A 235,805-nucleotide genomic window follows, 5' to 3' on the forward strand; every position below is an offset into this window, starting at 1 on the left:
GACGGCTATAGCTCGAAACCAGCAGGCACCTGCAGTTCCACCTGCACCTGTGGTTCCCCTGTACCAGCAGCTCCACCTGCACCAGCAGCCCCTCCTGCACAAGGATTGGCTGCACAACAGCCGCAGATATTACCGAACCAACTTTCTGCTGAGGCGAAACATTTGAGGGACTTTAGGAAATATGACCCTCAGACGTTTGATGGGTCACTGGAGGATCCTACTAAAGCTGAGTTGTGGTTGTCCTCTGTGGAAACCATATTCAATTACATGAGATGTCCGAGGAGCACAGAGTTCAGTGTGCTGCTTTTCTACTGAGGGACAGAGGCATTATCTGGTGGAGGACTACAATGCGCATGCTAGGTGGAGATGTGAGGCAGATTACCTGGGATCAGTTTAAAAACTGCTTCTATACCAAGTTTTTCTCGGCTAACCTTAGAGACGCCAAAAGCCAGGAATTCTTGGAGTTGAAGCAAGGACATATGACAGTCGAGGAGTACGACCAGGAGTTTGATATGCTGTCACGTTTTGCCCCTGAACTTGTTGGTAACGAGCAGGCTAGAGCTGATAGGTTCGTCAAGGGATTGAGAGATGAGATTAGGGACTTTGTGCGAGCACTAAAGCCCACTACCCAGGCTGAAGCGCTGCGTCTGGCAGTGGATATGAGCATTGGGAAGGATGAAATACGGCCAAGGAGCTTTGATAAGGGATCGTCGTCTGGTCAAAAGAGAAAAGCAGAGCAGAGAACTGTGGGAGTTCCTCAGAGGAACTTGAGACCAGGCGATCCTTTTCGCAGTTTCCAGCAGAGTTCTGGCGGGGCAGGAGACACTACTCGAGAGAAGCCATTATGCAATACGTGTGGGAAACGTCACCTGGGTCGTTGTTTGATGGGAACGAGAGTCTGTTATAAGTGCAAGCAAGAGGGACACATGGCTGATAGGTGTCCCTTGAGATCTACTGGGGCTGGACAGAGCAGTCAGGGAGAGAGACCTCCACAGCGGGGTACAATCTTTGCCACTAATAGATCAGAGGCAGAGAAGGCCGGCACAGTGGTGACAGGTACATTACCAGTGTTAGGGCATTTTGCCTTGACCTTGTTTGACTCGGGATCTTCTCATTTATTTCATCGCTTTTTGTGACGCATGCATGCTTAGAGGTGGAACCCTTAGATTATGTTTTGTCAGTGTCTACACCGTCTGGAGAAATTATGTTGTCTAAGGAAAAGATTAAAGCGTGTGAAATTGAGATAGCTGGTCGTGTGCTGGACGTAACCTTGTTGGTATTAGATATGCGTGACTTTGATGTAATTTTAGGTATGGATTGGCTAGCTACTAATCATGCTAGTATTGATTGTTCTCGTAAGGAAGTTGTGTTCAGTCCCCCTACTGCATCTAGCTTTAAATTCAAGGGGTAGGAACAGTAGTACTGCCTAAAGTAATCTCAGCTATGAAAGCTAGTAAACTACTCAACCAGGGTACTTGGAGTATTTTGGCAAGTGTGGTGGATACTAAGGAAGATGAGACTTCTTTAACTTCAGAACCTGTGGTAAGAGAATACCCAGATGTATTTCCAAAAGATCTTCCAGGACTACCGCCACATAGAGAGGTTGATTTTGCCATTGCGTTGGAGCCAGACACTACTCCTATTTCTAGAGCCCCTTATAGGATGACTCCTGCTGAGTTGAAAGAACTGAAGGTACAGTTACAGGAATTGCTTGACAAAGGCTTTATTCGACCTAGTGTGTCACCTTGGGGTGCACCAGTATTGTTTGTGAAGAAGAAGGATGGGTCGATGCGTCTTTGCATTGACTATAGAGAGTTGAATAAAGTAACAGTCAAGAACAGATATCCTTTACCCAGAATCGATGATTTGTTCGATCAGTTACAGGGAGCCACGGTGTTCTCTAAGATTGACTTACGGTCAAGTTATCACAGTTGAGGATTAGAGACCGTGATGTTCCTAAGACTGCTTTTCGTTCGAGGTATGGACATTATGAATTCATAGTAATGTCTTTTGGTTTGACTAATGCACCTGCTGTATTTATGGATTTGATGAACAGGGTGTTTAAGGATTTCTTAGACACTTTTGTGATAGTCTTCATTGATGATATTTTGGTTTATTCCAAGACTGAGGCCGAACATGAGGAACACTTACATAAGGTGTTAGAGACTCTTTGAGTCAATAAACTGTATGCTAAATTCTCTAAGTGCGAATTTTGGTTGAAGCAGGTGGCTTTTCTTGGTCATGTGGTTTCCAGTGAGGGAGTTTCAGTAGACCCTGCAAAGATAGAAGCGGTTACCAGTTGGTCTCGACCCTCTACAGTTAGTGAGGTTCGTAGTTTTCTGGGTTTAGCAGGGTACTACCGGAGGTTTGTGGAGGATTTTTCACGTTTGGCTACTCCCTTGACTTAGTTGACAAGGAAGGGAACTCCGTTTGTTTGGAGTCCAGCTTGCGAGGATAGTTTTCAGAACCTTAAGCAAAGGTTAGTTACTGCACCGGTCCTTACAGTACCAGATGGATCCGGAAGTTTTGTGATTTACAGTGATGCTTCCAAGAAAGGACTGGGTTGTGTTTTGATGCAGAAAGGTAAGGTGGTTGCTTATGCCTCTCGTCAGTTGAAGAGTCACGAGCAGAACTACCCCACACATGATTTGGAGTTGGCAGCAGTGGTTTTTGCATTGAAGATATGGAGACATTATTTGTACGGTGAAAAGATACAAATCTTTACTGACCATAAGAGCCTGAAGTACTTCTTTACTCAGAAAGAGTTGAATATGAGACAGCGAAGGTGGCTCGAGTTGATAAAGGATTATGACTGCGAGATATTGTACCATCCTGGTAAGGCAAACGTGGTGGCTGATGCTCTTAGTAGAAAAGTATCACATTCGGCAGCACTCATTACTAGACAGGTACCATTGCATCGAGACTTGGAGAGAGCTGAGATTGCAGTATCTGTGGGGAGAGTCACCTCACAGTTAGCTCAATTAACGGTGCAACCGACTCTGAGGCAGAAGATTGTTGATGCTCAGAGTAGTGACCCTTATTTGATAGAGAGACGTCGCCTTGTTGGAATGGGACAGACTGATGAGTTCTCCATATCCTCTGATGGTGGGTTGATGTTTGAGAGACGTTTGTGTGTGCCAGCGAACAGTACAGTTAAGATTGACTTACTAGATGAAGCCCATAATTCTCCATTTTCCATGCATCCTGGTAGCACGAAAATGTACCAGGATCTAAAACGTTTTTATTGGTGGCGAATATGAAAAGGGAAGTGGCGGAATTTGTTAGTAAGTGTCTAGTATGTCAGCAGTTAAGGCACCTAGACAGAAACCAGCAGGTTTGTTACAACCTTTAAGTGTGCCAGAGTGGAAGTGGGAGAATGTGTCGATGGATTTTATTTCAGGGCTGCCTAAGACCCTGAAGGGTTTCACAGTGATTTTGGTTGTCGTAGACAGGCTTACGAAATCGGCACATTTTGTACTAGGGAAATCCACTTATACTACTGGTAAGTGGGCACAGTTGTATTTAACTGAGATTGTGAGACTGCATGGAGTGCCTGTATCGATTGTTTCTGATAGGGATGCACGGTTTACTTCCAAGTTTTGGAAGGGACTTCAGACTGCTATGGGTACGAGATTGGATTTCAGTACAGCCTTTGATCCACAGACTGATGGTCAAACTGAACGTTTGAACCAAGTTTTAGAGGATATGCTACGAGCTTGTGTTCTAGAGTTTCCAGGTAGTTGGGACTCTCATCTACATTTGATGGAGTTTGCTTATAACAACAGTTTCCAGGCTACCATCGGTATGGCACCATTTGAGGCTTTGTATGGCAAATGTTGTAGACCCCTGTTTGTTGGAGTGAGGTTGGTGAACATAGGTTGATGGGACCTGAATTAGTTCGGTCTACTAATGAGGCTATTCAAAAGATTAGAGCACGTATGCAAACAGCGCAGAGTAGACAGAAGAGCTATGCAGATGTACGATGAAAAGACCTTAAGTTCGATGTGGGAGAAAAAGTATTCTTGAAGGTAGCACCTATGAAGGGTGTTATGCGTTTTGAAAAGAAAGGGAAGTTAAGTCCTCGTTTTGTTGGACCATTTGAGATCTTAGAGAGGGTTGGTGTTGTGGCGTATCGCTTGGCATTACCACCATCACTCTCTGCAGTTCATAATGTTTTCCATGTTTCGATGTTGAGAAAGTATGTGGCCGATACGTCTCATGTAGTGGACTACGAACCTTTGGAGATTGATGAGCATTTGAGCTATGTAGAACAACCTGTGGAGATTCTGGCTAGAGAGGTAAAGATGCTTCGTAATAGAAGCATTCCATTAGTAAAGGTTTTGTGGCGGAATCATCGAATTGAAGAGGCGACATGGGAGCGAGAGGAAGAGATGAGGACTCGTTATCCAGAGTTATTTCAGGATTAAAACTTTCGAGGACGAAAGTTTCTTAAGGAGGGAAGAATGTAATGCCCCAAAGGTATATATATATATATTTTGTTTTTATTTTATATATATATTTTTTAATATTTAATTTAAATAAAAAGAAAAGAAAAAGAAAATTTCTTTATTTTTTTTCCTTTTTCTTTTCTTTTCTTTTCTCTCTTTTTCTTCCTCCCGTGCGCCGCGACCCCCATCCGTTCTCTTCTCCTTCCTGTTCGCAGCAACCGCCGCCTTATCCGTTCTCTTCTCCTTCCCGTTCGCAGCAACCGCCGCCCCATCCGTTCTCTCTCCTTCCCGTTCGCAGCAACAACCGCCGACCATCCCTCTCTTTTCTTTCCGCCGCAGCCCAGCAACCGCGCCCCTATTCTTCTTTCCGGTCGTTTTCTTCTCTTCTTCGGATCCAAAACTGCTGCTGTAACCTTGGCGCCGCGTGACCTCTGCCCAGCGCCGTGTGACCCTCTGCCCAGTCCCGCCGCACAACATCTGTCTCCGTCGAAGCCAAGCCAGTCGCCGTCCATTCCTCTCCTTTCTCCTCTGTTTTCAGCCAGCCGCCGCCGATTCCTTCTCCTCCGTTGTCTGCAATGCCGCGCGACTCTCCGTCCGTCTGTATACGGTCTCTCCGTCGCACGTCGTCTCTTCGCAAAGCTACTGCTCGACTTCTTCCGCGAATAACATCTGCCATGAACCGAACTAAAGACCCCAGATCCAACTTTCTACGCGTCGAGTTCCTTCTTCGTCCTGCCGCAGGATTGGGTCGTTAGCTGTCGTTCCTGCTTTGCCACGAGTCATTAAATTCTGATTGGTAAGATTGAAGTTATGAAATTCGTAACTGTTTCTAAAATAAACTGAAGTAATATTACAGGACTAATTGGTTGGAGAAATCGTTTACTGTTCGATTATAGGTTGAAGGTAACGTTCGAATTCCTTGGGTTCGCAGCAAACAATTGATTCTAGTTAGAACTAGTTTCGCGAAGATTTGGGTAAGTTGTAAAAAAAAAATTCACATTGGGTTGAATTTAAATGATTGATGCGTTGAAGAGAATTATTGAGAAATTGTCTTAATGTTTAGGTTCGTTCTTCGTAGACTTCAACGTGGTTAAGGAGCTTAACTAACTTGAAAGTAAGGGATTTTCTACTGGACTCACTTATGATTGTGAATTGTATGTGTTGAATGTATACTGTGGATTGACTGAAAATATATATATGCATATGAATTGAAGTAGACTTAATGTTGAATGCATATTGTGATTGTCATGGAATATATATATGTGTGTGTGGACGTGGACAGGACGAAAAATTGTAGATTGTGTTTGTATGAGATGCAGATGTGAACTTGTGATTGTCGTTTAGATTGGGTGTACGTTACGCTAAAGTATGACTGTGTGCTGGTGAACTGAGGGGTGTATTGACTGTATAGTTTGATTGACTGACGTATTAGTATATTATTGACAGACATATGACTAAAGTGAGATAAGTTGACTGTTAGGACGTTGAGAGAGAGAACTTTATGTTTTGAAGTAACTGAAAGATGGATTGAATGGAATGAGGGGAAAATTGTTAGCTTTTATTGGGATGTGTGCCTTGTAGGTGTCCCACGGGATCACCAATTTATTTTGCACCTTCGGGAGCATTAGACTAATATGTGTTTCTGCAGAACACTAGACTGATATGTACGTCCCTCGGGGCGTTAGACTGAGATGTGCATCCTACGGGATCACAAGACTGCGACTGTACAGGGTGTCCCAATAGAACGTTAACAATCTATTTTCCCCTGACGGGACCAGTAGAGGGTCTCTTACTGAGTATTGTTATACTCACCCTTCTTATGTTTAATTTTCAGGTAAAGGTAATAAAGGTGGCAAACCGGCGAGGGGCAGGAAGGAAGCGTGATTGCCATAGGAAACGTGTCATTTTGCTTCCGCTTATGGTTTCTTTTGAGGTTTAAGATGTATTAAAACTTAGTTTACAAACTTTTATTTGTAAATAGTATTATTTTTAAGTTTTCTTGAATATTTGAAAAATCAGGCCTGACATAAATTTGTTTTTCAATTGACTTATGTTTCATTTTGTATCAACCAAAGTCTTTTGTTAAAAATTAATGACCTCGACTTACCTAGAAAAGTTGGGTCGTTACATCTTTCCCTTTGCAAAACAGACCAATATATAATCAATCATTGGCTCCTTATGGGAAAATACAGAAGCCCTATACATGTCTGTTTCAAGCCTGTGTTGAACAACTTTTAATTCCCTAAGATAAGGAGATTTATCTGAAGGTTCAAGAATAATGACATGTCCTAAACTAACCCACCAGTTCGCAACAGTGAACCAGTTTGATCGTTAGGGGCAACTTTTGATAATAAGCGCACAACCATGCCCCAATTCCAATGTTGCCCAAAAGTAAAGGCCTTTCTTCACAATGCTCCATAAAGAAAAGTTCGACTTTCACATAAAGATCTTATTTCTTTTTTATTGCTCCAAGAGATCTAATAGATCTATTTTCACCACGCAAATCCCTTTTGTTATCATGGAAAATGTGTTGGTTGTGCTCAAACCAAATCTCTGCTAGCAACACTTTTATCAAATTAACCCATATTTTTTTTAAAAAAAAAAGAGGATATGAGTTTCACTATTATTAATATTGAAAAATGAAGAGACAAAGCTCAATGTCATGAGGATTATACAAAGAGCAATAGGATAGAGGATCAACAGACGCACCTGGACATCTCAACTAGGTTGACACCCCCTTAGCGCCCTCATCACATCCAAAAAGCGACAACACAAGATCAAAACCAAAAGCCACAAATAGAAGGCTTTTTTTGTGTTTGTTTTGCCTTTGGACATTACTCCTTTGTTATGGGTTTTAGCTTGGTTGGATATGATGAGGGTGCTATGGGGGTGTCAACCTAGTTGAGATGCCAAGGTGCCCCCCTGATCCATGGTTACATATTCATTGTATAACTCTCTTGTACTATGAGCTTTTGTCTAATTATTATTATTATTTTAATATTAATAAAGAGGTTGTCTCCTTTTCAAAAAAAAAAAAACAAAACAAAACAAAAAAAAGCCACAAATATAAAACCAAACAAAATCATAAAATAATATGTCAAAAAAAAATCATAAATCATAGGTAGCAGGTCGAGAACAAAGAAGAATAAGCCTTGATTGAGCAAAAAATCCCAACAAATATTGAATGTTTGGAGAAGATGGAACCAACATTTCGATATAAAGACATAGTCAATTAAAAGGTGCTAAATATTTTTCATGTTATCAACACAAATGGGGCAGACATGAGGTGAGAGGACATGGGAGGGAAGTTTTCTTTGAAGTACTAAAGCACAGTTTAATTTTCCAAACAACGTAATCCATATGGGGATATTTATCCAAAGAGTGAGCTAAATAGCCCAATGAGTGATTGTTTTATAAAACATTTTGAAATATTAAGTATTTAACAATTAACTCTTAACATAAATGAAATCAAACTCAAACAACTTATCTCAAACTTTCCCTTTTAGTTGCTATACCTAGAATCGTCGAGACGAAAAACAATAAACTAGGCATAGAAGCCCTATCCCGTGATACGATACTTACGAGATGAAACTCTAGGCATCAATTGTGCCCTATCTCGTTATAACTACAACGAGATGGAAAACTAGGCATTCGTACAGGCTCTCGTCCCTTGAGATGGGAAACTAAGCATCTTTAGAAGTCTTCATCTCTTATCTAATACCAATGATGGAAAGCTAGGTATTTACTGAATATCCAAATCAAATGACCTCTATGCACAAGAAAATCTCTCCCGAAGGGTTGCTATATATCTTAGAATATTTTAGGTATAGACTAAAACATGCTAATATTATTTTCAAGCTTAAACATTTTGAAAACTTAGCACAATCATAATTGCTTATAATTTTCATTAGTAAATTCATCAATAAAAACATGTTTACCAAAATGTTTCTAAATTCATGCTTTGGAAATACTTTATATGTCAGTATCCTCAAATATTCAAACATCAAAGCATGCTTGAAACATTTGATAGTAAATTCATGTTTAGAAATCAACTTTAAACTCATTTTTGTCACTTATAAGAGTAGCTTGGACCTTGTCTTATAAACTTGTTCGATCTCCTTCAGATCTAAAATAATGAAAAATAATGGGAAATAATTCCATTTAATTCCCGTTGATCATAAAAATATCAAAACTTTGCTTAAAATTTCCAAAAACCACAAAAACAGCCCAAAGACATTAGCTTGCGTACAAAATATTGTGGCAGAAGTTGGCAGGCGCGCGTAGGGCTTGCCTTGCCATGTCTTGTTCTAACCTCATGTGCAGCGTGTCACAATCACAACTTTTCAAACACGGAACAAACTATTGTGCGGAGCTTGTTGTAACTCGATGAACACGTCAGTTGTATGAAATTGGATACGATGTAGCCTCTCTACAGGTTTTAAGAGAAATTGGTTTTATTAAACACGAGAGAGAAAGGAAAGCATTGGAAACATCGTTAAAAAAACTTTGAAGACTGTCCAGCAAAGAGAACTTAAATTGCAAAGAGTACCTCTGTGATGAGATTGGTTCGTGGAACCAATTGGGATGGGAAAAAGTTTAGAGATATTTGAGAGAAACTCTTTTCTTTTTGCAAAGAGCAATAGCGTTAGCCTTATTTTTTCATTTTTTATTAATTCATTTTTTTAAGAAAATTGTTTTCTTCTAGATATTATAACTCTCTTTCCTTCTAGGAATTGAAAATGAAGTAGAAGAGAACCATGAGATTCTATTAATTTACAAATAATTAAATTAATATATATTTCAAATCTACTGATTAATTAAACATTAATCAATTAGTTAATAATTAATGAAATCGAATTTAATTAAATAATATTAAACCAAACTATTAATTAATTCTCCAATTAACTAATAACACTAAATTATTTATCTTATATTTAACTTAAATTAAATTTGAATCATATTCAAATATAAGTTTCTCTCAATAATTTTAATATGAATCCAATTCACATTAAATTAATATTTGAACTCATTCAAATATTTTAACTCTCATAAATTAATTTTGAATCATCCCCAAAGTTAAATTTATATAGTAAAGTTTGATAAACTTTATATTACAATGTATCACTATACATTATACTAATTCCCAAGTTAAATTTAAACATTTTAAATTACAACCAATATAAATAAATCTCATTACCTTTACGAGCTAGGAAAGGGACCTAATGGACCTACATATCAGAAGCTACAACGATCTAAGATTAATTGGCTAAACTCATTAACCACATTAATCAATATTCGTTAGCTGTGTGTACACTCCACTAAAGACTCACAACTGAACTCTTCTCACTAAAAATATATTTATGTGTCCACGGATATAGACCAATACTAGTAAGTTAGTCCTTCACGAGTGTTTGTAACACCAGTTGGATCAATTTACCGCTTTACCCTATGTTACCTCTAATCCTTAAAAACCAGTGCTCCTCTAATGAACAACTTGTTTATGGTCCTACTAATAAACAAAAACCCCTCTCATGTCATAGAGAGGGTACGGGCCCTTTGTTCAAGTTTTGGAGACACCATTTAAGCTAACATTCATCTACTTACCCTAAAGTAGGAAATAAGTGAATTCCATTTTGTGCAATTATAATCCCAACTCCCCACTCAGTCTTGTCCCCAAAAACACTACTACAAAAACAGGCTTTTTTGACGTTTAAAAAACACCAAGAATATTTACGAATTCAACATTCTTGACGTTTTTTAGATGTCAATAATATATAGTTTTCCTCGACGTTTTAAAAACATCAAGTAATTTATAAAAAATTCTTAACGTTTTTAAAATGTCGAGATAATTCTAAAAAGTTCTTGATATTTTTAAAAACGTCAAGAAAGTTATAAAAAAATTCTTGACGTTTTTAAAACGTCAAGATATTCTAAAAATCATTGAGAAAAGAAATTTTAATTTGTTTTTGACGTTTTAAAAACGTCAAGAAATTTCTAAAAAAGTATTGTGTTAATATTCTTTTACAAAACACAACGTTTCAAGATCACTTCCCCTTTTCTTAATTAAACCTAATTCGCCGTGACTTTGTCCCTTCTCCACCCGAAATCAAAAGCGTCGTTCACCTAACCTTCCCTTGCGTTCATCTGTGCATTCATCTGCGTTCATCGCCGAAAAAGACTTCCCTTCGCGTTCATAAGCATTCACCTTCATTCATTTGCGTTCATCGTCCGTCACCGTCCGTCTGCTTTGCGTTCCCTTCACCTTCGTGATTTGCGTCCGTCTGTTCACCGTTCGGAATGCGTAAACATTCTCTGTTCGAAAACGAGTAAACACGTTCACCATCCTTCTGTCGCATTCCACTTTCGCTAAACCTCTATTCGTTTCCAAATCCTTCATGGTTACTCATTCATTTTCTTCCCTTTCTAAAGGTAATAATTTTCCTTTTTTCCTTTGTGATTAAAATTTGTAATTTGTAATTTAAAATTGGAATGCAAAATTAAAGAAGAGGAAATATGCCTTAGAGAATGGAAGAAAGTTTTGCATTTTAGGCTTGAAAAGGGGGGATACAAGTTATTATAATTGTAATATATATATTTTGAACAAGGCTACCAAGCGTGCGAATATGATTCATTGGTTAGTTTAGGGATTGGAAAGAGAAGGATTGTGGAGTTTGTGATAATATTTTGGTACACTAGAGCTGGAAACAGAGTATTAAAAAACACATACTGTTATACACAGTATTATAATAATACGAATCACTAGCTTTTTCTTCGTTTCTTTTTCTTCTCCTTGAATTTTTGTTATGGTATTTAATTGAGTTTTGTGTTTTAGATTGTGAAGTATGGGGTAGCTAAACTCTTAATCCTAGGGATAGATGTAGACAAAGTTTATGAATTATTCTTTGTAATGCATCTGATTATTTGCTCTTAATCTTTTCATGTTTTTATGTGATATACGTTCATAATATCTTAATCACAGATTAATTGTTGATTGGCCATGAACCTTAATCTTTGCATGACTAGAGTGGTTATGAACTTGGATAGAGATAATTAAGGATCCTTGAGGAGGTTGTTGAAAGAAGTGGACCTAAAAACTTTTGTTTGTTAATAAAAAGAAAAATGAACAGAGATTCATCTTCGTCAGGGTCTTGATGTTTAATTTAATTTAAATTGTGTATGAATTTTCAATTACGAGAATTTTAATATGTTGCAAGAGCACTATAGCAAGGTATAGAGTGAGGGAGATAAGGTTTATATGTCTTAGAGAATGGAAAGATGGAATTTGTGCTAAAATCATTAGTGTTCCAAATACAATTATGAATTGGGTATAGTTGCATTCCCCCTTCTGGATTGCATAGCACATAAATATATTCTCATGGATTGCATAGCACATAATATTGTAAAAACAATAACATAAAACACAAACTTGATTTAGTTTCATTCACACTTGTACACCAACATGTTTCAAGAATGATCATATATTAAAAATCATTTTCAAATTTGGTAATATAAAATGGAAGAAGTGAGACCTTGAGGTTTTGACCACCAATACTATCTAACTGATGAGTTTATGATTTTTGTTTCTACTGTGTTCTTTCCTTAAGCTTTAACTTGTTTAGGGCAAGATGGTGAAGGTCTAGTCCACAACCTTTCCCAAGAATTTAATGATGTTTGGGTTGACCAATTATTGTTATTGGACACGTTTTATGGTAATTGGTTGTTATGGTTTTTAAGTGTGTTTTGATATCTTGTGTTAAAAAATAATTGCAAAAGTCGGAAAAGTTTGTTAAAGATTAGGTGTTTTTAAGTTTGTCATTCCACTTTAATTCTCACCAGTACTTGCTGAATGGAAGCCTCTTGTCTAAGACAATTCAAGTGGAATAACTCTCGTGACTACCACAACATTTGGGAACTCACCAAATGTAAGACTATTCCTTTATCCTAGCATTTGATCTCTCTCTATAATTTGGTTTGCTATCGTAAGTTTGATTAAAATAAATGTTGATAATTCAACTCCAATGTTCTTATTTTCTTAACTCTCATTCAGTTAGTTAGAATCAGAACTCATTATTTATCTTGTCTCCATTTTGGATTCAAAGATTCATCACAATAATCTTCTCAACAACATTCTTGAAAAGGTATTGAATTTTCAACTGTGTGACCTTTATACACAAATTTCTTCAAAGAAATTTACATTCTTTAGAGTTTAGAGCTTTGAATTCTAGTACAACTTATAAAGCTTTTGATACTTGTTAGACTTTTTGCTTGGTGCGGATAAAACCTTATTTACATTCTTTCTTTCCTGCATGTTCTCTTTTGATATTTGTTAGACTTTTTTGCTTGTTGTCCTTAGTGTTTTCCTCTTTAGCTGAAATTTCTCAATCTTGAAAAAAATAGAGCTTTAAAATTCAACTTTAACTTTATTTGATACTATCTTAGTCCATACTTATTTTGGTATTTCTTTCCTTTCTCACAAACACATCTAAGAGGTTGCCTTCACAATATGGCCAAATTAACAATATGGCAACCCTTTTCATTGCAAAACATATTAGACGTTGGTTACTTAGTTAGCCTTATTGGGTAAATAATTGACATTTAGGTACTTTTTAGTTTGTATATTTATAGATGCCAAATCGATATGTGAATTTTAATTGTTGCTTATTTGAAACATTGCAACCATTTGATAAAATGTTGCTATGTGAATCCATCTTAACTTGATATATTATTTTATTTTGGTTTAGGTTGTGGAATCCAAGTTTGTATTTGAAGTCAAATTCATCCAAGATCATTGAGTTCATAATACACTCAAGATTAAGACTAAGTTATCTAGGTCATCCTAGTGAAATAGAAACCTAACTAGTTAATGTAGTAACACCAAGTGGTTACTATTTCACAGTCTAGTCTATTGCAATCTCATTGCATAGGATACCTTCACTCGCATGTCAACTACATGAACACATTGGATCATTGTATTTGTATCAAATACAAAGTGAGTCGTATTCATAATGTTACCAGGATAAAGGTACCCAGTCTTATCCGTATACTATAGACCCTTTAAGCTGATCTCGAACATTGATCCTTGTATGTCTCTACATACTATTCAATACTTATTAAACAGTTTAGGATGTTAGTTTATTGGATTTGAGTTATTAAGACAAAACTAATAATATAATCAATAACAATTATTACAATAATAACACTTTATTAACAATGGTCAATGGATTAAAACTTGATTCCAAGGCTACTCATGTTTATTCTCTTGGTGAAAATGAATTGTCAGGTGATACTGGCTGAACCTATCAAAAATAAATGAGTCATAGTTTGTTTGATCATTCATTTTCTAATCTTTCTTCTTTATATTTAATTAGTTGTTTAATTTCTTAAAAAAGAATTCTGGTTTATTTATAGTATATTTGGTAGTATGCATGCCTCAGCTCCTTTAATGCATGTCTCTTACAGTATATTTGGTAGTCTTTTATAATGTTACACCCTTTTTTTTAATTCCTAAAACCTTTTAACTTTCCAAATTTTCATTCATTCTTTTAGAAAATTATTTTCATTATTTTTTTATGGTTACAAAACCATCCATTAACTACATTAATTAGACAATTCACTCCAATAATAAATAAATAACTTTTTTGGATCTAAGGTCTTTTCTCATTCTACAAATTTAATTTACTATATAAAGGTTATTATGCTAATTGAAAAATATATTTCTCTCAAGTATGTAATGACAGAAAATTAGGTTATAAATATAAAAAAATATATTTTTAGGTATTATAATTTTTTTAAAAAAATTATATTTTAAATTTTTAATAAAACCTTGCATTTGGGGATTCACATGTTGTTACTTGTCGAACCAAAAAAGATAAATTCGCGGTGAAAACTCTTTAAAACCCAATTTGTGGAAGGAAAAATTGAACTGTGGCGTTGAGTTATTTTGTTGTTGAAGAAGATCAGTAAAAAACCCACAACATTAAAACTTCTTTTTGTTTCTTTAAGTATATTTTAGATTGCAGCGTATTTTCTATTTGGGTTTAGTTAGGGTTTCTCTTGTTTATTCCAAGATATGCATGGATAGTTCATGTTCGACTATTTGGAAAGAGGGATTTATGTAGCACGGGTATTATATTCTGGTTTTGGAAGTGTCGAGATAAATTAAGGACTTTTTTAATCTTCTTCAAACAAACCTATACGAAGGCGAAGAATAATTTATGCTTGTATTTTAGTCGGAATAAGAAGAAACATGAAGAGAATGCCCACGAGGAAAATGACCACGAGAAAAAGTTGTGTATTCCTCCATCCTTAACTGAGCTCTCTAATGTGTATTCCTCCCTCCATAACTGGCTTACTTTGGATTGTTTGGATAGAAAGAAACAATAGAATTTTTAAGGATAAATCAAGGTTTATTGTTAACTTGTGGGAAGACATATGTAACTTGATCGGAGTTTGGTCTAGGCGTCATTCATCTTGTAACCAATATGATGTTACTACCAACTCTTAACTTTAAGCTTTGTTAGATTAGGTTGCTTCGGGCTTCCCTCTAGCCTTCAACCTTGTAACTTTAACTCTATGTTAATAGGTAATGACTCTTATCCTAGGTTTATCCTAGTTTGAAGGATTCGGTTCTTCTTCTTAAAACAAGTTGTATTTCGACTACTATTTTGGAGGAAAATGTGCTTAACTAACTAAAAATCTAATGACACTTCCAAAACCAGTCATTTCGAAAGATGTTTCCTCAATAATATATTTATAATGCTCTTCCTTTATAGAGTAAAACAGTAAAGCAACAAAACCATTTTAATTCATTATATATATATATATATATATATATATATATATATATATATTTATTTATGTATGTATATATATATATATTTACGTATGTCATTACTACAAAAAAGGCCTTTCTTGACGTTTGTTGTTTTTCTTTCTTGACATTTTTTTCAAAAAACGTCAAGAAAGGGGTAGTTCCAAAGATAAAACGTCAAGAATTTTTACGAAAAGGCGTGGGTAGGTCAATTTTCAGATTTCTTGACGTTTATTAAACATCAACTAATATGTATTTTTTCTTGACGTTTTAAAAATGTCAAGAAATATCTATAAAAATTTTGACGTTTTTAAAACGTCAAGAATGTTTATATATTCAACATTCTTCAAAATTTTCAAACGTCAAGTAATATGTACTTTTACTTGACATTTTAAAACCGTCAAGAAATATCTTAAAAATTCTTTATGTTTTAAAACGTCAAGAATTTTTATAAAAAGCCGGAGAAGAGTTATTTTTAAAATTTCTTGATGTTTTTTAGACGTCAAGTAAGATCGTTTTTCTTGACGTTTTAAAAACGTCAAGTGTTATTAAATATATATTTATATATATATATAAAAGAAAATATTTGGGTTGAATCCTTCGAAGCCCTAGACTTGTCTCTGCCGCATTCGAAAATGCCAAGTTCTCTGTGAGGATCTCTCACTTCTGCCGTGTTCACCGTCCGTCGTCCGCATTCACCACGCCCTCTCCGAAAATGCGTACTAGATCCTTCGCTTTCAGTCGTTCACCATCCACTGAGTACGAGATCCCTAAGACTTCCGCCATCTGCCATCCCTAATACTCTGAAATCGTCATTCGTTGTCCCTCAAAATTGTCGTCCTTCTGTACGAAAAAGTCGTCCTTCTTTTGAGTCTTCATTCCCCTTTATGTCGTCCTTCTGTATTTAGAGGTTATACTTCATTCCCCTAAAACTTCCACTGGTTTCCATATTTCAAGAATTTGAAATTTTTATAGGATATTGCTAGTGGAAATTAAGTCAATTCTGTTTGCTCCCAAACTACCTCCTAATTATGCTGTCTGGTTGGGAGAAATAAAGTCTTTGTCATATTTCAAGGTAGTGTATGTTAACCAACACTTAGTGCATTTTCGTGTTTATGAGCTTATTTTAGTTAATATGTTTTTGTAGGAAAAATATGATGTCAATATGGCATATTATACGATGAAATTGTAGTCGTTTAACACAAAATTTTGAGGTTCTTTTTCAACTAATTATGCTTTATCTAATATATTTTTCCAAATCTTAAAGAAGAACTTTTGATTTCATTGGAGTTTATCATTAGAGGCATTACTATATTGGCTGCCTCTCAGTGGGCTATAGGTTTTCCAATGGTCATTTGAGACTGGTTGATAATAGCAAAAGTTAGAGCTTGAGAAGAAGGAGCGAAGAAAGTAGTGAAGACAAAAGAAGAAAGAAAGCTGAGTGAAAAACGAAAATTGACAAGGTAGAGATGTGACATGAAAATGATGATGAGAAGTGAAGGAGGCACGACACAATACTGGTACACAATAACAAAGCCTTGATAATTAAAAAAAGGATGGTGCCAAGAAAATTTAAATACAAAAAAAATGAAGGTTCTTGCAAGTGTATTGAGTGAATGGGAGAAAGAAAGGATAAAAAAGGTAGAAAGAGAGAAAGAGAAGTCAAGGGTAGAGATACATAGCTTTGTATATAGAAACTTTATGTTTATACTCCATTATACGTTGTGGAGAATATAACATCCTGATATGTTGATTCAATTTGAATGATGCAATTATTTATTTTTCTGCAATAATTCTACTTCTAGAACCTAAATTTTGAAAGCCTACTAATTTTTCAGAATTAATTCGAGACCCCACTTTTGCTCCCCTTCCTACCTACGGTTACTTTTTGCTTAAACTTTAAAAGTTGTTTGAAAATTTTTGCTGAAACTTGTAAAATTTGTTTGAAGTTCGTATATCTCTCACATATTGCAAGGTTTCTTAATTATTTTATTGAATTTCCTACATAAATGCATTCAAACATGAGTTGACATTATTGGAAAAGATCCGTCATCCTAAAGTAGTTCAGTTTTTTGGTGTCGTTACTCAGAATTTGCCTATGATGATTGTTTCTGAATACCATCCGAAGGTATGGATACATTTTCTTACCCTTTATTTTATTCTAATGAAAATTATTTCATCATGTTTCATTCCAAGCATTTCATTACATATTTTGTTCATATATGATGAATGGTGATTGGTTTTTGTATCAACTTATTCCCTCTTTCATGTATATTTCATCTTCCAGGGTGATATATATCAATTTATTCCCTCTTCAATTGATTCTTGTTTTTACTCTTGGCTTATAGGTTGCTACATGATCGTATATTAGGAGCAAAATTGTGCAATTAGTTTATAGTTAGGGAGATTTCAATAGTAAAAAGCAAAGAGAGTAAATGGTAACAAAATCATATTGTTCACATGAAATGATAAAATAATCATTACACATTTACAAGAACAGTAAATAAATTATGTGATTTTCGTGAGAAAAATGAAGAAGAAATAGCTTCTAACAAAAGTGAATATAAATTAAAGGAGAATATAAAATTGTTTAAAATATTTATTTTCAATAATTCGGAAGTTCTTTGGCTATATATAATGGAAGAGAGCCTTTCCAAGGTGTGATGTCTGGCGTCAACAACGACGCGCTTAGCACAGATACGGAACCAGACACCATCTTCTTGGTGTTTGTCTATGCAAAAGCCTCGAGTGGCTATGGTCTTCTTCTTCTCTGTGAGGGAAATGGTTGAAGTTGCTAGACTATTTCAATTACTATGTGAGAGGTGGCTGAATTTTATTGGACCTCTCTTCTTGGGCTTACTTTTTACAATTGTTTAACAATCTCTCTCCGAATATACCTTCGTCCCCTTAGCTGCTTCCCACTTTGGTAAAATCGCCAAAGCTTTATGTGTAAATTGCAAGAGACAGAGGAGCAAGGCAAAATAAGGTTATATTGGAACAAGGCGAAAGTTATCATTGCTAGCTGCAACTTTCCTCATTCTTCTCACCCTCCTTCAAACCATATTTTCTGCTATGTATGCATTTCCTAGCTAGCCTTCCCCCGCATATTCTATTTTAGCTTTTTTCCTCTCCAGTTTCTGTTATGTATTTTTACTGAATATTGATCTCCTTTTTGCTATCAAGATAGTATACCATACATGCATGTGTAGGACTTTTATCCCTTATATTTTATAATTTGTCTTACTACTGTTATTGACTGATATACCAATATACATGTGTAAAGTATTGATCATATAATTAATATTAAATTTATTACATTCACTCATCAATTTAAGTTTTTTAGTCAATGTATGTTCATGATTTAAAACAAATAATTCGAAGCTTTCATCCCACTTGTGAACAACGACCGAAAAAAACCTTACTTCATCCCACATCGTCGTGTCTTTCTCTCTCGCAAATGCTCTCTGGCGACGTTCCCCCCTCTCTAGCAAATACTCTTCATGACTTTTCCTCTCTCTTAAAATTAAGCTCTTCGCCCACCGTTTGAAGGAACTCACCAAATTTGCAAGTAATTGAAGAATTTGTGGTCCATGAGATCGATTAAGTCCATTTATGAGTTAGTTTATTAGATTATGTCACATATACATGTATTACAATTAAGGACACTTGCGAAAATGGCAAAATAAGTTATAATAATTAAGTCCATAGAACACATACTTTATTATTTGAGAAAGTGACAAAAACAAAGACCAGCTCACACATCAAGAGGTAAAATGTCACAAATGCCCTCGTTATTGATGTACATTTGATACACCTTATACACGTCTGATACACCTAATACCCTTGATACACTTGATACTTTTTACTGATACACTTGATACATTTGATAGATACAATTCATGCACTCGGTACTCATTGATACACTCGATACTTTTTGATACACACCTGAAACATCTTCATACACATAATACTTCTCGTTCCACATAATACTTCTCGTTACACTTGATTCTTCTTGATACACTTGATACCCCTGAGGCCTTGATACACTTGATTAGTTTGATACACTTAAAGACTTCACTTATAAGTTTGATACACTTGATACACCACTAATAAACTTGTTATACTTCATTGGTACACTTAACAAATTTGATATGTTTGATGTACATGCACTACAAGAAATTTACCCTTTGTCGATGACAAATATCGTCAGTAAAAAAAACTAATCGACTTTTCTTTTGCCAACGAAATTAAGCTGTCAACACACACCGTCACATAGGTCTGTCGGAAGATCCTCTATCGATGGCAAAAAATAAACTGTCAGCAAAAATAGGAACTATTGATGAAATTGAACCATCAGTGTGCGTGTGTGTGTGCGTGTGCGCTCGCGTGTGTCCACGTGTGCTTGGGTGTGTGTATGCGCACATACATGTGTACGTGAGTAGGTGTGTGCGTGTTTGCGTGTGCATTTGTGTGCGTGTTGTTTGGTGTGTGTGTGTGCATGTGTGCGTTTGTGTGTGTGTGCGTACGTTCGTGTGTGTGTGCTTGTGTGCACGCGTGTGTGTGTGTATGGGTGCACGCGCGTGCAAGTGTATGTGTGTGTGCGCGTGTGATTGTGTGTGAATAAGTTGATATTTTTTAATGTTGAGTTTCTCCCAATTTTAAAACAATAATTTAATTATCTTGATATTCAAGCCATTAATATTATTGTGAGATAAAGATAGTGAATAAGTTGATATTTTTTAATTTTGAAATTCAATTAAAGTTATTTTGATACAAAATCTATTGCTGAGATTATCAAATTCTGAAAAATAATAATTTTGTTATTTTGAAATTCAATTTGGTTATTTTGAAATTCAAATTCAATTAGGTTATTTTGAAATTAGTAAGATTAAATAAAGTTAAAGTCTTGAATCCATTAGTTGAGTCCCGAGATATTAAGAAAAAAGTACGATATGAGTTTATGTATCTTTTTCAGGTAAAAAATAATTAAAAGCTGATAAATGCATAATATAAATTAATTACAACATAGAAACAAAATAATTTTAGTTGGAGAATGTGGATATTTTGGTATTTTATAAAATATTATGCACGTGCAAAAAATGTTATTTGCTAAAATTAAAAAAAAATAGTTTTGCCATTTTTCAAAATGACCCATAAAAAGGTTGCTATATCTCTTATGACAGAGTGTATATCTACTGGTTCATATTCGACCTGTTTGTTGCTAATAGAATTGGATAAAATCGCATTATATTGAAATAATTACACGAATGACACTTTTAAGCCAATATTGATAGAAATTATAGTTTAATTAATGTTATTAAGTCAAATGAACATAGTTTAAAAGTCCTTCTAAACACAATTAATGTAGTTGTTTTTAAATTTTAACTCATTTATACATCTTTATGCATATGTGCGTGTGTACGTGTGCGCGTGTAGGTAGGTGTGCGTATGTGTATGTGCATGCGTTCGTGCGAGTGTCCGTGTGCATGTGTGTGTGGGTGTGTGCATGTTTGTATGTGTTTGTGCGTGCGTGTGTTTGTGTGCTTGGGTGTGTGGGTGTGCTCGGGTGCATGTTTGTGCGCGTGTGCGTATGTGTTTACGTGTGTGCGTTTGTGCATGTGTGTGTGCTTGTGCGCGTGTGGATAGGTGTGTTTGTGTGCATTTGTGCGCGTTTGTGCGTGTGTGCGTTTGAAATTAGTATGATTGAATAAAGTTATTAATATGTTGAATTAATTAGTTGAGTCTCGAGATATTAAGAAAAATATTATGATATGAGTTGATGTATCTATTTCAAGTAAAAGATAATTAAAAGCTGATAAATGCATAACATAAATTAATTACAATGTAGAAACGAAATAATTACAGTTGAAGAATGTTGATATTTTGGTATTTTATAAAATACCATGCACGTGCAAAAAATGCTAGTTGCTAAAATTCAAAGGAAAAAGTAGTTTTGTCATTTTTCAAAATGACCCCTAAAAACGTTGTTATGTCTCTTATGACAAAGAGTGTAGATCTACTGATCCATATTCGATTTGTTTTTTGTTGGTAAAATTGGATAAGACCGCATTATATTGAAATAATTACACGAATGACACTTTTAAGCCAATATTGATAGAAATTATAATTTAATCAATGTTATTAAGTCAAATGAACATGGTTTAAAACTCTTTCTAAACACAATTATTGTAGTTATTTTTTAATTTTAATTCATTTATACATCTTTGTGCATATGTGCGTGTGTGCGTGCGTGTGCGCGAGTGCGTACGTGTGTGCGTATGCGTGTCCACGTGTGCATGGGTGTGTGTGTCTACGTGTGCGTGGGTGAGTGTTCACGTGTGCGCGTTTGTGCGTGTGTGTGTGGTGTGTGTGCGTATACACGCGTGTGCGTGTGTACCTGAGTGGTGTGCGCTTTTTATGCTTTTCTTCCAATTTTAAAATAATAATTTAATTATCTTGATATTCAAGTCATTAAAATTATTTTGAGAGAAGGTTATTTTGATATAAAATCTATCGTTGAGATTCTCAAATTCTAAAAAATAATAATTTTGTAATTTTGAAATTCAATTTGGTTATTTTGAAATTCAAATTCAATTAGGTTATTTTGAAATTAGTAAGATTGAATAATGTTATTAAAATGTTGAATCAATTAGTTGAGTCCCGAGATTTTAAGAGAAAAGTTATGATATGAGTTGATGTATCTATTTCAAGTAAAAATTAATTAAAAGTTGATAAATACATAACATAAATTAATTATAACGTAAAAACAAAATAATTATAGTTGGAGAAGGTGAATATTTTGGTATTTTATAAAATACCATGCACGTGCAAAAAATGTTGTTTGCTAAAATTGAAAAGAAAAAGTAGTTTTGCCATTTTTCAAATTGACCCCTAAAAACGTTGGATTTTTGTGTATTCCCTTGGGCTTTCTTGTTCAATATTTAGTCAAATTGCAGTATACATAAAATTTATGTTTGTTACGTCACAAGATTTCATTCACTATTTGTGTCTGTATTATTTTATATTTTATACAGGAGACTCCGTTTGAGTGTTGAGCTAGTAATGGGAGGACTACCGTTGACCCCAAAATTACAAGGTTTCATGTTGCTTACTGGATCATTAATGATTCGTCTCTATCTTTGGCTCAGCGAGTGGTGGAGTTGGAAGCCCCTGAAAGTGTAGATTTAGACTCTCTACCGTTGTCAAGAGCTGTTAAGTATGCAAAAATGGCCTTGAGAAATCCTATAAACTCTCTGAACAAGAGACATTCTAGTGTAAGAAGAAATGCTCAAGTCCTTGAAGAAATTGAGGACACAACTCCAATTCCTAGCATGCTTTCTCCCTAAGACTATGCTGGTCCTAGTCGGGGAGTGGCATTTACATCCCAGAAAGACACACATGTATCACCTCGTGTTGGCACTTCCATTGCAATGCACAACTCTGACATATATAGTGCCGACATTTCCTTCCTTAAGCTTGAAAAAAGGTGATTTGATGTCCATAAAAAATTAACTGAGCAGTTAGATATTTTCTAATACGCATCTCACGTAATTTGATGCTCATTGATACTGCATTACTGTGTCAGGAACGTGTTGATGTAAAATCTTTCAGTTTTGATGGATCTTATTACAAGTTTTCAACTCTTCTTAGCACGACTTCTGACAGAACAAAGGTTTTATATATCTTTACACGATCGCATATCACATATGAACGATCGCATATCCCATCTGAAATATCGATCACCCCTGGTAAAACAACCGTTTAGATATTCTACACGATTGTTTGCTTAAGGATACACGATCATTTTGTAACTATTTTTTTTATTATCCTTTTTTCTTTCTATACTAGAATCAGAATCAATTGTTTGATGATATTAACATGTATGATGATCTTCGTGATGATTCTAGTCATCACAATCTGGACAAGAATGATGACCATCAAAATAACAAACATGTGATCATCCATGAGAATTCATGTTCAAGAGCCACATCTTCAAGAATCTACTGTAGAAACTCAACTGTTAGTGTTTAATTCATTAGTTACTGCTTTATATTGTTTAAAATTGCTTAGATTATAAATAAACAACAATAATTTTTTTTCTTTTCTGTGTAGGGAACAAAAATGAACAACGCCTCAACATCAAGAGCAGTCAGGCAGTGATATTAGCATATATGGCAGAGATGCACATTTGATATTAGCTATAAGTAATATAGCAGAAAATATGGAAGGTCATACTCAAACAGAAAAGGGACTGCTAGAAATGATTGAAAATCTTCCGTTGGTAAGCCAACCACTTCCACTTTGTGAGATGCTACCATTAACTACTGTCAAAGGTCTTGCATTAGTTTAATTGGTATGTGTGCCCTAAAGGGATAAAAGCTCTTGGCAGTGAAAGACTTTACAAAACCATTCATCAATTTTAATTTGAAAATTCCAAAATACAAGTACATTGACAATATTTAGAATCAAAGTTCTAAATAAAGAACTAAATATGCTTTTAAATTAAAAGATACATAGAACTTACTCTTGTTGACGTCTCTGAATCTATAATCCACCGAATTGGGGACACCACCCGTTAGAGACCTTCCTATCTTCGAAGATGAGATTGGTTTGTGGAAAACAATTGGAATGAAAAAAAAATTAGAGAGAAACTATGTAACACCCCAATATCAAGGTATTTCTCTCAAGCTAAATTTTTTAAATTTTATTAAGATTTTAAGGAATTTGGTTGTGGTGTGGATTTAGCAGGAAGTGAAGGGGCTTTTATGAAAAAATATACTAATACTAAAGGTTAAATAATAATAATATATAATAATAATAGAATTAATGTTATTATTAATTTAAAATATCAATTCTTTATTGATTCACGTGCAACCCCATCTCTTTCTCCTTCACTCTTCCTCTTCCCCGTGCCCACTGCCGCTTGCCTCCCTTAGCCATTTTATATTACTCTTGGACGTCAACCGGCCACGCCGTCATTGATCGCTTCGTCTCCGTTGAAGCTGAAGCACCGTTCGTCGTGAGTTCGAACTCTCGGCATCGCGTCTCACCTATGTTTTCCAGCCAAGCTGTGATTCATTCGCGCGTAGCTCCTTCGACGTTCGCGCCACCACATTCTGCTCCAGGTGATGAGTAACGTCACCGATTGACCTATCATCTCACCGGCGTTGTTACTTAGTTGAAGCAGCCGTCGACCAGACCTGAGCCCGTCGCGTCTGTTGAAGTGCCATCGCGCGGCTCTTCACCTTCCAGCCATGGGTTGTAAGCTGAAGTTTGTTTTTCGTTTGTTGATTAGATCTGATCTATTACACGCGTCGATTCTAGTTATTCAAGTTGTTGCCCCCATTTTACTCTAATTTTTGGGATTTTGTGGTAAGTTGTATTGGTGAGTGTGGTGGTTTTACATTGTGGTTTTAAATCAACTAGAGAATTAAAGCTCACTCGGACATCTACACCAAAATTTCAGCAACTAAGTAATTCTCATAAATATTACATCCATTCCATTGACCTCCATAAAAAACAACAATAGGAAAAGACATTATAATCTGTAAAAAAAATAATAATAATAAATTAAGTATTTAATTGTGATAGAAAGAAATAGATAGACATAGATATACATTTATTACTGAATAAAATAATAAAATGTACAAAATGATAATACTAAACACAATGCAAGAATAAGTAAACGATCGTGCGATGAAAATAATATACATTAAACGATCCTATTAACCGTGATAAACGACCATTTAACAACGGTAAATGATAATATTGATTAAAATAAATTATCGTGTTGACATGGGTACACGATCATATGATATTGGTGATCGTATTGAATAGTGTAAACAATCGTCTTGTTATCGGTACACGATCGTGTTAATATTTGTAAGTGATTCTATTGATAGTGGTAACTGATCGTGTAATTCCATGTAAATTATCGTCAAAAACTTTAATATTTGAAAATATGTTATTTTAGAAAAACTACAAGTGTTTGACAACTCTTTGAAAGCTATTGAAATACTCTCAAATTGTATTTTAAGGAATTTTAATAAAAAGAAAGTCTACATAAAAAAATTACCCTTTTTAAAGGAACATTTTTTCTCTAATCACTCCAATGGAACTCAAACACGTACTTCAAGTTAATTCTGGTATCCAAGAATCAGTCTCATCTAACATAAACAAGAACATTCAACTTGATAGAACTTCATTACCTCATTTTTACAATTCCCAAAGTTACTAAATGAAGGACCATTCCTAAAACATACTTACATCCAACTTTCTCCATGAATAAACTTATCGTCTTTTATGTACTGATGAATATAGAGATGGAGCGATCAGAGTTTGTTTATGTACCAACCCAAAAGTTGAGAAAAGAGTGGATTTACACAAGGACGAAATGGCTGGCTGTGCTGCTTGTTCAAAAACTGAAAGTTAGGGTGACCTTGTTTCTCATAGGGACTCAGCAAATTGAAGGGCCTCCAATCTACTTCTTGTCTCATTATACATGCCATTAGCCATTCAACGTTGAAAGTCCATATCCCTTTTTCTACGGCCACCAAGGCTTCCTCCACGTCTTCCTCACAAGCCACAAAGATCGTCTTTCATACATTGTTTACTTTATCTAGCTCATGAATCACCTAAATTTTCAAGCATAATGAATTTGCCAAATGAGAGAAAAAATTATGTATATACTACAAGGAAATTGCAAGAATTCACCCTATAAAAAAATATTAAACAAATTCTTGTTCTAGTCCCTAAAATTTTCCATCTTTTTTCAACTTTCAAAATGCTTCCTATGAGATATATTCCAATCACATATAGCAGAAATGACCGATGAGTATTGAATAAATGAATATTAATTGATAAAATAATTTACAAAATACTAAAATCGTTAGTTGGCTACGTTTTGGAAGCTCGATGACTAAAATGGATGTTTTGAAAGTTCTAAGGCTAAAATGGAATTTAAATCAACATAATAGTAAGTTCAAGATCAAAGACAAGCTAAACAATAAAATGTTGCGACCAGAAAACAATCTAATCATAATTAGAAACATGGATGTATGTATTTGTACACCAAATCACAAAAAAATAACTCCAGATTTCGATCTAGAGACAATTAAAAACTTGAACAAATTTGATAATTAAAGAAACACGGAGATGGCCATATGACCCCTTGTGCATAGACTTTTCACATTACATGCTCAATTCCTAGGATCAAAACAAACATAAATATTAAAGACTTAAGAAGCACATACACTCAAGTTTGGCTAGTGTATCAATAAAACAATATGTATGAACACTCGGAGAAACGTGTTGAACACTAGTTAGTACAATAGATGTGTTAGACAACAAGTATTCCAATGCAATAAAGGTCAAGATTGGTATACACACACATATTAAACTCTTGGCTTTGAATAAGTTTTGAGTGAAGGATGAGCTTATTTTTAAGCATATAAATACATAAACTTAATGACTTTGAATTTCCATATAAATATGATACATACTTTTTAAATTATATATATTAAAACTGTGTTCTAGCACTATCCTATATTTTTTAGAAAAAAATGACACGTCACCATGTCTATAATTTATTGACCCATGTCTAGAATTCGTATACGTGCTTGTTTGTTGAGAACTTCATGTCTTCATTAGATGAGAGGATAGCCATATTATAGTGGTTGTATGTGTAATATAGAGAACCAAACTAGTACTCGAGATTTGTACAATAACAGAGAACTTACATTTCCACCGGTTGACTTGACTATCAGGGGATAGAGTTTTAGGTGGTGGTTGAGCGTGAGCTGATATGCAAACATCATACCCTTCAAATAAAGCTCAAAAACATGCTTTTGCCTTGAGAACTGCAGCTTTTAGGCTGGCTCGATACTTCGATATGTAGTCATCATCATTTAGTATGTAAGGCAACTCGTCTGCAGATCAATAAGGAATTAATCAATCACAAAAATTAGGTAGGATGAAAAACATAAGTGGAAGAAAATACATTACGCTTTGATACTAGCAAGCCATTCGAACTTACCAACAAATCTGCCTTCCCGGTAGCTTTCCTTTAACCAACTGGAGGAGAGAAGCCAAGCTCTGAGTAATTTGCAATTAACTTGCAATTTTAGTAACAAGATATAGTAAAATTATGAGCAAGAGCACACTGACACGCTTGAAGCCACATGGTAATGCATATGCTCGATAATCATTGAGAACAATAACAGGAGAAAGCAAAGTTAAGAACAGTAACTGGAAGAACAAAAAACAATTTACAACATAAAATCTTCAAAAACACATTGCTTAAATCAAGTTTACTAATATAAAAGGTAAGATATTACGTTCCACTCTCCACACTACTGAAGTTTAACATTTCACATGAAAGAAATGAAATACTACTCCCAAATATAACTGAAAAAAGCATAATTGGGTAAAGAAAAAGCATAGAGAAATGCAAAAGAATCCTTGGCTTTGATATATTGAAAGGTAAAAAAATATCAACCATAGATGTCCGGGAGAAGAACTCCTACAAATACACACTTAACGCAGATTATCATTCGCTAACATGAGACCTTCTAGAGGAATTCTGTTAGGATACTTCCTAACAAGAACAAGATTTTAATTTTTATATAATGAACTATAAGAAAATACAAGATAAAACCAAGTATAAGGCACTTGGAACCTCCCTCTTGAGTACTCTCACCCAAGCCCTAGATCACTTCCCAGAATTCTCCCCTCACTTACCCTCCCTCCATTTATAATAAGATGTAACCACACTTACATAATAACTACTAGTAACTTTCTAATATCTAATTACCCTTATACCCCTAACCTTATACTAATCTAGGTATCTAACATTACCTGATGCTTCAAAACACCTTGTCCTCAAGGTGTGCTTGCAAACATGATCAAGGCCCCTTCTCTTTTTTCTCTTTTTAATTGCAAACAATCCCCAGCATTCTGCTCTTCAATGTTGAAAAAGAAATCCTCCCCTTCGGCTTTGAAAAACTCTCGATTCCAATAAGGTCCATTGACTTCAGCCACAAAGCAGCCCAATGTACTTGAATTTTCCTTTTCCAAAACACATTGTCTTAGTTAACCCTTTGCATATCACCAACAAGTGTTTAATTTTCAAACTCTTCATCTCTAGTGGGCTAGGCCATAATCAAAGTGTTGCGTCAAGACCAAAATCATACTCCGCCGTTTCATTCCTAGGACCTACCTACATACAAGTTTTTCTTCCTCCTATTTTTGGAACTCTCCACCCACTTCATCTACAAAATGATGTGCCCCAATGTTTTATTTAGAATAAGTTGAAGCTCATTTAGTGTAAGTTGAAGCCCACTTGAAATAGTAAAAACCCAAGATTGTTCCTTTGTCCTAACTCTGTCCTACCAATTTCTACCACGCCATTGGCACCATATGTGTGCAGCAACTTCTTCCTCGTCACGTGATTCACCCTATTCCAGACCACCTTCTCGAGCCTCTGTAGACCGATAACTATCGGCTTCTTCTTTCTCCATTGCAACCAGCCATTTTGTGTTTCTTTTAGCAACAAATTTTTCTTCACTCGAGTCTTAATTTCGAGCCTCACAGGTAATCCTCGTCGACCTTCCTCTATAGTTTCTTCTTGGTCACTCTTTGCCATCCTCTTCACCTTCGTTGTATAACCGTTGCAATCACGTTTCCCTCGATTCTTCTATGGATTCAGATCCTTCTTGAAATCCATCAATTTATGGACCTGAAGATTCCAATCCGTTCTAAATAAACAACAATCCAGATCAGTGCCACTGAACACAGGCATTTCAACCTTCTTGAATTTGCTATGATCGTTCGAGTTTTTCATCCCTTTCAAACTTGTTTGTTTTACCTTCTACGTTGATTTCCTTCAATGTCTTACCTCCACCTTCGATTATACTCTCAATCATTGGTCCTTTGCTCGACGATCCTTCCATTCTTTCGGAGATCGTCAATTATCCTTCTGCTATTCCTTCGATGCATTTAGCAACCGTTCTTGTTTTTCCAACTAGATGACCAATCTTTCGATGCTTTTTGGCAAGCATAACAAGTTTTCTTCAATTGCCAGCAACTTGTGTAACTCCATTTGTATCCCCGAGATTTCCTTATCAGAGGTCTCCAACTTCTCTTTGATCCGTTTTTGTGCTGCTCTATCATTCTCCCAAGTAAAAACGCTCTGATACCAATTTGTTAAGATACTGTAAATATACGGCAAGTGTATCTTACTTTATTGAATTACCTCAATGAATTAACAGTATAAGAGAATAAAAAATCACTCACATCTACTTCCTAAAGGCACACTCCAGTGAGGATCACAACAAAGAACAAGAAAAACTAAGAACAAACCGCAACCATGAAAATGACCAAAACAAACAATAAAAAAACTTGACTTGGACCCTCTACTTCTCCGAGCACGAAAGACGGCAGCCTCTACTTCTTTGGAATATTTTGTCCCCTTTCTCCCTCCTCTTTCCTCCATTTTATTTTGCTTTACTAACAAACTAATGGGAAAGATCTCCTCCGATATTCTCTCCTCCTATAATCTCTCATATATTCTTGTGTGGGTCAATATTACCCTTTTTAATTCTCCTACTGTACTTAAATAATATTGGAGACATATACTTCCTAACAAGAACAAGATATGAATTTATTATAATGTAACTATAAGAAAATACAAGATAAAACAAGTATAAAGCACTTGGAACCCTCCCTCTTGAGTACTCTCACCCAAACCTTATATCACTCCCCAGAATTCTCCCCACTTACCCTCCCTCCATTTATAATAACATGTAACCACCCTAGTTACCACACTTACATAATAATACTAGTAACCACACTTACACAATAACTACTAGTAACTTCCTAAATATCTAATTACCCTTATACCCCAACCCTATACTAATCTAGGTATCTAACAAATTCCATAACATAATGTATTAGGGGAAGAAGGAAATCGAGGATAAAAACACTAGCTAGCAACAAATATCTTCCATTAGTGAGCTTCAGCCATTTTACACGTAAAATGGAAAAGTAAGCCTGAAACCCAAATTAGCCTAATGGTTTTCTTAACAACCAATACCACCATCATGATAGAAACAACTGAAAAGGAAGAGCATGATACAATCCAACTCAAACATAAGAATTGATTTTGATGTTTAACTAAAAGTAAATAGGCAGTAGAATAAGAAACTATACCCTTTTAGATCTAGAATAACGGCAATTTCCAGCCTAAGCACAACTACAAAGGCCTTGTGGCGGTTGGGTTCGGCGAGTGGCGGCGGTTTTGCTTCGCGAACGGAGATGGAGACGGCAGATCGGCGCGCGGACGACTGCAACGCAGATCTGGACTGGCAGCGGCGCGGTCTTGCTTCGCGAACGGAGGTGGAGACAGCAGATCGGAATGGAGGTCGCGGCGCTCGGCTTCAGTAGGGGAGACGCGGCGGCCGACGGCTGCTGCGAACGGAAGAGAAGAAGACGGTGGGGTCGTCGCGGCGCACGGGAGGAAGGAGAAGAGGGGCGGCGGTTGGGCACGAACGGAAGGAGAAGAGGACGGTTGGGGCGGTTGCTGCGCGAACGGAGAGAAGGGGAAGGAGACGGTAGAAACGGTTGGCAGCGGCGGTGAGGCGGTACACGGCGACGCAAATCTGGACCGGGCAGCGGCGGAAGGGCAACGGCGCGGTCTTGCGGTGCAGATCTGGACGGCGGCAGATCTGGACGCGTACGGCTGCTTTGCGAACTGAAGAGAAGAGGAGAAGGGTCGCGGCGCTCGGCTTTAGTAGGGGAGACGCGGCGGTTTGCGGCAGGGCTGCGGATGGAAGAAGAAAATGGAAGGGAAGGGAGGCGACGGTTTGCGGCGGGGCTGCGAACGGGAAGGAGAAGAGGAATGGAGGTAGGTCGGTGGCGGTTTTGCTTCGCGAACGGAGAGAAGGGGAAGGATGGGGCGGCTGGGCTGCGGCGGAAAGAAAGATGGAAGAGAAGGGCGGAAGGAAAAGAGAAAAGAGAAGGAAAGGAGAAGAGAAACGAGAAGGGAAAAGAGAAGGAAGCGGGGGGGGGGGGGGGTCGCGGCGCGCGAGGGAGAGAGAGAGATTTCTTTTCCTTTTTCTTTTCTTTTTATTTAAATTAAATATAAATAATAAATATATATATATATATATATATAATAAAATAAACAAAAAAAAAATATATATATATATATATATACCTTTGGGCATTACAAGCAGAGGTTCTTGATGTTTTAAAAACGTCAAGAATTTTTATAAATTTCTTGACGTTTAAAAACGTCAAGCAATTTTTACAATAGTCTTGACGTTTTAAAACGTCAAGAATATTTTATAAATTTCTTGACGTTTTTAAAAACGTCAAGGATTTTTTTATAAACTTCTTGACGTTTTTAAAACGTCAAGTAAAATTTTAAATTCTTGACGTTTAAGAAACGTCAAGCATGTCGAATTCATACGCTTCTTAACGTTTTAAGAACGTCAAAAAATTAATAGATATTTCTTGATGTTTTAAAAACGTCAAGAAAAAATTTATTTTTTCTTGACGTTTAATAAACGTCAAGAATGATGTTTCAGAAAAATTCTTGACGTTTTTTATTAAAAATGAAAGCTTTCTTGACGTTTTTCGAAAAAAACGTCAAGAAAGGAAAACAGCAACCGTCAAGAAAGCCCATTTTTCTAGTAGTGAAAACACAAAATATCCTAACCAAATGGCTAAACAGAGGCAGCACTCTGTAATTCTTTATTTATGTAAAAGCCAAAACACATTCAACAATAGTAGATATGAAAAATAAAGGAAGAACAACATAGAAAACTTACCCAGCTCCTTTATACAGGGCTGGATACCCTAGGCTACAGCAGCCTTTACTCTCCTTGAAATAACCAAAAAAGACCTAGCCTCCCCTACCCCAACATTACATGTTTATACCTCTCTCTCTCATCCCTCCTAGTGGGCCCCACCTGCACGATCCTCTCCCATTATTCTCTCATCATTGGTTGCTAAGGAATTTCCCTTTCTACCCTTCCTTTTATAGGTATAGATAATAGGAGGTCTTACAAAGTAATACCTGGCCTGGCTTTCTTTAATCTTTCTGCGAGAACCTTTCCAAACAACTTATAAATTAATGTTGAAACAACTTATAAGCCACACTGTAATGACCTTCCTTCTCTTGACCGAACTTCAATAATCGACAACTTATATTTATCCACATAATCAGCAAAACTCTTAATCTGCCACTAGCTTCAAACAAAGACCCAACCAATTCCTTTTGAACTCCATAGTGCCTTTATAATACAACTGGCAATCTCTTCTCTTTTGGTCCCCGGAATCAATGCTCTATCTGGATTAGCTTTCTTCAAAAGATTTTTAATAGCCAATTGTTTCGAATGACCCATGAATCCTCTAGTGTTCCATGATATAATCTTCATCTTTGCAACCTCTGCCTTATATCAATTCAATTTCACATGCTGCCAAGAAAGGAACCAACTCTTGAGGGGGAAGGATACTTGCTGACCTGCACAAAATTTCTTTTTATGGGGAGGAAAACAATTTAATAAAATCTGGACCGAGAGAGTCACTGTCCTCTTGTTTCTCTATCTCTGATTGAATTATTTCTTCCTCAACTGGTTCAAATTCTGCACTACTTACACTGGTGACTGATTAAACTTCCATGAATTCATCTTCTAGGCTCTCAACTTTTTGAGACAAGAAGTATCTTGCACAAAATTAAAGAATGAACCAGAAAGTATGGAGGAGGATTGAGAAAATTTATTACTTAAGGAGGAAGGCAGTACTACCTTTTGCCAACTGAATTTGGAATTTGTATCTTCACACAACTTTCCTCTAATAAATCAGAATTAGCCAAGCTCATCCAAATGTTGCGAAAAGAAGTTCTCCCTTTGGTATAGGTCTTGAGGTGCTTAGAAAAATTTCTGGCATGAAATGGAATAACTTTCATTGAAGATGATATTTTAGTCTTGGATAGGCTGGTAATTTTTGTTGAGAGCTGAAAACAAGAGATGGCCCGCAAGTGAAGTTCCTTGATGGAGGAGAGGACTCTGATTCTTCCTCCAATTCGTCAGAATACCAAAAGCCATTGGAATTCTAATTAATAAAATTCTTCGGGCCTACAATCTGTGTGTCAGCTTTTAAAATGTCTGCAGATACATTAAGTTTGAAAAAATCTGGTTGGGGAGGGCTAGGTGAGTTGTTTTTTGAGATAATAAAATGTCGGTTGGCTCCTTTTCTTCTTTTGAGGTCTATTTTTCTCTCTTTTCTATTGAAGTCTTTTCCCCTTCTAAGTACGTGGAGATCCCAGCTATACCCAAATTTGAATTTTTCCTTCTGAAAATTATTTTTTTCGGCGAGGATTCAAGGGCTGAAACTCTTTCCGGTCGAACAAGGTTTTCTTCTTCATCACCCAACTTCCTAAGTGCTTCGAAAGGATTTCTTGAGATGGATGGGGCATTCTGTTTGAGAAATTCAGGTATCTGGGAGACCATCACTTTGGAGCCCTTCATCTAAAATCACTGAATTTATTCTACATAAATCAATAGGATTGGAAAAATCACTTTGAAATAGATCAGATTGGATTATTACAGGAGCTTATAAGGGTTCAAAATCCCCAAAATTAAGGGAAAAATTTCCTCAGTTCTCACTCTTTAATTCTATAGTTGCTGGTAAGAATCCGCAAAGATTTTTCCGAACTTTAATTCTTGCTTCAGAGAACTTGATCAGATTGAGTGTTTCTAAGATTATACTTTCTAGTCCACCAAATAGCTTAAGCTTAAGGCTATAATTGAATTTTCTTTCAACCACCAGCTTAAACTTTTTGGTGAATCGGTGGTTTAATATTTATATTAATATTTTATAAAAAATGTACACAGCTAATGCCATATAAAATAAATAAAGAAATACTATAAAATCTACATCCATAAAATATGCATGTGAACACATATCAGAAGATGGATATTTGTAAGTTAGAAAGACCGATAACAAAATGTCATAATTAAACAACAACATTAATATTATGGGTAGTTTCAAGCTTCATTTGTCTATTCTAGGTAGGGATATTGAATAACTCTTAAAAATAATATAAAGATTGAATCCCTAAACTTCATGTGCTTGCTAGTATACAACCTAAAAGTTCAACAGTTAAAGAAACTGATTAATCATTTTTGGCAGGATGTCATATTCGCCTTTCGAAATCCTACATTGTAGAGCCAGCCAAATAAGCCAAGCAAGGTATGCCTCTTAAGGAATATGGAGAAGTTCAATGACTGGGTATGTATATGATAAGCCTTAACCTCAATTTTATTTATCAATAATGGAGGGAAGGAATCAAAAGCTTCTCTAGCTCTCCCAATTATTCTAAGAAACCTGATACAAGCTATGCCAAAACATACCCTCCCCAAACAATCATAATAGCATTTATATGAAAGCATAAAAGACTCATGGCCCCTTAACTAGCAACATTCAGACCAACAAATACAGCTTCCCATCCTCCTCTCCTGAATCCTTTCTTGTGCCTACGGGTGTACACCTTCACTACCATGGGCCTATCAGTATTTAGAGATCGTAGAGGCTGTATGAGCCAAGGAGTTGGAAGAGTAGGATTAGGGAAGTGTGGAGTTTTCCGCTCTTTGTTTGGCCAAAAGTGTTTGTGGACTCCCGACAAGAAAATTTCAATTTTATGCCTTATTGACTTCGTATGTCCTAGGCCCTAAGAGTTCAAAACTTTCTAGATTCACAACTTCTTGGACCACTCCTTCTGTCAAACACCCCTTTAAAGAATACTAAGCCAAGGATATAAAACATCAATACCATCAATAGAAAATCTCATAAAAGAAACATGATTGATGAATATTTTAGAAGACTATAAATTGGTACCGTACCTTCATGAGCTGAGTTTTCTTAGTTTCGTTTGCAATGTTCATCAACATAATTTTAAATGATTTTCCTAATGTGTTCTCTTCAGAATTGAGGTCCTCTGATGCCACATTTACACTTCCAAATTCTTGATAGAAATTTTGTGTACACTGATTGGTTGGATTTTTAGGATAAATACTTGATAAAATCTCATGCTTTGAATTGGCTAAAGAGCATCCTTGAGAGCAGGTATCGTATACATCACTTTTAGCTGTCATACTAGCTGTCATGTTGTTCTCTATTTCTGCAAAAGAAACCGGACCGTTGCTGTCATGCACTACATCCTGGTTTAAATAAACCGTTCTGAGATAATTAAGCAACATATGGAGAATAATTTAAATTGTACTATCTTGTGGAACAAAACCTGAATTACACATACCCTGAATTTCATTTTCTTCTCCAAGGGGCACTAAAGTTACAAACTCGTCATGTTGAAAATTCAAATTTTGAATGGTATGCTGATCAGTTGCATTTGAAACGTTGCAACCTCGATTGGCAACACTAATTCTTGAAGCATACAGGGCTTCAGGCTTTAGTAGAGAAAGTAACTTTGGAAAGTCAGTCGAACACATTGAAATTCCCTGAATGTGCAAATCCATGGATTTTATTACACATCCCAAAGGTGAACGACTTTGAGGCATCTTGGTTATAATCAATGTTGGATCGGTATGGCAACCCTAGAGGGGGGTGAATAGGGTTTAAATAAACTTTTTGACAAATAAAAAGTAAAATCAACTAATTAGATATTTTTTAATATTTAAATAAAGAACTTTGTAAACTTTGTTAAATAACAAGATTGATAAAAAGATAAGAATATGCAATCAAACTCAACCAATAAGAATATGTAACTAAAATTAAATTAAAAAATAATTAGAAAAGAGTTAGAGAAGAAGACACCGTAATTTTATAGTGGTTCGGTTAAACTCAACCTACATCCACTTTCCCAAGCACCTCTTGGGATTTTGATTGAAAATCTTCTTTAGACTCTTTCCACGGATTTGAGCCGAACCGATTCTTGCTCCTTTTTCGGGTTCAAGAGCAAACCCGATCCTTTCCACACGGGTTAGGATCCAACCGTTACAATATGTTGAAGTTTTTAAATCACACAAAAGAAAACTCTCTAAAAGAGTGAGTATACAATTTGAAGCTCACAAATTTAATCCTCACAATACAATAAGAAGCTCTCAAGAATAAGATGAAAAGAATAAAATTGGAAGCTTTAGAGAGAATAACAATGTTGGCTTTTTGCTTGAGGATTGTAAAGATTTTAATGATCTTGTGTAAATGTGAAGTATTTAAAAAGAGAGGAAAGATAAATTCAAAATCATTTGGGTCATTAGATATAAGTAAAAGAAAAATGAATGGTTGAGATTTAAACTTAATTAGCCGTTAGACACAATACAAATAATAATATAATAATATGTCTTTTCAAAATACTTTGTTTAAAAAGAAATCAATAAAGCAACTTCACCCTCTTTTAAAAAAACTAGTCGTTAGACACAAGAAAAATAATAATATTAAAATCATTTTCCTTTTAAATTCATTTTCTTTATAAAAGCCAATAAAACATAACAAAAAGCCACATTTGTTACTCCTTCATTGCTCCAAGTGGCTTTCTCTAATTGGTTCAAATTGAATGCTTGGTCGCCACGTCACCATCTCGGGTATTTTTTCGTTAAGCTTCTTTTAGCAATATTTTCTTCATTTGAACTTCGATTTGGGTGATTCAAGAGGCGTTAGAATCATTTTTCCAAGCTCTACGATATGGTCTATTCAAATTAATAAAATTGTCAATAAAAAAAATCAGATTTGTTATCATCAAAACATAAATTAATTGAATAATTAAAATAAATTAATTGAGATTAAGGGCCAAAAAGCCAACAATCAATTGGTTCTCGAAGTACGCCACCTTCATCCCCACTACAAAACTATGTTATGTCGAGCTGATAGCACACTTGTTCTTTAAGAACGTCTTGAAGTTATGGGGAGTTCCATCAAGCATTGTGAGTGACAGGGATGGTAGATTCATTGGTACTCTCTGGACCGAACTATTCGCCTTCTTGGGGACACGCCTAAATATATCCTTAAGCTGCCATCCTCAGACGAATGGCCAAACTGAAGGATTCAATTGTATGCTTAAGGAATATCTACGACATTTTGTTGATTCTGGACAAAAGAATTGGGCCTAGTTGATGGATGTGGCTCAATTTTGTTTTAATGCACAAACTAGTCTATCCACAAGAACGAGGCCTTTCGAAATCTTGAGTGGAAGACAACCTATACTGCCTCATATTGTTGATCATCCTTATGCAGGAAAAAATCCTCAAGCTCATAACTTTACGAAAAAGTGGGAGAAGACTACGAACATCGCTCGAGCATACTAAGAGAAAGTCTCGAAGCGTATGATAAGAAGCATCATCCTCTCAAGTTTTGAGCGGAAGACCAACTCTTCATAGAGTTTAAAGCAAAGCAAATTTGATTTAGAGAACATCAACATCAGCATCTCACCAGAAAATACGAAGGGCCTGTTGAAGTTCTGAAGAAAATTGGAAATGCATCCTATAGGGTATCGTTGCCTGCATGGATAAAAAATCATCTAGTAGCTCATGTGAGCAACTTGAAACGTTACCATCAAGATCCAGATGACCAGTAGTGCAACAATGGTGTATGGTCATCTAGTGACCTAAAGCAGAAAGACGATAAAGAAATGGAAGAAATCCTTCCTAAGAGAATGAGGAAGGGTATACCCATGAAGAGGATACATGAATTCCTACTGAAGTGAAAGAACCTCCATGTGGAAGAAACACGTTAGGAATGTGCTGAAGACCTTGGAGCGTGAAAGAAGAAGATCCTTCGCCAGTCGACAGGGATGTCAATTGTTTAAGTGGGGAGAATGTAACAAGCATGCTTGTCCAGGGCGTGTTTGCTTATGGTCGCATGCCCAAACACCCCCAATTTACATTGTTTTTATGTTTTGTATTTAGTTTTACTTTTTGCTTTCCTTTTTATGTCATAAACCTTGGGTGTGACTTGGCTTTTTCTTATGCAAGCCTACCAGAACTAAAAAAGTCTAAAATGTATTATAGATGGGACATAGTAGTTGAATCCCTGTCCAAGCCTTGTTGCACTCTTCGCAATCAAAGTTTTTCTTTGCAATTGACAGTCTTCAATGCTTGCTTTAACGATATTTTCATTGAATTTCTTTCTCCTCACGTTTTATAAAACATTTTCTCAAGAACGTGAAGAGAGGCTACATCGTATCATGTGTTTGTCCGTGGTTTTTGGATTTTGATCAGCTAACTTGTTGTCTACGTAAAACAAGTGCAACATAATCGCTCCTCTCGTGTTTGAAAGCTCGCGATTGTGACACAAGAAATGCACTAGCCAAGAATGCACACGAGGAGGGCTACACGAAATGCCAAGCACACAACCAAGTGAGGTTCACAATGTGCTTGTGTGTGAAGGTTAGCACGCGGGCATGCCCAACGCGCGTGAAAAGCCTCTTGTGAGATTCACACACAGTAGCCAGCGCAACCAAGGCCCTGCGCCCACCCATTCGTGCCAGGCAGTGTCATATTGCGTGTTGAGCTATTTTTGGTAATTTTTTTAGTTTTTAAGTATACTTTTGATATTTTCTTGGCAAAAGATAATTAATTGTACTATTTTACCATTATTTCAGGACATGAGAAGATCATACAAATTTATAAACCAAGGATTTGAGCTTGTATCTGTGAGTGGAAAATGTTTTATTTAAAGTGATTTCAAGCATGTTCTTAAGTCATGATTTATGACGGATTTATGATAAAATGTTTAAGTTATGTTATGAACAGTCTTTCAAGCGTGTTATTGTTTAAAGGTATTTATTCAACATATTGTTTACTCTTCAAAATGCATAATATTCAAAATGTTTTCCACTTTCTAGGTAGAGATCGTGTCCTCTAAGCCTAACTTGCTGCTACCTGTCTACTGAAGGATTTCATTTTGTTATCGTATGTGTCCTGTTATTTTGTACTAATGATAAATTAGTCTTTTGTGCTATCAGACTTAGGCTTTTGGGAAGGTTTTATAAGTTTTGTTCTAGATAAATAAGATTACTTTTTGTCTATGTAAAACTTGTCTAAGGTTGTTAAATGAAAAAGGTTTAGCCCAATTGGTTTTAGTAAAATTTATGTGTTATGTTTCCGCTGTTGTTTAGAGTTTAAAGGTTCAGGCTAAGGGTCAGATGGTGTCATCCTTGACATGGGTGCTATCGATTGGCTTCACGCCATATCTCGAGCCACGCAAGTAGGTGCTCGTGGTGGGGTGTGATAGCCTAAGTTGGCTTATTAACAATTAAAATGTAAACATGTCCATAACAAAATAGTCGGCCAAGGCCCATGTGGACCGACTGGTAAAGGTTGAAGAGCAAATGCTCTACCTAATGAAAGTTCCTAACTCAATTCGCTTCTTGGAAACCTGCCTTGAAGAAATTAAACCCCAAATTAAATCCACCAGCTCTAATACCATATTAAACCCCAAATTCAACTAAAAGCTTAAGCTAGTGGTTGAAGGTAAATTTAATTATATATTACCAAAGTATGAGGTTTCATCACAATACCAATTGGCAATGAGAGGAGTAGCTCATCTATTTTATAAGGAGTCTAAGTTTCCTTGGTTTTTCAATTGTGGGACTCCACATATCTCAACATGCCCTTCAAGAATCGAAAGAAAAGCATTGTGTTTGTAGTTTTATTATTTTTATGATAATTACAGAGGTACAATTGGTGGTTTAATATATATCACTAACACTATTGCTGCAATGATCGATCATCTCGATGGATTACCCATTTAAGAGTTGTTGACAAGAGTTGACACTCTAGAATCAAAAGTTGTAAGAACTAGATGTTGTAATTTATGTCCTAAAATTCGTTGTAATCATAATCTATTCAATACAGTCGTTATTGATACTATAATCTTAAAGCCAATAAACTAAGGACCCGAAGTTACTATTAAGTAAACTTGAACTTTATGTAGAGACATAAAAGTTGATCAAGTTTAAGTATAGAGCCTAAATAGTATAGATTGTACGAATAAAGTTAGGCACCTATTCCAGGACACAATGAATGCAGTTTGCTTTGTATTTAGTATAAACGATGTGATCCTAAATCCTAGAGACATGAAAGTGTGGACATCTATGTAAAGAGTTTACAAAAGACTAGAACATGAAATAGTCAGTTTTAAGTTATAACACCGTTAACTTTGAAAAACTTACTATTTCATTGATAGATATCAAATATAACTTAATCTTAATATATGCTAACTATAAGCTTCTGTTCTCACCAGCATGCTTGTTTAAGGCGTTGTTTATCTATGGCCACATGCCCAAATACCCCCAAATCACATTTTCTTTATGTCTTGTATTTAGTTTAGTCTATTGCTTTCCTTTTTACGTCATAGACCTAGGGTGTGAGGTGTCACACATTTTCATTTGCAAACCTGTCAAAGCTCAAAAAGTCTAAACTGTACTATAGGAGAGACCCAATAGTTGAATCCCCAACCATATCTTATCGTATTCTTTATAATCAAATTTTTATTTGCAATTGAAAGTCTTCAACGCTTTCTTTAATGATGTTTTTAATGATATTCTCTCTCACATGTTTTAAAACAATTTTTTCATGAACGGGAAGGGAGGTTATATCATATTCGTGAGTTTGTTCGTGATTTTCGGATTTTACATGACTGACTTATTGACTGAGCAAAACAAGTGTTCTACAATTGTCCGTTCCATGTTTGAAAGATTGCGATTGTGGCACGTAGAGTGTCACAAGTATGCTTGTCCAAGGCATTATTTGCCTATGGTCGCGTGCTCGAATATCCTCAAACCACTTTATCTTTATGCTTTGTACTTAGTTTAGTCAACTGCTTTCCTTTTGTTGTCACCGACCTAAGGTGCGTCGTTTCGCAATTTTCATATGCAAGGTTGTCAATGCTAAAAAAGTTTAAGATGTATTATAGGGGAGGCATGGTAGTTGAATCCCCAACTAAGCCTATTGTGATTTTTGCAAATCTAAGCTTTCTTTGCAATTGACAATATTCAATTTTTTCTTCAAGGATGTTATCGATGTTTTTCTTTATCTCTCACGTTTTATAAAACCAATTTCTCTCAAAAGATGAAGCGAGGCTACATCGTACCACAAATTTGTCCGCAACTTTCAAATTTCACAAGGTTGCCTTGTTCTCAATTTAGAACAAGTGTTGCACAACCGCCTGTCCCATATTTGAAAAGTTGCATTTTGTGACAAGTGGTATTAAAGCTTTGTTATCTCCTTGGCTAAGCGAGATGCAATTATGTCGACAATGAAACAACTATCAAAGTTGCAATCTGAGCGACTGACTGAGATTGAAGAGGAATTCTTGGATATGAAAGAATTGCCAAACGAAGTAAGATTTCTCCAGACCCAACTTGAGATGTTTAAAGAAAAAGTAAGAGAAATAGACGCATTGAATGCCTAAATAGACAAACTACCCATAAATGAATTGGCGCTGAGGGTTGATTCGTTAGAACATAAAACACCAAAGTAGGTAGTTTTGAACGTGGAAGTAGCTCTTCAAGTTCTATCGCACAAATGGAAGAGCGTGTCGAAGAGTTTGACTTTGACAAGCTCCAACATAATCAGTTATATTTCAAGAAAGAGAAAAGTGTTTTTGCTAAATAGCGTATCAATTTTCTGGTCACATCATCGAATGTAGAAAGATTTGAATGGACGAACATAAGTTGTGAGCTTTTAAGGAGTGGAGAGCCCCCACTTCCGTGAAAGAGTTACGTTTCATCCTTCAATATATTCTAAAATAGGGTTCACCTACTATCCTCTAGACTCAGTACCGAGAGAAAGAAATAGATGGAAAAAGAAATGGGCTTGGTAATTTTTTTTTCTATGTAAATAAGAAAAAGAAATCCAATTTGGTACAAGAGCCCAAATTCAATAGCCAACCCATCAAATGAGGTCAATGGCCCTATTTATAAGGATTTTCCATGCAAAATTGCATGTCCATGGAATACTAAAGCCCAACAACTCAAAGCTCTATTTCTAATATGAAATTTGATGGCTATAACACATATACTTGTTAGTTTCTCTCTCTTATCCCAATTCGAACAATTCGACTTATTCCATCACACTGTTTTAAGTTTATTCCATATGAGCTAGCAAGGGAACCTAATGGACCTATATATCATGAACTCCAATGATTCAAGATTAATTGACTAAATTCTTATAGACTGAGTTAATCAACATTCGTTAACTAACGGGTCATTCATGTATGTACTGGAACGATTCAGAATCACCTCGTTTGTACTAACTACAAAGCGGGCGGCATCCACAGTTTCTCTGAAAAAATATGGGTTACTACAACGTCACCACGATGTACAATTTTCCTGATAAGATGGTACTTACGTTCGATATGTTTTCCCCGTTTACGGCTTTTAGGTTCTCTGAATTTGCAACTGCACCACTGTTGTGACAGTATAAATTGATTGACAGATGCATATTTGGAACGACTTCCAGATCTGTCAAGAAATTTTCTTAGCCATAATGCTTCTCTTGTTGCTTTCAAAAGTTGCTACGTATTCTACCTCCATTGTGGAATCAATTATACAAGTTTGTTTTATGCTTCTCCAAATCAAGAAAGCGATGATTTCAAAGAAAAAACGTCAAGAATTTCTATGAAAAGGCGGAGATGCTCTTCAACTTTCTTGACCTTTTTAAACGTCAAGTAATATTATTTATCCTTGACGTTTTAAAAACGTCAAGTAATATCTATTAAATTCTTGAAGTTTTAAAACGTCAAGTATTTTTATAAATTTGACATTTTTTACATTTTCTAAACATCAAGAGAGCGGTTGTTCTTGACGTTTTAAAAACGTCAAGTTCGATTAAATAAAAAAAAAAAAGGAAACACGCGTTAATAATTAGGTGAGAATTAATCCTTTTGCCCTAGAAATTAAAACGCATCTTCTTCTTCTTCACGCCTAAGCATTTTCGAAATCTCCAACCTTCACATTGTCGTCGCGCTTGAGTTTTTGAAATCTCCAACTGAAATCACCGTTCTTGAAGTTGGGGAAGCCCTATCCCACACCCATTCTTGACGTGATTCGAAATTGGTCTTCACACTCGTTCGAAATCACCATTCGAAATCGCCACCGAAGATTAATTCCATCTCTTCACACTCAAATCTCCGTCTGCCATCCACCGTGCTTCAAGTCGGGCTCCTTCGAAAATGTCATCCATCGTCGCTTCTCTATAACGAAAACTCCATCCTTCTTTATTTAGAGATTAGAAATTAATTCTCATTCACGTATGAAGATATCTTGATTTGTGATTTGAACCTTTTGTATTTGTATAGAAGCGACGTATTGCTCATGGTGCTTTGGGTTTTTTGGGTTAGAAATTTGAACCTCACGCATGAAGAGGTTAGAAATTAATTCCTCTTCCCTCTTCACGTATAAAGTTGGGGAAAGTCCATATATCACATGGTGCTTTGGGTTCTCCTTACAAATCCAATGGAGTTGATGATTGATATGAGATGATACAGATTGATAGAAGGAGATATGGCTTATACGGGACCGTATTTTCCCTACTGTCACACAGTAGGTGAGTAATGTAACTATTTTCCATTAACTTTCTCTACCTTCCTATTTCTCTTGGCTTATACGGTTGTATTATGGTTGAGAAATGGTCGTCCATCTTACTGCTTGATGTTGTTTGAAAACAAAAGACTAACCATTTTAAACCAAAATTTGTCCCGGATAGCACAGATGACCGTGAGGGATACTCTAAACTCTGCACTTGATGAAGAAATGTCTGTTGATAAAAAAAAACAACAATTATGAGAGAAGAGGTGAGGGAGAATGAACACAAACCCATTTATGTTTGTATATTATATGATTTGTCTACACTTATGATTATTTCAAACATTTTGATGCAGGTCGGAGAATATCAGGAGACTTATAAGGTTAGGTAGGTGGAAGAAGATGATCTCTACTTCACATGATATTTGAATTTCTTATTCATTTAATTGTACATTTTAACAATTTTTTGGCTTTTTTATTCCCTTCAATTAGATAACCAAAAGGCTTTTGGAGAAATATGGTTCTGAGAGGGTTCTTGATTACCCTTCAATTAGATTACCCATAAACTGCCTGAAAAGGTGGAGGTAAATCGGAGGAATTTACCCCAGTTGACAGGAAAAATAGGGGAATGATCTCTATTTGGGACAGAGGGAAAAGGGCGGAAGTGAGTATCACTAACTCCTTTAACAACCTCATGGAGGTGGATAAAGGAGATAAATGGCCTTTATCTATAGTGGATGGCTCCCCTCCTCCCTTACGAGTAGATGACTCTTCTATGGTCGTTTTGAGTACTACAGGTGATGTAATTCCTATGGAGAGGCGGCTCCCATACGACCTCATGGTTAGTTGGTGTACGTGGAACGTGCGGGGCCTTAATAGCCCTGTAAAGTGTAGAGCGGTGAAGGACTTCTTAGCCGTGTCTACGGTGGGTTTCTATTGCATCCTGGATACTAGAGTTCGAGAGGAGAACTTTGTCTCGATATCTAGAAGATTTAGTGATTCGTAGGGGTTCATTAGTAACTACAGCAATAGTGGAGTAGGTCGGATGTGGATTATGTGGAAACGTAACAGATTCGTGTTCACGACTAACGAGGTTGTCGACCAGTTTATTTCTGGTGTAATAACAGATTTGATCTCTGGGGAGAAGGTAGAGGTTCTGTGTGTGTATGCCTCTAATAGTAATATCGAGAGACGTGTTTTATGGAGGCGAATAACTAGATCTCTGCTGGTTGGAGAGGACCGGGTATGGTCTTTGGTGATTTTAACACCATCAGACTCCACTCTGAAGCCTTCGGGGGTGCTCCGAACGTGGAGGATATGGAGGAGTTTGACATGGCTATTCGAGAGGCGGACCTTGTTGAACCCGCGGTCCAGGGGAACTGGTTTACTTGGACTAGTAAGATACATGGGTTGGGTTTGATGAGGAGACTTGATCGTATCCTAGTGAATGATGAGGGGCTTAGTACATGGCCTAACATGTGGGTTAACGTCCTCCGTGGGGTATTTCTGATCATTCTTCCATACTTGTCTATCCCAGTAATCAGCGAAGCCAACAAGTGGTCTCTTTTCGTTTCTTTAACCATTGGGTTGAAGAAGCGTCCTTTATGGATGTTGTGTCCTCTGCTTGGACCAAAGATACTAGAGTTTCTCCAATTGTGAATAGTGTAAGGAACTTAAGAAATCTCAAGTCGATTCTTCGCAGACATTTTGGTAGGCATATCCGAACCATCAGTGAGGATGTTCGTCTTGCCAATGATACCATGGACCGAGCTTAAAGAGAGATGGAGACGAACTCTCTGTCGAGGAGGAGGCGACTAATCACGCGAGCTTAGCCACGATAAACTTTTGGAAAGCGGTTAGAGTGGAGGAAGCCGCTATGCGCCAGAAGTCGCAAATCAGATGGTTGAAGCTAGATGACCAAATACTGCCTTTTTTCATCGATATGTTCGATCAAGGCAGAGCAGCAATGCTTTGAGATCAGTTATTGACCCAGATGGAAATTGGTTGACTAACCATGATCAGGTGACTCAGGTGGTAGTGAATTATTTCAAAGATAGTCTGGTTCTCAGAATATTAGCTATAGAGAGCTCTCTACTTGTATTGAGGAGATTGTTCAGTTTAGATGGACTGAGGAGTGTTGCCAGGCCCTCCAGTCGCCTATTGGCAGGAAGGAAGTGAGACGTGTTCTGTTCTCCATGGATGGTGGAAAGGCTCCAGGCCGTGATGGGTATTCAGTTGGCTTCTTCAAAGGAGCTTGGACAGTGGTTGGAGAGGGCTTCTGTGATGTCGTCTTACACTTCTTTGAGACCAATTACTTCCCTCAAGGGGTGAATACGACTGCTATTACACTTATTCCTAAAAGGAATGGTGTTAATCGATTGGAGGATTTCAGCCCTATATCTTGTTGTAGCGTTATTTATAAGTGCATTTCAAGAATATTGGCAGATAGGCTTCGTGTGTGGCTTCCTTCTTTTGTTAGTGGAAATCAGCCAGCTTTCATCCCTGGGAGGAGTATTATTGACAATATTCTTCTTTGTCAGGAGCTTGTAGGGGCATACCATTTGCACAGAGGTAAACCTCGGTGCACTATGAAGGTTGACCTCCAAAAAGCTTATGATTATGTTAATTGGGATTTCCTCTTTGGCCTGCTGATTGCCATAGGTACGCCTTTAAGATTTGTGAGTTGGGTTCGAGCGTGTGTGACCTCTCTGATGTTCTCCATTATGATTAATGGATCGTTGGAAGGTTTTTTCCATGGGAGGAAAGGACTTAGACAAGGTGACCTTTTATCCCCGTTCTTATTTGTGATGGTCATGGAGGTGCTTTCTCGCATGTTGAACAGCCTACCTCAGAATTTTCAATTCCACTAGTTTTGTGAGAAGGTCAGATTAACTCATCTTACTTTTAGATGACCTGATGATCTTTTGTACTGCTGATAATCATTCTATGAGTTTCATAAAAGAGACTATTAAGAGGTTTGGTGAGCTTTCGGACTGTTTGCTAATCTTGCTAAAAGCTTAATTTTTCTTGTGGGGGTTAATAGTTCGAAAGCCTCTCGGCTTGCTGCTAACATGGGTTTTTCCATTGGTCATCTCCCTGTTCGTTATCTTGGGCTTCCTCTCCTCTCTAGAAGATTGCGGAGCTCTGATTGTGATCCCCTTATTCAGCGTATTACCAGTCGTATTCGGTCTTGGTCTGCTAGAGTGTTATCTTTTGCAGGTAGACTTCAGCTTGTTCGCTCAGTCCTTAGGAGCCTTCAGGTTTATTGGGCTAGTGTGTTCATGCTTCCTATGAAAGTCCACAGAGACGTTGATAAGATCTTGAGGGCTTATTTGTGGAGAGGTAACGAGGAGGGAAGAGGTGGTGCTAAAGTTGCCTGGGATGAGGTTTGTCTTCCTTTTGATGAAGGAGGTCTTGATATTCGCGATGGATCTTCTTGGAATATAGCAAGCACGTTGAAGATATTATGGTTGCTACTTGTTAAATCTGGTAGTTTATGGTTGCTTGGGTGGAATCTTATATCCTTAAAGGGAGATCGCTCTGGAGATCGATGCTGGGGTGAGTCGATCTTGGTGCTTTAGGGAAATCTTGCGTAAGCGGGATATCCTTAAAGATCATGTTAAGATGGAGGTGGGCAATGGAAGGAAGTGTAGAGTGTGGTTGGTTCCATGGATTCAGGGTGGGCCGATTATCCAGCAGTTTGGGAGAGGGTGATCTATGATGCAGGTAGTCGGTGGGATGCGAGGCTGGTGGATTTCATGGGTCGGGATGGTGATTGAAGGTGGCCGCTTGTTTCTTTGGATTTGATGGACATTTGGGATAGGGTTCAGGGAGTGAGGCCGAGTCCGAGTGTTGAGGATAGGTGGGTCTGGGTGCCGGGGAGTCATGATAGTTTTTTATCACCAGTGCGTGGGAGACTATTCGTCCTCATAGTAGTAGGGTTGGTTGGTCGGGTTTACTATGGGGTGGGGGAAATATTCCTAAGCACTCCTTTTGTGCTTGGTTGGCCATCAGGGATAGGTTGGGTACTAGAGATAGGTTAAGTCGGTGGGATAGGTCGATTCCTTTATCGCGTTTGCTTTGTGGAGGGAACTATGAGTCTCGTGATCATTTGTTTTTTTCTTGTCATTTTGGGTGGGAGGTTTGGTCGAGGATCCTTTTGCTTATGTCATCTTCTCATAGAATCGAATCGGATTATTCAGGATTGGAAGAGTGTGAGGAGAAAACTGTGGCGCCTTCTCTGGTGTGCTACAATTTATTTCATTTGGCAGGAGCGAAATCATCGTCTTCATGGAGTTGCTATTCGGGAGCCTATGGTTGTATTCCAGCTCATTCGGTCGTGTATTAAAGCGCGTGCTGCTTCTTGGTCGGATGGTGTTCATGGTCTTGTTTAATGTTCTTTTCGTTTGCTTGTCCCGGGTGTGGGGTTTCTCTTCTCTTTATTAACTTTGTTGTCTTTCTCTCTTCTTCTTTCCTTTTAATGTTTGGAACACTAGTTGGTTTCTTTTGGTTTTAGTTCTTGTTCCCGAGATGTGGGGTTGTTTTGGGTACTTATGGGTTGTTTTGTCTAACTACTTGTTCTATGAGTGTTGTTCGCTCTTTTGTCTTGACCTTAGGCTGTGAGGTCCACCTTGTTGTTGTATAATATTATCATTACCTTTTCAAAAAAAAAAAATCAAACTCAATGCTAAGTTTGACTGCTCCCTTCGAAGTGACAACAAGCCTTGTTTTCCCTACTGTGGATCGAGGAGGATTCCTCCTCTTTTCAAAGCCCTCAATCAAACTTGACGTTATGTTTAAAACACTAAAAATAGATGGTCTAGTTTTGGTTAGGCCAAAAGCGATGTTTTCCCCCAAAAGCTCTAATAGCTAGGGAACTCAACATGTTCTACTTGACCTAACCGACTTGACTCTGTATTTTTTATGAGCTTTTTTTAATGCATATTGCATATGTTTTTTTTATAATTGTTGATTGTCTCACTTTTTTATGGTCTGCATTTACGAGCCTCTTTTCTTTCTTTGTTATGAACTGCGGTAACTAGGCATTGCTAGAACCGATGGGGTAACATTTCTATGGTTCTACACTTAGTTTCTAAGTGTGATTGCTCACCTCTAATTTTCAAAACACTTAATTTCTAAGCACATACAATGTTCACCTAGAAAAAAATGAAAATTGTTGTAGTTAAGATCAAAACTAAATAGTTATGAAATAAGACATAAGAGATTTGATTTTAACAACCTTCCCGTTGTACTTGGGATCCACTCTGGCTTTGTGCTGGAAAATTGGTTTGGAGCTGATCGTAAGCTTTCGGTTGCTCTTCTAACCTTTAGATACTCTTCAAAGCTATAAGCTTTGCTTCCTGACGAAGAATCTTCTACTATTACAATACATAAGAAAATTCTATTTCATAAACCCTGTATCATAATTGAGGCTGATAGAATGATTATTCTATAACCCTACCGATAGTTTCATTCTTAACATTCATAACACGATGCATGGCAGCTATCCAATTCTATTTCATGTTCTCGAGAATGGCTCGGTTTAACAATAATGTTAATTTTTGTTTTCTATTTTAAAATAATAACGCTGCTTACTAATCTTTTTTTTTCCATTTGGCATTCTACTTTTTCTACTCAGCTTTCTTTCCTAGTGATAACAAATAATACGGGTGATAAAAAACTTAATCACTCACTTGTTTCAGCCACCGAAAGCCCTTCTGCTTTAGAAATAGAAGATGGGTTTGAGTAGGTAGATTTACTTGCATTGTATGTGCTGTTCATTGAACTCTCAATTTCATCGAGACCAATTTCTCACTCAAACATGGTCTTGCATTCTCTAGAAACGTCCTACAAACAAAAATGAAGAACAAAAAACTACAATAAGGTCTATGAAAAAGTTACAAAGGAAAATCTCAAAAACTGATATGTAAGTCATAACAACCTTAAGTCCTTCTTATCGTGGGTTAAAATGCACGTAAGGTTTTTCCAAGAGTCCGAGCAACAGCATGTAAATAAGTTAAGTCAACTAAATTTGCTATAAATTTACTCGTATTAACATTATCATTGTTATAGACTTGACAACTTCAAATTTATCAATATAAAATATGCTTTAACAAAACGTACCTTGAGGTTCCTCCAACCTTATTAAAAAAGCAAATAATCCAACAATTTAACAAATTTATAGTGCATATTATGTATATCAATTGATCACAACAAAATAAGATCGAACAAATACCCATGAGTAATATTTAGCCACCAAATGAATAATGATGAAAACCTGAAAACAAAACCGAAAAAAAAAGAAACAATTCATCAACAAAACAAATTTAGGGGACTAAAAATTGCTTACCTTATTACACACTTCAAAATATTAAGAAAAGTGGAGGGAAAAAACCAACCAATAATCAACAAATAAACTTCAACACAAATAGCCATAAATTTTCTTCTTTAAAGGTATCACAAATAAGTCCATCAGTAATAACAAAATAAAAAAGGGCAATGTGCAATTGAATTCTGCAGTCGTAAAGCTATGCTAAAGGCAGTATGAAATCAAACTTGAGCACTAACAAGAAAATTTGCAAAACAAAAATTATTAGACATCATTAACTAAAGTACCAGCACAACAATGAATGTGTAACCTCCGCAAGAGCAAACCCGAATGGAGAAGAACATGAAGAAATATATAAATAGAAGAAACATAAAAGACAAACATGAAACACATGGAAATATACAAAGGGGATAAATAAAAGTACAATTATAAAGTGATGAAGCACAAATATAGGTATCAACAGAACCAGAATACAAGTCTTACCCTATCTCGACTGTCGAGGAGTGTTAACCAACCGTCGGAAGGTTGGTTTTATTTTTTAGAAAAAATTAATGTTGTCTGAATTCTTTTCCAAGCCACTAACCAGCCCCTCCTTATCTATGATCGGCGATCAACTCCTCAACCTCTAATTACATTTAAAAGAGTGATGCGAACATTGTGTGAAATCCCAAACCTTTGATGGATCCCACCATCACTCTCTTTCTATCCCTTCAAAACCTCATTATTTTCAAGAGAGGCCTCAAAGCTTCTTCCAATTAACATAAAAGAAGAATGAAAGAGAAGGAGAGAAAGGGAAAGTGGTTCAAAAGCTATGGAAAAAAAAGTAAAAGAAAATGGTCTACTCATTGGCACATCTTACACAGATGATAATGTTAGGGCAAGGCAATGAGAGACAGAATGCTTTTGGAGCCTTCTCCTCTACTTTCGAAGATTTTAACAAACTAAAATATGCAAATGTTACAAGAAAGATCTTTGGAGATTTGAAATAATCCAAAATAAAGAAAAAGGAAAACCCCAATATGTACAAATTTCATAATCTAAAACTTGAAAAGTGATTGAATGATGAGATATGTTTGTACAATCAATTATAGAGACAGTGAAATATTAAAACAAAAATGAAACGTACCAAGATAAAAAGAATAGCAACTAGTATTATGACCTTTGTATGTCTTCAAAATACAAACATCAAAATGAATCAAGAGATCTACCACACAAATAATGGTATCAAACAAATAAAGCAATTGTTTTAGTAACAATATTTGAGTACAATTAAACTAAGCATGCTATTGTCCTTGACAAATTTACATTCTTCTAATCGAACAAAATCTGACCTTTAAATATGATAGAAACTGAAGATGAAAGCAAGTTTAGCTACAACTTCAGACCGTGATATATATGACGGAACCTATAAAAAAAAGAAGAGTACCTAACTATATATACACAGAGGAGATCTGATGCTTACTAGCACATCAGAGGCTCAATCAATTTATATTTAATTGAAAAACAATCCCTATATTTTAATGCATACACATTGAATAGCCCCTGTTTCAATCCAATTTACAAAACTACCTCCATAAAATTACATAATGGGGGAAGTTCGACCGGATGCACTGTGCTTTACAGAACCACATGAAATTATTGGAACATAGTTCATTCAATTAACTTTCTATTCAATAATTGAAACAAATGGAAAGAGGACAATTGAATATTAAATAAAGATGGAATTAATTGGGAACTCACGGAGTAATGCGATTTGTTCGGGGGCTCACCACTGGAGTTGGAAGAGACACAAGGATTAGAAAGGAAAGGAAGAGGAGCGTCTGATAATCCAGCGGATTCTTTGATGAGGAGTACTATAGTAGTAGTGGAGGTTCCAAGGACATTGAAGTCAATCCGGTGAGAGTGAGGGAATAGAAGGTTGAGGTTGAAGAGAGTAGAAATTGCAACCAAAATCGGTGACGATGGTGGAATCGAAATTGCGAGGGAAGAAGAAAAGAGCATCACAATCGAAGTAGAGGAGGAATCAACACTGGAGAAAGGAGAAGATAAGGAGAACCTGCCATTAATGGAAGAGGGAGGAAGTGAGAGAGAAAGGAGAGGGAATTAATTAATTAAAGAGAATTAGGGTTTGAGAAGAGAAAGGGAAAATGGAGTGTACGAACAAAGAAGAAGAAGAAGAAATGGAAAGGACGCGCTAAGAGAAGAAGATGGATCGGTGAAATGGGTATGATAGGGTTTCTTCCTTAAAGAAATGGAAATTCAGAGATAGGCCTTAGGATTTTGAGAAGAGAAAGGAAAAATGGAGTGTACGAAGAAATGGAAAGGACGCACTAAGAGAAGAAGATGGAGATTGGATCCGCACTAGAGAAGAAGATGGAGATGGATCCGCGAAATGGGTATGATAGGGTTTCTTCCTTACAGAAACGGAAATTGAGAGATAGGCCAAAGAAGACAAGAGAGCAAGAGAGAATGGGGGAGGAGGGAGGAGAGGGAGACTTGGCCGTTAGAGAAGAGGAGAAAGAAATTTTAAATGAGAGAGACTGTACATGTAGGGTTTTTATTAGATTTTTTTTTTTTTGAAATCTTGCTTAATTGGATTTAGAGAATTTTGTGTATTCGGTTCACTGACGTATTAGCTGTCCATTGGTCCATTGTTTTGTCATTTTTTTTTCAACAAACTAAATGTTTTAAGCCATTTACAAATTAGATTTCGATAAATCGATAATCATATTTTTTTACAATATAGGACTAAAAAAGATAACTAATTTATATATATATATATATATACATACAACAGTATTTAGTTAAATTACAAAAAAATTTTTGAATTTTGTAGTTTGTGTAAAAAATAACCTTAAACTTTGAAATGTTAAAAAAAATTGTTTTGAACTTTTAAAAATTATTCATAAATACATCTACATACGTAGGATGAAGGTATTGGCATGCTTCTCTAAAAAAACTTTCCAAAAAGATGTTGTGTGACTTTTGAAAAGAAAAATTACAAATGGGGTCGTTTTTAAACAAATTAGATATATCGAGTTATGTTTCTTTAATTTTTTTCCTTTTTTCACATCAATCTTTACTTTTTTTTTGGAACCCTGCAAAAATAACAAAAACATTTATAATCACATGACTCATGTCACTACATTTTCTAAATTTTAAAAGTAGTAAATTTAAAAGTTGATAACCCTATGATTATCGTTTGATAGTCATCTAATATCACTAATTTTGTCATATTCGTAATATCCAAATAAGGTTTCTTGGTGAGTCTAGAGTCGAACGTGAGGACTTATACTAAAAATATATTTATATTTTGAAATGATCTTAAGGTGATTAATAACATACGCCTAAGAACCATAGCGGTATCATCCACTTGTAGGGTGGGAGGGGAGTCATCCACTATAGATAAGGTCCACTTGTCTTCCTAACTTCATAAGGCTGCCAAAAGAGTTAGGCATAATCACATCCACACATTTACCCTTCTCTCGAACATAAACCAACTCTCTTTTCTTCCTAATAACGAGTAATTGCATCCGATTACCTACCTCCTTTTCCTTAATATGCCTAATGGGGAGCTATTAGTCTTACTTTCCTCCAACTATTTAAAGTCTAACACCACATCCACAAGACACAATTGTCCATTCCTCCTCTTTGTTTGAAACCACCTTGCTCACATCATCCTCTCGATGAACTTTGTTTTCCACAATCTTAGGACACTTACCACTAGAATGCCCAAAAGACCGGCATAAATTACACCTTCGAGGCTTCCACTAATAATTCACAGTCATAACGAAATCCTCTCCCCTAAGGTGAATTGTAAATTCAGCAAGCATAGGAGAGTCCACATTTGATTCAACACATACTCAAGCATGTGACAACCTTCGTCTTTCCTTAGTAGCTAGATCTAAAGATAGAGGTTTTCCTATAGCACTAGCCACAACAGTCAATCTGACATCTGTCCATAACTCCATTGGAATCCTACCTAGTTTAATCCATATAGGAACATAATAAAAAACAAAGGATTTAGGGACAATACCTGGAGTCCATTTACGGAGGAGCATACTTTTGCAGCAAGATGTCGCGATCAACGAGATAGGATCCATTCAACAAGTTTTGGGCATCTGAATTGGAAACAGATGAGTCCGTTCTCAAGAATTGTAATCGTTGGCATTTTAATTTTATCAACAATAACAACGAGCTAAACAAAATCCTCTATCCAGAACGCACTAATGAAAACTAAAATGTAAAATAAGTACGAAGTAATTAATTAAAACAGAAGACAAAAGAAACCCAAAGTAAGTTGACAAAATGCCCACAATAAGCTTCAAGAGAGTGAGAGGGAACACCAAGAGAAACATGAATAGCCTTGCTAACTTTTCACTACTAGCCAACTACATATTTTTTACAATACGTGTTAGGGAAATCTTTCCCTTTGCAAAACATACCAATATATAATCAATCATTGGCTCCTTATGGGAAAATACAGAAGCCCTATACATGTCTGTTTCAAGCCTGTGTTGAACAACTTTTAATTCCCTAAGATAAGGAGATTTATCTGAAGGTTCGAGAATAATGACATGTCCTAAACTAACCCACCATTTCGCAACAGTGAACCAGTTTGATCGTTAGGGGACAACTTTTGATAATAAGCGCACAACCATGCCCCAATTCCAATGTTGCCCAAAAGTAAAGGCCTTTCTTCACACTGCTCCATAAAAAAAAGTTCGGCTTTCACATAAAGATCTTATTTCTTTTTTATTGCTCCAAGAGATCTAATAGATCTATTTTCACCACACAAATCCCTTTTGTTATCATGGAAAATGTGTTGGTTGTGCTCAAACCAAATCTCTGCTAGCAACACTTTTATCAAATTAACCCATATTTTTTTTAAAAAAAAAAGAGGATATGAGTCTCACTATTATTAATATTGAAAAATGAAGAGACAAAGCTCAATGTAATGAGGATTATACAAAGAGCAATAGGACAGAGGATCAACAGACGCACCTGGACATCTCAATTAGGTTGACACCCCCTTAGCGCCCTCATCACATCCAAAAAGCGACAACACAAGATCAAAACCAAAAGCCACAAATAGAAGGCTTTTTTTGTGTTTGTTTTGCCTTTGGACATTACTCCTTTGTTATGGGTTTTAGCTTGGTTGGATATGATGAGGGTGCTATGGGGGTGTCAACCTAGTTGAGATGCCAAGGTGCACCCCCTGATCCATGGTTACATGTTCATTGTATAACTCTCTTGTACTCTGAGTTTTTGTCTAATTATTATTATTATTTTAATATTAATAAAGAGGTTGTCTCCTTTTCAAAAAAAAAAAAGAAAAAAAAAAACAAAACAAAACAAAAGCCACAAATATAAAACCAAACAAAATGATAAAATAATATGTCCAAAACAAAATCATAAATCATAGGTAGCAGGTCGAGAACAAAGAAGAATAAGCCTTGATTGAGCAAAAAATCCCAACAAATATTGAATGTTTGGAGAAGACGGAACCAACATTTCGATACAAAGACATAGTCAATTAAAAGGTGCTAAATATTTTTCATGTTATCAACACAAATGGGGCAGACATGAGGTGAGAGGACATGGGAGAGAAGTTTTCTTTGAAGTACTAAAGCACGGTTTAATTTTCCAAACAACGTAATTCATATGGGGAAATTTATCCAAAGAGTGAGCTAAATAGCCCAATGAGTGATTGTTTTATAAAACATCGTTTTGAAATATTAAGTATTTAACAATTAACTCTTAACATAAATGAAATCAAATTCAAACAACTTATCTCAAACTTTCCCTTTCAGTTGCTATACCTAGAATCGTCGAGACGAAAAACAATAAACTAGGCATAGAAGCCCTATCCCGTGATACGATACTTACGAGATGAAACTCTAGGCATCAATTGTGCCCTATCTCGTTATAACTACAATGAGATGGAAAACTAGGCATTCGTACAGGGTCTCGTCCCTTGAGATGGGAAACTAAGCATCTTTAAAAGTCTTCATCTCTTATCTAATACCAATGATGGAAAGCTAGGTATTTACTGAATATCCAAATCAAATGACCTCTATGCACAAGAAAATCTCTCCCGAAGGGTTGCTATATATCTTAGAATATTTTAGGTATAGACTAAAACATGCTAATATTATTTTCAAGCTTAAACATTTTGAAAACTTAGCACAATCATGATTGCTTATAATTTTCATTAGTAAATTCATCAATAAAAACATGTTTACCAAAATGTTTCTAAATGCATGCTTTGGAAATACTTTATAAGTCAGTATCCTCAAATATTCAAACATCAAAGCATGCTTGAAACATTTGATAGTAAATTCATGTTTAGAAATCAACTTAAACTCATTTTTGTCACTTATAGAGAGTAGCTTGGACCCTTGGCTTATAAACTTGTTCGATCTCCTTCAGATCTAAAATAATGAAAAATAATGGGAAATAATTCCATTTAATTCCCATTGATCATAAAAATATCAAAACTTTGCTTAAAATTTCCAAAACCCACAAAAACAGCGAAAGACATTAGCTTGCGTACAAAATATTGTGGCAGAAGTTGGCAGGCGCGCGTAGGGCTTGCCTTGCCATGTCTCGTTCTAACCTCATGTGCAGCGTGTCACAATCACAACTTTTCAAACACGGAACAGACTATTGTGCGGCACTTGTTGTAACTCGATGAACACGTCAGTTGTATGAAATTCGATACGATGTAGCCTCCCTACAAGTTTTAAGAGAAATTGGTTTTATTAAACATGAGAGAGAAAGGAAAGCATTGGAAACATCGTTAAAAAAAACTTTGAAGACTGTCCATTGCAAAGAGAGCTTAAATTGCAAAGAGTACCTCTGTGATGAGATTGGTTTGTGGAACCAATTGGGATGGGAAAAAGTTTAGAGATATTTGAGAGAAACTCTTTTCTTTTTGCAAAGAGCAATAGCGTTAGCCTTATTTTTTCTTTTTTATTAATTCATTTTTTTAAGAAAATTGTTTTCTTCTAGATATTATAACTCTCTTTCCTTCTAGGAATAGAAAATGAAGTAGAAGAGAACCATGAGATTCTATTAATTTACAAATAATTAAATTAATATATATTTCAAATCTATTGATTAATTAAACATTAATCAATTAGTTAATAATTAATGAAATCGAATTTAATTAAATAATATTAAACTAAACTATTAATTAATTCTCCAATTAACTAATAACACTAAATTATTTATCTTATATTTAACTTAAATTAAATTTGAATCATATTCAAATATAAGTTTCTCTCAATAATTTTAATATGAATCCAATTCACATTAAATTAATATTTGAACTCATTTAAATATTTTATCTCTCATAAATTAATTTTGAATCATCCCCAAAGTTAAATTTATATAGTAAAGTTTGATAAACTTTATATTATAATGTATCACTATACATTATACTAATTCCCAAGTTAAATTTAAACATTTTAAATTACAACCAATACAAATAAATCTCATTACCCTTTACGAGCTAGGAAAAGGACCTAATGGACCTACAGATCAGAAGCTACAACGATCTAAGATTAATTGGCTAAACTCATTAACCACATTAATCAATATTCGTTAGTGTGTGTACACTCCACTAAAGACTCACAACTGAACTCTTCTCACTAAAAATATATTTCTATGTCCACGGATATAGACCAATAATAGTAAGTTAGTCCTTCACGAGTGTTTGTATCACCAGTTGGATCAATTTACCGCTTTACCCCTATGTTACCTCTAACCTTAAAAACCAGTGCTCCTCTAATGAACAACTTGTTTATGGTCCTACTAATAAACAAAAACCCCTCTCATGTCATCGAGAGGGTACGGGCCCTTTGTTCAAGTTTTGGAGACACCATTTAAGCTAACATTCATCTACTTACCCTAAAGTAGGAAATGAGTGAATTCCATTTTGTGCAATTATAATCCCAACTCCACACTCAGTCTTGTCCCCAAAATCACTACTACAAAACAGGCTCTCTTGATGGTTGTAGTTTTCCTTTCTTGACGTTTTTGAGAAAAAACGTCAAGAAAGATGTGATTTCAAATAAAAAAAACGTCAAGAATTTTTATGAAAGGCCAATTTTCAACTTTCTTGACGTTTTTTGTGCAATTAAACATCAAGTAAGATGTATTTTTTCTTGACGTTTTTTAAACGTCAATAATATATAGTTTCCTCGATGTTTTAAAAACGTCAAGAAATTTATAAAAAAATCTTAACGTTTTTAAAATGTCGAGATAATTCTAAAAAGTTCTTGACATTTTTACAAACATCAAAAAATTTATAAAAAATTCTTGACGTTTTTAAAACGTCAAGATAATTCTAAAAGATCATTGATGTTTTTACAAACTTTAAGAAATTTTAATTTGTTTTTGACGTTTTAAAAACGTCAAGAAATTTCTAAAAAATTATTGTTTTAATATTCTTTTACAAAACACAGCGTTTCAATTAGATCACTTCCCCTTTTCTTAATTAAACCTAATTCGCCGCGACTTTGTCCCTTCTCCACCCGAAATCAAAAGCGTCGTTCACCTAACCTTCCCTTCGCGTTCATCTGTGCATTCATTTGCGTTCATTGCCGAAAAAGACTTCCCTTCGCGTTCATCAGCATTCACCTTCATTCATTTGCGTTCATCGTCCGTCACCGTTCGTCTGCTTTGCGTTCCCTTCACCTTCGTTGATTTGCGTAAGTTTGTTCACCGTTCGAAATGCGTAAACACATTCTCTGTTCGAAAATGAGTAAACACGTTCACCGTCCTTCTGTCACATTCCACTTTCGCTAAACCTCTATTCGTTTCCAAATCCTTCATGGTTACTCATTCGTTGTCCCTCAAAATTGTCGTCCTTCTCTACGAAAACGTCGTCCTTCTTTTGAGTCTTCATTCCCCTTTATGTCATCCTTCTGTATTTAGAGGTTATACTTCATTCCCCTAAAACTTCCACTGGTTTCCATATTTCAAGAATTTGAAATTTTTATAGGATATTGCTAGTGGAAATTAAGTCAATTATGTTTGCTCCCAAACTACCTCCTGACTATGCTGTCTGGTTAGGAGAAATAAAGTCTTTGTCATATTTCAAGGTAGTGTATGTTAACCAACACTTAGTGATTTTGTGTTTATGAGCTTATTTTAGTTAATATGTTTTTGTAGGAAAAATATGATGTCAATATGGCATATTATACGATGAAATTGTAGTCGTTTAACACAAAATTTTGAGGTTCTTTTTCAACTAATTATGCTTTATCTAATATATTTTTCCAAATCTTAAAGAAGAACTTTTGATTTCATTGGAGTTTATCATTAGAGGCATTACTATATTGGCTGCCTCTCAGTGGGCTATAGGTTTTCCAATGGTCATTTGAGACTGGTTGATAATAGCAAAAGTTAGAGCTTGAGAAGAAGGAGCGAAGAAAGTAGTGAAGACAAAAGAAGAAAGAAAGCTGAGTGAAAAACGAAAATTGACAAGGTAGAGATGTGACATGAAAATGATGATGAGAAGTGAAGGAGGCACGACACAATACTGGTACACAATAACAAAGCCTTGATAATTAAAAAAAGGATGGTGCCAAGAAAATTTAAATACAAAAAAAAATGAAGGTTCTTGCAAGTGTATTGAGTGAATGGGAGAAAGAAAGGATAAAAAAGGTAGAAAGAGAGAAAGAGAAGTCAAGGGTAGAGATACATAGCTTTGTATATAGAAACTTTATGTTTATACTCCATTATACGTTGTGGAGAATATAACATCCTGATATGTTTGATTCAATTTGAATGATGCAATTATTTATTTTTCTGCAATAATTCTACTTTCTAGAACCTAAATTTTGAAAGCCTACTAATTTTTCAGAATTAATTCGAGACCCCACTTTTTCTCCCCTTCCTACCTACGGTTACTTTTTGCTTAAACTTTAAAAGTTGTTTGAAAATTTTTGCTGAAACTTGTAAAATTTGTTTGAAGTTCGTATATCTCTCACATATTGCAAGGTTTCTTAATTATTTTATTGAATTTCCTACATAAATGCATTCAAATATGAGTTGACATTATTGGAAAAGATCCGTCATCCTAAAGTAGTTCAGTTTTTTGGTGTCGTTACTCAGAATTTGCCTATGGTGATTGTTTCTGAATACCATCCGAAGGTATGGATACATTTTCTTACCCTTTATTTTATTCTAATGAAAATTATTTCATCATGTTTCATTCCAAGCATTTCATTACATATTTTGTTCATATATGATGAATGGTGATTAGTTTTTGTATCAACTTATTCCCTCTTCCATGTGTATTTCATCTTCCAGGGTGATATATATCAATATATTCCCTCTTCAATTGATTCTTGTTTTTACTCTTGGCTTATAGGTTGCTACATGATCGTATATTAGGAGCAAAATTGTGCAATTAGTTTATAGTTAGGGAGATTTCAATAGTAAAAAGCAAAGAGAGTAAATGGTAACAAAATCATATTGTTCACATGAAATGATAAAATAATCATTACACATTTACAAGAACAGTAAATAAATTATGTGATTTTCGTGAGAAAAATGAAGAAGAAATAGCTTCTAACAAAAGTGAATATAAATTAAAGGAGAATATAAAACTGTTGAAAATATTTATTTTCAATAATTCGGAAGTTCTTTGGCTATATATAATGGAAGAGAGCCTTTCCAAGGTGTGATGCCTGGCGTCAACAACGACGCGCTTAGCACATATACGGAACCGAACACACATCTTCTTGGTGTTTGTCTATGCAAAAGCCTCGAGTGGCTATGGTCTTCTTCTTCTTGTGAGGGAAATGGTTGAAGTTGCTAGACTATTTCAATTACTATGTGAGAAGTGGCTGAATTTTATTGGACCTCTCTTCTTGGGCTTACTTTTTACAATTGTTTAACAATCTCTCTCCGAATATACCTTCGTCCCCTTAGCTGCTTCCCACTTTGGTAAAATTGCCAAAGCTTTATGTGTACATTGCAAGAGATAGAGGAGCAAGGCAAAATAAGGTTATTGGAACAAGGCGAAAGTTATCATTTCGTGACACAAATTGAGTTTTCTTGACAAAATTTTCGCATTGTTAATTAATGACATAAATGTGTCATTAAAAATTACCCTAATAAAAAATCAATGTTTTCCTTCAATCATACGCTTTTTGATTTAAAACAAATAATTCGAAGCTTTCATCCCACTTGTGAACAACAACCGAAAAAAACCTTACTTCATCCCACATCGTCGTTGTCTTTAGCTCTCTCGCAAATGCTCTCTGGCGACGTTCCCCCCTCTCTCGCAAATACTCTTCACGACTTTTCCTCTCTCTCAAAATTAAGCTCTCCACCCACCATTTGAAGGAACTCACCAAATTTGCAAGTAATTGAAGAATTCGTGGTCCATGAGATCGATTAAGTCCATTTATGAGTTAGTTTGATTAGATTATGTCACATATACATGTATTACAATTAAGGGACACTTGCGAAAATGGCAAAATAAGTTATAATAATTAAGTCCATAGAACACATACTTTATTATTTGAGAAAGTGACAAAACAAAGACAGCAGCTCACACATCAAGAGGTAAAATGTCACAAATGCCCTCGTTATTGATGTACATTTGATACACCTTATACACGTCTGATACACCTAATACCTCTTGATACATTAAGTCCATTTATGAGTTAGTTTGATTAGATTATGTCACATATACATGTATTACAATTAAGGGACACTTGCGAAAATGGCAAAATAAGTTATAATAATTAAGTCCATAGAACACATACTTTATTATTTGAGAAAATGACAAAAACAAAGACCAACTCACACATCAAGAGGTAAAATGTCACAAAAGCCCTTGTTATTGATGTACATTTGATACACCTTATACACGTCTGATACACCTAATACCCCTTGATACACTTGATACTTCTTACTGATACACTTGATACATTTGATAGATACAATTCATGCACTCGGTACTCATTGATACACTCGATACTTTTTGATACACACCTGAAACATCTTCATACACATAATACTTCTCGTTACACTTGATTCTTCTTGATACACTTGATACCCCTGAGGCCTTGATACACTTGATTAGTTTGATACACTTAAAGACTTCACTTATAAGTTTGATACACTTGATACACCACTAATAAACTTGTTATACTTCATTGGTACACTTAACAAATTTGATATGTTTGATGTACATGCACTACAAGAAATTTACCCTTGTCGATGACAAATATCGTCAGTAAATCTTCAAAAACTAATCGACTTTTCATTTGCCAACAAAATTAAGTTGTCAACACACACTGTCACGTAGGTCTGTCGGAAGATCCTCTATCGATGGCAAAAAATAAACTATCAGCAAAAATAGGAACTATCGATGAAATTGAACCATCAGTGTGCGTGTGTGCGCTCGTGTGTGTGTGCGCATGTCCATGTGTGCTTGGGTGTGTGTATGCGCACATACATGTGTACGTGAGTAGGTGAGTGTGTGTGCATTTGTGTGCGTGCGGTTTGGTGTGCGTGTACATGTGTGCGTTTGTGTGTGTGTGCCTACGTTTTGTGTGTGTGTGCGTGTGTGCACGTGTGTGTGTGTGTGTGCGTGTATGAGTGCACGCGCGTGCAAGTGTATGTATGTGTATGCGCGTGTGATTGTGTGTGAATAAGTTGATATTTTTAATGTTGAGTTTCTCCCAATTTTAAAACAATAATTTAATTATCTTGATATTCAAGCCATTAATATTATTGTGAGATAAAGATTGAATAAAATTAAAATCTTGAATCAATTAGTTGAGTCCTGAGATATTAAGAAAAAAGTTATGATATGGGTTGATGTATCTTTTTCAGGTAAAAAATAATTAAAAGCTAATAAATGCATAACATAAATTAATTACAACGTAGAAACGAAATAATTACTGTTTGAGAAGGTGAATATTTTGGTATTTTATAAAATATCATGCACACGTGCAAAAAATTCTATTTGCTAAAATTTAAAAGAAAAAGTAGTTTTGCCATTTTTCAAAATGACCCATAAACACGTTGCTATATCTCTTATGACAAAGAGTGTGCCTCTACTGGTACATATTCGACTTGTTTTTTGTTCGTAAAATTGGATATAAGACTGCATTATATTGAAATAATTACACTAACGACACTTTTAAACCAATATTGATAGAAATTATAATTTAATTAACGTTATTAAGTCAAATGAACATGGTTTAAAAGTCTTTCTAAACACAATTATTGTAGTTATTTTTTAATTTTAATTCATTTATACATCTTTGTGCATATGTGCGTGTGTGCGTGCGTGTGCGCGAGTGCGTACGTGTGTGCGTATGCACGTGTCCACGTGTGCGTGGGTGTGTGTGTCTACGTGTGCGTGGGTGTGAGTGTCCACGTGTGCGCGTTTGTGCGTGTGTGTGGGTGTGTGTGCGTATACGCGCGCGTGCGTGTGTACGTGAGTGGGCGTGTGCGCTTTTGTGCTTTTCTTTCAATTTTAAAATAATAATTTAATTATCTTGATATTCAAGTCATTAAAATTATTTTGAGATAAGGTTATTTTAATATAAAATCTATCGTTGAGATTCTCAAATTCTAAAAATTAATAATTTTGAAATTTTGAAATTCAATTTGGTTATTTTGAAATTCAAATTCAATTAGGTTATTTTGAAATTCAGTAAGATTGAATAATGTTATTAAAATGTTGAATCAATTAGTTGAGTCCCGAGATTTTAAGAGAAAAGTTATGATATGAGTTGATGTATCTATTTCAAGTAAAAATTAATTAAAAGTTGATAAATACATAACATAAATTAATTACAATGTAAGAACAAAATAGTTATAGTTGGAGAATGTGAATATTTTGGTATTTTATAAAATACCATGCAGGTGCAAAAACTGTTGTTTGCTAAAATTGAAAAGAAAAAGTAGTTTTGCCATTTTTCAAATTGACCCCTAAAAACGTTGGATTTTTGTGTATTCCCTTGGGCTTTCTTGTTCAATATTTAGTCAAATTGCACTATACATAAAATTTATGTTTGTTACGTCACAAGATTTCATTTACTATTTGTGTCTGTATTATTTTATATTTTATACAAGAGACTCCGTTTGAGTGTTGAGCTAGTAATGGGAGGGACTACCGTTGACCCCAAAATTACAAGGTTTCATGTTGCTTACTGGATCATTAATGATTCGTCTCTATCTTTGGCTCAGCGAGTGGTGGAGTTGGAAGCCCCTGAAAGTGTAGATTTAGACTCTCTACCGTTGTCAAGAGCTGTTAAGTATGCAAAAATGGCCTTGAGAAATCTATAAACTCTCTGAACAAGAGACATTCTAGTGTAAGAAGAAATGCTCAAGTCCTTGAAGAAATTGAGGACACAACTCCAATTCCTAGCATGCTTTCTCCCTAAGACTATGCTGGTCCTAGTCGGGGAGTGGCATTTACATCCCAGAAAGACACACATGTATCACCTCGTGTTGGCACTTCCATTGCAATGCACAACTCTGACATATATTGTAACGACCCAACTTTTCTAAGTAAGTCGAGGTCGTTAATTTTTTACAAATAAAAGACTTTGATTAATATAAAATGAAACGTAAACTAATTTAAAAACATCTTTAAGTCAGGCCTGAATTTCAAAAATTCAAGAAAACATAAAAACAATACTATTTACAATAAACGTTTGTAAGCAAAATTTCAATTCATCTTAAACCTCACAAGAACCCATAAGCGTAAGCAAACAACATATTTCCTATGGCATCACGCTTCCTTCCGGCCCTCGCCGGTTTGCCGCCTTTATTACCTTTGCCTGAAAATTAAACATAAGAAGGGTGAGTATTTAAATACTCAGTAAGAGACCCTCTACTGGTCCCGTCATCAGGGGAAAATAAATTGTTAACGTTCTATTGGGACACCTTGTACAGTCGCAGTCTTGTGATCCTGTAGGATACACATCTCAGTCTAACACCCGAGGGACGTACATATCAGTCAATCAAACTATACAGTCAACACACCCCTCAGTTCACCAGCACACAGTCATACTTTAGCGTAACGTACACCCAATCTAAACGAAAATCACAAGTTCACATCTGTATCTCATACAAACACAATCTACAATCTTCGTCCTGTCCACATACACACACTTATATATATATATTCCATGAAATCACGATATACATTCGACGTTAAGTCTACTTCAATTCATATGCATTCATATATATTTTCAGTCAAACCACAGTATACATTCATCACACTCACAATCACAATTGAGTCCAGTAGAAAATCCCTTCCTCAAAGTTAGGGAAGCTCCTTAATCACTAACGTCCTCGAAACAATCCTAAGCATAACAACACAAAATTCAATTACTTTCACGATACATATCCCACTTATTTTCCTCAACGTAAGTTTCAACTCACCGATATAATGGCGAACTGAACCTTCAACAATTCACAATCTGGTTGTGAATGTAAGGGAGCCTAACGTTACTCCCAACACCTCAACGCACGAATGTCGAACTCGCAGCAAAAATCCTAAGTATGGGTCGGTCAGCGGTCGGCCAAATGAGACGTGGCGGCTGGGCTTCACGGATGGAAACCATCGCGAACAGACAGCAAATCTGAACGGTTACAGCAACTAGTCGGCCGACGTCGATAGCAGGTGGAGCGGCGATTGTGAGCGGGAGCGTGGCGGTTACTGGTTCACGCGGCGGCCTTGGCTTCGACGGAGACAGAATCGGCGATGGAGACGGCAGATCGGCGCGCGGGACGACTGCTGCAAGGTTGCTTCGCGAACCGGAGATGGAACGGCAGATCGCGCGCGGGCTGCGGCTGGACTGCGGCGGGAAGAAAACGGAAGAGAAAGGATCGGCGGCTGGCTGCGGCTGGGCTGCGGCGGGAAGAAAAAGAAGGGAAAGGATCGGCGGCTGGCTGCGGCGGGAAGAAAATGGAAGGGAAAGGATCGGTGGGAGTCGCGGCGCACGGCGGAAGAAGGAAATAGGGGCGGCGGTTGCTGGGCTGCGACGCAGATCTGGACTGGGCAGCGTCATGTGGCGGCCGACGGCTGCTGCGAACGGAAGAAGAAGAGGAATGGAGGTCGGCGTTACTGGGCTGCGGACGGGGAGAAGGGAAGGGCGCACGGGGAGGAAGGAGAAGAGAGAAAAGAAAAGAAAAAGAAAAGAAAAGAAAAAAATATATAATAAAGAATTTTCTTTTTCTTTTCTTTTTATTTAAATTAATATTAAAATAAAAATATATAAAATATATAAAATAAAAAAATGTATATATATATATATTTTACCTTTGGATCTTTACATATATAGTGCCGACATTTCCTTCCTTAAGCTTGAAAAAAGGTGATTTGATGTCCATAAAAAATTAACTGAGCAGTTAGATATTTTCTAATACGTATCTCACGTAATTTGATGCTCATTGATACTGCATTACTGTGTCAGGAACGTGTTGATGTAAAATCTTTCAGTTTTGATGGATCTTATTACAAGCTTTCAACTCTTCTTAGCACGACTTCTGACAGAACAAAGGTTTGATATATCTTTACACGATCGCATATCACATATGAACGATCGCATATCCCACCTGAAATATCGATCACCCTTGGTAAAACAACCGTTTAGATATTCTACACGATTGTTTGCTTAAGGATACACGATCATTTTGTAACTATTTTTTTTATTATCCTTTTTTCTTTTTATACTAGAATCAAAATCAATTGTTTGATGATATTAACAACATGTATGATGATCTTCGTGATGATTCTAGTCATCACAATCTGGACAAGAATGATGACCATCAAAATAACAAACATGTGATCATCCATGAGAATCCATCTGTTCAAGAGTCACATCTTCAAGAATCTACTGTAGAAACTCAACAGTTAGTGTTTAATTCATTAGTTACTGCTTTATATTGTTTAAAATTGCTTAGATTATAAATAAAAACAATTTTTTTCTTTTCTGTGTAGGGAACAAAAATGAACAACGCAAATCAACATCAAGAGCAATCAGGCAGTGATATTAGCATAGATGGCAGAGATGCACATTTGATATTAACTATAAGTAATATAGCAGAAAATATGGAAGGTCATACTCAAACAGAAAAGGGACTGCTAGAAATGATTGAAAATCTTCCGTTGGTAAGCCAACCACTTCCACTTTGTGAGATGCTACCATTAACTACTGCAAAGGTCTTGCATTAGTTTAATTGGTATGTGTGCCTAAAGGGATAAAAGCTCTTGGCAGTGAAAGACTTTACAAAACCATTCATCAATTTTAATTTGAAAATTCCAAAATACCAGTACATTGACAATATTTAGAATCAAAGTTCTAAATAAAGAACTAAGTATGCTTTTAAATTAAAAGATACATAGAACTTACTCTTGTTGACGTCTCTGAATCTATAATCCACCGAATTGGGGACACCACCCGTTGGAGACCTTCCTATCTTCGAAGATGAGATTGGTTTGAAGAAAACAATTGGAATGAAAAAAAATTTAGAGAGAAACTATGTAACACCCCCAATATCAAGGTATTTCTCTCAAGCTAAATTTTTTAAATTTTAAGGAATTTGGTTGTCGTGTGGATTTAGCAGGAAGTGAAGGGGGCTTTTATAAAAAAATATACTAATACTAAAGGTTAAATATATAATAATAGAATTAATGTTATTATTAATTTAAAATATCAATTCTTTATTGATTCACGTGCAACCCCATCTCTTTCTCCTTCACTCTTCCTCTTCCCCGTGCCCACGCCACCTGCCTCCCTTAGCCATTTTATATTACTCTTGGACGTCAGCCAGCCACGTCGTCACCGATCTCTTGTCTCCGTTGAAGTCGAAGCACCGTTCGTCGTGAGTTCGAACTCTCGGCATCGCGTCTCACCTCTGTTTTCCAGCCAAGTTGTGATTCATTCGCGCGTAGCTCCTTTGACGTTCGCGCCACCACATTTGCTCCAGGTGACGAGGAACGTCACCGATTGACCTATCATCTCACCGGCGTTGTTACTTAGTTGAAGCAGTCGTCGACCAGACTTGAGCCCGTCGCGTCTGTCGAAGTGCCGTCGCGGGCTCTTCACCTTCCAGCCATGGGTTGTAAGCTGAAGTTTGTTTTTCGTTTGTTGATTAGATCTGATCTATTACACGCGTCGATTCTAGTTATTCGAAGTTGTTGCCCCATTTTACTCTAATTTTTGGGATTTTTGTGGTAAGTTGTATTGGTGAGTGTGGTGGTTTTACATTGTAATTATCCTTGGGTTGTAGTTTTGGATAATTAGTTAAATTGTTAATTGATTCTTGAAGGTAGTTTGAGTTCTTTGGATTCACAACTAAATTGTAGATTTGTTGGAGTTCGATTCGCCAATACTTTGGTAAGCTAGAATTTACATTGAGGAAATTAAATGAAAGAAAGTATTGTGAAAGTAATTGAGTTCCATATTTTATTAGGTTTCCTTCGTTCGAGAAATTTGAGTAACATTAAAGTAAGGGGTTTCTATTACTGGACTCTTTGAAAGTTTTGAAATGTGTTGACTGTTTGGATCTCTGGACTTAGTATGGTTTACCAATATATGTAGAAGTAGATATGATGACAAATGTATATTATGCCAGACTGGTATAGAAGTAGATACGATGGATAATGTATTTGTAAACTGAGAAAGGTGTTATGTATATATATATATCTTGACTGTCTGGTGTGTTGTTATAGTATCAACTGATTTTGTGATAGATTGAATAGATTGAACGTAAGTGTGTTAAGTTGGATTGATGATATGATGGAGTAGTTTGACTATACTAGGAATGGATTGATTAAATGTTTATAACGGACTAAGGGAAAATTGTTAGCTTTGTCGATTGGGTAGTGTGCCTTGCAGGTGTCCTACGGGATCACCACCTGTTGTGCATTCTTCGAGAGCACTAGAATGACATGTGCATTCTTCGAGAGCAATAGACTGACATGTGCATTCTTCGAGAGCACTAGACTGACATGTGCTTTCTGCAGAGCACTAGACTAATATTTGTGTCCTTTAGGGCATTGGACTGATTATGTGTATTCCTACATGATCACAAGACTTTTAAAGTGCAGGGCACCTCCAATAGGAAGTTAACAATTTTATTTTTCTTCTAACAGGATCAGTAGGGTCTCTTACTGGGTATGTTTATACTCCTTTTATGTTTAATCTTTTTCCGCGAAACTGCCATAAGGAAATGTCCTTCAAATTGCTTCTACTTTATATTTTTTTTATTTTGGTTTTCTTTAGTAATTAGACTGTTTTGGGTTTCATGATTGAACGACTTTTATGTTCTTGAACTTTCTATTATCGATACTTTTACACTTTCAAAATTTTATTTGAAATAGAGCCCGAATAAAAACTCTTTAATGTTGTTAAAAAATATATTTTTTTAAATTATAAAGTCTTATGGTTAAAGGACGAATATAGTCTTAAAGTAATAACTTCAGCTTAATTCGAAAAATTAGGTCGTTACAATCTATTTTGCAGAAAAAACAATTTTATTTTGGTTAAGAAAAGCTGTTTTTCTTCTACATATTTATAACTCTCTTTCTTTCATTGAGTAGGAGACGGGGTAGGAGAAAATCATAGGATTCTATTAACTTAAAAATATTAAATTAATAGAAGTTTCAAATCAACTGACTAATTAACCATTAATCAATTAGTTAATAATTAATTAAATCATATTTAATTAATATTTCATTTAAATCTTATTGAATGAATATCTCTCCAATACCTTATAGTTTTATATTAATTGAATTAAATCAAATTTAATTAAATAATATTATACGAAACTATTAATTAATAACTAAATTAAATATTTTATATTTAACTTAAGTTAAATTCAGTTAAATTTGAATCATATTCAAATATAACTTTATCTCATAATTAATAATTTTAATATGAAACAAATCCACATTAAATTAATATTTGAACTCATTCAAATATTTTATCTCTCATAAATTAACTTTGAACTTTATCTAAAATTAAATTTATATAATAAAGTTTCATTAACATATAAACTTTATATTATAATGTATCACTATATATTATACTAATTATACTAATTTCCAAAGTAAATTTGAATATTTCAAATTAGAACCAATATAAATAAATCACATTATCATTTTGTATCATCCATTACTTTGTATTCAGTCAATACTAATTGGATCAACCTAATACATAAAACAAATATAGAAAAATTTAAAAAAAAAAGCATGCACAAATAGAGACAAATAGACATTGATAGTGGATTTGTTATATTAAATCATAACAAATATAACAACTTATGGCATTATTGAAATGGTATTTTCAGTGTTTTTGCAAGAATTCGTATCTCACCATTTTCAAATGAGAATTATATAAATAAAAGACAACAAAATGCAAAAGCTTAACAAACTGATGTGACCTCTACTTGCCAATTTCCTTAAATCATACAAAGGTGCATTGATTATTATTATCGAGCACGTTAGTTTGAATCACAAATTTGGTCCCTATAATTTTCTAACGGTTTAAAAGTTAGAACTTATTACATATATTTTGATAAAACCAAAAAATAGTCTTCATGGTTGGATAAAATCATCATAAAAAGTTGAACTTTTCTCCTACTATATATGGACTAAATTTAAAGGCCAATTGACCCTACAAATTACACGATGTTTAAATATACGTCGAGATTTTATTGGGTATGGTAGCTTATCAAGTCAATTTAATCAAGCTATTCCTCCGACAAAAGTAGCACTGTTCACTAATAATGGACTAGACATAATATTGATTAACGTACACAAATTAAAGTAAAATTTCAATAAAAAGAACAAGAATGAAGCAAGTGACAAATTTGGATATAAATAAATTAACATACACGGTTGGCCAAAAGGGAAAAACAAATTGAGAATCAAGAGGTGGAGAAGAAGACTCGTGTTTCAACCAAATGTGTGGTGATAAGTAACTGATAACCTTACTTCTACGTTTTAAGAACCCATTTAATTCTTCTTTTCCTAAAATTTAGTCTGTCGTGTCAGATTCAAATCTTTAGATGTAGTATTATGCTTTGGGCATATTCTTTATGGCATAAACCACCAAGTCCTAAGTATAGAAATTACCAACTAAAATCAAATATAGCACAACACAAGCCAATTTCAAGACTAAGATCGATCATTTCCCAAATTTCTTTTTATGAAAACCTAAAACAGTAAAATATCTAAAAATCAAACAAAAACCAAAAATCATTACCTTCCACCACAACTCCAATAGCCTCCATCACATTCCCTATATAATAAATGCAACATTAATTTAAAAACAAAAAACAAAACAAGGATATGAAGCTAATTGATTTGGTCCAATTGAATCGGCCGAAACATGTGGCCACAATTTGGCATTAGAAGAAACCAGCTAACAGAGTAACACCTCAGTAATTAAGAACATGACAAAATTCTTCTTTCGGCTTTTGTCCTCAACTAATGCAAGAAAAAAAAAATCACAATGCAATGCATTGTTTGTATATTTTTTCGAAGTTCTGAAAAAGAATTGGTGCTCCTTAGTTACGGCCCTATTGTTTCAAGAAGCTCTCGAATACCGTATATGAAATCAAGTTGTTTATCCCTCAAGAACATTTCTAAGTCTATAACATTTCCACCGTCCTTAATCATTACATCTAGACTTGCAAACGGACCCCTTCTTATCCTATAAAATAGGTTTAATTTTATATACATGACTTTACCTGGATGGTTTTTTATGATAATGTGTAGCCGTTTCCAGGCAACTGGGGATATCCGATAGAGCTTCCAAAGAACAGTTGGGTTTACAGTGTCATTTCACATTGTGCTTTTAAACAGACAAGGCGTAGAATTTAACATAAAAAAAATTAGACTCGGGAGATCCCTCAACACTCCGTGAAGTTGTAAATGAAACAACAATTAGGTTGTGCAATAAGAATCAATATACTCGGTTGCTGACAGTTTGAAAGAGGGATTTCAACTGAGTGTTCCATTTATCTATGGCAGTATACTTCTTCATTCCCTTTGACCTGCAGGGTTACCAATTACGCTTTATATTCTTCAACTTTCTGTAACATTTGATGGAATGTGATTGAAATAACCAAAAAGAACATACCTGTCACCACGCTCCAAAAGTCTGTTGACTTGATCAATGTGACCATCAATGCGATTATCCAGGATTAGTGAAACTAATAATTGTTCAACATCTTTCTCCGGTACATTGAGTTCCTGATAGTTACAAACATCTTTCAATCATAATCTGGACTAATTACTATTTTTTTTTCTAATATTTCTTCCATTAGAATAAAAAATGGATGCATCTGAACTATTCCTAATAACATATTATCTACAATTGCAAAGGTGTTCACAATAGATTCTCAGTTCATCTGAATGGATCTAAGCAATGGTAACAACCCTATTCTCTAAGTTTTTGAAAAGGACAAGTTGGGAGGAAAAACACAAACTCGTAATTTGCTTCTTTTTTCTTCTTTGTTCTATCTGAGGGGTGGGGGATTCGCATCACATTCACAACCCCACAAACATGACACTTGGCAAGTTGTGCAAAGTTTGATAAGTTTCAACCCCACACCAGATATCAAAAGATTATGCAAGTTGGTTCCAGAAAGGAATAGGAAAGACAACCACACAAGCAACTAAAGCTGTCACCTTTGATATAAATGGAATCCGGATTCTTGTGTAAGGCTTGATAAGTTTAAGTAACACTTGGGTTCTGACATTCTTCAACAGATCTTCAATGTAATTTCGAATGAATGGATCATCCATTATTGTCTTTCTATTGCTCTGTAAAAAGAATAAATAAATAAATAAATAAACCACGACTCCCAAACTGGACCAGGGGGAGGAAGGGGAAGAGCTGAAAAATGCATACATATAATTCTCTTACTCAAATTTACCTTGAGAATCTTCTCGAACTCAAGTATCTCATTCCTTTGGTATGCTGCAATAAGATTAGTCATTGCCAAAATCTCGGGTCATTTTTATACCTGCAATCTAGAGATAAGGGAGAGAACATGGTAAACTCGAAGTAGCGCTCAATGGTTGAAACTTACGGCTTTGCCTCTTGACCATCGAATGGATTGACTTCGGATTCCATCAGCATATTAGCCAAAACTAGATATCTGTTTTTTTTATGGGGGTGGGGGGGACACAGAAATGATTAGATGGTATGAAATGGATGCCAGAGACACAGCATGACACTGAGAATTAGAAAGCATTTCACAATTCTATGTGCTAGTTTGCTTAAATGCAACATAAATTTAACAACCTAAGCATGACTAGTAGGATCCCTTTAACTTCTAATGATACCCATAGGTGGTGAACTCCGGAACTAAAAGTACTGCCTTGCTGAATATTATAAATGGGGAGTTAAATTTTTTGGTAGCTGTAAGTTGCTACTACATCCATGAAGTTTTCGTCACATCAACGAAAGATTTGGTTTCCTTCCAGAAAAAGTAAATTGCAAGCTGTAAACTGTATTGAATGTGAGCTCGTATTGATCATGAGTTTTCTAGAGTGCTTAGTTGTAAGTGTTGCAATGAGTTGGTTAAAAACCATTGGTTATTTATGAACCTAGTATTTGTGTATTTGGTGCCAGAGTCCAATCTACAAATTCCACTAAATTCAGTTTTGGTATAACTCTGAATCCTGGCCTTAATAATGAGTAAGAACAATGAGAAAATGGAAAGAGAGCATACTTCAGGCACTGGATACGCCTCTGGTTCCCAGCTTCATCATAATCTTTAAAAAGCCTCAAAGAAATCAGTCGCTGCTTCTGGCCATTGACGTTCTGCCATGTGCATCTTTCCTCCACACTCCCTAATTATTCCATAATTCGTGGATGGGGTATTGCTGACTTGATGGCAAGAGCTTTCTGGTATAATTGCTGCACCATAATAACCAGCAAATGCAAGGGGAAAGTATTTGAGATCAAAATAAAGCAATTACATACTGCAAAAGAAGAGCATTTTAGGGAGTTCAACTAACCAGCAAAGATAGGGACAGAGAAAGATGACAAACAAAGATAAACAGAGGAAAAAATATATAGGAAGTAAAAACTACAATAGGTAACCTATAACTCTCAAAGAATTTTGTAATTTTCCTTCATGCATTTTTCTTTTGGGCTGGGGTCTTTTCTTGTATAGCTAGTTTAAATTCTGGGAGGCACCTCTTGTTGGGCTGCTGCTTTATAGACTCATGTCTAACAAAACTGGCAAAGGGATGGATTTGATAGCAGAACACACCAGCTTCAAGGGACAGAACACATACTCCAAAAGATACTATAAAGAACCAAGAAACCACACAGCCAAACAAAGGGATAGAAAATAGAACCCAGATCCATCTATTAGCATAATCATGGTCTTTTGGGAAATTATTATAGAGTTTGTTTGAGAGGTCAGTCCATTATTGAATCTTTCCATCCAGGTAATGTCTCCTCCAAAGGATGTTCCATCATTACATTGGGAGATTTTAATACAGACGACAAAATTCAGGCCATTTATGTTCTTACTAGAATTGTGGCACAAAAAAGGAGAAGAAACTGCTGACACCTTGTGTCAGCGTTTCCCCCACTTCGCTTGGGCTTGCAACAAGCTGCTTAATATGCCTTTTATTATGTTTGTGGTTGTGGCTCTACCACTCTAAGATCTTTCAGAAGAAAATTTACGCTCATCAGCTAAAGCCTACTATTATTCCAATTTTGAATAAAACTTTAGAACAGTGGAGAGAGAGGTTAGCCATGTGCAGATGCTCTGTCTTTTCATCTTCTTGGAAATCTATCAATAGTTTTGATGTAATTAAGATGATTAAACCAAGTTGGATTCATTCTTTGCTCATTTATTTCATTGTTTTAATCCTCCCAAATATGACCATCTTATTCTTAATTGAAGAATCTAACTTCACAACCCATAGTGAGATCTCTATACCAAGGATGAACCAACTGTCTCAACAAAATTCCCACCCCCCCCCCCCCCCCCCCCACCCCACAAAAAAAGGTAGAAGAAGAAGTGAACTGCAATTCTTTACTAAGAAATGAAACACAGAGCTGAGAGCTAGCTCTAGAAAAAAAAAAGGATTGCTACAGATCATTACCTTGAGCTTTTTGTTATTTTTAGTCTCAGTATACATTTGAATCTCAATGGCATACACTTCCAGAAGTTGACTTCCTTTCTTTTGATCATCTGTACCATCTTCTCTTTGACAGGACTTGTGGAGTTCCTTCAAAATCTGAGGTCAAAATGAATTTGATTAACCATGTACATGCAAAAAAAATCAGGAAAAGGAAAGGAAAGGAAAAGAAAGTCACCTTAATCATGCGACCATATTCACCAATATCAAACCAAATCTTGCAAAGCTTTAAATTAGTTTTGAACCAAAGCCTCTGCACCACAAGAGAGAACAGAATGTAAGGCATCATGGTTAGAGAATACATGAGATCGTAAAACCAGAATCATTTTCAAACCTCATTCTTTGCCTCTTCAAGGGCTTTCAAAGTGGTTTGATAAAATTCTTGCAAGAGACCAAAACTCTGACTTGCTGATCCAGATACAAAATCCATGATATTGTTTATACATTTTTCACTATAATTACGGGTCACTGCTGATTTTATGTATGTAAGCATCACTCGATATGAATCCATCATTTCTTTATACCTCCCCAGTCTATAATAAAGCTTGACAGTTTGCTTGAGAGCCTTGAAGCCCCTAGCAAATCCAAAAAAAAGGGAATGAGAACAAATTCATAACAACAAAGATAGAACTGAGATACAATTCTATCTAACAGTAATTCCACAGAAGAAGCATTGAATATAAAATATTGAGGTTGTCAAACAAAGATTTCAAAGAGCAACTAATGAGCTGTGATCGAGTCAGGATAAAATCTAAGGGGGCATATTATCTACTATGAAGAATCCCAGGCCACATAGGATCATGATCAACAATAGAAATTATGTTTCCTTCAATCCAAGTTTTTCTATTTTCAAAAAGCATGTAAACCCAGTCATCGAGAAGATAAACTACAAGTTTTTAAAAAAATAAAGTGTTTTTTTCTATATTCGTGAGTGTCCGCGCACTTCGACTAATCTCACGGGAAAACCTGCTTAACCCTATTGTTTCAAAAATAAAGTTAAACTACCATAATCACTCCACTAATTTAAGAACTTATAAAACACAGCCTATCACCAAAATATCCAAAATGAATGAGTGAACAAAAAGTATATTGGATAGTGAGCCTGCATAGATTTTGTGTCCAAGTATCTAGCAAGCAGAAACAAGGAATTCACTACCACACTTACCACTCTGCCTTCTCGGGTTCCATGCGTACCACCTCAGCAAACCCTGCAAGAGCTCCTTCGGGGTCCGTTTCCACCAACCCTATTAATGAACAAATTGGATCAAATGATGCTGTTAAAAACAGGAAAACAAAATACAACAACAAAGAATGTGATTGCAAGGCTTGGAGGCAACACTCCAGGTACCTTTAGAGTTGTAGTATTGATTTTCAATATCAACGTCCTGCTCTTCAGGCTCATCGTCCGAATACTCGAAACCATAATCTTCCATATCCGCATCTGCCCTCGCAGTTCAATACATTAATTAATACGTAAACTGATAAACAAACTCATTACTTTCCCGGGTAATGTTCAACAGATAAGCTATGAATGGGTAACAACAGCAAGCAAGTCGAATGATGATACATCAATTATATGCGTTATCTCCCCCGTCTAAAATGAAAGAAACCGCTAGGTTTCCATGCGTAAGACAATAATTCAAACCAAAAATGACGCAGAAATTTTCAATCATCTAAATTACAAATTCAGAAACTAATCAGCTTAAAACAGGAAAATCTTGGCAAAGCAATGCAAACGCGTCGATCAGCAGGAAGTCGAAAAAGTTGCTAAAACCCTAACAGTGGTAGAATCAAAGAAGTGACACAAAAGAAAGTAATGAAATAAGGAGAATGGGAAAAGGAGAGACCGGAACCCATGGTTGCGGGAGTGGATTGCAAAGTTGAAGGTGGAGGCGATCGGTGGGAAGCAGTGGCGATCTACTGAATACAAGCTTCTAGTGGGATTTTCTGATCAACTAGTTAGCGTCGTCTCCGTTCCGTTTCCCACTCACTTTCCCTCCGTTTGAATTTGGAAAACAGACACCACTTAGTTCCCTTCTTGCAAAACTACCGCTTCCACTCTCCGGCTAATGGCACTATTTTCCACAACAAGACGATAATACCCTCTCAACCTAGAGATCCTTTGCTATGTTTACGAGCACGAGTGAAATTAATTTTTAGATAGCTGACCATCGTAGGTTGAATTTATAATGTTTTAATTGAGTTTCTCTCTTTGATATATCTCTTTTTCATCTACTATGATTGAATCTGATTCTAAGAAAGTTGTGTATTTGATTAACATAATGTGTTTGAACTTCACCTGAGTGAACAATTCAATCGATGAGATGAGATTGATGTTTAGAAAGGGTTTGAGATTTATTATTATTGTTTGGATTTTTGAATTAGGAACCGACATGCTCAACGTGTTGTCCTTTGTTCTTTCTTTCTTCCAACAATGAAGATTTGTATGATAATTCCACTAATTTTAGTGGGCTAGGTGTTGCAAGACACAAAATCCACCAAAGAAAAATGGACTTTGAGTTGTTTGACTATGATATTGTAGGTAAATTCTTTATAAAATAGCACATTTCATTTTACGAAAAGAAAGTTGGGGTCATTTTGAGAATTTTGGCCGCATTTTCTACTTTGTTCCTAAAAATTTTCTCTCCATAATTCTAAACTTCCAAACTTAATTCCTCTTTATTTCATCTCTTTCTCTCCCATGACTCCTTCGTTCAACAAGTTTCCCAATTTGATTCTAAATCCACAAGGTATTAGGTTTTCTAGTGGTGGTTTGAGCTGGAGACGTGTGAAGATTTTCAAGAAATAGAAGCTACGAATATTAATTTTTTAAAATCCAAATTTGTATTAATTTAAAAAACAATTGAATTTTGATCTTATTTTATTTTTTAGTTGCATTTGTGATTTAATAATAGCCATTTATTGTTTATGCCCACACAACGAGGGCTTTTTATAAGTTTACAAGCTTTTTAAAGCGGGGCTTAAACCTGGATTTAGAGGGGGTTGGAAGATAGTTTTATCACCTGTAAAAATTGATATTGATTTTGTTTATATATGTGTAATCTATACTATATATAAAAGGACCTATGGGGATAAAATTTCTCTCCCTGAATTGTCCATTTCATTTAAGTACTTCTACGTATAGCATTAACGATAATTTTGTTAAATGAAAATTCATAAGAAATTTGTAAAGTGATCTCTAAGTGCTTAAGATAATTAACAATTAAAATCTAAATACATTAATTGGATATTAATTACACTTTATTTTTTTTAATTCAAAAAAACCTTTTAGCTTCTTAGATTTTAAAATGGTAATTTTAAGTATAATATCAATAGTAAAATTGTCAATTTTAAAAATGTATTAAATAAAAACTCAAAATAAATTTATAAAGTCACAAAAATTGTTAAGTTAATTAATAATTAAAAGCTAAATATATTAATTACACTTTATTATTTTAAATTCCAAAATTCTCTTAGCTTCCTAGATTTTCATTCATTGTTTTTTAAAATAATTTTCATTAATTTTTTTTTATTGTTACAAAATCATCTACTGGCTGAGACATTTCACACCAATCATATTTTTCTTTTTACATCTAAGCCACTTTTCATTCTATAAAATCTATTCACTGTATAAAAGTCGATTATGCTAATTAAAAAACATCATTATCTCAAGCTTGCAATAATAGACAATGATATAAAAATATGATAATGTTTGAAGTCTCCACGTTGAAGCATTAAGTAAATATGAAAAAGTGAATATAAGATTTCTTTTTATTGTTTCGTAATAACGAGTTGTCTTTTAAAAAAAGATAATTAACAACGTATGGTTATTACTTCCAACAAACTTTTCTTCCATTAACACAATTTCTCTTAAACTCTAAACCACTCTATAAAAAAAAAGTAGATTATAAACATATATATATAAAAAATTATTTTAAATTTTTAATAAAACGTGCATAATAGGGGTGAAATCGGGTTGGGTTGGGTTGGTGACATTCTCAACCCAATCCATATTTTCGGGTTATTTGGGTTGGCAACCCGAATAACCCAAATTTAGTTTCTAACCCAACCCAACCCAACCGTAAAATATGGGTTGGGTTGAGTTGGGTTGTCGGGTTGTATATATAATTATTTTTTTAATTTTTCTTTTCCCGTTTTCTAATTTCTAATTTATAATGATTATAAAAGTTTAAAATTGTTACATTTAAATTTTAAACTTTCATACAATAATTCATTTATATACATTTAATTTTTTTTTTAATTAAAACAATATATTTATTTATTTATATATTACATTAATTCGAGTTGGGTTGGGTTGAACCGAATTTTTCAACCCTCCAACCCGAAAAAATCAATTTTTTAATCCAACCCAACCCATATTTTAACCTAACCCAACTCACCCTTATAATATGAGTTGGGTAATCCGGGTTATTTGTACACCCCCAGTGCATACTAATAAATATAAAAAAACATAAAGTTAATAAGGACTCGATGTCTAAACCTATATTAAATATGTTTATGATAACCGCAACTAAATTAACTAATCAAATATAGTCAAAATTTTAAAAAAATTGGAATAAACTTTAAATCGATAAAAATGCCATTTTTTCTCCCTTTTTCACTTTCAACAATATGAGGCGTGTCATCATTCTATTACATGATTTTTTTATGCTCTTACTAACGTACATAAACATCACACACAGAAAAACATTTTTTAAAATAACAAAATAAATTAAAATATTTACAAGTTATAGCAAAATTTTGGATTAAATCAATGATAGTCTTCCATCACTATTCTATCACTATAGCATATTAATGACTATGAGTAGTAATAAAATTTGTTGTAGATAGTAAATATTTTGTAAAATTTGTTATTTTTGAAAATTTTCCAAAAAGAAATTATATATATAACTAAACAAAAATAATACCTTCTCGATTAAAATATTAAATTCCATTTGTTGAATGATAAGAGTAAAATATAATTAATATATTTTTCTAAAAAAATAGAAAAATGGAATATGCAAGTTTGCATAGGACAATCAAACAAAAATGTACTATTTATTATATACTCCCTTAAAAGTTAAAAAGAAGGCATATTTGTAAAGCGACATTTGAATCTAAAGTTGGAAAGCTAAAAATACAGCATGGAGAGGATAAAGATATATTAAATAGAAAGGTGTCCAAAATTAATCCCAAAAAGAGAAGAAAAAAAATAATAAATGAAGCATATATTAAAAAAAAAAAAACAAATTAAATTTTGGATTCTTTTCTATTAATATTATATCATATGAGTGTCTATCAATATTTATTATTGATATAATTTGAAAATTTTGCTATAATATTTTGTCAAATTTGTATAATAAAAATGACATTTTAAAATAAAGTAAAATAAATCAAAATATTTATAAATTATAGCAAAATTTTGAATACAATCGATAATTTTAATAATATGAATGTGCATTATTTATAGAATGGAAAATAAATTTTGCTTAATTTTGTAAGTAATTTGGTTAAATTTGTGAGAATGGACGATAATAAAAATATGGAAAATAGGATAAAAAGAGAGGGAAATGGAAAAAAATAAAAAATAAAAAAATAATAATAATTAGAGGAGAGAATAAAAGCAAATGGCCCGCGAGATTGGACCACCTCCTCTCCTCCTTCTCCTCCTTCTCCTCCTCGTCCTTGTTTATGATTCTCCTATTTATATCCCCTTCTCTGCTTTTACTATTCTGACTTCCTCCGCGTCTGGATCTCTCCCTTCTAGTTTTCATCCTCTTCCTCCTTCCCCTTCCTCTCTCATTTCCCTTCCTCATCAATTTCCATTTCCATGGCTGATCAGCTCACCGACGATCAGATCTCGAGTTCAAGGAGGCCTTCAGTTTGTTCGACAAGGATGGCGATGGTCTGCTTCTCTTCTTTCAGATCCCCTTCTTCTTTCTCTTTTTAATGTTTTTTCGTTCCCCCATCCCCATTTTAGATCTATTTTCTTTCTCATGGAATTCCTATTTATCATTGCCCAGCCTACGATTATTATTTGTTTTTGTTTCGTGTTCCTGTCCTGGGTCTTCTTGATCCGTTTTTTTTTTTTTTTGTTCTATTGGATTGTCGATTACGATCAGCATTATGTGATTAGGAAGCTTGGTAATCGTGGATGGATGGATGGATATTGGATGCCATGTCCATGTCGATTTGAAATTTTTCTTAGGTTGTGTATTACAGTTTGGAATCTGGATAATGATGCATATTTACATAATTACATTTACATTTTAGTTCGTATATTAATACTCCCGCCTCGTCAGGCAGTAAATAACTCGTGGATCGTTGCTTTTCTGTATCTTTTGACTTTTGAGATGGTTTACGTAAGGAACGGGTCGTTTATGGTTTGCTTGTTTACCCTCCATATACATGTTACCATTTGATTGAATATCTTTAATAAGCATGCACGTCAGCATTAACATGGTAGACATGTCAATTAGTTAGGTAGAAGTTTGGAATTCATTTAGTTATCATATATCGTATGATCAGCAAATCTGGCAATTATCCTGGAATTTATTATAGAACATCGTTATTTACACGACTTTCCTCTAATTTTATCGTCCGTCCTTCATTCTATGATAATTCAGCTGTTTGTTTTCAAAATAATTAAGGCGTAATAAACAGGTTATTTCTAGAGAAAGCTGATATACAAACAACGCTAACCCATCATAACAATTTCTTCCTTTGAACTTGTTTAATGTTAAAGTTCGTCTAACGAATTCATAGCTGTACGAGTTGTTTAAGCAAGCAGTTGCAGCCTTCTAGTTTCTCTTGCTTCCTTATCTTGTGGGTTTGACTTGCTCTTTTGGTGTCTTTGTTGTTTTTTGTCTAGAAGTGTTTACTGTACGTAGAATCAGCGACTAAGACATCTGAAGTCCCCATTGGGTTTAAAAATTATGAATTTGATCATGTTCCCTGCATACTATTTAGCAGATACTAATTGATTGTGCACATTCCATTGAGTGGAAATCTATCTCTAATGATGGCCTACTTATTTTGTTTATCTCCTTTTTCCAGTCTGAATTGTTAAGCATGGGTTAAATTAGATACATTCGTTGGTCTTTAAGAGAACTGAAGCTGTTTGGAACAGTTCACAATGAGCACAAGGATGTGTTCCCAACATTTTCAACTGTAGGAACATTGAGTGGAAAAACAATATTGGTCTTCTCCCACTAAGAAACCAAGGACGTTACCTGTAGGAGACAACCATGGAAGGATTTTTTTGGTACTCTACCCACCATCCAAGTGGGTCATTCCATATAAAATGTTGACTTTGCGGGGATTGTTTGACTTCCTGATAGCATTTAATCCAACCATGCTACTATTTTGAGATATGCTATTCCTAACAAGCACTCCTACTACATGCTGCTCAACCTAAAAAAGACTAACATGTATTGGTTTGTTTCTGTATGTCAAGCCTTACACTTATTTCGTGATTTGTATTTTGTTTGTTATATTTCTGTTGGGTAGGTTTGTTATATTCTTTTCTTGCAGTAGTTGATTTACTGGCTAATTATATGATCAACGTGTGTTTGAACCTTGCTTTTGTTTTGAATTGATTGCCTAGACCTGTTGGCATTTTATATTACTGGAAGTTTATACTTACTGCATGTTTCAGCCACACATGCAGTCGAACTTTATTCCATTCTCAGTTACTCCACTATCTTTGAAATTTCCATTTTTCTGAAACATATTCCTCTCAATTTTTGTTCTGAGTGTATGAAGCCTTGACGGGCTGGCAACTACTGGTCACTGCTTCTGCTTAGATAAATAATCAAATGGTGAGCCCATCCTATTGTTCTTTATTTAATAATGACTACCTTTCTTTTTCATTTTTTTATAGGCTGCATCACCACCAAGGAACTGGGGACTGTAATGCGTTCATTGGGCCAGAATCCAACTGAAGCTGAGCTACAAGACATGATCAATGAAGTTGATGCTGATGGAAATGGAACCATCGATTTCCCTGAGTTTCTTAATCTGATGGCAAGAAAAATGAAGGACACTGATTCAGAGGAGGAACTCAAGGAAGCTTTCCGCGTGTTTGATAAAGATCAGAATGGGTTCATTTCTGCCGCCGAGCTCCGGCACGTAATGACAAATCTAGGTGAGAAGTTGACAGACGAGGAAGTTGATGAAATGATCCGTGAGGCTGACGTTGACGGTGATGGGCAAATCAACTATGAGGAATTTGTGAAAGTCATGATGGCCAAGTGAGAATCAAACTGAAACCTTATAAACCTTAATCTGCTTGAAAATGAAGAGGGATATGGGCAGATAAGTTGATGATATCATTTGTTTTCCCATTTAGGTTGTCTCCATTTTGTTTTACTATCTATGTTTGTCTCTCTCGTTTCCATTATTATTTGTGGTACTGTCTTTTCAGTATCCTGTTTCTTTGCTGCAACGATATCTGTAGTCTGGCATGGCTGTTCGTGTCGGTAGTCTCTCTAATTTTTCATATTTCTTTCTACCTGTGATGCTATGAACTCAGAAACCATTTGTTGATCGAATCAGAGGATTTTGCTTGTGGGAAGTTTTTTTTCTTTTTTTTTTTTTATAACATCTTCTACCTTGTCCAAAGTTTTTTCAAAAGTAAAGGAAAGGAAGAAGAAATAATTTGTGTTTGAAAATTGAAGGGCTTTGTGGGTAATTTATGTTTATATTTGTGATATGGATAGACGGATGGAAGCAATGCGGGAAGAGAGGAAGAAGAGGAAATCCCTGAAACAGTCCATTGATAAGAAAAAACGTGGCTTCCTCAACCGACGCATCCACCAATGTTGTGTGCTTTAGCCACTTTTTCCCACTTTTTCACTCCCTCTACTTTTCTCTAATTATTAATCAATACTATTAACTAACTATTTTTCATCTACCACTCTTATTACTATGCCACCTAAACAATACAATTTTGTTACCTACTTGGGTGCGAGAATTTCAAACCACAAACCTATTAGTTACTAATACCAGCAATAGATCCATAAACATAGAGCATCAAATACCCTATATTAATATCTTTTTGATGTAATATTGTTGAAAGAGTGAAAGTTTGCATCATCGATTTTATTACATTTTTTAAAAAATATAATTTGTTAGACAATAAATGAGAGCTTGAAAATAACATGTATTGTAGTGGATGAGATTTGAAAATTTAAGAAAAGTGAAGTTAAATTTATTATATATTATAATTTAACACTTCAAAACTAATATTAAACGCCTGGAAGTCTTATCAATATTCTTTGAACCGCTCTGTGGGCTGCGCTCATGGGATGCGCTCTCATTAACGAGAATGAAAGAATAATTATGATTTCAGACATCTTTCGTGATCGTTCACGACCGCTCCGTGGGCAGCACCTCTTTCTTACCTAACTCATTCCACTCTTTCTTCCCTAGATCTCTCCCCCCAACAAGGGATGAAAGCCTATTAATATAAAAATTGATAATGTGAGAGTGCCCCTCTCCCTAATAAATCCGTCCTTGCTAATACCTTTCAAAAAAAAATCAAAATAACTTTTTTGACAAAAAAAATCAAATTAATTGTATAAATGTAATGAGGATTTAAATATCGTCTTTTAAGAATGATTATATAATTCAAGATCGAGGAGACACGTTATATGATTGAATATTAAATTTATAAATGTTAAAACATATAATATAAGGAATTAACTTTTGGTTTATAACAATTTTTATTATTTTTGGTACCCATTTTGGGATTATAATTTTTTTTTTTGATATATTCATATTTTAAGCAAGAGAGAAATTTGAGCCACCATCTCATCAATCTTCTCATCTCCTTTACTCCTCAAAATCTCACCCATTTCTATTACCTTCGTCCTCAAGTCTTCTCGGCTTTTGTCTACTACTACTTCTCTAATCAGCTTTGCTACTTCCTCTCTCTGTATCATGCCGTCGGGATCTCGCTTCGCCTCCACTCCGAGCCCTGCTTCTTCCACAAGTCCGGCGTTATACGGCTGATCCACATGCATCGGAACCGCTATTACAGGTACTCCAAGCATTATACTCTCCATCACCGAATTCCATCCACAATGACTCACAAATCCTCCAATGCTCCGATGCTTCAATATCTTCCCCTGAGGCGCCCACTCTTTCACTATCATTGCCCTTTCTCCCGCTTTCTCCACAAATCCTTCCGGCAACGCCTCCTCAACCCTCTTATTCTCTTCTCCTTTCGGAGACCTGATCACCCATATGAAATTAGCTCCACTCTCTTCTAATCCGCACCCGATTTCTTCCATTTCTTCTTTCGACGGGAAGAATTCGCTTCCGAATGATACCAGAACCGTCGACAATGCTTCTTTTTTGTCCAACCAATTCTTGATCCTTGAATAATCTTCATCTTCATCGTCCTCTCTTGGCTCGTATACCAAAGGACCAACTGCGATTACTTTCTTTTTCAACAGAACAGAGAGGTAATCCATGTATTCTCCCTCAATCTCTCTGCAACTACTTATCAGAGTTATATCGCGAGAAGCACTCAAGCAATACAGAAACGATTCTCTAACTCGGCGGATTCTTTCTAAAGTGGCTTCATTGGCGGTGGTGTATTTGCCTTTCCAGTAATTATGAAGAACCCAATCTGAGAGTGGGAATTTAGTATCCGGATAGTTGATATTGTGAAGAGCATGAGAGATGATGGAAGCTGCGGTTGTATTGAAGTTGATAGCAGGAATATTGAGGGAGGAAGCTATCTGTGGTGCCCATTGCTGCAGAGAGTCATAAATGAGGAGATGCGGACATAGTGTTTGTAAAATTGCCTCGAAGGGTGAGGCAGCCGCAGCGAAGGCTTTGTGGAGGGTGGGCGTAAGGCGAGGGGGAAGGGCGTTTGTTGTGTGAAGATGGGGAGGAAATTCAGGAGAAGAAGGAAGATGAAGCTCCACAAATTGAATGGAAGAAGAAGGAATTAGCCTAGGTTTAATGGAGTCAAGATTAACAGGAGTTGAACAGAAGTAGATGAGAAAGTTGTTCCTTCTAGATAGAACTTTGGCTAGCTCCAAGTAGGCAGAGAGATGGCCATAGCCAATCCATGGAAGCATCAAAATGGTTGTGGGTGTGTCTCTAGATTTCTGAACATCCATGGCAATATGACAGTAAGATTAATTAGTTAAGCTCCGCAATAACAAGAACAAGAAGTTCTTATAGGAAGAAGGCAAATGTCATTTTGCGAATGGCAGCAAATGGAGTGGATGTACAAAATAAATACAAGAACAAGAACAAGAACAAGAAAATAGCTAAAGAAGACAGAAAACAATGGAGTTGGAAAGCAGGCAGCCAATATAAAATTAGATTATCATATAATTATTATTGTTAACTTCAAGGCTTCAAATTTAGCAATTACAGGACTCAGACTATTAAGCCTCTCGATGGACGAACCAAGGTTAGACATCTGTTATATATTCTTGGAAAAATATGAACTTTTGTCATGGCCTACTCTCTTCAATTTTATATACAGATGCGTTTCAATTCAAGCTATAGTTATTATGGTGCATCCCAAGCATATTAAATTGTGTTATAGAATAGAGCACATCGTGATGCACGTGTTGCTATCAACTTCAACAAATTGTAGTCTTATACCTTCATGCACTTGAATCTCATCATTTCATTCAAAATATACATAACACACATATTTGACAATTCTCCTTTTCTTTATCAATTTATTTTCGGCTAATTTCACCTATAGAAATTTTCTTTAGCTTAATTATAAATTATTCTTAACAATTATACACAAGTGGGCTCATAAAATATCGCATGATAATTCAAGGCAAAATTTGACCAAGTTTTGTGTTTCAAAAAATATATATTAAATTAATATAATATGTTGTTTACTTAAAAAGATAATTTTTTTTATAAAATTTTTAAAAGATAATTTGAATGAAATAGATCGTCAAAATCAAATACATAGAACTTTAATACTTCCCACCACAACTTTGCTTCCTTCTAATACATTTGGAGCATTGCCATGATTGGTAAAAAAATAAATAATGATAATTATTGGATGCAAACATATCTCATATCAACCTCTTTTGTTGGTAAGAAAATAACAATTTTGTTTTAAGAAATATTTGCCACATGATGAAGTTTAATCGAATAACTTACAGAAATAAGGCAGCACAAAAATATTTTTCTAATATCATGAAGTGGTTTAATAATTGATAGTGATTTTAATTTAGAAATTACAAAAAGGTCCCAAATCCATCTACTTCACATTTACTATATATTCATTTCTACTTTAATGTCAATGACTATCAAATCATCGCTCTCCATTACCATTCTCTACTACCCTTCCCTCCAAATGACCCACTTTTCAGATCACATTATCTTCTTCCAATCTGTTGGAGAAGAAGGAAATTAGAGGTTTTGTTGAAAAAGTGATTGAAGCAAGAAACCACAGCCCACATCCAATCATAACTCCAACTTCAAAGTCAATATCTAAGTTCCGAACGTGATCTACCAATACAACGTGCTGCACGTTGTAACAGATACACTCCTCTCCATTCTCTACTACCTCCACAGAAACAAAGCTTTGTTATCCCAATCTTTCATCCCATTGTTTGCATGACCATGGATGCCCACCAAGCTTCAACTCCAACCACCACTACCATTTTGATGTTTCCATGGCTTGGCTATGGCCATCTCTCCCTTACTTGGAGCTCTCCAAAGCTCTCTCTACAAGGAAAAACTTCCTCATCTATTTCTGTTCAACTCCTGTTAATCTCGACTCCATTAAACCAAAGCTAATTCCTTCTCCTTCCATTCAATTTGTGGAGCTTCATCTCCCTTCTTCTCCTGACTTTCCTCCCCATCTTCACACAACCAACGCCCTCCCTCCTCACCTTACGCCCGCCCTCCACCAAGCCTTCGCTGCCGCCGCCCCACTCTTTGAGACAATTTTAAAAACACTTTCTCCACATCTCCTCATTTATGACTGTTTCCAGTCTTGGGCTCCTCGCTTAGCTTCCTCCCTTAACATACCCGCCATCAATTTCAGCACCTCTGGCACTTCCATGATTTCCTACGGCTTTCACTCAATTCACCACCCCAGTTCTAAATTCCCATTCTCAGATTTTGTACTTCACAATCCTTGGAGATCCAAGTACAACTCTACCCCTTCAGAACACGCCCGCAGCGTCAGAGAGGCTTTTTTCGAATGCCTTAATACATCTCGCGATGTAATTCTTATTAATAGCTTCAAAGAGGTGGAGGGAGAATACATGGATTATCTCTCCCTTCTATTAAAAAAGAAAGTAATCCCAGTTGGGCCATTGGTGTACGAACCAAATGAGAAGGATGAAGAAGATGAAGATTATTCAAGAATCAAGAATTGGCTGGACAAAAAGGAAGCTCTGTCAACGGTTCTGGTGTCATTGGGAAGCGAAAGCTACGCATCAGAGGAAGAAAAGGAAGAAATAGTACAAGGGTTAGTAGAAAGTGAGGCGAATTTCATATGGGTTGAAAGGATTAATAAAAAAGGAGATGAAGAACAACAAATCAAGAGAAGAGAATTGCTGGAGAAGAGTGGAGAAAGAGCAATGGTAGTGAAAGGATGGGCTCCACAGGGGAAGATACTGAAGCATGGAAGCATTGGGGGATTTGTAAGCCATTGTGGATGGAACTCTGTTTTGGAAAGTATTGTGTCTGGGGTTCCCATCATTGGAGTTCCAGTGTTCGGAGATCAACCATTTAACGCCGGAGTAGTGGAATTTGCAGGGATCGGAGTGGAGGCCAAACGAGATCCTGACGGCAAAATTCAAAGAAAAGAAGTTGCAAAACTGATCAAAGAAGTAGTGATTGAGAAACGCAGAGAAGAATTAAGGATGAAAGTAAGAGAAATGAGTGAGATTGTGAAGAGGAGAGGCGATGTTCTGATCGAGGAGATGCTTGCTCAAATCTCTCACTTCTCCAACATTTCATAAACATCCCTTTTTTTCGTTAAAAATAATAATAATAATTAGCCAACATTTACCACAAATAATTTTTTTATATAATTATAAAAACTAATGTAATCATAATGATATTTAAATGTAATACACTTGAAGAATTGCTTTTGAACACATTCATTTCGAATTTGAATATATCACAATTAGGGAATGCTTGAAAGAAATAGCAATTTACTATCTTTAGATTACTATCTAATTACCATTTATTACAATTAAAAATTTTAAATTTGCATTATGAAAAAGAAAAATATGTTATGAGTAGTTTTTTTAATTTTTTTTTTTTTTTTGTTATCTAAAGCATTTTCCCATAACTATACCACAATAAAACCGACAAATAAAGTAATTAGTTTAATTAGTTTAATGGATGAGAAAAAAAAGCTTAAAAATTTAATTCAACCTTCATAATTTAGAAGAGGACTTTTTCCAAAAGTCTATAATGGCCATTAATTAAAATTTATTGTCATAAAGCTAATAATTAAAAGACATAATTAGGGGGAAAAAAATCTAATGTATAGTATAGTGTATAGAAGTAGATATAGATTTATAGATTTAGGTTATAGATACTATAATTAAATGTAGTAATTCAGTGTATATTTTATATAAATAAAATAATTATTTTTCTCATATTCTAACATTGTAGGTTATTTAAATTACACACATATATAATTGAAGAGTAACTAAATTCTAAAATAAACAATAATTTAAAATTAATAAAAAAAATTCAAAATCCACTAGCTGACTCATCACTAATTTTCTACTACTTTGTCCATATTTTCATAGTTGTTTTTTAAATATTAAAGAATTTGAATTTTCATGTGAATGAGATTTAACATAATCAGCCAATTAGTATTAGAAATAAAAGAGAGTTGTGATCTAAGGGTCGGTCCCAAAATATCATATGATCTAAGGGTCGGTTTCAAAAAAATCAAATCATAAACATTTTGATGGTCGCTAACATATTATAAACGAGCTAGTTCCATTACTTTATCACTAGAACCCTTATTACACATGCAATTTTTAATAAAGTCAACAATGAAGTTATTAAGGTATAATTAATTAGGATTAATTACTTCTTCAAGTCTCAATCCCTTCCAGACTTAACCACATTCTATGAAATCGTGAAGAATCTCTCTACAGAGTGGTTTGAGAGTCTCTTTCTAATTTGTATAACTTGTAAATTACAAAAACGAGTCACAATCCATTTACTTCACTTTTACTATATTCATCTCTACTACAATGTCAATTACTATCATATCGCTCTATATTTTCTAACTTTATTGGCTATCTATAATCACCACTTTGGATATTACCTACAGATCAACTCTAACCATCACTACCAACTTCGATTGTGCCTACTTCAAATGACCAACTTCGACTACCGTTATTTTCGTTTTCATTTTAAAACAATTTTAAGTAAAAATAATATGTAACTTATGGTGAGGATAAGAAAAAAAATGTGTTATCGGAACGTATTAAAAAAGTGTATTTTTTGTATTTTTAAATTAATGAAATTTCTTTCAACAGTTTTTAAAAAATTTCAATTGATGTTTACATTAATTTTTCAATTTACTTTTACGTTGGTTACGTCGCAGGATAGATTTGTAACGATCAACCATTAATCAAAATTTCATTATTTGAGTGTGCGATTTTATGTTAGTAATTTTTTGGTTTTTATATTAATGTCATTCCCTATGGATATTTACCGTTGTAATCCATTTGTTTTGTATTAGTTGAAAGCCGTAAATTTTAGTAATCACTTATAATTGGAAAATAATTAAATATAAAGTAGAATGTCTAATACAATAATTTAACAAATTTCATTCAATGAAACAAAAATCAATGTTTTTCACAACTTGAACGTCGCCGATTTCTAGTTGGTTGTCATTGAGGACTTTGCAGTCTTTGTTGCTCTAGTCCTTCCTGATTCTCTTGTTGTTGTTGCTCATCTGATTGCTCGAGTACTGCTGCAGGCACTTCATAGTATAAATATTCATTATGCTATCCACAACCGTGCTCGTGTCCATACATGTATGTAGATGATGGATTGGTCTCTAAATCATAGTATATAATTAGTTTAATTGTTGTTTTTTAAACTTATCATATACACCCATATTTAAATATTCATATAATATAAGAGAATGATAATGATTTAAAATGATTCTTTAGAAACTTATCTTCATTGACTAAATTAAATAAAAAAATTTCAATAATTCACTAATTAATAATTCTTTGAAAACCAAATCTTCAATAGTTTTATTTTTTATTTTTATCATTGAATATTATTATAATTATCTTATAATAACAATTTCAAAAAACATTTATAGAAAATATTGTAGTTTGAAAAATATTTAGGAAAATAATGTTGTTTTTCTCTCTCTCCTCGGCTAAAATAATATAAAAATATTCCAACAACACACGATTAATCAGTCACACGTGAGCGTGTAATTCTTCTTCTAAACGATCATAATATTCGGTCATGTAGGAAATGATACACGATCGTATAGATAGTATCAACACCGACTACACACGCTCGCAAGGGTGAATTTATTAAGGGGCTAGAGGATACGTGCTCCCCTCACATTATCGATTTTTGGATTTTAATATTAATTTGAAGTGTTAGATTATAAAATATATATTAAATTTAGCTCCAATTTGCCTAAATTGTTGTAGTGGTTGTGTCCCATGTACAACTCTTTGGTTGTGAGTTCAAATCTCATTTACTATTTTTACGAAATAGTTTTTCTTTCAAATATCAATAATTTTTTTTCTCAAATATCAAATTTCTTCGTAAACTATTACAAAATAGATTTTATTTAAAACATCGATACATTTCTTTTTTCAAATATCAATAATTTTCACTCTAAATATCAAATTTCTTCTTCAAATTTAATGATTTCCTAAAAAGAATATCAAATTTCTTCCTAAATTTCAACGATTTTCTAAAAGAAAGATAATTTGATTTCCCGAAAGAAAGATAATTTGATTTTCTAAAAGGAAGATAATTTGTTAAAAAGAGAAAAAAAACTCATCAAATATATAACTTTAACTTATTTCCTAGCCCTCATTTGTTATCTAACAAAATAATTTTAAAAAATGCAACAAAATCGATAATCCAAACTTCCACTCCTCAACAATATTCCATAAAAAATGTATTATTCTTTCTCTTTTTCTTTTCTTTTTTTTTTTTTGCAAATTTTAAATTCACATATTTACATTACAAAAAAAAACTCATGTGAAAATTGCGGTCTTTCTTTATTGCTACAAATGTAGCTAATGTTATTGGAGCATCAGTAAAACGTCGAAACATTTTTTAAACATTTTTTAGTGTGTTTATTATATAGTGTTTGGTACCCCTATGTAAAATTTCTGAATTTGCCATTGCACACTCTTGTAATGCTTCTAAATAACCATGATACACGATCGTGTAGTTCATGATGCATGATGGTTTTGAAAAAGCCTGAGTAAACGATCGTGTAAATGATAGTACATGATCGTGTGTAGTTTATAATAAACGATCATGGTAGTTCATGATACACGATCAAGTAGTTCATGAAAAACGATAGTTTTTGGAAAAGTCGTAGTAAACAATCGTGTAGATCATTATACATGAACCTGCAGTTCATAATACACGATCGTGTAGTTTATGATAAACGATGGTTTTGAAAAGTCACGTGGTAAACAGATAATGTAGTTCATCTCAATCCACCACACATTAAAAAAAAATACAAGATTGATGATTGATTGAAAATGGAGATAATAATAGCAGAAGGATAATGAAAAAGAATAATAATTGTAGAACAATTATCATGATTTAAAAATATATATAAAAGAGAAGTTAGAAGAACTTTGCCGGTGACCGCTGCTGTGACGAAGATAAAAAGGAAGAATGGAGAAATCGGAACCACGCAAAAGTCAAAAGCTACAAAGACAAACCTAGAATATTTAAAAAAATGGTCGGTTTCATGGGTTTTTTATTTTGTTATACAAGGTCGTAAATATCTTGAAATTTCATTACATTTGTGTAAATTACCCTCTTTTTTCTCATTTCATTTAAGTTTTATTTTTCTTTTCTATTTTTGTTATAGGTAAATTTTAATTCAAATATCAGAATGAACTAACTCAAATGGAGCAATTGCTCGTTTATCGACTTGAGAACTCGAACTAAGACGATGAAATTTAGCAAATTGACACGAATCACAAATTAAAGAGGACAAAAACCTAAATTCTGGATAAAGTTTCTTCAACACAAACAAATATGGATGACCTAAACGACAATGAACTTCAAAAGGAGAGGGAACGACAGGACACGCCATAGCTTGTGATACTTTATGATCAAAGAGATAGAGGTCTTCTGACTCATATCCTCTACTAATAATCTTCTTCGTCACATGATCCTGAAACAAACAATACCAAAAAAGAACATGACAACACAATTTAGGTCAAAAGTAAGTTGACTAGTAGAAATTCAATTAAAGGATAAGTTAGACAAACGTAACATAGAAGAGAGAGAAAATGATAAGGTACGGTGAATAGTGCCAAAGCCAAAAACAAAAGATGTGGAGCCATCGACCAATGTAACATATGGAAAAGGGGCAGGGGACATCGATCTAGAAAATATGTGAGAATTACCTGTCAGATGAGTTATGGTACCAGAGTCTAGGACCCATTTGGTAGATGAAAAAATTTACTATCATTCATGTTTTTTTTTTTTAAATGAAAAATTGGTTCAATTTTATTGTTGTTTAAACTTATTTAAAAAGTATTTTTTATTTTCAATTTAGGAGATCGGTTCCTAAATCATATCTTGCCCAAAGTTTGACGACAATGGACCTGCCTCTAACCTAATATCTTGCTCAAAAGGCTTGCGATTGATCGACTCTTGAATATCCGATTTCAAATGCCGACATCATCATGATTGGACTAACGTAACTCGAGATATCAATTTAACTTAATCAACCCCAACGACAATCCCATAAAATATCGAAATGTTTGAAAATTCTTAAATGTTTCTTTTTTTTTTCTCTCTAAATAACAATAATAAAGTATGTTAAATATTTCAACATTTATAACTCAAAATTGTCTGTAATTTTATATACATATAAAAAGAGCAATAGAATAAAATTTAAATCAATAAAAAGTTTTATAAAATCACATAAAATAAACTTTAAATTACATGGAACCAATAAAAAATATAAGATGGCATAAATCACAAAAATAACATATAAACAAAATCCATAAATCACACCAAATAAAACTAAATTATAGGAAACCAATACAAAAATATAAATACACCTAAATATAATAAATCAACAACAACAATAATAATAAAATTAATTTTGCATTTATCCATATTTGTTCCTTTATTCTCTAAAATATTTTAAAATATATAATGATTACTTATTTATTTTATATGATTTTGCAATTTTGCAATTTGCAATTTGCATGGGTTTGTAATCTACCCATACCACGTGCTACACGTGGTAACAGATACGATACTCCTCCCCAGTCCCCAGTCCCCGTTCCCCATTCCCTACTCCCTCTATAAATAATACAAAGCTTTGTTAACCCAGTCTCTCAGCCCATTGTTTGCATGGCCATGGATACCCACCAAGCTTCAACTCCAACCACCACTACCATTTTGATGTTTCCATGGCTTGGCTATGGCCATCTCTCTCCTTACTTGGAGCTCGCCAAAGCTCTCTCTACAAGGAAAAACTTCCTCATCTATTTCTGCTCAACTCCTGTTAATCTCGACTCCATTAAACCAAAGCTAATTCCTTCTCCTTCCATTCAACTTGTGGAGCTTCATCTCCCTTCTTCTCCTGACCTTCCTCCCCATCTTCACACAACCAACGCCCTCCCTCCTCACCTTACGCCCGTCCTTTACCAAGCCTTCGCTGCCGCCGCCCCTCTTTTGAGACAATTTTAAAAACACTTTCTCCACATCTCCTCATTTATGACTGTTTCCAGCCTTGGGCTCCTCGCTTAGCTTCCTCCCTTAACATACCCGCCATCCATTTCAACACCTCCAGCGCTGCCATCATTTCCTTTAGCTTTCACGCAACTCATCGCCCCGGTTCTAAATTCCCATTCTCAGATTTTGTACTTCACAATCATTGGAAATCCAAGGTCGACTCTAACCCTTCAGAACAGATCCGTATAGTCACAGAATCTTTTTTCGAATGCCTTAATAAATCTCGCGATGTAATTCTTATTAATAGCTTCAAAGAGGTGGAGGGAGAACACATGGATTATATCTTCCTTTTATCAAAAAAGAAAGTAATCCCAGTTGGGCCATTGGTGTACGAACCAAGTGAGAATGATGAAGAAGATGAAGATTATTCAAGAATTAAGAATTGGCTGGACAAAAAGGAAGCTCTGTCAACGGTTCTAGCGTCAATGGGAAGCGAAAGCTACGCATCGGAGGAAGAAAAGGAAGAAATAGTACAAGGGTTAGTAGAAAGTGAGGCGAATTTCATATGGGTTGAACGGATTAATAAAAAAGGAGATGAAGAACAACAAATCAGGAGAAGGGAATTGCTGGAGAAGAGTGGAGAAAGAGCAATGGTAGTGGAAGGATGGGCTCCGCAGGGGAAGATACAGAAGCATGGAAGCATTGGGGATTTGTAAGCCATTGTGGATGGAACTCTGTTTTGGAAAGTATTGTGTCTGGGGTTCCCATAATTGGAGTTCCGGTGTTCGGAGATCAACCGATTAACGCCGGAGTAGTGGAAGAAGCAGGGATCGGAGTAGAGGCTAAACGAGATCCTGACGGAAAAATTCAAAGAAAAGAAATTGCAAGACTGATCAAAGAAGTAGTGATTGAGAAAAGCAGAGAAGAATTAAGGATGAAAGTAAGAGAGATGAGTGAGGTTGTGAAGAGAAAAGGCGATGAGAAGATTGAGGAGTTGCTAACTCAAATCTCTCGCTTCTTTAACATTTCATAAACATCCCGTTTATATATTATAATCATCCAAATTTTAGCGCAAATAGTTTTCTTCAGGAATTTTTAATATGAGTAGATTTTACACAATATTTCCGACTTATACCAAATTGTTTTGTTAAGAATTTAAGTGATAGAATCTAAAATTAAAATGTCCATAATTTTTTATAAAAAAATACTTTTACTTCATCATTATGAAAATTAAGGTATATTTATCCATGAATTAATCGTAAGGATATTTTTAAAAATAGCAAAAATTATAATATTTATAAGATATAGCAAAATTTTAGATTTTATCCACGATAGAAGCAAATCAATATCTATCAATGTTTATTATTGATAGATTCTGAAAATTTTGCTATATGATAAAAATATTTTGTGTTATTTTTGACGAATCTCCTAATCATAATATATTTAAGAATTGCTTCTGAACAAATTTTATTCCAAATTTGAATGTCACACAAATCTAATTGTATCAATAAAAGTAAATATAAATACATGCAACGAATTTAAGACGGTTATCTACATGAAACATTTAGAACATAACAACATACTAAAAGATTTTATGTATAATATAGTTGTATAGAAGATTATAGATAGATATAGATTTAGGTTATAGGTATTACAATTAAAGGTAGTAATTCATAGTATATTTTATATAAATAAAAGAAATATTTTTTAAAATAGTAAAATAAATTAAAATATTTACAAGTCATAGAAAATTTCACGGTTCATAATCTTCTATCACTACAGCATATCGTAATTTGCAAAATCTACTATTTTTAAAAATTCTCCTTAATAAAATAATTTTTTTTTCATGTTCTATTATGTTATTTAAAACGGCTTTAAAAAGTAATTTTAAATAAATAAAAATTTCAAAATCCACTAGCATTACTTTTCTACACTTTGTCCATGTTTTCATAGTTCTTAAATATTAAGGAATTTCATATGAATGGCATTGGAATAATTAGCTAATTAGTATTAGGAATAAAGAGTATTATGATCTCCATGATAGTTCAAGCTATATGTTTTGTTTATCACTATGTATTCATCTTAGGGTTTAATAATTTTAAAAAAAAATTCACACACCTTCAATTCTTTGTCGTGAATTTAGGTTGTTATTCGCTTCGAAAAATCGTTGGTAGATTGTATGTCACCGTTTTTCTTGAAGATCCAACTAGATCTTTTAAGTAAGAATTCTTGACTCCATGTGAAATTGGTTTTTGTCAAAAAAAAAAAAAAAAAAGTTAGGAGACATGGACAACGTTAGTGTTATTGAAATACTAGAAAAAAAATAAAAATTTGTATATTATTCAAGAATGATAGGATTGATAGGTTATAAAATCACGTGATAGAGATCGAAGGATTTGATGTGGTAGGACCTTGAGTTAAAATGCTTACCATAAAAGAAAGAAATAAGAAAGACGAAAATAGGCTTCCTCTATATTTTTTCCAGCCTTTTCCCTCTTTTCTTCTCCCAGTCTCGAGCTCCACTCCCATGGCTGCCTTCTCCTTCTTCACCATTAATTTGACAGAGAATGCCACATCTTTGAATTACTAAGTGTTTATCAAAACAAAATACCTTAAATATAAAGAAAATAGCAAATAAACATCCTTGATCCTTGTACTCAAGAAAAAGCTTCAAGATGTATAGTTTTTGAACGAGCATATCCTACCCCTTTATCAGTTCATTTCAACAAAATTGGTACACACCACGCATGTTCATAAATAATATTTCTGGATTTCGCAAATTCAGTTAAGATATCATATGCATAAAATCTTCTCATACTACATAGGCTCCGAGCAATATATCCAGCAACTATTTCAGCTAAAGAACTTTCAGATAAGATATAAATAAATATTTCATCAATTAAATTTATACGCACCTTAAAGAGTTAAACTTTACAAAGTGGTAAGATGTAAAAGTCTATCCAACCACCACTTAACAGCAGAACATCCACGATAACAGAAGATAGTAGTACATTATACACAATTGAATTAGGAGATGAATGATAGACGTGAAATTTAAAGTAAAATCTCCGTACCGTTCAAGCATGCAATCTTCTGGTTATGGTGCTTCCTCTTGCATCACTTTTTTGAATTCTTAAATATATTTTCCTTGTAATATTTGAGTTCCATTATGCTTTCTCTGATATCATCCATAGCCCTGTGTTTATTCTCTTTTGGCGGGGCTTTCTTCCGATCTGGAAAGGAAATGGGTTGTTAATGTATGGACAAGTAAACGAATAACCAAATGTTCTAAGCTGAGTCTATGTTTGGTTTATAAAGTAAATCGTACATACTGATAGTCAACAAAAAGACTAAACATATCATAGGCACCTGCGAGATTTCCATTAGAGGCCAAGAACCATTATTATTGTTATGAATCAAGTAAATGTTTGATGCAGGAGAATAGTGCTAATAAAACTTAAAAGTCTCCTCAATATCTTTCAGAGATGATATTGAGCTGGCTATGAACTCACAATCCCCCCATGAGGCAACAAGTATTATTATTATTAGGTAAAAGAAACAATTTCATGGACGGTATAAAATTAAAAGAGGGAGAACCCCTGTAGATGAGTTACAAAAGAAGTTGTAGTGGTGAATAAAGAACATATTAACTATCGCATAACAAAATGAACAGAGGGGGATTTCTTTATCTTGAAAATGTCTTCTATTATATTTATTTCGGGTTATAACTTCCAGCAAAGGGCCAAAGGCTCTTATAAAATTTTCCCAAATCATCTTCTCTCCTTTTTGAAGAGGTGCCACCAGGGTATAGGGTATATGACAGGAGAAGATTAGGATCTTCCAAGAGGATTGCTTGCCAATTAAACCTAGTGAGAACGTAGTTTCAAAAAGATCTAGCAAAAGAACAATAGACCAAATGTTGACCTTGAGATTCAGATTGTTTTGCACATACAACACCATTGAGGAGACAAAACCAAATGGGGAAATCTTCTTTGAAGCTTTTCATGAGAATTAATGGTTATGTGTGATAACTCCCATAAGAACAATTCAAAGTTTCCATATTCCTCTGTCAGGATTAAGGGATAAGAGAGGAGACTGTGGACAAGCAATGTATAAGAACTCCACATTATTCAATATCAGAATCTCTTTGGTTTCTTCTCAATCTCTTTGAACAAGAATAGTTGTACAGGTTTCCAATAACATACCAATAGTTGCAAGAAAATAATACACGTCTACCTTTGTTATTTTTAATAAGAAACAGAAAAATCAAAATAACATGGCCGTCATTTTTCTCAAAAGTGAAAACACTCCAGTTGTCAAGATCTTTACCTCTTGGATACCAGCGATCGCAAAGAGTCTTTATACTACTGACATCGACGAGCACATGCGAAAAAAGTCCAGCCAAATCTGGCATGTATTTCTGAAGGGAATAAACAGGCCGTTAGAACAAAAAACACTGCAAAGCAGTATTTATGAAAGCATGATAGAAGATGAATAAGAGATCTTTGAACAAAGAAGAGTACGTGCAACTACCTAAGAAATTGGTGAATTATAGAAGCAATAAGATTACCACGTCAAAAGAATATATTACATGCTAAATCAGCAAAATTTCCAAGTTTTGTTAGAAGAGTGAACGTGGGAAGGGTCGTATGAAAGAAGAAGAAAGAAATAATAGAAAGGAAAAGTGGTTCAGCCTCAGATAGTGAAATGAAAACTCAAGAGTCCAAGACTTTGATTTGGGTGGTAGTCAAGAAGGAGAGTATCATCTCACAACCAATATGCAATGATAAACTAGCATTATAACCGTAAGGAGAAGGAATGAGGTATTTTAATAAACTGGTTTTGGCAGTTCCTGAAACAATCTAGCAAACCAAGCGTGATACTAAATTACAACTGGTAGTTTTGAAATGGAAAGGTGGTAAGTTTACCAGAGAAAGGAAATCAAGTAGGCAGGCAGAATCCTGGATGGACTATTGTTTAAATTTAAGGGGAAATTGAGAATTCACTACAGTTTAACTGGAAGTTGGTTGAACATCCTCTAGGCATGAAACTTAGGTGGAGTTTAACACTTCAACAAAGACTCAGAAGGCTGACACTATGGAAGATCGCTGATTCATAGAATATTTTGGCTGGAAGAAATCTAGACTTGGGATAAGTGGGTGGGACAAATCACTTCTGTTTGCAGGGCAATATACAGTTAAATTAGGGAACAGAGTAAAAGGGGATGGAAGCTTTGAAATCTGGAATCTTTTCAATTGCACCATCATTTTAAGAATTCTTGGGACCAACCTTTTCTTGAAGGATGTCTATCAGGGATGCTATTTAGAATATAAGTTGCACCAAGAGAAGAAATTCCTGTCAATCATCGTGTCATCTTTGCTTGGTGGGAGTGAACATAAACAGATTTCTAGATGTCAAACTTGGTTCTAAATCCCATTCCCAGCTGCTATTTGCTCGGCTAGAAAGCAACAGAATTTCAAGGTTCTTTTTTATTGCCTCTCTGTGCAACCATGGGCCTTTCTCTTATCCTCATCGAAGTCTATTACGTGATGAGAGTTCTGATACAAAAAATACTAAGCAAGTGTTTGTGGGTATAAACTAAAAAAGGACCAAAACTTCATGACGCAATGCACAAAAAGCTTTAGTTTAAGAATATACTTAGAAAGAAACAAGAGCTTATGTAAAAAGAAATTCAGCAGAGGTTCTAGGTCTAGCTATATTTTATTCCCCTAGTTGATATGCATTTCCCGCATCCTTTTGTAACTGCCCGAGAGGAGGATATTGAATAGAAAAAGAAAAAGGGAGAAGAAGGTATGATGGCATATCCCAACGAAAATTTTTGGTTACATTATATGAACATGAATAATGAAACACCAACAGATCCCAAAGGTATTGAAACATAAAAGATAACTAAACTACAAAATAAACCAAGTGTTTAAGGTACTTGGACCCTTCCTCTTTTGAGATTTGTCTCAAGCCCTAAATCACTTACCAAAATAATGCATGCTCTACCTTTCTCACTCATTATTATTTATAACCTAATACCATAACTACCACCTTAACTAATAACTAAAATATACCCTTACAATACTCTAATAATATTCCTATCACAATCCTACAAAGAAAAATCTCAAAATTCTAACTAATAGAATTCAAGAGAAACCTTTTTTTTTCTTGGTAGGGGCATTCGAACCACAGACCTCACCTCATGGTTACTAATACAATACTCGGATGCTAGTTGAGCTAAACTCTTCTTGGCGAATTCAGGGGAAACTTTCAATAATGCAAATAGATCAGGCATGCGTAAACTGAATGAGGTATCATTGAATGTTAAGTAATATACAAAATATCATTTTTAAGGTGACATGATCTTCATTAAGAAAATGAAAGCAGCAAAAAGTTGCTGAAGAACAGATAACGCAGGAGAAAGAATTTCTAAACTGAAACATTTACCTACTAACACACTGTATGTGCATGATATTATGAGAAAATAAAGAAGACTGCTTTGAGACTACCTTCAAAAAAATAAAATCCATATAAACTGAATTTCCAGCCAAGTGTAGTTTATCGGTACAAACATGTTTCTTCACAAATTGTATAACCTGCAGAATTACAAATGTCAGGGCATTAAATTTGACCAAAATGACAGACAACCAGATTACACACACATTTATGGCACCATAAGTGCATATCCTATTTTAGTCACTAAACTTCTAACACACTTGTTTTGTTCTCGATGCTATTAAATAATGCCTATTTTGATTCTTCCTACTAAGATTCTACTAGTGAGCCAGCCAACAGATTTATGCCTTGTAGTATATTTTTAAATGATCAGGCTCCTACATGGCTTAACTGACCCGTCACACATACAGATCAATTAGGTTTTTATTCAGGTACGGTTTTGGCGTCAAAATTAGTGTTACGTGCTCATTCCATTGGTTATAGACACACCACAAATCCGTTAGTCCATTAATAGAATCTTCGTTGCAAGTGGGAAATGGGTCCTACTTGAAAGTAAGGGATCAAAACACTTCAAGATCAAAATAGAACATAATTGAAAATTTAAGAACCAAATAGGATTTAAACCCAAAATTTATCATAATAATATAAAGGTCAAATGACAATTTAAAATCAAAAGAACAAAATAAATCTTTTCTTAAGATAAAATGAAAGAATGCACAATTTTTTTAAAAAAGGATCAAACGACATATATTAGTATAAATAAAAAACCTGGTAACAAAAATTAAAAAATTCAGAGGGGAGAAGGAAAAACATCATATAAATTTTTACATACCTGTTTTTCAGCTTCTCGTTCACTAATTGTACTTCGCAGTACTTTTTTTGTCAATCCTAAATCATAAATCACAATTTGTTTCATCCCCAAGAAAAAAAGTGAGGCAGAAAGCCAGGAGCCATTAAAATACGATGAAGTGCTCTATTGATTAAGCCTGTTGGTCCTTACCACTGGCTGCATGATGACTTTGACACCATTCTCCCATTTTATCTAGACATTCTTTTGATTGGTGAATCACTAAATCAGGACCCTAGAAAGATAAGTAGAATGCATAAAAATCATAACAAACCACAAAGAAGCGATGAGATCAAGGTTGTAAGTTGCAACTTTTGAACTTCTCTCACTTGTGTCAGGGACATACAGAGGTCAGGATTCTTTTCAAACCTATATTTTATTTAGTTTGCTCTCTTAAAAAAAAAATATTGTATTTTTCTTCTTTACTTTATTTACAAAAGGAAATTATTGACAGATCAAATATAAACAGGGACGAGTATTTGGCAATAGTGTAGTGAAGTCAAAGAGAGTACAAAATTAAATCTCATAAACAAACAGTGGGGAATGCATGCATGGAAAACACTGTTGAATAGCCAATGGCAAAGATACCTCAACCAATTTGGTCAGGTTGCCATTGGTAATAATACAAGCTATCTCCAGTATTCTATCTGTTTCAACATTTAAACCTGCATATAAGCCAAAAAAGGGTTCAACAATTCAAGATACTGTGGAGAAGACAAAAACTGATCTCAAAAGTCGCATTAAGACACTCAAATTGACAGTTCTAAAATTATTTGGAAAGGAAAGCCTAATTAGAGGCATTAACTCTCAACTCCCCATCCCAAATGTTTTATAGTCTGCTCCTGGTGTCTTTTGAAAATAAGATCTTATAATTGATCAACAATCAATAGGCCTTCTTTTCTGGACAAAGATGTTGCATAAAATAGTAAACAGAATCTAACAGAAGTCTAACTAGAATTTTGATTGCACCTGACTAAGAAAGTAGAAACCTTATTTATTTGGGATGTCAGAAAATGCATTAAAAAAAAAAACAAATAAATAAATAAAAGAAAAGAAAAGAAAAGCATGCATGTAGTTTAACTCGAACATAACTTCACCTACTAGATAGTAGAGATAAGCTTGAACAAAAATATAGATGCTGCTAAATGATCACTTTTGTTGGTTGCAATTTCTTTTGCCCCAAAGCCTTGAGTGTGGCAGACACAGAAAAACCAACCTTGCAAGTTATAGTGGTTATATTTTGATTTTGATTTTTTTTTTTCTCTTTTGGGGAGGGGGTGGGATAGACAGCTTCATTGAAGTATGAAATTACCAAAAAGAAAAAAAAAATGAAGTCAATGTCATTGGCACAAAGGAAAACTAAAAGAAATGTATGGAGAAAAATTTTGCACAAAAAAAGAGTAATAAAAACTTATAAACGATAAGTTGAATATCAACTCTGTTCAACCCTGGGTGAAGATAAATGTAATCATAAAACTCCAAAAGCCTCCCCTGATAAACAGTGCCATCGAGTATAGGCTTAGGCATTATCACAGTGTAGAATTTAGAAACATGATGAATAACTGACCTTATATTGAAAAAAAAAATGAAGAACACAAGGCATAAAAAATAAAAATTAATAAAAGGAGGCTGCAACCTAGCAAAGAAAACAGGAAAAGTGAGTTTCTTATAATCCCCTCTCACTCCTGAATCCATGTTATACAAGTATAAAGCTTAGCGATTAGCAATAGTTGTTAAGTACCAGTCATTTCCAAGTCAATCCAAACAAGAGGAAACTTGTAGTCTTCTGCAACTGCATTTGGTTGACCTTGTTTCTGTCTTTCTCCCGTCAGAATATCACCAGATATATTAACTTCCTTCTTTCTTTTTCCTGATCCATTAGTCAAACAACAGTGTCAAGGATTAAAAGGCAGTGGATCTTCTATAGAAAAAGAAATTCTCAGGACCATCAACCATTCTAACAACTAAGTAATGTATCCTACTCACTGTACATGAAACGTCAATGGTGTTATCCATAAAAGAAGATGGATTATTACAATATACATCTCTGTGAAGGATTAATTTATCACAAAACCAACAATGAGAAAAACCAAGTAAGAAAATAACTAAATATTAAGTGAAGAAACTAAGAGTATAGTACATAAAGAAACTATCTTATATGCCAATACACTGTTTCAATTAGTTTGGCAGCCTAGATTCATGGGGTTTCTGCCTTGTGAATATCCAGGAAGCCGTAGAAATCAAAACCAGGCAAGCAGGCACAAACAAACAAACAAGAATAGTTTCAAATTCTAATACAGCTGGAGAGACTATCTGGGTCTAATCCCTATCAACGGATTCCTGAAGTTCTCATAATCTTCAACCTTGTAGTTGTAAAACATGAGAGTTAAGAAGAAGAAGAAGAAGAAGAGGTTAAATCAGGTTAGAAGTGAACCTGTTGGTGAAGGGTAAGAAACAGTAGCGTCATCTTTGGAGGAAGTAGAAAGAGCGGGAATTTGATCGTCTTCAGCGTCGAGCTCCAACAATGAAAACGCGTTCACAAGTGGTTTCATCGCCATCGCTCGCTCTCTCTCTCTCTCCCCCAAAGTCTTGCCGCCACCAACTTCACCTTCCCCGTCAAATCCAATTTTCAGTCTACACTTAATTGGAAAATATGAAAAAAATAAAACAACAATCAATTTATAATACACCAATTATATTTATATAAATATATAATTTTTTTAGTTCTCAGGTTCTTCGTCAAGTTTATAACATAATTGATCCCAAGTTCTTAAATTTTACTTTTTTTTTTTGTTAGTCCTTAAATTTTTAAAAATAAGTTTAAAAAGTCCTAAAATTATTTTATGTTTTTTAAAAACAATTATATGATATTTAAAATTAGAAGAATAACTTATAAAATTATGTTCTTTTTATAACTATTTTTAAAATTTTAAATATCATAGAATTATTTTTAAAAAATCAAACATAAAATAGAACATATTTCTTAAAATGGAGAGATTAAAATGTCATAACAAGTAGTAGTGCACTGTCTCATTTCACAAGACGTGGAAAACCCTATATGGTTATGTGACAAAGGAGGACTTACCCCTATGATTGGAAACACTTCTCTCCAAATGAAATTCTTCAAGAAGCAAAAGCCTTCCAAGGGCACAAAAACCTCCCACCGTAATACAAAACAAGAAAAGATAAAATAAATCTATGCTCATTTGCTGGAATGGGAAGAATTCTTTGACTTACGGGAAGACTCGAAAATAACCAACCTACTCCTAAATAAATATAATATCATCTGAATTATGTGGAATGATGAACAACGCACAACAAAACAAATGTTCTCTCCATAGAAATTATAATCCATGGTGTTATCTACTATAAATTTATTTTTTATGAGTTTTCATACCCGAACGTTGTAGGGTTAAGAATGGTTTCAGACACTCGCGAATATAAAAAATGAGAGACTAAAAATGTAAATTTTAAAAACTTAAGAATCAAATTGGTTTATTGTTATAAACCGTGGACTAAAATAAAATTTTAAAACTCATGGATCAAAATCACATATTTATCCAAATTTAAAAACTATAAAAGATCTTTTTAAATAGAAAATAATTAACTAAAATATTTTTTTCTGTTATGATAAACCTATAAATATGGATAATAGTTCGAAAGGAATTTTTCAAAATTATTTAAAAGGGTATATTCGTCAATTTTGAAAAACTGGACCGTTTGAATAATATATTACAATCCGATCGATTTGGTTCGAGAAAGGGTTTATTTCGTCCGAACCGGTTCGGTCATATATATATAATATAAACCCTCTTCCCATTTCTTGATTCGATTTCACAGGGAAAGGAGGTTCCGGCGAACAGCTATGGCCACCTTGAAAGAGATTCTGACCAGACGACCCGTCGCTGCCACCATCAGGCTCACCGTCCCTGCTGGTGGAGCTCGCCCTGCGCCACCGGTGGGTCCAGCGCTTGGTCAATACCGGCTGAATCTGATGGCTTTCTGCAAGGATTTCAATGCCCGGACTCAAAAGTACAAACCCGAGACACCCATGGCCGTAACCATTACAGCTTTCAAGGACAACACCTTCGAGTTCACCGTCAAATCACCGTCAGTTACTTGGTACTTGAAGAAAGCTGCTGGGATCGAATCTGGGAGCAGCCGCCCAGGCCACGTAGTCGCCTCCACGCTCTCAGTCAAGCACATTTATGAGATCGCTAAAGTCAAGCAGTCTGATCCTTATTGCCAGTACATGCCACTAGAATCCATTTGTAAGTCCATTATCGGCACTGCCAATAGCATGGGAATTAAAGTCCTTAACGAATTGGAGTAATGCAACAGCTAAATTTCTAGGGTTTTATTTTTCTCCTATTGTTCTTCAGTATCTCGATTTAAATTGAGCGTTTTTTGCAGTCACCTACATCTTCTTACTGTGAATTAATGTTATTATTCCGTATGCTAAGTCGGCTATCTAATCCTGACAGTTTGAGTTTCTCTAGAAATTGAACCAATTCCAGCAATTTGCTCCTGAATGTCAAAGAAAATGGGGCTAGGATAATAGCTAAATAAAAGTGCTTTTTTTTTCCATTAGATTTTGCTATTGAACAATGGCCATTCTGTGAGTTGTGAACTGATTTCATTTTGATGAACCAGTTAGTGATGAACTACCCCCAATTCAATATCTCTGGTCCAATTTACTGAATTTGATGAACTCTGTGAAACTGTTATTGTGGGTTTTCATGTTTAGCAGTAGTCTTGGTTCCTCATTCACCTCTCATCTCTTGTTGATTAGCTTAGTGGGATTGTATATGTGTTCTAGATGGACAACACTTATCTAACTCTTCCTAGTTCAATCATTAGTGGTCATCTACTGAGAATTAATTTTCTATACAGTAGAGTAAGGTTGATTTGTCCAGGTGCACGTAACTGGTTGGATGGACACTCACGGATATGAAAGAGAAAGATAGATAATTGTTGTAGATAGCAGACTTGTAACATGAATTTTTGTAGAAAAAGATGTAAAGTTAACAACTCATTACATTTATAGCTTAGTTAGGAGCTGTTAGTTTGTTACTTGTATCAAGTAAGAGTTTATGACAAATGACAAATATACAAGTCTTCTTTGTTAATCTTTGTTTCGCTCTTGATTTGGCATAAGATTTTCTTTTTTCATGTCCTCTTTACATCGTCCATCTTTTCCAATTGAGAGCAATCATTGCCATGAATAATCTGATTGAGGAGATAAGAGTGTGAATCCTTTTGATTCATCTCTCCCTGATGCTTCAACTATCAGCATTAGATTAAATTACAACACAACCAAACACTACAATGCAAATTTCTTCTTCCCTCAGTCCTAAATCATCAGGATCCGTCGTTTTGAGTGTTGTGATGATGCTTCGTGATTTGTTCTTATACTGTTATTGGATTCTTTGCTTGTTTGATGGTAACAACTGTAGGTGATGAATATACAAATCCGTGAGTTAAAAGATTTTAGTTATAACAACAAGAAGCATGATGATATTCTAAAGTGTTTTGACTTTGAGTTTAAATTAGTGATAGAGAAGAGAATGGTTGCTCTAATTGCTCTTGCTGTAGATATGCATCCATGTGGGTATTTTGGGCTTGCTTGAATTTTTGAAAAATAGAACACATCTATGCTCCCTAGACTAGGGCATTCGATGAAATTTGCATCTTTGATCAGATCGTTAATGTTTATTAATTAATTGAAAATTTTAATTTGATTTTTATAGTTTGGAAAAACAATGAAACTTAATTAATTAATTTGAATTAGTAAACAGATATTAACAATATAAGCAAAAGTTGAGTACTTGGTAAAAAAAAAAGGGTTGAGATTATGAACAACAAGTTCAAAACAAAAGGGAAAAAAACAAGAAACAAAAGAGTTGGCACAGAATCTCCTGCTCGTTTGTAAAAGACTGGCCAAAAAGCCAAGAAAAAGTGATTGTAATGGATAGTATTCAAGTATACTGTATACACCAATATTCCAACAAAATCTATTTCTATCCAACTATAGGAAGAGCTATTATATACACTAAGAATAATTAAGAGTAGTACAGAATGTGCTTATATATTTGATGGTTTGAATATAATAAAAGAGAGGAAGTCAGTGTTGAATATTAAATAAAAGCAGAAAAGAGAAAGGAGAGAAGATATTGTGTATCACTTACCAATCAAACATACATTCTAAAAGAATTGATGATGAGCTATTATTAAAAAGAATATGACTTCAGTCTTTACATTCAAAATCTTATATTGTCTTCTTATGTTTCAATGTGTCTCAAGAGGAAGAGGAAGAGGAAATTTGGTTTTAAAAAAGAAAACAATGAAATCTTTGAATATGAGGAAGTTCATATCATAGAACCCTAAAATAATTGGTTGACGTATTGATGAAGGTAAAAAAAAGTAAAATTTTGTAGGATTAAGTTTCTCTTTGCGATGGAGTCCTCCAGAAGCCAGTTCCGTAAAATCGTTCCCACATCTCCTTCTCCAATTCAATATCCTCCGATGACAAATACGAGGACGGAAGCGATTCTCCCCAATCCTCTTTTTCACCACCACCATCATCATTCCCGGCCCACTCCTTACCTCCCGCCCCCGCGTTTTTCTTTGCGATCTCCCGTCGTTTTCCCCTCTTATTCCACACTTTCTTGCAGAGTCCTACTGGAACTTTATACACCGTCAATATCAGAAGATTCATCATACTGCATGGAAAGCAACAACATATTGCCGCGCACTCCGCTGCTGTTCCACCGGCAACCTCCGCGAACCGGCGCTTTTCTTTAACTCTGTTGCCTGATTTGTCTCTGAGTAGGGGTTGTTGGCGAGTACCTGGGGGCGATCGGAGGAGGACGCCCTGATTCATGATTGGATCGGGGATAGGTCAAGTTAAGCGCGTTGGATTACTGTGCATTAAGCAAACAGGGGAATGGGAATCCAGAAAGAAGAGATCGAAGAGGGATTGATTATTGTGGTGTTGTTCTTGAAGGAGGGTTATGGTGAGAAGATGAAGTGAAGGGGGAAAGTGAGGAAGAGGATGCGATTAATGGGAAGGAAAGATACAAAAATGGAAAAGGATTTGCAAAACTTTTGTGTGAAGATTTTTTGCTTATTTTCTTGGAGAGTATATGAATTTATATGGAAGTATGAAATAGTGAATTCAAAAGGTCAGACGTGTCCTCCACCACTCATTCAACACTTTCTCGCTAACACTAACACGAACCCCTTCAACACACACTCTCTCTCTCTTCTTAATTTTTTTACTTTCATTTTCTTTTATTTCTTCTGTAACTAAAAATAATAATTAATATTCTCAATATGATATATATCAATTTTAAAAAATATTAAAATAAATTAAAGTATTTATAGGCTTCTATCAATTAATATCACTAATAGAACATATCAATATCTATAAAATATTAAAATATTTATAGACTTCTATCAATTAATATCACTAATAAAAACATAACATATCAATATCTATCAACCATGTTTACGTTACTAATAGAAACATATCATAATTTATTAAATATTTTATCAAATTTGTTATTTTTTATCATTTTTCTAATCTAAATTATTTTGTTTATTATTATAGGAGGATGGTTAGTTCTTAAAAGTAAGAAAATTATAGTTTCATAATTAGTTTATTATTGGACATAGTGAGGTTTTTTTTTTGTACTAGACTTACGTGAATATTGATTTCAAATCATAAGAGGTTTAAATTTCAATATTCTATAACCACATAACTCATAAGAGGTTTAAATTTGAATATTTTATAAGCACAAAATCGCACAAAATATTATCTCTTAAAAGTTTCCATGTCTGGCCTATTTGCATATTAAATAGCAAACCCTAAACCCTAATATATAGTATTATGTTTCAATTAAATCACATCATTTTTATTTTATTACAAACAATTGAGAAGATTTTAAAAAAATTGATAGGAAGGATAATAAAAACCCAGAAAAGAAGAAGAAGAAGAAAAATCTTAAATGTGGGGATACATATGCGATTCATGTAAGGAGAGGCGTCGTTATCGTTCCAATATAAGAATGAAAAGGACAAAAATGGAGGTCATTGGCAGTAATGGGAAAAATGACAAAGTGGATTTTGGTTTCCAGATAATTGAATTCAATTCAATGCTGCCCTACCACTTTTTTTTTTATTATTATTATTTATTAACTTCTAAGTCGTAACCAAGACCAAGACCATTTCCTTTTATTCATATCGATAATGTTGAGCAATTTCGTGTCCACAGTCCACCCGCCCATTATTTGTTTATGTTTGTCCACAATCTTATACGTGGGAAAAACAAAAACTATATAGAGTCCATTTTGGTGTTCATGAATCCCCCAAGTCCCACCGCCTACTATTGCCTTTTATAATATTTCTTTATATATATGTATGTATATATATAGAAGTAACAAAAGATAGAAAAGAAAAAGGAATGAGTTATTCTTCTAGACATGTATGTATAAAATTGATGATGAGTAAGAAATGAATTCATAAATCCTATAACTAATCACACAGTAGAGTGGAGGTTTGTTTACCAATATGAGAGAAGAAGGGAGGAGGAGGAACAAAATGGTTAATTTTTCATAATCCTGAGGTTGAGGGAGTCAGTAGTGTGTTTGTTATACAAAAATTTAAATAAGGAGTAGTAAAAAGGCGAATCTCTTACTCAACCACCTATTATTCCAAACCAATGAAGAATTACTGCTAATATCAGCATGCATATTGCTAAGATCATACCGGGACGTCCAAGTAACCAATTCTTTGCTTTCTTTCCGCCTTCTACACCTCTTTGAATTTTATCTGCCCAACGCATCTGTAATTAAGAGAGATTTTTTCTTTCTTTTATCAGAACCATAGAGAAGAAGAATTCTGTTTGGGGGATAACGGGAAGGGAAGCGAACGACGTACCATTTTATCTAAATCCTCCGGTGAGAAAGATGATATGGCTTCCTGAGCTTTTGCTGCATCCTCAGGAGAAAGCTTCAGACCAAATTGTTCGCTCATATTTGCCATCATCTCTGGACTCATGTTCTTTATCATTGATGTGAACATCTAACAGATTAAATTAAACAAAACCAATTATTAAGAGTGAGTTAAGTATGGTAAAAGCAAATGAACTCACTCATTTTATATCGTTTATAGCTTAAGATTTACAAACCTGCTGCATGGCTGGATTTTTCATTTGACTTCTCATTTGTTCTTGCATATCAGTAGAAGAGGTTGGAATAGTTGAGTTAGATGAACTACTTCGTAAGTTTGACAACGCATCAGAAGAACTAGTGTTGCGTGTGGTTCTACTTCCACTGATACTGGATTGTTGACTCTCAAAAGATTTTGATCCCGTATCAGAATCTGGTGGTACATTGCCATTCCCAGAAGCAGACTCGTTCCTTTTCAAAGATGATGCAGTTTCGAACATCCTTTGTAGGTCTTCAGGTGGCATACTACTCATTATACGACTGGCCGAACTGAGCATCTCCGGAGTCATGTTTGCACTGTCCAAATTTGGGCCTAAACTGTCTCCCTTGAGGGGATTTGCCTCTTGAAAAGAAGAAGCCAATTTAAGCATGTCTTGAAGCTCACTTGGAGACATTTTGCTAATCATATTTGAGGCAGTGGCAACCATGTCTGGAGATATACCTCCAGATTTTCCAAAGTTCATAGCAGCTAGCGTATCGGGATCAGCATTTGAAACAAATCTCTGAAATGATCTATAAAAAATGTAAAAGAATAAAAACACTGGTCAATAGTTGATAAGACTCCAACTGAAAATCTTGTTTCATTTCCAGAATAAATAAATATAATAAATCCTCACGCACAAAATCATTTGTAAGGATAGAAGAAAGTGATATAGAACTTAACTAGACAAAATACTCATAAATGTTCGTGGACCTAGTAAGGAAGAAAGTACTACAATTTTTTTAATATAAAAAAGAACATTCCTATTGAAGAAGACAAAAGAGGAAGAACGATGAATAGCCCAAAAGAATACAATAACTTCAATGATTAGCTCAACGCCTACTATAAAATAATTAAGTCAAAAAATTCTGATTAAAGCATGCAGACCTGATAGCTTCTGGATCATCTCTCAGTCCCTGCAAACTCTCAGAGTTTATACTCTTCTTGTAGGCATCAGCAATCTTAGAATTGTCAATAACTTCTGGTGGTTTTGAAACAGAACTGTTTGTGGATATAGGGTTGTCTTCTTCAACTATTTCTTCAATGACAACTCCTATGGAATAGTTTAGAAATGCAATGTCAGGTTCAATTTCTACGTAATTTTTCCTCCCACCGCTCTCAAGGTACATAAAATGCAGTGGAGAAAAGCAAAAAGGAAATACCTTTAGGTACATTCCCCCCACCTTGTTCGTTCAATTTTTTCTTGGCATCCCTGTGGCAACAATTATTTTCGCAGAATATATCAGATGAATGAAGAAAGCCACTTGAAAACATGTGATACAGTAGATTACAAATACAAGAGCAGGTGTTAAATTCTCAGTTGAACTTCCTACGAAACAGAACTCTCTGAGTAAGCGCCTACTTAGCCCAAAAATAAAATAAATTGGGGAAGGTGAGTCATTTCTCCATCTGAACCACACAAAGACTGGCAAGAGTTTCAAAGACTGGTAGTATAAAATATTTGGGGAAAAATAACTCACGATAAAACATCTGCAATAGTTTCATCATCAGGAGAAACTTCATGTGCCTTGCTCAAATCAGAAACAGCATCCTAACAAAATGAAATCCAGAAAAAATATCAGCAGATAGTAGAATTTGAATGAGTATAGTATCGTAAAATCAGTTAGGTAGCCATCAATCATCACAAACTCACTTGAAATTGACATAACTCTTTATATGCTTGACCTCTCCGGTAAAGTGCTTTTGCATTTCTCGAATCATATGCCAAAACCTACAGTAAGTGAAATCTTTGGTATCATAAATATAAAAAATTCAATCATTTGAATAAATGCCACCTTTGAAATAATAATCATATGTAAAAAAAAAAAAAAATTAAATGAAAATCTTGGTCAGAGTTAAGGGTGTGAAAATTCCCCACGGAATAACAAGGATTCTGGCACCTCATACATAGGAGGTTGTTGTCAATTAATAATCCATGAAACAATTGAATTCCTAAAAGCACATGGCTAGCAGCAGAGTGCATCACTCAGCAACCGGTATACTTTCCTTTTAGTAAAGATGTCATGTAAAAGATGTTTAAAGCAAGGACTCCATCTCTCCCCAATCAAAGGGCTTGCTGCCTTTCAAATCTAAACATGAATATGAGTGTTTTAATTAAAAACAAGGGATTTCCTTCAACCAAGTAATGAACAATTTCACTTTTCTCCTCCCATGCTTGGAAATTTTCCACTACATCGAACTTCACAATCCAAGCTTATACAAAAGTTCAAACAGTTCAGTTGGAATCAAGATTGTGCATTTTATGTGGTGACACACTGGAATACAAGTTATTGATCACATAGCTTGTCTAGGAACTTTTTACATCAAAGCTGATTATGTTTGTAATAACTAATAAGGATACAAGATATTACACCATGTTGATAGCATACAAAAAGAAAAGCTAAGAGCACATAATATCACATCGATATGGTAAACTGAAATTTAAGAATTAGAAAGAAAAAAATCTGCTTACCTCGGAACCCTCCCTTATGCAGTCATGATACTGTTTTGTTTTCAAGTAACATGACATCAAATTGAGTGAACAAGCTAACAGAAGTGTTCGTCCTTTGGAAGATGAAATCCCCTTGAGGTTATTCTTAGCCTAAGAATCTCGAAGTAAAGACAGAGAAGTCATGAATATGCTCAAAGAAAGATAGTGATGAGAGAGCAAGAGAGAGAAAATAAAATATATGATATACTCACGAGCAAATATTTTTCCGAGGCATCATTGAACTTCCCCTGACTGTGAAGCTTGTTCCCCTACTTGATGAATTACCAATCAGAATATTCTCAATAGAATCAAATACATTGTTGAAAAAAAAACATCCCCTGCCTCCATAGAGCAGTGTTTGAATCAAACCCTATAAGTATTACCTGTGCCTTCAGCATTTCAGCTGCATTTAATTCATAGTTGGCCTGTGCATCAACACGGGTACGCATAGTTGCAATCTCTTCAGGTGATGCATTGGCCATCTTCTCGCCAATTTTAGCCATATCCTCTGGACGTGTGTGCTTCAACTGCTCCGCAGCGTATTTGAAGTCATCAGGACGCATGTTCTTCATGCTTTCTGAGGCCATCTTCATCAATTCTGGATTAGCCATCATCTGAAAATTTATATAACTCAGCAATTTCAGTTATACAGTGACAGGTCGAATACACGAGATATTAAATAAATTATAAGCAATTAACAGCATACTGGCCGAGCACGCAAATGGTATGTTCAATCCTTAAATTACAACCAATTCCACGATGTTTACATAGCAACTTGAAGTTTTCTGGATACTTTTCTTTTGAGACGATCCAAAGGGAAATAAACATCGGTGCTCTTTCGTAATAGAATAAACGCAGGCAGACAATAGAACGGGGTAAAGCTAAGTGATCTTAATATCCACAAATTATAAAATTCGAAAACTTCTCAATATCACGGAGATCGTTAAAACAAAATCACGAGTTAAGATCTGCCACCGACTGAAAACAAAACTATGGGGCAATGATTTCCATTCTTTTAAATTAAAAGAAAAAAAAGTGCAATTAATGTCCCCAAGATCTACATCGAAATCTAAAATTGTAAACAAAAAACAAAACTCCATACCTGTTGTTGGATTTTGGCGAAGTCCGCTGGGGACATGCGACTCATCTGTTCCTGAGCCAGCCTCATGAGCTCCGGATCCATCATTCCCGTTGGATTCAAAATCTTCCTCTGTCAATAATCACTCGTTCTTCAGGGAGAAACGGAGAGTGGGAGGTAATGATAAAGAAAGGTAGAAAAAGGAGGATCTAGGGATTTGAAGAGGAGAGAATTTTCCAAAAACCATATAAAGACAAGACAATACAAGAAAGAGAAGCCCTAAGGTCCGAATTGGAGGGCACCACCACCGGAAACTGAGAAATGGAATCGGAATCGGAATGAAGAGGGAATTAAACTAGGGACGTAAGATTAAGAGCAAAAAGGAATGGTAGAATTGTCGTATATCGCCGTTGATCTGTTGGAATATATGAAAGGAGTTTGCATAGATACGGATGATGAAGAAACCAAAATCAACGAGGAACACCAATTTGTGTCAATTCCCGGCCCCAATTGACCCGCCCTTTTAACTTCTTTCTATATATATATATATATATATATATTTACGCATCCATCCCATCTCTTTCTAAATATTATGAGTTTTCATTTATTATTTTCATCAATACAAATCTTTTTCTTTTTTGAAGTTCTTAATGACTCAATAACATTATTATTAGTATACTATTCTTTTCATACTCATACTTCTCTAAATCATATGGGGTTCTATTTATTGTGTGTACCATTTCCTTCATTTTCATTTTTTTCACATTTTGAAATATCCTTTCTCTCTCGTCGATCGAAGACTCTAAATACTCTTTGTGTTTTGATAACGGAATGAGAGTCCAAAAGTTTATTACTATTTAATTATGTAGTAACTGATTTACATAGATTATACAATTAACTAACCATTTTATAGACACGTATCTTTATAAAATTGGAGGAGTTGTATTGTTGGTAAGAAATTCCAACATAGTTCGATGGTTTATGAATATATGAATTACGATTGAAACACTTTTATTAAGCAGATTGATTGGGGGATGGGAATGGGATGGAGGAGGAGGAATCAGAGAGAGTGTTGGGCAACAAAATGGTTGATGAGAAGCATTAATTGATTAGAAGCTTCAGAATTTGGATCAATGGTAAAGAATCCATGTTGTTTTTCTTCAAACTCCACCAAGTCTATCTTCTTCCCCTGTTTTTTCAGCTCCTCTACGTATTCCACCGCTCGATCTTTCAGCAAATCGGCGCCGGCCACCACCACCACTATCGGATCCATTTCCACCGCTTCCAAGTTCAGGCTTCTCGGTCCGAACACATTCACAAGAGGATGATCAGTGTTGCTTCCGATTGGGATCGACAATCTCCAAAACCTGCTCAATCGTCAAAACCAAAAACTAACTTCACTGTAATCGAAACTCAAAAACTTCAACTTCAAATTCAAATTTCATTATCTGATTTCAACCTGTCGATGAGCTCCAGATTGAGAAATGCTTCTTTAGAGCCTTCAGCCTCGGACCGAGTCCTCACCGTTCCGCCGAAGAATGGCCCCAGGAGAACGTAACCTCTCACTTGAACTGGCGCCAACTCAGGCGAACCTACGCCAAGTCCCACCGCAAGATGATGAGCGATGTTTCCACCGGCGGAGTCACCGCTGATGAAAACTGTGCTGAAATCGGCCACTTCGGCCAGCCAGGGATCAGGGTGGTCTGATTCAGCTTGGGCTTGAAGCCACCGAAGAGCCGCGAAACCGTCATCAATGGCAGCCGGGAGGCGATTTTCCGGAGCGAGACGGTAGTCAGGGGAGATGACGAGAGCAGAAAGCTCGGAGGCAAGGCGGAAGCAGTAATTTTGGCAATTGGGCCAGGTGCGGGAGCCGATGCAGAAGCCGCCACCGTGGATGTAGAAAAAGACGGGAAGCTTGGGAGAAGAAATGTGGGCAGGTTTGTAGAGACGGAGGTGCAGGTTGTGGATGGGGTCAAAGAGAAGGTCTTTCCATAGAACGGAACCGTCGTCGAGGACAGGGACACTGAAGCTTGGATTGGAAGAACGGACTATCGAGCCATCGCTGTAAACGCGGAGAACACCACGACACTCATCGACTTCAATGGGAGCAGCCATGGCTTCAGCTCAACAAAGAAGAGATGAGAAAGGAAGGTGGAAAAAGGGAAGAATTAAAGGAGAGAAAAGGGCGAGTGGCCGGCAGCCGCCTGAGACTGCCGTTTTCTGGTGAATACTTCTGTCCTATCGAATATCATCAATTGGTTTTTGTTTTGTTTTACTTTTAATTGTTAAATGTTATATGATGTTTGAATAAAACTAATGGTTATTTATTGTGAGGATAATACAGATGTGAAGGAATACGAAAAGATGCACATAACGCTGACAAGGCAGACATTATATAAATAAATGGTGTCTGCTTCAAAAAAATACCAATTTGCTGATGCACAAAAGCACCACCACCACAGCCAAAAACAGGCCGCGTCATATTTGTACAAGCTTCTCCTTTGGTTGAATTTTAGGTGCTGAAGTCCCCGTCTATTTGAATCAAAAGGACCCAGTTAGACCATTAATTGACTAACTGATTGTTGAATGCAAGGTGCTTACTTGGTAAAATCTATTTAGTATCCACAGATTGTAAGCAAGTTATTTCCCCTTGAATCAGTCCAGCAGTCCGATTCCACTTCATAAAATATCATCCTTGATGAAAGTAGAAGTTATAGGGAATGACCTTTGTGACAGTCGGAGAAGCATACCTCAATTTTTTAAATGTAGAACTGGAGAGGTACATAGGGAGGCTGCGTCCAATTCAATTTATCAACTATGCATGATCCATACCCAACTATGCAGCGAAGACACGAATGGGTGAAAGAGAAACAACAGTGAGACGAGAAGGGAAGTGAAGTGAATGAAAGAAGAATAAAGATCAAGACGTAATATTATTATTAAATTATACTCTTTCTCATTTTTTTGTTCTCTAAACGTACATTCATAATTTAATTTTTTAGAAAAAATTCACGTTAGTTAAACATCCAATACAAAAATGGAATATGAAAACTAAAAACAATAATGGGAAGATAAAAAAAGGACAAAATAAGAAAGGAGTTATGTAATAATATGTATAGAAGAAGTAGCCAAGTAAAAATGTTTACTTCTCAAAAGAAAAGAAAAGAAAAGAAACGGAAGACAAAATGAAGAAGTGCCTGTTGTCCTGGATGACAAGAAATGCAATACACAGCCGTGGACAAAAGATGAAGTTTACAACCATGACTGCCCCCCAATTCCTGACTAAACCAAAAAAAAAAAAAAAACGGGAAAATAAAAGGGAAAAAATTTTAATAATAACAACAATAATAATATTTGAGGTCCCCAACTATACTTTGTGTACATTCAACTACTTAGTCAAAAAAAATCTTGTTTTATGAACTATAGATTACAAACTCAACTGATGCTGAGGGAGGGCCTCTTTTCTCTCTGCATGGTCAACGGGTAGGAGGGAGGGAGGATTAGGAAGAAGTAGTAGGGAAGAGGGGAGGGAAGAGTAACCCTCTCCACCTGTTGTAATTAACAAAGATCAGGGGGGGGATTTTGATTTTTTTTGACACTAAAAAACAAACACATCCATCGAAGAAGAAGCAGAAGAAGAAGAAGAAGAAGAAAATCCTTCCCCCATCATCATCCGTTATCCATAATCCATAGAATATCCCATATCCATCGCATTGCTAGAGAATAAATGGCCAACAGAATCTAAATGGAATCCTGCTCCAGTGCTCACCAATCTAACAACCCCATATGTGTGGTAGCTTTTCCAACTCATCTACTAAATTGCCTCTATCAAAGACACAACCAACCCCAGCCATGTCTTCTCTTTGTCTTTATCTTCTTTCTTTTCACTAATTGTAGATTTTTACTGGCTTCTCAAACGTATGACGATTCTGCATCAATTTTTCAAAAAAATACAAAACAGCAAAGCAATGATCACCAAAATGTTCGTATTAATGTTTCATTCAGTTTAATCCATAATAAATGTTAGAAAATGTTTTGCAAAAGATATGGACATTTCACCTGATTTGCTGTATAAGCTCGTTTGGGTGCATTGTCAGTGTGCTCCAGTCCAAGATATTGCTCCCACGCACCATAAACATCTCTTCTCTAAACCAGATACACACAATTATATTGAGAATGCTATCTACTCAAACCTAAGAACACGTTGGATAAAAATAAAACTTCAAAACGAACCTGAAAACGATTTGACACAATGTCTGTGTCTTGGAGGTACTCTGGACGACCTAGTGAAAGAAATGCAAATTTCCACTGAAAAAACATAGACAGCAGAAAATGCAGTTAATTTAATCAGGAGTGCTCCAGCTTAATAATAGTAATACCAATGTTTTCTAACTTGTAATTGTGAACACTACCCATCTTAGCAAAATAAGGCTTGTCCAAGATGGTGCAAAGAAAAAATTAAGAAGGTACCTTGGCAAATTCCTCATCTGGAACCTGTAACTTCTTCTGTATTCTCAATTTAATATCGGCCAGAGTCTCTCCCTCGTTTATGACTAGGAAAAAGGGCTCGCCGAAGTTCTGAATTTGCTATAGATAACAAAGGAAACTCCATAGTCATTAAAGAGGTTATCATGTCCAGCAATAATCCTATTTATTCTAAATACCGAATATCCAAATATCAACAAATGACACTATTATTTGGACAAGGTTGCATCATACTTACCATCTGATTCTGAGCGGTGTCTTTAGTGAAATGGTACACATGAATTAGGCGATCGTTTGGACCAAGGTTTTTCTCTTCTTCTGGAATCTGTAAAAAGAACAAGAGGACAAAATGAGGCTATAAACAAAGCTAAGAGAGTTCACATTCTAAAAAATCTAAGAAATTTCCTTGCATAAGAGATGCACCTCTTCTGCCCGCAAAGTCCAATATTGATCATTAATGTTCTCAATCTTTTCATTAGGAGGAAACACCTGTGTCAGATGACAGAATTAAACTATGAAGAAAGGTTGTTCGTCTTCAGTGTCCAATAAAGGAAAAAGAGTAGTTATATACAACTATTATTTTTTCAAAGAAAATGCCATTTGCATAGAATCAAAACTAAAAATAATGTCAACGATATAAAGTAATAGCCATGCAAAGACCTCACACGGTCACACCTTGTAGATCTTATGGTAGAAAACTTCAAGCAATCTGAGCTCTGCATCTGGATGAGACAATTCAACCTATTTATGAAGGTAAAAATGTAAGTACAAAGAATAAATACTGACAAAAAAGCACGAAAGAAAGGGATATTGTAAAAGCCTCTACCCTAATAAAAGATGGGCTGCACTGATGACACGTGTCTACCAACCCACAATAGATTTGGATCAAAAGTTGAGAAATACCTTTGTTTTAAGATCATTGATCACATCCGCTACGGTGCTCTGTTTTGGCAATCTAATTGTATGAATAACCACCTGATAGCATGGGATATAATTGTTAGGAAAAAAGTTGTTACACAATGCACTCAAATGTATGCAAATAAGCACGTAAGAAATACATTTACAAATACTTATATTGTAACATATCCTAAACTTGGAATTCAATCACTATATAGTATATACTCACTTCATCCTTAGTTGCATGATGAAATGCTACTTTAAGAGTTTTCAGACCTTGTAACTCTGGAAGAGGGATGTCCAATACTTCATAGTATAATATATCTGACGTCTGTACATGCAATTAGGTAAAAACCATTAGATTTTATGAAATATTAATTGTGCTTATTTCTCAGGGAGTGGGAATAATAACCTGATTATAATGAACCAGCATATCGGACAAGTGTTCCACACCACGATATTTGATTGGCTGCGGTTTAGGTTGCTGAGAGTAACAATTATGTGACGTTAATCTAATTTTTGATGGATCATCTACACCAAGCTGTTGGGCTAGTCTTTCCACCACTTCATCATATGTATAAAGTTTTGACCTAAGAAAACAAGACAACGCAACATACAGCCAAAAAATTTACGATTACAGCAAGTCGAAGTCATAGACATTTTGTATAAAGTAATTCAAGTGGTGGGCACTTTATAATTGCTATCACAATAATAAATAATCTGTACCACTTACATTTCCAGACAAAAATCATCTTCCTTTGGCTTCTCTAGGGATCGGAAATGAACAACCTAATAGCACAAATCAATTATCATAACCAATCAGTGCCTAGACAATCAATCATGCACAAACCACTGTCTAAACTATAAACCTTTGGCATTCATTACAGGACAAAAGCATAGAGGTAAGGAGCCTTGAAGTGTTTTTTTTTTTTTTTAAGAAACAAAAAAAAATTACTTTTCAAGGAATTGAAAGAAAGTAAAATAAAAAATTACAAAATCCCAGTTTAAACATATATCTGGTGAAGAACCCAATAAGAGATCGGAAAAATTATATCATGAAGAAGATTTTAATCTAGCAGTCTCACAACAGCTTTCCCATGCAAAAACAGAGCAAGTAACTAAATAGTAACTCAAATCAAATCCTCTTGCGCTGGGACATAAAATTCTAGACATGCACACCTAAATCTCAAAAGCCAGAACACTAGAAAGTTATGGCATGAATAACTCAAAATCCTTTTCAATTGAATTTTCTCAAAGATGTAAGGAGCAACTTACTTCAGTTTTATGGATTATTCTAATTTATCATAAGAATGCTTGAAGGATCTCAATGGATTTTTCCAACTCACATTCTTTTTTCAAAAAGTTAGGTCTGATAGTTCCTTTTCCAAAAAGTTAATGAGATTCTTTTTTACAAAAATAAACTATCAATATATTAATAATTCCAAAAAGTTTAAGAGTGAGCATTCGATCATATGACCCTACAGCAGTTCCACCAAACACGTTGATGTCTTACTTGACGGTTATGCACATACTCCAAAAATGAGGGGACATCAGGGTAACGATACTGTTCTGTATTTTCAACTGGAGGGGACTTTTGAAAGCAAACAATATCTCCATCTTCCAGCTGCATCAGAAACAATAACTTTTAGATTAACTACTGTAAATACTTCAAAAAATCAGCACAAAGATGCACTTGTAAAAACAGCATTACCTGACTTGCTCGAAATGTGAATTTCTTGTCAATAGGTTCACACATAATGTTCGGCTCAAACTTAATTTCCTGCAATAAAGCAAGTCTTAAGAATATCTACAAGTATCATTAACAAGGCCACAGAAAACCAATGGTCATAGACTCATATAATTGCAAGCGTGAATCTTTGTTACAAAAATATCAAGACCAAGGAATTCAAATGTCAAAGGAAATCTTTCTTGCAACCAACATAGATGTTTAAGAAGAGGAGAGATATGGTTACTAATTCAACCAACTAACAGTGCTACAAAGGCATTTAATCATACTGACCATAAGAACATCAAAAGCTGATTCTTAAAGTTAAAGTACTTATCAGGACTAAAGATCATATATGTCAATAAAGAAGATAGCAAAACCTTCCTTGCTATTCTTCCTTTTTCTTTACATCAACATCAATATGAGAAATTTACCACAACTTGCAGATTAATAAAAACTCATAGTTTCCCATAATTTTCTTCATTAAACAATTTGCAGATGAAAATTTGTATGAGAAAAATAGATGACAACTTGCAGTTCTAGCTTGTTGCATTGTTTGTTACTGGATTTGTGCATACAGATAAACCTTTCAAACTCACCCCTTTCCTTAGCTACATCATCTTTTCAAGATAATAATTTCCAATTAATAGGAGACAGAAATTTATAGTATATCAACAATTAATTGGAAGGATGAAGCCCAGACCTCATAAAGTTCAATCTCTTCTTCAGGAGCATAACCAGCCATTTCATTCAATTTCGTCAATATTTCAAAAGGCTTCCCATTACCCTTCACAAAGAGCCTTCCAACGTATCTAAAATTGTAGAAAGATTAAGAGTGAAACACCATGTCAACACATCACCAATTCCACAAGAGTAGAGTTGAAAGGGGAATATCAAACATTCTATCAAATACCTCAGCTCTTCTTTCTCAGGCTCATAAAGCTTAAAAAACAATAGGATATCATCTTTTGTCTTGTCTGGTGGAGCAATAGGCCGGGAATCCTGAATGAAATTGTAAAAAAAATTATACAAATAAGAGGGATAAGAAAGTAGTCACAAAATTAAGAAATGAGTGAAAAATACAGTTACCGGTCCATATTCCACCTCCAGTAATAACTTCAACTCAGCGTTGTGAACCTTATTTGATACCTCTCTTAATTGTCCAACCTATAGGAATGGCCATCTTCAGAAAATTAGAAAAAACATGAGAGAACATGAAAGCGGCTCCATTAGCACCATAGTACCAATAATGGGAGAAGCAATAATTTTTCTTTTTTGAATTAAATTGAGAGAAGCAATAATGAAACACAAGGTGTACAATTGAAGAAAAGGAAGTGTCCTCGCAAAGCATAATACAATTTACAAGTTAATCGATGACATTTTCAAGCATTCTATATAATGATATAGTAACATTTTTATCGACCCCTTCCTAGAAATTTCTAGCTGTCCCCGTCTCTGAACAAAAATTGTACTCGCGCCTTTAAATGATAAGTTTAAATTGCAATTTTCAAGTTCAAGCTCTGTCCCTGCCTTCAGAACAGATGTATTTCCACCTTTACAAGATGAGAGATAGATACATACGGATTGTGCTTCTTCCATAGGTGTCAATGGTCGGTTGGGTCGGTAAGTGTGGTTCTGACGCTTTGCCCACAACCAATATCGCTGAAACTGGATGGGTATACCAAATTCCTTAGCCACCTCCTCCTGCACATACCATATAATAATATTTTCATCAAGTAAAATAGATGATTTATACCCGATATTGCTGAAGATAGCACACCAAAAAATAATAATAAATAAAACTAAAAATAAATAAATGGAGTACCTTGAAAAGGTTAAATGGCATTTGCTTCTGGATGCGAAAGCTCCGTACTTTGTCATGATCAACAAGATCAAAAAATATATCTTTTCCAATTTGTTCAACTAGATCTTCATCTCTAGCAACCTAATGATGAATAGACCAATCAAATAGACACACTCAGGCATTTCAGTTTTCAATAACTTATGATTGAAAGCCACTTGCAAACTAGTGGAAGGATGATTACACTCCAAACCTTTATGATAGTATAGAGGTGTGCCTCTGCCTTTTCTTTCTTCTTGTGTTCTTTTTCCTCTTGCTCTTTCTTTAACCTTTCCTGAGGTAGTTCATGTAAACGTAGTTGAATCACTAACACAAAAACAAGCAGGAAAAGAGTAGGAGATAACTTTTGGATACCAATTACTTCAACCCATATTTTTTCCAATATTTTTCTATGAACCTCTTGGGTTGAGTGACCTAAATACTCGAGATTGGACCTGTTATACTTCAGATCCTTACTAGATAACGTAACCAAGAAGATCTGTCATGCATCAGATCCTTACTAGATAAAGAAGTGAAGCTCAAAATCCTTTAATTAGTTTCCAAACCAAGTATCCTACTACTTGGCTAGCATTTGTCTGATATCACGCCTAAGAAGCATGCAACAACAGCACCATACCCTGAGATGTTCGGCAATGTCCTTCTCATCCACGTTGCAAATTACTTTGTCTTTGTCACTTTCACGTATGTACACGAGCATGTATGCATTTGAGTATTTGGTAAACTTAAAAGGAGTGTTGTTGAAACCAGGATTCGTCTGAGGTAACTGTTAACCACCAGATAGAATATCATAAGCAGAAACATGTGTATCTCAAATTAAAGTCTAACGAAAATATTCACATGGAAATAATACCTCTTCCTCACCGCCATATTGCTCCTCTAGTGCCCTTTTTACATCTTCTTTTGTTACCCGCTCATCATCAAATTTGTACCTGAGCCCAAAAGTTTGTGTAACATTAGAGAAACACAAATTAACCTGATGAAGGTTTGTTTTTTGTTAAAGGAAACAGATGGTGATAGGGTTTGTTACGAAAAGAAATCCAAAAATTTGTTCAAAGTTCCACTAATTTTTCTGTCTTTCCTCACTGGAAAAAATTGATGGTGATGAGAGTTTGTTACAAAAAGAAATCTAAAAATTTGTTCAAAGTTCCACAAACTTTTCTGTCTTTCATCTCTAGTGATAAATTCTTCTTTTCAAACTCTTCAATAGTAATCTTGGACATCATGATAGGAACCTGCCCCAATCACTTCTCAATTTGAAGATTATTACAAGGGTCGAAACTAAAACTTCGATATTTTATTTATGTATAGGCATGGCTGCAACAGATCGAGCAGCCCCTTAAGGACTGTGGCAGGTATAAAATCTTGATGAGTAAGTTATACCAAAAAGGTGACCAGATGCAGTTTATATTTACCACATAATCAAAACACCATTACAAACTTCCATAGTTTTGGTTCTCTTTCACAATGTAGAAATTTCTTATAGTTGAGTCAGTCCAGCAATGCAAATTAGTGTAGATATTAAAATGGACAAGTGCCAAATGCAAATCAAGAATGGACTGGATCAAAAGTCCACAAAATACCATTGCTCGGAGAGGGTCGGCCTGATAAAGGCATAATAATGTCCACCATGCACCCCACCACTGTGAACCAAGACACTGGACCCAAAAGAGAAAGATTATTAACTGTATAACATACTCTACAAATGAACTGAATAAAGATTTACAGAGAGATTTCCAAGGATAAGATGATGAACTGTGATATAATTATGAAAGCATACAAATACCATCCACAAAATTCAAATTAGCTCACATAATTACCCAACAGAACATTTTATTTGTTTTTGACCAATTGAAATAAAAACAAAACGGACGAGGTGATTTGCTTTTATCATTTTTGTTCCTTTTAAATTTGATCATCATGCATCTACCAAGTTCACTCATACAGCATCTTCTAACATGAAGACCTCTACTGATTTCATTCACTTGTATCGTTCTTCAGTGCACATAAAACACATACATCTCATCGGAGATATAACATTTTCAAACTTGAGGAATAAAACAACTAGAAAGAGGAAAAAGGATGGCCTAAAGTTGATGTTCTTACAAAGGAACTTCCTTGGAAGAAAAGAATGCACAAATGTGGACCTTAGAACCAATCTATCAGTGGTGTATGCGTTATTCTTAAAAAAAAACGTTTCCAATCTATCAGTGGTTGTCCTTGATTTCTAAGGAAACAAAAGAAGAGTGGGAAGAGACCTTTATTCCTCCAACTTGAAAAATAAAAATAAATAACTGCCAAAATTTAAGCTAAAAGTTTAAGCAACTAACTGTTTAGTTGTTTATTTGGGAAAAAAAAGAGAGAGAGAAAAAGAACAGAAAGAACCAAGCAGACTTCAAATTTTCAAAAGCTAATCATAAGTAGTTGGTAGGCAATAGGCCCATTCACACAGATATAGTCTTTGACTCCATATGAGCGAATAATTAGGCATCCATTGTACCTATGGAGAGTGTAAAGATTCCGCACGGTTTTATCAGCTTCCGGTGATAAATACTTCCCATTTTCTCGATCAAGGTCAAGTTGAAGGGGAAATTCATATCGATCATTGATCTACAGTATCAGACACAAAGTTACAATTTAACTGCTTATACCAGTCAGCAACAAGAAAGGTCAATATCCTATAATTATTAGATCTATCCATGCAGTCAATTGTGACTTTTCATAATTGTTCAGTCCCTGGAAGAACGGTTAAAAGAATGACAGTAAGATAACCATATTTTGATACTGACCTTTACCATAGTGTCTCGCATGAAGTCATACTCAAATCGTTTTAACTGGAGTTGAAGAACAGGGGGGAAGTCAATGAACAATACGCCCTTCTTGGCATCCTGTATAGGAAATTTCAGATGGGAAAACCTCAGTAAATGAAACGAAGGAAAGAACTTTACATAGGATGACAATCTGAAATCACGAAAAGCAATTCAACAAAGCATAATCATCGATACTAATACTATTCCAATGCACTCTCCAAAACTTGCATGCTATCAAAGAGCTCCACAACAAGATTTTGACACAAAAACCACACAACATCTAGCATCACCAAAAAGAACACGTTTTCTCATTTCCAACCCACAACAAGGGGAAATCCAAACATCATAATTTCTTAGAATCAGAAATTAAACATGAAAGACCCACTCTCTTCGGATGAAGATCAAATAACCTCAATGCTCGTCTTCCTATAATATCATACTACATGTCCCTGTTCAAAATTCAAAATAATAACAAAACGGAAGTGCCAGTACAATATCTCATTTAAAAGATAGTGGAGAAGGGGAAGATTTGGCTGCTTGATCCAGGCTAGGCAAGCCGCAGGGCAGCCGCCCTTATTTTTGCACTTTACTTTCTCCTAATGAAATTTGTTTTCGTTTATAGAAGATCGTACCTACTAGGGAAGCTTCGCAACATAATCCTTTTTTTCCTTTGTTGATAAAAATAAAAAAGTGAAGTTTTGTATCATAATCTAGATATAGATTTTCCAAGTTAATTTCTTTACTTGTTTAACAAGAAACAACTTATCGTGTTAAAATAAAAGAGAAAAAATCTTCAAGTGATACAAACTTCTAAAAGGGTGAAATTAAAGAAAAAATCTAAAACAAAAGAATTAGAGACAAATGCAATCAAAAAAAGAGATTAACAGTGAAAATATTTAAAGACCAATTCACTGTTCCAAAACTCTTGCCCCTTCTGAGAACCAAAATAACACAACGAGAGCTTCCAAACCAAAGTGAACTCCAAAATAACACAACGGGAACTCCACAAATCACTAAGTCTCATCAAAGACATCGGCGAAGGGCAGACTTCTTATAAAATCAACATCTTTTCATTTGTACGAAAACTGTTTGTGTTGACTAATCTGGAACACCAGCAGAAGATAACCAATTCATCACATAATCACATGTTCTTTCTGCCATAGTGTCTGATACAACCCAAAATTTCCCAGTTAATTTCTTTATTTGGAACCAAAGGTTGGAAAAAAAATCAACTAGAACGTCTAAAACTCGTACAAGTATCCAATTTTTGTTCGAAGATGCATCTTTGCCGGAATGGTAATGAAATACTGAAATATCCATTTGTTCTTAGGTTGCCCTCTGGCTCTGTTCTTTTTTCTATTACCACATTGTAATGTAACTACTATGTTCTGTGTTCCTTCCCACAGATCCTGCTCCCCAAACTCAATTTCAAAATTAACCTCAAGTAAAGCTTCAATGCCTAGTGTAGCTTCTCCGAGTAGACGTCAAATCCAACCACCTACACACCCACTAATACTTATGCAATCCAGTATCCAAATCAGCATTGTGATATCCTATATTCTCATACAAACAACAGAGCTGCTGCTAGTTACAGTACAATCGGATCGGATGGTGACAAGAAAAAATTATTGAACTGGTTGTCATACATTGCAATATGACTATTATACTATATTTAAACCCTAATCTGGTGGTCTCCACAGTCAACTTGAAATTATTGGCTTCCGAATATGAAACACTTGGAGCTGAAAAGGGTGACACCAAATCAAAGCCTAACTACAAAAATCTAAACATGTATGCCCCTTGTTTGTCCTCCACATTCAAATCAAGCTCAAGATATCCAAGCAATTTTCAGTATGAAAACCCTTATTATATGACCTCCACATTCAGATGCTCCTTTACAGTGTCTGCCACTAAGTCTACTATCATGATCTTGCTCTTGTTTCTGTGGATTAGGTCCGTTTCTGCAGTCAGAATTGGACTCTCTTTTTAGTGGGAGCTGTTGTTCTTTACTTAGTGCCCTTGCATATTCTTTCATTTCTCTTAACGAAAGCACATTTTCTAACAAAATACAATATGTTATAATATATAAGAAAACCCAAGACTAAAGACCAAAACTATTCATTGGCAGTCTGAATCTGGGAATGTGTAAATGAAGAATAGCATAAAATATTAAATAGAACAGGGAAACAAAAACCACATAAAAGTCGCCCATGAAGCATAGATACTGCATGTGAGGTATTGAATCAGTATCAGATTCAATAAAGCTTAACACTGTTCCAAAACTCTTGCCCTTGCATATTCTACACATAAAATATTTGTACTCTCATATACTTCTTAGATACTATCTGATACACAATTTGGCATATATGTTCTTTTTTAAAAATATTGGATACAAGTGTTCCCTTCAAGAAATAAGCAGCCGATCAAAAAAGCATTACTACCCCAACCCCAAAATTAAAAAAAGAAAAAAGAAGATAAATACCAAACCCTAGAATCATGTAAACTTCATCTCTACAAGCAAGTCCCCCAAAGTCATGCAAAATTTTGCATTGTATTACATTATCTTCAACAATTCAATGAAGTTCTTCTATCTTCATACTTCTCCATCTGATCTTCTTCTTCTCTAATTGATACGACTCTAATGCACCAGTACCATCAACCTTTTCTAATATATTTCATTGACTATTCTAATCTCTGATGTTGTCTTTTGTATTGAATTTCAATATTTTCATTGTATTTTGTAATTGTCATTGACTTGAAATTAATGCTTTCAAGTGGATTGCATTTAGCATCACATATCCATATCCATATTCTTCAAAAAAAGTTATCCTCAAAGTATCTATATCCTAGTTTTTCAGTAATTGACGTGTCGTTTCATCTTATTGAATCCATATCTCATATCCATATTAGATTCTATGCTTCATAGTTAGTCGCTAAAACTACCCGATAACTAGCCAAATGTAAGAATTTGCTTATCTAATTAAAATAAGTTAATTGAACTGGACAGATAAAAATTGTCCATGTCCCATAAAATTAATTTCCAACCAACCTGCAATCCATACTGTTCAGCATGATACTTATTATCACCCTCAAGGCGTTCTACTTCTACATACTTGTCAAAAGAAGCATACACATCACGACAGCCCTTGACATCGAGCTGAAGATCTGAAATCAAAACATTAGAAAGGAATTGCCACTTTCAGCCAATAATAAAGGAGGTAGCATACTCATATTGATTCATAACCCAAAAGTAATTACCATAAAACGATTCCTTTCTTGTTGACTTATAGTCCACGTTTATACATTCAATGTAATTCATATGATGCCCTTCAAACAATTTTTGTATGGTTCCCTCCACGACAGTTCCCTGTATACATGAATAAAGTATTCATATTAATATAAATCATTATCATTCAATCATAAAAATTCTTCATGGCAGCTCAAATCTTCTTTGCTATAAGGCTTGAGAAGCATGGCCATATTGTTTACCTTCATTTTATCTTCAAGTTTTTCAGATAAAACCCTATTCAGTTCCTGGACATCATGCTGCATAAAAGAATCATATGTGTCCCATCCAAAAGATTTGGTAAGTTCTTTTGTTGCTACACTACTGTCACTGTATTGAAGCTTGTAAAATAAGCTCTGCAGAGCTAAAGGGATGCTCGCAGATGGCATATCATTTTCTGTAGTAGGCATATGGTACACGGCCTGAAATAATAGTTCAAACACTAACTTATTTAGGATGTCAAGTTAGATTTTTATGTCACGTGAAGGAAGGAGGAATGCAGATGGTACATCAATTTCATTAGCAAAAACATTGTGCATAAAAATGGTTATTCAATTTCATTGATTTCATTCTATAGCTGGAAAATAATGTGAGGATGAGAAGAAACAGCACAATAACCCACCTTCCGGAAATATGGAATGTGGTAAAGAGTTTGAAGAAGTGAATTCATATAACATGTTGCTCCTTGATTTTTAAGACCAACAAAACCTGTCTCTTTCTTTGAATCATATGTCCAATAATCGACCACTCTTCGAACAAGGACCTCAGCTTCAACTATTAAGGTATCATTAACAAGATATCCTCTTGTAGGGTCATACAGTTCGCTGAGGGGCATGAACGACGTGAAGCCCCAATCGCTTTCCCTGGCATTGAACTGATGTTGAGTATCTGCAATTATTCCGTAGAATCGTGTCACAGAAATATCTATTCACTGATAAAGATGTTCCCACCGGATAATAAAATCAAAATTAAATTTTTAAAAATACATCCAGAGTCCTTGACCATAACAGGGTGATTCAAAACAGGGGTGAAAGGCCAAAACTTATAGCAGTAATAAAAGAAACCTAAGTTCCTGACAACAATAGGAAGTCATTCCAGCCATAAAGGCTGTATAAATTTTATATTTGCTTTCACAGCTACAGAAAGATCGCATTATCTTCTTGTCTTGCTTACAGTTAGACATAAAAATGCATCCAATGTCTAAAAAATATAATAAAGATCGACATAATCATAGTATATAACCCTCAAGATAGCCAAAAAATTAGTCCAAAATAATTAAGTACTGAGAACGTACCTTTTCTCACTGAATATTTATTATGGATTTGATTGATGACACCCAAGCTGAATTGAGCATATCTGCTCCACCCATATGGCAAACTTGCAGAATCCGCAACATCCAAATACATAGACAGATGATCTACATTGTTTCCTTTTGGGAAAATAAGAATTCGCCTAGCCAAAAGAGGATTTACTTGGTGAGAAAATATGCACACGTATATATATAGAAACATGTGCACGTAGTCCGTAGATATATAACATATGTATTGACTTAAAAGACTAGCATCAAAAGGGATATATACCATTTGTATCCGCCAACAATAAAGATTTCAGAATATAGCTTCTTTATGTTGAGCCTCGTGAAGTTATCAATTCTCCATGTAAATCTTGACGATGGGGGATCCTCGACGGGCTGATTCTCTACTGTGTTTCCTGTTTCCGATTGTGGAACAACTGATGGTTTGCAGAGGGGGAGAGGAACAAGAAACGAAAAACTTCTTTAAAATCTCCTTATACAACACTTGAACTGTGAACGCATTTTCAGACTTATTTAAAACAGGAAAAAATCAAAAAGAGCACAACCACCTCCAATTTAATTCCGACAGGGAAACAACAAACTAATTTGTCCGAGCAAGTAAATTCCCAAAAGTAGCAGTTGATATGCCAATGAATACCTTCGTCTATCATATGTAGTAGTAACTCTTAAGGGGAAAAAAGAAAGAAAGAAAGAAAGCAACAAGATATCCTGGCGAAAAGAAAAACAAACAAGTTCGACAGTAGCGAAATTGCTTGTGCTAAACATTTCCAGATTCTTTGAGTAAACCGTACAGCCAAGAAATGATCTCAAACACCGAAATAATTCAATTAGATCAATAGGCAAGACAAAAGCATTCGATTAGTTAGGAGAGATAATTGCACAGATCAAATGTGAAGAAAGTAAACCTTCCATAGGTTGATGATTATTCTCCGCCAAATCCGAGTGCGGAACAAGCATCTCCTCGTCCTCTTGTTGCTGTGAATGAAAAAAGGTAGAAGCAGAAATTAAAAATAGGAATCGGATCCACGATACAAAATCTTGATTAGTTCAGATATCTTGTAAAATCCAGACGCGGCAGTCGGCAACAACAAGAACAAAATTGCACCGGAATGAGATGAAACACAGAAATTGAGCGCAAAGCCCTAGATTAGCGAGCAATAAGAGTCAAAAAATGATGAAAAGCAGGCAAGTTGCAGACAATGAAATTAAGATTGATACTTGAAATTACAATAGAAGAAGAAGAAGAAGAAGGAAACAAGAGATTGAGTGAGTGAGCTCGCAAGAAACTATGGTGTTTACATATGAATTGCAGAGGGAGAGAGAAGAAAGAAGAAAGAAAGAAAGAAAGAAAGGAATAGGAGAGAGGTTTGGAGATAGAAAGTTTACATCGACGGGAGCGGGAGTCATCACAGTCATGGTCTCTGCAGCCTTGGAAGAGAGAGTTAGGGGTGGGGGAAAAAGAAAAGAAAAAACCAAAATGAGAGCGAAGTGCTAAACGAGGAATGTCACTTCCTCATTATATATAATGGGCACTTTTGGAATTTCGTTCATCTTACTTCCAAGGGGGCATTGCTCGCCATACCATCAAACCTCTCTTCCTCTCACTTTTGGGCCTATTGTACCTCTTCCCCTGTCCTTCGGCCCATTCTCACTTTAACACTATCATGGGCTCCACCTTTTAATTACTACCTTTTTCTAAGTCTATCATCATTAAATACGTTACCAACATTTTTTTAATTATCGTAAATATAGTCAAATCTATTCGTCGTAATAAGCTGTATCGAGACTTGTATGAGTGATGAAAGTCCTTTCCAGTAACCGAACTTGTAGCTTTGTTAGGGTTGGTCTTCCTCTTGAAAGCTCTTTATGTACCATTTATGTTCATCACTTAAAGATGTAGTTTGAATGCTCAAAATTTTCACATTCATTAATATTTTAGAATATCCGTTAGTTGAGAAGGATGGAATCCATGTAGACAATGTATATTAGTTAGGTAAATATCTGTTTGAAGTGTTTGTTTAGTGCGTTTGCAATCCATTTGAGTTTACGTGGTCTAATGCAAAATATTTTGTGTAAAGGAGCATATAGAAAAAAGAGACAAGCCTCGCTTGATATATTAACTTTAACTTGTTTACTCTAGCTAGCTAAAGTTCACTAGACATACAATAAAACAAATAATACATAACATGATATCCAAAAGTGTACATGCTATCTTACATATCATTTGACCATGGTACATCACAATGTTGCCTAATCAATATCAAAGTTCGTTAATGCACTTTCCAGCTCATACCGATGAAAAACACACATGTAGCTAGATTCTTCAATAATTCTCCAATAGTTTATCTTTTGCCAACATCGACATCGTCTGCAACTTTTACAAACGTTGCAAAAACTGCTAATACAGTCACATAGACTACTTTGAAACTTTCATACAATTTTTAAGTCAGTTAAATAAATAAATAAAGTCTTTGTCAACTATAGTGTGTTCATCTCAACATTTTAAGTTTTACCTTCATACGTGTAATTGTGGCATCGTTGGTTACAATCGATGCTTCATCTTGCATTGGTATGTACAGCAAGTCAACAATTGATACCTTGTCAATCTGGTAGAAAAAACGAAATACACTCTTCTATCAATAGGGTTTCAAATGTTGAATGTAAATTATATTATATCTTTAAAACCTTTACATTGTGTTGTGTTTGTTAAATATTTTTCATTTGGTTACATTTGCATCTACTCCATGACCTTAACCTTGCTTTTTCAATAAATTACCGCATCATAAAGCTTAAAATTCAAACTAATCCTTGTGTTTTTTTGCTTGTGCTTTTGATTAATTTTTCATTCCAACAATTTTAATATTCTACTTTGGTTTGTGTACTTTTTAATTTTGTTAGCATTATTTAAATTTTAAAAATAATGTTTACGTAATCTTGTTTTAATGTATATATATCTTTATGTTGTAAAAGTGAAGCTCAAGATCAGGATAAACTTTTGATTTATCTCTTTTGGTAGTTTTGTTATTGGATGAATATGTCATATAAGCTTAACATTTGTATGCAATTTTCTAATTATAGGTTTCAAGCAACAAGCAACTTGTTAACGAAGATAAACTAAAACCACATTCAAAGTTCATACTAAATAATATTTGTAGAGTGACGTTACAAGTACGTAAGAGCGTTTTAGTGTAATTTTGGATTTAGTAGATTTTTATCTTGCATATAGCTTACAATGCACCCGTTTGAAGCTAGACAAACAAATAACATTAAGACACATCAAACTTCAACGGAAATAACATTACGATGCACCAGTTAGAGTAATAAAATTTCAACATAGAACTCAATTCTCAACTGCATATAACTCGTGCTAGTTGGGCTATAGATAAATGATTACTCATGACTTGAATAACAACGATTTGAACATACATTTGATTGAGACGTTGCCCACACGATCTAAATGTCAAATGCTCGAATATTATATAATGAATCGTAAAAAGACAATGGTATTTCAAAGGAAAATGTTTCTTACGAAAGACGATAATGTTAAGTTCAATTTGAAATTCTACATTTATATTCTCATCGCTGGCAATAAATAAAAAACTATATTTAAACAATTTGACGTGACACACAAACACGTATGTTTGCTCCATATGTATATAGTTACTTTTAATTTCATACACATATATTGCTCCATGTGTACATAGTTATTTTTAATTTCATGCTAATTTGAACCAACCGATCTCTATATTAATATATTAATACATAATGGTAAACCAAAAATTATATCCATGCTTAAAATACAATGGAAACATGCAACAAAGAAACCATCAAACGGGATTGAGGGTTCGAGTTTCATCGTGAATTCCACGAAGATGCATAACAAATTTGCAATAAAATATATGTTATAGAATCGAAAATTTATTCGTAAGGAATAAACTATGCACATAAGACTCCTAAATTCATGGCTAATCAAGCTGCATTCGATCTGCTGCATCAAGATAGAGACATGGAGGGTGATCTGAACAACATGCAACGATAACGGAATGATTTCCTACAAATGGATTCAAACACACGCCGCATTCCAACGAAATCGCCATGAAAGGTGAATTTGTAAGCTCGGAACCTTCAAATCGAAAGCCTCTCCGGACAAGTTAAAGCTATTGATCGAGTTCTAATGCTCTAAAATACCTTCCATCTATGAGGTAAGTCCCGACCTTAAGCCGCACGGCCCACACGTCCTTAGGTTTTCTCGACACGATTCTGTTCAATCACACACGATAAAGCAACGGAACAGACAGTACTTAGTTACCAAAAAAAGAAAAACGATGCACGTAATGTGTTCGATGAAATGTTAAAGACAGAGGACGAGTGGCAATTGGGTAATCACCTGCCGACGTCGCCGGGGTTGATTATGCCGGAATTGACCCTGAGACATGGAACTGAGGCTGCGGTCTTTATCATCTTGGGAGCCTCGATTACGATAACGGGGGACCCGATCTCGAGTTTCTGACTTTTTGGCGGCGACGTCTGGCCGTCTGCTGGCGATGCACTGGATTCGCATTTCACGATGCTTCGCGGTTGTGAACGAGTGGTCAGAGTGTTGGAAACGTTGAAGGAAGAGATGGAAGTGAGGATTCTAATGTTGGGGCGCGAGAATGGTGTTGTAGGAGGAAGATAAGCAGCCATTGGAATCGTATCTTATCACCAATGTTTCGAGTCAATGTTATATTTGGGAACGGGTGTTGTGGTTAGAACGATAGTTAAGGTGGACCCATTTTCTTTAGACTTTAGATCTAATTATCTATCTAATCATATGTTTTTTTTTTTCTTTCATTTAATTTGTTTTTCAAATTTGTATTTTTATCAATTGTACGATATATGAACAAAAAAAAATGAACCCATCGAAAATATGATATGCAACTACCTATTCGAAAGGTTTAAATTATTAGAATTTAATCTTTGACGTTGCAAGTTTAATTGTATTTAATTTGATATCTTCTTATATTTTTTTTATTAATGCCATATATAGTGAACATTTTTCCTTTATTGTTTTGTGTCTCACCTTGTCATGCTATGGCTTTGACTTTACGATGACAATGCAATATTTGATAAATGATACTTTGATACATCTTGGAATAATAAATAGTTCATTCAATTTTCTTGGATTGATGTCAACCATAAACCAATCGGTCTTATAGAACAAGGATCATTCCCAATGTTTAATAAATGACAAAATCGATAGTCATAGCCTGTGATCCAATAATTATTTTGAAAATCACAAGATTTAGGGAAAAACAAAAGAAATGCATTTTTTTTATTGTATTTGAAAAAACGTTTGATTTCAATTCAAAATTCAAAATATAATTTGGAAATGGAAGAGTGCATGTTACGTTCACAATTTCTAAAAACAAAAAACGGCAATTTATTGTTTTGTTTTAAAAAGTAAGCATACCAAACAATATATAGTTTATAAAATTATTAAAAATAAAATTATGTACACTACTTTCACAACTCCTAGTTAAAAAACAATTAAAATAATTAAAAATTACGATATTTCTTTCCCTTGTCTTTTGTTTTATAGAACCCGATCATATTGATGTGATAAAATTATCTAATTTGACATGAAGTATTATTATTCTTTTCGACTAGATCATGTAGATCATATTGATCTTGTGATATTGATGTGATAGAATTGTTTAATTTGACATGAAGTATTATTATTATTTTTGACTAGATCATATACGTAATTTTGGTGTTGTGCCATAGTGGTTTCCTTGGACTATTTCATTTTTCTTTACTAGATCATGTACGTAATTTTGAACCCGAGACCTCTTATCCACAATAACATACAAGTGCCAGTTGAGCTAAACTCATGTGGGCTATTTCAATTTTTTTCTTCTCTTTTTTGTTTGCTACAACTTGATTTTTTTTTTTGTATGAACGACCTCCAAATTGAGGTACAGATGAAACATAGCCCACAATTCAAATTATGATGAGTAATGACCTTATGATGATGCTAGTCGACGACAAATTTACCAAAATAACCCCATCTTTTGTGAGGCTTACAAACTTTTTCTCATTCTCATTCTCATTCTCATTTTTCACTTGTCATTCTCGTCCAACGTAATACCCAAAATTTTCATTACTTTCAACTTTTCATTCACCTTTCTCGTTCCAAGTACCTATTTCTTGTTTATCTATGATTTTTCCCATGTTTTTCTTCTCTCCTTTTAGCTCATGCAGAACGAACGAAAAAAAAAAAAGCAAAAGGAAGAAAGAAAACATAAAAATGGAAGAAAAGGAAAATGATGACAAGTAGGGGTGTAAGAATATGGGTTGAACCCAAATAATCCGAACTACCCAATCCATATTATAATGATTGAGTTAGGTTATGTTAGAATATAGGTTGAGATGAGTTAAAAAATAGGGATAGTTGTAAATTTAGCAATTAAATTCAAAATAATTAAGTGTATAGCAACATTTTTAAAACATTGCAAATATAACAAAATTTGTCAAATTTTATCAATGATATAGTTTATCACTGATAGATCATGTTATAAAAATTGGTCTATCACCGATAAATCATAGGAGTCTATCAGTGATAGTTTTGCTATATTTGCAATTTGTTTAAAATGTTGCTATATCTTTAATTATTATTCCTCAAATGATCATCCATTACAATTTCCCTAACAAAAATTGATTTTTTCAAGTTGGGTTGAGACTCGAGTTGAAGGATTGAAAAATTCGGTTCAACCCAACCCTAACCCATAATATTATATATATATTATTTAATAAAAAATAATTAGGTATATAAACTTTGAATTTATGGTATGAAATTTTAAATCACGTAGGTTGAAATTTAAACATAACAAATTTGAACTTTTATTAGAAAAACGAGAAAAAATAAAAAATATACAACCCTAAATCCAACTTATATTTTACTAATTGGGTTGGGTTAGAAACTAAATTCGGATTGCCAATCCAAATAATTTGAAAATATGGATTGGGTTGAGAATGTCTCACAACCCAACCCGATATCACCCCTAATGACAAGGAAGTTGATAAAAAAAAAGAGAGAAAAAAAAAGAGAAGAATAAAATAGAAAGAGAAATAGTTAAAGTGTAATTTCATAAAATGATTATCCGTGGAAAAGACCAAACATCACTAATTTTAATTTCTAACCCTTGAAAACGGACTTTCCCGGTAACCTTGTGGTTGGTTACTAAAATCCATAACCGGATTTAACTAGCTCGTCCTACCAACGATGCTAATTAGCTCGACAAAAAATCAATCACAACAGAGCTTTTTTTCTCTTTCTCACCCAATACAAATGAAAATCCAATAAAATTAACTCCGAAAGTTGTGTAATCACGGCTCATTAAAACCGGTCAATAGCTTCGGTTCGCTCAACACACGCACACACACGAAATTACAACGAATTCCGGCAGCTCTCGATTTGCCGCCTTTTGCTCTTCGCGCCTTCCCTTCCCCCAATTGAATCTATACGCTCTCTACTTCGCCACGGCCCTCAGTACATTTCTCCCACGCCCTAATCTGAGAAATCATAAGGTAACTTCATAATTTGATTCGCTCCACTCTCTCACTTCTCTACCACCCAATTCTTCTACTCTAATTTATTATGTATATCACCACCAGAAACTTCTCCATTTCACTCTCTTGTCGTATCTCAACTCTTATTGTTGCCTCAAACTAGTAATTCGCAGCACGGTTCTTCTGTTTTCAACCTGTTCAAGAGCTCGACGTTTCCTGATGCAAGTGAATTCGTCTGGAAATTCAAGTTGATTTACGACTGAACCCTACATTACCGATTTGACTGGTTTGTCTTCTAATTCCATGGTTGCTTTGGCGTTGGTTTTTTCTGCGTGTCAGTACTCCTGCTGCATTGATGTAGCTTGTTGTTGCTTGGTTTATTCCATTTCGGTGGACACAGTATTAGTTTCAAGCTCGTTCTACAAATGTTTTCTGAGTAATCGATGTAATAGTTACTAATATTTTCCCCGTTTGTCTAATAGAAATCGAGTAGTCGGCCGCTGCAAGATGCACATAAAGCAGGTGATTAATACTCGATCTATCGTGTGTCTTTTTGCCTAACATTATTATCGTATCGTTATATTTTTGGCCCTTTATACATGGAAATGACCATCAAGTTCTCTTTTAGGTTATTATTGAAGGGTTTAAGAGTTATAGAGAACAAGTTGCCACCGAGCCTTTCAGTCCAAAAATAAACTGTGTTGGTAAGGACACAATAACCTTCGGTGTTTGCTTACATTTATTTAAAGTTTTATCACTTTGGCGTTTTTTATGAATGAACTGGTTCCGGATTCTATTCAGCATGGTCTCAAATGCTTGTTGCTCCTTTTCTAATGGCATTACCGTCCACACGAGTGATACCTGACAACCTGCATTTTATTTTTAATTTTCTTGACTTCACAAATGCCTACCGAGAAGATTTTCCAGTACTTCTATTCATCATTTAGTCACGTCATCTGTCATTGACACTTTATTAGATTCATATTATATCTTTTTCATTTTTTTTCTTAGAACTAAGTGCTTGCATTGAGGGAAAAAAAAGAAAGATTACAAAACCTTTAAGAAAAAAAAGAAAAAAGAAAACCAAGCCCACAAAACCCCTCACTAGAGTAAGGATTACCAACTAAGTAAGATGTTTCCTAAAGAGTAATTACAAAAAAATTCTTCAAGGTCAAAGCCCAGAGTGATGCATGAAACTTCACCAAGGACCAAGCATCACAATCATGAAAATGTTATTTATGGAAACGAACATTTCCTTCAAATTTGTTTGGAAAATCTTCTCATTTGCTTGGAAATTAAGAACTCCTTCACCAAATTTTGAGGCTCCAATAATTTAACGGTACTTCTTGAATTGTCATTTATGAACATTTTATCTTCCTGTTGAACATATTTTGCAGTTGGTGCGAATGGATCTGGCAAGACTAACTTTTTCCATGGTAAGAGCATCATCATTCTTGTTCCTATTTATCTTTCAGTTTCTGGTAGTTTTTATGCTATAAGATGACGGTGGTTGTTAACTTATTTATGTGGTCTGAATAGCTATACGGTTTGTACTGAGCGACCTTTTCCAAAATTTGAGGAGTGAAGATAGGCATGCTTTGCTCCACGTATGTGTTTACATATTCTAAATCTAATAAATATTTTAATTTTGACTATAGATTTCTTTCATTATCTAATTTACATATTTTGTGATAAATTTCTTACAGGAAGGTGCAGGGCACCAAGTTTTAACTGCTTTTGTGGAAATCGTGTTTGATAATACGGATAACCGTATACCAGTAAGTTTTTTCTTCCTGTTATCCTCTCTTGTACAAACGTTATTTATCTATTATATGTGTGGAATTGTATTATTGATACATATTGTTTGTGACAAAAAAAAACTGCCTTTTCTGTTGGCCTTCTATTTATACTTGTCTGCAGCTGTTTCCTACATATATGAAAAAAATCTTGTCTGCAGCTAGTTTAACGAATTAGATACTTTCTGGGTTTGTAAATGTTTTCTATTTACAAGTTTCCATAGGCTTATCTTTTTTTTGAACTTTTATGAATCTGTATTTTCCCCATCCAGAATTATATTTTTTTTCCCTCGTGGTTTTGTCTGCATGTATGTATTATTGTTGAATGATATAATATTAAATTTTCCTTCACCTATTAGCTTAAGCTTTTGAGTCAATCGGTGATTTAAGATGGTAACAAAGTAAGTGTTTCAAGGAGGTCCTGTATTCAAGCCCTTGCAATGCTATTCTCTCCGGTTAAAATTAATTCCACTTGTTGGGGATTCTTCATATATCAAGCCCACAAGTGAGGGGAGTGTTGAATGATATAATATTAAATTTGTTTTCACCCATTAACTTAAGCTTTTAAGTCTAATTTAAGGTGTATATATATATATATATATATAATTATATTTTGCAGGACATCTCATTCTCCACCGTTTTATGGTATTGCAAACTAAACATTTGCACTTCCAGCCAAATTATTAACTGATGTGTTATACATGTATTTTTGTTTTCTTAAGGTAGACAAGGAAGAGGTGCGCTTGCGTCGAACGATTGGGCTGAAAAAGGATGAGTATTTCTTAGACGGGAAACATATCACGTTAGTAACTTTCCATTTTTCTCATTTCCCTCCCTATCGATTTCTGAAGATTTCTCACAGTATCTGTTTATGACTTGATCAATAATGGTTTTTAGGAAAACAGAAGTTATGAATTTATTGGAAAGTGCTGGATTTTCTCGCTCAAATCCTTACTATGTTGTGCAACAAGGAAAGGTAGGTGTATATTTGAACTTCATTATATGTTAAATGTAAGGTGTAATGTTGATCTTATTTCCTATAATTCAATGTCCATTTGTTCTTTTTCTAATTGTGCACAGATAGCATCATTGACATTGATGAAGGACTCTGAGCGATTAGATTTACTCAAGGAAATTGGTGGTACTCGAGTTTATGAGGAGAGAAGGCGGGAAAGTTTGAAAATAATGCATGAAACCAGTACGTCTTCACCATGTTATTATAAACCAAGTGATGTTTTTGACACTTAATTGTGTTCGCTTCCTCTTTGCTTATCAGGCAATAAAAGAAAGCAGATCATTCAAGTTGTTCAGTATCTTGATGAGAGATTGAGAGAACTTGATGAAGAAAAAGAAGAACTTAGAAAATATCAGCAGTTGGATAAGCAGCGAAAAGCCCTAGAGTTCACTATTTATGACAAAGAAGTTCATGATACTCGTCAGAAACTGTTGGAGGTTTAGCTGTCCTTTAACTTTGAATTGGAATGGACCTTGTTGGTCTGTATTTTATTTTTCATTCATGGTGTGACTTGTGGGAAGCAATTTACTTGACTGATACATGTTCACATGGATTCAGAATGTACACCAGTCAAGTGGATGATGTGTCTAGCTGCCCTGAAGGCATTATTTATTTATTTTTTTGTGATTTTTCTAAAGAAATACTGTATAGTATATAGGGTCATCTATGTTGTCAATAAGTTTCTTTAGATTCAAAGAAATATGAACTAATGCTTATCGACTTATTACCATGATCCTTTTCCCCTTCCACTGTTTCATTCTTTCTTTCTTTGGGGATTGTTGAGTGGTTTAGAATCCCTTGGTTTTCTATTCCTTGAAAATGTGGTCTCTATGTTAATCTGCTTGACATTTGTCATTTGCATGTACATGTAATGACGCTAAAACTTCAAAATTTAACTATACTCAGGTAGATGAAGCACGAGCCAAGGTTTCTGAAACGTCAACTAAAATGTACAATAGTGTTCTAGATGCTCATGAAAGATCCAAGGACTTCGACAAAAAATTGAAAGAGTTGACCAAGGAAATTCAAGGTTTAGTTAAAGAAAAAGAGGCAGTGGAGAAGAGGCGAACAGAAGTTATAAAAAGGCGCACCGAGCTTGAACTTGATGTCAAAGATCTTGAAGAGAAGATCTCTGGAAATACGAGGGCTAAGGTATTATTATTACGAGAAGATCTTTCTTCTATAACTTTTCAGTGTCATCCTTCCACTTATAATATCCATACAATCATTCTTTTTTTTTTTTTTTTTGATATATTTCAACATGCTTCCAGGAGGATGCAGGGAGGCAGCTTCAGATGCTACAAAAAGAAATTCAAGATTCTTCTGTTGAGCTCGACAAAATAAGTCCAATTTATGACAATCAAATCGTAGAGGAGAAGGAAATATCGAAAGGGTTTGTCTATGAGATTCTTCTAGTGCTTCAATTAAGTTCCCTTTCCTGTTTTTGAACCCTACCCTATGAAAAAGAATAAGAAAGAAAAGGAGAGAGAGGAGAGATAATAAATTAGGGTTTAGTAACTTTGATGCCATTGAGTTTATATGTAGTTCTTGCATTTTCTATTTCCAATTCTAGTTAATGGCTCAATTCGACTCAAATATCAAGTCAACACTTGCATAATTGTTTCTGTAGCTAAGTTGTTGCACCTTGGCACATCTCATGAATTTTGTAGAATAATGGAGCGGGAAAAACAGCTCAGTATTCTTTATCAAAAACAAGGTCGTGCCACCCAATTTGCAAGTAAAGCTGCTCGTGACAGGTGGCTTCAGAAGGAGATTGATGAATACGAACGAGTGTTATCTTCAAATATAGGGCAGGTAATATTACCATTTTGTCAATTTCTGAAGGAGCTTCACTGTTATTTTGTGTCAAATAGTTTGTTCTGCATTCAATAGCTTCATATTAGACATCTCGTTACCATTGAAAATTGAACTACTTTGTGGTATTGAGGAAGCATAGTCTCATTTTAGTTCCATTTTTTGTAACACTAATGTAATCTGATTGTTCTTAAAGAGGGAGGTTGAGAAGGAGTTGTCATTTGAGGTGAAAGCATTGGAAACTAGAAATAGAGTAGGATAGTGTAGTGTGAGAAAGAAAATAATCTCTTAGCACTTTGCTTGGACGTTTTAGGATGCAAGACTATTTGGACCCTTTAGATAATGTCGTTGATTGGTACTTGAATGTTTATTACACACAAATTCTTTTGTTATATTCTGTTTCTTCTGATTAACATAGATTGGGGGCCTCTTTTGAATACTCTTCCCCCTAGGCTTAGAGACTTCTCATCCCTGGGCTTTTAGGTTGTCTCTTTTGATGTTTTGTCAATGTATGTATCTTTGTTTCTTATAAAATAAATGTAAGTTTAGATTATTATTTTTTTCCATCTTTTAGTGCTCCTTTCTCCGACAATTTTTCCTTCAGATGCTTTCATGTTAACATGGGTACCCATCTTCTCTTGCTCTGTCAAGGATCAATGAATGTGGCTACTTAGTCCTTAGTAACTCTTTCTTGTAAATCCTTATTTCTCACTATGAGGCCCTATCTTGGATAGATGTTTATTGTGGTTTAGAGTTGTATGGCTCATTCGAGGTATTTTTGTGTTATGATGTATGATACCTCGTTCCATTCTTCTTTCCGTGGGAAGGGTAGGTATTGTTGCCAGTAAATTTCTTCACCATCTTGAAAATATTTGGTCCTAAAGGAATATAAAGGTGTTTCAGGATACGATAGCATCTTGGGAGGTTGCTCACTTCAATGCCTTTGGATTTCTGCTAATTTGCTTAAAGATTTTCATCTTTTTCGACAACAGGAACAGAAGCTTCAGGATGAAATTGGTAAGCTTGATGCTGAGTTAGTTGAGAGAGATGCCTTTATTGAGAGGCGCAAAATGGACATTACAACTTTACAGTCCCACATAACTGAGTCGTCCCATGGGTTTAATGCCTTCAGGGCACAGAGAGACAAGCTACAGGATGAGCGGAAGTATGCCCTCATATGTCTGTTTTTTTAAAGTTACTAATATTTGTATCTGGATAGCACAATTAATTGTTCAGTTTTTCATCCTTTTCTGAGTGCCTTGATTAATGTATAGGTCGCTGTGGAGCAAGGAAAATGAACTTGTTGCTGAAATTGATAGGTTGAAAGCTGAAGTTGAGAAGGCAGAAAAAAGTCTTGATCATGCTACACCTGGTGTAAGTCAGTTTTTTGTTCCCTATTTTGTACCTTAAGCTATATTCATTAATAAATTTTCTTAATTAGGAGGCTTGTTATTTTTCTTTTTAGATCAGTTTATAATTTTTTAGCTACTTAATTGTTATTTGAAAGAATCACCTTACTAGTTATACTTATGAAAACCATATCTACAAGACATGGATAAAATAGTGTGGTGGGATACCGCCATATTATGCTCTAAAGCCTCTGAAATGAATGACAGTTTACAGCACTAAACCATCATAGTATCAGCTGGTTGTCAAATATAATTGGTTTTCTATTCTTGGTTGTAACTTATGACCCGTCACTTAAGGTGAAGTAGAACTGATTTTCGTGTAATTTTAGTTCATAAATTGTCTCGACGTTAAAGATAATATTACTTTTTTCCCACCTCCTCTTTTCCTTTTGATTGAGAATGAAATCAAAATATGCTGGTATCTGTATGATGTCAAGTACAGAAAATGTTACTGGTTAAATTCTTGATGCCATCTTTTCCTACTGGTCTTAGCTTTAGGGTGGGAGAATTTTTATTGTCATCGTTTCTTTCTATTTCAAATTGTTTTCAACCTCAGGACAATTAGATAGTTCTAGTGTCTAAACTAATTATATTTTTGGAAAAAAATTGATAGAACTCAGTGATAGTTTGTTGAATAGAGAGTTAAGGAGAAGAAAGGGAGACTGGAGATCCCAACCTTGACTGGAACACTATTCATTAGTACCATGGATGAAACTGCCCCAGTAGTTTCTGTTGAGCTTAATCCTCTTTCAAAAGTTATGCACTTTTCCAATCATTTGGTCCTCAGTTACTTTCTTGAAACAACCATGCATTAGGTTCTTGATCACTGAAAAATAGACATCTCCGACTTTTATTTTCTGCAATCATAGTTGGTGCCACAAAAAGATGTTCCTATTAGGCCTTTTTGACTTTGTCCTCTCCACCAGGCCATGTAAAACTGATGATACATGTTGGAACATGTTCTCCTCTTTATCATACATTCCTATGCTGCATTCCATTGATTGGTTCTTTTCCTAATGTATCTGCTTCATTTGTTCCTTCAAAGCAAAATTCTCCCTGAGATTTGAAATGATTCATCTTTTGTATGCCACCATTCCCTAAGGATCCAGTTGCTTTAATATTACTGTAATAGAATTCAAACTGGTAGTTCATTAGTTAAAAAAAACTGGTAGTTCATAGAGTACTAAGAAGCACGGACACTTTAGTTTGGCTAGTGTATTCGTGTCCGACACATATTAGACGCTCAGACACTTTGGCACTTATTGGATACGTATTGAACACTTATTAGTACAACAAATGTGTTAGACATGCATATAACACTTGTTGAGCATACTAAAATGACACGTACGACAATAATAATAAATTTGAGTGTGAAATATATAACATTTAGTTTATGAAGCATATGAATGCATCAACACATTTACTTTGGTATAAAAATGATATATAATTTTTTTTAAAAATGTATTCTTGCTGTGTCATGTCCTAGTTTTTTAGAAAAAGAGGTGTCGTGTCAATATCATGTTGTATCAGTATGTATAATTCTTAGATTGAAAAAAGAGAATGAGGGAGAATTTGAGAGTGTGCAGCCCACCACCAGAACGCTCTTTCCAATTAGTCAGTTCGTTCTCAAATTAAGTAACTTTGTAGCTCTTTGATACCCTTACTCATGGGAACCATCATGGGTTGACCTAATGGTAAAAAGGGAGACATAGTCTTAATAACTAACTAAGAAGCCATATGTTCAATCCATGGTGGCCACTTATCTAAGAATAATTTTCTACGAATTTTCTTGACCCCAAAATGTTGTAGGATTAGGTGGGTTGTTCTGTGAGATTAGTCGAGACGCGTCACGCGTGTAAGCTGACTTGGACACTCACAGATATAAAAAGATAAAAACTTACTCATGGGTCAAAGTAGCCCCTAAACTCAAGTAATACAACATTCTTTTTTTTACGCATCCATTTTTTCTCACATGCATACCTTGATTTAGGATTTATCTGAATAATTCGGATACACAATGGCAATAGGCTAGGAACAAACTCAAGTTCATGATTTCTAGGATTGGCACAGGAAATTATTCGCCGTTGGGGAGATAGGCCGTTTTCTCTAGGTTGCTAGTGTTTGTGCTATTGTATGGATGTTGTGGGGTGAGAGGAATAGTAGGGTGTTTAGAGGGTCGAGACTTGACAGGGAAGCTAGAGAAATATGGTCCCTTGTCTGTTTTTCATGTTTCTCATTCAGCTTTGATTTCGAAGTTTTTTTTTATAAAATTATTCTATAGGCATGATTTTGGATAGTTGGAGTCCCTTCTTCCGAGTCTCCATTTTTTGTGGATTTGGTTTTTGTATGTCCATGTATTCGTTTATGTTCTTTTCAACGAAAGTTTTTCTTATATAAAAGAAAAAAGGATTGGCACGGGCAATCAGTTCTTGTTTTGTTTTCTGCAGTATTGGTTATTATTTTGTCGTTTTTTGGTTTACTTTTCTTCTTCTGTCTATTAGTTATGCAATACTGTGTATGGTGAATATATGGTGTATTTCTTATCCAAGTTCCTCAATATTCTATTTGATATATTGTTAGGATGTAAGAAGGGGACTCAATTCTGTGCGGAGGATTTGTAAAGAGTACAGAATTTCTGGGGTGCATGGTCCAATAATTGAGTTGCTGGATTGTGACGATAAGTTCTTTACCGCTGTTGAAGTTACGGCTGGAAACAGGTGAATGAATTTTTTTCTGTTATATTTTGACTTTAAGGTTTCATTAGGTCACAGTTTTTTAGTTGAATTGACCAGCTGACATGTAGAAATTGTGTCCTTGTTGTGTGTTGTGCACCTCAATAAAGATCAAGGTTTGATTGGTATTCTTCATTTTCTTATCAGCTTATTTCATGTGGTGGTTGAAAATGATGAAATATCAACCCAGATCATACGACATCTTAATTCATCAAAAGGCGGAAGGGTTACTTTTATACCACTCAACAGGGTGAAAGCTCCGCAAATTAGTTATCCACAGAGTTCTGATGTGATACCGTTGTTGAAGAAATTAAAATTCTCTCCCAATTTTTCACCAGCTTTTTCTCAGGTAGTTTCAAGTACCATCATATATTTGGAGGAGTGGTTTGTGATTCATACGTTTTTATGAAGCAGTTTCATTACTGTTAGAAAAAAAATGATGATCCTGTGGAAACAATTCCAATGCTTTTGAATTGAAAATAGATGTTCCGCTGATTATTGTTATTGGGATCCTTAACAAAAGAAAACAAGGAAAAACAAAAACAATATAGTACTTACCTTCACCACGACAGCTGAAGATTCCATTCTCTTCCAAAATATCCCAGTATTTGCCTTTATTTAGTCAACCATCCATATTCTGAATTACTTGTAGTAGAGAGGAATTTTTCGAAGAGAAATGAAGAAGAAAGACAAGGCCCCTTGATATTAAGGCATAAGTCTCCTACAGAAGCTAGAACCGGTGAGAAAGCGAGGAAATAATTGAAGTGATAATTAATATTTTTTAAAACAGTGTTTTATTTGAAGGAAAAATGACTAGTTGCCAGTGTTCAGTTTGGCACATGGTTCTTTTGTGGTTGCTATTTAGTCTGAAAATTCCCCTCTAGCGTTGATTGACAACTTAACCATGATTTATACATTTTATTACAGGCTAGATGTCACGGGACACTAGGCTAGAATGTTGCTCAACTTTTGTGTCACTGAAGATGAATTGAATTTGGGATATACACCTAGTAATTAAAACTTGCACAAATAGGTAGAACTTGAGAGATAAATACTCAACTATTAAGCTTTTCATTTTAGCTTGATGCAAATAAGTAAGCGACATGCAATATTTTTTATGAATGTGCTTATTGTCCCGTACTTTCATTTTTATACATTTTACCAGGTGTTTGCTAGAACAGTGATTTGTCGTGATTTAGACGTGGCTACAAGAGTTGCTCGTACGGATGGTTTGGACTGTATAACTTTGGAGGGTGGGTGTTGAAGTTTACTTTGCCAATTTATGATTGCTTTACTATGTATGTTTTTTTTTTCTTTTGACAAGTTTCCTTTGACTCTGTAATAGGTGACCAAGTTAGCAAAAAAGGTGGTATGACAGGGGGATTTTATGATCACCGACGTTCAAAATTGAAGTTTATGAATATGATTATGCAAAATACCAAAGCCATTAACATAAAGGAAGATGACCTGGCAAAAGTTAGATCGGCACTTCAAGATATCCTTTTTGTTGTTTCCTCCAATATGACACCTGTGAAAAGCAAGGACTTTAAATTCCATGGATCAAGTTCATTTTGATTGAGTCCAAATAACATAGTAAAAGAATGCATTGAATTCCATGGATTTTATTGGGTGTTTTGATGAAACCTTACTTTGTATCCTGTCACCAAGGGGGGGCGGGGTGAGATCCAATACTGCAGCTGCCTCATTATTTTGTCAAAATAATCTACTAGCCTAATAACACCTTGCTCACTATTAGATGAAAATTTATAGTTTTTGCTAATACAAATGTTCAATTCAGCTTTGGTACTTTATGCATCTCACTTTTACGGTTAGAATGAAAGACCATGATGTTTCTCCATTTGTACTTGTACTATGATTTCTCAAGTAAAAGTTTGTTCACTACTGAAAAAGGAAGCTCTGTTGAAAGTAATGATTCAATGTCAATCTAAAGATTTTTGTATTTTCTTCATAATATAATTGGAGAAAGAAAAGTAGTTTTTTCATTTGTATCCTGATTGAATTCTCTAGTTTATCAATTTCTTCATAAGGATAAGAAACTCAATACTCATCGACATGAGCAGTAGTTTTTGATATTTATGCATTGAACATTTTTTATAAGATATTGTGCAAAACCTATTAATTATTATCCTGAAAACATGTTCTTAATTATTAAAACTTGACACTCTGACTCCAGTTTGTGTGTTATTTGTTATACTACTTTTTTGGTTGCATATACGTCTTCCTTTACTTAATTTATCTTACAGATAGACAGAAAAATTACTGAACTTGTTTCAGAGCAGCAGAAACTTGATGCCAAGCTGGGTCATGATAAATCAGAATTGGAACAGCTTAAGCAGGACATTGCTAATGCTCAGAAGCAGAAACAATCAATTTCCAAGGCTCGTTTGAATAAGGTATCTTTAGGACTAGATCTAGGTAACTTATTAATCTACTATGGTTAGATAAAAAATATAGTTCTTCTGTTGATATTTCTTATTTTTGTATGCAGGAAAAATCACTTGCTGATGTTCGGAATCAGATTGACCAGCTTAGGGGTAATATGGCCATGAAACAAGCTGAAATGGGCACAGATCTTATTGACCATTTGACACCAGAGGAAAAACATCTTCTATCACGACTGAACCCTGAAATATCAGAGCTGAAAGAGAAGCTTATTGCATGCAAGACAGAACGTATTGAGGTCTGTATATTGGTGCGTGCTTATATTGGTGTCATATTTCATTAACTCATATTTTTGTGCTTGTGTTTCTTTATTGGGTAGACTGAAACGAGGAAAGCTGAGCTTGAAACAAATTTAACAACTAACCTCAAGCGGCGGAAACAAGAGTTAGAAGCTATAATATCATCTGCAGAAGCAGACTCTTTACTGGGAGAAGCAGAATTAAAGAGACAGGAACTTAAAGATGCCAAATTATTAGTCGAGGAAGCAACTCAACAGCTCAAAAGTGAGACTTTTGATTTGGAAACTTCCAAATATCTTGCAAATTCATTATGGTTTTTTCATTATTTATTTGTTTCTTAACTCTTTTATTTATTTATTTTTTAATTTTATTTTATAGCGATTTGAGGTTTCAATGTGATTTCTCAGGAGTTTCTGAAACTATGGACGACAAATCTAAGGAAATTAAAAAGATCAAAGATGAAAAGAATAAACTAAAGGTATCTCAATTTTACACATTAACCACTGGTTGGTCTTGTTATCCTGGCTCCTTGGTTGATCCCCTTTCAATGCAGACTTTAGAGGACAACTACGAGAGGACACTTCAAGACGAAGCTAAAGAATTGGAGCAATTATTAAGCAAAAGAAGTGTGCTTCTTGCCAAAGAAGAAGAGCATACAAAGAAAATTACGGATCTGGGGCTACTGCCATCCGATGCATTTGAAACGTAACCTTTTCTTTGAATTTGGATTTTGGTCATATTTTTAGTTGTCGACAAATTATTAATGGTCATAGTTGGTATTGTTTGAAGATGCTTTTCAGTTCTTTGATCTATTGTTTGTAGTTTATTTTCTTGGTGGATACCTGATCCTTGTTATGTTTTCTTTCCCACAATTGTTAGGTATAAGAGGAGAAACATCAAAGAACTATATAAAATGTTGCATAGATGCAACGAACAACTGCAGCAATTCAGCCATGTTAATAAGAAAGCATTGGATCAGTATGTGAATTTCACAGAACAGAGGGAAGAGCTTCAGAAAAGGCAAGCTGAATTGGATGCGGGTGATGAGGTATCACTGAATAAGATTCAATTCAGATTGCTTTGTTTGTAATTTTGGTGTCAAACTCATTCCAAGAAAATATGCTTCTGGACTTTGTAGAAAATTCAAGAGCTCATAGGAGTATTAGATCAGAGGAAAGACGAATCAATTGAACGCACATTCAAAGGAGTTGCAAAGCACTTTCGAGAAGTTTTCTCAGAGCTTGTTCAAGGTGGCCATGGATATCTAGTAATGATGAAGAAAAAGGTACAATTGTGATTGTATTGCCCGCATTCCTGTTTGTGTTGGATGCATTTATATTATATATTTGTGGTTATGGACCTTGTGGGGTATTTTGCTGAGGAATGGCTTAGTTTGAGATATGACAGCACAAGTCATTTTGGTTAGGTGGTTAGATGGTTGCCATTTTATGGCATGTGGACCTTGTTTCTTTCATTAAGAAAAGGTTTTCTTTTTACTGATACATAGAAAATTCCAAGGCAATTATCTTTGCCGGACCAATTTGCAAATATGTTCAGTGGATGTCCAGAAAGAAGAAACTTAAGTATTGCCCTCTGATTTCTGTTAAGGGGCCTTTCCTCTCCTGGGACAGTTTTCTATTTCTGTCCAACTTGACTTTTAACATAAGAGCTTTTAGAGCATTAAACCACAGGACCTGAGTTATGTTCTTGAACTAATCTCCACCAACAAGACTCTTGAGAAGTTTTGACATAATTTTAATGGAGGTTAGGAACTGATTGAATGTGTCAAGGAACTTCTTATACAGCTTCAAGTAAACAGGGTAAAAAGGAAGGACTGATCCGACCTTCAAGATCTCTGTTTGAAGACATGACTGGATAGGTAGGTGTTTTCCATCGTCAAGGGGAAGTTTTACTCTCTAGTTATAGTAGGATCGCTGTGTTATATTCTTTTGGCCGGGGATATTGTTCCTGCTGCCTGTTCGCTTTTGTGTTGTGTGTTCACTAGTTTTGTTCTAGAGATTGTGGCTTTATGGAGGAGTTTCTTCTCTGCTCACCCTTTCGTGGAGCCCAAAAAATAATCTTCTTTAATACTTGCATGGAGTTTTTCGGAGCTGTACAGCCAGAAGTGGTTCTAAGCTAATGAGGATAAATATAAGGAAGGGGGAAATTGGATCATCTGATTCGTCTTTCAAAATATCCAGCCCAAGGAATAGTCGAAGGGATACACATCAGACATGAGTGGTCGAGAACTCTGAGCCTGTGGTTTTGTTACTCATTAACAGATCTAAAGATGAACTAAGCATGCGTTTTCTTACCACAGACTAAAAAAGCTGAATTATTGAACAATTTTCTCAGATAACATCACCCTAATATCTTGAAGGACCTGTAGCTAGAACCAGACTTGTATGACATTGTGCCAACAACACTTCCAAGACTTGTATGAATACTGTGCCATCTGTGGTTTAATTTAAATTTATGGGTTTGAATGGTGTTCTAGGGTTACGGCTAGATTATTTATGAATTCGTGCAACATCATCATATTTTCTTTTAATTATTACTTTTTTTTAAAAAAAAAAAATTCCTTCATTCACTACACAGGACGGGGATCAGCATGATGATGATCCTGATGAAGCTGGACCTCCAGAAGCAGATACTGGAGGCAGGGTTGAGAAATACATTGGAGTGAAAGTGAAGGCATGTCCAACCATCTGTACCTTGTTCAGTAGGACGACCTATCCCGAATTCTCAAATAAAATGGTCTTTTTTGCAGGTCTCTTTTACTGGGCAAGGAGAGACACAGTCTATGAAGCAGTTGTCTGGGGGACAAAAAACTGTTGTTGCTCTAACTCTTATCTTTGCCATACAACGATGTGATCCTGCTCCATTTTACCTATTTGATGAGATAGATGCAGCATTGGATCCTCAATATAGAACTGCAGTCGGAAGTATCCTTCACATCATTCTTTATGATTTTTTCTCTTTTTTTCCCTCTAAAGAGTGGCTGCTATTATATTTTATCGTTGGCTATGCATTCTGTCATATGCTCCCTTTCTGTAATCATGATTCCTTTTTTGATATTCTTAATTACTTTCTAGATATGATTCGTCGGCTAGCAGACATGGCAAATACTCAATTTATAACAACTACATTTAGGCCAGAGCTTGTGAAGGTTGCCGACAAGATATATGGTGTAACCCATAAAAATAGGGTGAGCCGTGTCAATGTTGTCACCAAGGAAGATGCTCTAGACTTTATTGAGCATGACCAAAGTCACAATAACTAAGGTTTGTTTTCTGTATTCAAACTTCCACTTTTTCGTTGACTGACTACTTTACAAATTATGATATTTAGAGAGATGAAATTGATATATTTGTTTTCACAGGTGGTTAAAGATCCCCGGAGACATTTGGTCTATATTGGATCTTGAAAGTATTGTTGTTAATGTATGAATGGAAATACACGGCACCGCTCCACCCAATGAAATATTAATGGAAAAAAGGTGTGAAATTTTAGGAATGTAAATAGGTAATGTTGGGGTTTAGATGACATGAGCAAAAGATTTATGCTTATGAACTTCACTCTAATTGTACTTTTATGTGTAGTTATGTCTCTTAATTTATACATGTAATTAGAGAAACATGGACTTGGAATGGTTTTGTGGTCTGGTAGTTGATTGATATCTGCTTTTCCAACTTTTTCATGATGCCATTCTACATTTTCTGCAGAGGTCATTCCAATACAATGTGGATTCTTTCTTCTTTTTCATTTTCTCTTGAATAGGGTTGGAATTCACAGTCAAATGTATTAATATTCTAAAAGACTTGTGCTACTTTTGTTGAATTGGACTCCACACTCATCAAATACATAATGGATTTTCATTGGTGATTTAAGTTTGAAATTTCCAAACCAAAAAAAATCGTTGAAAGTTAATATGTTGTCTGTCTTGTATGATAGCGTCGTTGAATGCCTTTTTCTTCTTATATACATTTAAATCAAGTTAGTTCTATATTATTTATATTTCTTGAACTTTTAATAAAGTCATCAACTTCGGTTTTTGACAAGTTCAATCTTTTTTTAAAAAAAGAAGAATATAATTGTTGTTGGATATAAATTTAAATTTTATGTTTTAATGAAATCTATTAGATTTTTAAACTTGAAATTGGTTAATTTTTTTATTCTCATACTTTAAAGTCGGCTCAATTACAACTTTTATATTTTCAATTGATCAATTTTAGTAAAGCTGTAATCACATAGTATTCTTTGGCATGAAATTATCAACATTTTCAATTGATTTCAGCAAAAAGAAAGAATAACTTGAAATACTACATTTTAAGATTCATAGAAAGTACGAAGGCAAAAAATGAAGAATAATGGAGAGTGAGAATAAGATTGAATAAAACGATAAAGTAAGTGGATCAAAATGATATTTAAAAAATAGGGGATGAAACTGATACTTTGGTAAAAGAAAAATTGTAATTAAACGTTTTTGTTCCAATTTGTATTTCCAAATAAACATGGTGGTCGGTGACCTTATTCCTCTAATACAACATCGTCAAAAGCCGCCTTAAAAAGTTGTAGCATTTATTTAAATTTATCCGTTGTCTTTCTACATCATTCTTGTCAATCAATTCCCACTTTCCACATTATAGCAATATTCATTGTTTTCGACTACACCTTTCACTCTTCAACTTTCCAAACTCTCAAATCTCAAAAAATATGCATGTATTACTTTTCATTAAACTGAGGCCTTTCTTGAGTTCTTGCAAGCCAGTACAGCAATTTTAAAGTTGCACCAACAAATTATTAGACAGCTCATTCAAACAAGCGCAAACAGGTTGCACATTCAATGATTCATATCTCATATCTGTTTGAAATGACTTCAAATTTAATTGCGATTATTGAAGTGGGGTTCACTGTCAGGCTGTTGTGGACGAGGAAATGCTGACCATATAGAATACGAAAAGAGTAAAATAGCAAACCAAATGCCACAGACTTGTAAAAACTCCAAAATTTCTGCTTCTATTTCATTATAAGAAGACATGGGATGGGAAAACTTTGTGTGCAGTTTCCCTTTGTTATACAAAAATGTAAGAAGAAAAAAATGGGTTAGTAGGAAAAAATCACTGAAGAATTCCTACATCATCTTTTTGTATATACAAAAGAAAGAATGAACATATAATGAATCTATCTGCCCCATTCACTTATGTTCCTCTGAAAGGGAAAAAAAAAGGTAAGAGGATCATGTCTAGGAATGGTCAGTTCATCTTCTTATGGTTTCTTGTCATCTGGTTTAAGAAGTTGGTGGTATTAAGAAGTTGGTGGTATTACTGTCCTCGGGCTCATCTCAATGGCGACATAAGGATAGCAGTGGTGTCTAGAATGTGCAGTGCATTTTGGTGATAAACTCACTTGCTCAAGCGCACGTAGTTGAAGTTCTGATGGATAATCTCGTACGCAGCCTATGCGAGGACCAGCTCCAGTTGTCCATCTGCAAGACAACTGCTTCCCTAGTTGGTATGATTTGGCTTCACTGTGTGAATTTAACCTTCTAAGGACTGACTCCTCGGGAATGATCTTCACTTCAGTATTCCCTTGATCTTCATCAGAGAGGTTTGGCTTTGGAGAGAAATAATTATCTGTATATTTGTAACTATCAACAACAGGGGATTCCAATAGGAAACCTTTATTACCATTAGCTCCCACATCTTCTTGTTCTTTCTCAAACATCGTAATCACTTCAGCCCTGTTCGGTATCTCAAGACTGGTCAATTTTTTCCCAATGTTGCGACGCTTTAAATCAGATAGTTCAATGGAAGACTGTACAAATGAATCAGATTTTCCTTCATTCGACTCTTCGATGTTGTTCTCTTCACTCTCAAAGCCGTTCAGCTTTTCTATGAAGTCCTCCTCTGATGAGTTGTTCCTAACGTGGCGGCTACTCTTTTGATTGTCCAGATAATCATCTCCCTCATCAGTAGGACTTGTCTGAATGGGATAAAAAATATATTTCAGGCGACATCTAAAATAATTGAAGTTCTAAAAATGAAATCAGAGAAGAAAACGTAAAAGCCTAGTACATTTTTCAGGCAATATTACCTTCACATCAGTAAGATCCACATTGTTCTCTTTAAGGAATGACATGAGGTCTTTAAAATTTTCTTCAGTGGGTCGATAATGTCCGCTATGAGGCCAAACAGCCTGTCAAAGAAGCGTGATGATAAGTAATAGGTAATAGATAATTGGATCAGTAGTTGGAGGGTGAAAACAATTCAGGATTTTATGTTTGTAGAGTTGTTACCTTCAGAACACCATTTTCCACAACCAATCTCCCAGCAGCAGTTGTAGCTCCTCCAGCCAAGAAGCTTGAATGCTGGAATGTACCTTTCTTCTTCTTTCCAACATACATGGTCTTTGAAGTGCTTAGGACAAAAATCCATTTTGTATTTTTAGCTTCGTCAGTTGTGTGGACGAGTTTCCCTGATTGTTTGTATACGAGTTTCCCATCTTCCATAATTACTTCATATGCAAGCCTTTCCATCTAAAATAAAACAGAAACAAATTAAGTTCAGTGCTAGAGTTTTAAAAAATGGAAGTGAAGGACGATTGGACCAAGTGTAGTATTTACTTACAGGACCCAAATACTTGATGCATTGTTGTTGGAGTTTCCAACGCGGGCATTTTTCAACCAGATTTACTTCCTTCCCTTCTCCTATATCTAACCTGAACTCAGAAACAGAGATTTATTTGAGTCCAAGGTCTAAACATAATGTTTCAAAATTCTTTGAAGGAACACAGTAGTAAAAAACATATTGTGTAGCAAGAAGGAAATTTTACCAGTAGAAGAAGGGTTCTTTACTCTGGCTGTGAAGCCATTTCATGTAATAAAAATGTAAGTTGTGGCCATAGCGATGTCGTGGATCAATCTGTATGCATAAACAATAAATCATTACATCAGTACAAATTGAAGTCAATATATTAGAATTACTTGACTGAAAGCACCTTTACTTACCGCCTCAAGCCAATGCTGCAAAGAAAGCTTTCGAGCTTTAGCATTCTTGGATAAGCCTTTTCCAACCTATAATAACAAAAGTCTGGTTAGATATTTGAAACAAATATATGGTCAAATATTGATCACAGGTTTTATTTAGGAATTTCTCTGAATTCACCTTAGCTGCTCTAGTTCTTGCTCTTGACCAGCGTGAAATGGCAGACTCGCGCTTTTCCATGTCAAAGAATGATATAGAACTTCGCTTGAGTTCCGCAAAGTCTAAGAGTTTCCACCTACAGATATTGCCAGATTAACAAACAATGGTATAAGACAAAGATAGCGTACACAAAAAATGCAGCATGACTACTATTTCCTAGAAAAAGAGAAGGGTCGAAAAATTACCAGCTCTGTTCAACAAGAACAGCACAATCTGCCAGCTTTCTTCTGGTGCGGAAGCTTTTATACACCTTCTGCAATTTTAGCGCAGCAGCATGTTTGGGATTGTTTGGATCCAAAGCTGGTAACATTTGGAATCTTTCCATATCATTGTCTGAACTTTGAGATTGATTATCAAACTCTACACTCTTTGGGCTGATCAATGCAACATCTGTATCATTTCCTGTTTCTAATGAAGAAGTCTCCGTTGAGGACAGATTCTCCAAACCTCTCCCTTTGAAGCTAACAGATCCTTCCAAAGATACATTTCGAGAACTTACTGATTTCAACACTTTTGATTCTGAATCTCTGCTGACAGACCGCAGTAGAGTTTTCTCTTCATCTCCAAAACTTGTGGGTTTTATCAGAATAGATTCTAAATTATTCCCCAAATCAATATACTCTGCAAATGGACAGGAACTAGATATACCCATATGGCATAATAAGATCCTTTAATAACCTGTAAGAACAAGATGCTATATCAGAAAGGATGTCTATCTATAGTCTATAGGCTATAACAAGGTACAGCACTATCAAATTGAAAAATGTTCTCTGCGGGTAACTATTAACTATTAACACCTAATGAAAGCGACAAATTATCCAGTTCAAAGAAAGTGGCTCCAAATCCAATTGATCACAAAAAGCAAAGCAAAAGAGATCCGGATATAATAAAATTCAATGCCTATTCCACTATCACCATAGATCTGCCTAACCAAACAATACCATTATTCTATCTCTCTCTGTCTCTATTTTCCTCTTTTTTTAAACTCCCTTGCAGCCGCAGCCGCCGCCGGTCCATTGAAACCATAAAAACAGCAGCCCCAAATCCCATTTCATTGAAACTCAATCATAAATTCAAAAACACAGAGCATACTACCATTTTAACTATCAACACATAGAAACAAACAGAGTAGTTCCATTCCACGAACGCATACCAACACACAACAACATAAACAAACCCACAACAAAAAACAACTTCAAACAGTAATCAGTAATGTTGAGTACTGACCTTGAAAACGAAAGCGAAGAGCTTGACGATGAACGGAAATGGGTACCGGCGGCTAACGGCGTCGGAATTGTTGGGTTTGCTGTTTTTGCTTGTGGGGTCCGATTAAAAAAGTAAAAAGAGAGAAAAAAGTGAAAGTGCAATGGAACTTTGAATCGAAAATGAGAGAGAAGAAGACGATGATTCTAAAATGGCAATAATTCTAAGCTTTTGGGGGTTTATATAGGACTGCCCACACCACTCCCAATATATATATATATATACACACACACATTGCATTCATTTTCTTTTCAATTCCATTCCAACAATGTGTACTTTGACTTCCTATTTTTATTATCATTCTTGTTTTCAACTTTACATTTACACATTTATTAATTTCAGTTACCTTTTTCATTTGGTCTCTTTCAAACTTAGTTTAGTTGTGGGTTCTAACAAACACAATCTCTATAGTATCATACTCTAATCAAGATTCAATGTTGTTCATTACGTTTATTTGGTTTCCATTTTTGTTTTATTTGTAGGTTAAACAATCAATTTCCGTATAAATAGTATTTAATTTTTTCTCATTTTGGTTTTTGAAGTTCATATACTATAACTCGTAAGTTTTTAAATTTTCTATTTTGTGTTTAGAAAGTTTATTCGACTTAAAAAGCGTATATTTTTAACATTTTTCATTTTATACCGATAAATTAGTTGAATTTTTCTTTTTTTAAAAAAAAAAGAAACGTGTATGTTATATTAGTACAACTTTATTAAGTATTTCAATAATTATTCCATCTGACATCTTTCAAAATTCAAATACCATTTTAACGTACCTAAACTTCAAAGTTTAGAGACTAAATTTTATATCAATTTTAGTTTTTCTTTACATGTTTGGTCTCTAAACTTTCCGATTTAATTTTAAAATAAAATAAATAGATTTTGAAAATTTTGAACTCGTACGTAAGATATTCTTAATCTAATAAAATTTTGAAAAACCGTAAAAAATAGTAAAATTGACAAAATATTTACAACATATAACAAAATTGTACGTTAAATTTTTATACAAATGAAGATATCATATGAATAAACATGACGTAATCTATATCATGTGAATTAGATATATAATAATATTAAAAATTGAAACAGTTATTAAGTTTGTAAAGACCTAATGAAGTAATAGTGATGAACCCAAAAAAAAAAGTGTTTGTGTGGAGACATCAAAAAGAGGGAAGAAGCTTAGAGGTGAAGTTTAGACAGATGAATTTCATATTAAAATCAAAATTGAAAGAAAGTTCTGACAATTTCAAACTTCTTTGGAAAGTGCTTTTCATTTCTACAATATTAATTTTCTCCATTGGGTCCCTCCAAACCAAACCAAAAAAGAAAAGAAAAGAAAAGAAAAGAAAATGGGATTATTGGGTAAATCACAATCGCCATTGCTTATGTCACTAAGTGTGATTATTTAAAATTCCTTTGTAATTGGTAAGCAATAAAAGTCCAACTAAATAAAATACCAAACATAGATTGGCTTTAATTAGCTTCATTCCCAAGTTTTACTTTTTCTTTTTTTTCCAAACCCAAAACATTTCCTTCAAATTTCCATTCATATACATATATATATATATATAATTCAAAATCTTTGGTGTATATATTAAAAGTCAAAATGGAGTCTGGATTATATATTTGCAGAGCTGGAGGGTTTGGATGGATATGAATGCTTTTCTTTTCTTTTTCTCTTTAATTGATTTTTGGGTTTCTTTTGTTTGAATGTGAAAAAGTGTTTAGAAGTTTCCTTTCTATTTCTCTCCTACCAACAACAAAGATTCAAATCTTTTTTTAAAAAAGTTAAAATTTGAAATTATTGTATGTGTGTGTGTGTGTATAGTCCAATTGTTTTGGTGTCATTAAAGGAATTAGGACATGTGGCTTTGATACTGAGTTTCCTTAAAATTAAGTATATGATTTTCAAACTTTTTAAATTATAGAAATGTCGTCTCAAATTATAATTAAAATTAATCCACACCCATTTGAACAGTTGGTTTTCCTTTTTCCATTTTGAGTTTAATGATAATTAAGCAAGTAAATAATGCTTTTAAGACTTTCAAACTTTATACCACGTTAGGAGTACGTTTATGGAGATAGGTTGAGAGATCACCGAAACCCTAAACTCTAACCCTAATGTCATCGGAACGTGAGGAAGCTAGTGTAAAGTCGGGTAGATATATCATGCATCGACTACATTTCTAGTTGTGGTATTGTAACAACTCGTCGATTTCATGAATTATCCAACAAAACATTGTTGGAATGTCTTGAATTGTTCGTTATATGATTCTACCAAGAACTTAATATGGAGGTTGGGTTGATAGGGTTTTAGGAAACGATGTGTCCTATTGAAGGTTTTGGGACAACATGCCCCGAAAAGTTCTCTAGCTTTCATAATTGAGCATATGTAGTTATTAACGATTTTGACTCTAGGGTAATTTAGAGATAAAGTGTGCAATATATAAACTTTTTAATCTAGTGGTGTTGTATTGTATTATAAAACATTCGTCCTCTATAATGATATTTGTTTTTTCTTCGTTCGTAGACGCGTAGACAACTACTTCTAATCCCGAATGAATTTGTTAATCAACCACGTATATATGTGCATCGATCTTTATATATTTGTTTTTTGTTAGATAAACATTCTTCACACGCACATTCTCCGCTTTCATCCCTTAAAGTTTAGATAGGTGAATTTTGGGTATTACTTCATTATTCATAATGAAAAGATATCTAAATCTCTACGTGGCTTGTCAAAGATTTTTGTATCCATTCAATTGAGATTTGCTTAGATTTGGTTGCTCAAATAAATTGAATTTAATAGGTCTGTTTCATCTTACAAATTTTCTTAAATTTCTCTCTACTTTATATACATAAAAGAGACGAAAAAATATATATATATAACACAACACAAAAGTCTCATAAAAGTCCAAAAAAGTGTAACAAAAACTTAGGAAATTAAAAAAAGTTTGATTTATATAATATAAAATCACAACAAAATAATAAAGAAAAGAAAAATTGGTGCTGTCATGCATGCATTTTAATATATATTTACTTCTCTATTATCTGTCATCATATCTTCCTCTATGTATTATGTCTTTCGCATTCTGCTTATATATAATTTCTACATTACACGTCGCATCAACCTACACGTGGCTTCATCTTATCCATTTGATAATACTCATACAAACAAATTTAATAAATACTTTGGGTTACATTTCAAGAATTAAATGTCCCACATCCATCACCATTTAATACTCTTCTATTATTCTTCTATCTCTTTTACTAAATTATATATAACCCCAATTAAATCAATTTCCAAATCATTTAATCTTAAACTTCATGCAATTACACCCCACCTAACATAATTTTAAAAGAAAACCACTTTTCCTATAACATAAGCCAATCTCTACAAATCAACATGCGACCGAGGTAAATCAACCGTGTTTTGATATTATTTTAATTGGCTAGTTTTTGTATACCATCTAATCGGTTGTGTATATATATATTGATATATAGTTGGTATCATTCAAAATGTCAACTTTTGTTCGAATTTTAAATGTGATTATGTTTTACTTAACTTACTTAATGCTCTACTTAAATAATAATTAAGCCTAGCTACTTAATTAGGTGTGACATATTGGAACAACCCTTGTGATATGGATATATATATATTAATTGTTTAAATAAAGTGTGTTGAAAAAGAGTCTTTTTTTTTTTTTAATATATTTTTCTTTTTCTCAGTAGTGTGTAATTATTTGAATCTCCCACAATATAATTAAAATTTATGCATGCCACTTGAAGATCTCTAAATTAAAATTAATGAACTGTAAAAGTAATATTATATATTAATAATAATGTAATTAATTAAACTATGGTTAGATCTCACTTATTTTATTTTATTTTATTTTTTTCTTTTGACAACTGTATGTCATTTCTCTACCATTATTCCATAAGAAATTAAATTAAAAAAAACAAAGTCAAACTCTTTTAATTTGCAAATATTTAAAATTATTGGGCAGTCCCAAACCAGTTTTGTTTATTATTATCATATCATTGTACACATTATTGCCACTCATTATTCTCTGATCTTCATTTTATTTTACTTCATCGAACTTTGTACTCATTTTTATATACTCTCTAATATCTCACTTCACACACTTCCATAAATCTTTTCCTTGTTGTATACATTTTTAACGTTGCTATTTTAAAATAAAATATATTATGAGAAAACCATCTTTTTAATCCCTAAAATTAGAATATGTGTTTGGGTTCTTAGTTTTAAAAATAAAAATTTTAGTTCTTTATTTAACTTTTCAAATAGGGTTTGCAAATATATTAGAAGAATATTAAAGAATTTTTCATATTAACTTAAGATTTGAACACATAAATAAAAATTAAATGAATAGATGAGGGTAAGTTCAATATATTTATTTCATTCAACACTTACTATATAAAAAAAATTAAACTAACCTATGAAAGTAAATTCAATGTCATATTATTCTACAAAAGATGTATCTAGGGTTTGAAAAAAAAAAAGATGAGATGAGATCTTCAACTATTCTTTAAAACTAAAACTATGGTACTTTTTAAATAAGTTGTGAGGTATTTTTTTACTTATAATATTAAAAAAAAATCTACAAATTCATATTCTACTGCAAAAAATCTAGAAATTTGGATATGTACTAATTGATTTTATTTTATAAAATAAGGAGGATTAGAAGTAATTATTAACATTATTTAAGTTATAAGAAGAGAGATGTGTAATTAAGAGGATAATTAATTTTATAATAAGTAGTATAAATGGATATTAGGAATTGTGTAAGTGTAATTAAGTTGTAGAGAGAGAGAGAGAGAGAGAGAATGCATGAGATCTTGGATTATAAAATAGGAATAAAGTATTGTATATAGTGATAGTTAAGTGGGAAATGTGAATGTGAAATGATTGGAAGTAAAAGAAAGGGGAGAGGGGACTCGAAGCCGACAGATCGTTAGCAGTACAAGTAGTGTCGTTTCACAAATTCAGATCTGCCATCCATAAATAATATTCTTCTTTTTCTTTTAAATTCGTATATAGCGAGTGGGTACTCTGCATTGTACGAATTGCTTGACACCCACCTGGCGGAAACTTACTCGTCCACGTGATCCTGTCTATTGCTAATAATACACCTCCTTTTTACACAACCAAATCCCATGCCTGCCGCCGGGTTTCTCTCTCTTTCTCTCTTTTCTTTCTTTCTCCCAAATATATTACTCTAAATTTCACACTTTCTATACAAACAAATATATTCTTTTAAATCTTCCTAAACTTTTCAAATATCATTGTTAATATTTTGTGTGTTCAAATTAAATTACCTATACATTTTTTAAAAATGTAAAAAAAAAAAACTGCTATTAAATTTATAAAAATTTACAATAACGGACGATAATAAAAAATATAAAATTATGTATTAATAGTCTTTTTTTTTATTCGACTATTTTAAATTTTACCACAAACCTTTTTTATTTTGAACTTTTGTAAGATTTTATGAAATTTCATTGGTGGAAGAATTGAATTCAAATATGCAATAAAAGAAAAGAGTGAATATCTATATATATATATATTATACATGTGTTTTTTAAAAGAACTAATTTAAATCCTTTAGCCTTTTTCCTTTTTCGTAGGTGTGGGAAATGGGAAGTGATAGCCTCACCAAGCAGTTTCCGTGACGGACCAATGACTGTGGCGTAGCACATGGCTCAGAAGAGAGACTGAAAAACGCTATCCATGGGTTTGGGTAAACGCGTTTATGATGCGTGTCAGCACCGACGCTCCCCAATCCCATACTATGCTATACATTCGTAATTTCGTACATGATTGTACGCGCCTTGGCTCGTAACACTCGTATGGGTCATTCCCTACCAAAATATCTTTGAAAGAAAACGTCAACTTCGTTCTTTTTTAGTTAATATTACATTCTCACCACTCTATCTTCACTCCATGCTTCCTTCCCCTTCATTTTTATTCCTCTTCATACTCCTTCAAATTTTCTAACTTTTACCACCTTATTTTCAAATATACATCTATCAATATAATTCATGTCCAAATATAAATATATTATAATCGATAGTTTTAGGACGACGTCTAGAAATTACATTTTATCGCTATTATTGTTGATATGACTATTGTTACACAGCTAAACTTTTGTTGAATTTTCTTGACATTTTTAATGTTATTGTTACCAATTCTTTTACATCCTTAGATGTAGTGGTAACAATAATAATATGAATAAAGAAAAATAGTTGCAAATATAGTAATTATATTCAAAATAATTACGTGTGTCAATATTTTTAAAAGATTACAAATACAGTAAAATTTATAGTCTATAAATGGTAGAAAAGTTTATCACTCAGTTTGATAACCTGCAACTAATTATTCTTCTGCTTTTGGTAAATCGAAAGGTAATCTCTCGCATTATGTTAAGGAAGAAATTAGAAAAACAGCAAATCCTATAGGTTGACGCCACAAATTCCGACCCCATAAACCATATTTTTTATTCAGCCTCAACTATATCAACGGTATTCGAACTGTTAGATAATCATAGTCGATAATAACATCACTATTCTCATCGCTATTACAAAACAATACATGAGATTTTCACCTCATACGACTCCTTAAAGGCCTTGAATAAATCTAAGAAGTGTATCGAGATTATTTATCTTGCTATGTCTTTTTTGAACATAAAAATCTATATAGACTATGTTGCAAGTATTAGTTTATCATTGGTAAACTATAAGAGTCTATTAACAATATAAATCTATCACAGATAGACTTTGCTATATATATATATAATAGTTATTTTTTAGTAGTTATATATAGAATATATTATTACTACTTTGCTATATATATATATATCTTCCTAGACTAACTAATAAAGCCTTAAAACACACACAATTACTCTAAAGTTGCATTAGAATGGTTCAAACTTCCACTAGTGCATTTTATATAAACAATTATGGTGTCAACATTTTAATAAAAACAATACAATATAATTATGATAACGTTAAATACAATATATGATGTCTATAATTAAAAATTATATTCTAACAACATGAATCAATATATATATATATTTTTTTTTTTTACAATTTGCATAATCATACCCTGCAATTTATAGCATGTGAAATTATATGTACAAACTAAAACAATTACTTAATTATTTATAGAGATAAGCAAACAAATAAAAAAGGTATTTGTATGTTTTTGTATTTAAAATTCAATAATTTATTATACATGTTTCAATGATTTTGGAAACATCATTCAATAATAATGATTAAAAATGACTTCATATCAATCAATATACCATAACACATAGAAAAACAGTATAATACATTACTAACTTCACACTTATTTATGACTTAAATTAAATTATTTAATACATATTTTATTAAAATAATAATAATAATAATAAAGTGAACGACGATTACAGTCTATCGTGATTTAAAATATATAGAATTATATACATTTTTAACAATCATAATTCAAATTTGAATTTACTGTCCAACTCATATCTAAAAATATAAAAATAGTTATAAATAATTAAATATATAGCAATATTTAAAAAAAATTATAAATATAACAAATCAGTGCTAAGGAACTATGTACTAGTAAGTTTGTTTAATTGTTTTAGGATGGATTTGTAGGCGTTGGCTAAAATGAGATGGAGGGTGGTGATTGAAGGAGAGTGAGTGGTGCAGTGAAATAAGGGTAGACCCGAGAAGACGTAAGAAATAATGGGGGTTTGGTTGGGTGCAGTAGAGGTGCGTGGACCAGAATGGAACCGCGTGAATATCGAATTTGGAAGTACTTCTAACTTCTAAGTCGTATGTCCACATCCAACCACACATTATACACAACCACTGGACGGCGGATACTGCATTCATACTCACACCTATTTTCAATATATATTATTTTATTTTACGAGTTTAATTCACTTCACTTTTTAAAATTATTAGACTCTAATGACGTTTAATAAAAGAATTTCTTATTATAAAATATTATTCATTTTTGTTGTCCACCTTCTCTTTTAAAAAATTAGAGGCAATCATGGACGGATCTATTAAAAGGTCGGACACATATCCTTTCTCACATTCCTGATTTTTGTATTTTAATATTAGTTTTGAAATGTTAAATTACAATATATTTTAAATAATGCATTAACTTTACTATACTCTGCATTTGATATAGTGGTTGTACCTTCTTTAAAACATTAAAGTATTGGGTTCAAATCTTTAAAACGTTAATAGTGTTTCCTACAAATGATTTTTGCATATCACTATAGGCAAGAAAAAACAATCTTATTTTGTAACTAAAATAAAAAGAAAAATTCATATTTGGCCAGTAACTATGTTGAGATTTTGATATTACGATTTTAAAAGTGACAAAAAAAAAAAAAAAACAGATGAAGAAGAATTGAAATATTGGCAAAATTGTAAACAAATAAATAAGTTTATTTTATTTTTACTAATATTTTTTAAAACTATGTTAAGTTTTGAAAATGAAGAGTAATTAGTTTTTTTTTTTTAAATGTTTTTCTAGAATTTAACCAAGAATTTTAGTAATTTATTTAAGAAAAGGGAAAAAACTATTACAACAAATTCAGAAGAACTAAACTTAATTCTAAAAAGAAAAAAGAAAAAAACAAGATTTTTAAGTTTATAATCTCTTCAACTACTTCTTAACCTTTTTTTTCTTTTTTTATTGTTTATATTATAAAAGTATTACCAAATATTAATCAACAATTCAAATATTTATCATATATATCATGCTAAATTTAAAACTATATTTCCCACCTTTAAAAATATCACAAAACAATAATAATGCGACATATTCTTATCATCATTTTCAACTTATACATAGACTAATTATACAATACATAGTAGTTAAAGAGAGATAATTTTGAATGGATGATCTTGTGTTACGCAACAAAATGGAGAAATGAACAAAGTTTGGTAAATGCAGTTGTGAACAATTAAATTGAGATACCTATTTTTAAAGTGTAAAAAGAAGTTAAAAAGTAAAGACGACGGTCATTAAAAACGAGAACCCAAAAATAGTAATCTTGACACATTTGTGTTGCATATTATTATTATTATAAAGTAAAACAGTTCCAGAAGGCCACATTATAAATCTGCCATCTGCACATAACACATTATATTTTTTTGTCTCATAGTCAAAGGGCAGAAGTTTGGATGATGCTTAATCTACAAGCTAACCTAACACACCATAAATACAAATAGAAAATGTCAATGATAATGATGATAATGAAAATACCAAAATACCCTCTTTCTTTTTTTCTTTTTTTTTTTCAAACAAGTAGTCTGTCTTAGTCCTTGTTGAATTTGAACTTGTCAGGCAAGTTTTAATGTAAAAGAGTACTTGGAATTAAAAACTCTCTCTGCTTGTGTACCACGAATATGAGTCAAGGTCAAATATGCATATTCTTTTATACACTTAAACGTGACCCTTCTGGGAGACAAAAAGTGCAAATCTTGGTAACAATATAAACTAATTCTTCCTTACTTATAAAGTGGAGATTTACCAAAGTCACCCACTTTTTCCTACTCATTTCTTCGACTTGTTCTATAATTCGAAAAGTTGGATCCTAAATTTGAGAGTCTAATTTTAATATTTGTATAGATTTCGAGACTTAATTTTAAAAATTGAAAATTTGAGTGTGTAATAACAAAGACTATCATGGATATGTTTTATTTTAATTTTGATTAAAGAAAAAGAAAAGAAAGAGAAACCTAAATAATTTAGAAAAATATAAAAAAATAAAGGAAATGGTCAAAAACAAGAAATTCCACAAAATATTTATTTCATCTACTAACGTGCTTCTATTATTAGTGGTATCGATAGAATTCAAAATTTTGTTATAATTTATAAATATTTTAATTTATTTTACTGTTTTAAAAAATGTCTCAACAACGAACATTTTGTTTTTAGATCTATTGTATACATTTGGGGTATTTTTACTTGGCATCTAATTTTGTTTAATTACTCATATTATTCTTGTAATGTTGAATAGATAGGTGCTCCCAAACATGAGTTTATAATTTTTTTTATGAAGGTTAAATAGTTTGTTTTAGGAAATTAGAATATTTAAAAGTACAGTAATTTTGGGTATAAATATATAAATGAATAATTTTGGAGTGATTTGAAACCATTGATTTGGGTGAGGTTTCACATCAAAGTGCTATAATTTGGAAACAAAATAATAATAATATGAAATTTGGTTGGGTAGAAGTGTGAAAACGGGCCGACAAGTCGGCCGATACCAAAAATAGAATAATGCAGCCCAATCCGACATACACATAGTCCCCCTGCAGTCACACCCACCCCAATACTCTCTCATTTGACTTCTTATGAGTTCCCGTGACTTTTAGTCGGAGATAATTTTGGAAATAGTAATTAAGTACGTAGAAATATTTTTAAAATATAATCAAATCTATCGTGATAGACTTCTATCACTTACAAATCAGTATTTGCAACAACGGATAAATCTCTATTATTGATAGAATTTGACACATTTGGTTATATTTGCAAATTTTTTAAAATTTTGTTATATACTTTATTATTTTGAATCTAACTACAATGTTTGCATTAGGAGTGTTTATAAAATATTTGAAAACTGAATCGATTCGACAAACCGAAATCGATTGCATGTTGTTTGGTGCCGTTTGTGTTATGTGGAAACCACTTCTTATGCAGTTTGATTTGGTTTAATGTTTAAATCGATTCTAAAACTGAACCGAACCGTTTTATTTTAAAAATTAAAGAAATGTTCTTAAAAGTTTTGTTTTTAAAACTTGGTTAAATATGTTTATCCGATATCTTATAAGATATAAAATAGAGAGGTAGGTTTTGTAGAACTTAGTGCTTTGGTTGTCCGAGGTTGTATGAATTTTAAAATATAAAGACAAATTTATTGAACTCGCTGCTTTGCCGGCCTAAGATTCTTCCGGATTTAAATCGAACCAAAATCAGTTTGTATATGCAGTTCAATTTTGATTCGGTTTGACACAAATGTTTGGTTATGTTCGATCTTGTATGAGATTTTTTTACATTTTATGATTTGGTGTGGTTTTAGCTTGAAATCTAATCGAACCATGAATATCCCTAACTTGGAAGTATCACTTTTCTCTCTTTTTTTTCAACAAAAGGCCGAACATCGTTGAAGTATCACTTTTCTCTCTTTTTTTTCAACAAAAGGCCGAACATCGTTTTGTAAATGGGCTGCTTTCTTTGTAGGAAAATTATAATTGAGAACCGTTTTAAGAATAATAATTAAATATATATTAATATTTTTAAAAAATTGCAAATATAACAAAATTTATTAGTGATATAGGCTTATATCGATGACAGACTCTTATGGTCTAGACCAATATTTTCAATATGATCTATTTGTGATTTTATCACGGATAGAAATTTTCAAATTTTATTATATTTATAAATTTTTTAAAATTTTGCTATTTAATTTAAGGGATAGTTGCAAATTTAGCAATTAAATTCAAATTAATTAAGTATATAGCATAATTTAAAAAAATTGCAAATATAGCAAAATTTGTCAAATTCTATCAATTATATAAGTCTATCACTGATAGACCATGTTACAAATATTGATCTATCACTGATATACCATATTGAAGTCTATTAGTGATAATTTTTCTATATTTGTAATTTTTTAAAATGTTGCTATATCCTTGATAATTACGGTTAAAATAGTCATCCATATTTCAATTTCCCTTAATTTAATGGCTATATTTGCAAGGATAAAAATCAAAACATTTATGGCCCTTACTGGGCTTAGAAGGCCATGGGCCATATGAATGAGTAGCCCAACTCTTTTCTTCGGCTTTGGCGCGCGTTTCAGCTGGGAGTTGAACTGATTTTGGAGGGAAATCAACGGGACGATCTCTCCCTTTTTCTCTCGGTGGGTTGAATATGATAATGTTTATTTTCCTTTTCGTGTAATTTTTTGTAATTTAAAAATACATTTCGATTTCGTAAGCGGAAGAACATTACACTTACACATGGCGTTGATTTCGATGCGTAATGTTCCTTGGGTTGGTCAGCCATTTCGTTCTTCCCATTCTGTGTTTGAGGGAAGGTACTATCTGGTTCTTCATTATTGGCATTTTTTTTCTTCATTAGTGTCGTTTTCAGTGGAGTGATGATTAGTGAAGTTTTGTTTCATTTGCATCGAGTTTCATGATGCTTCATTCTAATAGTTTGACTCTTCTTTCAGCTCTTGTTTAAGGTTTTTCCATTCTCCCCCCCCCCCCCCCCCCCCCCCCCCCTATTTGGGTTTTCTTGTTTTTCCATTTCCCCCCTCTATTTGGGTTTTCTTTAATTGTTATGGAGCTAACTTTATGAGCCTGGAAAGCGCGGGTTTTTGGTGTTTTCTGTTTTACTTTCACTTCTGCTCACGTGTTAATATTTTATCTGGTAATCTGTGGTTAACTCTTTGTTGCTTGCCAAACCTTAATTTTAGGCTTTTTCTTGTTATGGGTTTATCTTCATCAAGTAATTATTAGGGTTTTTCTTTTTTGTTGTTGTTGTGATTGTTATGTGTAAGATGGGATTATGCTCTCTTATTGATGTTTGCATGGAATGTTACCTTAAAGAAAGTATTCCCTCTTTTCCATATGAAACGGGTATAACTTTGTTGTGGTATGTCAACATGTGAATTCTATCAAGTCTCATGAATTTGCTGTTTTGGTGGAGTTTTGTTTCTGATTCATGGCATCTCGTCACAATTTTTATAGGCTGGTTAAACTTAACTGATGAAGGACGTCCGGAAGGAACGAAGAGTAATATTTGAGGTTGATGTTTTGGTAAACTGGATGATGCATGAGAAGTGGCCTGCAGTGCTGTTTTTGCTCATGTCTCTCATGATTTTCCATGTAAGAGGTACTTCTATGAACTCTTTCCAGTAACTTTAATGCTAAAATTCAATTTAACAGTTACCTCCATCTGTAATACTTCCAATTTCCAATCTCTCCATTGGTACCCAGTTTCTTTTATGTTCTTGTATTCATTAATTCTTTGATCTGATCAGGAGATTCAGGAGCATTTGTGGGGATAAATATTGGCACTCATGTTTCCAGTCTTCCACCTGCCTCAGATGTGGTTTCAATGCTCAAACAGTTCGAGTTTACTCATGTTAGACTCTATGATGCCAATGCCCAATTACTCAAAGCCTTTGCAAATAGTAGCACTGAAGTAATGGTTGGTGTTACAAATGAGGAGGTTCTAAAAATTGGAAAGTCTCCATCAGCTGCTGCTGCTTGGGTTAATAAGAATGTTGTACTTTATACACCTGCAACCAATATAACAGCTATTGCTGTAGGCAGTGAGGTTCTTACCTCAATCCCTAATGCAGCTCGAGTCTTGCTTCGTGCCATGAAATACCTTCATAAAGCTCTTGTTGCTGCAAACCTAAATCTTCAAATAAAAGTTTCAACACCCCAGTCGATGGATGTCATTCTTACCTCTTTTCCTCCCTCTACAGCCACATTCAATTCTTCATTGAACTCCACCATTTACCAACTCCTTCAGTTTTTGAAGAACACTAACTCCTACTATATGTTAAATGTTTATCCTTACTATGGATACATTAAAGGAAATGGAAATTTCCCACTCGATTATGCTCTTTTCCAGCCATTGTCTATAAATCGGCAGATTGTTGATCCAAACACACTCCTCCACTATAACAACATGTTTGATGCCATGTTGGATGCAACCTATCATTCAATAAAAGCTCTCAACTTTTCTGACATCCCTATTGTGGTCACAGCATCTGGTTGGCCATGGTCTGATGGAGCCAGTGAACCTTCTGCTACCAAGAAAAATGCTGAGATATATGTTAACAATCTTATCACCAGGGTTCTGAATGGTTCAGGTCCACCTAGCGAGCCAACTAAACCTGTTAACACATACATATACGAGTTGTTCAGTGAAGACCAGAAGCCTGAGCCTATGTCACAGAAAACCTGGGGAGTTCTTTCAACTAAAGGTTCTGCTATATATCGTTTGAGTTCATTATCCAGCAGAGTCACGGGAAGTTCTTCTTTTGTTTATTGTGTGGCAAAAGTTGGTGCAGATCCTGGGAAGTTGCAAAATGGTCTGAACTGGGCTTGTGGTCAAGGTGGAGCTAATTGTTCTGCCATTCAACCAGGGCAGCCATGCTTTCTTCCTGATAACATTTTAAACCACGCTTCTTATGCTTATAATGACTACTATCAGAAAATGCAACTCAATGGTGGATCTTGCAACTTTGATGGCACAGCAACGTTAACTGATACTAACCCAAGTAAGTTCCTTTCTCCAAGTTCTTGCTTTATCTCTGACGATGTATTGTCTTTCCTCTATCGGATATAATTTTCATGAGGCATGAAGAAAATAGTAGAATGTATATAACGAGAGGGAAATGGGTTCATAACTGAACTGATAGAGCGATTGGTTTGACCACAAAATATGTTGGACCTCAATTGAACCAACTTACACTAACATGAACCAGGTTGAAGGCCTATTTGGATTGACTTTCTCAAGTACTTCCAATTTAAAAACATAATTTTTAAGTAGCATTTAGAAAGTCAATCAAACGAACCTCGAGCCTAATCACTCTCTTACTTTCACCTTCATTGCTGTGTTTTAAATACCAACTATCAAAGTTCTTGTTCTCAATCCTCAGGAAAAAGAATTTCATTGACTAGAGTGCATGAAGAGGTGCTTAGATTTAGAGCACCATCAAAACACCGATGGAACTTGAGTGTTGAGTTTGGATGTACTTTCAGACCTAGCTATTGCACAGTATAAAGGGGTTAACTATGAACTTTGAGAAAATGTCTTTTGCTAAACTTTTCACGATAATACTCTTCATTTATGGTTTCCTCTAGTTTCAAGCTATTTGCTACATCTTTTTGATATTGATCATCTCTTTCCTTTTAAGTATAATCTATCCATTCCACATGTATAATAATAAACACATGCACAAAATACAGTCGTGGATGCGTATATATACAGTTTTCCTAATATTGGTGCCCTCTTGCAGGTCGAGGATCCTGCATATACACTGGAAGGTGAGCAAAAAGATGCTATTGGTGTTGTGCTATTAAGTTATAGAGAGCTTTTATATTTTTGCTTCCTGAAATATGGTTTATCTAAAGAATTGCCAATGTATTATCTGTAACCAGTGTTAATCCAAGCGGTGGGAATGGAGCTTCACCCCCAACTCCTTCACTGACCCTGGGGCCTTCCAGCGATTTCTTCCCCCCTAGTTCAACTTCAAAACTTGATGCCAGGCAGTTTCACTTCTTGTGGTCACCCATGCTTTTATCTGCTGCTTTCTTTCTGCTTTTGACTTGAAGTTGCCGGCACTTTTAGGTTCTTCAACTTCCTTGTTTAAAGGAAAGCTACCAAGGAATGGAAAGGTTCAACATTTTGATTGAACTTCTTGTACCAGAGTATGTATATCATGTACAAATCCTTTGTAATTATATAAATAGAATTAATGAAATGTGATCAGTCCAATATATGAACATTAAGATTATGGTTGTCCAATTATTTAGCAGTATACTACTGTAATAATTTGATCTAAAAAATGATAATAATTTCACACTTCACCATTGATACAAAATTTGTTTATCGATGATGAACTCGAAATAAAAATTGCCCCTTTCAAATTATGCTTTTATGTAACAAGTTTGATCCTTGCTTGTCTTAAATTTAATGTTTTTATAATGGAGTTCTTTATTATTTATATTTTTTTTTTCAAATTTTCAAATTTATTTCAGAGAAAATCCTACACTTCCACCCACAAGTCTTTCCTTAACAAACATTAACCTAACTTCAGATTTTAAAATTTCTTTGTGGAGCTCGAATGCTAAAATTAGAATGATTAAAAGGAGAGATAACATGGGGTTAGAAGATTTGATATAGACACAATTGAGTTAGAATTTAGTAAAAATAAATTATTTAATATATATTGTAATCTAATAAAAAAAAATCTACTTACACAAAAAAATCTACTGTGATTACACATATTATCATCTAAATTTAAACTTTTCATTTGGAATTAAGGACATACTTGAATTTAATTAATTTTGTTGATGAAAAGACTAAACATGGCAAAACCAATGTTAGGAAATTATATGAAGGTTTGAGTCTAACACTACTGATGGATGATGGAATTGGGATGCAAAATCTGAACTATAGTGTTGAGAAATGAAAATCATGACCAGCAATTTGGTCTGATCACATACTTTGAACACTATCGTCATCATGTACAGCGATTACCGACTAAGTTTATAATCAACTAATGGTCAGTGTTGGATTCAAAAATCTGAAATCTAATGGTGGGAAATCGAGACCACCGCCCGCCACTGCCTCCCTTAGGTGGGGGAAGATCGTCTTCTTCAATCTCCTTAGCTGCTCCAACTTCATGGGCGTCCACGACCTCGGTCTCTGCTTCAGGCAAGAGAATTCAGAGGGAAATGACTGAGTTTAACTTAGACCCACCTTCCGATTGCTCCGCTGGCCCTAAGGGCGACAATCTTTACCACTGGTTCGCTACCATCTTTGGCCCTTCAGGTAGTTGCGACTTTTCACTCTACTCTTTGGGCTTTATCGCTTCTTATTCGTACGGTTTTTGGCTTTTGTTCTTCTTTTTCTCCCTCCCTTTGCTCCATGATTTCTTGCTTTTCAGCTCGATGATTTCTCATGACCGTTAGGATTACACTTTCCTTCAGTGAGCTATTGCACTCTTTCTTTGTTTTTTTTTTTGTTTTTTTTTTGTTTATAGTTTTTGGGCTGGATAATTTAACCATCTAAAGCTATGTTGCTTATCTCATTTGTTTACGATTCCTGAACAGATGCTCACTGAAACTCTAATGGGGTTTTATTACCTGATTCAAAACATATTCTTTGAACAAGCAAATGTTTTACACAAGTTTAAAGAAAGTGATTAGGGAAGAAGATGTTCACTGTTGGGAGGAGTCAGGAGTGCATATACTGCTCCTTCAAGTACTTGGTGTGCTATGCTCCTCTGTCTCAGTGTATTTTGTGCAAATAATAAACGATTAGATTAGTTGCCAAGGAATTAAGACATAAGTTTTCACCCTGAATTAATGGCGTGAGAGTTGGAGAGAAACTACATTTAGACTAAAGTTGTTATCAAAAACAAATCTTTTATTAAAGTTGTTAGAGCAACAAGCTGAAATATCATCCAAAAATACACAAGGTTCTGCTATGGTTTTCCTACGTTGTTACACGGTCAATTCTCGTCTATATACTCAATATCACCCAAAAATATACAAAATGATTGGAGAAGATGCTCTCTGATACCAAAACTCTCAAGGATTTGGAAGAACGTTCTCTTGCTAAATAGCCACACGTCACTGTTGTACACACATATGCTTAAATGAATGAGATGAGTGCATGAAATCTGAGCCAGGATTTCAACTAAACACGATGAATACACAAGGAGAGTCATGTGTTGCTATAGGTCACTATTAAACTACCTTTCTCCTTTGCATCAAGTGAATTGTTTTATTAAAACAGTGTATTTTATTGGCTTCCTCATTGAGTCTTACTGAACGAATGGGTAGACAAGAGAGAGATTAACCTAGCTCATGCAATTCGTTTCTAGTATTAGTTTATTAGACAAGAAAAAAATGCACTGAAGGGCAAAAGAGGCATAGGCGATGTTTAATGGTATGGAAGGCGGACAATAGAGAGAAAAGCTGTGCTTATGCTGCTTATACCTGATATTAGTGTTTTAGACAACAACAATACAAGAAAGCACCAATGGTGTATAAGTTATGTTTATCTACCATATTGTTTAATGAAGTAAACTTCAGAAACCTTGTCCCAGCGAATCACTTCATTTTCTTCTCTTTTCGTCCTAGGTTTTCTCTCTCTTGCGTACTAGACATGCACTACAAACCATTTGTCTATAAAGTTGTATTTATTATTGATTATATGAGGGCTTTGTTTGAATACTATCTTGAATATATGAGGAAAAATTACTGATAAAATTTATCTAGCTTTTCTCAACAGTAGTAATCTTAACAAATATCTCTGTCTTATTTTAGGAACGCCATATGAAGGTGGCATATTTTTCCTGGACATAATTTTTCCAAGTGATTATCCATTTAATCCTCCAAAGGTACTCTTGCTCACATCCTTAAATTTTAGGATACAAAAACCAAATTTTCTTTTACCTTCATCATGAGAATCAAATGGTCATTCTTGACCTGACACTGTACTGTTTTGAGTTTTATACTCATGTTTATTTACCAAGAAGGATTTGGTCTGCAGGTTGTATTTAAAACCCGAATCTACCACTGTAATGTTGATTCCACTGGTAATGTAAGTTTGGACATTTTGAAGGATAACTGGAGTCCTGCGTTAACAATCGCAAAGGTGTTAATTGCAGTGAAATCAATTTTCGCAAATCCCAACCCTTGTGAGTCGCCTCATTTTTTTGGACTCATTGTTTATGTCACTGTATACTGTAGTTTATAGTTCGTATGCTTTTCTATTTCTAGGGCTTCTCTAAAGCTAAACCTGCTCTCTTTTTATTTGGTAATTGTGAACTGAGACATAGGTGAACTGAAATATCGCACTGCATTGAGTTCTTTAAAATCAGTTACAAATTACAATTACAACATCTAAAGAGGCAGAGGGGAGTAGATACCTTTTATCAATATTAAGCACTAGGAGTGTAAGAATGAAAGGATGCAGATATATGCTTGGTTAGGTTGGGCTTTCAAAGGGAGCGATTTGGTGATTACTGGAAGGAATTTACTAGGAATAGAAACTAAATTGGTTGGGGGAACCAATGGAGGATTTGTAGAGAAATTGAATTAGTGTATATACAATTCTCCATGAATATATATGCTTGGCTATAGATAGTTACTGTATTTACTAGTAAAAAGAATTCTAGTTACAACGATTGCTGGTGGGATGACTATCTTGTGAAAAGGAATAGGCAGGGCTTTGTTATTGGTACCTAACCTGAATCCTGATCAAGGAGATGGTTGGTCCGTTTTCCATGAAAATATAGTGGGAATGAAGAGAAGGCATACATACAATGTCAATGTGCTATCTTTTCTACACAACTAATTGATCTGGTTGATGTTAACTTTGAAATCTCACATTCATTTTGGATTTTACTAATTTTGCAGATGATCCAAATGCACCTGGTGTTGCTCACTTGTACTTGGCAGACAGAGCTAAACACGACGAGATAGCTGCTGAGTGGACGCTACGTTTCGCCAAATGAATGGAATCTCAAACCACTAATATACAATTGCATACTACTTTTTTGGTTATCATTTTCTGAAATTGCTTCCAATTCTCCCCCTTCACTTGGTAATTTACGTCTGTTTTCACAAGAAGTGACCAAGAACACCGGAAAGCAAATTTTGAGACGAGGACATGGAATAGAGTACAACCTGAAAGTTCTTGGATGCAGGAGTGGATAGTATAGATGATTTGTAGATTATTCTATATGTATCAATGTTCTTTTGGAGTGTTCAAGCCTTCAAGGTGCACTAGAACATATAGCCCTTCGGAATTTAGGTATCAATCAAAGGAAAAACGATTGTTATATGTATACATATATATATTATATATATATGATGCATATTTAATAGTCTTTTGGAGATTATTCTGATGATTCAGACAGATTTTAGCTGTACACATACACAAATAAATTTTGAACAGGAGTGTATACACACAAATCATTAACATATTCTTTGAAACCAAGCATGTGTATATATTTTACAAGTATGATATTTCAAGCATGTCGATAGTATACTCGACGTGAGACATCAAGTATATTACACGACTTTTAGATAAAGACGAAATCTCCATGACTCTGGGACACGTTCTACTAGGTAAAATATGGTTTTAAAAATTAGAACCTAATCATTATGATTTTATAAAACTCATTCATTATTTACGAGGTTTTATTAAACTATAGAATAGCTAAATTTTAATTTAATTTAATCATAAAAAAACGTAAAACCTCAAATTATAAATCTTTTTTCCTGTACAAAGGAAATGTACTTATAGTGAAAAAAACACTTTTAAACTATTAACCATTAAAAGATATTATTATAAATGATAAAAAACAGATTCTAAATTTTATTATATTTGAAAATAAATTAGGGTAACATTTTTAATCAATAAATAAAGAAAAATAATTAGTAAATACTTTTACATCTTCAAAATGAAAAATTGAGTCTTCAATTTATCATAATTTTCAGAATTATTTTAGACATCAAGTTGAAGGTTCCATTGATTATTATTTGCATTTTGTCCCATCAAACGCATAAATGTTTGCATCCAATTACTACGCGTCACATTCACTAAAAGCTATAAATGGTAAAATCATAAATGATGAAGTTGGTAGAACCGTGGCCGATCAATAGCCACTCTTTTGTTATTATTCAAAAACACCTTCAAATGAACCTGTTTCAAACTCTGCTTGAATTGTCCCCAATGGAGTTTTGATTTCGAAGGGAAAAACAAAATGGGAAAGAGCGTTTGGGAATTGGATATTGAAGATTTAGTGAAAACAGGCTTAAATCTCCATGAAGCTGTGGAATTTAACAGGATTCTTCAGAATGTACTGTCCACAGCCCAAAGATCAAAGCCTACTGAGGTTTGGCGGGAGCTCATGGCTCGAAGAGCCTTGAAACCCACACACCCATATGAGTTGCATCACCTTCTCTATTACTCTGTCTATGCTAATTGGAATATCTCTTCCAATGGACCTCCTCCATATTGGTTTCCTTCTATGTAATGTTTCTCATTTCATTCACCTAATTTTTATAGAGTTTCTGTGTCTTTGTAATGCCTATTGTCATATTTCTACTTGTAGTAATCAATCTAAACTGACAAACTTGGGAAAGATCATGGAGTTGCATGGTCCAAAGCTGTTGGGAGCTTCATATAAAGATCCTATCTCCAGTTTCAGCTTGTTTCAGAAACTCTCCTATCAGAGTCCTGAGGTTTGGATTCAATTCTGTATATATGGGGTTTTAATATGGAAATTGCATTCATTTTCGTGATTTATCTTGTGTTTCGGTGGTTATAGATTTACTGGTCAATTGTTCTTCACGAGCTTTCTGTTACTTTTCAAAAACCGCCAAGGTGTATTTTAGATAGGACTGAGAAGTCAAATGTAAGATGGCTCCCTGACTCCATTTTGAACATTGCCGAGTGTTGTCTGCTTCCTTCAAGTCGTCCATTGAAAGATGATAATTCTTCGGCAATTGTGTGGAGGAATGAAGGCTGTGATAATTCAAATGTGAATCATATGACACTCAAACAACTTCGAGAGAAAGTAACGTATGCTCCTCTCTTTGACTACCGACGTTTCATCAAATTGATCATAAATATTGCTGATTATAATGAGAGGAGAGCTTTAGTATCAAGCAATTCTCTTGAAAAGCGGTTTATGATTATCTTCCTCTTTTTTAAAAATAAAAAAATAAAAAAATAGAAATAACTACGTACATCTTTTTACAAGGGCGTAAAAAAACCACTAACACTCCTCTGGGGAATCAACATGAAACCAACCTCGTGGACTGTTATTCTTTTTAATGAGATGTTGGCATGCTATGCAGGTTGGTGGCAAATGCACTTGATGCAACATTTTCAAAGGGCGATGCCATTGCTATTGACATGCCATTGACAGTTGATGCAGTTGTCATCTATTTAGCTATTGTTCTAGCAGGGCTTGTTGTTGTTTCTATTGCTGACAGCTTTGCTGCTAATGAAGTTGCAGTTCGTTTGCGTATATCAAAGGCAAAGGGAATATTTACTCAGGTAATTTTGTTAAAAACTTCAAAAAATAGAGTAGCTAAGAGACTCATGAGCTTTATATAGTAAATTTTTAGTGGGGAAAAGACCTCTTTTCAAGTAGTCATTTCTCAAAATAGATTATTGTCATTGTTGTTGATTTCCTCTCTGATGAATTTAACCGAGTCTTGATGTTTTCATGGCTTTGAAAACTGAAGATTGCATTTTGTTAGATTCTTTGTGCATTTGTTTTCAAAGTCAAGAATTAGAAATGTACAGAATTTGACGCTTAGAATATATGGATGCCATAAACAGGGACAATTTTTAAATATCACTAACTTTTACATTTGACTTTGTTTTCATTGCTTTTCAATGTTTAATTCTTATTTCATATTTCAATCAGGATTTCATATTAAGAGGAGGCAAGAAGTATCCTTTGTACAGGTAAAGTAACCAACACAAGACCCTGCGTTATCCTACAATGCTTTTGGTGAAAGAGAGTCGCGAGTTACAAGCGAACTTTTATATTCCTCTTTCCAGTGGCGAGGATCTTTATCTTTAACATACCAAGAACCATATTTCTAGATGGAATGATCTTAATAATTGGTAGCTTGATTAATCTGTCAACTTAGATTTAAGTCACCGTAGGCGTTAAAAGTGTTGGTATAATATTAAATTTATCTCAACCATTAGATTAAGTTTTTGGATAACTTGGTGATTTAACATGGTACAAGAGAAAAATGTCACGGGCTCAAACTCTTGTAATGTTATTTCCTCTTCAATTAACGTTGATTTACATTTGTTGGGTCTTCAACAAATTTATAAGGAGTATTAAAATGTTATTATAATATTAAATTTACCTTCACCCATGAGTTAACTTTTTTGGATCAATGGATGATTTAACACAATATTAATGCAGAAGGTTTTGTGATCAAACCAATGTTATTTCCTCCACAATTTATATTGATTCTTACTTATTGGGTCTTCTGCAAATTTCTAATTCCAAAAGTGAAAGGGAATATCATAGTATTGATATAATATTAAACTTACCTTCTTCCATTAGCTTAATCTTTTGGGTCAATTAGTGACATGAAAATAGGTTTTTTGGAAGCCTACCATTTGACACATGCATTTGGTTCTCGAACAACTTATAGTTGCACTGCACTTTCTCACGGAAATTTGTTTCTTCTTGCAGTCGGGTTATACAAGGGGGGTCGTGTAAGGCTATTGTGATCCCCGCAACTGGGAACAGGCTGGATGTGGATTTGCGAGAACAAGATCTATCATGGGAAGAATTTCTTTCGACTGCAAAGGAATTTCCAAGGTAATGCAATTATAATGTTGACACATGTTGATTTCTTATTACCTTCTTGTAAGTTCAATAAACTGTCCTACTTAAATTCAGCTTCCAATGAAGGTAACGTTCAAAAGATTATCAACAGTGCTGATTATGTTTTATTATGAATGAATCAGTAAAATTTGATCTGCATTGTTATACTGCAGATCAAATCGTTACTCTCCAGTATATCATTCAAGTGACGGCGTGACAAATATTCTCTTTTCATCTGGGACCACAGGTAAAAACAATTTTTAAGAACTACATCTGCATCGTTACTCTCTCCAAGCACTGAAATTTTAATGTCTAGTGCTGGGTGTCTAGCGCATTCAGACACTCAAACACTTATGAGAACATGTATCGAACACTTGTTAGGGGAACAAATGTGTTAAAAATGCCTAGAACACTTGTTGTATCGACTAAAAAGACACATATATGACAACATTAATAAATTTTTAGAATGAAATACATTAAACCATTTTTAAGGTGCATTGTAAGACAATTTGGGGGAGAGGGGAATTGAAACCGGACCTCTTATCTTTGTCTACGTATAGATGTCAGTTGAGCTGAGCTCATGTTGACACATTAAACTAATTTTTTAAAGCATATATATGCATTAACCCATTTACTTTGACATTTTCTTTGAGGATATATTTTAAAAAATAGTGTGTTGTTGTGTCTCTGTTTTTGTGTCATATCATATATGTGCTTCTTAGTCTATGATATATACCAAAGGAGAAAATTTTATTAATGTTTAAAAGTTGTGAATACAAGACCACAAATACTCTATTTATAATTGAAAAGCAATTAACAACAATCCTAATTAATAAATGAAACTAATCTTAATCCTAATATATAAAAAAAACTAATCCTAATCCTAATAAATTAAGAATTTGACCATAATACTCTATTCCTACTTCATTGGCCTAGCTTCATATACAGTGGCAAATCCAAAAATTTTGTTCCAAGGGGCTTTGACTTCAATTTAGAAAGAGTATGGAGGCTAATAAGGTTCTTTTGCAATTATATTATGCAAACCTGGACTCGAACATCGCCATTCTAATCAATAATTTTAGTTTTTAGACCCAGAACTATTGATAAATCTTTGAGGATGTACTTCTTTCAAAGTGGGAACCAAAATAGTACTTTAACAATTTTTTAGTATAGAAATGTAGAGAGGAAACGCAAAAATATGGGGTGGGTAGGACCTTGAACCTGGGATGGCAACCACTATGGCAAGAACATTTTTTTGTTGAATAATCCATTTCACCAATTAATATTACTTCGCCGATAAATATTTGACGGGGGCTCCTTAGCTGAAACCCCTACTGACCATATGTTTATTGATGAAGAAAATGTGTACAATATTTTGACATCCGCAGTTGCAAATTCTTATAAACTTGTGGCCCATATCAGGAGAGCCAAAAGCAATCCCATGGACACAACTTTCACCTATCCGCTGCGCTGCTGATTCCTGGGCTCACATGGATGTTCAGCCTGGTGATGTTTTCTGTTGGCCCACAAATTTAGGATGGGTGATGGGGCCAGTTTCAGTGTACTCATCCTTGTTAGCTGGTGCAACTCTTGCTCTCTATCATGGATCTCCTCTTGGCCATGGATTTGGAAAGTTCGTTCAGGTGAAAGTTTTGTCAGATGCCTATGAGCCCAACCATGGAATTTAATTGCTAGGACAACTAGTTTAAAATTTTAAACATTTCTTTCCTCTTCATTTGTTGTAGGATGCAGGAGTGACTTTATTGGGAACAGTTCCAAGCTTGGTAAAAACTTGGAAGGATACAAGGTGCATGGAAGGCTTAAATTGGACAAAAATAAGGTAATATTTTACAATTCTATATTGGAATGTTAAGTTATGACATTTAATGTCAGTTTAATGGTGTCAAAAAGAGCTTCGTTTAATTGACGTCAATGTATGTTTAAGAATTAAGAGGTCTATAGTTGAAATTTCTTCACTCCTGTATGTACTAAAATATATTTATTAGTTGAATGGACTTGGAAGTTGATATCTGCAGGCACTTTGCCTCTACTGGCGAAACGTCAAATGTCGATGATGATCTCTGGCTTTCCTCGAGATCATATTACAAACCTATATTTGAATTTTGTGGTGGCACAGAACTTGCCTCAAGCTACATCAACGGAACTCCACTACAACCCCAAGCTTTTGGGGCTTTTACCACAGCATCTATGACTACAGAATTTGTCATCCTTGATGAACATGGAATACCTTATGTGCGTACAAGAAATAGGCATTTATGTCATTTAGTGAATTTCTCAATGAAAAATCAAGTATTTTATTTTTTCTCTGCTTTTTTTTTTTATCAACAGCCAGAAGATCAACCTTGCATTGGTGAAATAGGGTTATTCCCTATATATTTGGGAGCTAGCAACGAATTGCTAAACGCTGATCATGATAAAGTTTACTTCAAGGGAATGCCAATATACAATGGAATGGTATAGTCAAGCTCAAGCACACCCTTCTTTTTGTTTATAGATTTCTTTTAATCTCTCAGGGACTTTTGGTACAAAACTTGGCTGTGTATTTATGCTCTGTTTCGGCATCCAAATGAATGTGGGTTATAGTATTGGTTGATTATGAATGCAACTTGCAAGTGAAATCTCATTTTTTAAAATAAGTAAGCAGGTATTTAGAATATCTTTTTACTTGATTCACTTCATTTCAGCAACTGAGAAGACATGGAGACATCATCAAAAGAACTGTTGGAGGCTACTTCGTTGTTCAAGGTAGGGCTGATGACACCATGAACCTTGGCGGCATCAAGGTACTACACTGTTTTCTCTGATTTTCTGCTACTCCTAACATGAATGTCATTTTTCCAGTAAAATTCAATAGACTTGTGAAGTTGTTAGGAAACCTCCTAATTAGAATAATATCTAAAATATACTGAAATATAGAAGATGAAGAACTACAAGATAACCTAAGTATGAATGCATGAAACATCCCCTCTTGAGTGTGTTGCAAGCCCTAGATCACCCCCCCTCCTGTGTATAACAAAATACACTAACTAACTCTATCTAATTACTCTTAAGCTCTTTACTAATATTCCTAACTAAGCACTTTATAGAAGTCAAGTACGCGGGACATTTACACGAGGTATAAATAAATTCAGAACAAAACTAAATTATATCTCAAATTCCCACTTCATAGGTTAGAATCAAATAAGCGATCATAAAATTGTAAACAATAAAGCGTAATAAAAAAGGAGAACACTGTAAATTAAACTGGCTCGCCTCGAACTCGGGAGTAAGTCCAGGCTTCTGACTTCTGCAACTACAGATTCTACTATGATAGAGATTGAAAAGACACCCAAATCCACGCTTACAAATCTCTCTTCCCAAATAGCCCAACAATAATTGTTTAAATTCAAGTACTTCACCCCAGTAACTTGAAATAAATAATAAGAGAAACCTTTTTTTAACCCAAAATAGAAAAATGCACACTGTGCTGTCACTCCAAAATACTGAAGAACAAAAACATTAATGCTCTCAGTTCTAATTCATCTTCGACGGCAAAGTGAATCACGGCCCACACTTCTTTTTTTCCTTCAAAAGCCTCCTCCTTCTATAGAATAAACTCCACCGCCCATTTCTTTCTTTAATCATAACCACCTACAATTTTAGCCGATTAAAAAGCTTTCTTACCCAAGTTCATTAGAGGAAATGGGCTTTGAGAAAAAAATGGGTTAACATGAAAATAAGATGTTTCCACATGTATGTTGAGAAAGAAAAATTTTATCCGCAAAAGAATTTGCTCAAGACTTGAGTAAATTGATTTTGAGCCAATAAGTTTGGGCTCCACATTCTTGACAAAGTAGGTAGCCAGTTCGAGCAACCTTATTACTTGCTTTTTCCTCCGTTAAAAGACAGACAAATTTCTGTTAGACCACCCATCATACGCCAGTATAGTAGGAGAAAGAACAGGAAAGAGAAAAAGGACGAGGAGTTGGTTATGTAACCAACTGCAGGTGGGGACCACAAGGAAATGGAGTGCCGACGCACGATCACCATGGCAGGGGAGTGAGGGAGCAAATATAAATAGAGATGAGAAGGAAGGGAGAGGGCAGAGAATTTTGGTGATAAGAATCCTACTGTTATTCCTTGAGAGATAGGAAGGCAGCCGAGGGAGAGAGGGAGTCTTCGACGGGGAGCTTTTATTTTTCTTCTGTATTTTTCATTAGCCACAGTATTTCCTATATTGTATCCTTTTCCATTGCAAACTGAGAAGGTCGGGTTCTATCAATTTCTTCCTGACTGTTAGATTATTTAACACCTACTTCTTTTACACACATGTAGACAAGTTCGGTAGAAATTGAACGGATATGCGACCATGTCGATGAGAGTATATTGGAAACAGCTGCAGTAAGTCTATCACCTATAGAAGGTGGTCCGGAACAACTAGTTATTCTGGTGGTACTAAGAAAGGAATATGAAAGGTCCCCACAAGAGCTGAAAGTCAAATTCTCAAAAGCAATTCAGAAAAATCTTAACCCTTTATTCAAGGTAGCATTTGACATTTTCTTTCCAATTTTTTTGGCAAACAAGGTCCTTCGATGATTTGAACTTTGAAGTGAATGAAACTGCAGGTTGGGTTTGTGAAAATTGTACCAAGCTTTCCACGAACTGCTTCTAACAAGTTACTGAGAAGAGTTTTGAGGAAACAGATGAAGGATGAACTTGCCCTTCGAAGTCAACTTTAGAGACCAAGACGAAATCTCTCTAAATTATTGAAATAAGATAGTTAATAGCAGTTCCATAAAGCTGCTTGAAAAGTAATTTAATATAGGTGTTTAATTGGAAGAAAATAAATCTAATTTATGACCTTTCAATAATTTATAGTTGCTTGTGTCGCGAAACATATGTTTAAATAGATAATTAGCACCTTTCATATAAAACTCTAGAAATCAAATCATTCGGATTCGCAAATCTAATTTCAAATCTTATATACAAGTTTCCAACATAGCAGGATTGTATTTTTCTATATGGAATCACCATCAAAGCTGCAGAAACAATAACTTAAATTCACAACCACCTTAACTATTGTGTAAAAAAGACAAGAGTAAGTCAATACTGAATCCAGTTGTTGCTGCCAACGTCGTATTACTATTAATTTGTAATGATGTGTACTTTCAAACGAACTCAGTGCGTTTGCTTTATAGGAAATAGAAGATGAGAAAACCAATGATTAAGAGTGAAAGGATTGCAATATAAATGTATTTCAACATGTGATCTTTTAAACAACACATTTTAATTTGTGGAGCCATGTTTTATTAGAAAAGAAAAAAAATAGTAAATTTTGAAGATTGTTATATTAGAAAAATGCTTAGGTGAATCGTTTTTTAGTTTGAGTTTTAAGAAATCATAAATTTTGAAGATTGTCCTACTAATAAAATGTTTGGCTGACCTTGAACATGTACATTTTGTGTATTCCATCCAACTATTTAATGATAATTTATTATGCAATAAAATTCTTTCTTTATTTCTTCTTTGAAAGAATATATATAAATTTGAGTGAATGATCATTACCAATGCACGTGGATAACTTAAATATATGTATTTGAGGGCACACGGATGATGCATCAATTTGTTAATTGTCACATCCTTAAAATCAAATCATAGATTGTGACTTCAGAAACAACGTTAAATGGAACCTGTTTCAAACTCCATTTTAGTAATGCCCCAATGGAATTTTGATCTCGAAGGGAAACACAAAATGGGAAAGAGCATTTGGGAATTGGGTATTGAAGATTTAGTGAAAACAGGCTTAAAGCTCCATGAAGCTGTGGAATTCAATAGGATTCTTCAGAATGTACTGTCCACAGCCCAAAGATCAAAGCCTACTGAGGTTTGGCGGGAGCTCATGGCTCGAAGAGCCTTGAAACCCACACACCCATATGAGTTGCATCGCCTTCTCTATTACTCTGTTTATGCTAATTGGAATATCTCTTCCAATGGACCTCCTCCATATTGGTTTCCTTCTATGTAATGTTTCTCATTTCATTCACCTAATTTTTATAGAGTTTCTGTCTTTGTAATGCCTATTGTCATATTTCTACTTGTAGTGATCAATCTAAACTGACAAACTTGGGAAAGATCATGGAGTTGCATGGTCCAAAGCTGTTGGGAGCTTCATATAAAGATCCTATATCAAGTTTCAGCTTATTTCAGAAATTCTCCATTCAGAATCCTGAGGTTTGGATTCAATTTTGTACATGGGGTTTTAGTATGGAAATTGTATACATTTTGGTGATCACTGTCTTGTGCTTTGATGGTTATAGATTTACTGGTCAATTGTTCTTCAAGAGCTTTCTATTACTTTTCAAAAAGCACCGAGGTGTATTTTAGATAGGACTGAGAAGCCAAATGGAAGATGGCTCCCTGACTCCATGTTGAATATTGCTGAGTGTTGTTTGCGTTCTTCAAGTCGCCTATTGAGAGATGATAATTCTTTGGCAATTGTGTGGAGGGATGAAGGCTGTGATAATTCAAACGTGAACCACATGACACTCAAACAACTTCGAGAGAAAGTAACGTATGCTCCTCTCTTTGAATACCGACGTTTCATCAAATATATCATAAATATTGCTGATTCTAATCAGAGGAGAGGTTTAGTATTAAGCGATTATCTTGAAAAGCGGTTTATAATTATCTCACGTTTTCTTTATAAATAGAAAAAAAAAAAAAAAGGACAACAAAAACCCTCGTTTAAAGAAGAAGGATCCAACTAAGTAAAATAATACATAAAAAGTAGTTACGAAAGTTCTTTGAAATTGAAAGCAAGTAGGAGATATGAAACTTAACCAAAGATCAAACATCACAAGAGTCCTTCTCCAGCTAACTTTTGTTGTTTCTCTCTCCCATAAAACTATCAACAAAGGGCATATCCCAACATCCTAAAGAAAGCGACCCTTCTCCCTAAAAGAAAATGAAAAAGAAACTTCCCAATTGAACTATTGACACTCCTTTGAGGAGCCAACATGAAACCAAACTTGGGGACTAAAGTGTTCATTTTTTCAACCTTAGAACCAAATAGACACTAACCTTATACTACAAGAACTAAAAATACATTTTGCCCTTAGTTTTAACAAGATCTTGGCATGTTGCGCAGGTTGGTGGCAAATGCACTCGATGCAACATTTTCAAAGGGCGATGTTGTTGCTATTGACATGCCATTGACAGTTGATGCAGTTGTTATATATTTAGCTATTGTTCTAGCAGGGCTTGTTGTTGTGTCTATTGCTGACAGCTTTGCTGCTAATGAAGTTGCAGTTCGTCTGCTTATATCAAAAGCAAAGGGAATCTTTACTCAGGTAATTTTGTTAAAAAGTTTTGAAACTAGAGGTAGGTAAGGAATCTCATCTTATCAGGTAGTCATTTCTCCAAAGAGATCATTATATTGTCGCTGAATTTCCTTTCTGATGAATTTAAACGAGTCTTGATGTGAATTTGAAAACTGAAGATTGCATTCTGTTAGGTTCTTCGTTTATTTGTTTTCAAGGTGAAGAACGGGAAAATATACAGAATTTGATTCTTATTTGGTGATAATATCATCTCACAAAATGACAGAATTTGTGTTATCTGTTTTCAAATATCATTAATTTGTACATTTGACTTTGTTTTCAGTGTTCTTCAATGTTTAATTCTTGTTTCATATTTAAATCAGGATTTCATATTGAGGGGAGGCAAGAAGTATCCCTTATACAGGTGAAGTGACCAACAGAAAACCCTACGTTTTCCTACCGTCTTTAGGGAATGAGAGTGTCATGAGTTAGAAGCAAACTTACATATTTCTAGATGGGATGACACTATTAATTAATCCATAGATTGATTGATCTTTCGTTTCGTTGTAGGAATTAAAAAACATAAAGTTTACTTTCACTCGTTAGGTTAAGTTTTTAGGTCAATCGGTGATTTAACATAGTATCAAAACAAAATTCACGTGCTCAAACCCTTGCAATATTAATTCATCCTTCATTAATATTGATTTTCACTTATTAGGTTATCTACAAATTTTCAAACTCACAAGTAAAGAAAAGTGTTAAAGTATTGAATTTATCTTCACCTATGAGCTTAATCTTTTTGTTCAATTGAAGATTTACATGGTAGGGGAGCAAAATGTCTTGTGCTCAATATTCCTACAAGCCTATTAATTTAATCTTCACTGATTAGCTCAAGCTTTTGCATCAAACGGTGATCTAACATTAGGTTTCTTGGAAGCTCTCATGCTAATATTACCATTTGATGCATAGATTTAGTTCTGGAAGAACACATAGCTACATTGAACTTTCTCACAGAATTTTTTTCTCCTTGCAGTCGGGTTATAGAAGGGGGATCGTGTAAGGCTATAGTGATTCCCGCAAGTGGAAACAGGCTGGAAGTGGATTTGCGAGAACAGGATCTATCATGGGAAGAATTTATTTCAACTGCAAAGGAATTTCCAAGGTAATGCAAAGACAATGTCAACACTTCGTTGCTTTCTTCTTACCGTCTTGTAAGTTCACTAAACAATGTTCCACTTAAATTCTGCTGCTGATGAAGGTAATGTTACAAAGATTGCCTACTGTACTGATTATAATTTACAACGTACGAATCAGTAAAATTTGAACTGCTGATGGAAGCATTGTTATATTGCAGATCAAATTGTTACTCTCCAATGTATCATTCAATAGATGCCATGACTAACATTCTCTTCTCATCTGGGACTACGGGTAAAATCTCTCTTCTAGCACCTAATAAGCCTAGTGTCTGCGTCCGTGTCGGACACTCACTCAAAATACTTGCGAGATACGTATTGGATAAAGTAATAAATGTATTAAACATTGATAGAACATTTGTTATGTAGACTAAAAAGACACGTATATGACAACAATAATAAACTTTGAAGTGGAAGACAATTAAACTAATTTTTTTTACTTTCAATCTTCTTTTGAGTATAAAATATATATTAAATGTATATTTTAATAATTTAATAAACAAGTACCCATTGGTTTCATGTCCCAAATTTTTAAAAAATTACATGTTCGTCGTGTCTCTGTGTCACATCACATGGCAAAAGTACAGTGGCAGATCCAAAAATTTTGTTCAGAAAGGACTTAACTTCAAATTTAGAAAGCGTTTGGAGGCTAATAAGATTTATGCAAACTTAGACTCAAATATTATCATTCTATTCAATAGTTTTAGTTTATAGACCGAGAACTTTTGCTAAATCTTTGAGGATGTATTTTTTAAACCAAAATAGTATTTTAACAATTTTATAAAGAAAGGACAACCGCACAATGGCAAGAACACATTTTGTTGAATAATCCAATTAACTAATTAATATTACCTCACGGATAAAGATTTGAGGGGGGCTCCTTAGCTGAAACTGCCACTGACCATATGTAGTACAGTGTATTTGATTAAGAAAATGTGTTAATATGATATTTTGACATCGGCAGTTGCAAATTCTTATAAACTTGTGGCCCATATCAGGAGAGCCGAAAGCAATCCCATGGACACAACGTTCACCTATCCGCTGCGCTGCTGATTCCTGGGCTCACATGGATGTTCAGCCTGGTGATGTTTTCTGTTGGCCCACAAATTTAGGATGGGCGATGGGGCCAGTTTCAGTGTACTCAGCCTTCTTAACTGGTGCAACTCTTGCTCTCTATCATGGATCTCCTCTTGGCTATGGATTTGGAAAGTTCGTTCAGGTGAAAGTTTTGTCAGATGCCTATGAGCCCAACCATGGGATTTAATTGCTAGGCCAACTAGTTTTAGATTTTAAGCATCTCTTTCCTCTACATTTGTTGTAGGATGCAGGAGTGACTATGTTGGGAACAGTTCCAAGCTTGGTAAAAACTTGGAAGGATACAAGGTGCATGGAAGGCTTAAATTGGACAAAGATAAGGTAATATTTTACAAACCTAGCTCAACTCGAATGGGATGTATGATGACGAATAAAGAGGTCTGGGATCCAAATAAATCTTCTTTACTAATATGTATTTAAATATATAAATTAGTTTAATGGACTTAGAAGTTGATATCTGTAGGTACTTTGCCTCCACCGGCGAAACGTCAAATGTCGATGATGATCTCTGGCTCTCCTCAAGGTCATATTACAAACCCTTGTTCGAATGTTGTGGTGGCACAGAACTTGGCTCAAGCTTCATCGTCGGAAGTCCAGTACAACCACAGGCTTTTGGGGCTTTTAGCACTGCATCTATGACCACAGGATTTGTCATCCTTGATGAACATGGAATACCTTCTGTGAGTGCAATGAATAGGATTTTACGTCATTAAGTGAATTTCTGGATGAAAAATTAAGCATCTTATTTTCTCTGTTTTCTTTTGATAAACAGCCAGATGATCAGCCTTGCATTGGTGAAATAGGGTTATTCCCTACATATCTCGGAGCTAGTAGCGAACTGCTAAATGCTGATCATGATGAAGTGTACTTCAAGGGAATGCCAATATACAATGGAATGGTACAGTCAAGCTCAAGCACACCCTTCTTTTTGTTTTAGATTTCTTTTAATTTCCCAGGGACTTTTGGTACAAAACTTGCCTGTATTTATGCTCTGTTCCGGCGTCCAAATGAATATGGGTTAAAGTATTGGTTGATTATGAATCCAACTGGCAAGGGAGATCTCATTTTTTTAAAATAAGCAGGCAGGCATTTATAATATTTTTTTACTTGATTCACTTCATTTCAGCAACTGAGGAGACATGGAGACATCATCAAAAGAACTGTTGGAGGCTACTTAGTTGTTCAAGGTAGGGCTGATGACACCATGAACCTTGGCGGCATCAAGGTACTACACTGTTTTTTCTGCTACTCCTAACACAAATGACATTTTTCCTGTAAAAATCGATAGACTTGTGAAGTTGTTGGGATACCTCCTAATTAGAATAAGATCTAAAATATATTGAAATATAGAAGTACATGATAACCCAACCCCTAGATCACTCCCCCTTCTTCACTCTTACTCTCCCTCTCCCTCTCCCTCCTATTTATAACAAGATACCCCAACTAAGTCCCTATCAAATGACCCTTGTGCGCTTTAATAATATCCATAACTAAGTACTTTATAGAAGTCAAGTAAGTAGCCAGTTCGAGCAACCTTATCACTTGTTTTTTCCTTTGTTAAAGACCACATATAAGCTTCTTCCCAACTGTTAAATTATTTAACACCTGCTTCTCTCACACAAATGTAGACAAGTTCGGTTGAACTTGAACGCATATGCGACCATGTTGATGAGAGTTTATTGGAAACCGCTGCGGTCGCTGTGTCACCTATACAAGGAGGTCCAGAACAACTAGTCATTTTGGTCGTACTTAGAGAAGGATATAAAAAGTCCCCACAAGAACTGAAAATCAAATTTTCAAAAGCAATCCAGAGCAATCTGAACCCTTTGTTCAAGGTAGCATTTCATTCAAAGTTAATTTTCTTTCCAGTTTTCTGCAAACAAGGGTCGTGAAAATCTGAACTTTGAAATGAATGAAACTGCAGGTTGGGTTTGTGAAAATTGTTCCAAGCTTTCCACGAACTGCTTCTAATAAGTTACTGAGAAGAGTTTTGAGGAAACAGATGAAGGATGAAATTGCCCTTCAAAGTCAACTTTAGAGGCCAAGCCATCGCCTCTCTAAGTTATTGTTGTATGAAAGTTCACTGAGGCCATGCATAATAATTTGCAAATAAATTGAAATGAGAGACAGTTTTATATCAACTACCTTAGGGCTATTTGAAAAGTCTGAAAAAGACATCTAAGATTAAGATGGCAGAAATCCCTTCTAACTTGAAGGAAAACATCAGTCCTTAAAGTTGGAACTGAGAACAATTGTGTGTTTCTAAATAAAAATACTAGTCCTTAACGTTTGAGAAGATTCAAGCTTATGATCGATCGACGAGTTCATTTAACTATTTTTACAACTTTTGGTTGAAATCTACACCAACGCTATGCACCAAATTGTCAAACTGTTCTATTTTAGCACCAAATTGTCAAACTGTTCTATTTTTATGTACATCAATCATTTTGGATGTCACTTTAGAATCTTCTTTAAAAACTAGATTTTAACTCAAAATTTGGTCCTTTCAAAAGGAAAATTCTTAGACAATAAAATTAAAACTATTTACAAAATATAACAAATAAATAAATAAACAGTCTATAAAGAATTTAATAGATTTTGCTATATTTTGTAAATAGTTTCTACCCTACTTTTAAAAATGCTCCATCTATGAATCTAAATTTCAAATTTTACATACAACTCTCCAACAGGGCCAGATTGTATTTATCTATGTGGAGTCACCATTAAAGCTGTAAAAACAATAACAAAACCCACAACCAACTTATTGTGAAAGAAAGAAAGAAAGAAAGAAAGAAAGAAAGAAAATAGAATAGTTCAATAGATGACAAGGGGTTTCAAAATCTCAGGTCATTTATCCAAATTTTGCAATGCATTTTCCTTATAGTAAAGACGTGTACGAGATTTTACAGCAAAAGTAAGACAGGCTCTGATCAAACTCATCAGGAAAGTTGCAAATAAACAAAGATAATACCGAAAGCTCGATTCTACCTTCCTCCAAGGATGCTGGATTTCATAAAGCAGCTAGTAAACTTGAGTGCACCGCAGACAGAGCTATGAAATTTTGATGGTGAAAACTGTGAGAGCTTAAGTCTTGAAAGCCTCAACTGTCTACTCGTCGAGACCATAGTCTTCGCCAAAATACTTATCGACCAGACAATTTGCCATGTTTCTCAACTCTTCATTTTCATGAAACTGGAATCTTTCCATTGCTTCAATCCCGTCCTCCCGCTCAACGAGCCTGGGACCGTCCCCGTTTGGCATTCCTCGCAATACCTTTGGCCAAAGAACAAGAAAATGCATTATCATTATGGATTAGAACAAATTTTTTTCGGAAGTCCTCCTGAACATCAAAATATCACAGGATGTCACCAACTCTCTGAAGTAAGAGAACAATAAGAAATACGTCCTCCCAAAAAGTCTGTAATATGATATGAACGTTTTCTCAAGGAAGCAACACATAAGTAGTCCTCGCAAGGGCAGAGCTAACAACTTGTGTATATATACATATAAATTGAAGTGCGGCAATGATAGAAAAGCTTAAGAACATTATAAATTAGCTCTATAGTCTGTTAATCCAAGACAGGCCATGAGGGGCCTCCAATTGTTTCCCAGCCATCATTTCTGCTGTCCCTAAGTAGGTGGTCAACATGGAGAATGAGGTGACTTGAGGATTCAATTAAGCAAAAGAAAAAAGAGATGCTTTCTAACTCAGCAAAACCCCCGAATGGAAAAATAACAAACGAGAAGAATAACAATAGAAACAATGCATATGAACAATCAGATATACTAACCATCTCCAAGAATTGAAATCCTAGCCTTGCAGCCTCTGTATCGGCAGATCTTACCAAGTCAATGAAACCCACAAGGCATCCTCTGCCAACAAGTGAAACCAAGTTTTCAACTAGAAGTTTTGCTTTTCCGTCACTATCATTAGGCGCAACACAGAGATTTCCCAATACGTATGCTACTTCCTTTCTTACATCAAATGGTGCTGATGAAAGAAGTCTAATCAACAAGGGTACCACATCACTGGTGTATATCAATTGCTTGTGCTCCATGGAACCCGCAGCAATGTTGGACAGCACCCAAGATGCCTCCTACTTTCGATAGGGATTCAGATAATAAACTCACAGTCCAAATCTATTCAGAGATGGTAATATTTTAACAAGTAATGAAAATTACCTTCTTTAAAACTCGGTGCTCGCTTTTTAAGCATTTTATCAGGACTTCTAAAACACTACCTGAAAACAACAGAATTGCATATTCCATTCAAATCTCACAAATCACTGTGATTATTTTCCTTTGATATTCATTGAAATCAATCTACCGCGATTTCATCCTAGCAAGAGAAAAAAAGTACATTGCCCACCTGTAATTTCACTTCCAGGAATGAGAATAGCAGAAATTGTATGTGAATCCACTGCCACAAGGTTTCCTAAACTTCGAAGCACCTATTTAAGATGTAATTTTTTGAATTATCAAAAACCCACAATGTAGTTGATAAAAAAAACCATTGAATTGCTTGATATTCATAAAATTTCCAAGTATCAGGCAATGCTAACATGGACACTAGCTAGTGGATCTGAAAATTATGAGCAATTCAAATTCAAAATAATGTGCTTGGCATTCAAAATAATGTGCAAAACAGGAGATCATAAGACGGCATTCTTCAAGTAGTTGTAACACGAAACATGTGGAATCATTTAAAAAGATCTCCTCACTCAATTAACTAGGTCATCCTGATCTTTCTATGCTACAGAAGAACCAAACATAAGGAAAATGGATGCAAATTTATTACTTGGAGAAAACGTACATTGATACAAAGCATGACTTGATAATGGTGTCACAATTACAAGCATAAATTCATAATTAATCAGGTAAGAAAGATGGAAAGGGAAGTCGTGGACAACTAAAGACAGCCATTGAAGAACAAAAGGACTTAACATCTTCATCAAGGTACGCTAGGCATCTCACGATAATTTACTGTACATTAGACCGAACTCAGAAAAGTGAATCTTAGAATGCAGACATTGTTTTACTTTAACATTACCGGAATAAGCAATTGCAAACTATTTGATGTTGATAATCTTTCCACAAGTAGTTGGACAACTTCACTCTTCACCAATATACTGATAGCAACATCTGAGAGTGCTGAGAGATACACAATTACCCAGGCAACTTCAGTTGCCAACTCATCATCCCTGCACTTCGTAATTTTGAATATAATTAAAACCCTGTCCACCTATACAATCATAGAAAATTTCCTCTTCAAAATAGTAACAGTATTAACAATGTAGATGTAAAATCACAACAGGAAATTTTCTCGTGAGCTCCACAATTATAATGCTCAAAAGCTGCAAAGAGAATTTGCATTGTGCTAAATCTAATCTCTGCCTAGGTTAGGTATAACTATCATCTGGAACAGTAGATAACCCAATAATATACGGAATCAACTTGTACAGAAACAGCTTAATGAGAATGAGAAAAAAGAAATCTGGATAAGAATAAGGGACATATCTACCGACTATCATTGTATTAACTCCTTTATGATCAAAACATGAATTCCAAAGTTTGATAACTATACTTACGCTTTTCTTAAGTGTCTAATGATGGCATCCAACACCCCATCTATTCTAATTAGTTCTGTAGCAGCCCTGGAATCTGGTCCCTACATGAGAAAAACACGAGAGGTACTCTTTTGTGAACAAAATGCACAAATCTTTCAAATTTTGTGATTTGAGCTATGCTCTGTACAGTATGACATCATGTAGTTGTTGATAGGAGAAGGTATGTTATGCTAGTAAAAGAAAACCCCAAACCTTAATTAAGTTGGATAGTGCCCAAGCAGCTGTTTTAACGGATGAACCTTTGTTTGGTAGCAGCATTCTGGCAAGAGGTAATAAAGCACCTTGCGAAAGCAGAATATTCCTCAACTCCTTCTCTTCACCAGCAACATTTCCCAATGCCCATGCACACTGCTCTGCAACAAGCAGTGAACTTCTTTCTGCACAGAATTATGCAAGTCAAAACAAAAATAAAAACCAATACAGAGAAAGAGAAGACTTCATCTAAAATTTTACTAAAATAAATTGTGACAGCTTCCAGGAAGTTCATGGACAAATAACACATTTGAAGTCTCTAATACATCCCAATCTGTTTCTTTTCCCAAATGAATGAGCCAATTCATGCATTGTAAATATTCAAATTTAAAGAAACTGCCTCAACTATTTTTAACTACACAGGACAGTTCAGACAAAGTCTACCAGTTACAGCTGGCCAAGCAGTGATCATATGCATATCACAGGAGTGTTAATAATCATACATAATGATGACAACAGACTGTTGGCATGAAATTGGAAGAGGAAGAATAAAGTGAATCAAATAAAGGGCTTAACTTGAAAACCATAATTTGGACTTATATATGGTATTTCAGGTATCAAGCCTTCGTAAGAGAAAGGAAAAATAAAATTTAAAAGGTAATGTGAACCTCCAAGATGAGCAATAAGCAACGGTATTGCTGGCAACAAAGATTTGGTTTCTTCAGGCTTCCCAGCTCCAATGTTCGTTAAGCACCAAGCCGCCTCAAGCAACTGCAGCAAAGGAATAGAAGCAAAGACTTCAAAACAAAAAAATAAATATTTGAATTGCCCGTATAAGTTCAACAGTCATCAAATATCTAATCACGTTCCTGAAAGCCATCAAGCAACAATAAGCACCTACAAGCTACAAGAAGAAAAAAGTCACTTATTCCATTTCCCTTTTAACTCAGCATGATTGGCCATAGCCTTGTGAGAAAAGTGCACCCTGCATTTGTGTAATGCAGTTGGACCTATAATGCACATAACTCAAATCAATCAAAGCGCATTCTCAGGCAAGCTATTTTTTACCTGTTCATCAGGGGAGCCAAATGAAAGACACTGCACCAACAAGGATACTGCTCCTGCTTTAAGAGCAGTTTCAACTGGAGGGAATTCAGATCGAGATAACAAGCGTCTTAGTTCTCGAAGGGCATGAATTCTCTTCTGCATTGCACCTTTTCCCCTACAATAGAAACAGCAAGACCTTTACACCAATTATATCAATTGTTCAATATACCAATCAAATACGGTGGAGAATGGCTCATTTAAAAACTATAAATGAAGTTAAAGAAATGTTTGTAACTTACTGCCTTATTGTTCACCATAGGGTCAAACCATGTCCCTCTCACCTAAAACAAAATGCAGAAAACGGTGCCCAAGTCTGTCCATTTTAAAATACATCAATGATTTTTCAAAACCAATCTTTTCTAATCCAAATCTTTGACAGCTTATGGGACAATATTTGGGTTTGGAGGAGAAAACCTATTGACATATGATCACCTTTGGGTGCCCGGGCCTTGGCCCCTATTTCATTCAATCAATAAAATGTTTCATTCCCCCAAAAAAAACAACAGTAGCTCTTTTAAGAAATTTTTTAAGACAATACTTGATATCCTTTTCACAATTCAGTTCATTCCTCCTATAACTGTGATTCCAGCAACGATTAGGAATGATTTCTCAATTCCCACCTTGGTGCACATTTCAAGTTTGAGAAATGAAACGACACCATCAGCTTCGATGGATCTTACGGATACTTGTTTTTAAAAACGACAACTTTCAGGCAATCTAGATAGTGATTTTGCTTGATTTCTTGAGAGCATGAACGTGTGCAAAATTAGAACCCTTAAACTAGTTAGAGTAAGCACGCATACTAGATAGTAAGTTACACGACTCCACAGCACCAAGTGGGTCCGCGAAAAGAAACAACTTGATAGCACATATCTCTCAAACTCTTCGTCCTACAGCAGTTTCTTCTACGGGATAGTTAAGGTAATTACAAGTAACCAAAATGTGATTTTTAGATACGAAAACTAAGAAGAAATGTCTTTTCCGTTAATCTGAGGATAAGAGAAAGAAAAATGATCAACGTACTGGTATGCAACTGCGGATTTTAGCTCGTCCACTGCTGAAGAAGTTTGAACTTCCAAAATCGACAACTCTTCGTCCATTATCATTTCATTGTCAACACCATCACCATCACCATCACCATCACCATCACCAATCCCAATTCTGCAGAAGCGCTTCGCGCGCACCAACAAGTCCCTTCTTTCCTTTCCCACCGCAATCGCATGCTGTCGTCTTCGATTAGCAGCAACACTCCCAACTGAGAACAGAAATACAGATACACTCACTGCATTAGTTACGAACAAAGTTCATAAAAATCAACAGAAAAATAGGAACATCCATCTCCTACAACAAATAGCAAAAAAACTCCATTCACCCAAAATACCAATCAAATTAAACAAACACGTTCTTTAAAAATCAGACGCAAATTAAGTTCCAATCTCCTCTTTCGTCACTAAGCATCCAAAAAACAAACTAACATGTCGAACGCAGCTGCACCAATTTCAGTCATCGGCGAACAGCGTCAACAATAATCCTCAAACTCGAACACATAGCAGCAAGAAATCAATCCGAAATCAAATACTGCAATGAATTCCTCAAAAAAGAACGCACCCGAAGACTTGATAGAATCTCTTCTTGGAGAAGGCAGGCTAGAGTCGGCCATGGAAGGGATGTATTCACTATTGAGAAGAGAAGTAGGAAATGGATTGAAACTCTATAGAACGGCGCAATGGGAGAAATCCGAATGGAATTTTCGCGGGGCAAGTACGCAATGACGGCCGATTGCCGCCTCCATTATTTCTTTGCTCTTGAAGAAATGAAGTTTAACGAAATTATAAATGTCCCCCAGAAGGTTTGCTATTTTGCTGCCTTTGCCACACAATCACACAATGCAACTTCTTCCCATTTTTCTTTTCAATCATTTATTACAAAAATACACTTCTTATATAGCTTTTCTTTTTTAGTATCTTCTTATCCAACTTATTACTTTCGTTTCCATCTGTTTGGGTCCGATTGAGTTCGACTTTTCTTGAGTTGTCAAATATTTATCGAATTCTATAAATGTCTATTCGTGTTTATAAGTGCTTAAATCTAAAAGTTTTTCTATATTTTGCAAGCTCACTAAAGGTTAGTAGATTTATGTGTCGTTTAGGGTTTAGGGTTTTGTAAGTCAACTCTGTTAGTATGATTCAAGTCAATTACTCGTCAAGAATTTCTCAAAACCTTAACTTCTAATTGATTTATGATTTAGGGTCTACTTGAGTTTTTGTTATGCATGTCCAAATACCATAATGTGATATAGCTAAATTGCTTAACATTATTAGTTAGTATGCTATCTATATGATTGATAAAATGGAATGTAAAGCATGGGGTTACATAGATTTTTTACTTCAACAAAACTAACATAATTAAGCTTGTAAATGATTGAAAACTTTTATTTTTCCATCAAACATCTTTGGGTAAAATAACAATACATATATAGAGAGAATTTGAAATCTTGAATTCGACTCGTTAGTGTCTCGACTTGAATTTAACACCTACTTTAGATGCTTCGAAAATTGAAAACGCTTTGAGTTTAACAAATTGAGAGAATAATAAAATGTTAAAGATAATTTACTACGAGTGGTAATGGTACGAGGTAGAGACTATTCAGGACTATAATAGTCATCTCTTACTACAATAAATACTACTTAAAAATCTTCAATTTGTTACTGTGTTTATTATTTGATACCGTTTTTACTATTTCGACGACATTTATCATTATTTTTTATTATTTGGTATAGTGTTTATTACTTATTTATCAAACTAAAATAGTTTACACACCAAACACATACTATTAAACTCAAACTACAATAATTTACATCAATTTAATCATATATCTATTAGAAAACTTAATTCAAATGACAAAATCTTCTACAGCTATTTACAGTCTATACGTGATAGATTATGATAAACTGCTATTTATGTTTATTTTGATACTTTAATATATTTTTTAATATTTTGATTCATATTATCGGATGATCACTACGTTCACACGTTTTAATATATTATAGAGTATTATAGATATGGTTTCCACACTCTCCCTTTCAAATTTGTATTTTATTGAATGCACCCTTTGAATTCAAGAAAGCAATGATTTTATTTGTTATTTTTCTCCCTCTCTAACTTTTTTCATTCCCAATTGTTCCTCTCTCATCTCAAGACTTTACTATACATTTTCCCTTTTCTCTCTCCCCTCATCTTTTTCGTTTTCCAATCGCCTCTCTAATCTCAACATTTTCTACATACTTTTTGTTTTTGCTAACAATCTCTTATAATATAATATCTATATGTTCTCTCATCTTCTTTCCTTTTCAAATTCTCCATCCTCTCCTACGACTCAAATGTAACGTCTTGATTATTCAACGTACTGAAAAATGTGAGTAATCGAACTCGAAACGAAAACAAAATCGTAATACGTAAAAAGTGAAAAAGTAAATTGAATTAAAAACTTTGACCTAAAACACTTAATCCAAGTTTGAGTTTTTTATCACGTTACATTACATTCCAAATCACACTCAACAAAACAAAATTAGATTAAAATCTTTCGAATCATCACTTATTAACCTAAAAACTTAAGGGATAGTTGCAAATTTAGCCATTAGATTCAAAATAATTAAGTATATAGCAACATTTTAAAAAATTTGTAAATATAGTAATGATATAAGTCTATCACTGATAGACCATGTTGCAAATATTGGTGATAATTTTGCTATATTTACAATTTTTTAAAATATTGATATATACTTAATTATTATTAATAAAATGGTCATTAATTATAATTTTTCCGTTCATAACAATTTGGTATAGGGGAAAAGGGTTGAGAGACTTAATGTATATATAAAAGAACTATTTAAATTTTAATAGCCTTATCCACTCAAGCTAATAAACTACTCAACTTTATTTCGTAATTTATGAGATAAATTTTGTAATTTATTTTATTTTTATTTTCATGCATTGGGTTTCCATATTTGAAATGAGTAATTTGTTTTTAGATTTAAATGAGATAGATGTAAAAGCTTCACTCAATCGTAAAAGTAAATATAATTATATTTGGAAACAAAATGAATTTGAGAGTAAAAATATTCTTTTAAAAAAACGCTCGAAGGCATGCATGCGTTTTGGATTAAAATACGATAAGGAAAGTAATGATTTCAGTTTCCATTTAATATTTATAATCACACTCTCCCACCTTTGTCTTTTCCCAATCTTCTCTTTTATACTTTCATCTCCTTCATCCTCTCATCTTCATCTTTCCTTCTCTCACATTCTCCTTAACTCCGGCCACCACCCACTGTGAGACTTTCACACTTCATAGTCCCCATTCTTTTCTCTTTTTCTTTTTTTTCCCTTTCATTTCTTCACTGGATCTTCTTTTTTTCAGTACAAAACCGTCCAAATCAACTGAAATCTTTATTTCCTGGTCGGTGTCAGCAGCAATAATGTTACTAAAACACGTTGGTAATCGACTCAGTTTTGAAGCTTAATTGATTGGTAAGTTTGTGTGAAATTATATCTGGTTGAAGGCGAGGTAATTAAAGGTGGAATGGCGACGGCGGTTGAGATTGGGAACGGGGGATCTTCTTCTTCTTCTTCTTCTTCAAAGTCGAGGAGATCGAAACAAATTTGGTACTCACAGCCTTTGACTCCATTAATGGAAGGCCCAGATCCCCAATTCCAAGACCAAGAACCCAACAAAAAAGACTCCTCCGGTTCGAACTGGGAATTCCTCCGCGACTGGTTTAAGATCCAACGCAACCTCACCCCCTCCATCTCCCAGTCTTCCTTCACAAACCTTCCTAACTCCAAAACCCAGGATTTAAAGCTCTTGCTCGGCGTCCTCGCATGTCCTCTCGCTCCCATTCCTCTCCATTCCAATAATTCCCCTCCACAAACCTCCTACTTCCCGCCTCATATTCCTCTTGAAACTTCCGTGCCTCATTACATTATACAACAATACTTGGCCGCCACGGGATGTCTGAAACAGCAAAAGTGCGCCAAGAACATGTACGCCACCGGAAGTGTGAAGATGATTCGTTGCGAAACAGAGGTTTCTTCTGGTAAATCTGTGAAGACGGTTGGAACAAGATGTGAGGACACTGGCTGCTTTGTTCTTTGGCAAATGCTACCAGCTATGTGGTCACTTGAATTGGTCGTTGGAGGTAGTAAGGTGGTGGCCGGCAGCGACGGCAATACTGTCTGGCGTCACACTCCCTGGCTCGGCACCCATGCTGCCAAAGGCCCCCAACGTCCCCTCCGTCGCATCATTCAGGTACTTTTTAATATTTACATATTTTTAAACATAGTAAAATCAAAACAAACTATAAATTTATTCATCTCCAATTATTATCTCTGTTGCTAAATTTACTTAAATCATCTCCTGTTACCAAAATATTAACGATTAGGGGTGTTTCTATGAGATTATTATAATACAATGTATTGTGATATTAAACGACTCATTTCCTACCAATAGTTTTTAGTTCAGTCTTCTTTCTCACCATTTTTATCTCATTTTAGGTTCTTCTCTGATCATTCACATTTTTTTCAACATTCCTCATTTTCGACAGTTCATGATTAATACTTCAAACAACCTCTTACGTTACAAATGCAGTTGAGTTAAGTATGAAACATTTCACACACTCTTTTTAGTCTTTTTTTGGGTATAAGTTTGACCATTTTCAACGACAAGAATGAGAGGATGGTGAGAATCAAAATAAAACAAAAAAAAGAGATGTGGGGTTATTTAGTAATTGAGAGATTTTTGAAAGAAGAAATGGGTTAGGACAGAGACTGTCAACAAATGAACAATCCCAAGAAATAGCTGACAATGATAGAGAAACTGTCCCCTGCTTTATCGTACATATTTATGCTTTTCCAATAGTGAAACACTCAGATCTTTGGGGATGGATGGCACGTGATTGATTATTCTTAGTGACGTCATTCCCTCTCTGTCTTTCTTCATTCAAGGGTCCCAATTGCTCTTGCTTTTTGTCCCTCTCTTTCTGCCTTTAACAGTTGTTAGTTTGTATTTTGTGTCTCATTTCTTCTTTCTTCTTTCTTCTTTCTTTTCCTTTTTACTTTTTCTTTTCTTCGCTTTTTTTAATCACGAAGAATGATGATCATGAAATCCAATGGCATAGATTTGTTTGCAATATTTTAATATGAATGGGGCCACCCAGGCCATAGTAATTGCACCTATCTCGAGATGCATTTCTTTCTTTAGGAGGCGCCGGAGGAAGTAAGTTCATTAAAGCTATATCATATATTTAATTACCTCTATCTATTTTTGTTTTTTATGTTATCTTAGAACAATTTGATATTTGTTTTAGAAATACCATTATACCAATACCATATTATTATCTTAAACTTTCTTGGAGACTTAGAAACTGCAACCATCAAAGTGTAAAGATAACATGAAGAAACAAACAGTACGTAGCATTAACATTATTGATTTTAATTTGTTGGGTCTTGAGTTATTGATATACAATGGCAGGGGCTAGATCCGAAGAGCACAGCGAGGCTGTTTGAGAAAGCTCAATGTCTGGGAGAAAAGAGAATCGGAGAAGACGATTGCTTTGTGCTGAAAGTATCGGCAGAGAGGGAGGCAGTGATGGAGAGGAATGAGGGGCCTGCGGAAGTGATAAGGCATGTACTATATGGCTACTTCTGTCAAAAGAGTGGAGTGCTAGTGTACCTGGAGGACTCGCATCTAACCAGGGTCCAGACTGAAGGCGATGCTGTGTACTGGGAAACGACCATTGGAAGCTGCATTGGGGATTACAGAGACGTGGATGGGGTCCTCATCGCTCACCGTGGCAGGTCTATAGCTACTGTGTTCAAGTTTGGGGAAATGTCCACCCAATTTAGCAGGACTCGCATGGAAGAGATTTGGAGTATTGACGATGTGATGTTTAACGTTGCTGGTCTTAGCATGGACTACTTTATTCCTCCTGCTGATATTTTTGATAGCCTTCACTCCCATTCTCACCCTCACTCCCATTCTCATTCTCCATGACTAAGTACTCTTCTAATTCTCTGCTACTGCTTTAATTAACCCAATGCTAATCACTTCTCACGGGTATACATCATCCATCTGTAACAACTTTTCTTCTCCTGAATTTGCATAAATTGTTTAGATGGGACCAAAATCTTCCTTACTCCATTTTTCAATTTTATTTCTTATGGTTTATGATGATGCAGTGGTAGAAAATATTAGGCCAAAATCATGGTAAAACAAAGAAATCTATTCCTAAGAACACTTCTAAACAAGGACGGGAAAATTAATGAGCTCTTCCACAATCATAACACTTTAAAGTTGCAAGGGACTGCAACTTTGCATCGTGCTAAAATCTCATCACAACCTTGGTTTGGTTAGGTATATTGTTGTTCAGAAAACAAAGAATATATATACGTGGTTCACTAACAATACTTGGTTACACATTCATAGAAATAAAATATTTTTCAAAATAAAAATTGTAAATTGTGCCCATAAGGTTGCAGAGTTCATATAGTATACTTTTTTGAATTAAACTAATACAAAGGACACCAAGTTGCTTCCAAGCAAATTGCAAGGTAATAAAAGTTCCAACAAGCAAATTGCAAGGTAATAAATTCAACAAGCAAATTGCAAGGTATTAAATTCAAAATTGATTCCATATGTATTTAAAAAATTTCAAAATTTATCAATGATTTAATGTTTATATGATCTGTTCATTCATCGAGAGAAGCACCGATAGAGATAACGCTAATAATTTAGTCCAACCAACTTTAGGATGGGTGTGTAGGTGCAAATTGTTTAGTTAGAGTTTAGGCTTTAGATGTTTTGGATCGTTAATTTGTTTACATGGAGTTATTAAATACATGTTTAAGCTATACAATTGTTTTCTAATCTTTTTTTTTTCTTTTGCATTATAATGATATTACTACCATTTAAAGTTGTTTATTTGGTCATTTTAGGGAACCACGAAATATATAAGATTATACGAATATTCATAAAGCTTATTATGTAAAAAAACTCTGTATACAATAGTCAACTGATCTCTAACACTACAATATTTTGCCAAAAAAGTATATAAGTGCAACGGTTGTCATTACTAGACTAAAAAAACAATGTCAATTTAGATACTTAATTTTAAAAAATCTCTTATAATATATGTTATCATTTAAGGATAGTTGAAGATGAATGATTGATCATATTATTTTTGGAAGCAAAACTGAGAACAACCATACATATTAATCAATGAACATATACATATATGGGTGTATAAAATTCCTCAAAAAAATAGATTATTAAATAGTTTAAAAGGTATGGTATATTTGATGAATAATTTAATATTTTATTTGGTTGAAAATATGTTATTTTATGCAAACTAATTACATAAAATATCATTTATTGAGAAATAACACTGCAGCATTTTCTTGCTTCGTCCACCACTTCAAGTTTGCATCGCCCGTTCCTAATTCGATTCTCTCCCTGGCGACAAATCTTACTTGTTTTTCTCCGATCTCACGCATTCGAATTCCTTTCCTCTCCGATCCGATCTATTTATGGTTCTCTCCTTCTAGTTCCTCCTTTGAAATTTGATTCCACTAATTCCATGGCGGCGGCACCACTCAAGGCTGTGTCTTTGACCCATGTCCGCTACCAGAGGGGAGATCAGCTCGGCCATTTCTTAGCTTGGGTTTCTTTGGTCCCCGTCTTCATTAGTCTTGGTGGATTTCTCTCTCACTTCATCTTCCGTCGCGAATTACAGGGTATGTTCTTCGCCCTAGGGCTTGTAATCTCTCAATTCGTAAATGAATTCATCAAGACCTCCGTTCAGCAAGCCCGTCCTGAGACGTGTGCGTTGTTGGAAATGTGTGATTCGCATGGTTGGCCATCTAGTCACTCTCAGTATATGTTTTTCTTTGCTATATACTTCACTCTTTTGTCCTATAAAGGGATTGGACTTTGGGGTACTGAAAGCAAGTGGATATTGAATCTCTTGGCTTGGTCTTTGGCTCTCTTGACCATGTATTCGAGGGTCTATTTAGGATACCATACTGTTGCACAGGTTTTTGCTGGAGCTACACTTGGTGGTCTTCTTGGAGCTTTGTGGTTCTCGTTTGTCAATTCTGTGCTTTTCTGTTACTTTCCGGCTATAGAGGAGAGCCAATTTGGCAGGAGGTTTTACATTAAGGACACTTCTCATATAAGTAATGTTTTGAAATTCGAGTATGATAATGCAAGAGCTGCCAGACAGAAGTTGGATTGTAAGTGTGATTGATCGAGTTCGATCTGATATGTGAGAAGGTACGTATATCTTTTGGAAATTGTCCTGTAATTTGATATTTTGCTTAATTGGGCATGCTTTGGTTTAGTTCCTTGAATTCACTATGATAATTGAATTCCCTAGCTGCGCCTGAATATTCATTCAGTAACTTTAACTTCGATCACACGTTGAATGTTTGTGCTAGCAATTCTTTTGGAGATGATTTACGGTGATATGATAGAAGATTAAGCAGGAATTTACATTCTATTGCGATTGATTGAGTTCGTGACAGTCTTTTATGAAACTTTCGCTAGACGGAAGGTTGTTTGATTGGATATTTATTTTTTCTTGTCTGACTGAATGTCTTGAAAGAATTTGATTCTGATGTCTTTTCCTTTTACTGTTATGAATATCCAGTTAATCAGTCAACGACTACTGTTTTCACTTGCCAAATTTGTTTCCATAAACAAACAACATTAAAGTTAGCTTTTGAGATAATTTTTTCCAGCTTGGATTGCATTTGTTCATTTCCTCATTTCCTTTACGGCTATTATACGATTCAATCTTCATTTATCCAATCTAAATTTCCTTTGTCATTGATAAGGGTATACTATCTTTCTTGATCTCGATGCACATAAGATTCTAAGAAGAAAATTCACAGTCCACACTTCGCTAGCCATCCTCGATTTCTGGTTCTGGCTGGCTTGTTGTCTCTTTGTTCCAATATGGATTTGACTTCATTTTGATTCCCTTTCTTTTTGTTGGTTCTGGATTTTTGAGGAATGTTAAATTGCTAATAAGTCAATTTAAACTAGAAAGTTACTAGATAGAGAAATCCATTAAATGAATGATCATATAGCTTCTGTTTGTTATTGCAATCCATGGTAGCTATCTTCTTGGAAAGATTAGAAATTGCATGCCCTTTACTTTCGTTGTTTGCATGTTATTAATAGAAGACTTTAAAACATTCAAACTTTAACCTTTTTGCATAGCAAGTGATGCTGATTCATCTGTCACTCTGTCTTGCTATTTGATACCCATGTCTTGTGAATCTTTATTCAAATTTATTTGGGTAGTGTGGAAGAAGACTCATGTCTCATATGGTAGTGTGCCAGTCCCAGAAGAACTCTAGCATACAACTATAGTGTAAATTGATTGGTAACACCGTTTGATTAGCTGATATATACTTCATTTTCTTTTAACGCCTTGTTTTAAGTGCGGGGGTTTGAGTTGTATATTTCTGTTCCTTTTAATCAGTTTAGGGTGCTTATGCTTTGATTTTATATATCTTTTCTTATATCAAATATGTGGGATAAGTAAGCAATCTCCCAACATAAGTTGAGCTATTCATAAGCTAATTTGGACACCTACTGTTATCGAAATGAAAAAGGAAACTTATGCATTGATTTGATCGGTATCTTTTTTATTTTGTTTCAGGAGAACCGTGAGTGCTATTGAAGATGGTCTATGCCTATATGTGAGACAGGGTTAGGAAAACACTCAATGAAACCAGCTTTGCAAAGGGATGAGTTCACCATTGTAGATTACTAAGAGAGCTTTGTTGGTGGCTGCCATGATATTTGTACCCATAGACATTAACTAGATAGAAACATTGATTTGATCATCAAATACTTTGATTTATAAAATTGGTTAAAAAATTTTATCATTTGCATGGATAGAAAGGAACTTTCTCTACAATGGATCTAGTTTTAATACCATATTGAATTGGACTTGGATAACGTGGTGTGTAAGAGTGGAATTCACTTGCCAGATTGTCTATGCTATGTGTTTGTTTCTTCATTTATACTTTTATATATATAAAAAAGTATATGCATGTGTGTATATACATATGTTCTTTTTTCATTTCTTTCCTGAAGCTTAAAAGTAGATCTAAGGCTACTCTTTTCTAAACCCTATAAGAGACCGTGGAATGACATTTCAAGTGTTAAAAACACTGCATTTTCGTACTTGAAAGGCATTTTGTGTTAAAAACCCTATTTCTCATTTTGGTTTGGTATTTCAAAATATCGAAACTATAGCAGGATGCATAGTGGGGGTGGGGGTGGGTGGGGGATGGAATTAATTTATCCTCTGCAATTGGGAAGCTGTATTAAATCGAACTTTTGTAAGTGCATTAATTTACAATGAATTCTATATAGATGATAGGTGATGGTGGTGAATCAAAGTCTGGTCACTCACTCAAACGACCAGAGATGTACTTTCTTAGTCATATGTTTTAGAATCACTTAATTTCTAACTTGAAATAAATGATCTTCTTTAGTGGTGAGTCTGTATCGGGTTACTTATACTCAAACAACCTTGGATGTAATTATCTATATACCTCAACCACTTTATCAACTCCAAATTTGAACACCCTCATTTCAGTGACTCTAAATCAAACCATTCATTGCAACACTTTTCAAGTGCTCTAAACCCTTTTTCAAATTCAAATAAAGTAATGTAGTCTAATTCTAACCTCACAAAACTCTTATTTGCATACTTTTGGACACATCAATCTTGCTTCAATACCATGTTGTGCATTTTTTAAATTTCCCTACATTTTTCTTCGAGAATGACAAAAAGAAAAAAAAAAAGTTGTTTACAGAGGAGTTAAGCTCACTGTCGGCTACAAGAAAACTTGCACAAAAATTAAAAATTATATATACATACAAAAAAGATGAGAGATATAGACGATGAGAAATAAATTCACCACACAAGAATTAGCCCAAAGTCCAAAAACTATATATTATATTGGAAAATGAGGAAAGTTTTAATTACGCATCATACCAAAAAAAATTTCGTAATCTCTTCCCACTCTGTATGTAAATATGTACATAGTCGATAACTATATATATATAATATTCCCAAACTTAGCAAAATGACGACAATACCCTCTGCCCCCCGATATTTTCATCAATCACACCTCGACGCAGCATCCCGATTGCACGTATCCACCGTACTCTTCTGGAACATTAATTTTCCTCATTTTACCATTTTGCCCTCCCTCCCCTTCCATCACATAGAAATTCTGCGGCCCCCCTTGATACTCCGATCCGGTCACTAAAGTCCGGCTTCCCATCACCATCCCACACGCTCCCACTCTCACTGCCGGAGCTGATTCAGACCAGTTCGTTAGTTTTCCGTCTTTATCCATTCCGATGCATGCCCGCGGGCACCGGCCTTCTTCCCATGCCTGATCCACTACTCGCCACTCCCCGGAATCCAGGTCATAAACTTCGGCGCTGGCGTCGAACATCCCCTGTCGCTCGGTGTCGTAGCCGCTAACAACCCAGAATTCACGGCCGACCATCAGACCTTCACACTCGTCCCTCCCCTGACTCATTTGGGGCAACTCAGTCCACTCGTCGGTTCTCAGATCGTAAACCCATGCCGATTTCAAGGCGTTTTTGCTCTCGTCGTGGCCACCGGAGATGTAGACTCTTCCATCGGAAGCACCAATTGCAAAAAAGGATCGCTTAGATGGCATATCTTTCCCCTTCCTCCAGGCACCTTGGGTGAAATCGTAAACAAAAACATCAATAATCGGGTCGTAAGTTGCTGGATCCCAGCCGCCCATGAGCACCAGTTTTCCTTCGGTACTAGCTATGTGACAGAACAGAGGAAGACCATCTGGGTATTGTGGAATCGAAGGGATTCGGTCCCAGGATTGACTCAGTGAGTCGAAAACGGTGAGTCCGTAAGCGAGTGAAGTACAAAGCTTCCATCCTGTGGTGGAGAAAGCTGGGGGAAGAGCTTGAATGAAGCAAGAGAGAAGAGTAGTGGCACCGGATTTTCGACGGTGGTAATAGAAATCGGGACTGGAGATGAGTTGCTGCCAACGGCGGCAAACGGCGGAGGCAAGACGGTGAGATGTGTAAGGCAAACGAGTGATGCAATCGAGGCTGAGTTCTTCAGGAAGACCCGGAATGAACTCGGTGAAGTTGGATTCGAAGTTTTCCATTGAGAGAGAGAAAAAAAAAGGGATTGATATTTTGTTTGAATGCCGAAGATCACTTAGCTTCACTCTCATATTTATAGGGATAACTAATAATTCGGAAAATGAAGATTTTATTTTCTCCAAATTCCACATGGGATTAACGGTTGGATTTATTCCTTAAGGATAAAGAAAAAAGGGTTGAGATTTAAACAAATTATTGATGGCCCAAATTCATTCCTTATCCCCCCCTTTTTTTTTCTTTTAATTCTCAAGGACTAAATCGTCCTTTCCTTTTCCCAATACAAAGAAGACTTCTTCTTTTTCTTTCCCTTTTTTTACTTCTTCTCTTTCATTCATAAAATATTTAATAACTCATTTATTTTCTCCAAGAAAAAAGAAAGTAAATATTTTAGAACTTTTGTGGTACAAAATCTATATTATAGCGATTAGTATTAAGATGTATGAAAAGTACATAACAAATAAATAAATAAAGGGAAATATTATTTAGTTAAAGCAAATGAATTAATTTGAAATTGTAAAAAGAAATATAAAAAGAGAGTATAAAAAAAAAAAGAAAAAGTTAGTGTATAGAAAAGGATAAGAAAGAAGAGAGAGTGTTTTGGTTAGGGAAGTCAGCTTTGGGTGGCCCCATGGAGAGAGTTAATCGAGTGGAAGACTGACACGTGGTGGTGAAAGCTTTCTTTTAATTTAATTCATATTGTTGTGGATAGGCTTGCATTTATGATATTCACAACATTTTAGACGCTTTCTCTTTTCTTCTTTTCTCCTCTCTCTCTTTCTTTCTTTCTTTTTTCTACTTTTTCTCTTCTTCTAAAAAAAATAAAATATTTTCGTCCATCCTGAATAGTTTCTTTCAAATAACCTTTTATTTATACTCTTGTACTTAAATTTGATCTTACAAAATTTTAGACCACCTTTTATAATAACTATCAAATACTATTTAAAATCCTTCAACTAATTTCAATTTTCTATAGTTTTTATTATAAATATTTTTAAAATAGTAAAAATATTTACAAGCGATAACAAAAGAATTTATTTTATCAATAATAATCATTGATACGTTAATGTGATTATTTGAATTTAAAAATTTTACTAAGTTATAAATATTTTGTAGTATTTGCTATTTTTGAAAAAAAAATTAATTATTTAGTATTTTTTATTTTTTATTAAAGGTTATTGCATTTACTATTTTTTTTATTAAACTAAAATAATATATGCATCCCAACATATATTATTATAACTCATATTAAAGTAAAAATAATTATTAAAATGTTTTCAATATTACAGTAATATTGCATTTATTGTGATTTTATATTCAAGTACTTCAGTCTTTAATTTATTGTACTACAGAATATTTTCGTGGGTATTTCCTTTTCTTCCTTTAATAACATTTTGTCTAGAAAAATTATTAAAATATTTATAAATATATGAAAATGTAACAATCTATCTATAATAAATCATGAGTTATAGTCTATTACGATTAGAAATGTTCGAGATGAGTCTCATGGGTTCAAGGGGCCGGAGGAAGTGAGAAAAAAATTCTCCTTGAGCTAAACGAGGGCATGACCTCGACTTCATGTCGCCAAAATTTGACCGATTTATGTTTAAACTCAGTTATCATATAAAAACTAACCATAATAAACAATTTCGTAGATTTAATTATTTAATTAAAGTTTTTTTATCTTAGTGATTTAAATTAACTGTTTATGTTTATAAATAAATCATATGAAAAAAATTTCCACCTCGATCCCCATCGGAAATTTCACGAGGATGGAAAATGAAATGAGGAGCGTAAATTGCCCGATCGCATGAACATCTTTAAATTGTTTTTATACAAATCTTTGCTTCTATAAACAAAAAAAAATGTACATTTATATGACATAACATTCTATATTCATAAATGAGTTTGTTATTATCAAATATATTTATGAAAATACATATAATCTACATTCAATTGAAAATTATTAACATTATTTCCCTTAATTGAGATTGATATTGTTATTAGAAACAAATAACTAATATTAAATAATAAGCAAACCACTAATAATAGTAAACAACTTACTTATCTTTTATTTGAGATAACAAGAAAAAAAAATTACTTTAATTAATTTTAGTTATATTTACGGGTCTCTCTATTCTATTTTGTTTTAAAATCTTTGGTTTCGTATATGCTAGATCTAAATTTTATCCTACCTTAAAGAAAACGACGATTAAACTACAATATAAAGATTTCATTAACTAATAATAACAATTTTTAAATTTTCAATCGATATCAATGTTTCCATAGAATCAATATCTCGATTTTGTGTCAACGTCCATATTTCAAATCATATAAACACATTTAAAACTTTTAAAAGATGGGTGAGACTTTTAATTATAGTTTGAATGAATGTATGTGATTATAGTTCCCAACCCATTAATTTGGTACACATTTAAAATTTGAAGTCCTCTCCTTTGGATTTGAATTATTGATTGCCACCACTCACAAGCTAAGTCTTCTAGAAGCTTTTCTTTTTCTATTTATTATTATTATTTATTTGGGGAAAAAAGGTTCTAGAAGGTTTAATATTGTCTTTTACAAAATATATATACATATAGTAAAATAATAATAATAATAATAATAATAATAATAATAATAATAATAATGTGTAGGGAAGCACTTCTCAAGTTGCAAAAATTGGAAAATTAGGGCTTTTCCAAATTGTCCATTATGGCTATGAAAAGGACAGTGTTTTGTTTTTCACCTTTTTCTTTTTTCTCCCAATTTTCTAAATCGCTTCTAGAAGGTTGATGGCTTTGATAGTGAATAAGCAACTACTTCTATATCTATCTTTCCTTTTAATTACTTTTAATTATCATCAAACTTTATATATTATTTTCCCTTTTACTCTTTCAACTTTCCATAAATCATCTTAAATTCATTCCATTTTTGCTACCATTTTCACTCTAAATTTTAAAAATTAATTTCAATAAAAGTTCATTTGGATGAATTACTAAAATTAATCAATTTTTAGGGTTTAGTTATCAAATTTTAAATAAAGTGTATTTTGACTTCTATTATTGAGTTTATTTCCCTTTTACCAATTCCATTATTATTTTAAATGGTCAATCTAATTAATTGCTTTATTTGTTTATTTAATACGTTATGTGTGCTAATTGAATTTAAAGGTTATGACTTTGATACTATAGCAGAGCATGAGAGAATGAATAAAGTAAGGGGTAAAGGAATTCAAAATCTATTAACCTTTTCTACTCAGTTTCTTGTCCAAATTAATACCAATTATTCAATCATGTTCAAACTCTTTTTTTCTTCTTTGAGATTTTATTGAAATTGGAATTGAAGATTTTAGGATGTATTTAAAAAGGTGTTTTTGGAATTTAATAAGAATAATAAAGGGAATATTCAATCAAGTGAGAAAAACACAATGAGTGAAAAAGAGAACTTTAGTGTGAATAAAGCAAATTGTGGGGGGTGAAAAGAGAGAAACAAGTTGTATGGAGGGATCAAAAGGCAAAGAAAGTGGGACCCAAAAGGGAGTAAAAAGCAAAAGAAAAAAGAAAAACTAAGTTAAATGTGGAAAGCAATGAAAAGAAGAGGGAGTCCACACAAAATAAAAAATAATTGGGTATCACATGCCATAAAGTCTATTTGTCTAAAGAAAATATTTGTTTAAATAGAGAGAGAGAAGAAGAAAAAGGGTTCATAAACCCTAACCCTAACCCTAACCCTAATTTGAATATTGGTTTTAGTTTTTCCATGTGGGAATGCCAAACAATGTCACTTTCTTTCTCTTAGTTATTGCATTATTTTTATATATGAATTGCTTTTGGATTGTCACACTCACTCATACTCATATCATCTTAACTTTATCTTTAATTCTCTACACATGATGCCAATCCTTTTGTGGGAATATGTGAGTCTACTTCACCTCTTTTTCTTCATTTCTCTATTATTCTAATCAACCTCTCAATTAAATAACTTTATTGTATTTAATAAGTCCATGAACTTTTTTGTTTTTTTTTTGTTTTCTGTCTAATTAGTCTCCCACCATCCTATAATAATCTAGTAACACCAAGACCTAAGATATTTACACTAGATAAAATAATTTTGAAAACAAAAAAAAAAAAACTCACAGATTCATAATGAAAAATACAAAAAATGCTCTAGTCAACACGTGGATGAGTGATCTTTTTTTGAATGATCGTGTACTACAGTCATGCTAAACAATCGTGTTGATTATGGTAAGCGATCATGTAGTCCAATTAATTATCGTTAAAAACTTCAAATCTAACGATCATGTTGACAATGGTAAACGATCATTCAAATTATATCAACTACACTCGTTTTAAACGATGGAAAAATGTTTTTAAATTTAAACAATTATGTTGACAATGGTAAACGATTATCTAGATTATGTCAACACGATCGTGTAGTTCCTTTTAAAGAATGAAAAAATGACTTCAAATTTAAACTATCGTGTCAATCATCATGGTAAATGATTGTGGCAAAATTATATTTAAATGATCTTGATATTCTTTAATATGAGAAAAAGATGGAGTAGAGATATATTTGTATATGAATAAAGTAAAATGATTAAAACCGGCGTTAGTTTAATTGTGACACGTTTGGTTTACTTTAATGTCTTATCGTCATCGTCGTCAACCTTTTATAAATGAAATAGTGAGCCCCCGATGTGTTGTTTTTCAAGGAGAACTTATTATTGTCATTTTCTCCCATTTTCAAACTTAGATGGAAATAGGGATAAGGCCTTTGCTTATTTCATATTAATTCCTCAATTTTAATCATCACCTATATTTTACTCTATTCCTTCCTTTTTAGAGGTATTTTTCTAAGTAGAACAAAACCATCAAATATTTACAAACAATTTTGAAAACGGAAAAAGTTCATAGGCCCACAATAAAAAAATTCCAAAAATATCCTTGATTAATTTGACATCCGACGCAAGTAATATATTTGGGAAACCATAGTTTAGTATTCGAAAAATAATCATGTAGCATTTGATCGTTTAAATATGGACAACCAAATCTAAACGATTTTTTTAAAGATTGTTGGGTAAACAATTTGTTTAGATTTGACTATCTAATATTTTTACGATAGACATGAAAAGAAGTAATATTGTTGAAGATGGTAAAGAAGAGAATAGAGAATGATGTAGAAAAATTAGAATTAAAAAATCATTAGAGCAAATATGGAATTCTAAAAAAAATAATTAGCCTTGATGGATTTTTCTTAAATTGTTGTATGGACGGTAAATATTTTACCATTTTGTTATATTTATGAAAATTAATCTAATTTTTATTAGTAAACGGAAAAATGCATAACACAAAGCCACAACTTGATGGTTGTAAGAGTAGAGGGAGAGCCATTCTACTGCGAACATAATTTGTTTAAAATAAATTATTATCTTTAATGAAAATTGCAATGAATAACTATTTCAACAATAATAATTAAGACTATAGCAAAATTTTAAAAAAATTGTAAATATAGCAAAACTATCACTGATGGACTTCGTATGGTTGATCAGTGATAAACCAATATTTATAACATGATCTATCGGTGATAGATTTATATCATTGATAGAATTTGACAAATTTTGAAATTTGCAAATATACTTAATTATTTTGAATTTAATTACTAAATTTGCAACTATCTCCTATTTAATATATATTGTAATTCGAAACTTCAAATTTAATATTAAAATACAAAAATCAATAATGTGATAGGGGACACGTGCCCCCTCTAGCCCTACGTAAATCGATCGATGGCTTGGAGAAAAACTATGATCCATCAAAGAGAAATCTATTATGTAAAAATTGTTTAATTTGAACAAAATAGTTCTCTCTTCAATCTTAATTACAATAGCACTTTCTCATAATTTTTATACGATTGACCAGTAGCTCAAACTCTTTAATCCAACAAATAATGATTAGGGTTACACCTAACTCTCATGCTCTTCACTCTTTAAATTTTTCTTATTAGAGAGAAAAATATCTTTTAAAACAAAAACGAAATTGTCACGAACATGTTCCCCTAATCTAACTCTAAAAACTAGAGAATGGAAGAGAGAATGGTAACTCTATAAGTTAGTTTTAATAGAATAGTAAAAGAGTAACGTATAGATGTTTGCTTGCATAATAATAGAATTAAATTAATGGGTTAATTAAGGATTAAATTAATGGGTTAATGAGCAGGGTGGCGTTGAAATTAAAACATTTGATAGTTTAATTTTATCGTTTTAGAAAAACTAATTGGGTTTTGGGAAAGATATGGTGAAGTGTGCTGTCCGATGTAAGCAAAGCTTTCTTTTTTAATTATTATCTTAATTAATTGCATCATTTCTTACTATAAAACTAAACTAATATTTATTATTCACCCAAATGCCTTCTTGACTTTCCTTCAATTATTTAATTAAACTCATCATCTGTTTTAATTATTTGCTAAAGAAACCCCTTCACTAAAATTGTTTACAATTTTAGGACTCAAACTATCATTAAATGACACAAATCCCCCATCTTTGACTTTTTTTTTTTTTTTTTTAATTTGATTAAAGTTAAAAATATTTTCATATATATTCATAAATAAATAAAAACATCCAAATATTTAAAATCAATGTTGTTTTTATAAATTCCAAATTTACTCTTGAATAATGATGACAGAATCTAAACGATCGTATACTAATATCTAAACGATTAGTTGAATATCTGAGATAGATAGAGATATACCACTATTACTGATAAATCGTTTTAATTTGGTACAAGAGATCGTTTAGACTTACTACGAGATTGTTTAAATGGAGTATGAAATCATTTTTTAAGGCATGTGTGATTGATTAATTATTTTTTATAATTCACGTGATGGGTTCATGAGCATTTTCCTTTTTTAAAATTGTCTTATAGGATGTGAATATTTTCACGTTTGGTTCCTATAAATTACATGCATTTATTTTCTTTTAATTAAAAACATACATTCTAAAGCATCATTGCATGATAATTTATGATTAGAAAGATGTGAATATATAGATGATAGAAAGATGAGTGTAATGTAAACACCTTAGGCATACAATGTTATAGTTTTGTATAATAATAATTAAATGAGAATAAGATAGATTAGAGGTCGGCATAATAATAATAATAATAATAATAAGGTAGGGTGATTGAGTCCAATTATTAATTAGTTTGATTGTGACACATTTTCTTGATATATTTTATATGATTTGATATACTTTTCATAAGATGGGGCCTTAGTTGTCAAAGAATGGCACCATGGTTGTGTCACATCTTAATTAATCTATTTGCTTAGACCAAAACAGCAATAAAATCGACCCTATACAAAATATCATTGCCAGCCAATCTTTTTGATCTAATCCAAAATCAAATGCATCTTTCCTTTTGGATTTCAATTCTCTTTCTTTATTCACAACTTTGTCATCTTTCATATTCATTTCATTTAACTAATTAATCTCTTACTCTTCTAATTAAAATTGCTTTACTCTATACATTGAAAAAATAGAGAGACAAAGAAAGGGGAATTAATGAAAGCAAGAGGGTTGTGGTGTGGCGGTGAGGGATGGGAGAGTAATGGACCCGGCCGGTTCGACATCGGGGGTTGGGTTTTTTCATTTAAGGCTAAAGTGATGCCTTCTCTATGCCCATTTTCCACATTTTCTTTTTCATTTCAAGAAGGGGTTTATATATATATATATCCTTATCCATATAGCCTAAATATAGATGCCAAATTACACAACAAACTTTACTATATATTATTTAAACTCATGCCCAAATTATTATAATATAATGTGTTAATTTAAAAACAAAACTTTAATATATTCATTCTACGTACTTTTTCGTATAGTAATTCAATTGGACTTTAATTGAAAACATAGAAAGTCGACTTAGAAAACAAAACTTTTAATTTAAGAATAATATTGAAACATAACATAAAATTAGCAATCAATTAGTACAAAAAGAATTGATGGTAAAACAAAAGTAGTACCTGAGGGTTATGTAACCCTCAAGTATAAACTCAACATAATAAATAGAATTAAATACTATAAATTCACCCACAAAATAAATATTAAATCCAAAAATGATAAGTGAAAGTAAAAAAAAGAAAACAAATCAACACATTTTTATTAAAACGAATAACAATTAACCTAATTATACAAGAGATATTCCATATTTAGTTAAAATATATTTCATATTTAGTTCTAAATCAAACAAATAAAATATTAAATAATTACTTCATAAGTGTCTTTTTTCCCTTTTGTTCTTAAGTTGACTTTAATTACAATTAAATGCTATCAATTCCGTAATAATGATTTTTGAAAAAACTAATCCTAAGGCCAAAATATTCTTTTTAGAAAAAGGGGTTGCAATATTTATTTCTCAATTTTATCTACAACATTTTCTCTCTTTTTTAATTAGCTGTACTTTATAGTTCAAACATTTAATTGGATTTATTTTGAATTATTTAAATTATCTTTGCAGAAAAAAAAGAAGATAAATTTTTAATAATCTCAAAATCATTTTCAATAGACATTTTTTTAATTTTATTATTAGTTTTTGAAAATTAACCATCTAAATATTCGTTTTACTTCTAAATTTTTTACTTGTAAGTTTAAGTTTTATCGGTCAATTTAAAATACTTATTTTCTTTTACCAAATTATTATTTTAATAAGAAGTTTTAAAATAAGTCTCACGTCAAAATCACATTATGATTTATTTATTAGAAAGAAAAAAAAAAGTGTCATTGGCATTATTCCCTCTTTTAATTAAATTAATATTTTCTTCCATGTGATACCATAGAATTTATTTTTCTATTTAAAAAAAAAAAGTTTATTTCTTTGTTTTCTTTTTATTTTTTTTAATATAATTGAGAATTGAAGATTTTATGAAGCATTAATGCGTCATGGGCTGCTCCAATTTTGTTTGTTGATCATTCATTTTATTTCTAAAGTCTAATCTCCAAACAAAAAAAAAAATCTTAGAATCTTATTCATTTATATTTTTAATGAGTAGATGAATTGAGGAGATTGCTTTGGTGTTAAATATTATTATTATTGTTGAATATCAAATTTTTATAATGTGATTTTTGAATTTTTAAAGAGGCATGAAATAAAGGAAAGAATTAAAAAAACGTGTAATTCACGTTATATTAAATACACAAAAAAGTTAGGAACTCAAATTAAATATATGAGAGGAGAGGAGAAAAAGAAGAATTTGATAAGTCTATAAGAGAATACTAAATTTTGCTTTTCTCTTCCGAAACAATTTATTATATATATATATATAACCTCTCAATTAGTTTAATAAATGACAAAAATTAAGTGTTCATTACTATAAAATTGGACTTTGTTGACAATGGTGACAAAACTCACTATCAATAAATCCTAATTAATTATTTGTTATGAAAAAAGGATTTTGATTTCTAAACTAAATGATGGGAAAAACAATGTCATTAATTTTTAATTACCTTAAGAAGAAATTTCTATTGTTTAATATTGTAATATTGTGGTAGAGTAGCTAGGACTTTTCTTAAACAAAAATAAATAAATGAAAATTATTCGAATACCCAAAAAAAAAAAAAATTATAAATAGTTTTAATCTTCTGTTTTTTTTTTTTTTTAAGTGCTCCATTGTACTAAGTCGAAGAGAAGTGTGAATTTATTGATAAGGAAAAATGACTTGGCTATGAACTATCATTCAACCATGAGGAAAATTCTTGAAATCATCATCAACATTAAAATTCAAGAGTTGTAATGAAAGTTATTGGCATATTTTAGAGTATTTTTAGAAGATATTACTTTACGTATTCTATTATTCTTTGAGTAGTACATGTGCTAAATTATCAACAAAATAGAGAATTATTTCAAGAAAACAATATGGTATTATAGTTCGAGTTTTTTTTTTTTTTTTTTTTTTGTCTCATTGTATTCTAGCCGCCACATCCAATTAATAAAGCTCCCGCTTCTCGGATTGGATGGTTCAAATTATAGTTGAGCTTTTGGGATCCAATGGACAAATAAAATCTCAACTAATAAATGAGTATGTATATAAGGTTGATATTGTTAATTAAATGCATGAGGTTTATTATGACTCAACCAACTAATAATAAATTATGATATTTTACCATTTCACTCCGTTTTTTTCTTTTTCTTTTTTTACTTTTTCACATGGAATAGTTAGAAATGTCCACGAAGGGCGAGGTGGGGATGGAGATACCACTCCCCGCCCTTATCTCATTCCCCATCCCCACGAATTTTCTCATATGGAAAGAGCGCAGCGACTCTGTAAGAAAAATACTTTTCAATTTTTTTTGTTTTTGTTTTCAAGGTAGGGTTGGGGTTGGGGTCGAGATCAGGGAATGTATTCTTCCTGTCCACAAACCCTAAATGTCAACGGAAAAAAAATCCTCACTCCCTCCCCCATTCTTTGTGTGTTTGGAGCAAGTCCCCGCGAAACACTAGCCCCATGGGTTAAATGGACATCTCTTGAAATAATTGCAAATGTAACTATTAAATTTAAAATAATTAACTATATAACAAAAACTGACAATATTATATAGTTCTATTAGACCATATTGCAAATATTAGTCTACGATCAACCATAAGAGCGATAAAAGTCTATCACTAACAGACTTTGTTATATTTACAATTTTATTTTTATTTTAATGTTGCTATATATATTTAAGGGGATTTTTAAAAAGTATAAAACTTTGACAAATTATTTCCACATCATAAAACAAAACCACTAAAACAAAAAATTTATTATAATTGGTTTTTGAATAAAGTGTAAATATTTTGTTTTTGATAATTTTTCTATACTATTTTAATTATTTTATTCATAAAATTGGCGTGTAACATATTTTCGTTCTTAGTGATATTTTTCTCTACGAAACATAAATTAAATAGTTTGTTTTAACATATACGTATCTAAAAAAAGAATTTATCACGTGTACAATCAAATAACAAATTAGGTATTTGCATGTATATCATTCTAATTGGAATGTACAATATGCTTTAAAGAGAATTAATTTCAAAAGAATCAAACTTGGTAGATTCAAAAGTAGTTTTGGCCAACTTTGCTACATTATGATTTAGTTCACTATTTTGTCATCTCATCTCATCTCAAATGTTTGTCATTGTAATATAAATAGGGAAAGAAAATCACATGTCCTAAATAAATTAGGTCAAATAGGGTAAAAAGGAATGAACAATATAACAACAACTAAGATCTACGCTTATATATATAAAATAGAAATGTTAGGTATTGGAGAAAGATGAGTTGAAGAGATTTATTTTGGACAACCATGCATGCTCTCCATCTATTTACAACCTAAAGAAAGGTTCCCCTAAAGTGAATCTAATTTCTTCCCTAAGAGCTTAATATTTAACAAACAATTAGGTCAAAGCTAATTCTCAATATTTTGGATGTTCCTAAGTTATTCAAACACGTTTTATTTATGGTCTTCGGTGTTGTTTCAAATTGTCTTACCTATTCGAGGAATTGTTAGGGTTTAGGGTTTAAAAATAAAACTATTTACAAAATATAGCATAATTTTTAAATGGGCTATTAAGAGTTCGATCAATTTTGCTATATATTTTTTAAACAGTTTTAATATTTTGTTATTTTTAAAAATAAAAAAATATATGTATATATATAGCCAAAGTTGTAGGATTAGATTGTATTTGTTAAAATGGCCTTCTTGATTTAACGTAAACTAAGGAATAGTTCTAAAAAGCTTTGTTTCTAAGTTTAGCTACGAGTGATTATTGATCGGCTGGAGTTGATTTTCCAACTAAATCGTTTAGTCAATTTAGTAAATGTTCAAACCTACCATGATTAACTCCATCGTCAATTTAACTTTTTGAAAATTTCACCGACAACGACCAACGGTCTATCATGTTTTACTTTTAAGTGTAACTATGTTTACTAAACAAAAACCTAATTAGCTATTTTTCAAAAATCTCTATTGAAATTTAACTATTTCTCTAATTGTGTTACTAGTGCGTTTTACTTGAATAATCGGACGAACTACACTTTATGTATATAATATGATCAAGGTCAATTACACATACATGGGAAGCTTTCCCATAGTTAACTCGTTAACTTACAAAAGAATCCTTCTATACTAAACCTAACAAGTATATCTGTCATACACAATATATCTAATATATATTTACATTTTTCAATATGTTACCATTATATTCGACATAAGAAAAAAAAACCAAAGTTAACACTAATACACACTAATACAATTATATCAATAAGAAAAAAAGAAGAAGAAGAAGAAAAGGTTTAGGGTTTTGATTTGTGGGCTTGACGAGGCCCAATAAAAAGCGTGTGCGTTTGCCGGGAGTCGAACCCGGGTCTATTGCTTGGAAGGCAATTATCCTAACCGTTGGACTACAAACGCTTGGTGATGACTAATCCAAACTTTTTTGTAATAATTTCAAATTATAAGATTGAGCTTTTTCTTCTTTCACTTTTTAATATATAGTTTGTTTTTATTTAAAACAATTTTTCATTTGTTTCAATAAGTTTAATAGTTTAGTCACCTTCAACTCTTCTTAATGTTTAATTAAATTTAATTTGTTGGAACCATCTCTTCATCCATGGACCGACCTAATTTTCAATTCTTATGGAGGTTTACATGTACTTTTCTCAAATCAAATTTGTTAAAGTTTTAGTGATAACTCAACTAAGATAGTGTGTTAGCGATCAAAAGAACTATGGTTTGAATCTTCCTATCCCTAACATAATCATCATCGTTATTCTAAGTTATGAGTTTAATGTACTTATATATGATAAATAAACTAAATAGTATTCGCAAATATAATTCATGCATTCACGAAACGGGACGAATAACTTAGTTTTATTGTTATTATTTTGGATGAGGCACTCATTTCTACCTAAAAGATTAAAGTTTTGTATGGATTGAGTTTCTGAAGAAAAAGACAGATACAAATAATTGGAAGAGTAGAATAGAGATGAGAGAGTTGAGTTTTATAAAGGGGGTATCAATATGGATTAAGATTCTAAAATAAAGACCCAAAAACAAGACAAATTTATTGTACTTCAAACTAAAGTCTGTTTATTCAAGACAAGGCATTTTATTTGTCTTATCCTTCCCAACTTTACTGAAGAGAGGAAAAAAAATGCCCAAATTCCCAATTGCACAATCCTACTCTTTCATTGAACACCCTTGGAATATACCAAAATCAAAATAATTGGGGTTATAAAGCTCTTGAAACCCAAACTTCCTTTTTTGGAGGGGTTTTTCTTCAAAAGATTTGAAGAATGAGTTCTTGTGTTTGTGTCACACCAAAGCCTCTGATGTTCATTGGGGAATGCAAAGGGAAGGTTTTGCCAAAGAGATTCAAAATTATAAGGAATGGAGGAGGGGTAACTGCAGCACCCAGAAGCAGTGAGACGTTGAAGTTTCAAACTTTATCAAAACAAGGAATTGCTTTGGGTCATTTGAAGGTTGAAGAGATTGTGGAGAGGCAATCTGAAGGCAACCATTTTTTAAGAGAAGAAGGGTGTAAGAGGAAGATGAAATTTCAGGCTTCATTTCTTGAAGAAGCTTATGAGAGTTGCAGGAAAATCTGTGCAGAATATGCTAAGACTTTCTATTTGGGAACTTTGCTGATGACAAAGGAACGACAGAGAGCAATATGGGCAATATATGGTAAGGCCAAAAAGAAAGGGAAAAAATAAACAAAATCAGAGATAATTGTAGAGTATGCCCAAACTCAAACTCAAACTCTAAAATAGTTTTTTCCCGCTTTTCACAACTTATTTTTGAACTCTTGTCTACATCATCAGCCTCTAAAGTTGCATTTAATTTTCATTTTTTCGAGAGAGTGAAAAGTGAGACAATGAGAGAGCGAGAGGAGACCAAGAATTAGTGAGAGAGACAATGAGAGCAAGACAGGGAGAGGGTGGAACCCAAGAATGAGTGGGAGTAAGTGAGAGCGAGACAGCAAGGGAGAGACAAGAGACTAAGAGAGAGGAGACCGAAAGTGAGAGCCACAAAGAGGAAAGCTACCTCGCAAAGAATGATAGCGAGAAAAGCTAATTCACATAAGTGAGTTAATTTTGCACAAATATGATGTAAGAAAAGGGTTAAAAAGACGTCTACAAGTAGCGTAAGTTTCAGTTTTTTCCCCCTCCAATTTTAGGCCATCCATCCGTCGGAAACCAAAAACAATCACTCGGATAACATTTTTTAAGAGAACCCATAAAAGTAAGGAGTTTTGGTCATTTCCTAACCAAAATCCATGGAGAAGTTCTGACTTTTTGGTATTTTATTTTACTGTAGTTTGGTGTAGGAGAACAGATGAACTTGTGGATGGCCCCAATGCAATGTATATGAATCCAAAAGTTCTTGATCGATGGGAAGAACGATTGGAAGACATTTTTGAAGGCTGCCCCTATGACTTATTGGATGCTGCTTTAAGTCACACAGTCTCCAAATTTCCCATAGACATGAAGGTGCTGTGAGTTAAGGAGAAAAGTTATCGTTTTTTTGGTTCTTACTGATTTGAGCTCATACTTATTGTTGTTTTGTTTTTTGGTTTTCTGAAATCAGCCATTCAGGGACATGATTGAAGGCATGAGAATGGACACTAAAAAGTGTAGATATGAGAATTTTGAAGAGCTATATTTGTATTGTTATTATGTGGCTGGAACTGTGGGACTAATGAGTGTCCCTGTTATGGGAATTGCACCTGATTCTTCGCTTTCTACTCATACTGTTTACAGTGCTGCTCTCCATTTGGGAATTGGGAATCAACTTACTAATATTCTAAGAGATGTGGGAGAGGAGTAAGCTCTCTCTTTTGCTCTCTTTTGTTTATATCTGAACGTTTTGAATTCACTATCTACTCGTATCTATCTTATTTACTATGATTGTCATAGGATTTAAATGAGTGTGTTTTAATGAACTCTATAGCACTAGAGGTGCCTAATCTGATTTTGTTTTTGTCCTTCCTTCTTTTTTCTTTAGTGGTAAAATATGTTTATTAGGAGGAACGTCGTTGATTTGATTATCAAATGCTCAACAAACTTTGACGAGATTGCTACTTTAGCAAGGCAATTGAGAAATGTTTTATCCTTATTATGTCCTCATGTTTGTAATCGTGCAACTCACCATGTAGCTTGTTATGCTTCTAAATTTTTATGCCATTTAGGTTTCTTTCGTTCTTTCAATTTGGAAATTCTTGGAGGGTGTTGGGACACATGTTATTTTGAGTTTTAGATATTACTAATGGTGACTTTACTCTTCTTCCACCTCATTGAGGTTTAGTCTGATGAAGTTTTTTTAACGAACCATGTAAATCCATTGTCGGTTTTTTATTTTATTTACAACGTATCCTAATGCTGCCTTTTGAAGTCGTTTCAGTGCAATGAGAGGGAGGGTATATCTTCCACAAGACGAGCTTACACAGTTTGGATTATGCGACGAGGATATATTGAGAATGAGAGTGAGTGATGAGTGGAGAGAATTCATGAAAGAACAGATAAAAAGGGCGAGGTTCTATTTCAAACTAGCAGAAGAGGGAGCTTCTCAGCTTGACAAGGCCAGCCGTTGGCCAGTTTGGTCATCACTGATGTTGTACAGAGAAATATTGGAAGCAATTGAAGAAAATGATTACAACAATTTCACAAAGCGAGCATACGTAGGGAGGTCCAAGAAATTTCTTGCACTGCCTCTTGCTTACACCAAATCTATTTCACCACCCACTCTAGTCTTCAATTGACGCTGATGAAATGAAAGACAAATCCAAAGATATTGTGAAACACATCTTCAAATGGTTTGTTATGAGGAAATATATTGCTAAAGATATCTTCAGATGGTTTATAATGAAGAAATTTAAGCTGAAATTCATTGAAATGTCCAATTTCTCCTGCAGCCACACACAGATCCATCACAATGCGAAATCTGGAATAGACTATTTATTACATTGCACAACCCATATTGTATGATACTGCAGCCAGCTGAATTATTACTTCCAAGTGTAGAGTAGAAAAGTGTGAACTCATCGGTTTGACAACAATCGAACGTACACAATGCTTCTAATTGGGTCTGATTATTGCTCGTCGTTTCCATTTACTAGTAATAAGTAATAATGATTAAAAACTATTGGAAGGTAAAGGGAGAGTAACAGAGGAAATAATGAAAAAGAATAATAAAGACACTCATTGAAGTAAAAATTAAAGTGATGGTCCATCTGTAAACCCCCAAAAAGAAAACTAAAACAAAAGCATCCTACAAAATAGTTAAAACAGAAAAGCACAGAGACCCCGTGAACCAAAGGATAGGAAAATTGCATGAAACAAATTACTAAAAAGAAAAAAATAACAAAAAAAAGAAAAGAAAAGGAAGAAAGAAAGAAAGGGATGCAACAATACATTGTTCTTTGGAGATGTTACATATGCAGTTAACAAGTCGCCAGCCCTATAGCTTCCTTCAGCAAAACCTTGAGATTTGCAAGGATGGACTCCACCATCCTGAAAGCAACCTATCGAAATTTACATGCTTTTGTCTTTCCCCACCACCACCGCCACCATAGGGAAAACTAAAATTCTCCAATGTAAAAACAGCCAAAACATATGTTTGGAAACACCTGCGGCTAGAAATTTTCATCTGACAATAGGCGCATCATAAAAAGTAGTCAGGAGTTCTTCGAGTAACATCCGGTTCACCCCTCCTTGGAGCTGGTTCGAACTGCAGAAGCAAAAAAATTGTTCACATACAAGGAAAACATAATAACTGGCTGAGTAGTTGCTCCCTTTCTGAGGGAGGGAGAGGAAAGAGAGGTATACCTGAATGAAAGTGTGCGCTTTGCAGTCATCAACTTCCAGAATTGATGCCATATTTCCACAGCGATAACAATAATTAGGTGCACTAAATATAGTCACAACCTTTTGTTCCTGTTATAACCAATTGACGATTTCTAAGTTGCTCACACCACCTAAACAAAAGATCAATGCACGCATCAAAGGAAAGAAACTTCTTACATGACTCCAGTTATATCCTTCCATCACTAGCTGATGTGCTCTTGCAATCAACTTTAAATTATTACTATGGTTAAACTGCTCAGATATGTCCTGGAGAAACAACAAAAAAAGGTTCATAAAACTCTGTGGTGAAAATATGAAGGGTTACATGTAAGATGATAGGTTGCCTTCACAAATTTACCTGACCAAAGGTATATCCAGCACCTCTGGGAGAAATTCCCCACCCACATCGATCATCTGGGTCAGACCATAAGAGATCACACATGGGACCTTCATGAGGAACTTCTTGAACACGATCAAAATTCCGTATATTGTCGAGGGTTTCAATAGATGGCGACAAACCACCATGCAGACAGAATATTTCTGATTCCACCTATAAAGATTAGAGAAACAAGCATCAGAATCAATTTCAGAAGCAAAAATTGGCGATCATATTGCTGTAAGGAGGAACAGAAGAACCCCCATGATGCAATTATACATAACGATGTTTAGATTATACTAACCAGTGCTGTCAGTGGAAAATAGTCAAACAGGTCAGTAAAAATCTTCCAAACATTAGCATTGCCATACCTGCGAAAAAAGAGAGAAGATAATAAAACATACAGGTCATACTTGGGTTGCCTTTTCAAAATATTCTTCATACTTCTTGCAGACGTGATAGTCTTGCTTCACCCCAATAAAAAATAATTCAGAAAAAAAAAATACTCTCCCTTGTGCACCACATACATAACTTCCATCTTAAGATAAGTAACTCAACTTCAAATATAAGCAGCACATAGTAAATAAATATTTTCAAGATAACATATTTGAAGGAACATGTCAAAATGCATCCGAACAAACCATTTTAATAAAACTTTATAAGCACCCAAAAGAAAAGTGCATCACAGGGTAGCACTAAATAAAAGCAACACAGAGCAAAAAGAATCTGAGATGACAAGATGGAGTTGACCCATAAGAGGACATTGAAAAATAATAATTCCTACTAAGGGTAAGCCAGAAAAACGTACTTTCTTAAGCATTCGTCATAGAACCCATAAACTTGTGTAATCTGCATAAAGAAAACATAAACCATAATTAAAGATGACATCTTCAAAAAACATCAAAATTAAGGGCCACAGTACCAATTATAAACATTTACCTGACGACTTTCATGATTTCCTCTAAGAATTGTGATGCGTTGAGGATATCGGACTTTAAGGGCCACTAAAAGCTGTAAAATGACTCATATTAGAACACAAGTTGAGTTCATGCCCCAAAAAGCATGCTACAGCCTACTATGAAAACATTGTGGTGTTAACTGGAAATCTTGTTAAGAAAATCTGTTATTTGTTAAAAGGGCCGGTTAAATTCCAGTTAGTTTGTTTTTGATAATTTGTTTAGATCCTGTAATCTCTCAATTAATTTTTTTTATATATCCGTGAGTGTCCATACAAGTTTACACGCACCTCGACTAATCTTATGGGACAATCTGTCTGATCCTTTTAGGTGTCAAGGAAACTCATAAGAAATTAATTATTAGGTAGATGACTATCATGAATTGAACCCATGACCTTCAAGTCAATTGTTGAGACAGTCTCCTCCCCATGATGATGATTTCTAATCTCTCAAGTAAATTAGGGAAGAAATCACTCTCACTTGTGATTCTTTCAAGAGAAGTATCCATTCTTGTTTTGTTTCAGGTGGAAGGAGTTGTGTATCAGTGACTTACTGGACAAGCCCAAATTTGCATTCAAGAATAGGGTCTATCAATATATTCATCACTCATGGATCAATTCAAAATTTTATTTCTCATCCTCATAGATAAGGAATTAAAATATTTTTTTCCAAACGTTTGGTTTGATGTGTGCTTGGCGTAGAGATGTCGATGTTATGATCAAGGAGTTCCTCCTCAATCCTCTGTTTGGGGGAAAACGCTATTTTCTTTGGCTTGCTAGTGTGTGAGATTTTATGAGTTTTGTGGGGCAAACGGAATAGTGGGGTGTTTAGGGGTGCTGAGAGGGATCCTAGGGTGATGTGGTCCCTTGTTTGCTTTCATATTTTCCAGTAGGATTCGATTTTAAAGTTCTTCTGTAACTATTCTATAGGCACGATTTTGTATAGCTGGAGTCCCTTCTTGTAGAGGGGTCCCCCTTTTCCGTGGGCTTGATTTTTTTTTTATGTCTATGTATTCTTTCATTTCTTTTGCAACGAAAGTTGTTCGTGTTATTTAAAAAAATATTTAGAAAGAAAAAAATCAAATGGTTCTCCAAGTCTATAATCCTAGAAATAAAAAGAAGCGAGTAAAGAAGTATAAATGCTATAGAAAGAGGCTTTAAACATGTTGAATTTCTGTTATTGAAATACAAGACAATTCTAGTTCATATACTTAATAATTCAACTCAACTGCCTTTGGAATCTTGAATGTTGTGAACTTGTGGTACATTGCAGCTATTTATTTATTTTTCCTTGTCCTTGGGTCTAAATCATAAATAATGCACGTAAAACCATGCATTGCCTAAAACAATAGTTCAAATGTTGCAATGTCTCCAGAATTTTCAAGCCAAACAAATTTTACCACATGATACATGAAGCGAAACCAAGTACATTTACATTAAACAAGGCCATACTTACTGTAACAGTTTCAACTGAGTAGTAGCCACGATCAACATAATCTCCCATAAAAAGGTAATTTGTATCTGGACACTGCTCCACCAGAAATAAATTAAAGGAATAAAGAACTGTATGGGGTGATATAATGTAAAAAAGAAGGAAGACTCCTCAATCCCAACTATAGGCTAGAACTTCAAGAAGGAACTCGAAATGAAATGCATGTGTGATGTATGAAATAAACATAGACATTGACTACAGTGTAATGTTAACTTAAGATCAACTGTTTGATTTAATAAATTATAAATGTATGTTATTGTGAGTAATATTCAAGGATACGAAACAAACATCTAGCAACACAGAAGCACACTAAAATCTTTACTCCTCTTTTCCTTCTTTTTTATCTTTTTGCTTCAATCTACATCCATCACTTAATAATCTTCGTTATCTACTCAGTAATTAAGCTTGAATTGGAGAAGCACAATGATTCAACATTAACAAGAATCTAGAATATCAGCATATCAAGAGCTTTTCTTTCACAGTTGAGCTTATATTTTCCCTTCCAACGCTTTAATCATTACTCATTCAGCAAAGATAACCACAAAAATCCTGCCAATGGTCAAAATAGATACCTTCCCTCCAATGCGAAAAAGTTCTGCAAGATCATGAAATTGCCCGTGAATATCACCACATATTGTTACCGGACTTTTAACAGGCTGCAGAGCATAAAACCTCAATGTATTAACATAAAAATTAAGCAGCAACCACCACGTCATTATCAAATTACAAGAGAAGAAAACTTGCAAGTTCAAGAGTATGATTGTTATAAAAGTTGGAACTCCAGACAGACCCCAGATCATAAATTAACAGTTCAATTAGACCTAATTTTCATTTTTGAACCTCAGAATAGATAGCTAAGGTTATTTTAGAATTTATAACTTAACAAGCCGATATAATTAGAGAGAGCAAAATACATCAGAGTACTGAATAAGAAAACAAGAACGTGAAAGGCAGAATACAAGAGCTACAAAATTATTCTAGAGAGAAACCACCAATGGAAACAACTTCTTGACCTGTTTAAGAAAAAGAATGAAGAGGGAAAGAACACTCCTATTATACAGAAGATTGATAAAAAAAAAGTACTCAATAGTAAATCCCTTTGTTGTTGAAAATGCATGTAGAGAGAAAGATTGGTAGGGGAAGAGTGAACAAAAATATTGACGTGAGAAACTATAGATGTAAAGAAAATCTAGTACAAAAGAGTGCAAAGATCAAATGAGACAAGAGTATAGCAATATCAGAAAGATAAAATGTACAGACAGAGAAACGTGTGTAAAACTAAATTGCTGGTGTGTGTGTGTGTCTTTTTTCCTGAAAGCATATTTGGAAAACTAAATCGGTGTTCATTTATATATATATATATATATTGATTCCTTCATTTAATTGATTGGATGAACTTTCACCTGAAAATTGGTGAAAGAAAATGTGCATTGTGAAAAATTAAAGATAAACTTTTCGGTCAAAAGCACCTAAAAATGAACTTCAAAATTTATTCCCTCATTTAATTGATAAGATGAATTACAAAATTGGTCAAAGCAAATATGTAACATTGAATGATTTAGATTTTAAGTTGAAACCGTAAAAAATGGCACTAATCAAAATTGTTTCTTTGAAATCACAGTGAAGTGCTTTTGAGTTCTCAATGGAAATTGTATCCAAACATTTAGTGACCCTCCCCTCCCCAGAAGTATTGCTAAACATATTGCACCCACAACAAATAAAGATGTTTTATAACTTATTCAAAGAATAATTTCATATTATTTATAAAATTATAATTATGTATGTTCCATCCGCATAAATTCAAACCCCAGAAAAAGAGGCCATGATAGAACACTTTGCATGAAAAAAAAAACTTGAAGAGATGAAACAAAATAAAGCATACCTGAACATTGCTCTCGTCCATAAGTATCTCCTTGGCTTTGTCACACAATACTCTTACCTGCAGTCGAGACACTTCATAAGATGAGATCCTTGAAATAAGAAACATGGTATCCAAGTATTGAATTGTGTCGTCAAAATATATGTTTTGCCTATCTTGATGTCAAACAAATCAGAAAAGACGTTGGCACCAGCTAAAATGGACTGGATGTCATGATTGGCAGACATATTCATAAAACCTATAACCCCAAATTTTGTCAACAATATATATTCCACTCAAAGTTTTCGACTATGCTATGTATCACTGATACCGTATAATTGACCTGATCACAACCCTTCTTTTCTTCAAACGGCTCTCAGATGATATCAAGAAAATTCACTACATTAAAAGTGAAACTCTGGTCAATTTTACCTAAATGCTCACTCCCATTTCTAAACAGGAAAGATTAAATTGACTGCTACAAACTATACTTGCAATAAAACCTGCGGAGATGCATACGTGCAACATCAATAGTCAATTTACATAGTTAGAGGTCGTGGTATCGATGTCACTTGATACCAAGATCAAATGCCACAAAAACACACACGGTTGTGATCAATGGGGAGTGTCAGAATTCTTAATTGTCAGGAAAAAGACGCGCGTTCTTAACTTATATTATCAGCCAAACAGCACCAACCGGTAAAACATTCTTAAATAATGTTGGAAGTTAAATCTAAAACGCCGACTGCAGTGGCACCACAGTAAAGGATCTATTTCACGTTAGAGCAAATCTTTCCCGAATAACCATATTTCTAAAAATCCAACCGCTAGATCTACCCTGGAAATGCTTCCAAGATAGCCAAACCCACGCATCGCACCCACAAGCCCAAAAACTCAGAAACACGCGACTACCTCAATCCAAGTTCTGAAACCCCAACAGATCAGGCTGGATCCATCACATTGCTTTTAAACCATCCGAAAACCCCCCTAGTATAAGCAAACAATCTCTAGATACTACGATGTAAAACGAAAACAAAAGATTACAAAAAAAAAAAAAAAGAAGAAGAAGAAGGAACAAAAAAAAAGGGGGGTACCTCCTGCTCGTTCAAGGGCTTGCACTGCATGAGCTGGGAAATCTGCTCGTCCAGATTTCCGTGAGAGTTAGAAGATAGGGAATCCATGATTTCGCGTAGGTTGGTTGAGGTGATTTCTTGACTCCAATAGCGATGGCAATTACAGATCAAGATCCCGCCGATTCGGTGGTGCTCCCTTCAAGTTCATAGGATATTCGTTGAGGCGTAAAGGATCCGTCGGAAAACCCTAGAAAAGGACTCCGTCTTGTTCTTCTTCCCCCGTCCTCTTCCTGTAATTTACTAAAAAGAAAAGATGGAAAAATCAAAGTTTCTTTCTTTCTCAATTGAAAATAAAGAAAACTCTTTTATGTCATATTTTGTTCGAAAACCGGGAAAATAATAGTTCCCCCACTCCCATGCTTCGCGCGTAATGTACACGTGTCGGTTGTAGGAGACTTGAATTAGAAACGTGGCGGAAGAGTAAAGTGGGTGAAGAACGTAAGGAGAAGCGCGTGAGAGAGAGAGATAGTTGTCCGTTTTAGGAGTTTAAAAGTGTTTTATAAAGAATGTGGAGGGGAATGGGAGAGACCCTCACTCAAACAAGGGCCCCTCGTCGGAGATATCTCAACCATTACCATCGTCTCCTTCCTAATACACCAACATATGCTCATCCATCCTCATCACCCAAACCCATTCTTTACTCTCTTTTTTCCCTTTGTTATTAACATTACTTGTATTATTCTAAACCTTCAATTTCCTTATATTTTGTAAAATAACCATTTTTATCAAATATTTACATTATACGTTTATTTTGTTTTGTTTTGAAAATGTTGTTTGATTTTAAATTCTTATTATTTTTGTTCTCCCACTTTCTAACCATTTTTAAATTGTTATTCAAATTTATTACATGATAATAATTTTTATGCAAGACTCGATTTAATATTTATTGAATGCAAATTGGACAAGTAAGAATAAAGAAACCAAAATTTAACAAAATGGTTTAAGCTAAAACTAATTATTTAAATGATCGATAAAGATTATCTATAACTATGATAATCACTTATTGAA

The 235,805-nt window shown here is 34.3% G+C and overlaps 25 protein-coding genes, 5 long non-coding RNA genes, 1 other non-coding gene and 1 pseudogene across 41 annotated transcripts; 17 read left to right on the forward strand and 15 right to left on the reverse strand.

Moving 5' to 3' along the window:
- Positions 1–272: 272 nt before the first annotated feature.
- Positions 273–1,411, forward strand: LOC116403423. Its single transcript, XM_031884562.1, has 2 exons — positions 273–1,056; positions 1,152–1,411. The coding sequence occupies exons 1-2, from the start codon at positions 273–275 to the stop codon at positions 1,409–1,411; spliced, it is 1,044 nt and encodes a 347-aa protein (XP_031740422.1).
- Positions 1,412–4,049: 2,638 nt separating this feature from the next.
- On the forward strand, positions 4,050–4,427 carry LOC116403424. The gene has a single exon (XM_031884563.1). The coding sequence runs from the start codon at positions 4,050–4,052 to the stop codon at positions 4,425–4,427; it is 378 nt and encodes a 125-aa protein (XP_031740423.1).
- A 421-nt stretch (positions 4,428–4,848) lies between these two features.
- On the forward strand, positions 4,849–6,338 carry LOC116403484. The gene is made up of 4 exons (XR_004216251.1): positions 4,849–5,244; positions 5,345–5,422; positions 5,512–5,562; positions 6,283–6,338. It is a non-coding gene; the product is annotated as an uncharacterized LOC116403484 (long non-coding RNA).
- A 20,690-nt stretch (positions 6,339–27,028) lies between these two features.
- LOC116403183 lies at positions 27,029–31,322 on the reverse strand. The gene is made up of 3 exons (XR_004215792.1): positions 30,466–31,322; positions 27,293–27,351; positions 27,029–27,185 (listed from the first exon to the last, which is right to left on the reverse strand). It is a non-coding gene; the product is annotated as an uncharacterized LOC116403183 (long non-coding RNA).
- A 12,160-nt stretch (positions 31,323–43,482) lies between these two features.
- LOC116403505 lies at positions 43,483–44,041 on the forward strand. The gene is made up of 2 exons (XR_004216280.1): positions 43,483–43,823; positions 43,988–44,041. It is a non-coding gene; the product is annotated as an uncharacterized LOC116403505 (long non-coding RNA).
- Positions 44,042–46,872: 2,831 nt separating this feature from the next.
- On the forward strand, positions 46,873–48,195 carry LOC116403425. Its single transcript, XM_031884564.1, has 3 exons — positions 46,873–47,359; positions 47,480–47,572; positions 47,984–48,195. Exons 1-3 carry the CDS (start codon positions 46,873–46,875, stop codon positions 48,193–48,195), a joined length of 792 nt encoding a protein of 263 aa, XP_031740424.1.
- An 11,807-nt stretch (positions 48,196–60,002) lies between these two features.
- LOC116403426 lies at positions 60,003–67,356 on the forward strand. The gene is made up of 3 exons (XM_031884565.1): positions 60,003–60,293; positions 66,596–66,682; positions 67,123–67,356. Exons 1-3 carry the CDS (start codon positions 60,264–60,266, stop codon positions 67,354–67,356), a joined length of 351 nt encoding a protein of 116 aa, XP_031740425.1. The 5' UTR covers positions 60,003–60,263.
- Positions 64,743–65,119, reverse strand: LOC116403233. Its single transcript, XR_004215884.1, has 2 exons — positions 65,061–65,119; positions 64,743–64,954 (listed from the first exon to the last, which is right to left on the reverse strand). It is a non-coding gene; the product is annotated as an uncharacterized LOC116403233 (long non-coding RNA).
- On the reverse strand, positions 65,320–66,204 carry LOC116403232. The gene is made up of 2 exons (XR_004215883.1): positions 65,562–66,204; positions 65,320–65,482 (listed from the first exon to the last, which is right to left on the reverse strand). It is a non-coding gene; the product is annotated as an uncharacterized LOC116403232 (long non-coding RNA).
- A 4,381-nt stretch (positions 67,357–71,737) lies between the features above and the next one.
- Positions 71,738–77,313, reverse strand: LOC116403520 (annotated as a pseudogene). Its single transcript, XR_004216299.1, has 12 exons — positions 77,148–77,313; positions 76,649–76,741; positions 76,466–76,544; positions 75,635–75,875; positions 75,479–75,553; positions 75,265–75,399; positions 73,872–74,059; positions 73,227–73,295; positions 73,071–73,160; positions 72,823–72,957; positions 72,272–72,384; positions 71,738–72,185 (listed from the first exon to the last, which is right to left on the reverse strand). The product of XR_004216299.1 is annotated as a COP9 signalosome complex subunit 2-like (transcript).
- Positions 77,314–80,946: 3,633 nt separating this feature from the next.
- On the forward strand, positions 80,947–83,875 carry LOC101219809 (calmodulin). The gene is given in 3 exon segments (XM_004142130.3): positions 80,947–81,155; positions 81,158–81,205; positions 83,183–83,875. Coding segments are annotated over 3 exon segments (447 nt in total). The 5' UTR covers positions 80,947–81,130; the 3' UTR covers positions 83,557–83,875.
- Positions 83,876–85,076: 1,201 nt separating this feature from the next.
- LOC116403427 (UDP-glucosyltransferase 29-like) lies at positions 85,077–86,435 on the reverse strand. Its single transcript, XM_031884566.1, has one exon. The coding sequence runs from the start codon at positions 86,433–86,435 to the stop codon at positions 85,077–85,079; it is 1,359 nt and encodes a 452-aa protein (XP_031740426.1).
- A 1,536-nt stretch (positions 86,436–87,971) lies between these two features.
- LOC101220361 (UDP-glucosyltransferase 29) lies at positions 87,972–89,270 on the forward strand. The gene has a single exon (XM_004142207.3). The coding sequence runs from the start codon at positions 87,972–87,974 to the stop codon at positions 89,268–89,270; it is 1,299 nt and encodes a 432-aa protein (XP_004142255.3).
- An 8,789-nt stretch (positions 89,271–98,059) lies between these two features.
- Positions 98,060–105,212, reverse strand: LOC101219566 (oligoribonuclease). The gene is made up of 8 exons (XM_004142129.2): positions 104,952–105,212; positions 104,259–104,387; positions 103,106–103,182; positions 102,671–102,752; positions 102,503–102,558; positions 101,724–101,810; positions 99,538–99,628; positions 98,060–98,441 (listed from the first exon to the last, which is right to left on the reverse strand). The coding sequence occupies exons 1-8, from the start codon at positions 105,073–105,075 to the stop codon at positions 98,326–98,328; spliced, it is 762 nt and encodes a 253-aa protein (XP_004142177.1). The 5' UTR covers positions 105,076–105,212; the 3' UTR covers positions 98,060–98,325.
- A 1,122-nt stretch (positions 105,213–106,334) lies between these two features.
- Positions 106,335–107,198, forward strand: LOC101219326 (54S ribosomal protein L19, mitochondrial). Its single transcript, XM_004142128.3, has one exon. The coding sequence runs from the start codon at positions 106,383–106,385 to the stop codon at positions 106,848–106,850; it is 468 nt and encodes a 155-aa protein (XP_004142176.1). The 5' UTR covers positions 106,335–106,382; the 3' UTR covers positions 106,851–107,198.
- Positions 107,199–111,007: 3,809 nt separating this feature from the next.
- Positions 111,008–115,835, reverse strand: LOC101219087 (outer envelope protein 61). Its single transcript, XM_004142127.3, has 11 exons — positions 115,321–115,835; positions 114,602–114,832; positions 114,431–114,487; positions 114,201–114,329; positions 113,382–113,459; positions 113,209–113,279; positions 112,891–112,940; positions 112,616–112,781; positions 111,708–112,260; positions 111,458–111,601; positions 111,008–111,362 (listed from the first exon to the last, which is right to left on the reverse strand). Exons 1-11 carry the CDS (start codon positions 115,402–115,404, stop codon positions 111,216–111,218), a joined length of 1,710 nt encoding a protein of 569 aa, XP_004142175.1. The 5' UTR covers positions 115,405–115,835; the 3' UTR covers positions 111,008–111,215.
- Positions 115,836–116,218: 383 nt separating this feature from the next.
- Positions 116,219–117,610, reverse strand: LOC101219642 (probable carboxylesterase 15). Its single transcript, XM_004142204.3, has 2 exons — positions 116,756–117,610; positions 116,219–116,663 (listed from the first exon to the last, which is right to left on the reverse strand). Exons 1-2 carry the CDS (start codon positions 117,409–117,411, stop codon positions 116,357–116,359), a joined length of 963 nt encoding a protein of 320 aa, XP_004142252.1. The 5' UTR covers positions 117,412–117,610; the 3' UTR covers positions 116,219–116,356.
- Positions 117,611–118,384: 774 nt separating this feature from the next.
- Positions 118,385–133,205, reverse strand: LOC101218853 (ubiquitin carboxyl-terminal hydrolase 13). Its single transcript, XM_004142126.3, has 32 exons — positions 133,060–133,205; positions 132,579–132,648; positions 131,939–132,089; positions 131,653–131,810; positions 130,981–131,246; positions 130,562–130,780; positions 130,331–130,439; positions 130,122–130,237; positions 127,052–127,150; positions 126,763–126,872; positions 125,846–125,920; positions 125,116–125,194; positions 124,882–125,028; positions 124,459–124,539; positions 124,230–124,349; positions 123,986–124,108; positions 123,494–123,571; positions 123,318–123,406; positions 123,108–123,216; positions 122,390–122,458; positions 122,192–122,302; positions 121,412–121,467; positions 121,091–121,268; positions 120,908–121,009; positions 120,685–120,756; positions 120,457–120,522; positions 120,205–120,270; positions 120,020–120,106; positions 119,767–119,883; positions 119,530–119,604; positions 119,356–119,442; positions 118,385–119,225 (listed from the first exon to the last, which is right to left on the reverse strand). Exons 1-32 carry the CDS (start codon positions 133,087–133,089, stop codon positions 119,184–119,186), a joined length of 3,357 nt encoding a protein of 1,118 aa, XP_004142174.1. The 5' UTR covers positions 133,090–133,205; the 3' UTR covers positions 118,385–119,183.
- A 2,190-nt stretch (positions 133,206–135,395) lies between these two features.
- LOC101219406 lies at positions 135,396–136,433 on the reverse strand. The gene is made up of 2 exons (XM_004142203.3): positions 136,061–136,433; positions 135,396–135,933 (listed from the first exon to the last, which is right to left on the reverse strand). Exons 1-2 carry the CDS (start codon positions 136,357–136,359, stop codon positions 135,831–135,833), a joined length of 402 nt encoding a protein of 133 aa, XP_004142251.1. The 5' UTR covers positions 136,360–136,433; the 3' UTR covers positions 135,396–135,830.
- Positions 136,434–139,064: 2,631 nt separating this feature from the next.
- LOC101218613 (structural maintenance of chromosomes protein 3) lies at positions 139,065–154,458 on the forward strand. Of its 4 annotated transcripts, none has more exons than XM_031884204.1 (31): positions 139,065–139,242; positions 139,330–139,510; positions 139,707–139,746; positions 139,853–139,928; positions 140,622–140,660; positions 140,764–140,831; positions 140,931–141,002; positions 141,743–141,822; positions 141,918–141,996; positions 142,101–142,218; positions 142,297–142,472; positions 142,942–143,187; positions 143,307–143,428; positions 143,706–143,850; positions 144,843–145,015; positions 145,125–145,224; positions 147,840–147,976; positions 148,139–148,340; positions 149,157–149,244; positions 149,337–149,486; positions 150,254–150,405; positions 150,501–150,692; positions 150,774–150,957; positions 151,101–151,171; positions 151,247–151,398; positions 151,573–151,741; positions 151,832–151,978; positions 153,292–153,387; positions 153,464–153,638; positions 153,789–153,977; positions 154,076–154,458. In XM_031884204.1, the coding sequence occupies exons 3-30, from the start codon at positions 139,732–139,734 to the stop codon at positions 153,974–153,976; spliced, it is 3,612 nt and encodes a 1,203-aa protein (XP_031740064.1). In that variant the 5' UTR covers positions 139,065–139,242; positions 139,330–139,510; positions 139,707–139,731; the 3' UTR covers position 153,977; positions 154,076–154,458. The 4 variants fall into 4 exon arrangements, with proteins under 4 accessions (XP_031740064.1, XP_011653545.1, XP_011653546.1 ...); XM_011655243.2 differs by having other exon boundaries at positions 139,388–139,510; XM_011655244.2 differs by having other exon boundaries at positions 139,398–139,510.
- A 1,228-nt stretch (positions 154,459–155,686) lies between these two features.
- Positions 155,687–159,349, reverse strand: LOC101218379 (IQ domain-containing protein IQM2). The gene is made up of 9 exons (XM_004142124.3): positions 159,126–159,349; positions 158,084–158,576; positions 157,860–157,974; positions 157,703–157,768; positions 157,528–157,616; positions 157,323–157,413; positions 156,992–157,231; positions 156,790–156,891; positions 155,687–156,678 (listed from the first exon to the last, which is right to left on the reverse strand). Exons 2-9 carry the CDS (start codon positions 158,548–158,550, stop codon positions 156,001–156,003), a joined length of 1,848 nt encoding a protein of 615 aa, XP_004142172.1. The 5' UTR covers positions 158,551–158,576; positions 159,126–159,349; the 3' UTR covers positions 155,687–156,000.
- Positions 159,350–171,072: 11,723 nt separating this feature from the next.
- LOC101219168 (glucan endo-1,3-beta-glucosidase 4) lies at positions 171,073–174,753 on the forward strand. 5 transcript variants are annotated; one of them, XM_031883797.1, is made up of 5 exons: positions 171,073–171,121; positions 171,957–172,101; positions 172,250–173,503; positions 174,245–174,272; positions 174,387–174,753. In XM_031883797.1, the coding sequence occupies exons 2-5, from the start codon at positions 171,975–171,977 to the stop codon at positions 174,556–174,558; spliced, it is 1,581 nt and encodes a 526-aa protein (XP_031739657.1). In that variant the 5' UTR covers positions 171,073–171,121; positions 171,957–171,974; the 3' UTR covers positions 174,559–174,753. The 5 variants fall into 5 exon arrangements, with proteins under 5 accessions (XP_031739657.1, XP_011653550.1, XP_031739659.1 ...); XM_011655248.2 differs by having other exon boundaries at positions 171,076–171,298; XM_031883799.1 differs by having other exon boundaries at positions 171,076–171,298; positions 172,259–173,503.
- A 604-nt stretch (positions 174,754–175,357) lies between these two features.
- On the forward strand, positions 175,358–178,962 carry LOC101218140 (constitutive photomorphogenesis protein 10). Its single transcript, XM_004142123.3, has 4 exons — positions 175,358–175,782; positions 177,285–177,358; positions 177,511–177,658; positions 178,380–178,962. Exons 1-4 carry the CDS (start codon positions 175,545–175,547, stop codon positions 178,475–178,477), a joined length of 558 nt encoding a protein of 185 aa, XP_004142171.1. The 5' UTR covers positions 175,358–175,544; the 3' UTR covers positions 178,478–178,962.
- A 642-nt stretch (positions 178,963–179,604) lies between these two features.
- LOC101217903 (probable acyl-activating enzyme 18, peroxisomal) lies at positions 179,605–187,334 on the forward strand. The gene is made up of 14 exons (XM_004142122.3): positions 179,605–180,000; positions 180,083–180,212; positions 180,299–180,552; positions 180,831–181,032; positions 181,409–181,449; positions 182,201–182,329; positions 182,509–182,582; positions 183,758–183,978; positions 184,081–184,175; positions 184,372–184,588; positions 184,685–184,810; positions 185,041–185,139; positions 186,671–186,877; positions 186,961–187,334. Exons 1-14 carry the CDS (start codon positions 179,732–179,734, stop codon positions 187,072–187,074), a joined length of 2,178 nt encoding a protein of 725 aa, XP_004142170.3. The 5' UTR covers positions 179,605–179,731; the 3' UTR covers positions 187,075–187,334.
- Positions 187,335–187,770: 436 nt separating this feature from the next.
- LOC101217660 (probable acyl-activating enzyme 18, peroxisomal) lies at positions 187,771–194,255 on the forward strand. The gene is made up of 14 exons (XM_031884220.1): positions 187,771–188,356; positions 188,437–188,566; positions 188,653–188,906; positions 189,483–189,684; positions 190,038–190,078; positions 190,688–190,816; positions 191,009–191,082; positions 191,846–192,066; positions 192,169–192,263; positions 192,406–192,622; positions 192,715–192,840; positions 193,069–193,167; positions 193,571–193,777; positions 193,867–194,255. The coding sequence occupies exons 1-14, from the start codon at positions 188,019–188,021 to the stop codon at positions 193,978–193,980; spliced, it is 2,247 nt and encodes a 748-aa protein (XP_031740080.1). The 5' UTR covers positions 187,771–188,018; the 3' UTR covers positions 193,981–194,255.
- Positions 194,256–194,734: 479 nt separating this feature from the next.
- On the reverse strand, positions 194,735–200,765 carry LOC101217433 (importin subunit alpha-9). 2 transcript variants are annotated; one of them, XM_004142120.3, is made up of 11 exons: positions 200,477–200,765; positions 199,892–200,123; positions 198,830–198,983; positions 198,430–198,532; positions 197,762–197,946; positions 197,531–197,610; positions 196,993–197,143; positions 196,312–196,393; positions 196,125–196,183; positions 195,734–196,039; positions 194,735–195,215 (listed from the first exon to the last, which is right to left on the reverse strand). In XM_004142120.3, exons 1-11 carry the CDS (start codon positions 200,526–200,528, stop codon positions 195,051–195,053), a joined length of 1,569 nt encoding a protein of 522 aa, XP_004142168.2. In that variant the 5' UTR covers positions 200,529–200,765; the 3' UTR covers positions 194,735–195,050. The 2 variants fall into 2 exon arrangements, with proteins under 2 accessions (XP_004142168.2, XP_011653553.1); XM_011655251.2 differs by having other exon boundaries at positions 200,344–200,484.
- A 2,322-nt stretch (positions 200,766–203,087) lies between these two features.
- On the forward strand, positions 203,088–206,066 carry LOC101217200. The gene is made up of 2 exons (XM_004142119.3): positions 203,088–204,176; positions 205,398–206,066. The coding sequence occupies exons 1-2, from the start codon at positions 203,451–203,453 to the stop codon at positions 205,917–205,919; spliced, it is 1,248 nt and encodes a 415-aa protein (XP_004142167.1). The 5' UTR covers positions 203,088–203,450; the 3' UTR covers positions 205,920–206,066.
- A 1,218-nt stretch (positions 206,067–207,284) lies between these two features.
- On the forward strand, positions 207,285–210,001 carry LOC101216959 (lipid phosphate phosphatase gamma). The gene is made up of 2 exons (XM_004142118.3): positions 207,285–208,196; positions 209,593–210,001. The coding sequence occupies exon 1, from the start codon at positions 207,502–207,504 to the stop codon at positions 208,168–208,170; it is 669 nt and encodes a 222-aa protein (XP_004142166.1). The 5' UTR covers positions 207,285–207,501; the 3' UTR covers positions 208,171–208,196; positions 209,593–210,001.
- An 874-nt stretch (positions 210,002–210,875) lies between these two features.
- On the reverse strand, positions 210,876–212,176 carry LOC101216728 (F-box/kelch-repeat protein At2g44130). The gene has a single exon (XM_004142117.3). It carries the CDS (start codon positions 212,114–212,116, stop codon positions 211,073–211,075), a length of 1,044 nt encoding a protein of 347 aa, XP_004142165.1. The 5' UTR covers positions 212,117–212,176; the 3' UTR covers positions 210,876–211,072.
- Positions 212,177–224,478: 12,302 nt separating this feature from the next.
- On the reverse strand, positions 224,479–224,550 carry TRNAG-UCC. The gene has a single exon. It is a non-coding gene; the product is annotated as a tRNA-Gly (tRNA).
- Positions 224,551–225,271: 721 nt separating this feature from the next.
- On the forward strand, positions 225,272–228,033 carry LOC101216484 (phytoene synthase 2, chloroplastic). 2 transcript variants are annotated; one of them, XM_031884195.1, is made up of 4 exons: positions 225,272–225,825; positions 226,459–226,631; positions 226,729–226,964; positions 227,533–228,033. In XM_031884195.1, the coding sequence occupies exons 1-4, from the start codon at positions 225,435–225,437 to the stop codon at positions 227,897–227,899; spliced, it is 1,167 nt and encodes a 388-aa protein (XP_031740055.1). In that variant the 5' UTR covers positions 225,272–225,434; the 3' UTR covers positions 227,900–228,033. The 2 variants fall into 2 exon arrangements, with proteins under 2 accessions (XP_031740055.1, XP_004142164.1); XM_004142116.3 differs by having other exon boundaries at positions 225,278–225,825; positions 227,542–228,033.
- Positions 228,034–228,316: 283 nt separating this feature from the next.
- Positions 228,317–235,096, reverse strand: LOC101216235 (serine/threonine-protein phosphatase PP2A-2 catalytic subunit). The gene is made up of 11 exons (XM_004142115.3): positions 234,759–235,096; positions 233,689–233,745; positions 232,379–232,462; positions 231,771–231,842; positions 230,299–230,370; positions 230,168–230,208; positions 229,664–229,730; positions 229,342–229,533; positions 229,161–229,250; positions 228,966–229,073; positions 228,317–228,867 (listed from the first exon to the last, which is right to left on the reverse strand). Exons 1-11 carry the CDS (start codon positions 234,843–234,845, stop codon positions 228,802–228,804), a joined length of 936 nt encoding a protein of 311 aa, XP_004142163.1. The 5' UTR covers positions 234,846–235,096; the 3' UTR covers positions 228,317–228,801.
- Positions 235,097–235,805: the final 709 nt, after the last annotated feature.

The sequence above is a fragment of the Cucumis sativus genome, chromosome 4 (assembly GCF_000004075.3).
Source record: "Cucumis sativus cultivar 9930 chromosome 4, Cucumber_9930_V3, whole genome shotgun sequence".
Taxonomy (NCBI): domain Eukaryota; kingdom Viridiplantae; phylum Streptophyta; class Magnoliopsida; order Cucurbitales; family Cucurbitaceae; genus Cucumis; species Cucumis sativus.

Excerpts from the sequence above, each read along its gene's own strand:
- LOC116403427 (XM_031884566.1), bottom strand. The coding sequence starts at position 86,435 with ATGGATGTTCAGAAATCTAGAGACACACCCACAACCATTTTGATGCTT.
- LOC101219326 (XM_004142128.3), top strand. The coding sequence starts at position 106,383 with ATGGCCACCTTGAAAGAGATTCTGACCAGACGACCCGTCGCTGCCACC.
- LOC101219642 (XM_004142204.3), bottom strand. The coding sequence starts at position 117,411 with ATGGCTGCTCCCATTGAAGTCGATGAGTGTCGTGGTGTTCTCCGCGTT. Across the intron at positions 116,664-116,755 it reads AATCTGGAGCTCATCGACAG|GTTTTGGAGATTGTCGATCC; the intron begins GTTGAAATCAGA and ends ACGATTGAGCAG.
- LOC116403426 (XM_031884565.1), top strand. The coding sequence starts at position 60,264 with ATGGTGATTGTTTCTGAATACCATCCGAAG. Across the intron at positions 60,294-66,595 it reads TTTCTGAATACCATCCGAAG|GAACGTGTTGATGTAAAATC; the intron begins GTATGGATACAT and ends TTACTGTGTCAG. Across the intron at positions 66,683-67,122 it reads CGACTTCTGACAGAACAAAG|GGAACAAAAATGAACAACGC; the intron begins GTTTGATATATC and ends TTTTCTGTGTAG.
- LOC101218140 (XM_004142123.3), top strand. The coding sequence starts at position 175,545 with ATGGTGGGAAATCGAGACCACCGCCCGCCACTGCCTCCCTTAGGTGGG. Across the intron at positions 175,783-177,284 it reads TACCATCTTTGGCCCTTCAG|GAACGCCATATGAAGGTGGC; the intron begins GTAGTTGCGACT and ends GTCTTATTTTAG. Across the intron at positions 177,359-177,510 it reads ATCCATTTAATCCTCCAAAG|GTTGTATTTAAAACCCGAAT; the intron begins GTACTCTTGCTC and ends TTTGGTCTGCAG.
- LOC101218853 (XM_004142126.3), bottom strand. The coding sequence starts at position 133,089 with ATGACTGTGATGACTCCCGCTCCCGTCGAT. Across the intron at positions 131,811-131,938 it reads ATTGTTGGCGGATACAAATG|GCGAATTCTTATTTTCCCAA; the intron begins GTATATATCCCT and ends TCTTTTGGCTAG. Across the intron at positions 119,884-120,019 it reads ACACCGCTCAGAATCAGATG|CAAATTCAGAACTTCGGCGA; the intron begins GTAAGTATGATG and ends TGTTATCTATAG.
- LOC101219566 (XM_004142129.2), bottom strand. The coding sequence starts at position 105,075 with ATGGCGATGAAACCACTTGTGAACGCGTTTTCATTGTTGGAGCTCGAC. Across the intron at positions 99,629-101,723 it reads TGGATTTTATTTTTTTGAAG|AAATACATGCCAGATTTGGC; the intron begins GTAGTCTCAAAG and ends TATTCCCTTCAG. Across the intron at positions 98,442-99,537 it reads CGATCGCTGGTATCCAAGAG|ATCGGAAGAAAGCCCCGCCA; the intron begins GTAAAGATCTTG and ends TTTCCTTTCCAG.
- LOC101217200 (XM_004142119.3), top strand. The coding sequence starts at position 203,451 with ATGGCGACGGCGGTTGAGATTGGGAACGGGGGATCTTCTTCTTCTTCT. Across the intron at positions 204,177-205,397 it reads CCCTCCGTCGCATCATTCAG|GGGCTAGATCCGAAGAGCAC; the intron begins GTACTTTTTAAT and ends ATACAATGGCAG.
- LOC101216728 (XM_004142117.3), bottom strand. The coding sequence starts at position 212,116 with ATGGAAAACTTCGAATCCAACTTCACCGAGTTCATTCCGGGTCTTCCT.
- LOC116403423 (XM_031884562.1), top strand. The coding sequence starts at position 273 with ATGTCCGAGGAGCACAGAGTTCAGTGTGCTGCTTTTCTACTGAGGGAC. Across the intron at positions 1,057-1,151 it reads GGCCGGCACAGTGGTGACAG|AGGTGGAACCCTTAGATTAT; the intron begins GTACATTACCAG and ends ATGCATGCTTAG.
- LOC101220361 (XM_004142207.3), top strand. The coding sequence starts at position 87,972 with ATGGCTTGGCTATGGCCATCTCTCCCTTACTTGGAGCTCTCCAAAGCT.
- LOC116403425 (XM_031884564.1), top strand. The coding sequence starts at position 46,873 with ATGGGTTTTTCCATTGGTCATCTCCCTGTTCGTTATCTTGGGCTTCCT. Across the intron at positions 47,360-47,479 it reads CTCTGGAGATCGATGCTGGG|GGTGGGCCGATTATCCAGCA; the intron begins GTGAGTCGATCT and ends CCATGGATTCAG. Across the intron at positions 47,573-47,983 it reads GGATTTCATGGGTCGGGATG|AATCGAATCGGATTATTCAG; the intron begins GTGATTGAAGGT and ends ATCTTCTCATAG.
- LOC101219406 (XM_004142203.3), bottom strand. The coding sequence starts at position 136,359 with ATGGCTGCTTATCTTCCTCCTACAACACCATTCTCGCGCCCCAACATT. Across the intron at positions 135,934-136,060 it reads AACCCCGGCGACGTCGGCAG|AATCGTGTCGAGAAAACCTA; the intron begins GTGATTACCCAA and ends GTGATTGAACAG.
- LOC101218613 (XM_031884204.1), top strand. Across the intron at positions 139,929-140,621 it reads TCCAAAAATAAACTGTGTTG|TTGGTGCGAATGGATCTGGC; the intron begins GTAAGGACACAA and ends CATATTTTGCAG. Across the intron at positions 141,823-141,917 it reads TTAGACGGGAAACATATCAC|GAAAACAGAAGTTATGAATT; the intron begins GTTAGTAACTTT and ends AATGGTTTTTAG.
- LOC101216484 (XM_031884195.1), top strand. The coding sequence starts at position 225,435 with ATGAGTTCTTGTGTTTGTGTCACACCAAAGCCTCTGATGTTCATTGGG. Across the intron at positions 226,632-226,728 it reads AATTTCCCATAGACATGAAG|CCATTCAGGGACATGATTGA; the intron begins GTGCTGTGAGTT and ends TTCTGAAATCAG. Across the intron at positions 226,965-227,532 it reads CTAAGAGATGTGGGAGAGGA|TCGTTTCAGTGCAATGAGAG; the intron begins GTAAGCTCTCTC and ends TGCCTTTTGAAG.
- LOC116403424 (XM_031884563.1), top strand. The coding sequence starts at position 4,050 with ATGCGTTTTGAAAAGAAAGGGAAGTTAAGTCCTCGTTTTGTTGGACCA.
- LOC101217903 (XM_004142122.3), top strand. The coding sequence starts at position 179,732 with ATGGGAAAGAGCGTTTGGGAATTGGATATTGAAGATTTAGTGAAAACA. Across the intron at positions 180,553-180,830 it reads CAACTTCGAGAGAAAGTAAC|GTTGGTGGCAAATGCACTTG; the intron begins GTATGCTCCTCT and ends CATGCTATGCAG. Across the intron at positions 181,450-182,200 it reads AAGAAGTATCCTTTGTACAG|TCGGGTTATACAAGGGGGGT; the intron begins GTAAAGTAACCA and ends TTCTTCTTGCAG.
- LOC101219168 (XM_031883797.1), top strand. The coding sequence starts at position 171,975 with ATGAAGGACGTCCGGAAGGAACGAAGAGTAATATTTGAGGTTGATGTT. Across the intron at positions 173,504-174,244 it reads GTTAACTGATACTAACCCAA|GTCGAGGATCCTGCATATAC; the intron begins GTAAGTTCCTTT and ends GCCCTCTTGCAG. Across the intron at positions 174,273-174,386 it reads TCCTGCATATACACTGGAAG|TGTTAATCCAAGCGGTGGGA; the intron begins GTGAGCAAAAAG and ends ATCTGTAACCAG.
- LOC101218379 (XM_004142124.3), bottom strand. The coding sequence starts at position 158,550 with ATGGGTATATCTAGTTCCTGTCCATTTGCAGAGTATATTGATTTGGGG. Across the intron at positions 157,414-157,527 it reads AAAGAACCCTTCTTCTACTG|GTTAGATATAGGAGAAGGGA; the intron begins GTAAAATTTCCT and ends TTCTGAGTTCAG. Across the intron at positions 157,232-157,322 it reads GCATCAAGTATTTGGGTCCT|ATGGAAAGGCTTGCATATGA; the intron begins GTAAGTAAATAC and ends GTTTTATTTTAG.
- LOC101216959 (XM_004142118.3), top strand. The coding sequence starts at position 207,502 with ATGGCGGCGGCACCACTCAAGGCTGTGTCTTTGACCCATGTCCGCTAC.
- LOC101217660 (XM_031884220.1), top strand. The coding sequence starts at position 188,019 with ATGGAACCTGTTTCAAACTCCATTTTAGTAATGCCCCAATGGAATTTT. Across the intron at positions 189,685-190,037 it reads CAAAGGGAATCTTTACTCAG|GATTTCATATTGAGGGGAGG; the intron begins GTAATTTTGTTA and ends TATTTAAATCAG. Across the intron at positions 193,778-193,866 it reads ATCTGAACCCTTTGTTCAAG|GTTGGGTTTGTGAAAATTGT; the intron begins GTAGCATTTCAT and ends ATGAAACTGCAG.
- LOC101217433 (XM_004142120.3), bottom strand. The coding sequence starts at position 200,528 with ATGGCCGACTCTAGCCTGCCTTCTCCAAGAAGAGATTCTATCAAGTCT. Across the intron at positions 198,533-198,829 it reads TTGGCTCCCCTGATGAACAG|TTGCTTGAGGCGGCTTGGTG; the intron begins GTAAAAAATAGC and ends CCTTTGCTGCAG. Across the intron at positions 196,184-196,311 it reads TCCTGGAAGTGAAATTACAG|GTAGTGTTTTAGAAGTCCTG; the intron begins GTGGGCAATGTA and ends TGTTGTTTTCAG.
- LOC101219087 (XM_004142127.3), bottom strand. The coding sequence starts at position 115,404 with ATGATGGATCCGGAGCTCATGAGGCTGGCTCAGGAACAGATGAGTCGC. Across the intron at positions 112,782-112,890 it reads TGGGGGGAATGTACCTAAAG|GAGTTGTCATTGAAGAAATA; the intron begins GTATTTCCTTTT and ends ACTATTCCATAG. Across the intron at positions 112,261-112,615 it reads GATGATCCAGAAGCTATCAG|ATCATTTCAGAGATTTGTTT; the intron begins GTCTGCATGCTT and ends CATTTTTTATAG.
- LOC101216235 (XM_004142115.3), bottom strand. The coding sequence starts at position 234,845 with ATGGATTCCCTATCTTCTAACTCTCACGGAAATCTGGACGAGCAGATT. Across the intron at positions 232,463-233,688 it reads TGGACGAGAGCAATGTTCAG|CCTGTTAAAAGTCCGGTAAC; the intron begins GTATGCTTTATT and ends TATGCTCTGCAG. Across the intron at positions 230,371-231,770 it reads ACTCAGTTGAAACTGTTACA|CTTTTAGTGGCCCTTAAAGT; the intron begins GTAAGTATGGCC and ends GTCATTTTACAG.